The sequence below is a fragment of the Bos grunniens genome, chromosome 20, assembly GCF_055505025.1.
Source record: "Bos grunniens cultivar Pamir isolate PY7600 chromosome 20, Bosgru_T2T1.0, whole genome shotgun sequence".
Taxonomy (NCBI): domain Eukaryota; kingdom Metazoa; phylum Chordata; class Mammalia; order Artiodactyla; family Bovidae; genus Bos; species Bos grunniens.
In genome coordinates, this window is record NC_141184.1 from 30,691,470 (window position 1) to 30,979,827 (window position 288,358).

The 288,358-nt window shown below is 42.6% G+C and overlaps 2 protein-coding genes, 1 long non-coding RNA gene and 1 pseudogene across 6 annotated transcripts; 2 read left to right on the plus strand and 2 right to left on the minus strand.

Annotated features, from left to right (window-relative positions):
* The first annotated feature begins 59,584 nt into the window (after window positions 1-59,584).
* Window positions 59,585-78,882, plus strand: SUB1 (SUB1 regulator of transcription). Its single transcript, XM_086361319.1, has 5 exons — window positions 59,585-59,634; window positions 62,181-62,253; window positions 65,737-65,859; window positions 76,762-76,870; window positions 78,550-78,882. The coding sequence occupies exons 2-5, from the start codon at window positions 62,182-62,184 to the stop codon at window positions 78,627-78,629; spliced, it is 384 nt and encodes a 127-aa protein (XP_086217445.1). The 5' UTR covers window positions 59,585-59,634; window position 62,181; the 3' UTR covers window positions 78,630-78,882.
* A 31,214-nt stretch (window positions 78,883-110,096) lies between these two features.
* Window positions 110,097-156,381, minus strand: LOC147350195 (uncharacterized). The gene is made up of 2 exons (XR_015148636.1): window positions 156,082-156,381; window positions 110,097-112,602 (listed from the first exon to the last, which is right to left on the minus strand). It is a non-coding gene; the product is annotated as an uncharacterized LOC147350195 (long non-coding RNA).
* Window positions 154,060-155,541, minus strand: LOC147350196 (uncharacterized; annotated as a pseudogene).
* NPR3 (natriuretic peptide receptor 3) lies at window positions 154,730-235,642 on the plus strand. 4 transcript variants are annotated; one of them, XM_086361317.1, is made up of 8 exons: window positions 154,730-154,868; window positions 164,899-165,021; window positions 180,834-181,000; window positions 216,774-216,909; window positions 224,670-224,764; window positions 226,516-226,651; window positions 228,669-228,756; window positions 229,762-235,642. In XM_086361317.1, the coding sequence occupies exons 2-8, from the start codon at window positions 164,907-164,909 to the stop codon at window positions 229,871-229,873; spliced, it is 849 nt and encodes a 282-aa protein (XP_086217443.1). In that variant the 5' UTR covers window positions 154,730-154,868; window positions 164,899-164,906; the 3' UTR covers window positions 229,874-235,642. The 4 variants fall into 4 exon arrangements, with proteins under 4 accessions (XP_086217443.1, XP_086217441.1, XP_086217442.1 ...); XM_086361315.1 differs by lacking the exon at window positions 154,730-154,868 and adding an exon at window positions 155,662-156,655; XM_086361316.1 differs by lacking the exon at window positions 154,730-154,868 and adding an exon at window positions 155,662-156,655 and having other exon boundaries at window positions 228,672-228,756; window positions 229,762-230,561.
* Window positions 235,643-288,358: the final 52,716 nt, after the last annotated feature.

The following is a 288,358-nucleotide window of genomic DNA, read 5'->3' on the forward strand; positions in this document are numbered from 1 at the left end:
TCAGTGATGCCATCCAGCCATCTCATCCTCTGTCGTCCCCTTCTCCTCCTGCCCCCAATCCCTCCCAACATCAGAGTCTTTTCCAATGAGTCAACTCTTCGCATGAGGTGGCCAAAGTACTGGAGTTTCAGCTTTAGCATCATTCCTTCCAAAGAAATCCCAGGGCTGATCTCCTTCAGAATGGACTGGTTGGATCTCCTTGCAGTCCAAGGGACTCTCAAGAGTCTTCTCCAACACCACAGTTCAAAAGCATCAATTCTTCGGTGCTCAGCCTTCTTCACAGTCCAACTCTCACATCCATACATGACCACAGGAAAAACCATAGCCTTGACTAGACGAATCTTTGTTGGCAAAGTAATGTCTCTGCTTTTGAATATGCTATCTAGGTTGGTCATAACTTTCCTTCCAAGGAGTAAGCGTCTTTTAATTTCATGGCTGCAGTCACCATCTGCAGTGATTTTGGAGCCCAGAAAAATAAAGTCTGACACTGTTTCCACTGTTTCCCCGTCTATTTACCATGAAGTGATGGGACTGGATGCCATGATCTTCATTTTCTGAATGTTGAGCTTTAAGCCAACCTTTTCACTCTCCACTTTCACTTTCATCAAGAGGCTTTTTAGTTCCTCTTCACTTTCTTCCATAAGGGTGGTGTCATCTGCATATCTGAGGTTATTGATATTTCTCCCGGCAATCTTGATTCCAGCTTGTGCTTCTTCCAGCCCAGTGTTTCTCATGATGTACTCTGCATATAAGTTAAATAAACAGGGTGACAATATACAGCCTTGACGAACTCCTTTTCCTATTTGGAACCAGTCTGTTGTTCCATGTCCAGTTCTAACTGTTGCTTCCTGACCTGCATACAAATTTCTCAAGAGGCAGATCGGGTGGTCTGGTATTTCCATCTCTTTCAGAATTTTCCACAGTTGATTGTGATCCACACAGTCAAAGGCTTTGGCATAGTCAATAAAGCAGAAATACATGTTTTTCTGGAACTCTCTTGCTTTTCCGATGATCCAGCGGATGTTGGCAATTTGATCTCTGGTTCCTCTGCCTTTTCTAAAACCAGCTTGAACATCAGGAAGTTCACAGTTCACGTATTGCTGAAGCCTGGCTTGGAGAGTTTTAAGCATTAGTTTACTAGCGTGTGAGATGAGTGCAATTGTGCTGTAGTTTCAGCATTCTTTGGCATTGCCTTTCTTTGGGATTGGAATGAAAACTGACCTTTTCCAGTCCTGTGGCCACTGCTGAGTTTTCCAAATTTGCTGGAAACCACCACCAGAGGTATCCTAAAATGAGGACTTGGATGCATGTACTTTATTCAGGAGGTAATCCCAGGAAAGTGCAGTGGGGGAATGGAGAAGTGAGATGAGGAGAGGATGGGAGCCATAAAGTGCACATCAGCAAGCAAATCTTTGTGGGCAACTGGAGCCGACACCCTGAGGGAGCACTGGGAGTAGCAGAACAGGCCTCAGAGAGGTGAGGAAGGTGAGTTCCCTGCCCACTAACCCTCTGTTCTCCAGCACTCAGAGGGGAGCCCAAGCAGCCTCCTATGGCTAGAGGACTCCTGAGGCAGGTGTTGGCAGTAAGCAGCCCTCAGATCACAGTGAAAAGTGCCCAGGGGCTGTGGGCGGGCACTCATGCCCACTCTGACTCTCCTCCAGGGCCTTCCCTGCTGTGAAGTCAGATCATCTCAGAAGCAGAAAAGAGAATCTCTCCTTTAAGGAAAGGATTTATGTAAATTACTGTCAAATGTTCTACCCCTGAGCTATATACCCTTTGTTTCAATTGAAACCACTTTTTTTTTTTTTTCCAGTGAAATAACCACTTAGAGCGGTCGGTTTTTCATGCTCCGCACAGTCAGTTGCCCTGGCCAGGACAAGCTGCATCATATGCAGAATCTTGTACAAAATAGAAATGCAGAGCCCTTGTTTAAAAATTATTAAGAATTTCAAGGTGGTGACAGCAGAGCATTAGCAAAGCTTGGGACCTTTCTATGCGTGGGGTTCCCCTGCAACAATGACTTGAAGTCTCTGAAGTTTCACAATGCTTTGTAAGTTGTAGGTTCCTTGGAAGGTCTATTAGTTCACACTCAGAGTTTCCAACTCAGATTTTATTTTTGTCCCCGTTTTTATAGGGGGAAGGGATTGTTCTCCCTCTGACTCCTGACACTGAAGATCCAAGAAAATTAGAGCTCTTTCTCTCAGAAGTGGCTGAGAGCCTTTCTGTTTTTATATTTATTCCAAACCCCTAATTTATCCCTCACTCCCCACTGCCCCTTTGGTAAGCGTAAGTTTGTTTTCTATGTTGATGAGCCTATTTCTGTTTTATAAATAAGTTCACGTGTGTCATTGTTTTAGATTCCACATAAAAATGATATCATGGTGATATTTGTCTTTCACTGACTTTCTTCACTCAGTATGATAATCTCTAGGTTCATCCATGGTGCTACAAATGGCACTGTTTCATTCTTTATTATGTCAGCAATAGTTCATTTACACACACACACACACATCTCACATCTTCTTTACCTATTCCTCTTTCAACGGTCATTTAAGTTGCTTCCATGTCTTGTCTATTGTAGATGGTGCTGCAGTGAACATTGGGGTGGGTGTATCCTTTAGAATTAGTTTTCTCCACATATATGCCCAGGAATGGGATTGCAGAATCAGATGGTGACTCTATTTTTAGCTTTTTAAGGACCCTGCATACTGCTCTCCATAGTGGTTACACCAATTTACATTTCCCCCGGGAATATTCTCTGCTACTCAGAGGCAGCTATTTGGTTTCCGTTTTTAGGTAGTTACCTCTGTACGTCTAAATACTATGCTTGCATTGCTATTTCTTGGTTTATCAACTTTAGACATTATCTCTTGACTTCCTGCTGTGATGATAAGGATTTAGCCTACTGACACTCCTCTCTCAGTGGAGGTATCTTGTTATTTTTAGTTCCTCTAGTGGCTACTGTTGTAACATGAAGTAATAGACTTAAATCTTTCTAGTTCCAGTGATTTTAAGCAACACCTTCTTGACGCCTCCCTTTATTAAAATCCTCAAACGCTTGTCTTTTCCTTAAACTCTTCTCTCCATGCTCTACTTCTCAGTTTCTGACATTGTAATTTTACTTTCCCATTGTCAAGCTGGTAAGGTTTACATTCTGATATGCAACCACAGTTTGTTCCTCCATACTTCATCTACCTTGAATCTCGAAGGTGAAAATCTCCAGGGGAGGAGAGGAGAGAGAGATTTGAGAGCTAACCCTGACCTGAAGGGAACGCAGAAATAAGAGTGCTTCATTAAAGGAAGAAGTGGGAGCTGAGTCATCACCTGGGGGGGCAGGAACTGCACAGGAAGGCTCTGTTTTGAGAACATCTCCACAGTACTCAGCATCTCTCCAAGTGTCATTGAAACCTGATGACTCTGGTCCATCCCTAATAGCTCAGCCCCTATTTGACTTGTTCTGTATAGCTTATCCTCACTTCATAACATCCTGAGATACCAGTAAGTGCCCCATCAGATCAGATCAGATCAGTTGCTCAGTCGTGTCCGACTCTTTGCGACCCCATGAATCGCAGCACGCCAGGCCTCCCTGTCCATCACCAACTCCCGGAGTTCACTCAGACTCATGTCCATTGAGTCAGTGATGCCATCCAGCCATCTCATCCTCTGTCGTCCCCTTCTCCTCCTGCCCCCAATCCCTCCCAGCATCAGACTCTTTTCCAATGAGTCAACTCTTCGCATGAGGTGGCCAAAGTACTGGAGTTTCAGCTTTAGCATCATTCCTTCCAAAGAAATCCCAGGGCTGATCTCCTTCAGAATGGACTGGTTGGATCTCCTTGCAGTCCAAGGGACTCTCAAGAGTCTTCTCCAACACCACAGTTCAAAAGCATCAATTCTTCAGCGCTCAGCCTTCTTCACAGTCCAACTCTCACATCCATACATGACCACAGGAAAAACCATAGCCTTGACTAGATGAACCTTTGTTGGCCAAGTAATGTCTCTGCTTTTGAATATGCTATCTAGGTTGGTCATAACTTTCCTTCCAAGGAGTAAGCGTCTTACCCCATAGGAGCTTTAAAACTCATCAGGCAAAATCCCCTGCATTGGCCCTGGAATTCAAGGGGGTGCCAAGGTACCAGCCTCACACTCTCCACTGCCTACTTGGTTAGCCAGCCCCTCCTTTCCTGGCCTGCAGCTGATTCCTTTTCCTCCTCACCTTTCCATCTGCCTCTGTCATTCCTACGAGATGGGGGGAGGACATTCTCCATGGCATTTCTACACATCTTATGACCGGTTTTGTCCAGACAACTGTTTCAAGATTGTTTGCACAGCACATATTCTTGGAAGCTAGAGATGATGTCTCTAGGTTGGAGGACAGTTTTGTTTCAGATACTGTCCCCAGGGGCAGAGGTAGGGCAGGGCATGTTCACTAGTGGTTTCACTATAGGATTGAGGGTTGCCTCAGTGTAATGTGGACCTCTTTGTGGGCAGTATATTCCCCGGCTGGCTCTGCATCGCCCCGTGAGGCTTGGGGGACAGGCAGACCTGGTGCAAACATGGCTGCCACTGCACCATGAGTAACAAACTGTCTATGGCTGTTTGAGCTGGCTGTTTTCTTGCTGGCTATGACACGTGGCTAGGCAGTAAACCTAGCTGGTATTTGGTCATTGCTGCTTAGGCTTGTCCACCTGGACATAGACCACTTCTGAGCTGCAAGCTTCCTCCTGGGAGTCAAACCCTCTATGTTTATTCAAGGTGCAGCCCCTGACCCCCCACCTTCTTACGCCTCACAAACCTCTTCACTGTGGATGTCTCTCTTTCACTGTTCTTACTGTCATTCAGATGTCACATTTCAGGGGAGGTGGTAGATAATTCATGTGTGCACTCAGGTTACCTAATTGGAATAGAAGCTCTATTTGCATTTCTATACAGACAGAAGAAAGAATACAGAGAAAGCTTTCTGAGTTGTCAGTAGCTTTGCAAATATTGCACAACATTCAGCTAGTAAATTGCAAAGCATAATACACCATAAAAAGGGATGTGTTTGCTGATTCCAAATCTCTCCCTCCTGCATGGCTTCTCAGATTTTCACCATAGGGATCAGCAGAACCTTTTAAGGATCAGCAGAACCTTTTAAAGATCAGAGGATGAATGGTCTCTTTCTCAGCAGCAGCAAAGATGGGAAAGCTGAGAGCGATGTGCTTCACATGAACCTCAGAGGTGGCCTGGGGGATTGGTCCACAGAATAGCCTTCCACATGTTTCTGGGCACAGGGGTGGGAGAAGCTTCCACTTACTGGACTCAGTGCAGGTAGGTATCCTCAGACATCTCACCTGGGTGAAAGGGAATGATATACCCAACGGAATGCAGAGTTCCAGAGAACAGCAAGGAGAGATAAGAAGGCCTTCTTAAATGAACAATGCAAAGAAATAGAGGAAAACAACAGAATGGGAAAGACTAGAGATCTCTTCAAGAAGATTGGAGATAACAAAGAAACATTTCATGCAAAAATGGGCACAATAAAGGACAGAAATAGTATGGACCTAACAGAAGCGGAAGATATTAAGAAGAGGTGGCAAGAATACACAGAAGAACAATACAAAAAAGGTCTTAATGACCTGGATAACCACAATGGTTTGATCATTCACCTAGAGCCAGACATCCTGGAGTGTGAAGTCAAGTGGGCCTTAGGAAGCATTACTACGAACAAAGCCAGTGAAGGTGATGGAATTCCAGTTGAGCTATTTCAAATCCTAAAAGATGATGCTGTTAAAGTGCTGCACTCAACATGTCAGCAAATTTGAAAAACTCAGCAGGGGCCACAGGACTGGAAAATGTCAGTTTTCATTTCAATCCCAAAAAAGGGCAATGGCAAACTGTTAAACTATGCTCATTCCACAGGCTAATAAGGTTATACTCAAAATCCTTTAAGCCAAGCTTCAGCAGTACATGAACTGAGAACTTCCAGATATATAAGCTGGATTTAGAAAAGGCAGAGGAACCAGAGATCAAACTGCCACCATTTGCAAGGGAAATTGCAAGAAAAGCATCTACTTCTGCTTCATTGACTACACTAAAGTCTTTGACTGTGGATCACAACAAGCTATGGAAAATTCTTAAAGAGATGGGAATACCGACCACTTTACATGCCTCCTGAGAAATCTGTATGCGGGTCAAGAAGCAACAGTTAGAACTGGACATGGAAAAATGGACTGGTTCCAAATTGGGAAAGGAGTATGTCAAGGTTGTATATTGTCATGTTGCTTATTTAACTTATATGCAGAGTACATCATGTAAAATACTGGGCTGGGTGAAGCATAAGCTGGAATCAAGATTGTCGGGAGAAGTATTAATAACTTCAGATATGCAAATGATACTACTCTGATGGCAAAAGTGAAGAGGAACTAAATAGCCTCTTGAGGAGGGTGAAAGAGAAGAGTGAAAAAGCTGGCTTGACACTCAACATTGAAAAAACTAAGATCATGGCATCTGGGCCCATCACTTCATGACAAATAGATGGGGAAAAAGTGGAAGCAGTGACAAATTTTCTTTTCTTGGACTCCAAAGTCACTGTGAATGGTGATTGCAGCTATAAAATTAAAAGATGCTTCCTCCTTGGAAGAAAAGCTATGACAAACCTAGAGAGCGTATTAAAAAGCAAAGACATCACTTTGCCAACAGGGTCCATATAGTCAAAGCTATGGTTTTTCCAGTAGTCATGTATGAATGTGAAAGTTGGACTATAAAGAAGGCAGAGTGCCAAAGAACTGATGCTTTGGAATTGTGGTGTTGGACAAGACTCTTGAGAGTCCCTTGGACTGCAAGGAGATCAAACCAGTCAATCCTAAATGAAATCAGTCCTGAATATTCATAGGAAGGACTGATACTGAAGCGGAAGCTCTAATACTTTGGCCACCTGATGCAAAGAGCTGACTCATTGGAAAAGACACTGATGCTAGGAAAGATTGAAGGCAGGAGGAGAAGGGGGCAGTAGAGGACGAGATGGTTAGATAACATCACCAACTCAATGGACAGGAATCTGAGCAAACTCTGGAAGATAGTGAAGGACAGGGGAGTCTGGCATGCTGCAGTCCATGGGGTTACGAAGAGTTGGACACCACTTAGTGAGTGAGCAACAACAATTCAGAAAAAGATACATGCTGCTGCTAAAGCACTTGAATTCCTTCTGTAAAAAAGTTGTCATTAATATACTGAAAAAAATTGTAACAATGTATGATGATGGATGTTAACTAGTTTTATTGTGATGATCATTTGGCTGTACATACTAACATCGAATCATTATGTTATACACCTGGGACTATCATAATGTTAATATGTCAATTATACCTCAATAAAAATGATTAAAAATTGTTATTAGTGTATTAATATATTAGAATCAGATACCTGCCGATTTTACCATCTGCTGAAAATTGTAGAAAGCAAATGTAAGATGTCTATGAAGTGAGTAGCAAGCCCTGGAATTACAAAGAGAATCCTGGTTTGAGATGTTTAGTGGCCTGTGGTGGCAATAGTGAGGTTATTTGCAGGGATGGTTTCCTCCCTAGAGTGGATGCATAAAGGTACCTAATATCCTTTAATAAATCTCTTTCTGCATAAACTAGCTAGAGAGGGTTCTTGTCGGCCAGGAATGCTGATCAAGGCATACACAGAAGACAGAGAAGGTAGCAGCAGTCAGGAAGGGAGGGAGAAAATCAAAGGAGACTTTGAGGTCTCTAGGGAGAAAAAAAGGTCTCCTAGGAAGAAAACCAAAAATAGAGAAGTCAGCTTTCACTAAGCTGCAAGGAAACAGTAAATTCCTTGGAAAGAACTCATAATATACAATGTGTAGGGGAGGGTTATAGGTTCGACACAAGAGAAGAAGTGTATTTACTTGAGAAATGAATTCCCTAGAGATGTAAAAATCAGTAAAATGTTCCTTCTTTGGATGCATCATATTTTACAATGTACTAGTTGAATGCTTTGGACATGAATAAACACATGAACCTATCGGTTTACCCGTGTTGGAAAGGAAGTAGCTGTCTGACTCATGCTACACATGGATCTGTGCTGATGAAGCACAGATGTGGAGTGTGGAAAAATGTCCATTAGAGGCCCCCCCGGGAGGTGGGCTGGCGATCTGGGGGTGGCTTTTCTGCTCTGTTTTACCAGCTTCTCTGCTGGTTTTCCTCCCTGTAGTGAAAAACCTCCGTTTAGAGCTGTTTGAGCCAGATTGCTTCATCTTTCTTTACTGGCCACCCTCTAAGTCATCCTATTAGTTCTCACACTTCTAGCCAAAGTTAGGTGGTGGGGGGTGGGTGGGGAGCAGCTAAGTCACTGATTTTGTCATTGATTTAAGACTCTATCTCACATATGTCTGCAACTTTCCTACTTGTAGATGGAAAAATTCAGGTCCCCTAGAAGACAGTACGAAGAAGGCAATGGCACCCCACTCCAGTACTCTTGCCTGGAAGGCTGCAGTCCATGGGGTCGCTGAGGGTCAGACATGACTGAGTGACTTCACTTTCACTTTTCACTTTCATGCATTGGAGAAAGAAAGGGCAACCCACTCCAGTGTTCTTGCCTGGAGAATCCCAGGGACGGGGAAGCCTGGTGGGCTGCCGTCTATGGGGTTGCACAGAGTCGGACATGACTGAAGTGACTTAGCAGCAGCAGAAGACAGTAAAGAAATCTTTGCCTTCACTTTCTCCCCACCTTGGATTTCTCATCTCCTCTACTTTGGCACTGTGGCTCTTCCGGCCCATCCCCCATTGTTCTCTCCTTCAGTTTGAATTCAGTCCCTCAGCTTCCTCTGGTTCTTCCCTGGATGGATCTGGGGCTTGGTGCCAGGAGAGTGCTGGGGGAAGGAATGGAGAGTCCTCGAAAACGTCCTTTGCTTGGGACAGGAGAGAGGATCCCAGCGACACTTCCCGGCTCAAGGGCTGTGGATCTTCAGTGAAACGAAGTGAAAGTTGCTCAGTTGTGTCCAGCTTTCTTTGATCTCATTGACTATATAACCTGCCAGGTTCCTCTGTCTGTGGAATTCTCCAGGTATGAATACTTGAGTGGATAGCCATTCCCCTCTCCAGGGGATCTTCCTGACTCCAGGGATTGAACCCGGGTCTCCCGCATTGCAGGCAGATTCTTTACCATCTGAGCCACTAAGAAAGCGCAAGGGATCTTTAGGTTACTGCGTGAAGAATCATGTCTGATGGCTAACAAACACATGAAAAGATGCTCAACATCACTCATTATCAGAGAAATGCAAATCAAAACCACAATGAGGTACTATTTTACGCCAGTCAGAATGGCTATGATCCAAAAGTCTACAAACAATAAATGCTGGAGAGGGTGTGGAGAAAAGGGAACCCTCTTACACTGTTGGTGGGAATGCAAACTAGTACGGCCACTATGGAGAACAGTGTGGAGATTCCTTAAAAAACTGGAAATAGAACTGCCTTATGACCCAGCAATCCCACTGCTGGGCATATACACCGAGGAAACCAGAATTGAGAGAGACACGTGTACCCCAATGTTCATCGCAGCACTGTTTATAATAGCCAGGACATGGAAGCAACCTAAATGTCCATCAGCAGATGAATGGATAAGCAAGCTGTGGTACATATACACAATGGAGTATTACTCAGCCATTAAAAAGAATACATTTGAATCAGTTCTAATGAGGTGGATGAAACTGGAGCCTATTATACAGAGTGAAGTAAGCCAGGAAAAAAAAACACCAATACAGTATACTAACGCATATATATGGAATTTAGAAAGATGGTAACGATAACCCTGTATACGAGACAGCAAAAGAGACACAGATGTATAGAAGAGTCTTTTGGACTCTGTGGGAGAGGGAGAGCGTGGGATAATTTGGGAGAATGGCATTGAAACATGTATAATATCATATAAGAAACGAATCGCCAGTCCAGGTTCAATGCATGATACTGGATGCTTGGGGCTGGAGCACTGGGATGACCCAGAGGGATGGTATGGGAGGGAAGAGGGAGGGGGGTTCAGGATGGGGAGCACGTGTACACTGTGCATGAATCCGTGGTGGATTCATGTTGATGTATGGCAAAACCAATACAATATTGTAAAGTAATTAGCCTCCAATTAAGATAAATAAATTTAAATTAAAAAAAAAATGCAGTCAAGTCCCCCCCCCAAAAAAAGAATCATGTCTGCCTCATTTTGTTATTCTGATCTATTTTATATGCAAATCCAGGAGGAAGAAGGGTAAAGGAGAAAAAAAAATCTTTCCTGCTACATATAAAATATCACAGATGTTAACTGATGATTACAAAAGACAGCAAAGCAGGCCAAGAAACGTTGCGAGGAGGGGTGGGGTGCGGGCTGAGTGAATGTTCGGGGCAGGTGCTCGGGAGATTAAATTACAGAGAGGGAGGTGGTTGGTGCCATCCTCCCAGCCCTGCTCAGTAGGGCTGCGAGCTATTTCAAGCCAGTGGGAAAGAGAAAGTCTGCGCCATTTGTCTTTAGGAGGCACTGTATTTTCTTCCTTGCTTTGGAAAAACAGCACCCAGCTCTGCATGCCTGCAGGTGCCTTTTGCATGGAAGGGTGACTGGCAGACTCAATGTTAGGAAGAGAGGTAGATGGGGCAGGCGTGGATTTTGTCTCCTCTGTAGTCATTCCCCCTCCTCTGCTAACACTCCTGTGATTTTGCATGGGAACATAGAATTGTGGCACTGGAGAAGACTCTTGAGAGTCCCTTGGGCTGCAAGTAGATCAAACCAGTCAATCCTAAAGGAAACCAACCTTGAATATTCATTGGAAGGACTGATGCTAAAGCTGAGGCTCCAATACTTTGGCCACCTGATGCAGAGTCAATTCATTTGGAAAAGACCCTGATGCTGGGAAAGAGTGAAGGGGACAACAGAGGATGAGATGGTTGGATGGCATCACTGACTCAATGAACATGAGTTTGAGCAAACTCTGGAAAATAGTGAAGGACAGGGAAGCCTTGCATGTTGCAGCCCATGGGGTCTCAAAAGAGTCAGACACAACTGAGCGACTGAACAACATCTTTTCTCATTCCCAGGCCATGTGGTCAGTGAGACTGACCCTCACTCGACCCAGGTTCCCTGCTCTAAACAAGCAGTCACCATGGTTGTAATGTCCATGTGACTTGTTAGGATGATGAGAGTCATGTTAAATGTGGCTAACAGTGTAGGTACAGAACTGTAGTACCAGGACTTGGCTGTCACTTTTGTAAAAGAGGGGCTTGCTTTCTGCTGCAGGTGTTCAACGGCTGGGACATAAGTCTGAAGTGGCTCCTGGCTTGTTTGGTAAAAGCTGTCCTGAGAAAAGGGCCAAGTAGAAGCCATCAAGCTGTGTGATGAAGAGAGAAGCCTCTGAGGATGCTCTCTGAGCATCTGCATCCAGCTTGAAATGAATGCTAACCCAAGACTTGTAGTCATGTGCCTGTAGTCTTCCTCCCACCCCTCTATTTTCACCATTTTGCATTTGGGTTTCTGTCACTTGCAACTCAAAGGGTCCTACCTAATACAAGTGGCTTCAGAAAGCTCAGGAAAGTGGCTGGTCAAGGTTATTGTGGGGCAGAACAAAACCAGTGTAATTGCTATGCCACTGCCTCTTGCTATGCAGCTCTCGTGGAGGACGAGGCTCGCAGGCTTATTTCCAGGTCATATTTGACTCGGAGGACACAGCTGCCTCCAAGAAAGACTGCCAGCCAGGAGTCGGCAGCCAGAACTCAGCTGAACAATCGATGTGTTCAGTCCTGTGTTATTGTAGAGCAGTGTTCTCCGAGGACGCCCCTGAAAAGAAATGAATGTCGTAAAGGCCCAAGATGTGTGTGCGGAAAGCCAGATTGTCCGCTTGCACTCATGTGCAAAAGAATAACTGTTCTCAGATCCTTGGGAAGAGCCTGCTCTTGGCTCACTGACATGAGCTGATGTGAAAATGAATGTTCCTTGAGTGCAAAGCAGCAGAAGTATCTGTGAAGGGGATGGGCAATTAGAAAGGAGAGATCTCTTTAATATTTCTTTGTTTGCCCAGCAAGCTTTACTTGAGTGCCTTTTATTGTGCTGGGATAGAAACATGATTACAAGACAAAGCTCATACTCTTCAGAAGCTTACAGGTGGGTTAGGGAGTTGGGCAAAAAAAAAAAAAAAAAAATCGATGGATAAATAATGTAATTCATGATACTTTAAATGGAAATAATAGAGGGGTGATGCATACCCAACAGCATCCTTCTCTTCTTTCTTAGTTCATAGCATCCTGATTTTGTTTTAGGAGGCAAGAGGCTCAGGTAGGTGAACCCTTCCCTGGGATCAGGGTGAACCATGTTAGATCCAAACCAGTGATTCTCAAATTTTGGTGTGCATCAAAATCACATCGAGGACATTCAAAACTCAGAACCCTGGACCTCATCCCCTCAATTTCTGGTTCAGTCGTAGGTCTAGGAGGCCTCAGGTTTGTATTTCTAACGAGTTCCCAGGTGATGCTGCTCCTGTCGGCCTGAGGACCACTAATCTAAATTGAGTGTGGTTGCTTGGTTCATCTCTTCTGCTTTATGGTTGGGCACACCACTAAGTTATGGCTGATGAAGTCCAAGAGGAAGCCTACGGAGAACTTTCTGGAAGAGTTTTTGCTTCCTTGGAAAAAGTGCAATGGCAGGAGTCCAGTCCTTTTATCCCACTTTGAGTAGAGTCACATGAGGAGATGCTGTGTGGAGCTGCTGTTATATTGTCATTGTATGGACATAGCAGAGAGACTTACAAAAATCCTGACCCAGACCCTTGACATTGCTGAGGAGCTAAGCGAACTCTGAAACCACCCACCTTCAGATCTTTGTTGTGCAAAGTGATTAAATGTTGTATTCCTAATTCACTTAGAGCCGGAACAGATTCAGAGGGCCATCAGGCTGAACCTGAGTGGGATGGAGTATCAGGAAAGGCTTCTAAGAGGAGGTGACTCACTCTTGCTCACCAGCTCTTCAGGGAGAATGGTGCCCACATATACTTTGGCAAAATGACAAATGATGACACTTTATGGACTCATTTTATAGAGTTGCTTCTGAACTGACTAAACTAGGAATGCTAAATTTATGAATGTCAAGAGTTTATTTCATGTATAAAAAAACTGCGTGGGAAAAGAGAATGAGGAAACCATTAAATCTACCTGGGCAAATGAAGTCAAGGAAAAATTTGTGTAGGAGGTGACATTTGGACCAGGCCACTTGGAGTTGACACTGGGTGGGCAGAAAGTGTAGGGCTAGAGCCTGGTGTGAACTATGTACCCACACGTTTGTGGGGCTTAACTGATCTTGCTGCTGCTGCTGCTGCTAAGTCGATTCAGTTGTGTCTGACTCTGTGCGACCCCATAGATGGCAGCCCATCAGGCTCCCCTGTCCCTGGGATTCTCCAAGCAAGAACACTGGAGTGGGTTGCCATTTCCTTCTCCAATGCATGAAAGTGAAAAGTGAAAGTGAAGTCACTCAGTTGTATCCAATTCCTAGCAACCCCATGGACTGCAGCCTCCCAGCCTCCTCTGTCCATGGGAACACATCATTCAGAGGAAGTGGCACAGACAATAGTCCAGAGATGTGATAGAAATTCGTGCCTCTGGGTAAGAGCACAAACTTTGGCATGATAACCTAGAGACAGTATGGGTTATAGTATGCTGTGATATAAAAAAAGTTAAATTAGAAAAAATCAAGGAGATCAATTAGATCAACCAAAAAAAGGGAGGGGTGGGTAATATCTCAACCCTCAAAGGCTTCTGAAACCCAACGCTTTTAAAAAATTTATTTTATTTCGTTTAACTTTTCATTTTATATTGTAGTATAGCCGATTAACAACATTGTGATAGTTTCAGGTGGACTATAACAATTTTGTGGTAGTTTTAGCAAAGGGACTCAGCCATATACAAACATGTATCCTTTCTCCCCCAAAACTCCCCTCTCATCCAGGCTGCCCCCAAACATTGAACAGAGTTCCCTGTGCTATACAGTAGGACCTTGTTGGAGAAACCCGACACTTTGAACCTTCTCCACCCAAGAAGGGGCACGTCCTTTGTCTTAAGGAGGCAGTTCCTCTTTTGGAGTTGGAATTGTTTCATGTCCTACTTCTCACTTTACTATGCCAGTAACTGCAATCTAAATACAGCATGGCCTGGAGTGGAGCAGGGTGGGGCAGACAGGATGTGAAATGAGCCAGGAAATGATAATAGAAAATGATGAGATTTAGACAGATGAGGTTGCTCAGAGCTGGAGTTGATGAGTCCACAGGCTCCACTCACCCAGCCCCAACCCGACCAGGGCAGGGAACACTAGCTCTGCATGTTGGGTAACCCATTGCTTATTTACATTTTAAAAAGTCCCAGTGATGCTTCAGAGAATGGATTGGAGGGTGATTAAACAAGGATGATGGAATATAGTGTTAGTTTGGGCCAATATGAAGCTATGAAGTAAAGTATTTGATGCAAGTGGGAGAAAAATGGTTTAAAAGAGACAGATTTAGCAGCAGTTAGACATGGGAAGTAACAAAGGAGGAAAAGTCAAAGACAACTAGTTTTCTAGTTCAGGGGACTAGGTAGATGATGGTCCTAGTAACTTTAGGAAGGACCACAACATTTCCTTCTTTTTTCCTTTCTTGGCTTTGAGGTGTGGCTTGCAGGATCTCAGTTCCCTAACCAGGGAATGAATCCGAGTCAGGACGGTGAAAGCTCAGAATCCTAACCATTAGGCTACCAGTGAGCTTTCTAATGGTTTTGTTTCTTTTCTTCTTCTTCTTTTTAATGAAGGGTTTTGCTTTCTTTCTTTTTTAATGTATTCATTTACTATTATTTTTTTGGCTGCACCAGGTCTCAGTTGTGGCCTGTGGGATCTAGTTCTCTGATCAGGGATCGAACCTGGGTCATCTGCATTGGGACCTCAGAGTCTTAGCCACTGGACCCCCTGGGAAGTCCCCCTAAGAGTTTTGTTTCTAACCAACCAAGTTTTGGGTGCATGTGTCATGGAAAGATTAGAGGCCAAGAGACAGTGGAAAAACAGTCTGGATATCTGGTGGCAATTCAGATGGCACATAATCACTGCTTTCAATAGTGAAAACAAATTAAATATTGGTAATGGCTGGCCTAGTAGGAATAACATGCTACTCTTTGTAACACATTAGCTAAGACTCTTGACCCAGTGATAAGGAGCATCATGGTGCAAATGATGAATTTGCAGCATTTCACCTACTTATTTGCCTGACGATTCCTTGAAATCAGTGACTTCAACTTGCAAGATAATTGGATAGGTTGGGTTTGGGACCAACATCCAGAATGATGTCACATGTTGATTTCTGGATCCTTCTCCCTAGCTTAAGTTGCAGGAACCTTCCCCTTCTTTGCCTAAATGTCACAAAAATCCCTCTTCCCCAAGTGTGTGTGCTTGTGTGCTAAGTCGCTTCAGTTGTGTCCGACTCTTTGTAGCCCATAGCCTGCCAGACTCCTCTCTCCAGGGGATTCTCTAGGCAAGAATACTGGAGTGGGTTGCTGTGGCCTCCTCCAGTGGATCTTCCTGACCCAGGGATTGAACCCTAGTCTCTTAGGTCTCCTGCACTGGTAGGCGGGTTCTTTACCACGAGCCACTTGCCCTGAGTTTCACAGGACAATTTGCAACCACGTTCTTTTTCAAAAATGTTTGTTTATTTTTGGTGGCGCTGTGCTCCTGCTTTTTCTTGTCGTGGCAAGTGGGAGCTCCTCTCTAGTTGTGGAACATGGGCTTAGTTGCCCAATGGCATGTGGGATCTTCCTGGACCAGGGATCAAACCCTTGTCTCCTGCATTGGCAGGCAGATTCTTAACTACTGAGCTATAAGAGAAGTCCTACAACCAGGTCTTAAGTTGTATCTATGTTAAAAGAAGACATGTCATATCCTCCCTGTTGTTTTCTTCTTCCAAACCCATAGCCTCAGTCTAATTCTGAGAAGACATCAGACACATCCAAACTGAGAAGCATTTTATCAAATACCGGGTACTCTTGAACACTGTTGAAGTCAAGAGAAACAAAAAAAGAAAGAAACAAGCAAAAAAGACTGAGGAACTGTTACAGGCTAGAGGAGACTAAGGGGACATGACAAATGATGCAAAATGGGATCCTGAAATGGATCCTGGAACAGAAGAAATGATTCTGTGGGAAACTGAAACAAATGGTTGTTTAGTTAATAATACTGTTCAGTTCAGTCTCTCAGTGGTGTCTGACTCTTTGCGACCCCATGGACTGCAGCACATGGATTGTAGTCATGTATGGATGTGAGAGCTGGACCATAAAGAAGGCTGAGTGCTGAAGAACTGATGCTTTCGAATTGTGGTGCTGGAGAAGACTCTTGAGAATCCCTTGGACTGCAAGGAGATCCAACCAGTCAATCCTAAGGGTAATCAACTTTGAATATTCATTGGAAGGACTGATGCTGAAGCTGAAGCTCCAATACTTTGGCCACCTGATTCGAAAAGCCAACTCATTGGAAAAGGCCCTGATACTGGGAAAGATTGAGAACAGGTGGAGAAGGGGACTACGGAGGATGAGATGGCTGGAGGGCATCACTGACTCCATGGACATGAGTTTGAGCAAGCTCGGGGAGATGGTGAAGGACAGGGAAGCCTGGTGTGCCAAGTCCAGGGGGTTGCAAAGAGTTGGACATGACTTAGCAACTGAATACCAACAACAATCATGGTATGTAAGATGTTAACACTGAGAAAGCTAAAAGAAAGCCCAACATTTGATGTAATAAAATAAGTAAGATGCAAGGGTCGCCTAGCTTCTGGCTGGTGAACACTTCCTACCTTATGAATACAGCTCAGTCGTGTCCGACTCTTTGCTACCCCATGGACCGTTGCCTACCAGGCTCCTCTGTCTATGGGATTTTCCAGGCAATAGTACTGGATTGGATTGCCATTTCCTTCTCCAGGGGATCTTCCTGACCCAGGGATTGAACCCGGGTCTCCCGCTTTGTAGCCAGACGCTTTACCGTCTGAGCCACCAGGGAAGTCCACTTCCTACCTTAGTTCTTAGTAAATGACAAATCCTGACTTTAGATCCTAAGTTCCACACTACTTCTTTGATCTTATCTTGGGCCATCTTTCCTTGGATCAACTCTTCTCCAGCCACCATGGCCTTCTTCTAGTTCTTGGGACATTTTGAACCTGGTTCCACAGCAGGGTCCTTGTGCTTGCCATTTCCTTTGTCTTTTCCTCCCCTTTTTTGCAGGACTGGGTCCTCTCCTTCAAGTCCCAGCTAATGTCTCCTTCAGCTTAATGTCCTTCAAGGAAGGAGGGGGTCGCTCTTGACTGCCCCTCCCATTAATCTCTGTCTTGGCTTCTTATGTATTTTCTTCATTGCCCTAATCACAGTCTATAAGGGATTGGTTTATTACTGGTTTTCTCTCTTCCAGAATGTTGCCTTCATGAGGACAGAGACCTTGTCTACCTTGTTCTCTGTTACATGCTTTGCCCCCTTGTGTGGTGCCTTGCCTATAATAATTGTTCAGTAAATACTTGTTAAATGAATGCTGAAGGATGTCCAAGAGTTAAAAGCATGACTGTCATCAAACATATAGTGAACATGTGTGATATATATTTAACTCATTCAGTGAAAGAAACGGCAAAATAGTAAAGCTAGTCCAAGGAAAATTCTAATAACAGTGGGTTATAGAGATCAGGAGCTATGATGAGATAGCTTTTGTGTGTGCTAAGTCACTTCAGTCACGTCCAAAGATTTGTGACCCTATGAACTGTAGCCCTCCAGGCTCCTCTGTCCATGGGATTCTCCAGGCAAAAGTACTGGAGTGGGTTGCCATGCCCTCCTCCAGGGTATCTTCCCAACCCAGGGTCTCCTCCATTGTAGGCTGATTATTTACCATCTCCAGGGGATGCTATCCCTTCTCCAGGGGATCTTCTCCACCCAGGAATTTAACCAGGATCTCCTGCATTGCAGGTGGATTCTTTACCATCTCAGTTACCAGGGAAGCTGGTTTAATGTTAGGACACCCTGTTCCTATTGTAACCCTTGCTTCCCAGCTTATATTTTTGTTTTGTGGATGTACACGAGACATTATCTGGGGATTCCCAGAAATAACTGAAGCGGGGTAAGGATGAGACTTTGAAGTTGAGAGTCTGTCCCTGCAAACAACAGATGAGGGCTGGGCAGAGGTCAGGGCAATGTAAGCAGAAACATAAAGACGTTTTTATCCCACCAGGGAGACCAGCGGCACACTGGTTGGACAGTATTAGAACTGCTTCCTCTCAGGTCTCTTGGTCCCGTGAGATGCTACTCTGTGAAATGGGTCCAGAGGTTAGCCTCACATGTGTATGTTTCTCTAGTTTTACCGTTAATTTTTTTCTTTTTTCAGCCACACCATTTGATATGCGGATCTTAGTTTCCTGACGAGGGATTGAACCCATGCCCCTTGCAGTGGAAGCACGGAGTCTTAACCATTGGACAGCCAGGGAAGTCCCCTTTCTCTAGTTTTAAAATTGACTTTACTTGGTGTCGGGAGGGGGGTTGGTCTAACAGTTTTAGGAACCAAAGTCCTGAGCATTGAACCAGGGACTATCCTAAGAAGAAATCAGTTCCAAGGCAAATAATGATTCAACCCTAAGCTGAAAACAGACCCCTTAGTACCTCAGAAGGGACCTTTTGACAAGTGGCATCTTGCCAGGGAATTGACTCAAAACAAATCTCTAGCAGCCCGGAGGTGCTGGAGAACAGTTTCAGAAACAGCACAGAGAGGGCTGTGCAACAGCTTACTGGAATTGCCTCACTCACGCTTTGATGTTCCTCCTCTGCAGAGCTCTGCTCATCTCTGCAGCTTCCAAACCACACACAGGACGCAGAGCTGCTGACGTCAGGAGACCTCAGAGACCCGCTATCGCATCTGTTTCATTGTACAGGTAAGGAAGCTAAGTTACAGATTAAAGGATTTGCCCAAAGCTACAGAGCAGAGGACTATGAGCAGAACCCAGATCTCTTGTTTCCTAGTTCAAATATCTCCAATCCGTTTATCTTATATATTATTTAGGTAGAAGGTGTGGCAACCACATGGATTTGGTTTCTTGCTCATATATATCTCTATTCTTGGTGCAAAGCTCAAGCATCAAGCAACAGTGGGAAGAGACAGATGTGGCCCCCATGTATGGGAACAGCATGTGACAGTGTCAGCACAGACATGATTTAAAGCAGTGCCATGGCAACCAGCATTCACTCTGGCCCCAGACAGTTCTGCAAGCTATGGAATGTAACTGAAAATGGCTTCTCGCTTGCTGAGCCCAGAGCGCAAGCTTCTGCTTCTCTGGCCATGAGTGACTCTAAAATAGAGCAAACTTTGAGTGCAGAAGCAGGGCTCGTCCAGTTCCTATACCAAAGTTTGGGGGTTTCTCACAGGAGAAATAAACTCAGCAGCCTTGGGAATCCCCAAGAATCACTGTGTCTGGTAGTATGGTTTTGCTTCCTTTTAGAGCAAATGCATCATTTCAAAGTGGGTTCTTAGAACACCAACGTTCCAAAGAGATGCCCTAGATGATGAAGGAAAGGTAAGGGGGAGGGGCACCACTGCTGGTATCTTTCTTACACACTGAAAGTTCTGCTGCTACCAAAAAAAAAAAAAAAATCATAAATCAGGGCAGCAGACCAGGAGAGGTCTGGACTGCATTTAACTCTTGATTTTAATTTGAATGTGCCTGTAATCTGTCCACAGAACTCCTGAAACAGACCATTTGGTATCCCATGATATGTGATCCCTTTTCTTTTTCTGAGTTTGTAACTGGGCACCTTGGAATTAAGACGTCCAGCTTCTCCGACACGTAGTAGGCATAGCCCTGTGACCAGTTTTGACTGTTGCTCTGTGAGTGGAAGTTCGACTTTCCAGATGGTGCCCTGATCTTGGGACCTGTCCCTCTTCCCTTTGGCTGGGTACTTATTTACTCATATTTTGGCTGAGCCGGGTCTTCGTTGCTGTGCGCCAGCTTCTCCTTGCGGCCGCTTCTCTTGTTGTGGAGCGTGGGCTCTAGGGCACGTGGGCTTCAGTAGTGATGTCTCATGGGCTTAGTTGCTCCGTGACATATGGGATCTTCCTGGACCAGGAAGCAAACCTGTGTCCTCTGCATTGGCAGGTGGTTTCTTAACCACTGAACCACCAGGGAAGTCCCCACTTTGGCCGATTTTCCACTGCAGTGATGATAAGTCATGTGCGCCATGAGCATGAGAGCAATACCACAAAAATGGCAGAGCAATAAGACATGCTTGAATGATAGTCAAAAAACATTGCTACTTATTTGATCAACACTAAAAGTAAACTAAATGTGAGGTACTCAATATGCTAGATACGTGAAGGTGAGTTCTGGGCAAAGCTCTTGAGCATGAACTGTCCTACCAGCTCCCTCTCTGTACATGTATTTAAATTCTTTCTATGTTACAGTGGAACCAATATCCTATAATATCCCTACCCAAACTGCCATTGCTAATGCTACAAATATTATTTCGGATGCTTTCGGCCATAAGCAACAACCAGCCTTGTTGAAAAATAGCTTAAAAACATCAGAATTTAAAAAACGAGGTCATTTCACAAGAAATCCAGAGGTAGGGAGTTCCCAGGGTGGGCTCAGTGTTAGGTTGTTGCTGACAAGTTGCTGCTCTGACAAACTGTCACAAACCTGATGGCTTAAAACAACCAAATTTATTCTCTTACAGTTCTGGAAACCAGAAGTCTGGAATCAGTTTTACTGGATTCCAGTCAGTTGGCATGGCTGGATTGTTTTCTGAAGGTTTTAGGGGAGAAGCTGTTTTGTTGCTTTCTTTAGCTTCTGGAGGCCTGCTGCTTTCCTTGGCTCGTGGTCCCTTCCTTGAATCACTCCAACCTCTTGCTTTCTATTTCTGTACTCAAATCACCCTCTGCCTCCCTCTTTTAAGGACCTTCATGACTGCCTTTAGGCCCTGCCCAGATAATTCAGGATAATCTCTTCATCTTAAAACCTGTAACTTATTCACATCTGCAAAATTCTTCTCCTTACCTAAGGTAAGATTTGGCTTCCCAGGCGTCTCAGTGGTAAAGAATCTGCCTGCTAATGCAGGAAATGCAGGACTCGTGGGTTCCATCCCTGTGTCGGGAAGACCCCGTGGGAAAGGAAATGGCCACCTACTCCAGTATTCTTGCCTGGAGAATCCCATGGACAGAGGAGCCTGGCTGGGTGCAGTCCCTGGGGTCACAAAGAGTCAGACACAGCTGAGTAACTGAGCACGCACGGATGCACAAGGTAAGATTTGCAGGTTCTAGGTATTAGATTATGGGCATCTTAAGGTCATTTCTCAGTCTCTGACAGTTTGTTAAGCAGTCAGGCTCTTTTATTTTCTTGCTCTGCAATTCTCAGGATTTTGGTGATATTTGCCTTCATGGTTTTAAAATCACTTTGGGCTCTGAGCATCATATCCTTACTAGTCCTTTTCTCCAGCAGCAAGGCAGGGGGCTTCCCATCCTCTCTTCCATCATTAAGAAGGACCTGCTTTCTCAGAGCATCTCAGCAGGAGCCACAGCAGGGCCCAGGAGCCAAGACAGGGTCACCTGCCTGTGATCTTGCTGCAATCAATCCTGATAATTTGTTGGTCTGGCATTTTTAACATCTACTGCAGGACACAGATGCTGCTGCCAGAGGGAGAATGCCAGCTAGGGAGGCAATGACTCATTCTTGAAGGCCCTGTGTGAGATTCCACCAAAGCACGAGCACCAGCATAGAGCCCTCGTCTCTATTTTTCAAATTAAGTAATTAAATTAAAAAAATTGGCCACACCCTATGGCATATTAGATCTTATTTCCAGACCAGGGATCAAACATATATCCCCTGGATTGGAAGGCAGAGTCTTAACCACTGAGTCACAGGGAAGTCCCATGAGCCCTTGTTTCTAGGCAGCTATAAAAAAACACCTGTGCTAAGAAGATAGCTATGTTTACTGCATTTATAAAAGAGTTTTCTATTTAACTCTAAACTGTGAATGGAAGAAAAGATGTTTAATATTTGTGTGTGCGTGCAAAGCACAAACATAATATCTAACAATTTTGGTCATGAAACACAAGGATAATGTGGGACAATTGAGTTGTCCTTTTATTTATTCAGTTGACATTTGAATCACCTTCTCTGTGCCACACTTCTTCATCCAGGGCTGAAGTTACAAATATGAATAAAAAAAGATCCCTGGTGTGAAGGAGATCCTGGATCCTTGTGAGAGAGACAGATACTTTCAGTGAAGGAGTCATGTAGCTCCGATGGAGACAGAAGATGCTGGGATGATGCACAATGATACTTTATTGAACCCAAGGGCTGTCAGACTTCAGGAAGTGTGGAAGCAGGACATGAAGTATCCAGGGCCAGGACTGGGTGGTCATCTCTTATTTTCCCATTTCACAGTTTCTTCCCTCTGTGCCTTATTTCCTTTTCTCTTTCTCCATCCAGCGACCTTACAACTAATGGGCCCCCTACAGTGGGCTGTCCCACTATAGTGCGTGAGGTCATACTATAATAGAGATGCTGCAGCCGAAACAGGAGGCTTGAAAGGCACCCACAGGTACCTCTGAGAGATGATAAAAGGGAAGAGCAAGTGGGGGGCAGGCAGAGGACAGTGGTTGTAATCTGGGTCACTTAAGTTAGCTGTCTGTACCCAGTTTCAGAGAGCTTGCTTCACTTCTTTGAGACTGGGAAAGAGGGAACAAAGATCTTGCCGGGTTTGGAGGCAGGAGGAGCCACCCACTGCTTTCTCCAGGGAGACACTGGTGCAGGGGCTTCCCAGGTGGCACAGTTAGTAAAGAATCCACCTGCCAATGCAGGAGGCACAAAAACCACGTATTGGATCCCTGGGTCAGGAAGATCCCCTGGAGTAGGAAATGGCAACTCACTCCAGTATTCCTGGCTGGAAAATTCCATAGACAGAGGAACCTGGAGGGCTACAGTCCATGAGGTTGCAACAAATCAGACACGACTGAGCACACACACACACACACACACACACTGGTGTACGCTGCCAAGTAGAGGCTCAGGGCAAGTGTGGAGGTGCAGGGCTGGCATAAAGGCAGAGCCTGTTGTTTTTTTAGGACTGAGTAGGAGAAGTTCCTGCCCAGAAACCATAGAGACTGGAGAATGTGGAAGGGGGGATTTTCTCTTACCTTCAGGATGTTTCTATCTTCATCCTGGCCTCGCTCAGGAAGGAGGAGGTTGGGTCGCCGTTGCCACTAGCAGTCACTGTTATTCCTGGAACGCCAGCACAAGTTTCACTTCCAGGACCGATTACAGGGCAAGTGCTTTCAGTAGGCATTAGTCTTTTGGGGGGTAGATATTTCAGGTCGCAAAGGCCCAGAATGGTTAGGAATGCTGACCTTTGTCACTGAAGAAGGTGAGAGGGGTAGAAATGGGGACGCATCATCTTTGCTGTGATTAGCTGGCGTTTTTCCCAAAAGATAACACGGATTTCACCTTGACTTCATTAAAAGCAACCTTGGTGAGAATACTTGGGAAGTAGATGGGAAAGCTCAGTTTATTATTTTTTTAATTGGAGGGTAACTGCTTTACAATGTTGTGTTAGTTTCTGCTGTACAACGAAGTGAACCAGCTGGAAGTATACATATGTCCCCTCCTTGAACCTCCCTCGTACCCCCTCCATCTCACCCCTGTAGGTCATCACAGAGCACTGAGCTGAGTTCCCTGTGCTACATAGCAGCTCACCACTGACTATCAGTTTGTTTTAATGAGGAAACATTGCATCCTTTCTCTGCAGGGCCAGGAGCATCTCAGGTCCGCTTCACCAGGGAAGGTGTTCACTCAGACTTCTCTTCTCTCCAGGGAGGGAAGGTCAAGCTGTGTGTTTTGAAAAACTGGCTTCTCCCTTCCCTGGGAGGAAGTGGGTCAAGGGAGAAGTGCTGTTTCTCCCCTGTTGTTTATGATCTTTATTCAGAAGGGTTATGGAGGTTGTTCCTACTGGGCCATTAAAGGCAATTTTGAGGAAACTAAAAGAAAGAGAGAGGGAGGGAGAAAGAAGGGAAGGAAGAAAAAAAGAAAAAGAAAGAAAGAGAGACTTTCCTGGTGGTCCAATGGTTGAGACTCTGTGCTTTCCCTGCGGAGGGCATGGGTTCGATCCCTGGTCAGGGAACTAAGATCCCGTGCACTACTCAGAACGACCAAAAAAAAAATGGGGAAAAAAGAAAGAAAATAAGATATTTGGGGAGCAAAACTGGGGATTCTGAAGTGAAAATTTGGAGGTAGTGGGAAGAGGGGTGGCTGCCTCAGAGGTGCCATGTGAGGGGCCCTAGGAAAGGGTCATTTGGAGGCTGTTTTTGAGCTAAAATCCTATCAGCCTTCCATGTGGCTTGCACAGTGTTTGGTGCGCATTCTGGCTTTCTTTATTTTCTATAACAACTTGATTCCAAGTGCCTAATCCTCTGGGGCTTCACCCTTCACACGCCCCTTCTACTGGCATCTGCCATTTGTTTGAGTTGAATCTGCATCTGCAGGACTTGTGAGACCCAAGGCGTGGTGGTGGTGGCAGTGAAGGCCGGGGTGACCCTCCAGGCCTGGGTCTGGTAGGTGTCCACCCGAACTGTGCCTCCTACACACGGGTTCAGGCAGGCTGCCCCGGGACACCCCTTGCTCCTGTCCGCTGGGTTCCTTCACGTCCTGGGGCCATGCTCTTCTAGGAGGGCACAGGAATCGCCCGAGATTGGTGCTTCCTCTCTGCCCTGGTCAGGGCTCACAACCTCAGTCTCTGGGCCTCAGGGACATCTGTCCAGTGGCATCTATCTGTCTCTCCTTTCCCCTGGAATGAAGCAATGTTCTTTTGGTGTGGAGCAGTCTCCTTTTCCCCCAAACCCACTTCTAAGCATTCAGTGCCACCCTGGGCTTTAGGTTTTCAGAAGCTGCTGTCTGGGATCAGTCTGTCTCTCTCATTTTCTTTTTCTTTTTTTTCCACTTTATACTCATGGATCAGCTTTATTGTCTATACAGAGTAAGGCACAGCAACAGACTTGGTGGCTTGGCTGGTAAAGAATCCATCCGCAATGTGGGAGACCTGGGTTTGATCCCTGGGTTGGGAAGATCCCCTGGAGGAGGACATGGCAACCCACTTCAGTATTCTTGCCTGGAGAATCCCCATGGACAGAGAAGCCTGGCGGACTGCAGTCCATGCGGTCACAGCCAGACACGACTGAGAGACTAAACACACTGCACACAGCAACAGATGAAGAACACAGGTTGATAGAAGTCCAGGATCTTAGGCACGGACTCAACTCTTCCACTGCTGTGTCCCTCTGCTCTCACACTGCTGCTGGCATGCGTGGAAATACTTCAGTAACAGAAAGCCCCTAAGACTGCTCCCGATCACATAGGTGCATTCTAACCATGATGTTTGTGCTTGTTTAGTCGCTGAGTCATGTTGGACTTGCTAAGTTGTGTCTAACTCTTATGAACCCATGGACTGCAGCCCACCAAGCTCCTTTGTTTATGGGATTTTCACGCTGGAGTGGGATGCCATTTCCTTCTTTTCCAGGGTATCTCTCTCATTTTTCTATAGCTGTCCGTTATCTCTCCTATCCCTGCCAAAAGACTACAGGCACAAAATTGATTACTTGCTGGAAATGGGGAATGGGCAAAGAGAAAAATAGGTGGACAAATCAGTTAAGGCTTCAAAATATTATTCTGTACACATGTAGCGGGGAAGCTCATGTCAACTGCCCAAGACTAAACCAGTTGAACATCTGGAAGCAGCGTCATCTACTCCTGAGTTGTGCTTATTCTCAAGCTGGTTCTGAGCACCATTTAATGTGTGTTCAAATCACACAGGTATCTTGTTCAGTCGGGTGGTGGGACTTAAGATTCTACATTTTTCACAAGATCTGCTGGTGGTTGGAGGACTGCACTTTGAGTGGCAAAGGTCCTCTGCAGACCTGTGAGGCCACCCTGAGACTGCTGCTCTGGTTTCTGGTGATTGTGGTTCACTGGCACTGAAACTGGACATTGCTGTACCCTCATAGGGTCTTCCCAGGTGGTGCTAGTGGTAAAGAACCTGCCTGCCAGTGCGGGAGACAGAAGAGATGGTGATTCATTCCCTGAGTCGAGAAGATCCCCTGAAGAAGGAGGTGGCAACCCACCCCAGTATTCTTGCCTGGGAAATCCCATGGACAGAGGAGCCTGGCGGGCTATGGGTCATGGGGTCACAGAGAGTCAGACGCTACTGAAGCGACTTAGCACACACATATGGACACTGTCATGGACACTGTGCTTTGTGACCCAGTGGTCATCTAAACCCACTCTGCCTCCTGGATCCCCCTTCTTCTTCCCTCCCCAGCCGCCTACTCCCACCCTTACTGCTACCTCTTCTCTGCCTTACGGGACAGTTCCACCTGTGCCCTCGTCTTCCTCAGCTGTGGGGCTTCTCTGACAGTAGATCAATAACTGGACAGCTCTAGAGAATCTTTAAATGTGCTAATACGAAAAAAGTCCTTCTTCCTTCTGAGAGAAAAGAGGAAGTGAAACTTGAGCAAACAAGTAAAGGTGAGTCAGGAGTTCTTTTTACTCTCTGGGTACCTTGTCAGTGGAAAAAAACATTGCAACTTTCTATACTAGCCTTGACTTTGAAAGAAGAACCGAGCCTGTGGGAACTCCTGCCCTTTTCTGATGGGTGGAGGGAGGAGGGGGACTGACCCTATACTTGCTTGCATGGCCAGTGTTTGTCCCTTAAGTTGTTGGGAAGTGGTGAGCAGAGAGTTACAGAGTAGAAGTGGTGAGTTTCTTTTCTGCAGCCCTGGGAAGTTTCTGGTGTTCAAACTAGCCTGGCTTTAATCACTGTTACTTAGTAATAAGAAAGCAGGTCTAAAGTAGAGGAATATGGTAAGACTGACCTGGATTGTAATGCCAGTGGATCCAGAAAGCGACCCTTGACCACGTGGTTGCTGACCCGTGACTCTGGACCAGAGTGAGAACCCATAAGGCCTGAGGAGCAGGGGAGCCATAAGAGTCACTAGCTCTGTGGCCAGACAAAGACACCATTTCTCACACCAATGGCACCCAGACTAAGGTCTTCTTTTTTTTTTTTTCCAGTAAGTTTATCTTTGCTCTTAGCTTTCCATGTCCCTGGTTTATGCAGTGAATTTTTTTTGGCCTTGTGGCATGTGGCATGTTAGTTCCCCAAACAGAGGTTGAACCTGTGCTCCTTGCATTGGAAACATGGAGTCTTAACTACTGGACCTCCAGGGAAGTCCTCCAGACTAGGATCTTCAGAAAGCTCCATCACCATCATCTGGGGAGATTTGCTAATAATGACCTCAATGCCTATCCTAGAGAGGCTGATTCAGCAGGGCCCAGTGAAATGTATTTTAAAAAGTACTGTTGGGCAATTTTTGACATATAGTCAGTCAGTGCCTTAGCATATGATTTGCCAAATTTTTAGCAGAAAAATTAATTTACTAGACAAATACTTATTGAACAACTACTGTAAGCCACATATTGTTCTAAGTCCTGGGCAAGCTGTGAATTAAGACAGATTACTAGAGCTTCAAAATATGAGACAGATAAAAGTGAGGAATGGCTTTTTTGGGAATTGTTTGGCAGAAAAAGCCTTTTTTTTTTTTTTTTTGCTGAGCCTCTGGAGCACCATCAGATTCTGTGGCATGGTTCTGAGAACCATTGCCATGGAGACTTGGGAAGCAGATTGGACCAGTAAGACTAGCCCAGGCTTCAGTTTCCAGGCAGTTAGGTGGGGACACCTATGGTCTTACTTTGTGCACATAAAGCATGGGGTACATTAGGCCTCCAGAGGGCCCTCGTGGTGTTTATGTTCTCTTTCCCTTCTCTTTGCTTTGGGGCAGGTTACCTGATCTAGCCGGAAAACAGGAGGAGAAAACAAGAGCCTAGAACCTGGAGGTGTGTTGTAAGAGGGATCTGCAGATCAGGTGGGGTAATGAGGAGCACAAAATGCAGAGGCCAAGAAAGGGCCCAAGCGCTACCATGGCAAGGAGTACCCACAGTGCCGAATGGTGCAGCTGCTGTGGGAGACAGGGAGTTCCTCAGAAAAGTGAAACACAGCATCGCTGTGTGACACATCAGATCCAGTCCTAGTCACAGAGGCAAGAGAAAGGAGGACACATGTCCACCCGAAACCCAGCAGTATTCAGTGTAGCCCCAAAGTAGACACAAACTAAATGTCCCTCAAGTGATGGATAGATGATAAATATGACACTTCATATAGTGCAATAGTATTGAGCCATAGAAGGAACAAAGCACTCATTTATGCAACAGCATGGATGAACCTTGAAAACATTGTGGGAAGTGAAAGAAGCCAGTCACTAAAGACTAGATGTTGTATGATTCCATTTAGATGAAATGTTCAGAATAATAAAGTTGAAGGAAACAGAAAATGGATGCCTGGTGTTCAGAGGCTGGGGAAGGAAGGGAGGGGGAATGACTACTACTGGGTATAGGCTGCCCTGGGGCTTAGCTGTGCCATGAAGGATCTTTAGTTGTGGCTCCTGGGCTCTTTAGTTGAGGCATGTGGAATCTAGTTCTGCGATCAGGGATTGAACCTGGGCCCCTTGCATTGGGAGCATGGAATCTTAGCCACTGGATCATTAGGGAAGTCCCTGGTCATGGGGTTTTTGGTGGGGGGGGGGCGGGCGGTGACAAAAACATTCTGAAATTAGTAGTGGTGATGGCTGCACAGTCTTGTGTATATACTCAACCCCCCTGAATTGTATACTTTAAAAGGCTGAGTTTTATGGTATACAAATTATATCTCAATTAAAAAGAAGAAAAGAGCAACTGCAGAGAACAAAGACAACTCACATTCTATGGCTAAAAACTAAAAGGATGGGCAGAACCTTTTGTACTGCTGCGAGAATCCACAAGAGACTGCAGAAAGGGACCCAGGGTTCAGAAGACAAAACTGGTCGGGCCCAAGATTGCCTTTCTTTGCTGGAACTTGAAGAATGTATCCATGTCTCAGAAAAGAGGGATCAGCAATTAACAAAACTATGCCTGTTATAATACTGGGTTGACTGAAAAGTTCTTAAGATCTTATGGGAGAACCCAAATGAACTTAAAAAAATTATGTATTTATTTTTGGTTGCACTGGGTTTTCATTGCTGCCAGTGGGCTTTCTCTAGTTGTGACGTGTGGGGCCTCCTCTGTTGTGGTGCCCAGGCTTCTCACTGTGGTGAGTTTTCTTCTTGGGGAGCACAGTCTCTATAGTGGGAGGGCTTCAGTAGTTGTGGCACACAGGCTTAGTTGCTCTGTGGCATGTGAAATCTTCCCAGACCAGGGATGGAACCTGTGTCCCCTGCATTGGCCGGAAAATTCCTATCTACTGCGCCACCAAGGAAACCCCCAAATGAATTTTTTGGCCAACCCAGTAATTATCTGGAGTGGGTGCAGCCTACGTTGATCATTTTGGGCTTCCCTGGTGGCTCAGTGGGGAAAAAAAAAAAATCTGCTTGCAATGCAGATGACATAGGAGACTTGGGTTCGATTCCTGGGTCAGGAAGATCCCTTGGAGGAGGAAATGGCAACCTACTCCAGTATTCTTGCCTGGAGAATTCCATGGACAGAGGAGCTTGGAGGGTTACAGTCCATGGGGTCGCAAAGAGTCAGAGATGACTGAAGTGACTGAGCACCCATGCTGAGCACATTGATTGTTTACATATGTTGGCATTCCAGCTATTGGAAAGCACTGTTAATTTTGAAGTTTTAATTTTTCAAAGACAAAGATTTCAAGTACTTAATTTTTCAGAAATTAAGATTGTCAGGAGAAAGATCAACAACCTCAGTTAAGCAGATGATACCACTGCAATGGCAGAAAGAGAAGAGGAACTAAAGAGCCTCCCGATGAGGGTGAAAAAGGACAGGGAAAATGCCGGCTTAAAACTTAACTTTCAAAAAACTAAGATCATGGCGTCTGGTCCTATTGCTTCATGGCAGATAGGGAAAAAGTGGAAACAGTGGCATATTTTCTCTTCTTGGGTTGCGGATAGTGACTGCAGCCATGAAATTAAAAGATGCTTGCTCCTTGGAAGAAAAGCTATGACAAACCTAGCCAGAATATTAAAAAGCAGAGACATCACTTTGTCAACAAAGGTCTGTCTAATCAAAGCTATGGTTTTTCCAGTAGTCATGTGAGAGCTGGACCATAAAGAAGGCTGAGTGCCAAAGAACTGATGCTTTTGAATTGTGGTGCTGGAGAAGATTCTTGAGAGTCCTTGGACTGCAAGGAGATCAAACTGGTCAATCCTAAAGTAAATCAACCCTGAATATTCATTGGGAAAACTGATGCTGAAGCTGAATCTCCAATACTTTGGCCACCTGATGTGAAGAGCCAACTCATTGGAAAAGACCCTGATGCTGGGAAAGATTGAGGGCAGGAGAGAAGGGGGCAGCAGAGGATTAGATGGTTGGATGTCATCATTGACTCAATGGACACGGGTCTGAATAAACTCTGGGAGAGACTGAAGGATAAGGAAGCCTGGCATGCTGCAGTCCATGGGGTTGCAAAGAGTCAGACATGACTTAGTGAACAACTTCAACAACAACTTAATTTTTCAAAGACTAGTTCTAGAAGCCCATTCAGATTGTTAGAGAAATTTAACACTGGGTCTGGTGTAGTGCAGGGTGGCAGTCTTGGGGACTAGACAGAAACTATCTCTTTTTTTTGGCTGCATCAGGTGTAAGTTTCAGCATGAGGTTCTTTAGTTGGGGTGTGAAAACTCTTAGTGGCGGCATGTGGAATCTAGTTCCCTGACCATGGATCAAACCCAGGCCCCCTGCATTCAGAACATGGAGTCTTAGCCACTGGATCACCAGGGACGTCCCTACACATAATCTTTTATGTTAGCCCACCAGATGACAGCACACAGAACTGCTTGAAGAAGTCTCACGGGCTCCTCCTGGGAGTATTATTATTTTTCAGGAGAAGCAACTTGAGATTTACACGCTGTATGAAAATGCATTAGGGGGACAGACGGTATTTTAAGCATGAGGCATTTGGATCACGGATGGGAATAAAGGCCTGTTAGTGAATGGTAATTCCACTCTCCGGCTCCTGATTGCCTTTGGGTTCTTCCCGGTGAATGGTTCTGGCAATCCATTTTACTGGATGTGTCACTGTCACTTCCGAGCTGCTGCACATGCTCTGCTGCACATCTGGGATGACTGTGTCAGGTTTGCGAAACTGATTAAACAAAGAAATCCTCTCAAGTTTGCCTTTGGTGTTCTGCAAGGAGCGTGCTCACCATCTGTTTGTTTATATGCTCTTGTGATTGTTTTGCACATTATCAATGAGTAGCATGAAATTACATCATCATAACGGCAAGTAGTAAACTGAATTCCCAGCAGGGCATTTCTAGGGGAAGAGATGTACAGTCCTAGTGCCCTGAGGAGACTCCTCCGTTAGACAAGCCAGTGGCTCCAGGGAGATGAGGGCCCTGCGGTCAATCACTGAAGCCTGGGGTATGCTGGCAACCCTCATCAGGTCATTAGGCAGCAAATCTCAAAGGCTGATGGGGCTGCCAGGCTGAGGATTGCCAAGAAGACCTGTCTAAACCTCTCTGCATTTCTTTTTTTTTTTTTTCTCTCTGCATTTCTGATCCAAATTATTCAGGATAAACCTCCCTTCTGGAACTGATGCTGAAATAAAATGATCCCAACAATCCAGATATAATTAGAATCTCATTTGTTCATTCATTTTAAAAAACAGCTCTATTGAAATATAATTCACATACCAAAAGAGTCGCCTTCTAAAGAGTATACTTCAGTAGTTTTTAGTAGCTGTAGTTTTCAGTTTTAGTAGTTTTCTGAACCTCTGGAAACCACAAATCTACTTTCTGTCTCTATGGATTTGCCTCTTCTGGACATTTTAGATAAACAGAATCATACAATATGCAGGGTTTTCGTTATTGTCTTCTTTCAGTTGGTCTAATGTTTGCAAGGTTCATTCATACTGCAGCATGAATTAAAAATTTTATTCATTAAAAAAATTCATTCATTAAAATTTTTTTACAGTTATGGTAAAATACATTTAACATAAAATGTACCATTGTAACCATTTTTGTGTGTAGTTAAGTATTGTTAAGTGCTTTCACATTGTTGTACAATCAATCTCCAGAAGGCTTTTCACCTTGCAAAGCTGAAAATCAATACCCATTAAAAAACAGTTCTCCATTCTTCCCTCCTCCCAGCTGGCAACCACCAGGAAAAACCAACTACCAGAAATCATTCTGCTGTCTCCATGAAAATGATTATTCTAGGTACCTTAAATGAGTGGAATCATCCAGTATGTATCTTTTTGTGACTAGCTTCTCTAACATAGCATAGTATCCTCCAGTTTCATCCATGTTGTAGCATGCGTCAGAATTTCATTCCTTTTTTAGGGCCGAATAATATCCCATTCATTCATTCTCAATGGCCATCTGACATGTCATGCTAGATGAGTTGGGGGGGGGGGCGCTGTCAGAAAAGAAAACATGTAAGCAAGATAGTAAACATACTCTTTGCTTCAGTCTTTTAATAAAAAATTTTTTTTTAATTTTAACTACTTGGTTTATCTGGGTCTTGGTTGTGGCACAAGGAATCTTTGATTTTCTTTGAGGCATGTGGGATCTTTAGTTAAGGCATGCATCTTTAGTTAGCTGCCACGTGTGGGATCTAGTTCCCTGACCAGGGTTGGAGCCCAGGCCCCCTGCACTAGGAGCACAGTCATAGCCACTGGACTACTGTGGAAGTCCTGATCCTTGCTTCAATCTTGGAATCCATTTAGGGAAGTAAGATAGTAATTTTAACTTCAAGATTTTAAATTAATTACTATGTGCCAGACACTGTGCTCAGTTCTTAGTGTGTTTTCTCTCGTTTAGTCCTTCCAACAGTCCTGTGAGGTAGATACAATCGCTGCCACCTGAGAGGGCAGGAAACTGAGACATGCCAGGGATTTACCAAATATGTCCAGGCCAGAGTTCAAAGCCCAGGTGAGCTACCTTTCATTCTGAAGCCTCTTTGTTAATCGGAGGATGAAGTTAACCTGATCTTGCAGGGCTGGAGGGACGGGCTCCACTTTCAGAGGTAAAGGACAGACAATGCCAGGGCCCGCATCTGACACATTAGTTATCTTCTGTGATACACTTTTACTCTGCTATCTAGAACTGGCGCAGGATTTGTAAGTAGGAAGGGACACAGAATTCACCGAGATGCCTTCCATCCTCTCCATTGCTATTTTCACAGAAGAGGGAAAAAGTAACCCAGACCTCTAGCTTGTGTCTTAACAAGCACTGTACAAGGAGACAGGAAGAGGTGGGGGCCAGGATCAGAAAGTTGGCCTATTGACGAGGCTGATTCTTGCTTAATCTAGGACTGTATTGCTGATTCATGCTTCTTAAGCGCTGGACCACCAGGGAAGTCCCTGACTTTTTGGCCAGCTAGAGGTACCCAGAGATGGACTGTTATGGAACCCATCTCCCTTCTTCAAGATGAGACTAGGGTTGGGCACATGACCCAATTCCAGGTGAGAAGATAGAGGGGAAGTCTTTTGATGGGCACCTGGCAAATTTTTTTCCTTGAGAAAAAAATTGGAGCCTATCTTGCAAAACTCTTTTCTTTCCTTATGCCTTCTACTTTCCTTCTCAGTGTACTAGTGTGAAGATATACAGCTTGGAGTTGTAACAGCCACCATGTGACTGTGAGGTGACAAACTTATGGATAAGAGGCCAAAAGGATATTAGATAGAGGCTGTGTCCTTGAAAAGAGTGGATATCTCTGAAACCCAGAACTGGCTCCAGGACTGTGGACCCCCAAACTTCTTGAGGTTGCAGATAAACAAAGATCTAGGGGCCTTAAGCCATCATTGATCAGGAATTCTGTTTGCAGTCAAATACATCCTAACCAATTCATTACCCAGCCAGGTTTTAAATTTCCTGAAGTCAGGATACTGTATTTAATATCTTTGTATCTGTCCTAATACCACAGAAGGTTCTCATCCATAGAGTAGGCGCAAATTTATTGAAGTAATACATGAATAGGTAGAATAATAAATAATAGCTGTCCACAATGCTCCCTCTTAAAATATGGGTCAGATTGGCCATGGATTAGGTGGAGCGTCCTGCAATCAGAGACCACATGCCAGTAGGCTCATGAAATCAGAGTCTTAGAGCTGGAAGAGACCATTGCTAGATAACTGGGTGGGCTTCCCTGGTGGTTCAGACAGTAAAGAATCTGCCTGCAATGCAGAAGACCCAGGTTCTGTCCCTGGGTTGGGAAAATCCCCTGGAGAAGGGAATGGCAGCTTTGAACAAGATGGCAGTGGAGAAGGCACAAGGCTTCTTGCACTGGCACTGCAGTAATTTTTGGACTAGACCCAACTTGAAGGCTGAAGCTCACCCTCCTGACTTTGAATGAGTGATAAAGACCAGCAAGCAGTTGGGAGCAGCCTTGAACAAGATGGCAGTGGAGAAGGCATGCGGAAGGCAGAGCCTCTCATTAATCTACAGGTTCCCCATACCCAGACCATTTCAGAGAGACTCCCTAGAAACAGCTTGCCTGTACTTCAGCTCTGATTCAAGTCCCATTGAATCTAGTCCTATTCCACTAGGTAGGAATTTAGGAGTGCCCTGATGTTCAGTCTTATGTGTCAACCTAAATAGGTCATGTCTAGATGAAACACCAGTTTAGATGTTGTTCTAAAGGCATTTTTTAAGATGTGATAAATGTTTAAATTGGTTGACTTTGAGAGCATCAGATTACTCTCCATAATGTGGGTGGGCCTCATCCAATCAGCTGAAGGCCTTAAGGGCAAAGACAGAAATTCCCCAAGAAAGAGGGGATTCTGCCTGCAGTCTGCCTTTGTACTCAAGACCGCAGTATCAGCTCTTCCCTGGGTCTCTAGCTTGCTTTGCAGATTTCAGACTTGCCATCCCCTACAATCATGTGTGCCAATTCCTTAAAATAAATCAATCTCTCTCTCTCGCTCTCACTACACCCTCTCTCCCTCCCTCCTGCTCTCTCTCCACACACACACACACACACACACACACACACACACACACACTATTGATTCTGTTTCCTTTGGAGAACCCTAATACAACTACCCTTAAGTCCAAACATACATGGCCTTTCTATAATTTGGTGTCAGCGAGGATATTTATAGCTGGTGGGGGTGGCTTTGCTCTCAGGCCTGATCTCATTGAGGATAAGCCTGCAGGAAAAACCAACAGGAGGCATGGGAGGAAATACAATGCACACTGATAGCCCAGTTTAAACAGTACCAGGAACCTTTATAGCAGCCTGCTTTGAAAGAACCTTTTTTAAAAAAACTGTGTCCTTTCCCCCATTATAGCTTTCTGTCTATTCATCCTTCTGACACTGTTTGTTTCTCCCACTCTTGTGGGGAATCTGCGATATAGCAGCCCACCTCCCAGACTTATTCATGGGGTAGATGGTCAAGGCAACAACAGCCCATGTCTGTTCTATACCAGAGCTCATCACCAGGCCAGCTGTATGGGAGGCAGCAGGGGAAGTGCTATACGGATGCTCAGAGGCTGGCTTAATGCAATTGAAATTGATGCTCCTGAGAGGAGAGAGCCGCAGAGCTGGAGCTGCAGATAGAATTAGTAGGGGAGGGGACTGGGCTAGAACAGGGACAGAAGGAGAAGGTGGGCCTGGTGGGCCAGGGCCTCCTTTTGAGCAATGTGATTGCCTTGAAAGCCATGAGACAGGACCTAAGGGCTGCAGAGAGGGATAGGCTGACAGGCAGTTTCTCCCCTTGCACATCCTCTCTGGTCACAGAGACAGTTAAAGGGACCATTATCCCTAAACCATCATAGATGCCAGATGCACAAGACATGCTACTAATCACTTTCCTGCACCCAGTGAAATGACTATGTGGAAGCACTTGAAGCTGTACTAACACCATCCATTTTACTATTATCTTTGGTACCTATAGGTGGGTTGCCATAGCAACATACAAGCAATAGCATGCTTAGTTGCTCAGTCCTGTGCGATTCTTTGTGACCCCAAGGATGGTAGCCTGCTAGGCTCCTCTGTTCATGGGATTCTCCAGGCAAGAGTACTGGAGTGGGTAGCCATTCCCTTCTCCACAGGATCTTCCTGACCCAGGGATCGACCAGGTCTCCTGCATTGCAGGCAGATTCTTTACCCTCTGAGCCACCAGGGAAGCCCAATACTATATATATCTCCTTTGCCGAACTATATGTATGTGTATATATATGTGTATATATATATGTATTATTTTTGCTGAACTTCTTTGCTGAACTATATATATATAATTCAGCACTTTAAAAAATTACCATCTATGGTAATAAAAAATTACCATCTATAAATCATCTATGATGATTTTCATTGAAATTCCCTGAATTATAAATTTTAAAAGATAATTAGTTGTAGCCCTTGACATCACTTTTCAGACAAGAAGGACAGGATGAGGGGACGTTTGTGGGTGAGGTTTTGTGGACGGAGAGTTATGTGGTGTTTGGAAGTCTTTGTGAAGGGTATAGCAGGGCCTCTCCATCCTTCCTCCTTACTAAGTCAGAGATCTCATATAATATATAAAAATAAACAGTTGTAATATTCTTTTAGATATCATTTTAGGATGACTAGAATGAGTTACTATGCTGTGATATGTCATGGAAAGAATACTTTCTTCTCATTCAGAATTCACAGGAATGTCCTATAATGGGCAAGTTACTCTGCTTAAGTCAACCAAATCCTTGGCAACCCCCCAAAAGTGGAATTCTCAAGCAGAGACTACTTACCCCCCCTCACCGCAGGGGGGTGTTTGGCAATGTTTGGAGACATGTTTTGGTTTTTGTGACTCTCTGTGTGTGTATACTCAGTCCTGTCTGCCTTTTGTGACCCCATGAACTGTAGCTTGAGAGGTTCCTCTGTCCATGGGATTCTTCAGGCAAGAATACTGGAACGAGTTGGCATTTCCTTCTCCAGAGAATCTTCCCCAGCCAGGGATCAAACCCTTGTCTCCTGTGTCTCCTTCACCCCCGAGCCACCCGGGAATGCACCACTCAGGACTGGGGGAGGGATGCCACAGTGAGGAGAGACCAGGGTTGCTGCTAAATGGCCGGCAGTGCACAGCCCCCACAGCAAAGAATTATCTGGCCCCATATCAACACTGTCAGGGTTGAGAAAACATTCCCAAGAACAAATTCTTCAGAGGGGCCCCTCTTCCCAGCCTTGTGGGAAACATGAACTTAAGGTGTAATTACAAACATCCCTGGCTTCTCTCTTTCTCCTGCATTCTTGGCCCCTCTTCTCCTTTCTCCAGGACAGCCTCCTCAGGAGAAACGGCACGTTTTTAAAAGGAATAAAAACAAATACTCCTATTTAGACTTCGCTACTTTTAACCCTTGTCTTTCCAAGCTTGCTCTGTTTTGCCCCTGAATCAATCAATGAGCTGTGCACAGGCAGTCCAAGGGGTCAAGGTCACACGGGTGTGTGAATGGCCAGGCTTCCTACATGCCTCCTTTGGTCCTCAGAGAGATGTGTGCAAGGCCCCAGTTCGGGGAAGACTCCATCAGGCTGGGGCTTCCTTTTACCTTTTTTTTTTTTTTTTTAAAAAAGGCACTTGAAATTTAAAGAATGTGAACTTAAAGCAAATGGCAGGAGACATCCAGCTTTTGTTTGAGGGCTCCCCTGGGTGAGGGGATGCCTTGCCTCATCAAAACTGTCATTCTTGCTGTTCAGTTGCTCAGTCGTGTCCGATCCTTTGCTACTCCATGGACTGCAGCACACCAGGCTTCCCTGTCTATCACCGACTCCCGAAGCCTGCTCAAACTCATGTCAGTGATGCCATCGGGTCGGTGACGCCATCCAACCATTTCATCCTCTGTTGTCCTCTTCTTCTCCTGCCTTCAATCCTTCCCAGTATCAGGGACTTTTCTAATGAATCAGCCCTTCACATCATGTGGCCAAAGTATCAGCTTCAACATCAGTCTTTCCAGTGAATATTCAGGGTTGATTTCCTTTAGGATTGACTGATCTCCTTGTAATCTAAATGATTCTCAAGAGTCTTCTTCAGCACCACAGTTCAAAAGCATCAATTCTTCGGTGCTCAGCCTTCTTTATGGTCCAACTCTTCACATTCATACATGACTACTGGAAAAACCATGGCTTTAACTATATGGATCTTTGTTGACAAAGTAATGTCTCTGCTTTTTAATATGCTGTCTAGGTTTGTCATAGCTTTTCTTCCAAGGAGCAAGCCATCTTTTAATTTCATAGCTGCAGTCACCATCTGCAGTGATTTTGGAGCCCAAGAAAATGAAGTCTGTCACTGTTTCCTTTGTTTCCCCATCTATTTACCATGAAGTGGTGGGACCGAATGCCATGATCTTCGTTTTTTGAAAGTTGAGTTTTAAGCCAGCTTTTTCACTCTCCTCTTTCACTTCCATTAAAATTGTCTAGACTCAGAAATAAAGGTGTCAGGAGTCAAGATGGAGGAAGTTTGATAAAGTACACTGCTTACAATATCTTTCTTGATGTGGCTTAGGCCTTGCTGTACTCCTCAGAGCCTAAGCAAGCCTTGCTTATCTAGAAGCTTCCAGAGCTGAGACTAAAGTAAGAGAGAGTGGTTTGCTCAGGGCACAAAATTCATGGAGACACTCACTCTCAAGGTCCTGAAAGCTCAGGTTCAGGGCAGCACCTGTCTGAGAGTGCCCCAGGCAACTCTTGTTTCATTCTAGTCCTGACCCTGAGATTGCCCAATCCTCACAAGGGCCTGGAGCTGCCTCATGCCATTGGCAGGACATAGGAGGATACAAAATGTGAAATTCCCCAGGATTGTGAGTGACGGCAAACGTCCTTTTGTCCAGCTTTGGAAATAAACCCTAACAAGGTCTCTTAGCCTCTCATTCTTCTTCTCAGCTCTCACCGAGCCTACTCCAGGATTATTTTATGTGGTTCTCTAAGTTGTCTGTACTATCTTTCCATTTCCAAATTATTTATATACTCCTCTTTCTGACTATACAAGCAGTATCTTTCTTTTGACCTTCTGAATCCCTGTAGTGCTCAGTTTGTTCCTTATTTAAGGTACTTGCCAACGTTGTCATCCTCTTTTTCTTGGCACATTATTAATTTCTAACTTACTATTTGTGGTAGGTTAAATAATGGACTGCAAGGAGATCAGACTTGTCAGTCCTAAAGGAGATCAATCTTGAATATTCATTGAAAGGACTGATGGTGAAGTTGAAGCCCTGATACTTTGGCCAACTCATTGGAAAAGACCCTGATGCTGGGAAAAGATTGAGGGCGAGAGTAGAAGGGGGCAACAGAGAACGAGATGGTTGGATAGCACCACCGACTCAATGGACATGAATTTGAGCAAACTCTGGGAGAGAGTGAAGGACAGAGGAGCCTGGTGTACTGCAGTCCATGGGGTCACAAAGATATGGAAATGACTTAGCAACTGAACAAGAACAACAAAATAATGGCCATGTCCTAATCCCTGGAACCTGGGCCTTTTACCTTATGTGGTAAAAGAAGGGATTTACAGGTGTGATTAAGGATCTTGAGATGGGAGTTTATCCTGGATTATGCAGATGGGCTCCTAAGATGATCACAGATGTCCTTATAGAAGGGAGGCAGAGGGAAATTTGACTACAGAAGCAGGAGATGATGGAAGCCAGAGGTTGGAGTGATTTGAGCAGGAATTATGAGCCAAGGAATGTGGGCAGCCTCCAGAAGCCAGAAGTGAGGAAAACAAGGAAACAGATTTTCCCCTCAGAGACTGCAGAAGGGAGCTGCCCCGTCAATACTTTGACTTTAGCTCAGTGAGACTGGTTTCAGACTTCTGGACTCCGAAGCTACAAAGGAAGACATCTGTGATTTTGTCTTTAAATTTTTATCTGTTTTTAGCTGCACTGTGTCTCCGTTGCTGTGCGCGGGTTTTCTCTAGTGGTGGTGAGCAGGGGCTACTCTCTGGTTGCAGCCAGTGGCTCAGGCTCTCATTGCGGTGGCTTTTCTTGTCGCAGAGCGCAGGCTCAGTAGTTGTGGCGCACAGGTTTAGTTGCCCCATGGCGTGTGGAATCTTCTCGGACCGGGGATCAAACCTGTGTCCCCTGCATTGACAGGTGGGTTCTTAACCACTGACCACCAGGGAAGTCCCGATCTGTATTGTTTTAAACCACTAAGTTTATGCCTATTTTTTACAGCAGCACCAGGGAACCAATACACAATCCTTGTAGTTTAGTAAATAGTACACATGGTGTTCTAGACCACGTACTCCGTGAATCAGTGTAGCCCAGGGTTAAAAGTACTGGTTTAGAAGCAACCAAACCTGGGTTCAAATTCTGGCTGACCCATGTAATCAGATCAGATCAGATCAGATCAGTCGCTCAGTCATGTCCAACTCTTTGCGACCCCATGAATCGCAGCACGCCAGGCCTCCCTGTCCATCACCAACTCCCGGAGTTCTCTCAGACTCACGTCCATCGAGTCAGTGATGCCATCCAGCCATCTCATCCTCTGTCGTCCCCTTCTCCTCCTGACCCCAATCCCTGCCAGCATCAGAGCCTTTTCCAATGAGTCAACTCTTCGCATGAGGTGGCCAAAGTCCTGGAGTTTCAGCTTTAGCATCATTCCTTCCAAAGAAATCCCAGGGCTGATCTCCTTTAGAATGGACTGGTTGGATCTCCTTGCAGTCCAAGGGACTCTCAAGAGTCTTCTCCAACACCACGGTTCAAAAGCATCAATTCTTCGGTGCTCAGCCTTCTTCACAGTCCAACTCTCACATCTATACATGACCACAGGAAAAACCATAGCCTTGACTAGACGGACCTTTGTTGGCAAAGTAATGTCTCTGCTTTTGAATATGCTGTCTAGGTTGGTCAAAACTTTCCTTCCAAGGAGTAAGCGTCTTTTAATTTCATGGCTGCAGTCACCATCTGCAATGATTTTGGAGCCCAGAAAAATAAAGTCTGACACTGTTTCCACTGTTTCCCCATCTATTTCCCATGAAGTGATGGGACTGGATGCCATGATCTTCGTTTTCTGAATGTTGAGCTTTAAGCCAACCTTTTCACTCTCCACTTTCACTTTCATCAAGAGGCTTTTTAGTTCCTCTTCACTTTCTGCCATAACGGTGGTATCATCTGCATATCTGAGGTTATTGATATTTCTCCCTGCAATCTTGATTCCAGCTTGTGTTTCTTCCAGTCCAGCATTTCTCATGATGTACTCTGCATATAAGTTAAATAAACAGGGTGACAATATACAGCCTTGATGTACTCCTTTTCCTATTTGGAACCAGTCTGTTGTTCCATGTCCAGTTCTAACTGTTGCTTCCTGACCTGCATACAAATTTCTCAAGAGGCAGATCAGGTGGTCTGGTATTCCCATCTCTTTCAGAATTTTCCACAATTTATTGTAATCCACACAGTCAAAGGCTTTGGCATAGTCAATAAAGCAGAAATAGATGTTTTTCTGGAACTCTCTTGCTTTTTCCATGATCCAGTGGATGTTGGCAATTTGATCTCTGTTTCTTCTGCCTTTTCTAAAACCAGCTTGAACTTCAGGAAGTTCACGGTTCATATATTGCTGAAGCCTGGCTTGGAGAATTTTAAGCATTACTTTACTAGAGTGTGAGATGAGTGCAATTGTGTGGTAGTTTGAGCATTCTTTGGCATTGCCTTTCTTAGGGATTGGAATGAAAACTGACCTTTTCCAGTCCTGTGGCCACTGCTGAGTTTTCCAAATTTGCTGGCATATTGAGTGCAGCACTTTCACAGCATCATCTTTCAGGATTTGGAATAGCTCAACTGGAATTCTATCACCTCCACTAGCTTTGTTCGTAGTGATACTTCCTAAGGCCCACTTGACTTCACATTCCAGGATGTCTGGCTCTAGGTCAGTGATCACACCATCGTGATTATCTGGGTTGTGAAGATCTTTTTTGTACAGTTCTTCTGTGTATTCTTGCCATCTCTTCTTAATATCTTCTGCTTCTGTTAGGTCCATACCATTTCTGTCCTTTAGTGAGCCCATCTTTGCATGAAATGTTCCTTTGGTGTCTCTGATTTTCTTGAAGAGATCTCTAGTCTTTCCCATTCTGTTGTTTTCCTCTATTTCTTTGCATTGATCGCTGAAGAAGGCTTTCTTATCTCTTCTTGCTATTCTTTGGAACTCTGCATTCAGATGCTTATATCTTTCCTTTTCTCCTTTGCTTTTCGCTTCTCTTCTTTTTACAGCTATTTGTAAGGCCTCCCCAGACAGCCATTTTGCTTTTTTGCATTTCTTTTCCATGGGGATGGTCTTGATCCCTGTATCCTGTACAATGTCACAGACCTCATTCCATAGTTCTTCAGGCACTCTATCTATCAGATCTAGGCCCTTAAATCTATTTCTCACTTCCACTGTATAATCATAAGGGATTTGATTGAGGTCATACCTGAATGGTCTAGTGGTTTTCCCTACTTTCTTCAATTTCAGTCTGAATTTGGCAATAAGGAGTTCATGGTCTGAGCCACAGTCAGCTCCTGGTCTTGTTTTTGCTGACTGTATAGAGCTTCTCCATCTTTGGCTGCAAAGAATATAATCAATCTGATTTCGGTGTTGACCATCTGGTGATGTCCATGTGTAGAGTCTTATCTTGTGTTGTTGGAAGAGGGTGTTTGTTATGACCAGTGCATTTTCTTGGCAAAACTCTATTAGTCTTTGCCCTGCTTCATTCTGTATTCCAAGGCCAAATTTGCCTGTTACTCCAGGTGTTTCTTGACTTCCTACTTTTGCATTCCAGTCCCCTATAATGAAAAGGACATCTTTTTTGGGTGTTAGTTCTAAAAGGTCTTGTAGGTCTTCATACAACCGTTCAACTTCAGCTTCTTCAGCACTGAAGCACGTAATAGGCTTTTGCAAATAACTTGCCTATTGGGCTTTTGAACTTTCCTCCTTTATAAATAAGCAGACAATATTAGGTGTGCACTTTCCACTTTCCATTACAAACAGAGCTCTGATTTTGTATATGGTGGGAAATGTGACTATCTTAAAAATCAGCACACTGCACGGTCTCTCTCAAGGCTACAAGCAGCCATGGATACTTCTTGCCAGTGGTCATTTCTGGGAGAGACTTGAGAGAAGGCTCTTTAGAAGAGAAGTTGAGGTTGATTTATCTGGCATGCTCCTTTGTCCTTGGACTTATCTTCTCAGAATGCCACATACTAAGAATGGTGGAGGGGAAAGGTAGACTTACCTTGGGTCCCTAATGGAATCAGAGTGTTCTAGCCCTGATCTGCTTACCTCTAGTCTTCTTGCTTTGTGAGAAGAATAAGCCCCTTCTTTGGTTAAGCCCCTGTTTTTTGTGCTCTGTGTTTTGTTAATCCTATGATTCATTGTTGGCTCCACTCTTGTGGGACTTGTTCTATCTTTGATTCTAGTATTCTAGTACACTGTGCCTGGATCTTTCATTGAGTCCTAAACAACCTGAAGGGGTATATTACCAAGTAACAGCACAGGCTCTGGGGTCCAGTAGACCTGGTGTGTTGGTCAGGATGAGTGGTGCCAGGTACCCCAGCAGATGGAACTCAAAGTCTCTGTGGCCTCACACAATAGAAGCACGCTGTCATTCAGGAAACTAGGTCCTTACCATCTTCTAGTTCTTTACAAATGCCTAATCTCATTAGCCCTGGAGGAGTGCATGGCAATCCACTCTAGTATTCTTGTCTGGAGAATCCCATGGGCAGAGGAGCCTAGTGGGCTACAGTCCATGAGTCAGAGATGACTGAAGTGCCTTAGCAGTCTCATTAGAGTAGTTTTCTGGTGTATGTAATTATGAACTTGGACAGATAGAGGTACTTATTAGATTCAGCTCTAAGAAACTGACATTTGAACAGAAAAGTAGTCTACAAAATAGCAGTTTCATGTGATTCTACCTAATTTTGATTTTAAGCAAAAGACTCTACATCCATTTCTTTAGCTATAAAATTGGATACTAATACTCCCTCCTTTTAGGGAGCTTATGAAGATTCAATAAAAGGACTTTGCATAGTATCCAACATACAGTAGGAGGCTCAAAGAGTTAATATTTTTTACCCAGTTCCTAGCACAGTGTCTATGGCACATACTAGCCACTCCTTAATTACCTTTAAAAAAACTGAGATCTGTATAATTCACATACCATAAAATTCACCCTTTTAAAGCATACAGCTCAGTGGTTTTTAGTGTATTCATAAAGTTGTACAGAAATCACCACTAACTCTGGGGCATTTTCATCATCCCACAGAGAAGCCATATACCCAATTAGCAATCACTTTAATTATCTTTTGAATGAATAACCTTTATCTCAGAATGGCTGAGAATATCTGGCTCATAGGACCCACTCAGTATTTATTGATTTTATTGGCCCTTACTATAGAGAAGCAGTCCTTGTTTATTCAACAATTTGATAACCTAATTTAGTATGAGGGTGTGCGCATGATCACTGGCGTCCCACATTTAAGCTCAGGATGTCAGCTTCCCCCACCTGAGAGTAATAAAAAGACAGAATAATAACAAGCACCATAATGACGTTGGTAGTAATCCTGGCTGTGTATTGAAGACGACATGAGGGAGCTGTTGTGGAGTGGTGAGGCTGTGGGGCTCTTCTCCAAGGCCAGGAGAGGATTCCCTGGGGAGTTTGGGAGGCGGAGCTCCAATTTCCACATTCCTCTCACCTGCACTGACCTCCTTCTTGTTCTCCTGCCGGCAGTCGCTGCAGCTCTTATGGCTGCAAGAGAAGAAACTGAACCAGTGTTCAGGAGGGTGCCTCGAAAGCTCCTCACTTGTATTAATCGTTTACTTCAGAACATTTTATAAATAGCTCTATTTTGGGCACATACAAAGAAGGGCAAGTCAAAGTGAAAATAGCCTACTTCTTCTTCTTGGCTAAGAATGCCTACCTTCCACACCTGTCCAACCGGATGGGATGTGTCATAGGGGGAGTTGGTCTGATTCTGTTCAGATTGACAGCTGCAGAAGCAGATACATCTTTGCCTACTTTACATTCTTAAAGAAAGGTCATCCTGGAAGACAGCCCAATTTAGTATTTGTGTTACTCTGCTTGGTTCATTGTTTCAAAAGGTTAATCACGGTACTGTATTTATTCTGGAGACGGTTCATTGCTCTTACGCTGAAACAGTCCAGTTCTCTTTTGCACCTGCTGTGGCTACGAGGGCATCCTTCCGGCTTGGGTCCTTCGTTAAGGGTGCGGACTGCTGTCAACTTAGAAGGAACAAGAAAGAGTGTGCACTGCATCAAAATCGAAAGATAGGCCGACCTCAAGAGATATTTCATATTCAGTTCCAGACCACTGCAATAAATTGCATATCGCAATGAAGCAAGTCATGTGAATGTTTTGGTTTCCCGGTGCATATAAAAGTTATGTTCACACTAAGTGAAAATCACTCAGTCATGTACGACTTGTTGTGACCCCATGGACTATACAGTCTATGGAATTCTCCAGACCAGAATACTAGAGTGGGTAGCCTTTTCCTTCTCCAGGGGATCTTCCCAACCCAAGGATCGAACTCAGGTCTCTAGCATTCAGGCAGAGTGTTTACCAGCTGAGCCACCAGGGAAGCCCAAGAATACTGGAATGGGTAGCCTATCCCTTCTCCATTGGATCTTCCCGACCCAGGAATCGAACTGGGGTCTCCTGCATTGCATGCTCACATTATACATAGTCTATTAAGTGTGCAATAGCATTATATCTCAAAAAGTACATACCTTAATTTAAAATACTTTATTGCTAGAAAAAAATGCTAACTATCTGAACCTTCAATAAGTTGTAACGTTTTTGCTGGTGGAGGGTTTGAAATATTGTGAGAATTACCAAAACATGGCACAGAGACATGAAGTGAGCAAATGTTATTGGAAAAGGGCATGGATAGATTTGCTCAATGCAGGGTTCCCACACTTCAATTTGTAAGGAATGCAATGTCTGCAAAGCACAATAAAGTGAAATGCAACAAAACAGGTTATGTCTGTAGTTCCATTATTTTAACACCTGGTGCCTGAGAATGAATAGATACAGAAAAGAGATGCTTAATTGTGGATGTAAGTAACTCAATGACAAAACGTTAAAAAAAAGAGGAACAATCAAAATAAAACTTGCTGGCAGAATAAAGAAACAAAAATGAAAATAAAAACAGCCCATTGGTTACAATTGGTTACACAGTTGTCTTGAATCACATGGAATATTTAGTCCGACCTTTGACAGAACAGGAAAGTGAGGGTCAAAGAGGTGAAATGACTTGCCCCAGCCCTTTTCTGGTCAAGACCACTTTTGGCCTCCGGTCTCTGCTCTTCAGCATTTTTCTGTCACTCTATATAGTCCCCCACATATCAATTCTGAGTGACAATAATAGAGTTCGGGCACTTCTAATCCTTCTTTCTCTTCACATATAAGTGATATTTAATGGTATTTGTCTTTCTCTTTCTGATTGACTTAGTTCGATAATCTCTCGGTCCATCCACATTGTGCAAATTGCATTATTTCTAAAGTAGCCTTTTAAATAGGGCGAGAAAAAGTATTCATTCATGTTTTTCATCAAAAATAAATAAGACAGAAGTGATGGTGTTGATTTCTTCACTTTGCTATGTCCCTTTGTGTGCAGGTCATGTTTTCCTCATTGGTTTTATACCCTAGTCGGACTTATACATGACTTAGACATACTTACACATGACTTTCCAAGTTCAGCATTACTGGGGATATAAAACTAACAATAGCCTGGACCCTACTGTGGAAGAGCAAAACTATTTAGTTCTTACAGTCTAGGCCTGATAGTCTAGCAGAAGTCACTGAGGGACAAGCATGTCACATATAAAAAGTGTTACTAAAAAATAGGCCTTTTAAAAAACAGAGACACCAGAAGCGATGTACTTGTCTTCCTTGGTTAATCATAGTTGAATTTTTGAAACTGAAAGTAATAAGCTGATTTTTTTGAACAACATGTTTACTAAAGAGACTGTACTCTGAAAAGACCACAGTTCTGAGTGAGGGAAAGTGGCGTTGTCATCTTGACCCTCAGCTGTTGGTTTCTGTGATGGTCCAGAGTCAGACATCCTGAACTCCAGTATTCTAAAGTGTTGCCTGATTGTTCTTTTTTTTAATTTTTTTCTTTTTTGAGTTTTCTCAACACAGGCATCATTTAGGTCTTGGGTTAAGTGTCTTTAACAGGGCTGTTGGTGGGTTGAGTTCTTGTTTCAGCAAAGACCTTGACAGATTGGATTGTCCTTCTAATCACTGTGACTAACGTACTGGTTCCTATATTCGATAGTTCACGTGGTGCTTCTGAACAGTCTCCCTGCGGATGTGACGGTTACCCAGCCAGGTAAACTCTTGCATCAGACCCCAGCTAAAGAGGAGAACGCTTGGATTAGATTTTCATATTGGTTTCATATGCCACAGGCCTAGCAACATAGGATGCATGTTAAGTTATGAGCAATCCAAAAAATTTACCTAAGCAAGATGATACCTTTATGTACTGTCTGCCATAGCAGTCTCCTTGGGAGGTGATGCACTTGTTCAAACAGTAATAACATATTTACACCCACCTCTTTTTTTGAATTGTCACTAAGGCAAATTAGTGATCCATATAAAGACTTCATTTTATAAATGTCTTAATTACTCATCCATCATGAATCTGAGACTTTTTTTGGTTTTCACAAATAGAAATTGACCTCACTTGGACTTCCTTGGTGGTCCAGTGGTTAAAACTCTGCACTTCCAACGCAGGGTTTGTGAGTTTGATCCCTGGTCAGGGAACTAAGATCCCACATGCCCTGCTGCATGATCAAAAAAGAAAAAGGGATCATACTGTCTGGTTTTTGTCCTTCTTACTTCTTCATCTTGGCGTTTGTTGATATGTTCTTTCTTCTGTCCACTCTATTCAGATCAAGGCTGGTGAGATCTCTTTGTCAGGATCTTCTGGCTGTTGGTGCCACATCTTTGCTACTCTTGGCGAGTGAGGAAGATATCCTGCTGAGTGCTACAGCACCCCGAGGGGTTCCAGGATTCAGCGAGGCTGCCTTAGGCCTGCCATCCTTGACGCGTCACATAGACATTTCCATGCACACCCTGGGGGTGCAGAGGACCTCCGAGAGGGTGCCCATCTGGAAAGATAGGCAATGATTTGCTTTGCTCCCAATCCCCAAACTCTCTGGGGATCTTCCCCCAGGGCTGGCCTGGGGACAGAGAACAACTGCTTCTCAAAGGCACTAAAGACATTCCATTTCTCTGCTCTCGCAGACTAGGGGAAATCTGCTAGTGGGAGATTTCCCTAGTGGGAAAATCTCCGGTGGGAGTAGGGGCAGACAGGTTAGAATGTGACTAATTACATGTTATTTTAAATCTATAATTTATGCCTGGAATCCTAAGATTTTGAAAGCTGAAAGCCAAGAACCCGACCCCCTCGCTCTGCTCTGACATTCCTCCCTTTGTGGAACGATGGGAGTGAGAAAGTGGGGGCGGGGGAGAGAGGGCCAGGAGGGAGGGAGTGCTGGGAACTGGAGCCAAAAGGGGTCATGTTTCAAAATAATATCCTGCTGCTTGTTTCAATCTTTTCCTGAAGTTTTGGGAGGAATGAGTAATAGAAGGTATTAACAGTGCAACGAAGTGTGAGGAACCGTTTGAAAGTTTCCCCAAACTCTCTAGCAGGTCTCTAGGAGTTTCTTGATAGCCGTCTCTTCCTCAAGTTCTGGTCTTCCGTGGTTACTAAGTGCTTTCCCTAGCTCTTTTCCTTCTCCTCTCAGCTCCCCAAACCGCCTCCCTTTCTGGTCTACCTATGGATACTCCAATTTCAATTCATTTCCTTAGCCTTCTTCTCTTTCTTTTGGTGGCACCACCAGGCATGTGGGATCTTAGTTCTCCGACAAGGGCTCGAACCCAAACCCCCTGCACTGGAAGTTAGAGTCTTAACCACTGGACCACCAGAGAAGTCCCTAGCCTCCTTTTTTTGTTTTTTAAAATTTTAATTTATTTACTTAGTTTTGGCTGGGCTGGGTTCTCGCTGCTGTGTGGACTTTTCTCTAGTTGTGGTTAGTAGGGGCTACTCTCTAGCTGTGGTGCGAGCGCTTCTCATTGCAGTGGTTTCTCTTGTTGCTGAGCTCAGGTTTAGGGAGCAAGGGTCAGTACTTGGTGCCATGTGGTCTCAGTAGTTGTGGTTCCCGGGCTTGGTTGATCTGAGGTAAGAGGGATCTTCCCAGATCAGAGATTGAACCTGTGTCTCCTGCATTGGCAGGCAGATTCTTTACCACTGTAGCACAAGGGAAGCCCCCTGGCCTTCTTTTTGCATTATCCACTGTTTCTAGACCCAGACTTGAACCAGGAACTCTAGTCCTTTCATATCCAAAGATTCCCTCTAGGAATTTTTTGTGAAAGGAGCAACTCCCATCACCATCCTGTAGAAATACATGCAGGTTTTGGAAGCAACTGCAATCCTATTTTGCTGTAAATAAAATTTCTCCTTTCTCTTTTACTCAAATGTAAATTTTTTTGACATTATATTTACTTAAAAATAATAGAAATCACTTCTGAACAAAGATTTCCTAATAGTTTTGCCAGGAACCACAACCCAGGAAAATGGAACCAGCTATATTTGCATGCAAAGCATCATATCTCCCTGCTTCTAAAAATTCATACTTCCTTAACCATTCTCCACCTCCTGAGGCTCAGAGAAATGAAACCCAAACCTACCACAGGCACACCACTTGGTCCCCTCAGTGACACAGACTGAATGAAAACTTCTGTTAAAGGGACAAGGGATGGAGGTGCAGAGGATTCTATGTTCATTTATGCCTGCTTGGTTTACCTGGAACATTAAGCATGATTTTGAATGAAAACAAATATGTCATCCCAAAATATGCCTTAATATTGACATCAACATTATTTTGAGCTAGAGGCACTTAAAAAAAAAAAAAAAACCAGCAAGTACAAGAAGGATGGATTTCCCTGGTAGTTTGGTGGAAAAGAATCCTCCTGCCAATGCAGGAGACTTGCAGGAGACAAGGGTTCAATCCCTGGATAGGGAAGATTCCCTGGAACAAGAAATGGCAACCCACTCCGGTATTCTTACTTGGAAAATCCCATGGACTGAGGAGCCTGGCAGGCTGTAGTCATGCATGGTTACTTTCAGTTCAGTTCAGCTCAGTTCAGTTGCTCAGTCGTGTCCGACTCTTTTCGACCCCATGAATTGCAGCACGCCAGGCCTCCCTGTCCATCACCAACTCCCGGAGTTCACTCAGACTCATGTCCATCGAGTCCATAATGCCATCCAGCCATCTCATCCTCTGTCGTCCCCTTCTCCTCCTGCCCCCAATCCCTCCCAGCATCAGACTCTTTTCCAATGAGTCAACTCTTCGCATGAGGTGGCCAAAATACTGGAGTTTCAGCTTTAGCATTATTCCTTCCACAGAACACCCAGGACTGATCTCCTTTAGAATGGACTGGTTGGATCTCCTTGCAGTCCAAGGGACTCTCAAGAGTCTTCTCCAACACCACAGTTCAAAAGCATCAATTCTTCGGCCCTCAGCCTTCTTCACAGTCCAACTCTCACATCCATACATGACCACTGGAAAAACCATAGCCTTGACTAGATGGATCTTTGTTGGCAAAGTAATGTCTCTGCTTTTCAATATGCTATCTAGGTTTGTCATAACTTTCCTTCCAAGGAGTAAGCGTCTTTTAATTTCATGGCTGCAGTCACCATCTGCAGTGATTCTGGAGTTTCATAAAGTATGTTTTTTTAAGGAATTAATTTGTATTTTTGCCTATATTTTTAAAAAAGTCAAATAGCACTAGAAGGGTGAAAAGAGTTTCGGGAGGGATGTTTTCACATTAATGCTCAGACTTTGACTCCATCTTTGGTAGTCTATTTTTTCCTTAACTCTTCACACAGACCCTCTCCTCCCCAAAAAGATTTAACTGCCTTCTCCTCCAAGGGTGGGCTGGATGTGCACCATGGATCTAATTGCTCCATTGTTGGTGTTCAGTCACTAAGCTGTGTCCAACTCTGTGACCCCAAGAACTGCAGCACGACAGGCTTCCCTATCCTTCACTCTCTCCCTGTGCTTGCTCATACTCACGTCCACTGAGTCAGTGATGCATCCAACCATCTCATCCTCTGTCGTCCCCTTCTCCTCTTACTGGAGGAGGGAGCTTCAGCTTCCACATCAGTCCTTTCAATGAATATTCAGGGTTGGTTTCCTTTAAGACTGACTGGTTTGATCTCCTTGCAGTCCAGGGGATTCTCAAGAGTCTTCTCCAACACCACAGTTCAAAATCATCAATTCTTTGGTGTTCAGCCTTCTTTATGGTCCAACTCTCACATCCATATGTGACTCCTGGAAAAATTGTTCACCTTTTTTTTTCACCCCCCACCCCGCACCCCAAGACTTCCATGCCATTTCAGGTTTGTATTCTGAACTGTTCAGGATTCTGCTTCTATTTTGCCAAATCTCTGGACATCCCTCCACTTGTCCTCCCTCTTCATATTCTGGACTTCTGTACCCTATACATTCTCTGCCATAGTGGCCCTGAGAGGACTCTTCTTGGACCACTTGCTGCAGGGAGTGAGATGGATCCAGGGCCTGCTGATCACTATGGAATGCTGTTTTTACCGAGTGTCATCCTGCTGGGCCCATGGCCTCCTTTCTCTCCTAGGTACATGTCCTTTCCTGTTGCACATTGGGACCTAGGAGTTTATTTTTGGTGGCCACCTTGAGACCACACAGTTCCACAGCTGTGCAATAATCAGTGGCAAAGAAGGAAGGTTGCCTCTCTCCTCTCTGCATTCAGGCAAATGAATTTCAAAGCAGAATTATCTGGACCCAGCGGTTTAAGTTTAGAAGAACAGACCTTCCTTTCCCTTATTACTCCCAGTGCTCCCTCTGTTGGACCTGGACAGGGGCACAGACAGCTCAGCTGGCATGCATGCGTGCCAAGTTGCTTCAGTCAGACTCTTTGCAATCCTATGGACCATAGCCTGCCAGGCTCCTCTGTCCATGGGATTCTCCAGACAAGAGTACTGGAGTGGATTGCCATGCCTTCCTTCAGGGGATCTTCTTGACCCAGGGATCGAACCTGCAACTCTTCCATCTCTTGCATTGGCAGGCAGATTCTTTACCACTAGGGCCATCTGGGAAACCCATCAGCTCGGGCCACGTGCAAATGAAAGTGACTCTGATATTCTAGGAATTCATCACATCTTACCATAACAGAACCACCTCCTCTGTGGTGTGTCTAGTTTCCAGTTCTTTCTTTTTTTTTCAGCCTATCAAGGAGGGGAAATTTCCCCCCTGTTCCTCTTGGTTCTTCTGGCTGGTCTAATAATTAAATTGACACAAGACAGATTAATAGGAGAAAACCAAATTTAATTTGTATGTGCAGGAGCTTATAGAATAGGAGATTTAAAGAAGTGACCAAAGCGGGCAATTTCTTTAATCCTTTTTAGACAAAGGAAAAATAAATTTGTGAAGAACTGACAAGACAAAAAAGTTTGGGCTTGGGAATTAGTAAAGAAGTAACAAGGTTTTTCCTCCAACTTCTTGGCCTTGAAGTCCCTGTCTCTGGTGATAAAGGATGCCTCTCTATCTCTTGCTCCAGGGAGGGTACTTTTCACATGGGAGATTTATTTCCTGCTCACAAGTGGACAAAGGAGGGTCAGAATGTCCTTCATGTATTAGCTGTTTCTTAAGTTATTTTAACTTAAAGTAATCCATGCAACAAAGTGGCACATTTTAGGGCTGCCTGCCCTGAACCCCAAACCGCATCTCAGTCCTTTCTTTTACCATGTGACAAAATCCAAACTCCTTGCACTTCATGAAGGGCCCTCTGCCATCTGGCTTCACTCTGCTTTTCCAGATGAATTTCCTATTGTTCCTCCATGCTCTCTTTCTACACTGATAGAATCCACTGCTCATAGCCTCTCAATGTACCTTACTCATTTCGTGGTCATACCTAGCTCAGAGTCTTCCTCTATTCCCACTTCAAAGGTTCTCTCTCCTCTCCCTTGGTCAAGCTTAAGGCTGTTTTCCTCTTCAAAGCATTCTCAGTCTATTCCAGTTCAGAGGCCCAGGTCTCTGTGAAATTTTATAGTATTTGTGGTTGTAGCTTTCACTTGACAGTTACACGGAGTCTTGTACTGTTTCATGTATGTGAAGCGAAAGTTGCTCAGTTGTGTCCGATTCTTTGCAACCCCATGGACTATACAGTCCATAGAATTCTCCAGGCCAGAATACTGGAGTGGGTAGCCATTCCCTTCTCCAGGGGATCTTCCAAACTGAGGGACTGAACCCAGGTCTCCTGCATTGCAGGTGGATTCTTTATCAGCTGAGCCACCAGGAAAGCCCAAGAATACTGGAGTGGGTAGCCTATCCCTTCGCAGGGGATCTTCCTGACCCAGGAATCGAACTGCGGTCTCCTACATTGCAGGCAGGTTCTTTACCAGCTGAGCTACCAGGGAAGCCCATTTCACATATACTGATACCTCAAAGAACAAACCCTTGGCTAACACAATCTATTCCTCTGGGCACAGAACCCACAGGAGGGAAGCTTCGGGATTCCTTGGTGCTAATTAAGAGGAGTGATGAGTGAGGAGGAAGAGGCAGTGGTGCCGTCTTGGATCTTCGAGAAAGGCTAGAACTGGGCTCTGGTAACTCTGCAGAGCTGGCATTTCCTGGGGCTTGGGCAGTCCTGGCATTGAGCCTGGGGAGCTGCCGTGTGGGCTCCCCCTCTGTACAGCCTATGGTCTCAAGTGGGGTTCTACGTCAGGAGAATATGCTGTTATTTAAACTCGTCTCAACCTTAGGGCCTTAACACATGCTGCTTTCTCTGCTTCGAACCCCTAGCACCTAAATTTTAGCCTGGTTGTCTCTTTTCATTAGGGTCCCTGCCTGAATACTCCCATTTCACCCCTTTCAGGGTCTAAATTAACTTCACCCCAACACTCTTTACTACTTCATCTTGTTTTTCTTTTATTTTTTATAGCACTTATCTGAAATTACCATCTCTATTTAATTCTTTATTTGCTTATTGTCTGCTCCATGAGTTTACAGTGAACCAGTCAGTTTTGTTCATTCCTGAATTCTCAGCACAGAGCAGTTCTGGCATATGGTAGATGCTCAATACACAGTTTATGAAATGAGGGAATAAACTGGGGAAGGACCTTTGGGCAGTTTCCTGAACTTGGGTAAAGAGAGGTGTAGCTCTTTCTATCTTGGAGGAATGTGTGCATGCTAAGTGACTTCAGTCTTGTCCCACTCTTTGTGACCCCATGGACCATAGTCCCCCGGGCTCCTATGTCCATGGGATTCTCCAGGCTAAGACAGTGGAGCAGGGTTGCCATTTCCTCCTCCAGGGTATCTTCCAGACCCAGAGATGGAACCTGCGTCTCTTATGTCTCTTGCATCACCTGGTGGGTTCTCTACCACTAGTGCCACCTGGGAAGCCCGTCTTGGAGGGGAGGGAACAGATACCGTGAGTCAAATGACTCCACCCAGTTTCCTGGACTCTGTCTTTCCATAGCCAGAGAGAACCATATCCATAGCTTTCAGCGCCCAGGCCACCCAATGATCCTCTAGTTACCCCACTACATAAGCTCAGTCCAATCAAACACCTCCTACAAAGCCCCAGGGCACTACTGGCCCCAAGGGAACTCTAGTTGGCTGGTCATAGTCAGTGAGGGTGCTTCCCTAACTACCTTTGGGTGTGTAAACTCCAGGCTTGCAAGCTACCATGCTGGAACAGTGGTTCCTGAGTGAGTTTCATCTTTTTACAGTTTAATTTTCATATTTTTATTTTTGACTTTTTCATTTTTCTCATTGAAGTCTATCTTATATATTGTAAAATACCCAAGTATCAAATGAAATTTTACATCTGAATGGGCTTCCCAGGTGGTGCTAGTGATAAAGAACCTGCTTGCCAATGCAAGAGACAGAAGAGATGGAGGTTTGACTCCTGGGTTGGGAAGATCCCCTGGAGGAGGGCATGGCAAACCACTCCAGTATTCTTGTTGGAAGAATTGCATGGACAGAGGAGCCTGGTGGGCTACAGTCCATGGGGTTGCAGAGTGGGACATGACTGAAGCGACTTAGCATGCATGCGTGCATGCATTACATCTATATACGCCTATCTCTTGCTGAGGGTGAAAGAGGAGAGTGAAGAAGCTGGCTTGAAACTCAACATTCATTGTACAAGTTTCCTAGAAGTCTTTGTGCCCTCACAAAATAGAACAGGGCTCATTGGCTTTAAGAGACTGTAAATGAAAGAAATAATTTGAAAAGCAGAATGGAAACAGACTACAGCAAGACTCAGACTCAGCAAGATGCACTGAGAGAAAAATAAGCTACAATAAAACATCGTTAATTAAAAATTCATTATGGCAAGGCAAGTTTGATTAGGTGAAAAATGTTCATAAATTAAAAAAACAATTTAAATCCTCCATTAAATATGTGTGTATATCTATCAGGTATAAAGCGCAAATTCAGTGCATCTAAATAAAGGTGTGGCCACATAAAGATCGTCATGGAAGGTATTTTAATATAATTGACGAGAGTGATTAGAAACTATGCATATCAAGTGGAAAAAGGGTGATTTTTAAAAAGCATTTAAGTAGTTCAGACCCATCAGGCTTCCTTATGTACAATTAATTTGCTTTAGCAAACTCTTCAACTTTAAGTCATTATCTTCAATTCCAGGAGGAATCAGTGAGGTTTTACTGTAAAAGTAGAATAACATTTCAAATGATAAAGAGTCCAGCATCACCCATACCAAAAAATTAGTCACGAATCTTCAGTTTGGAAAGCTATTACTATACAATATAGCAAGAACCAAATATTCACACAGCTGGAAGCAAAACCAGGTAAGTAGCAGGAAATCCTCACAGTGTTGTACCTCTGGTTCCTTTACTCAGTAGAAATACAACTGCAATTTACAATCAAGCAGTAGAACCACTGCTTATTAAGAGGCAATAAATTGTAAGCATCTCAGTGGGGAGACAGAGGAGTATTTTTGAACGCAGTCACAGTAGGGAGCTGCGGAAATGGGGTTAGGTAGGATTCAACACGACACATTAGGAGCAAGATGCGTCTGCACTTTAGGTTTCTGAATGATATGATTACAGGCACAATCGAGCAAATAAAAACCAGAACAACCAACATATGAACCCTGAGCTTCCACATTCCCCTTTCAGGTGAGACGCTGACACAGACCATCATTATCTAGGAGAATATGGCTTTCATTAAATCTCAATGTGTCTCCCAAGTGGAGTGCTTATAAAATAAGTTCTTCTAAACCATGTACACTTAACTTTGAAATGGAGACACACAGATACATGTAAACATCAAAAGAATCACTCTGTTCCATGTCTGGGTCCAAACCAGTCCAGGCTTGGTGGAATATTAAGAGGCTGGGGCCTGATTAAACAATGAGGATGCAGGAGCTCAGACGGTACTAAATAAATCATTAGGAGACAATCAAGAAATGGCTTGTACATTAAACCATTTCAGAAAACCAAGTTTGACTAAATACTTTCAAGTTTGTCTTACTTTAGAAAAGCAGAACATTTAAAATCAAAATTATCTGAGTGTATTTAAAATTGCCACCCTAGTTCATAGTAATTTTCTATTTTATTACCTTTGGGCTAAGGATTAAATATTTTCTTAGGCAAAAATCTTTTCTATGTTCTCAATTATTATGCTGTGAACAATTTTTGTTTCATGGTTCTTTTGTTTTTTTTATTACTTACAGTTTTGTTCATCTTCATTGAATTTCATATTTGAGAGACTCTTGTCTTGATTGAAACAAATTTGCAGGACCATTGCTTTCCTCTGGTTTGGAGATAAGACTCTTACATGGCCTTGTGGACCTCCTAGAGATCACGGTGCATTGACCTCCACCCTTAGATTGTAGTAAAGGGGAGAATGTGAGCCCTTACTTTCTCAGACTTGGGTCAGGGAGCTCAGCAGGGCCGTGTCTTTTTGACTGACCCCATAGGGACTTCATTGTTTCTTTATGACTTCAAGAATAGGGATCCATTTTGTAACTCCTCAGAGGAACTGTTCTTTGGCTCATAACTTGTCCTTTTCTCCATGGATTAATTTTCTTGCCTTAATTTCACAGGAATGCAAGCTTCAGGAGCTCTGTAAGGGCTGAGGTTTTTGTCTGTTTTCTCTTCTGCTGTATTTGTACCACCAGCATCTGAGTCAGTGGCTGGTGTACATAGTAGGTGCTCAATAAAAATGTGTTCAATGAATTTCTAAAAAAAAAAAAGTCAACATTAAAAAAAACGAACAGCATGGCATTCGGTCCCATCACTTCATGGCAAATAAATGGGAAAAAAGTGGAAACAGCGGCAGACTTTATTTTTTTGGGCTCCAAAATCACTGTGGATGGTGACTGCAGCCATGAAATTAGATGATGCTTGCTCCTAGGAAGAAAAGGTATGATAAACCTAGACAGCGTATTAAACAGCAGATACATCACTTTGCCAGCAAAGGTCTGTATAATCAAAGCTATGGTTTTTCCAGTGATCACGTACACATGTGAGTTGGACCATATAGAAGGCTGAGAGCTGAAAAATTGATGCTTTTGCACTGTGGTGCTGGAGAAGACTTGAGAGTCCTTTGGACAGCAAGTAGATCAACCCAGTCAATCCTAAAGGAAATCAACCCTGAAAGTTCACTGGAAGCACTGATGCTGAAGTTGAAGTTCCAATACTTTGGCCACCTGAAGTGAAGAGCCGACTCATTGGAAAAGACCCTGATGCTGGGAAAGATTGAAGGCAAGAGGAGAAGAGGGCAGCAGAGGATGAACTGGATAGCATCAGCGACTCAATGGACATGAGTTTGAACAAACTCCAGGAGACAGTGAAAGACAAGGAAGCCCGGAGTGCTGCAGTCCATGGGGTCACAGAGACGGACATGACTTAGCAATGGAACAATGCTCATCTAATTACCACCCAGACCAAGATATATTCAGCATCCCAGCAGATTCCTTCATACTCACTCCAAGTGATAGTCCCCTGAGGCTAACCTGACCTAGATCGCTATGGATTATTTTTGCTTTTTTTGTGCTTTGCATAAAAGGAACTAGACAGCAAGTATTTCATTTTTAAGAAGTAGTCATGTAGCCTGATGTTGCATGCATAGAAGTGGGCTAGAGTGTTTGAGGTCTCCCTCAGCCTGCAGCATCCAGGGTTTGACTCATGACTCATTCTCTGTATCACCTACAGCAGAACTCATTTAACCTTGTAAACCCTTGGTTTCTTTATAAAATGGAGAGAACAATCATTTCTACACTGGAAAGTGCTTATTAGGATGAGTGTTATATGTGAAGTGCCTCACTGCAGTGCCTGGAACATAGTGGATGCTTGATAAATGTGTGTTGAATATGTATTCTTGGCTATAATAGGCATTAATTAAATATAGATTCAAAGACTCTATGAATCATATTCCTGCTTATGGCACGGATATCTCTTGCCTTCTGTGAACTCACATTTGCAGAACTTCAGTTTAGGTACATTTTTTTTTTTTTGCCCCACAACGTGCAGGATCTTAGTTCCCTGACCAGGGATTGAACTTCAGGCATCTGGTAGTGAAAGTGCCAAGTCCTAACCACTGGACTTCCAGGGAGTTCCCAGAACTTCAGTTTAGGAATAAGTGTGTGGGTGTGTGGTAAGGACTTCTGGGAAGACTTTTTTGCACTTTCTAGAATTAAACGTTATGACTGTGGCTTCCTTCCTTTGAATTCTACCAGCCTGGATCAAATACCAGAGTAGGGGTAGTGGGCAAGGATCATTTCTTGGAAAATGGGCCAGAAGTGTTGTACTTTTTCAGATCTTTTTTCAGACATTTCACTTTAATACAAGAAACATGTACGGAACAAGTGCAAAGCCCGGTGCTCATCAGTTTAGTCACTCAGTCATGTCAGACTCTTTGCGACCCCATGGACTGCAGCACGCCAGGCCTCCCTGTCCATCACCAACTCCCGGAGTTTACTCAAACTCATGTCCTTTGAGTCAGTGATGCCATCCAACCTTCTCATCCTCTGTAGTCCCCTTCTTCTCCGGCCTTCAATCTTTCCCAGAATCAGGGTTTTTTTCAAATGAGTCAGTTCTTCGCATCAGGTGGCCCAAGTATTGGAGTTTCAGCTTCAGCATCAGTCCTTCCAATGAGTATTCAGGACTGATTCCCTTAAGGATGGACTGGTCGGATCTCCTTGTTGTCCAAGGGACTCTCAAGAGTCTTCTCCAACACCATAGTTCAAAAGCATCGATTCTTCGGTGCTCAGCTTTCTTTATAGTCCAACTCTCACATCTATACATGACTACTGGAAAAACCATCGGTGCTCGTCATTCATGTTTAATTCGTCCCCTCTTTCACTCACAGTCAAATCCAATCTCCGCTGCATCTTTCCCGGTGTCACTTCAGGATGAGGGGTGGGCCCTTTAAGGCCCTGGAAAGGGTTTCGGTGTCGGTTTTTGGCGAGGAAGCCACGCCCCATCGCGTGTGCGTAGTCTCAGCGGGGCGGGGCCGGCGTCTCTCTGCTGTCGTCACTTCCGTTTCTCTGTCAGTCGCTAGTGAGAGAGCAGGAGGCATTTCGGCTACTGGAGCGGAGCGTGAGTGCACGGGACCCCGCCCCCACCCCTACCCGTCGAAGCACCGCTCAGCCGACCCCTACCTTCCCAGCTGGGCCGCTATCCGCCTGACGCCCGGGTTCCTTGTCGGCCACGGCCGCAGGAAATGGCGGCGCTGCCTGATCGCCCCCTTCCCTTCCGCGGCCTTCCCGGACCCCCTCCTCCGTCCCCGACTACGAGCCCCACACGTTTCAGGCCCCTTGGCGCCTGAAGCTGGCTCCCGGGAACGGCCCCTGGGTAGCGCGTGAGGCGATCTCGGGCGGCGGGTGCGGCCGGGCGGGGCCGAGGAGCCACGGGAAGGGGCCCGGGGCGCCCCCGGGACAATGCAGCAGCGGCCGGGTCCCGGGCGGGGGCGCGTGCGGGGCCTGCGTCTCTGGGGTCCTCATCCTTTCCCCGGAGCAGGGACGCTCTAGGGGCGGGAGGGAGCGGACCGGGTCGGAGGAGGCCGGGGGTGCGGCGGGGGAGTCCGGGGGTGGAGGAGTGAACGGCTGGTGTGTTGGGGGGCAGTGAGCTCTTCGAGGGAAGAAAATGGCGCTTGGTGCAAGTCCCTCCTCTTCCCACTCGGTCTCCTCTGCATTTCGCCGCCTCCTACGCCCCCTCCGACCAACCTGTCTCCCACCGCCCCAGCCATCGCCAGTCCCGGGGTTCGGGCGGCTTGCTGGCATCCCGGGACCCGCTTCCCCCGTTTGGGTGCTTACCACCCTCGTGTTGTACCGAATTCTAGTGCCCTTTAGTTCTAGTTTATCTTTACCTCTTATTTTCTAATCCTTCTTCCCCCAGGCCTTTATGAAAGATCGATTTCCTTTTTTTTTTTTTTAAAGCTGTTTTTGTTATTTCTGTATATTCCGCACGAGCGCTTTCAGTATTACTTTGCCTGAATTACGAGCCACGCCGTCCCCACTCCCCGCTCCCGAACAGTAAAGGCTCATTAAGTAAAACTGAAAATATATTTTGTTAGTAGTTCAAAGAATAGTTTAGTTACCACTACCTGGTTTTCATGACGGAGGGACTTATTTGGGTTAAACACAAGGCGGTTCTTTGAAATGATCTTAGCCACCCCAGGCACCTTTAATGAGCAGATGGTGTAGTTATGCTTGACCGTTTCAAAGTGAAAAATAGGTTATGTTCAATTTAATTACCTTAAAAAAAAGCTTCTTGGCATTATTAGCAGCTAGCATACAGAAACAACTACATTGATTTTGGAGATGAGGCTGTAAAGTGGAGCAGTAACTGGGTTAATGTATAAACTGTGGTTGTAAACGTTGCTGGCTCCCCTCTGAATTTACTCTTCTTGTTGTCAAGAAATTGCCAGTTAAAATCAACATGGCTGGGTGGCATGGTTTGAGCTTTTTGAATTTAGTGGCTAGAGTAGGGATGGCCCAATTTCTTTTACCTTGACCTCCTCTTGTGAGACACATTGAATGCCATTGCTATGCAAGTTTAGTCCAAAGCTGAATTATTTATAGTTGTTTGAAGTCTTTTTTTTTTCTCATTTATTCAGCAAACATTTACAGTGTCTGTTGTGTATATTGGGCCCTTGAGGGCATATAGAAATTAATAGGGCTCAGTCTCTTCTGAATTGGAGGTGTAGGGAGCAAAAGATACTTGCTATGAAAATATATGGAGTTTTACCACTTGGTATTACAAGTGCTTTGAAAAGAGGTAGAGCATGAAATTCCTTGAAATTTGGGAAACATAGAGGCACAAGACTCTGCTTTAGGTTCAAGCACTCTGTAAACTCCACAGGGAAGACACTAGCCTATGTACCTCTGTCTGGGGGGATATCCAAAATCTAGGGAACTAGGCTCATAGTAGGAATTGGAGGAAAGGATTTACCCCTCCCATAAGCAGGTTCTTCAAATTTTAGTTATATTTCAGAGTAGAAAATCAGTGTGAAATGTAAGTGAATGTTAATTATGTATAACTTTGAATCAGAACTTGCTCGTTTGATTGGTCAAAACGAAAAAATTAACCTATACAGAACATGAAAAGTATGATTATAATGGTAAAACTAATTAGATGCAGACAGCTATATAGTACAGTTGTCCACCATGCTATGTGTACATTGGGATTAATTCCTGCAATGAATAATTGTATTGATAGGAAATATAAAGCAATACTGAGAATTGTTCATATTTCTTCCTGGTTTGACAATGATTGCTGTCAGCTGTCTCTTTGCAATTTACTCTATCTGTAAACATCTAACTCCTATCCATAAGCATCTAACCCTGCTAAAATGAAGTATAAAAAGACCCACTGACTTTGAGAAAGAAAGAGATGTAGGAGTATGAGATGTGTATGACATTTAGTTCCTTGCTGGGTTTAGAACTCTTCCCTCTGCATGTTATTTTCAACATGGAAGAGCTTTAGATTAGAGCATAACTTCTATAGCATGTGCTCAGTGTAACAACTCCAGTGCCACACAATGGTGGAATGAACTGTGGAACTTCTTGACTCTTTGGGGGAGAGTTAAGTTGAAGGTAATGAAAAAGTTTATGAATTATTTACATAATGTATTTTTCTTTCAGAATGCCTAAGTCAAAGGAACTTGTTTCTTCAAGCTCTTCTGGTAGCGATTCTGACAGTGAAGTTGACAAAAAGGTGACTATTACTACACCAGGTTGTTTTTGTGGTACTTAATTCAGCAGTATTGGTTCTGAAGGACAGCAAAACGTATCAGAACCTTAAAATGAGAGCCTGGATGGATGTTTCTGAAAGTGCAGGTGGCCCCTGACCCACTTGACTGAAATGCCTAGATACTTGTGGTATACATGCAGGCCACGCCCTGAAGTCAGACTTGAGCAAGTTTTCTGACTTCAAAGTTTCCTGTTGGGGCTTTTTAGGAGCCTTACAACCACTACCTTAGACCCCGGGGGAATAGCACTAAGTTTAGGCCAAAGCCACTATTAGCTATTGCTTAGTAGGCTTCTTCAACTGTAGGTATTCTTTATAGTGCTTGTGCATTCTAAGTCATGTCTGCCTCTCTGCAACCCCATGGACTGTAGCCCACCAGGCTCCTCTGTCCGTGGGATTTCTAAGCAAAAATACTGGAGTGGGTTGCCATTTCCTCCTCCAGGGGATCTTCTCTACCCTGGAATCAAACTTGAGTCTCCTGCATTCGCAGGCAGATTTTCTACCTGCATTAGCAGACAGATTTTCTACCTGGGAAGCCCATTCTGTATAGTAGTTGAGCCATATTACATGAACTTTTTGAAAACAGGTATCGGTTTGATAGTCTTCTTAGCCTTGTTTATCCAGCCTCTGAAGATTACGTAAAATTTGGCTTGGTACATTTTAAATTAGAATGTTATTTACTCTGATCCTCTCCTTTTAGTTAAATCAGCACTCAGCAAAGCTAGCATGAAATTACCCATTTTGATAGAAAAGAGTTTTTCTGCATTAGATGATAATTGTGCTGTAAGCCTAACTGTGCATTCTGCTTAACTGAGCATCTCACACTGTAGTGAGGGCTTCTTCCACACAGAACTGTCCTTTATCTCCTGGTAGCTTACATAGTTGTGTTCTGAGCTCAGTTAATAGTATTAGTTAAAAGAGAGCTTCTATGAGAATCTTGAAATACATATCATAATTTCGCTTGGAAGATTGAAAAAAGCTTCAAAGAGCATGCATAGCTATATTTGAGAAGGAAATGTCTTTTAGTTTTTAATTTGCACACAGTATATCATTTGAACACATTGATTTAAAGATTCTTTACTGAGCTTTTACGTGCAGGGAATGCACCAGTCTATAGGGGCTATACAGAACTGATAAAAAGAGTAATTGCTTAGTGAGCTAATTTTTGCTATTTATCCCAAATAGTACCATTAATCGTGCAAGTACTTCCATTAGATGAATCCACTCTTTAAGTTTGTGTACATAAATATATACATTTTATTTTGCCTAGTATCATATAATTTGGTAAAACAGTAATAATTTATACCTTCCACTAAGGAACTAAGGAGCTTCCCTGATAGCTCAGTTGGTAAAGAATCTGCCTGCAGTGCAGGAGACCCCTGCATTCCCTGTGTCAGGAAAATCCACCTGAGTCGGGAAGCTCCACCAGCCTGCAAAGGGATAGGCTACCCACTCCAGTGTTGGGTTTAGGGAACCAGGGGGTGGCTCAGCTGGTAAAGAATCTTCCCGCAATGCTGGAGACCTGGGTTCAATCTCTGGGTTGGGAAGATCCCCTGGAGAAGGGAACAGCTACCCACTCCAGTATTCTGGCCTGGAGAATTCCACGAACTGTATAGTCCATGGGGTCCCAAAGAGTTGGCCACTTTCACTTCACTTCACTTCAAGGAACATGACTGCCCTCTACTGTTTGAATTGGGAACTAAACCGATTTTCATGGACTGTTCGCTCTTTTTGAGAATGCTGCTGCTGCTAAGTCGCTTCAGTCGTGTCTGACTCTGTGCGACCCCATAGACGGCAGCCCACCAGGCTCCCCTGTCTCTGGGATTCTCCAGGCAAGAACACTGGAGTGGGTTGCCATTTCCTTCTCCAATGCATCAAAATGAAAAGTGAAAGTTAAGTCGCTCAGTCGTGTCTGACTCTTCGTGACCCCATGGACAGCAGCCTACCAGGCTCCTCCGTCCATGGGATTTTCCAGGCAAGATAATGAGTCTATCAGATCAGATCAGATCAGATCGGTTGCTCAGTCGTGTCCGACTCTTTGCGACCCCATGAATCGCAGCACGCCAGGCCTCCCTGTCCTTTACCAACTCCCGGAGTTCACTCAGACTCACATCCATCGAGTCAGTGATCCCATCCAGCCATCTCATCCTCTGTCGTCCCCTTCTCCTCCTGCCCCCAATCCCTCCCAGCATCAGAGTCTTTTCCAATGAGTCAACTCTTGGCATGAGGTGGCCAAAAGTACTGGAGTTTCAGCTTTAGCATCATTCCTTCCAAAGAAATCCCAGGGCTGATCTCCTTCAGAATGGACTGGTTGGATCTCCTTGCAGTCCAAGGGACTCTCAAGAGTCTTCTCCAACACCACAGTTCAAAAGCATCAATTCTTCGGCTCTCAGCCTTCTTCACAGTTCAACTCTCACATCCATACATGACCACAGGAAAAACCATAGCCTTGACTAGACGAACCTTTGTTGGCAAAGTAATGTCTCTGCTTTTGAACATGAAAAGCTTGTTATATAGACTCATTTTTTTTTTTTTTTTAATAATGAGTCTATATAAAAAGCTTTTACAGTAATGCTGCTGTTAAAACGTTTTGATTTTGAATGCTGGTCTAACACATTGCTGTCTAAAGTGATTTTTTTGTGATGAGGAAGTTTTGTGATGAGTTGTTGACCTCTGGTCTCCAGTACAAAATAGCTTTCTTAGCTTTCCCTACTCAAACTCCCTGAACCAATTTAAGTCCCTTTTGGTTTTCTCATCCTTTTTTTTTTTTTAAAGTATTTTATATATTTGGCTGCAGTGGGTCTTAGTTGTGGCACTTGGGATTTTCTGTCTTCCTGCGACATGCAGAATTTTTTCTTCTTCTTTTTTTTAGTTATGGCATGTGGGATGGATCTAGTTCCCTGACCAGGGATTGAACCCTGGCCCCCTGCAGTGGGATCACAGAGTCTTAACCACTAAACCGTCAGGGAAGTCCCAGTCCCTTTTGGAATAGGCAGGCATAAATAATCATAAATTGGTTGTTGTCTTTCTAATTAGTATGTTTTTCTTTGTAAAAAATAACTAGTAGACTTGTGGTTTCCAAAAGTTTTAAGTGCATTTAAAAGCAACAGTAGCCCCCCTCAGTCTTTTTTTCCTCACAGAGAAATTTTATGTGGGATCCCAATCTATAATATAACTGTTGGTCTGGTGAATACCACTCTAATGCCTGAAGTATCTTGGTTTTCCAAGAAGCCCAAAAGTTTGAAAACATTGTACTAGATAACAGTGGTATGTTAGTTGCATAGTTCTGTTGTCAGGGAAAACTTAAAACTTGCCTGTGTATATATTTATGATTTTTTATTAAGGTAATCTTTTGATCCTCTAAGTCTTAAAAAGTAATGCAATCTTCTGAAGCTGAGATGCATTTTGTTCTTATGCAAATTTTAACCATGTTTTTGTTTTTCTTTCAAGCTAAAGAGGAAAAAGCAAGTTGCTCCAGAAAAACCTGTAAAGAAGCAAAAAACTGGTGAAACTTCCAGAGCGCTGTCATCCTCCAAGCAGAGCAGCAGCAGCAGAGATGATAACATGTTTCAGGTAAAACTGGTATTTCCTTAATCCAGAAGAAGTGTTACCCAACTTGATCTGAAGAATATGAAAAGTACCTCATCTGATAATGCCTACTAATCTCTTCTGTATATTATTCTCTTGACTAAGGATAGTCCTTGAAATATAAGAAGAAGTTGGTAGAAATGAAAGCAATTTATATGATGCTAGATTTTTGTTACGATCTAGAGTTCTGTGGTTTTTCTGTATTTAAAACACAGGGAGTTTAAAAGTTAGAGGAATCAAAAAAATAAAGATTGAAAACTGCACATTTATAGAGCACATTGGAGGAGGTAGGTCTAGCATTGGGCTGTGCAGTGTGGATAGGACATTACTAGAGGGGAGACTGCAATATGACCTGCCTAATTTTGGCTTGATAACAGAAAAGGTAAATGAGAAAATGAGCCTTCTGTTTATATATTGGGTGGGGTGGGGGGTTAGAAATAAGGTTGAGTAGTGAGGGAAATGCATTAGAGGGCTTTGATGAAATTACTGATACAGCTTTTTCCCTTGGGTTTCTTATCTTGTTTTAGGGAGACTTGTTATTGGCATCGTGGTACAAGAAGGATTTATGGGAGAGGCAGTGATGATAAATTGATGTGAGGTGATAAGGGCTTAGATGGTTTTCCTGGCAGATGGAATAGTGATGATTAAGAGAGCTAGTGAGGAAGAGTGGACTGGAAGAATGAAGCAATCAGTGAAGACTGGTTTCAAATTTGAGATAGTAGAGATGGTTTCACTGACAAATGGCAAAGGTGGTTAAGTTTGGCCTTTGGGACCTGACTATAAGTGTGGTAAAGTGTCTTTCCTTCACCACCTGGAGCATTTAGTTGGGAAATGTTCATGTGGGAAACATTAGTACGGTTGACTAAAGCCTTCCACTGAAGTAAGCATAAACCAGAGGGGGAAGAGGAGGGGACTGAGTACGTGTCTTGTGATAACTTAGGATGGAAGGAAAAAGAGGATATAGGTAAGAGAAGGTGAAGGAAAGTAAGAAGAGTGTGGTAATGGGAGCAAGAAAAAAGTAAGTGTTTTGTGGGAACATAAAAAAGATAAGAAGACGTTAGTATTAGTTGAAGCCAGAAGGTTGGACAAGATGAGAATGCAAACATGTTTTTATTAGAAAGCGAGGCGCTTGTGTGTGTGTGCACTCTTTTGAAAAGTTAGTGATGTCCTTGAAAGACAGAGTACCAGGTTTAAGGTGAGAATGGGAAACTAGAAATTGGATGTTTTTATTCAGTTTTGCCTTGTTATATGTCTGGATTAAGAAATAAGACACATGATAACTGTACTTAACACTGTATTGAATATTTGAACTGTACTAAGTGGATTTTCACTCCAGTACTCTTGCCTGGAAAATCCCATGCACGGAGGAGCCTGGTGGGCTGCAGTCCATGGGGTCGCTAAGAGTCGGACACAACTGAGCATCTTCACTTTCACTTTTTACTTTCATGCATCGGAGAAGGAAATGGCAACCCACTCCAGCGTTCTTGCCTGCAGAATCCCAGGGACGGGGGAGCCTGGTGGGCTGCTGTCTATGGGGTTGCACAGAGTCAGACACGACTGAAGCGACTTAGCAGCAGCAGCAAGTGGATTTTCAGATGTACCAGTCATGCAAAAAATGGTAATGTGTTAGCCTGAATATACTAGTAGTTTTTTCACTCTGAGTGTCTGAATATTGAATCAAATTGTACATTTTAAATACATACATTTTAAAATTAAAAATTATGTAAAAAAATGACAAAGTGCAGATTATTTACTTATGGGCTTTAGTCTTCTGACTTTTGTATATTTTAGAGGTACTAGGAGTAGACTAATTTGATAGAGAACGTAAATTGCTGTTTGTAAGGAAGAATTATGAAAGGGCCCTCATTTATTTGAGTAGATAATATGATTAAAACTATGATAAGGGCTAAGAAGTTAAAAGTGCAGATGATTATGAGTGAGAAAATGCTCAGAATCTTTCCTGAGGAAGTGACATTTGAAGCTTACGACATAAAGGAGCAGCCAGCTGTGCCAAGTGTGGGGGAGAGGAAAGCATTTTCAAAGTAGAGGGCATTGTGCAGATGCCTTGAAGTGGGAAGGAGCTTGGATTGTGCAGGAAGGTTGGCTGAGAGTGTAGGTAGGAGGTCTAGTTGGTAAAGAAGGTGAAGGGTCAGCTCTTGCAGGGCTTTCCTACTGGGAGGCTGTTTTTAGGAGTTGAACTTTCTCCTAAGTGCACTGGAAAGCTATTTTAAGGGGCAGAATGAAATGTAAAATCTGTAAGAGAGTATCACTTCCTTTCATAGCCTTTCCTCCTGTGTGGAATGAAGGACTACTTTGGAATATTTCAACTTAATGTTTATACTAAAGATACAGACTTCTTTCAAGTATTTACTTGGCAACTATCTTGGGCTTTTCTCTGATCAAGTTCTGTTAGCTATATGCCTACTTGTACTTGGATAATAATAGAGCCTCTGTAGCCTCTTAGTGGATTTTATCTTGTGTACCTTACCCTTGTTTGTACAGATAAACTAGTACCCACGTTTAAAGATTTTATTCTATTAGAGCAGGCTGGGGAAACTAGTTCTTTTATTATGGGGAGGTTATCTCACCAAAAAAAAGTGAGTTCACTTCTTAAACCTTCATTTGAAAGGGCCTGGTGGCTCAGAGGTTAAAGCATCTGCCTGCAATGCAGGAAACCTGGGTTCGATCCCTGGGTCGGGAGGATCCCCTGGAGAAGGAAATGGCAACCCTCTCCAGTATTCTTGCCTGGAGAATCCCATGGATGGAGGAGCCTGGTAGGCTGCAGTCCATGGGGTCGCTAGAGTCGGACACGGCTGAGCGACTTCACTTTCACTTTTCACTTTCATGCATTGAAGAAGGAAATGGCAACCCACTCCAGTGTTCTTGCCTGGAGAATCCCAGGGACAGGGGTCGCAAAGAGTCGGACACGACTGAGCTACCTCACTTCACTTCAAGCCTGAAAGGCTATTTATAGACTCCTCATTCTTTTGAAAGTGCCTCTGGGAGGGACATAGGCCTTACTTTCAGAGTGACTTTTCAAGATCTAGTCTGTGAAGGTAGTCTGTGTAGGCATTCTAAGAATTGTTATTGTTCAGTTGCTAGGTCGAGTCTGATTCTTTGTGACCCCGTGGAATGCATCACACCAGGTTTCCCTGTCCTCTCATCTGTCTCCTGGAGCTTGTTCAGACTCAATGTCCATTGAGTTGATGCCATCTAACCATCTCATCCTCTGTTGTCCCCTTCTCCTCCTGCCCTCAAGTTTTCCCAGCATCAGGGTCCTTTCCAATGAGTTGACTCTTTCATCAGATGGCAAAGTATTAGAGCTTCAGCTTCAGTCCTTCCAGTGAATATTCAGGGTTGATTTCCTTTAGGATTGATTGATTGAAGAGATAATACATTTAATTTCATTGCCGTTAGAGCTTTTTCCTTGAAGTGGTATGTTTGGTGGTTAATACTGACTTTTAATTTGAATCCAAAGCACGTTAGAGTGAGTACATTGGTTATATAAAATGAGGACTTTATTAGTAATAATGGTTTGATAATTTATTAGAAAGGTGCAGGATGGGGTTTTTAAAAGGAAAATCAGTTACTCTCGTATTTTGTAAATTCGTAATAAGTTTTATTTAATTTTAAAAATAGTACTGTATGTTTTCTATATTTTTCATTTACCAAGAAAATGCCTAGAAAATAGCTTCCAAAGTGGAACTTTGTTAGAGATTGCTAGAATCTTCAAGGATCTGGGTTATCAGGTACACTTTACCAAAGACAAATCTAAAATCTAAATTAAAATTGTTTGGAGTACCGATCAGATCAGATCAGTTGCTCAGTTGTGTCCGACTCTTTGCGACCCATGAATCGCAGCACGCCAGGCCTCCCTGTCCATCACCAACTCCCGGAGTTCACTGAGACTCACGTCCATCGAGTCAGTGATGCCATCCAGCCATCTCATCCTCTGTCATCCCCTTCTCCTCTTGCCCCCAATCCCTCCCAGCATCAGTCTTTTCCAATGAGTCAACTCTTTGCATGAGGTGGCCAAAGTACTGGAGTTTCAGCTTTAGCATCGTTCCTTCCAAAGAAAGGAATGATCTCCTTTAGAATGGACTGTTTGGATCTCCTTGCAGTCCAAGGGACTCTCAAGAGTCTTCTCCAACACCACAGTTTAAAAGCATCAATTCTTCGGTGCTCAGCCTTCTTCACAGTCCAACTCTCACATCCATACATGACCACAGGAAAAACCATAGCCTTGACTAGACGAACCTTTGTTGGCAAAGTAATGTCTCTGCTTTTGAATATGCTGTCTAGGTTGGTCATAACTTTCCTTCCAAGGAGTAAGCGTCTTTTAATTTCATGGCTGCAGTCACCATCTGCAATGATTTTGGAGCCCAGAATAATAAAGTCTGACAGTGTTTCCACTGTTTCCCCATCTATTTCCCATGAAGTGATGAGACCAGATGCCATGATCTTCATTTTCTGAATGTTGAGCTTTAAGCCAACTTTTTCACTCTCCACTTTCACCTTCATCCAGAGGCTTTTGAGTTCCTCTTCACTTTCTGCCATAAGGGTGGTGTCATCTGCATATCTGAGGTTATTGGTATTTCTCCCTGCAATCTAGATTCCAGCTTGGGTTTCTTCCAGTCCAGCGTTTCTCATGATGTACTCTGCATATAAGTTAAATAAGCAGGGTGACAATATACAGCCTTGACAAACTCCTTTTCCTATTTGGAACCCGTCGGTTGTTCAGTGTCCAGTTCTAACTGTTGCTTCCTGACCTGCATACATATTTCTCAAGAGGCAGATCAGGTGGTCTGGTATTCCCATCTCTTGAAGAATTTTCCACAGTTTATTGTGATCCACACAGTCAAAGGCTTTGGCATAGTCAATAAAGCAGAAATAGATGTTTTTCTGGAACTCCCTTGATTTTTCCATGATCCAGCAGATGTTGGCAATTTGATCTCTGGTTCCTCTGCCTTTTCTAAAACCAGCTTGAACATCAGGAAGTTCACGGTTCACATATTGCTGAAGCCTGGCCTGGAGAATTTTAAGCATTAGCCATAAGACAAGATTAAAAAAAAAATACTAAATACTCATTTTTTGAGAATAGGTCACTAATTAGAAATAGGTCACTAATAGAATAGGTCTGCTCATTAGAAAACTAGTAGAATTAGTTTTCTCTGTGTGTAGTGTGAGGTAGTTGTTGAGACTCATTTTTCACCCCTGTATAGATAATCTAGTTGTTCTATTACCGTTTGTTGAAAAGACTATTCTTTTCCTGTTGACTCACCTTGGATATTTATAAAGAAAATCAGTAAATATATAAAATACCTATTTCTAAACTCTGTTGTATTCCATTGATCTATATGCCTGTCTTCAGTACCACACTGTCTTAATTACTGTACTTTTATGGTGAATTTTGCAGTCAGGTAGTGTAAGTCCTTTAACATTGTTTTTGTTTTTCACCTTCAGAATTATTATTAGCAAACAATAATAGCAAAATTATTATTTTTGCTATTCTGTGTATTTTGTATTTACATACACATTTTATAATCAGTTTGTCAGTTTTTATCAAAAAGTCTACTGGGATTTTGATTAGAATTGGGGAAGCTGAAGAACAGTTTGGAAAAAATCTACAACTTGATCATATTGGTATCTTTCTCCATTAATTTAGATCTTTTTGAATTTCTGTTTTGTAATTTTTCTGGTATATCTTCTGTCAAATTTATTCCAAAGCATTTTGTGTGTTTTGATTCTATCTCACATGTATTGTTTCCTAACGTTTTCTAGTCATTCGTTGCTAAAAATATATGTATTACATAATATATGTAAATGATAACATTCTATATTTTATAAATGTTAAGTATATATTTTTTAATGATGTGTTAGAATTTTCTCTGTTGATGATTTTGTTTGCTTTTATATCATCCATTTCTTTTTCTTACTTTATTGCTATTATTTCCAGAACAGTACTGAAAAGAAATGGTAAGAGCAGACACCTTTGTTTATTCCTGATGTCAGGGGCAAGGTGTTCTCTCTTTTCCTGTAATGTCTATCACTTAAGCTCTGGAATGAATGTGTGCACTGTGGATTTGCTGCTTTGGACTGGGAGAATGAAAAGTTACAGAATAAACACAGTGCAGATTTCTGTAGGGTCCATCTTTATTTGGAGATTTGTGTTAAAGTAGACGCTGGATTTATTAAGGGAGAGTATACAAAATGCACAGTAAGTTTTGGTTACAGTAAGTTTCAGATTTTGGTGGAGCAGTGTCATTCTGTGTCATCAGGCTTTCTTTTCCTTTTCACCCGCACAGTTCTTTGGTGCTGGTGTTCTCTGAAGCATTTTTGCCAAATTTTAGTATCAGTTTATTAATTTATACTTTTTCCCTACTTTAAATAATTTATTTATTACAATCACAAGTTATTTGAAAAATGTTTAGGGACTTCAAATTGTAAAATCATAAAGGTTTAAATATGTGATGGTCAGCCATGTTTGGGAGGAAGAAAATACCTCTTTAAGTTCATCTTTGGGCTTCCCTGGTGGCTCAGAAGTTAAAGCATCTGCCTCCAATGCGGGAGACCTGGGATTCCTGGGTCGGGAAGATCCCCTGGAGAAGGAAATGGCAACCCACTCCAGTATTCTTGCCTGGAGAATCCCATGAACCGAGAAGCCTGGTAGGCTACGTCCATGGGGTCACAAAGAGTCGGACAGGACTGAGCGACTTCACTTTCACTTTCACTTTGGCAAACAAAAAACGGTTATGCACATCATTGAAATTGTGGATGAGGAAGCTTATGAGAAGTTTCCAGGGATCGAGGTAGAAGTTAGCGTAGCTAGCCAACAGTGTGTAGTGTGAACTGTATTGTACCATGCTGTTTACATAAAATAACGGAGTATTATTATTATTAATTTAAGACTGTAAAATGCCACTCATATACTTACATTGTCTCTTTTTAAAAGTAGATTGCTTTTGGTCTTGATCTTTAACTTTTTTTCCTAGTAAGATTTTAAAGTTGTAACCGTTTTCTACATCAGATTTCTCAGTAATACAAGGAAGATTTGCAGAAAAGGTGGTGTTATTCTCCTTTGTTTTTCTTTCTTTTTTGGTTCTTATTCCAAAGACCTATATAAAGGCTTCAGAACTATCTTACTGGCATTTCAAGTCCTTTTCAGTATTCGCTCCATCTATTCAGCCTATCCTTGAATCTCATCAGTATTGTATTTTCTCCTTTCCTTTGTCTATTTCATCACTTTTCCCCTAATTAATGGCTTGTAGTTTTTCAAGGTCAGATTCCACCACTTGCAGTCTCTTCTACTGCTCAAGCCCACACTGAATGCAGAGTTGACTTACCCAATCAGTATTAATTTTGGAGGTTTTTAGTGTATTTTAATTATATCTATTCATCTGTCACATGGGTTTACCACAAAACCAGAATGAAATGATGTTCACTTCAGTGCTATAGGTGCCTAAGATGACTTTACATTTAAGTCAATTCGTTGAAGTCAATATTATAAATCACTATTGAGAGTTTCACTGTGATAATTATTTTGGTCTTATTTCATTCATCCATTAAAACAGTTTGTTGGGAACCCAATATGACAGGCAGTAGGGATACAAAGAAGACTAAAAAATAAGCCATTAATACTGACAATAAGATCACTGGTAACTTTAGAAAGGGAAGACAGAACATGTTTGGAAATGGTAGATATGAAACCAATGGAAAGGGAAAGAATGTACAATACAGTGCAGATTTGAACTGCCTGGGTCCAGTTATACATGGATAGTTTTCAATACTAAATACTTCATGGTTTGTGGTTGGTTTAATCCTCAGATATGGAGGGCCTGACTATAATTTATGCTTGGATTAACCCCCCTGCGTTGTTTCAAGAGTCAACTATATATGCAAGAAATGGGATACAAAAGGTATAGAACTTATGAATTCATGATGATGTGGGTAAGAGATTTAAGGCATTTAACCATACTCAATGGACTGTATTTTCTCCACAAAGCATGAGACATACCCTGAAAGTAGGGGTCACACCAACAGGACAAGAAACTTATTTGAGAATGAAAAACTAAAGCAAAATGAATAAGATCTGAGATAAGAAAAAGCAGCTTGAGAGGATCATAGGCAAGATGAAAGCCGTAAGTGTGTACTTGTGTTAGCACAATCCCAATAAAAGGGATTAATAATGAAGGGAGCCAGGTTTGTAAGGAAAGGAACTTTTTGATGTGTCTTAGGCACAAAATCATTGCTAGTATTTTATTTAAGTTAGTAAGATTGAAGAGTAGGTTTAAAATGGGTAAGAGGTAGGTAGAGATAGTAGAAGTTTTGATTAGAAAGTGTAATTTCTTAGCTTAAGTGCTAGACAGTACATTACAGCAGCATAAGATACGTTTGAAGGTGCTTGTAGACGCTGTGGAGTAAAAGCTTTTCCTTCCCTGTGCCATTTGTAGTTAAGCAGCAATAGAAGATTTTTGAAAAATAGTTTTCTATGAAAAGTTCTAAGTTCTCAGTTTGAGACTGTAAGCAGAGTGTATTAAAATGTCATTTGAAATGAATGTCTAAAAGAAAAAGCTCTCTTGTTCCCATTGACTGGAACTCTGGATTCTTACATTTAGAATGGTTGCTGAACCAGTGTAGCTGGCTGAGTCTGTGGATTCCTACGGTTGTAGTTTGTACTAGATTTTGCTTTCTCATGATTTTTATTGTAAAAAAAATACTTAACATAAAACTTAACCATCTTCCCCATTTTTAAGCATACAGTAATGTTAAATATTTTCACATTTGTTGTGAAACAGATTTCCAGAGCTTTTCATCTTGTAAAACTATTACATAACAACTCCCCCTTTCTCCCTATCCCTGCTGCTAAGTCGCTTCAGTTGTGTCCGACTCTGTGCGACCCCATAGACGGCAGCCCACCAGGCTCCCCTGTCTATGGGATTCTCCAGGCAAGAACACTGGAGTGGGTTGCTGCCGGGGTCCTGCCCCGGTGCATTCAGGGAATTGGAAGGGGAGACGGCATCGGCGAAACAATAGCTTAATTGAGTATTAATTAGAAATATAAAGTGTGGTTAAATAGGGATAGCTCAGTGAGAAAATTCAGTGGAGAAAAGAGGCTGAATAACTTGGTTTATGTGGAAAACCAATAGAACTTCAAGACAAGAAGTTTGCACCACCCACGTAGGCCACAGGCGTCTTCCCGTTCTCCCGAGGGAGAGGAGACACTAAGGCCTCCCAGGTCAGACCTTAGACGCCCAGGCAAAATTAGTAGGCTTGGCGGGCCTCCGCGCTCCAGATGGAAATTCAGCCAGAAGGTGAAAGAATTACATGGGGAGACCAAGCTTCAGTGAGCAAGGCCCATAGCTTTTATTTTCAACAGGGGCTTTTATACCATAAGTTGCACATAGAGGATAATAGGGGGTGTGAAATCATGCAGCGTCATCAGTCTTTGATCCTTATCGAAACCAGGGTTTCTTTTCTGCAAACTTATCGTGTACAAATGGTTTAGGTGATTTACATCATCTTCTGGCCAGAAGGCCTGTTAACATTTTATGACTCTGACAAAGGTTTGTCAACCATAAGACTTATTTTCTCTAAGAGTAATTATTTTAAAGTTTGGCGCTGTCCTCCAAAGGTGTTAGATAAAGTTGCATTCCTATAGGGCAGAGGTGCAGTGGGTTTACAACAAAGGAAAGAATTTATTACCTTAAGGGTCTAAAGTTGCTAACACCAGGGCCACCTACTTATTTTTTCTACATACCAACTATATTAATTAATACACATTCAAGGATACAAAACGGGATGTGGAAACTGGGCAGCGAGCACTGGCTCATCGATGAAATCTTCTACTAGTTTTATTCTGACAGCTTCTAACTCTCTGAGAGGCTCTAAGCTATTTGAATATCTTAAGCTTCCCTTGCCTCTCGTGGTTGGGAGACTGTAAACAATCCTATGCATAGCTGTAGGAGTCCGGGTAAACTTGTCAGGCAAGTTAGAGAGTCATCTGAGGGGTTTGGATTTAAACACTCCTATTATGCCCAGGAACGTTATTAACTGGAGCTGTAAGTTAACTCTTTTTCAGAGACAGCGAGATGGTGGTGGGGGACAGCCCCCCGTAAAGTCAGAGGTGAGAGCACAAAGCAGTAAAGTAGGCAGACTCTGGTTTTGGGGGTAGATGCTCGAGAATATCCAGGGGGGACTCCTGAGGCTCTATCCTGCCTTTGTGTATGCCGAGCCTCCTTCCTCATGACCTTTGCCATGGGCGGAGTTCCTCATGCTGGCTCCCGGCTGGTTGCCATTTCCTTCTCCAGTGCATGAAAGTGAAAAGTGAAAGTGAAGTCCCTCAGTCTTGTCCGACTCTCAGCGACCCCATGGACTGCCGCCTACCAGGCTCCTCCCTTCATGGGATTTTCCAGACAAGAGTACTGGAGTGGGTTGCCATTGCCTTCTCCCCTCCCAATCCCTAGCCCCTGGTAACCACCATTCTACTTTCTATATGACCTGACTGCTCCAGGTAGCTCATATTAAGTGGAATCATCCAGTATGAAGCGTTTTGTGATGGGCTTATTTCACTTAGCATAAGATCTCAAGGTTCATGCATGTTATACCATGTGGCAGTATTTCCTTCTCTTTTGAAGCCAAGTAACTTGATTAATGTATGTCCCACATTTAATGTAAAAATGATTGGAAATGTGAGATGTACTTTGTTTCATCCTCTTAGAAAGATTTCTTTTTGAACAGTGATAGCTCTTTTGATGTAGTGTTGATATTGAGAACTGTAATTATTTTTGTGATTAAAAGTAGAGTGAGTGTGCAGCAAGTGAGAATATAAATATGGATATCATTGTTGAACAGCTGTTATATATATATATATTTTTTTTTCTATTGTAGATTGGGAAAATGAGGTATGTTAGTGTTCGGGACTTCAAAGGGAAAGTCTTAATTGATATCAGAGAATATTGGATGGATGCCGAAGGTGAAATGAAACCAGGAAGAAAAGGTAAGGTTTAATTTCCTAAATTTGGTCCTAATATTGGAATTATGTAAGCTTGAAATTGTTTGGACTTTATTTGAAGTTGAAATAATGTTGGCAGTGAATAGGTTGGCACTGAAAGATTCTCAAGTTGATTCTCTTTGTCTTCTATAGCCTTTTTGGACGTGACATTTAACTTACTTTATGAGATGTCTTAAATATAGCTGTTGAAATACCTCCTCCTCCCCTAGTAATACCCCTAATATCACTTCAGTTGGTTGCCACTTTACTGTTAATTTGAATGTATCTTTAAGAAGATTATCTCAGTTCCTAACTAGAGTGGGAACATTGGGAAAGTTTAGCATCAGGAATGGAAAATCCTGATTTACAGTGTTGACTTCTGATTCATCTCCAAAGGATATTCTAGGGTGATATCCTTTAACTACTTTGTCCTCCATTTGTGCTTCATCCAGTCCCAAGCATGACATCATCACAAAAGCACACTTTCTTTCACGAAATAGCAAGAGAACATTTGTGTACCAATAGAAATCCTTATATTTGGCTAGTTAGCTGCTTTAGGTTGATCCTTAGCTAATGAAAAATGCCTCCTTATTTTTTTCTATTTTGCCTGCATGCCATTTTGAAAAGCACCATGTTTGCCTCATTGAATTTTGACTTTATTAAACGTAAAACCTTAGTGTTTTCACACCCTTTTCTTCTTCAGGCCACTTTTGGATTGATCATTCAAGTTGCCCCAATGTAGCCAATGGCAAATTTCTTGTTAGTGTAAACATTTACTAAAGTGATTGATTAATCCTTCCTCAGTGTCGTCCCAACACATTCTCCTCCCTCTTCTTAATTCCACAGCCTCCTAGCAGTTTTCTGAGAAATTTATTAATTCTTCCACTTCTAGTTTCTCTCTTTATATGTGTCAAGGAATAGAGCACTAGAAGTTTAAAGTACAAAGTACTTTCTGTTCATACTTTTTATCTTAAATAGGAACAACATGTCATAAGCTAATTTTTAAAATGTTTGTCAGGTGATACGCTGAGATTTTATTCACATTGGTGAATTTTTCACAACAGCTATTTGCGTTATAAGCATCTTTTTACAGGTGAGGAAACTGAGGTTTAATGGAGTTAGTGACAGTGAGGCTGGTATTTGAACCTTGGCAGCATGACTCCAGAGTGCACTCTTAACCTAGTATGCGTGGTCTAAGAAGTTGTGTTTGGCCCATGTCTCAGGGACTTTTCCAGAGTGAAATGAGTGCTTCTGGAAGAAAGCACAAAGTCATTCACGCTGAATTCCTGTGGAAATTTTGAGCAAATGTTGGAAACAGCTGGTTGTAGAAATGGGGTGTCACAAACCAATATAATCTTGGCCATGTATGGCTAGCTTACAAACTAGCCAAAAAATGCTAGTTTGTAAGCATTTGTGAGCCAAATCTTCAGATCATTATTTATTCTCACTGGGTGTAATAGGCATTATGTAGGATGTGGTGTTGAAAGTAAAACTGGATAGAAGGATGACCTACAAAGGTAATTGTGATGAATATGACAAATAAATGTAAGAGATTTGATTCTTGGTGTGCCATTGTGCCATTTGAAATGGCAGTTTTGATAAAACAGTATTTTAGTTGGAAGTAGAAAATCCTCAAGAAAGCTTAAGTAGATTTTTCAACTTTTGATTTTTAAACATTTTTTTAGGTATATCTTTAAATCCTGAACAATGGAGCCAGCTGAAGGAACAGATTTCTGACATTGATGATGCAGTAAGAAAACTGTAAAATCAGAGCCATATAAAACCTGTACTGTTCTAGTTGTTTTACTCTGTCTTTTTACATTGGCTTTTGTTTTCTAAACATTGTTTTCCAAGCTGTTGTATATTTGGATTGCAGAACAATTTGTAAGATGAATACTTTTTTTTAAATGTGCATTATTAAAAATGTTCTGAGTGAAGCTAATTGTCAGTTTTATTAAGGAGGATTGCTTTTGTGTCCACCACCTAGTGTAAAATAAAATCAAGTAATACAATCTTAACTGTTGTGGCCTTCTTTGATCAGAAGAGTTGGTACTGTTTAAGGCCAAAAATAACAGTTTATCTACCTTTTAGTTTTAGCTCAGCCTTTCCATTCAAAAGGGTTTGCTTTGCATTGAATATATCAACTTTTGACTTGTGAAATTCATAGTTGATCTGTTCTAATCAGATGTCTGGACTTGTTTAATTTTTTTTTTCCCCCGACCTCAGTGATATTTCACTTTCCCCCTTTTTCTTCACTTCTGTTTCTTTCTAATAACTATCTTGTCATGTTCAATTTTCATTTTGCCTTTGCTCTTTCTCTTGAATATGTTGTGCTAATTTGGAAAGTCTGAAGCTGTCAAAATGTTTGTTATCTCAATAAGGTACTTGTAAGTAAAATATATGAGAACTACAATCACTAATTCTACTGTATTAAGTATTAGGAGATATAGTTTGATAAACAACATGGCTTGTTTGAAAACTCCGAGCAAGTAAATGTATGTCATAACCTGTAGTATTCTGTGTAGTTATCTTATTGCTTAGTCTGCAGAAAATAATAACTTAGGTGTCTGATTTGCTTTCACTTATTATACATACTCACCATGGGATGATGTCTATAAAATCAGATATTGTTACATTAGACTAGGATTTAATAGAAATTATGAAAGCTTACTGGCCTAACATTTTATAACATTGAGTATGGATTATGGACAGCCTGAGATACCACTGAGCTTAACTGTCATAGTAAATGTCAGTTTTTAGGGGAAAGAGCATATTGAGCACATATTTGTGATTTTTGGCCTTTGCTTCAGTAGACTTGGTTATTTTGCAGTTCATCTACTGGACAATGGCATTCTAGACTTAATGTTAACTAAGTTTTAGCAGGTACTCTGAATTGATTTTCATTGAGCCATAATGATGAAGCAGAAATAGGCTGAGGCACAGATTTCAGGGGTTTTGTAGCAATAAGTAGGGCATGGTGTGCCTTAGAATGTAAAGGAACTGTAACAGATTAAGGGGGCAGTGAAGAGGAAGGAATTCTCTTCAGCCTAGACGATGATGTACTGATATTTTAATCTCATTGACAGGACATAGTTCTAGATAGAACAGTTAAAAAGAAAGGTTTAAAGACATGAAAAATTGTTTCTGACATTTGGTAGCAAATTGCAAAAGGTTACTGCCATATCAGTGAGTTGCACTATAATACCAAGTTTGATTACTACGTCTAAAACATTTTATAGTAGAATTGTCAAGGACTTATTTCAAAAACCATCTGCCAGGCCACATGGAGTTACTAGTTTTTTTTATGGCAGCTATGTTTCTTTGACATTTTAAAGATATTTTTAGAAATGTTTTAAAGCAGTAACCCTAATATGTGCATTAATTGAGGAAATAAATCCTCCTTTCTGATATTTTAGCCTATATCACATAATAGGTACCAAAGTGTTCAGAATACGTATTTTAGACAAATCATACTTGTTTGAAAACTTCCCCGTCATTTGGGAACAGAGTAACTGAATTGGGTAGATTTGTAAATTCTTTATTATATATACAGAAAGGGTAGTTAGAACATATAACTCTGATTTTGGTATAAATGAAAAGGGAATAATGAGTAACTTTCCTAGGTTTATGTGAAATTAGGAGGTATGTGCATTTTGAAACAATCTGCTAGTACAGAGATGGTGCTGAAATCTGTTACCTAGGCATTTTCTAGCTGTTTAACATTGTCATTAACACTTTCACCTAAGGAGTGTTTCTCTGGCAGATTTTTGGTAAGGTTCTTGGTAAATTCATTTTGATATATTACTGAATATATAATATACAGAAATTATCAATCTTGTGTGTGTTTAGAAAGGGATGAGAACTGGGTTAAAAGAAGAGAAAATAACTTGTGCTGGAAAGAAAAGATAGGCTAATGTTTTCTGTTTCAACTTTACCTTCTTGGTAAAATTTCTTCCAGGAAGAAAGGATGGCATTTTGAGGCAATGGTTTCTTACCTAGTGATGCCAAAATTAATTGAATTCACGCCAGCCCTTGAATGTGTGCAGTGGTAGGGCCTCTCTAATGAATTTTTCTTCTATGTCTTTTTAAACTACAAGTAGCATCTGACCAATTTCCAGGGCTCTTGGCATTTTATTTAAAGAACAACCACTAGAAAAAAACTCTTATAATTTTGTTCTTGTTTTGCTTCATAAATGCCTAAGAACTTCTTTTGAAAAAAGAATGCTCCTACCTCATTAGCCAGTCAAAATGCTGTGATGATCAGCCTATTCTGCATAACGTGTTTAGGAAGAAAGACAGGAAAAAAGGGTACATCCTGGCTTGGCTATTGAGGGGAAAAGTGAAAGAACTGAGTATTAACTATTATGTGTTCCTGATGGGGGTATATTAGAAGAGTACTATGAAAGTGCTAATACTTGGGATGTCTCCTGAAATTATTTGCAGCTCACTTTTTACGGAAATTCAGAGAAACACTCAAAACACTTTTTGCTTTTTTTTCTTTTTTAAAGTGGTGTTTTTCTAGATAAACTCTAGTGGTAAACATTCACATGGTTAACAAATATGTAATCCTGTACTTGTGGAATACCTGTCTGCTTTGTTTGGTACATCTTCCATGGAGATGTCAATGAATATAATACTGCATCTGTGAATATTTTAAATGTTGAAATAAAAACAAGAAATGTGCCCTCTGTGTCATCCCAGTTTCACAGACCCGAAGGTGAATGGCTAAGTTATCTGTTGAATAGGTTTTGTTAACTAGGACACCTTTTCTGTGTGAATGCTTTGGAATGTGAATTAGCCTTTGAGTGTTAAATCTTCTAAGGACCTCTGGGACTGGGTGGTAAGGTCCTTTCTGTTTTCATTTACTTGACCCAAATGGAAAAATGAAAAATATTAAGGTGTACATGGCTTCTTTTACCTGTGTGAGTGCTTTGCGGTCTGATTATTCCTTATTATAATTAATTTATAAAGACTGTTTTTCCCTTCTTGATTAGTAGTTTTGCTTAGTTAAGATCTCTCATTGTTTAAATTTCCATTTAGAGAAACTTACACTGGGATAGAGAGATCCATGGAAGATTACTTATAACTCTTGAAGGTTCCACTTGATCAACTGTAAATTTTAATAAAACATTGACTCAAAAATCCAGTCAGGAAGAAAATAGTACTTGGAATCTACACAGTTAATCACTGACCTTGCAGTTTTGTGGTATGGCTCAAAGCAGTTATGGTATAGACAAGGAGTTTGAGAAACATGAAATGTTAAAATATCATGCAGAATTATTTACAACATAGCAGTTTATTCAAGACTTGCGGCCCTCTGTGTCAAAGATCTTGCTACACAGGACTCCCCCTGACCTCATGTCAGTTCATCACAGAGTTCATATCTTCCCAGACCTTCCGTTATAGCCATTTAGTCCTGGACTAACAAGGACTACTGTTTTTGCCTCAAATGAAGCATTCCTTTCTCTCCTTATTTCACTGTCTGGCTCTTGATAGTTTGAATACTTTTTTTGTCTGGCAACTTATTTTAGCTTGGAAATGATTTAGGCCACTTACTTTTAAAAACTCTGGTAGAAAATAAGTACTTTCCCTGAGTCGCAGCAGTTGGATACTATATCCTACCTTGATAACAGAATGCTGTATGCGAGGGGCTTCTACCCTCCAACCCAGAACTTAGCTAAAATACTGTGTATTGTAGCTCCTGTGTCTCATAAGTGATGTGAAGTTCCAGTTTGGCCCCCTTCTAATTCCCAAATAAGTTATTGCAAGAACAATACAGAGAATTCTCATATATCCCTTCACCTAGAGATTGCATTCAAATTTTGCCAGTTGTTCCAATAATGTCTTTATAGGAAAAGCTTACAACCCATTTGGTTGTTAGTCTCCACTTTGACACAGTTCTTCACTTCCTTCACTTTTATAACATTGACATCTCTGGTGATTTGGTAGTTTGTAGGTCCTGAGTGATGTTCTCAAGGGTGCACAAGGCCTAGAAGCCGGTTGACTGAGGCGTTGGAGACAGCTTGGTTGTGAATGAAAGATGGAATGGGCGGCTGTGGAAGCATGTGAATCAGGGGCAGATGTGTGACTGAAAGTGTGTGCAGCATCTGATGTGCAGAGTTGGCTGGTTTCAGTGCATGTTTGAATTGACCTCAGCTGCAATTTCAGTTACTTTCCACTTTTGTTTTCTGGTGACTTACTCCTCAGTGCAACCTTAACTGTGAGTACTTTTAATAATTTTAAAGAAAAAATTTGTTATGTACTTGACCCTGTTTTGACATCAGAAATCTGATCATTTTGGCTGTCAAACCACTCCCTGCTACTCCCCAACACACACACACCACACACACTTGAGCTTCTCAAGTTTAGACCGTGGACTTGTCCAACACTGTTTGGGCAGTATGGTCAAACTTGATGCATGAGCCAGTCACGAGCCTTTGAGGTCTGCTGCCTCTGTTCACAGTTGGCCTTGGAATATAGAAAGCATTTTCATTTATTCACACTTTGAGTGATCCAAAAAGATGAAACGGTAGTGAGAAGACATATATAGCAGAAATCTGAGGATTTTGAGGAATTTAAGAATTTCAGCCCTTGATCTAGGCTCGAAAGTACCTTTTGGTGGTGAGGTTTGAAGACTATTAACTGAAAAATAATTTTAGAAGCCATATGGTTTTCCTTAAAACTTGGTTCAGAAACAAAGGTCTTTTGGTATCTAAGCACTAATAAGTAGATTCTTTTTTGATCTATGACACTTTTTTCCCCCTGAATATGGAGAAATGCTTCTTGCTCACTATAGAGTCATTAACTGGTAGGCAGAGAAAGCTCTTAGAAACAGTTGAGAATATTTTCAATACATTGGAGTCCCATAACAATGGCTCTTGAATTTCTAAGTAGAAAGAAAGCTATTACTTGCTGTAAAAGAAGTATTCAAAGTAGTGTTGTCAGCAAGCCACTTCCACTAGAAAACTGCCTCCAGAAGGTTAATGGGTGTGATAACTTTAAAAGAAATTAAAAAATACATTATAGTCTGTATTTTTGAAACCTTTTTAACTCTAGCAATCTCCAGGCAGCAAAAAAACCTATGGAGTGCTTACATCTTTCCTGTAAGTATTGGAAATTTATCCCCCTTAAAACATCTCTTACTGTAAACTGTCAGTGGCGTAACTTCCATTTGTTGAGTGCCAAGATGGAGAAGTATGGACAATGTCAGATACTGAGAATCTAATTTTTCTATTTGATAGTCGTCATTCTATGAGGAGTTACTTTTGTTACTCATATTTTATAGGTAGAAATTGAGGTTTCCAGAAAACAGTTGATTTGGTCACAGCAACACAGTAAGTGGAGGAAGCAGAATTGCAATCCACATCTGGCTCATTCCAAAACCTGAGGTTGTGTTTACCTGTGTTCCTGTAGTATAGACCTTGAACGATGGCAGAATTGACTTGTGGGTCATTGATTTAGCAATGGCCCCTCTCAAAGTAACCCTCATCTTGATTTTCACTGTCTTGATAAGGTAGAATTAGCACCTAACCCAGCACATCTTGTTCAGAGTTTCTTAAAATCATTCCCGACTTCTCTGGTAGGTCAGTGGTTAAGAATCCGCCTGCCATTGCACAGGACATGGGTTCCATCCCTGGTCTGAGAGGATTCCACATGCCTCAGAGCAGCTAAGCCTGTGTGCCCTAGAGCCTGAGCTCTGCAACCAGAGAAGCCTCCTCTTGCCGCAACTGGAGAAAAGCCTGAGCACAGTAATGAAGACCCAGCGCAGACAAAAAAATAATTTCCCCACATTCCCAGCTGCGGTAGAAGGGGCTGTTGTCCACACTTGTGTCCTTAGCACCTGGTAGCGTGTCAGGGTGGATGACTTCGCTGAACCCTTTAGTCAAGATTAAACTCTGAGAAAGTTGGTATTGGTTTGCTCCAGTTAGATGTTGCGCCTAGCCACAGCTCCCCAAACAGGTAGGTTGAATTATTCTTGTGCATGGTGACTAGGATTTCCTATTGGCCACCAACTTGAGGTACCATAGGCCTTGTGATCATGTAGGAAAAACTTACAATTTGTCATGAAGATACTGGGAAACTCTACTCAATACTCTGTAGACCTTTATGGGGAAATAATCTAAAAAAGTGGATATATGTATAACTTTGCTGTACACCTGGAACTAACACAACATTGTAAACTAATTAAAGATACTGGGAAAGAGGAGAATTACGTAAAATCAGACTTGATTTTCTTCCTCCCACCTTTTTAATGGGCATGAAATTGGAACCTAGAGGCTCTTTACACTGCATGTACTGTCTTCTGGGCACCTTCAGATCCACTCTCCACTCTGGCCCTGGTTGGCTAGCCTGAACGGACATGGCATCAGGCTCCCCTGCTTTCTGGCTCCTGGCTGACTTTGGCCAGTGCAGAACCCCACCAGGAAATTGCAGCCTCATGGACTGTAGCCCTCCAGGCTCCTCTGTCCTCCACTACTTCCCAGGGTTTGCTCAAATTCATTTCCATTGAGTTGGTGATGCCATCTGACCATCTCATTCTCTGCTGCCCCCTTATCCTTTTGCCTTCAATCTTTCCCAGCATCAGGGTCTTTTCCAGTGAGTCAACTCTTTGCATTAGGTGACCAAGGTATTGGAGCTTCAGCATCAGCCCGTCCAATGAATCTTTCAGGGTTGATTTCCTTCAGGATTGACTGATTTAATCTCCTTGCAGTCCAAGGGACTAAAGAGTCTTTTCCAGCACTACAATTCAAAAGCTTCAATTCTTCAGTGCTCAGTCTTGTTTATGATCCAGCTCTCACATTTGTGCATGACTACTAGAAAAATCGTGGGTTGGTGGTTTAGTCACAAAGTCGTGTCTGACTTTTTGTGACCCCATGAACTGTAGCATGCCAGGCTCCTCTATCCATGGGATTTTCCAAGCAAAAAGACCACAGAGTGGGTTGTCATTTCCTTCTCCAGGGGTCTTCCTGACCCAGGGATCGAACCTGCGTCTCCTGAGTCTCCTATTTGGCAGGTGGATTCTTTCCCACTGTACCACCTGGGAGTGAAAGTGAAAGTTGCTCAGTCGTGTCCGACTTTTTCTGATCCCATGTAGCATCCAGTCCATGGAATTCTCCAGGCCAGAATACTGGAGTGGGTAGCCTTTCCCTTCTCCAGGGGATCTTTCCCAACCCAGGGATCGAACCCAGGTCGCCTGCAATGCAGGCAGATTCTTTACCAACTGAGCTATCAGGAAAGCCCCTGGGAGGGCCTGAAAAAACATAGCTTTGACTATATGGATTTGTTGGCAAAGTTGTATCTCTGCTTTTTTAATACGCTGTCTAGGTTTGTTATAGCTTTACTTGCAGGGAGCAAGTGTCTTAATTTCATGGCTATGGTCCCTGTCTACAGTGATCTTGGAGCCCAAGGAAATAAAGTCTTTTGCTGCTTCTGCTTTTTCCTGTAGTCTACTCATGTTTGTAAATAGTCTCAAACTCTGCTCAAGTTGTGATTTGAGCGTACCACCTGCTTTCCTGTTGGCACTGTGACTGCTACAGTAATAGGCTCCAGAAATGACCCCAGGAAACTGATACTCAGAATTGTATCTGAGATGTGGAGAGGACGGGTTGGGGCAATGGGACAAGAGTTAACTGTGGTATGTGGTGAGGCTACAGCCACTCAAACTTAACAGTGTGGTAGCATGGAAGCTTCTAGTCAGAGAGCAAGACTTTGTAGACCAAATGGCTGTGGCTCCTGAATGAATATGGCTAGCTCTAACTAAAGATTTTGCAAACACCTCCCTTTTGACACTCTCGGGAAAGCACCTGTGCTGCGCTTAGTCACTCAGTCATGTCCGACTCTTTGCAGCCCCATGGACGGTAGCCCGCCAGGCTCCTCTGTCCATGGGGATTCTCCAGGCAAGACTACTGGAGTGGGTTGCCATGCCCTCCTTCAGGGGATCTTCCCAACCCAGGGATTGAACCCAGGTCTCCAACCCAGGTCTCCAGGAAAGAAAAAGTAAAAGCTGTGAATACAAACGTTAAGACACATGAGGAGCTAGAGAGCCTCAATGGCAGCTTTGAAAGGGTCCGTCATCTGTGGTCACAGTGGTTCTGGGATAAGCCCAGGATGGTTGTAAGGACTGCAGAGTTGTAGCACCGATTAATGCCCAGTCCTATGAACCTGTGAAGGGCACTGGTTGGGAAAGGAGATGCCATTTGGGCCCCAGATTTCCCTGGACCTCTGTTGCCTGCAGAAGCAGGCCACACCATCTGCTGCTGCCTCCAGTTCTATAACCAGCATTAGATCCTAACATTTCTGCTAGAATTCCAGGGCTTCTCCTGGAGAAACCCTATAGAAACAGAGGAACATATCTGATGATTTCTCCAGTCTACTGGAGGAGCCTAGAGAGCGTTTGGGAGAGTAGCTGCGAGTGGCCTCTCTATTTAGTGACCACTTAAGAATGTTTGTGTTCCATCCCCGTGAACTTGGACTTGAATTTCTCCCTCCACACATTGTATTTTGCAACTTTTCTAACCTACAGAAAAGTTGAACAAATAGTAAAAGGAACAAACACCATTATATCCTTCACCTATTCGCTTCTTTCACTGAACATTCTCTCTCTTTGGCTGAACTATTCGTGGTATGTTGTTTGGGTCAAAGTATGTGAAAAAAAACTCAGCCTCCCAGAAATGTGTAGTTGCAAAAGGGAGCAGTATTTTAATAGAGTTTTCGATAATTATGGATACTGTTTGATAACAACTGGACTTCCCTTGTGGCTCAGCTGGTAAAGAATCTGCCTGCAACTTGGGAGACCTATGTTAGATCCCTGGGTTGGGAAGAAGGGAAAGGCTACCCACTCCAGTATTCTGGCCTGGAGAATTCCTTGGACTGTATAGTCCATGGGGTTGCAAAGAGTCGGACCGACTGCGCAACTTTCACTTTGATAACAACCACAAAACTTGACAGGTGGTAGTTTCTTAAAGGTCAGTTGCACTGTAGTTTTTGCTTAAAAGTTTGAGTTACACCATTGGCAACAAATGCTATCTGTTGTTTTCCTTGAAGTGTTGGGTTCAGTTTGTTCATTTTTGAGAAATGTCTGCTAACTCTACAAGTCAGAGTAATCATAATTTGTCAGCTGTTCTTGCAAATAAAAGCGGGGCTCCATGGAAAGAAACAGTAGATAAGTTCATGGTCCAGACAGTTGTGCTTATGCTCTTCCTGAAGAGAGCCGTTGAACTTCAGCTTCTTTCGCAAGAATAAAGACTTTGTTCTACCAAATCCCACTATTCTCACAACTTAGAAAAATTCGGTAATTTTACCTAAAAATCAGTTTAAATATCCCCAATTGTTCCCCTAACAATTAGATACCTGATGCGGTATCTAGTCAAGGTTCATGGCACTCATTTGGTTATTAGTCTTTTTAATATAGAATAATTACCTACTATTTATGTTTTCAATAACACTGATTTTTTTTTTTAAGAGAGTCCAAGCCAAGTGTCTTGTAGGATATCCCACATTCTGGATTTGTCTGTTTCCTCATGGCTCAATTCAGGTGAAATGTCTTTTGCAGGAATACTATTAATACATGGATGAGGAACACTACTGATACATGGGTGAGATGCTATTGATACATGGGTGATGAATGCTACTGATAAATGAATGAGGGATACTATTGATACATGGGTGAGGAACACTGCTGATACATGGTGAGGAACACTGCTGATACATGGTGAGGAACACTGCTGATACATGGTGAGGAACACTGCTGGTACATGGTGAGGAACACTACTATTGATACATGGTGAGGAACACTACTATTGATACATGGTGAGGAACACTGCTGATACATGGTGAGGAACACTACTATTGATACATGGTGAGGAACACTGCTGATACATGGTGAGGAACACTACTATTGATACATGGTGAGGAACACTACTATTGATACATGGTGAGGAACACTGCTGATACATGGGTGAGGATTTGCACTTCATGTCTCACACTGGAAGGCACCTCAGGCCAGGTTGTTTTACTCTGGTCGCTAGGTTAGTTAAGGTGGGGATTGTCAGGCCTCTCCATTTTAATTAGAATACCTTCTTCCCTCATCTTTTCTATGCAGTCTTTGAAAAGCATGTAAGTTTTGGGGACCTAGTGTGGAAGGGAAGAATGGTTCCCATGTATTGGCAGTGGAGTTGCCCTCTTGGGCTTCTCATGCCACTGACCAATCAGAGGCAGAGAAGGGAGGTTTTGTAAGATTGAATTGATTGATGGTTGTGGAGAACTATGTTTGGAAACCAGGGGATTTATTGATCATTTACTATACTCCCTTGATGAATTGTCTTGGGCATTTATTGATATTTTATACTCCCTTGATCAGTTGTCCTGGTGAGTGAAAAACTGCAATGACCTTTAGAGAAAAGGACTCAAACACTGTAGCAATGAAGAGTTTGGACTTGCCATCTGGTAAGTAATCCTGATCCAGCCAAGATGCTGGGAAAGGTTAAGGGGCACATAGAATGGGCCATGGGAAAAGGCAGCTACAGCGACCAACAGAGGCCTTTTGATGTCAGGAGTATCATAACTGTTTTGTGTAAATTCTTGTCTCCCTCCCCTTTCTCTAGATGGGAATATAAGAAAATGGATAGCAACTAGTACTGACATGGTAGCTGATAGAACTTCACGCCTCCTCTGTGACAGGGGCTCGATCTTTCCATTAGGTGAAGGACCAGAAAGGATGCTGAAGGCAAAAAGTCTTGGGTGGTAGCTCTAGCTCTGTCTCTGTCTCATCCCTGTCTATGTATCTATCTCTGCCTACCCACCTACCTGTCTTCCGGAGTGCATATGTACACACACACACAGACTGAGACACAGATGCACACACATATACTTGTATACATATATGTACATAACAATATGTTCTATCTCTCCAGACCCATTGCACCTTGTTCTCTGTCCTGGGAGGCTGATATTGATAGATTATATCAGTAGGCTGTGCTCTCTTGTTTCTGGTTGGATTTGGCCCCTGATGGAAGGAAAGTGAGGTGGAGTTGGGGTCACATCGGGCTGGCAGTGTTTCTCATCACTGCTGCTTGCCTGTGAGTTTCTTCTGTTGGGTTTCCCGTAACTGCTCTTGTCCTTCACCTTTTGGTGGTGGGATGTGACAGCTCCTCTATTATTAGTAGCCCAGGGTTAGAGCATGGTTACCCTCTGGTTTTCCTGATCTTTACCCACACTTTCGTGAATAATCTAATGGGAAACTGACTGGTAATTGGCAAATACAGTTAACAGAGAGAACTGTTTTGGGGATGAAGAGTCTCTGTTGCCCAGACCTCTAGATTAGAATCAAAGGAAATATGTCTTTAAACCTTGGTCTTTGACCTTGCAAAAGACTTGATTCACTTAGAGTGTTTGTTCCTCTTGCACTATGTGGCTTCTAAAAACAATCATATCAATGGCCACAAGTAAACATTTCCTGGGTATCCCTGGTGGCACAGTAGATAGGAATCCACCTGCCAGTTCAGGAGGCACAGGTTCGATCCTTGGTCTCGGAGAGTCCCACGTGTGACCGAACAACTAAGCCCATGTACCGCAGCTACTGAGTCTGAGCTCTGGAGCCTGGGTACCGCAGCTACTGAAGCCTGAACGCCCTAGAGCCTGTGCTCCCCAATAAGAGAAGCCCGTGCACCGCAACTAGAGAAAAGCCTGCCCAGCAATGAAGACCCAACACAGCCAAATAAATAAATGGTATTTAATTTTAAAAACCTTTAATAAAGTAAACATTTCCTAAAATCATCAACTAGGAATCATCAATCCAAGAAGGAAGAGTTTTTCAAAGTTTGGGCCCCTTAATTTAATCAGGCAAACCTCCTCTCTAGTACACGGCTACATATTCTCTTTGTCCCATCTCAGTACCAAAGAGGCTCATGGCTGTCAGGGGAACGTGACTACTGCCATCAGTGGGTGACTGCCTTCTGCTGTGCAGGGGTAATTACCAGGGGCCGCCAGTCTGCCACACACTGCCCTTGACAGAGGTTTCCAGCATGTTCAACTCCCAAAGCTGGTTGCCAGATGGCTTAAACAGATGAGGTCAGAATTAGATAAGGTGATGAGGAAGCTCCTGTTCACTCGAAAGGTGATAGAAGATGTTGGCCACCTTGAAGAGTGGACAGCGTAAGTCCCCAAGGCAGGAAAACCAAGCTGGACATCAGGAGTCCAGCCACAAGTGGCTGACCTGGAAGCCTGAATAATTTATTACAGGGGATGATAAAACTTTTGGCCACAGACAGGTTTTCATTCTTCTTGTCTGCCCCATGATTGTTGTTTAGTCGCTGAGTCTTGTCCGACTCTTTGCGACCCCATGGATTGTAGCTCACCAGGCTCCTCTGTCCATGGGATTTCCCAGGCAAGAATACTGCAGTGAGTTGCCATTTCTTTCTTCAGGGGATTCGTGACCCAGGGATTCAACCCAGCTCTCCTGCATTGCAGGCAGATTCTTTACCGCTGAGCCACCAGGGAAGCCTCCTCTGCCCCATTGGTACAGGTCTTTTTACAGGGGAGGAATGTGCTGAAAGCTAAAGGCCTTGGCAGTTTATGAAAATGGTGATAAGCAGGTCTTTATCACTCTTCCAGTGGCTGAAGGAATGAATTGCTCTGGTTGTAGATTATGGAGGCTCATCAGGGTTGGGTTCTCATAAATGGGAAGCTTTGGCATATTTTATTTGTGCTTTTGTAATAGCATCAAGTTTATTTTTATTATTTAATTTATTTATTTTGGCCATACCACATGGCTTGCAGGATCTCCATTCCCCAAGCACGGATTGAACCTGGGCCATGGCAGTTAGTGACAGTCCAGAATCCTAACCAGCAGGCCACCAGGGAACTCCTACAGCTTATTTTTAAATACAGGAACTTTCTGTGAGTGGTTCCTGAGCGAGTGGCAGTAAGTGTCATGGGCAGATGTGATGGCAATTGTTTCAATTGTTTTGGTCTATGGTTAAGCTTCTGTGCATGCGGGAAGCCTATCAACAATTGGCAAAACATATTAATATGAACATCCATATCTTCATTTGTATCAGTCAATCTCAACACTTACATATGGTGGCCCTAGTAGTAAAAAACCTGCCTGCCAACACAGGTTTGATCCCTGGGTTGGGAAGACTGGAGGAGGGCATGGCAACCCACTCCAGTATTCTTGCCTGGAGAATCCCATGGATAGAGGAGCCTGGCGAGCTACAGTCCATGGGGTTGCACAGTGTTGAACACAACTGAAGTGACTTGGCACGCAGCACATTCCATACAAGGGAGACTGAATTGCCTTCTGTATGGGCTTTACAAATAGGAAAGGTCTGACAATTCTGCCAGACTACACTGGAGAAGCTTTAGCACATGAAATGCCTTCTTTCTCAATTGGAGGAGCCATTCCAAAGATCATGCAAGCCGTCAGGGAGAAGATCCTTGGTCACCATCTAGTGGTAATCTAGGGAATGTCCAAGGCGTAGCCATGCTGCACAAATTATCTGTAGTGAAACATTCGTCATTTCCAATTGGTTGTGGCCAATATGTTTGCAAAATACAATGAAAAATTATTAGAAAAGTTATATAAAAGTACACAGAAAACACAAGTTGCGATTTTTTAAGGAGTCAACACACAGCATTTTATAATCAGAACAAACAACATAGGGCAAAGAAAATAACTATACACACAATTCACTGTGAGTGTAAACAGAGCTAAACAGAGTGAGATTCTAGTTCCTCATGTTAAATGCCTGAATGAAGTGTTGAACAAACACTATATGTATCATTGTTTAAGTTTTGTACCAAGTATTTGATGTAAATGTGTATCAATGTTTACTGTGTAGAAATAATAGGCTTTTAATGTGTTAAATGAACTTGTTTCTCACTTATTAAAACTTATCTAATCTAAATTGGATTGATGACAGTATTACTGGCAGGGATTAATGTATATATCAACTGTTCCTATGTTCTGTTTTCATAACATATATAGTAGAGAAGTCAGTTCACAGGGACAGGTTCAAGATACTACATTTTACCTTAATGTATAGTGAAGCAAGTGAAGCTATATTTCCATAACTGAGCTTCAATTCTTCGTAAGTAGTCAATTCTAACAATTCACTCTGTATTGTTATAGTTAAAAGTAAATTATATATTGATGAAAGAAATGAAATCAAGATACATTTGCATCTTTTGATGAAAATATAATTAAAAACATTCCATCCATTATCTAAAGTATTCATTGATAAATGTTAAGTTATGGCAAATGTTATTGCAGTCTATAAATTTTGTTTTTCCAAGTTATAACCATTAGATCTTATTTGCCATTGAAAAAGTTGCATGAAAGCATTAACATCATTTAAAGTACTGAAGCTATCAGGCAAATAAGTAAACATAGCTGTTTAAATTATATCTTTAAAAAGCAAAACCAAACTTTTATTTTTATGTTTTTAAACTCTTTATTTTATATTGGAGCACAGTTGATTAACAGTGTTGTATTTGTTTCAGGTGTACAGCAAGGTGATTCAGTTATACATATACATGTATTTATTCCTTTTCAAATTCTTTTTCCACTTAAGAAACCAACTTTTAAAATTAAGAGTTTGTTCCTGAGTTCAAACATTCTTAGCAAAACTTCCCATTTCAGTAACCACTGTACTTCAGCAAATGATAATAGTTGTTTATGATCAGCTTTTGTATTATCATATAATAAAGAATCATATAATAAAGATAATATTCTTGATGTTAAACCATTAGCTTTTATGTCATTCACATTTTTTGTTCCATCAATAAGCATACTAGAACATCTGATTTTATGTTAATAAGTACACACAAAATTATGACGCAAATTAGTGAGATATTAAAAATTGGTTAAAGGTTTTATGGGGATTCTTTGTACTATTCTTGCAACTCTTCTGAAAGTTGCAAAGTATTTCAAACTAAAAAAAAAATGACTGATAAATAACCAAACTGCCAAAATTTATCTACTATCATGATTGTAAACATTCCTATTAGATCTTTTAAAATAAACAAGCTAATAAACAATATAAATTATTTTCCCAATTTAGGTGGCAGTATAAAACCATAAACTGAAAAAAACAACCTGATTAAAAATCAACATCATTGTCAAAACTACAGGTTATAAAAGGAAATGCTTACATTTTTTAGATTTTTGCATATGCTCCAGGTCCTGCTGTTTGTGACTCCTGCTTGGCTCAGGCCTGCAGCTCCCCCTGCTGCTGCTGCTGCTGCTGCTAAGTCGCTTCAGTCGTTTCTGACTCTGTGCGACCCCATAGACGGAAGCCCACCAGGCTCCCCCGTCCCTGGGATTCTCCAGGCAAGAACACTGGAGTGGGTTGCCATCTCCTTCTCCAATGCATGAAAGTAAAAAGTGAAAGTGAAGTCGCTTAGTCGTGTCTGACTCTTAGCGACCCCCTGGACTGCAGCCCACCAGGCTCCTCCATCCATGGGATTTTCCAGGCAAGAGTACTGGAGTGGGGTGCCATTGCCTTCTCCGGCAGCTCCCCCTGAGAGGGAGACAAATACCTGAGTGGTCTCCGCCCTTTGCTGCTGACCCCAAGCTTGGATGTTGCACCAATGTCAAGTTCCTGTAAAGTGTTTCTGGGCACCTACTCTCAGTTTCTGTACTTAATTCATTTTGGACCAGTACCACGCTTTGTGTTAGGCACTGGTGTTAGGGAAAAACTGGTGTGGAAAAACTCGTCTGGTCTCGTAATACGAATTTTTATCCCTGCCTTACAGCAAACAATTCTCCAGTTATTTATAGACACCAACTATGGGTCCTTTAAATCAGTTTTGACACTGCCTGGAATTAGAGTCAGATCTTAGAGGTTTAAGAGCTCAGGCCCTCAAGACTTCCCTCCTCCACTTCAGATGCTGACACGTCCAGATTGTCACCTGTGATTCTGATGGACCAGCTATAAACTAGAGGCTTGATAATTTGCTAGAACAGCTCCAGAAATCAGAATAACAGTTGACTCACTAGATTACAGTGCATTGTACAAGGATACAACTCAGGAACAGCCAGATGGAGGAGATGCCCAGGGTGGAGAACAGGGCCTCCTGGCACCTCCATGTGTTCAACAACCCAGAAGCTCGCCACACCCCTTCGCTTAGGGTTTATTTTCATTTATTTTTTATGAAGACCCCATTACTGTAGACACAACTGATTAAATCATTGGCCTATAGTGATTAACTTGATCATCTCTCCTCCCCAGAGATTAAGGTGTGGAGCTGAAAGTTCCAACTCTCTAATCACTAGCTTGGTTCCCTTGGCAATCAGCCCCCACCCTGAGGCTGTCCAGGAGCTCCCAGTCATCTCATTAGCAAACAGCAAGACACTTACCACTTCAGAAATCCAGGTACCAAACAGGCTGGAGACCAAATAGGTATCTCTTACGTGACAGACACAAATCATTTCCAAGTGTTCTTTCTGAATTTGGGACATGATCTTGGAGCAATGTCAGAAAGAATCTCTAAGAAGACTGGGTGATCTGGGTGATGCCTGCAAATAATAATAATTAAAAAAAAAAAAGATGTGAAAGATTGGAATTCATTTTACAAAGTCTAGATGAAAAATTTTTTTTCTGTTTGCATCATGACAATACAATACAATTATCTGGATGAAAAAGAAATAAATCACAAAGACATTCTGTGTCACACTTTGACTGTCTTCCTTTCCCAATGATTATTGGAATGCCAGCAATGAAATATAACCAAAGATCTTGATTCCAATACTGGGACTGAGACTTTGAAAAGAGGGTGTCTGGTTGTGTTAGTTTCCACTTGAGAATTAGTGTCCGTTTGTATTTGTGGTTTTAAATGGGCCAGTAGGCATGTTTGTAAGATTCCACACCCCCCAACCCCAACTCCCCACCAGCAATGTTAGCTGTTTCTGTAGATAGTTTAAGGAGTATTGAGTCTTGCAGGTGAGTGGAACAGAAGCTGAGATGGCCAAGGGAGTTGAGTGTTTGCAAGAGAATATCTAAGTGTTGGATCTGGAAGTTGGGTAAAGGAGGAGGGTAGTATATGATGTGGGGGGGGAGGGGTAGGTGATGGATACTGGAAAAATGGTATTATTAGTGGACTGGATGTCTCAGTGAACTCAAAGAATTTTTGGGCTGGGACTTTGGGTAAAAAGCTATAATTTGGGTACTTGAATTCAAGATTTCAGAGATGGCCGAGAAGAGGCAGAAAATTTGCTTTAGATGAATAGGTCAGGGAAAAGAAAGACTAGGATATTGAGTGGGTGAAGTCATCTTTGAGACATAAGGAGAAAGTGACCAGGAATGCTATAAGTGACAGTAACTCAGAGGCTTAATGAGGGCCCTACAGACCTCAATCTGTAGTTTAAAAACCTTTAAATTCTTTTTGAAATAATTTCAGACTTTAAAAAGATACAGAAGCAACACTATAGATTTCTATAAGCACTCCACTCAGATCCTTAATTTTGTTTTTAAAGATTTATGGGTCTTCATTGCTACAGGCTTTCTCTAGTTGTGGCAAATGGGGTTACTCTTCCTTTCAGTGCTCTGGCTTCTCATCGCAAGGACTTCTCATTGTTGGGAGCAAGGGCTCTAGCACTTGGGCTTCAGTAGTTGTGGCTCGTGAACTCAGTGGGTTGCAGCTCCCGGGCTCTAGAGCGCTGGCTCAATAGTTATGGCACAAGTCTTAGTTGCTCTGGGCATGTAGGATCTTCTTGGACCAGGGATCCAACCCGTGTCTCCTGCCTTGGAAGGCTGATTCTCAACCACTAGACCCAGGGAAGCCCTTAAAACGTCAGTATCTAATATAATGACCATATAATTATAAACATCAGAAAACTAATACCGATATAGTACAGTTATGTAATCTTACAGACATTAATCAAATTGTGTTATCATTCCATCATGTTCTTATTTTTGGTCCAGGAGTCAATCCAGGATCACACATTTTTGCATTTTTTCATTTTGCCTCCTGGGTCTCCTCTAATTTGAAACACCTACTCAATCATTCTGGACCTTGACATTTTGAGATATACTGGCTGGTTATTTTGTAGAATATCTCTCAATATGAGTTATCTGATGTATGCTGATACATTTAATTCTGCATTTTTGGCAAGGATACCAAAGTAGGGAAGTAACTATCTTGGTACATTTTATCAGGAGGTACATGATGTTTATTTGTCCCATTAAATGGTGCCAAATTTGACAGCTTGGTTAAGGTGGTATTGCCTAGTTACCACTGAGCCACCAGGGAAGCCTCCCTTTTAACAGCTTTTGGTTTTAGCTATGATAGATGTGGATAAAATAAACATAAAATACCAAATAAACAAAATTGTGGAAATTAATTCTAATTAAGGATAATAAGATATTCATTATTTTGCCAGAAGGTGGTAGCAAAGTTACAATCAGATCTTGGGTAAAAATTTGCAAAAAACCCCCCAAACTCAACAAAACACAAACCAAACCAAAAGAAAACAAAAAACAACAGCAAACTGGGAAAACAAGGGAATGTCACCTACCTTGTTTAGTATTTTATTTTTATCTTATAGTCTCGTTATTGTTGTTCAGTCACTAAGTCGTGTCTGACTCTTTGAGACCCCATGGATTGTAGCGTGCCCGGCTTCCTTGTTCTTCACCATCTCTTGGAGTTTGCATTCAATATTAGTAAAAGAAAAAAAGCTATAAAATAAATGCAATTCTTAGATTGTAAGTTTGATGAAACAAAGGATTATTTAAAAATTCTTCAAGAGTCAAAGGCTCTTTTAAAATTTATTGTTTTTTTTTTTTTTAAATTTATTTGGTGGCAGTGGGTCTTAGCTGTAGCAGGTGGAATCAAGTTCTCTGACCAGGAATCAAACCCAGAACCCCTACACTGAGAATGCAGAGTTTTAACTGCTGGACCACCAGGAAAGTCCCATCAAAGTTTCTTTTTAAATTAAATTTTTACCTTGTTAGTAGTACTCTTCACTGAATAGATTGGAGATAATGAAATTAATAGTAAATCCATAAACTTCACTGCATTCTATGTATTTCACAGTGGTATGCTATTTTGTGTCAAATTATAAGACTGGACACATTCTGCAACAGGAAAATGTAGGAAAGAAATTAAGAAAAAATGTCCTCTATGGAGACCATCATCGTTGACAGTCTCCGCATGAAATATTGAAGTAGAGAATGGTGAGAAGAATCTGAACAAATGTCTCATTTTCTTACTCCTATTTTCTGTCCTGTTCAGGCTGTTTTCAGCATTCCCTTATCTCCTTTCCACTTCCAGTTCATTCATTCATTCAGTTCATTGTCATTGCTTATTCCTTACTGAGTCTACCGTGTGCCAGGTACTGTTCTAGATGCTAGACATCTTGCAGTGACCAAGAAAATTAGGACCCTGCTCTGAGGGTGCTTACACTAGTGCGGCACTACCCAAGAGAGCTTCCCGAGGTGCGGGCGATGCGTTCTGCACAACAGGCAACAGCTGCTGGTCACATGTGGCCACTGAACTCTTGAAATGTGGCCTCTGTATCAGACAGAGAAGTTTTAGTGGGTGAGACAGACAGCAAGCTAATGAACAAATACACTGGAGAATTTTGGAAAATGAGAAGAGGTGCAAAAATTCAACTGCATAAAGGGATGGAAACCTGGAGAAGAAAGCAATGTTAGTTCCACTGGTCAGAGAAGGACTTTGTATGCATGACAAGTGAGGTGAGACCTCATGGAGAAGCCAGTCACAGGATAAATGGAGAGAAAAAGTGTTCTAGTTGGTATGACGTGCTGGATGGAGGGATAATCTTGTACCCAAGAGGAGTCATGCCTCTTCTTTCCCCACAGCCATTTGCCACTTCCCTGTTTGTTGGTTGTCTCTTTGGGTTTGCCTATCTTGGACATATCATATAAATGGAATTCCCCAAAGTACAAACTTCTGGGTCTGGCTTTTTCTAAAGTTTTCAAGGTTCATTCATGTTATACCATTTATCGGTATTTTATTCCTTTTTATTGCAAATAATATTCCACTGTGTGGATATATGCCACTTTGGTTTATTCATTTATGAGTTGATGGGCATTTGGTTTGTTTGGCTGTTGTGAATAATGTTGTTATGGACATTTGTCTGTAGGTTTTTGCATACATATGTTTTCAGTTCTCTTGGGTGTCTCCTAGGAGTGGAATTGTGGGGTCATATGTTAACTCAGGGCTTCCCAGGTGGTGCTAGGGGTAATGAACCCACCTGCCGATGCAGGAGACGTAAAGAGGCACTGATTCAGTCCCTGGGTCGGGAAGAGCCCCTGGAGGAGGGCATGGCAACCCACTCCACCCTTCTTGCCTGGAAAATCCCTTGGACTGAGGAGCCTGGTGCGCTACAGTCCATAGGGTCACGAAGAGTTAAACATGACTGAAGTGACTTAGCATGCACAAATGCATGTTAACACAATGTGTGTTTAACATTTTGAGGAAATGCCAAACTGCTTTCCAAAGTGGCTGAAACATTGTATGTTCTTGGTAGCAGCGTAGGGCTTCCCGGATGACACTAGTTGTAAAGAACCCACCTGCCGATGCAGGAGCTGTAAGAGATGCAGATTCGATCCCTGGGTCAGGAAGATCCCCTGCAGGAGAAAATGGCAACCCACTCCAGTATTCTTGCCTAACCCATGGATGGAGGAGCCTGGTGGGCTACAGACCATGGGGTTGCAAAGAGTCCGACACGAATGAGTGACTAAGCACAGCAGGCAGCACGTTAACAATGTATGTGGATTCCAACCTTCCTACGTTCTCACCAACATTTATCATCTATATTTTTTGGTTATAGTTATCCAAAACTGAAAACAAAAATGTAAACCTAATATTTTCAGAGGATAAGCCTATTACCTAAGACCTTGTATAACTAGACCTTTAGACTTTTGTGAAACCTAGTCTCTTTTTGCTGTCAGGCAACAAACTAGGTCCTACTGAAGGCCTGACTGGATTCCTCTGTGCTCTAGACATGAATGCAAGAACCAGTTCCACACCTTTCTTTCCTTTTCTCTTCATGATTTTTCTTCAGAGCTGATCAGTCAGTGATAGTGCCATGAAGAGAAGCATCCTTTTATTCTTGGTTCTCCTCACATCCCCACACACTCAAGAAACCTCACCCCGTTCATGTGCTCAGAGGTGTGCCGTGGACTCTAACTTACTTTCTGAGGATTTCCATGAAACTTGCTGACTCTAAGATTTGTGAGACATTGAAAACTGAAGCTCTGTTGCCAGAGGTGTCTGTGGAGCAGGCACTGGGATGAGAAATGCCTTTTAGCTCAGTAAAGACAGACAAAGAAGTCTAGTTGTCAAGAAAAAAAGTGGACTGAAGCTTTAGAACAATCTGTCTCAAAGGATTACTTTTTTTTTCCTTCTGTTGCTCTGCATGAGGGATCTTAGTTCCCTGACCAGGGATCGAACACGTGCCCCCTGCGGTGGAGGTGCAGCATCTCAACCACAGGGCCGCCAGAGAAGTCCCAGGATTACTTTTGAAGATGTGCTTTTCTAGCTTCAATATTCTCTAATTTATATAAGACCCTTACAGGTCAACCAGCCAAAGCTCACACCCAACCCAGGGACCCCTTGTCTGACCCGCCCATTAGATCTGCTTTGTGCTGAAACATTTGAAGCAATGGAAGGCCACTGTGACTTCATGAGACAAACAATTCTATTTTTGGAAGTGGGGAAGTTGAAGTAACTCTCCATACATCAAGCTGGAGTTTCTTGTTCAGGGAGGTCATCTAGTTTTATTTTTTGAGAGCTAAATAGGAATCTACACTTCTTTTGACATGAGGAAACCCATCAGTTTCCAGGTAAAATCCACCTGGGGGTCCCCAGGGGTTGTGTGGGGGAAGTCTCCCTAGGAGGCTGGCTCAATTTCCTGGGCATTCTCCCTAGAGACGCCCTTACTAATTACAGCATCACTACCTTATTGGCTGTATAGGGAGTTACGTCCTCCATTCATGGGGCTGTGTCTGCCCCAACACTTCCGTGCTCCTGCCCATGGCCCTTAACTCACCTCAGCACAGCCAAGACCACGAGCAATTCCCTCTCACTGTTCATACGTTTATGATTTGTAACAAAGTCTTGCGTTTACTCCCAGGAAGCCGAGGAGAGAGGGTGTGCTCAAAGATTGTATTCCAAACCCAGATTTCTTCCAAATTCCGTCTTGCTCCCACCCACTCTTGCAGCTTCTGGTCAAGGCCCAGGGTGAGCCATCCGTCCAAAGGTAAGGGCAGTGACGTCAACCCAGACCACAGGTCCCCTCAGGCCTCAGGCACTCTAAGTACCTGGGTTTGAGGAGACGCAGCGGGAGGCGTGGAGCCAACAGCAGGTCCTCGGCCAAGACCTCACCAGCCTTCCCACTGCCCACCCTTCTCAGTCACATCCCACTTGCTTTGTCCTTTACACCTTCTCTTGATTTGTCAAGGACAAGGTGAAGTCTACTTAGGCTATCACTGCTCAGTTGTTGATTCCAAACAGAAAAGAAATAACAAATTGAAAGGCTGAAGGAGAGAACTGAGTAAAGAAAACATGTATTTTCTCCCTACACGTGTCTGTCTGGGGAGTGAAAGATCCAGAAAGGGCAGCATGTTGGGGCTGTCAGTGGGGGTTTAAATTCAGCTCTGCCCTGGGTGAGGGATTTCCAAGGTGGCTCAGTGGTAATGAATCCACCTGCCAATGCCAGAGTCACAGGAGATGCCGGTTCTATCCCTGGGCTGGGAAGATTCCCCAGGAGAAGGAAATGGCAACCCGCTCCAGTACTCTTGCCTGGAGAATCCCAGGGACTGGGGAGCCTGGTGGACTGCCGTCTATGGAGTTGCACAGAGTCGGACACGACTGAAGCGACTTAGCAGCAGCAGCAGTGTTCTCTTTTTATAATGTCCTCACCTGTGACATCACCATCGAATTTGATGTCAGGAGACCTGGATTTCAGTCTTATGTCTGCCACTCATGAGCATGGGGGCGTTTATCAAGCTGCTTAACTTCTCAGAGCCTCAATTTTCTCATGTGTGGAAAGGAAACGTGTGAGGGAATATGGCTGGTTGCAGCACAGAACCAGCTAGTTTGATCAGCTGCTTGCCCGACTGCTTGCCTAGGCTCCCAAAAGGAGAAAAGCAAGAAAGATCTCTTATACATTGTTTACCGTACGTGCGCTTATAGGAGACGCTCATTTCACTTCCACAGTGCTGTTACTGATATCTTCCCTTTCCATAGAAGAGAAAATTGAGACTCGGAGAAGTTAAGTAGCTTAATAATAGAGCAACAGTCCTGTGTGAGTAACAAAGTCTTTCAATCTTATGATCTCTCTTGGTCTAGACCTGCACTGACCAATATGCTATTATTTTAAACCATTATAAAAAAATTAAACTAAAATCTGTCTGTGCCACCTTAGCCATGTTTTAAACACTCAGTGAGGCCAGTGGCTGGCGTGCTGGACTGTGCAGGTTTGGATTAGTGACCTGGAATGTGGGTGGGTGTTACTGTCCTCCCCTGGTCCACAGAGCAACCCTGGATGCAGATAAGAGGCCTCGGACTCAAAGGCCTTCAGAAACCAGAGAGGGAAGCAAAATGAGCTGGGGGCCGGCTATGCTAGGGGATCTGTGGGGTCTGGGTTAGACTGAGCAGTGGACGCCTGGTCTAAAGAGCAGCTGCTACTCTGCTTTGGCCAGAGGTTGGCCCAGGGGTGCCAGATCTTTTCTTTTTTTTTGACACGGATAAAGAATTTTTATTTTATTTTTTACTTGTATTATTATTATTTTAATATTTATTTATTTGTCTGTATTGAGTCTTAGTTACAGCGTGTGGGGTCTAGTTCCCTGACCAGGGATTGAACCCCAAGCCCCTTGAATTGGGAACACAGAGTTTTAACCACTGCACCACCAGGGAAGTCCCTGAATTTTAAAAATTTAATGTTAGATGAGCCCACAAGCCCCTAGTTTTCAAATTCTGCAGATGAACCAAACCACTGCACTTGAAACAACTTCCATGTGGTCAGCTTCTGAGTGGAGAGAGGAGATTGTAGGAATGTGGACTGGAAGAGGCCAGAACTCGGCATGAGTGTCTAGAAATGGGCAGACTAAACAAAGGAGATGGTGGCAGGAGAGAAAAACAAACCCCCAAAACAAAAACACAAGCTGCTCTTTTTTTTTTTAAGGGTCAAAAGTCAAGAGGGGTTTTCAGTGTGTGCACAGGCTGACAGAGAACAATAGGAATCAGCCTCCAAACGTGAAGGAGTTTAAAGTAGAAGCAATGATTTTCCCCAGGGATCATTGAGTCGTATGTGTCAACATTTCATTCACAGATAAGGAAGAGCAGAAGTGTTTCCATGCCCCAGTGTGGACCCCACAAATCCTTATCGTATGACTTCAAAATCATGGTACGGGGAGATGTCTCAAAGTAACAACACAAGCATTTCAGCAAAAGCAATGGATGAAGGGGCTTCCCGACGGCTCAGTGGTAAAGAATCCACCTGAATGCAGGAGATGCACGTTCCATCTCTGGGTTGGGAGGGTCCCCTGGAGAAGGGAATGGCAACCCACTCCAGTATTCTTGACAGAGAAGCCTGGAGGGCTACGTCTGTGGGGTCTCAAGAGTTGGATACAACTTAGTGACTAAACCACCAACCTCCACCAATGGATGAAGGGAAAACAGTTTAGAGACATCACTTACCTTAACATATGATCATTGTGCTGTTATGTGATCAAAGTTATTGCATTTCTGATTCAGTCTGTTCTTCTGACTCACAAGGGTTAGAGATAGCTTTCAAATTATTGAAAGGAAACAGCATCATGCAGAAAGTGTTTTATGAATTCAACACTGTAAAAAAACAACAACAAAGCTTAAGTTAAAGTTCCAGTCTCTTTAACCATTTGTATTACTGGATTGTATTTACTATGTACTTCTGATTTAGAAAATTCAGGAAAAAAATGGTTTATTTGCATTTCAAATTCCTGGGTTGGGTCTTAGTTGTGACTCAGATGTTCTGCTGATTGTCTTAAGACTGCTGTTTTATAGTGTTCTATTGACATAACGCCAGGAATGTTAAAAAGAAAAACAGAAAAACAGATTGAGAAACTTGAGTCAAACTGAGGCACACATGAGAAAAGCTCATTCAAACGTGAAAAGAACTAACTAGCAGTCTTCACTAGATATTTCAAATGGCTGGGTGTTTGTTTTGTTAAAGGTCAAGTCTAAACAAACACTTACTGAAAGACAAATGCATGCCCTCTATTAAGTGCCCCGGGGCGGGGTGGGGGGGGGGGCGGACAGGGGAATAAATCCAACACTCTCATTCCTGCCCTCAGCAAGTTCAGAATTCAGAAATGCAGTCATTGATATTTTCTTCTGAAGTTCAGCTGAAGTTGACAAATAATAGCCGAAGGGCTAGTGTTTTCTGGGCAACAAGCTAAGCATTTGAAAGTCCCTCCAGGATGCAGGCAAGAATACAGAGCTTACTGAGAAATCTGCAAAAAGCCATCGAGGTGTTTACAGATACAAGAATTGATTCTCCCTCAAAATGTGGATGTTTTCTGGAAAAGGAAGTGCTGCTAAACCACACAACTGCTCTTGTCTTTCAATCAGGGAGTGCCTTTCCTCCAGGAGTCTTTGTTCAAGCCAATAGCAAGTTTGTTAGATGCTTCTTTCTCCAGGGGGTCAGTCCTTGGAGAATTTACACTAGCCTGTAAAGAGGTCAAGTTTTAACAGGTGGTGGTGGTTTAGTCGCTAAGTCGTGTTCTACTGTTGTGACCCCTTGGACTGCAGACTGCCAGGCTCTGTCCATGGGATTCTCCAAGCAAGAATACTGGAGTGGGTTGCCATGTCCTTTTCCAGGGGATTTCCTGACCCACAAATTGAACTCAGGTCTCCTGCATTGCAGGCAGATTCTTTACCGACTGAGCTATGAGGAAAGCCCAAGTTTTAACAGGCACCTCAGCAAAGGGCAAGACATGTTCTAGAACCTTCTGGATCAGTCCTGCCTTCTGGATTACTCTGCCTTCTGGATCAGTTTTTGCTTTCTGGATCAGTCCTGCCTTCTGGATTAGTCCGCATGGACTGCCATGGCAAAACACCACAGACCAGGTGAATAAATGGAAACATGGACACAGTCCTATGAGACTTATGACCTCATTTGACTTTAATCACCTGTTTAAAGGGCTTCCCTGGTGGCTCAGATGGTAAAGAATCCTCCTGCAATGAGAGAGACCTGGGTTCAATCCCTGGGTTGGGAAGATCCCCTGGAAAAGGGAATGGTTACCTACTCTAGTATTCTGGCCTGGAGAATTCCATGGACAGAGGACCCTGGCAGGCTACAGTCCATGGGGTCACAAAGAGTTGGACATGACTTTCACTTTCACGTAAAAGTCCTATCTCCCCTCAAGGGTTTTCCTGATGACTCAGCGGTAAAGAATCTGCCCATGTGCAGGAGACACAGGAGACTCGGTTTTGATCCCTGGGTCCAGACGATCCCCTGGATGAGGAAATGGCAACCCACTCCAGTATTCTTAACCGGAAAAATTGCATGGACAAAGGAGTCTGGCAGGCTGCAGTCCATGGGGTAACAAAGTTGGACAGGACTGAGTGACTAGGCATTTCCTGTCATGGGGGCAGGGTTAGGGTTCTACCATTTGAGTTTTAGGGGGACACAGTTCAGTCTGTAACAACTTTTTTCATTTTATATATCAGATCATTTCATCTGGGAAAATGTGGTGTCTTTGAGTAATTGCTCCCTGCCCCTGATTTTATAAAATAAACAAAAAGCTATCATTCAAGGTGAGGACAGAATTTCCTGGAGAGGAGGAACAGTCAGATCCAATAGCCCTGATATTTGTCCCCCAAGTCCCACTGTCACATGAGGGCTCTCTCATATGCACCCCCAACTCCACCTGTGGGGGTGGGTAGTGGTACGGGTGGGGAGTCTTGTTCCCCCTTTAACAAAACTGGCCTTAACAGGGAAGCAAGACCCTTCCACTCAGACCAACAGCACGGCCGAGTTCGTGTCACTGCAGAGAAGCTTTCCTAAGACTTAGGACATGACAAAGAGCTGAGAGTTACTGAGTACAGCAGGAAGCACGTCATCCTTTGGCCACATTGTCCGTGTTAATGGTTTCACTGGAGTGACTTGCCTTGCTGCCTGGTTCCTGGGTAGGAAAGATACCTAAAGCTTCTAAGTTCTATCCCAAGAGAGAATTCTAAACTCCTTTTATTTATTTTTCCCTATTCCCCACTTACCCGCCAGCAGTGACCACCCCTCGGCATAGATCCCCATGTAGGAGGCTCCTCAAGATTTCGGAAGAGGATGACCCCTTGCTGGGAATCGTCACCCATTGGTCTCCATGTGTGTGGCACCACGGTGAATCACGGCTACCTGCCCAGTGCTCCAGAACAAGTACCCAAGTGTGCTGGGCGCTCTTGGTGGACTACATGGCTCACGTGCCATCTTCCTCTCGAGGTCCTGGATGGTCGTGACTTTACTCCATCTTGCATCACCCTTCCTTCCAAATGACAGACATCCTATGAGCACAATACAGGAGCCAAGAAGGAGGAGACCAAATAATTCAATCAGATCTTGCTTGGAGAGTTTATTTTTCATAATTACTCAACAGTCTCAGACAACACGAAAATCCTAAAATCCCTGTAGGCTCCCCCAGAGTTCCACAGCAAACATGAAGGGGCTGAAAAGGCGTATTTATACCTAGACATCATGTGCATCTAATCTTTGTGACTATGTTCAAAAAAGGCTATCTTTCATACATGCATTTTATCTACCAAATGAAAACTGATAGAAAAAGGAGAATTTTAGCAGCAAACCACCAGGATTTCACGTATTTTCCTGAGTCAATTGACGCTATAATTTTTAGCCTTCTGCTGTGATTCTTCAAAGCAGGTCCCTGGTCTGAGTTCTGGGAGATGATGCCAATTTATGATTCAACTTCTGACCCTTGTGCACAGGAGTCATCTTTGAGCATTTTGAAGGACTTAAACTCACTGAATTCCTTAAACAGAAAATTACAGAAACTTAGAGCATTGTGTTGTGATCTCAGTCGAGATGAATTTCCAAAAGGAGTTTTTATGGTTGTTGTTGTTTGTTTTCAAACAAACAATGATACAAAAGGCCAGGAAGAGAGATTCAGTTTTTCTTCAGAAATTTTAATTTCCATGTTTTCAGTTTTGAGTATTTGGGCCTTGCAATAGCTATGAGCAAAACCTTTTCAATGCCCTGATGTCCTAGAATTAAAACAAGCCTCTCAATCATTCATTCCTACAGTAAACATTTATCAAGGGCTACTTGAATGGGCTTTCCTGGTAGCTCAGTTGGTAAGGAATCTGCTTGCAGTGCAGGAGACCTGGGTTTGATCCTGGGTCAGGAAGATCTCCTGGAGAAGGAAATGGCAACCCACTACAGGATTCTTGTCTGGAGAATCCCACAGACAGAGGAGCCTGGTGGGCTACAGTCCATGGGATCGCAAGAGTTGGATATGACTTAGGGACTAAAAAGACGCTTACTCCTTGGAAGGAAAGTTATGACCAACCTAGACAGCATATTAAAAAGGAGAGACATTACTTTGTCAACAAAGGTCCATCTAGTCAAGGCTATGGTTTTTCCAGTAGTCATGTATGGATGTGAGAGTTGGACTATAAAGAAAGCTGAGTGCTAAAGAATTGATGCTTTTGAACAGTGGTGTTGGAGAAGATTCTTGAGAGTCCCTTGGACAGCAAGGAGATCCAACCAGTCCATCCTAAAGGAGATCAGTCCTGGGTGTTCGTTGGAAGGACTGATGCTGAAGCTGAAACTCCAATACTTTGGCCACCTGATGCAAAGAGCTGACTCATTGGAAAAGACCCGGATGCTGGGAAAGACTGAGGGCAGGAGGAAAAGGGGATGACAGATGATGAGATGGTTGGATGGCATCACTGACTCAATGGATATGAGTTTGGGTGAACTCCAGGAGTTGGTGATGGACAGGGAGGCCTGGCATGCTGTGGTTCTTGGGGTCGCAAAGACACGATTGAGTGACTGAACTGAACTGAACTAGCAACTAAATCACCTGTATGGGTAGCAGTGTACCAGGTAGGTCTTAAAGGATGCAGAGTGGGAATGGGTGTCCTCCTAGCCATCAGAGGTGAACTGTCAGGACCTGCAGTGGGGTGAACAGTGCCCTGAAGGAGCCCACATTAGAAGTGAGGCCAGTTTAGTGGTCTTGGTGATAAGAGTAGCTACGTGGTTTAGAGCAGTTTGGAAAGATATGGGGTTATGTGTTCTTTGGGACCTGAGTCACTAACTGATCCACAGTGATATGAAGTAGGATGTGAGGTTGTAGTTGAGCAGAACTGTATGGAGCCTTCTAGGAACAGAATCCCCCTCCCCCTATGTCCTTTGCCTGCCTCTTGTCTATAGAAAAACTTAAGCCTCCCTGGGGTCCATGGGTCGCAAAGAGTCAGACATGATTGAGCAACTGAACTGAACTGAACTGGGGGTAAGGAGAGGAGAAGGTGGGGAGAAAAGCAGGCATTTGTACACTGATGCAAAGGCAGAGGAATCTGAAGGGCAAATGGAAATGACTGGGAGGAAAAACCTCAAAGTAATGAGCGGTTGTTGTTTAGCTGCTAAGTCGTGTCTGACTCTTTGCGACCCTATGGACTGTAACCTGTCAGGATCCTCTGTCCCTGGGATTTCTTAGGCAAGAATACTGGAATAGGAGTCCATTTCCTTCTCTAAGGGATCTTCCCAGCCCAGGGATGGAACCCGTGTCTTCTGCATTGGCAGGCAGATTCTTTACTATCCGAACCACCAGGGAAGCCCCGAATGAGCTGATAAACACAGAAAGGTTCTGGTACAGAGCCTAGCAGGGCCAGTATCTCTCCTGGAAAAGACTCCAAGGCTTTGGTGATATTATGAGATGAATTTTTATTGTCTGTAACACTTTCTGTGTTTACTCACTCAGTCGTGTCCTACTCTTTGCGACCCCACAGACTGTAGCCCGTCAGGCTCCTCTGTCCATGGGGATTCTCCGGGCAAGAATCCTGGAGTGGGTTGCCATGTTTTAAAATCTCCGCCATCTTCCTTCTGCTTTGTCTTTCTCCCTTCCCCGCACGCCCCCACACCTCTTTCCCTCTCTCTAACCACCCATGGGAACTTCCCCCACTCCCTTCATTTAGCATTCCTTTGAGTCTTCAGAGCTTAGCTCATTCAGTTTTGTCTGCGAGGTGGCAGTGCCTAACTCAGCCAGCAGATGTCACTGTCGAGTAGTTACGGAATCCGCCCCCACCAAGTCTCAGGTCAGAAGCTTCAGGTTCCCTTGGATGGATTTACTCCCTGCTTGGTTGGCTTCTGTAAGGTCTAAAACCTGTGCATCATATTTACTCGAGACAGTGGTGTGGCCACCTCTCCACTTCAGATATGACGTTCAAGAAGCGATCTCCCCGGGGTCTGCGATCCCCAGCTTTCACCGGCCCCCAGCGGCAGCACATTGCCTCATGCCCCAAGAAGTCACAGTTGCCCTTCAAGGCTGGTTCAATGGCATTTAATGGTATCTAACCCTGGCCCATTGCCCTCTGGACTTGGATCTTGAAGTTGTGGCCAAAATGTTAGCTCCGAAGATGGAGACGGGATCAGGTACCACGAGGTCCCGAGGGCAGGAGCCAGTCTGAGTATGTCCCGTCACTTGATAGCAGACAGGACTCTTCATCAGCTACTCAGGACTCCAGGCGCCAGGCAGCAAGTTGAGGTCAGGGAGTTTGTTTTATCTACTGATTTGGAAAAATATTTAGCCTCCCTGGAACAGGGATGTGCATTCCGTGTGCCTGAAGCCATGAAATTTGGCAAGTCCCATATCAGATGCCTAAAACCGTTATACAACTCAGTCTAATTTAGAGTGTAAGGCTTCCAGAGGGAACCAAGTCTCTCCCTTGGTCCCAAAGTTCCTGCTGGCAATTCTTAGGGTCCAACACTATGAATCCATAACAATAAAAATGGTAATGATAATAATAACCATTGCTCAGATTTGACCTACAGTTCAAGACACACAGCTTTGAATAATCAGAAGCTTGATTCAGCCCAGAGGGAAATATGAGTACTTGTGTAATAATTTGGCCATTCTACAAATGAAGACAAAGGTACTGAGAGTGTGAACTGTAGTGAAAACATCTCCCGAGTGACTGTTTCTTCCACAATTGGCTCTGCCAACGAGAAAACGAAAACCATTTTTCTTGCCATTTTTCAAAAGAGAGGTCATTCCGTGTCTCATATAATCTTTATTCAAAATTGTCTTAACAGGGTTTAATCCTACTTAATTTTGCATGGTATATACAGATCTGCAAGAGCAAGTACTTAAAACTCTGTTCTCCAGGGAAGTAACACTTAAAATGGAAAAGTCAACTTACAACTAGAACGTCTAACATATAACTTCCACGTGATTTAACGGTACTTGTGTGTGTGTGTATGTGCACAGAACTGCAGAAAGAACATACATTTTAGACTTAAGTAGTTTTGTGTTCAACCTGCTACTCAGCAGATTCTTCAGTTTTCTCATCTTTATGTACTGTTCCTTACACAGAAGTGTATTCCACTAATTTTGTAGAATAAGGGAAAAAAGGTCACAGGATAGAAAAAGGGTACAAAAGTTAAATAAGTTTGGGAGGTGCTGGGTTGAAAAAAGTTCAACTGATGCTTTAATTATAGTATCACTCAGAGCCTTTAATATATTAAAATAGAATGAGACTATCACAGAGGGAGAGCAATAGACAAAGCACAATGAATATCCTGCTGCTGCTGCTGCTAAGTCGCTTCAGTTGTGTCCGACTCTGTGCGACCCCAAGACGGCAGCTCACCAGGCTCCCCCGTCCCTGGGATTCTCCAGGCAAGAACACTGGAGTGGGTTGCCATTTCCTTCTCCAATGCATAAAAGTTAAAAGTGAGAGTGAAGTCGCTCAGTCGTGTCCGACTCTTAGCGACCCCATGAACTGCAGCCTACCAGGCTCCTCCATCCATGGGATTTTCCAGGCAAGAGTACTGGAGTGGGGTGCCATTGCCTTCTCCGAATGAATATCCTAGAGTTGTCCAAATTTGGGGCAACTATGGAAAATCTTTCTCCTAGAGCATCTCATAGGATTCAGGGAAATAATGACTACATTCCTCAGTGCTCTTCAGGTTGCAAATGATAGAGACCAGACATGAGCTTAGAAACCAATAGCTTGGGGAACCAAATCAAAGGCAGGGCACAGGTGGAGGCAGGTAGCCTCATGGCTGGCTTGAGCAGCTTATAGTAGTATTTATCGTGAAGTGACCATGTGCCAGGCACCAGTCAACAGATTCATAATTTGTTCAACCTCGCCACAGCCCCACGAGTTAAGGACAAGTATTATCTTCTTTTCACAAAAGTGAAGATCAGGTCCGGAGAGGTTGCGTCCCAGGCAGTCTGACTCCAAGCCCACACCTGGAACCATTGTTCATTGTGTGTCTCCAAGGACTTAAATGCTGTTAAAGTTTAATTTCTCTGTGACTCGTGTACCCTTGAGTCTCTTTCATTCTCTTCAGCTCTCCCCATGAGATTAGAGACCCAGCTCCTACCTCTGAGATCGCCCTCTCACCTCCTTCCTACAAAATGCTCCTCCCCCTTAATGTTCTATTAAAAAACCTTCTGCAGAAGAATTCTGACTAGTCCCTGACTTGAGGTCAGGTGGCCAATGTGGGGACAGGAGTGTGGGGTGTTCTAATGAGCTCAGCTCACGTGCCAATACTGTGGCCAGGAGAGTGGAGAACTACAATTAGCCACACCCGCTATGTCAACAGGGTCCTTATAGGGTGATGGGAGCAGTTCTCTAAAAGAAGGTGTGTTTTCCAGAAGAGGCCTGAGGCACTGACATTCTGAGCTCTGACACAACCCATGGTCTTATAAGATCACAGGGGAGATGTATGAATAGTGGCCCACATATTTCCAGGCACCGGAGTAGGTTGTTAGCTCATTGCAGCTACTCTTCCGGTTTCAGAAGAGAAATATCCTCCTTTGATTGGGGCTGCTAAACTAAGCAGGTGGAAGAAACTAGCTGGGAAGAGTGCTTTGTATGAAAGCCACAGAGTTAGAATAAGGTGTGACTTTCAGGCCAAGGTCCACGTCTCAGGGGACAGGCCAAGCTGAAGGACAGACAAAACCAGGTCAGAAGCCCAGGGAATGGGGCAGCAAGATCCAGCTTTGTCATGAAACACAAGATATGTTCAGAGGAAACAGGCCAGAAGTCAGCATGCAGAGGTCTAATCTTGGTGAGCAGGTACAGGCTGCCCAAAGCCAGGTTTGGACATGCCCACTTGGGCTGGAGCCCAGGAGGCTGAGGTTAGTCCTCAAATGTAGAAAGGAGGCAGAGAACAATGCCTCAGATTTCAAAATCTGGGACTGACTAGGGAGCCAAGTGATACCAAAGAGACTTTCCTCCAGTTCCTATAAGGGAGAGTCAGCACAAACCGCACTCTGATTTGCTTCGACCATCTATGCCCACTCATCTGAAGGTCACCATGGACCCCTTGCAGGAATGGGCTGTCAAATACCAGAGAGTGATACACACGGGGCCCTTGGTGCCAGTGGCTTCGGTTCTGACTGGCAGTCTTCAGGGCAGTCTTCGTGTCAGCCACTTTGTTGTCAGGATCGGTAGGGAGTGGGGTCCTCTTGTTTGTGAGACTTGGTCCACATTTGTCAATTGATCGTTTCGTACTGCTGCTGTGATCAGTTACCACAAACTCAGAAGACCTGGGGAAAAAAAACAAACATGAATTTATTATCTCATGGTTCTGGAGGTCAGAGATGAGAACAGGTTAAAGTCATTGGACTGAAATCAAGGTTTGGGCAGGGCTGTGTTGCCATGAAATTAAAAGACGTTTACTCCTTGGTAGGAAAGTTATGACCAACCTAGATAGCATATTCAAAAGCAGAGATATTACTTTGCCAACAAAGGTCCGTCTAGTCAAGGCTATGGTTTTTCCAGTGGTCACGTATGGATGTGAGAGTTGGACTGTGAAGAAAGCTGAGCGCTGAAGAATTGATGCTTTTGAACTGTGGTGTTGGAGAAGACTCTTGCAAGTCCCTTGGACTGCACAGAGATCCAACCAGTCCATTCTAAAGGAGATCAGCCCTGGGATTTCTTTGGAAGGAATGATGCTAAAGCTGAAACTCCAATATTTTGGCCACCTCACACGAAGCGTTGACTCATTGGAAAAGACTGACGCTGGGAGGGATTGGGGACAGGAGGAGAAGGGGATGACAGAGGATGAGATGGCTGGATGGCATTATGGACTTGATGGACATGAGTTTGAGTGAACTCCGGGAGTTGGTGATGGACAGGGAGGCCTGGTGTGCTGCGATTCATGGGGTAGCAAACAGTCGGACACGACTGAGCGACTGAACTGAACTGAACTGAACTGAACTGTGTTCCTCCTGCGGGTTCTCAGGGAGGCTCCCTTTCTTTGTCCTTTTCAGCATCTAGAGGCTGCCTGCATTCTTTGATTCTTGGCCCCTTCCTGCATCTTCAAAGCCAGCAGCCCAGCGTCTTCCAGTGTCTCTAACTCTGAACCTCCTGCCTCCATCTTATAAGGACCTTTGTGATTACCTTGGACCCCAGCCCTTTATAATCCATGATAATCACCTCTTCTCAACGTTTCTCGCTTCATCATACCTGCAAAATCCGTTCTGCTGTGTGAGCAGACACATTGACAGTGTTTGAGGATTAGAAGTGGACCTCTGTGGGGAGAAGCACTGGTGAGAGCCCACAGCTGCCATTCACCTGTGAACCTCCAGACAGCCCTGGCCTTTGTCATGTGCCCGTCATTGTCACGGTGCTTCCATTGGTCCGCTCCAGATTTTAGAAGCACCTTTCTGGGTGCTTGCAGGATGAGAGCTGCACACCCTGGACGTATGAGGTCTCCTTCTTTGGGAGGATGTGGGTAGAAGGGCCATGCTATTTCCCGAGCTGGGGGGCTTCTGTGAGAGCCATTGCATGTGGGAGAGGCCCTAAGCACCCCAACCTTCCCTGACCATTGTGTTTTCCTCCATGAAGGGGAGACTTTCTCAGCAACCTCTAGTCTCTAGTTACAGCCATATAAATTGCTATACTTAAGCAACCTTTATGGAAAAGCAACTGGGATGGGTAAATCTCTCTGGAAAAACTCTCATGGCTGTGCTCCAGGAAAAATGCATGAGAATATTTACCAAAGTCTTGTTTGTAACAGTGAAAAACTGAAAGTAAAAAAAAAAAAACAAAAAAAACTGAAAGTAACTAAAATTTCTTTCAATAGCAGAATGGACACATAAATTATTGCTATACCCTACAGTGATCAGCATGAATGGCTTAGAAGTATGCATATTGATATGGAAAAATATTTAAAATATAGTGTAAAGTGAAAAAAACCCAAGTTATAGAATTATATTGTTTAAAGTCATAGGACGTACAAGTGTAAAATTATGTTTGGTATGGAAGCACCCCAGCTTCTAAATGGAACTGGGTTCCAAGTGAAAATGGAAAAATGGAAATATTTATTATAGCTAAGTGGTTGGGACCATGGGTTTATTATTCTCTATACTCCTCTGTTGGAGAAGGCAATGGCACCCCACTCCAGTACTCTTGCCTGGAAAATCCTGTGGATGGAGGAGCCAGGTGGGCTGCAGTCCACGGGGTTGCTAAGAGTTGGACACGACTGAGCAACTTCACTTTCACTTTTCACTTTCATGCATTGGAGAAGGAAATGGCAACCCACTCCAGTGTTCTTGCCTGGAGAATCCCAGGGACTGGGGGAGCCTGATGGGCTGCCATCTATGGGGTTGCACAGAGTCAGACACGACTGAAGTGACTGAGCAGCAGCAGCAGCAGCATACTCTTCTGTATATTTTAAAATATTTAATAATAGAGCAATAATTAAAAATTTAAGCATAAGACATAGTTATTTGGGTTATTTTTGAAAGCAACTTTTTTTTTCTATCAGTTCAATTCAGCTGCTCAGTTGTGTCTGACTCTTTTCGACCCCATGGCCTGCAGCACACCAGGCTTCCCTGTCCATCACCAACTCTGGGAGCTTGCTCAAATTCATGTCCATCGAGTTGGTGATACCATCCAAACATCACATCCTCTGTCTTCCCCTTCTCCTTTCTTTCCCAGCATCAGGGTCTTTTCTAAGGAATCAGTTTTTTTTTTTTTTTTTTCTATAATAAAATGTTAAAAAGAAATTTGAACTAGTTTCATCATGGAGTCAGACTACATACTGAGCCAATGAATGATTCAGTTTTTCAACACTTTACCCTGTTTAAACATTGATCTGAGTAATCAAATGTCAACTCTTCAATTATTATATAATTAGTAATTTTCCTATTTGTCTTTCTAAACAGCGTGGTTAATGAGAATGTATTCTCTTGTTTTCCTTTTGTACAAAATTCTACATGGAAAGGGGGGTAAAGGGAGTTTCTCTATCTAGAATAATTCTTACTGAAGCCCTTGCTAGTATGGTAATTACTGCAAGGACTTGCTTTAGCAGGATCAATGTTCCAGAATTTTTCCTCCAGGGACTTATGTAACAGATATTAATTTTCTCCATGGAATTGGATGTAGACATATGCTAGATAAAATTTTTATATTGAATTCAGAATTTCTTCACCCTGATAATATTCAATTTTGAATATGACTTTATCCAGATACTAAGATGAGAATCCAACCTTACCAGTTCTACATTTCTATCTTATACAAAATGCTACTAGTAAATATGAAAGCAACTGTCACTTAGAAATTTAATCCAGTCTTCCTGCCTATTCTCTAGTCACCTGGTACTATGTACAGTCTTTACTCTGCAAGTATCCTGTACTATTTCTCCAATTCTCCCAAATTACAAGGATGAGATTCTTGACAGTTTGTGGGGAAGGAGAATTTAGAGTTGAAAAACAAGATTTTGAGAGTTCCAAAAGTGCAGTCAGAAGTGAACATACAACCGTTCTTATACATTTTGTAGTTGCTCTCTGGAGAAGTAAAGATAATGCTCCTCTGTGCAAAATTTGAGATGCATCTTTTTCTCTGGGTGGACATGAATGCAATTGGCTACATGCCCTTTTGCAGTACACAGCCTTCCCAACCATACATAGCAGCTCTAAGAGGGATTATCTCTAGTGTTTTATATACATCTTAAAAGAGTAAATATGCTACAAACAATTTAAACGTGCAACCCCTTGCTTGATAGAATTTTGTAAGTGCCTCTTTGCACTTGCAACAGTAAGTATGCAATTGGCTTGGGTCTGCTGAGATAGCATGTACAATAAGAGGCATTTTTTTTGGCATCTGTTTCTGCATGTCTACTCAAATAGTCTTAGAGTCAGGACTGTTGAGTCATTTCTCCCACTCACCCAGAGAGGTTCCAACCATGATGTCCCCAGCAGAGACTGGGGAGGGGTGGTGGGGCAGGCATGTACTTGGGCCAGTGATCCATACAGGGTTCAAGCAGCATGACAACACAGTGATGCAATGGTAAATTGGTTCTGCACACAGATGGCACCCTTGAGTAGAAGTACAGTAGCACCAAGTTATGTCTCCTAAATAATTTTGCAATGCCCCGTGCAAGCTCATCCAGTCAGTGGAACATCAGCAGTCCCAGGCAACAGGAATTCTGAAACTCAGTAAAGCATGGCACCTAGAACTTCCTATGAATGGAATGCATGATGAATTTCTGTTATTATTTAATACACCTCCCAATAATCATCTAGGATTAGAAAATTCCAAAAGGAAATAAAACCTGGACAAGTCTTTGTTGAATTTGTTCGGATCATTGTCTCTGTTTCGATTAGAGTTGATTTAGTGTTTCTACATGTACTTTAGAAATATAATACACACATACATAATATATAAATTTAACATACACACATATATATATGTATGCATGCTAAGTCGCTTCAGTTGTGTCCAACTCTGTGTGAAAAACCTATGGACGGTAGCCCACCAGGCTCCTCTGTCCATGGGGATCTCCAGGCAAGAATGTTGGAATGGGTTACCATCCCCTCCTCCAGGGAATCTTCTTGACCCAGGGGTCAAACCAGCATCTCTTGTGTCTCCTGAATTGGCAAGCTGGTTCTTTACCACCAGCGCCGCCTGGGAAGCCTGCACACATATACACACGTCCACATGATTTTGGACAATCACTCAGAAAATTTGCAAGTGCAGCACAGGGTTAATCTTTACGACTGAGACTTCTCTTTTCCCCTTTGTAATTAATAAGTATTTTGTGGGGAGAGAGTCTGACACTATGTAAATACCTGTACCTATTAATTTGTAATTCAGTGATTGTTTTATCAGTGTGAACAGGGGCATGTATGTTTGGGTAATAAACTATTACTACCGTAATTTATCTTGATATATTAGCCTTGTTTTGCCCCCATTCAAGCTGGATTTTGTGTCCTTTGGGCATCCCCTCATTCTTTGAACACTTCTTGCTTTTTCTAGCATAAGATGATCCAGGCTTATCGTCCACTTTCCCCGCTCCAGCCTGGAGCTGCTGTTTCCTCAAAGAGCCTTGGTTTCTTTCAGTGGAGGCTGGTGTTTGGAATCCAAGAACCCTAGGTGTGCTCATTTCTCTTGGGGTGTTTTTGCTCCAGGCCCTTTTAATGGATAGCTTTTCTGTCTGTCTGTCTGTCTGTCTGTCTCTACACACACACACACTTCTTATATACTATTCATATATATATATATATATATATATATATACACACACACACACACCTCTATCTGTATTTATTGCTATGCAGTGCTGTGCTTAGTCACTCAGTCATGTTCTACTCTTTGGGACCTAATGGTTTGTAGCCCACCAGGCTCCTCTGTCCATGGAGATTCTCCAGGCAAGAACACAGGAGTGGGTTGCCATGCCCTCCTCCAGGGGATCTTCCCAACCCAGGGATCGAATCCAGGTCTCCCACAACACAGGCAGATTCTTAACCATCTGAGCTACTGGGGAAACCCAAGAATACTGGAGTGGGTAGCCTATCCCTTCGACAGTGGATATTTCTGGCCCAGGAATCAAACCGGGTCTTCTTTACCAGCTGAACTACCATGGAAGCCCCATCTACTGATATATCTACCTATTTATTGAAAACTGTGACTTCACATCCATATCACCAATTCCAATCCACCCACTGAGCTCATTTATTCCTTTCCATATTTGCATCTTTCTTCTGCACAAACAACCAGGCTCCATTATCTTTACTTTATTTGCTCCTTTGATCAACCTTACTGTATTTGTACACGCTACCATCCCTTCTCTGCCAGAGGCTCTCCTTACTGCATGCGGACATCCTTTGCTGGGCTGCCTTTCCACACAGACATCCTTCTCAGCCTTGCCTCAGTGCCCCACCTGGCACCTCCTCCCTCTGCTCCCTGTGCAAGAGCTCTGTATCCTCTCGGACTGTGTGTGTGCTGTGTTCTCCTTGCTGAACTCTGACACCTGCTCTGGGCCATTGAGGCTCTTTCCTCTTCTGGTGCACAAGCCACCTTGTTCTGCCTCACCTGAAAGTCTTGGGAGGAAAGAGAAGGGAAGCAGAGGAGGAGGGGGGTAGGAAGAAGAGGAGTTATATGTACTTTTGAATAATGAAAAGCCCCTAACCCTCACCTCACCCAATAATCACTGAGCCATTTTAAAAAGTAGCATTGATTTGAAGACGTGCTACATTGTTGGCCTTCCTGGCAACTCCTGCCTCTGCTCAGCCCCGGCTATCAAGCCCTCTTATGTATGTCTTAGTCCCTTCCTTCTGTATGATGCCAGAGCACAAACCCAAGGAAATAGGCTTCTCTCAGCTTCCTGTATCTTCCTGCCATCCTCCCTGCAGAAATGCCCTGTGATTTACCTTTGTTTATTATTCTCAACAGTCCCATTTCCACCCCTGCTCTTCCTTATCTAAATATGCCCATGGATTGACTTGGGTTTACTGGAATCAAAATTCTCAGGCTCGCCAAAGAGCTGGATAGCAATCAAGGTTTATTGCCAGAATTTGTGTACCAGGAACTCCTGACTGAATTTCCATACGTGTTTATTCCTGAGTCTGGAGCTTTCCTTAGGTAACTATTTCTATCTTTTAAGCCTTGGCATTGTACCTAGTACATGATGGGCAGTCAGCGTGTATTTGTTAGATTAGAACAACTGATCCTGCTTGATATACTAGCCTACATGTTCCAACACTTGAGCTGAAACTAGAAAAACTGTCATTTTCAGTCTTCTGATAATGTATTAAGTTGTCCCCGTGCTCTGGGGAGAACCAGTCAGAATAGCTGTTAGTGATGAAAAGTGGAGCAGTGACCCTCCTCTGGGATGGAGGGCTGTGGGGTAAATCATCTTGGAATCACACACACAAGGGCTGTTACTGGGCCAGGCTGCCTCCCCACTTTCTTCCCTCCAGGAAGGGGAGGGCTTTCTAGATCTGGACCCAGGACATGATATTCCAGATATTGGAGCGATGTGTGTTCTTGCTACCGTATCTGAGTGGAGACCCTGACGAGCCTGGCTGCACACACGGGCCACACATTCCCTTCCCTTGTGTGGCAAGAGACATGAGAGACTGTGTCAGGGTCAAGGAACTTTGCTGGGAGCAAAGGGACTCCACATGGTGTTGAAGAGAGAATAACCCTCTTGGCAAATGTACTGATCTAGAATGTGTTCTGATGTCTTTGGGGGCTAAGGAACAACATCCAGTCCCAGGGGGAGAGGATGGAGTCTCCCCTGAAAGGAATGGGCAGTCTGACCACCAGTTGTCCTGAGTAGAGGTTAGTCCTGGGGAAGGAGGTGGGAGCCTTAAGAGGAGCGGGAAGAATGTCCTTCTTTCCCCAGGCCTTGGGTAAGTCTGGCCTGGATGCTAAAAAGCGGAAGCTTCAAAAACCTTGTGTGGTGGTGGGGTGTGCGGGGCTCTGTGCCCTGAAGGCAGATGGGGAGGGATTCAGAACAGGTGGTGTCTGATTCTCATCTTTATGTTGTACTCCTTTTCTGTGATTTTGGAAACACACATAAACAAGCAGACAGACACAAACATAATTCACAACACCTAGATTGGAAGGAAAATATCCTTGGAGCTATGGGTAGATTTCATCATCTATATATTAAGAAAAACAGGATACATCACATAGGTTTGGCACATTCCAGGTAGTGCTAGAGGTGAATCCGACTGCCAATGCAGGAGACTTATATAAGAGACACAGATTTGGTCCCTGGGTTGGGAAGATCCCCGGGTTGGGAAGATCCCCTGGAGGAGGGCATGGCAACCCACTTCAGTAATGTTGCCTGGAAAATCCCACGGACAGAGCCTTGTGGCCTTGGCAGGCTACAGTCCATGAGGTCACAAGAGAGTCAGACATGACTGAGCGACTAAACAACAAAAAAATCACCCCATACTTTTCTAGATGACCCTGGGATGGAAGGAAATAATGTTCTGTTGAGCACCACTAAAGCCTTCATTTTCACTTGAAGATAAGTAGGGTTGATGAGTTCACATAATGTGTCAGATTGCAGACCAATAAGAAAGCCAAAAAGGAAACCAAGTCATCTAACTCCTACAGGTAAATCTTATCACCCTTTTTACCTGGATAAAGAAACAAGTTGAGTGGTTAAGAACATGCCTTACACCACACAGTTCATAAATGTCAGTGCCTGTGTTCAGTCCCAGACCGAGCTGGTTTCAAAGCCCACCCATTGTACTTAAAGCCCACCCATTGTACTTCATCACATGATGCTTATAAGCGGATTCGTATCCAGATAGGAGATGAAGACATCGTATCTAGATAGGAAATGCTTGACACTTTCAGCAAGATGTTTCCTCCATTTGTTGCTCACAACTAATCCGGGGATCATCCAGAGATTTTCTGATATTTCAAAAATTATCTAATTTTCTTTTATAAGTTACTGTAATTTTTACTCATAAGCTACTGTAAAAGTGAGAGATAATATATAAACCTCTAGAAAATTTTTTTTGTTATTACCTACTTCTTAACTCATTTTGAATTGTACAAATAAACTTGCCCAATCCTACATTTTTTCAGTATGACCAAATTCATCAAGGGAGTTTTCATACAGAGATATAAAATGTCAATGTCAGGGTAAAATTACCCTGAACATACTCCTATTAAAGGTAAATCCTTTAAATACCTGATTGTGGAAATTAATGATAACTGTATTTTGTGAAATGAAGCTAAATATTAAGAGGAGGTTTCTGTGTAGACGTTTTTCACAAACTTAGCATTTTGACTACTGCTAATTCTGTTAAGCATCACTACGAACAAAGCTAGTGGAGGTGATGGAATTCCAATTGAGCTATTTCAAATCCTGAAAGATGATGCTGTGAAAGTGCTGCACTCAATCTGCCAGCAAATTTGGAAAACTCAGCAGTGGCCACAGGACTGGAAAAGGTCAGTTTTCATTCCAATCCCAAAGAAAGGCAATGCCAAAGAATGCTCAAACTACCGCACAATTGCACTCATTTCACACGCTAGTAAAGTAATGCTTAAAATTCTCCAAGCCAGGCTTCAGCAATATGTGAACCGTGAACTTCCTGATGTTCAAGCTGGTTTTAGAAAAGGCAGAAGAAACAGAGATCAAATTGCCAACATCCGCTGGATCATGGAAAAACCAAGAGAGTTCCAGAAAAACATCTATTTCTGCTTTATTGACTATGCCAAAGCCTTTGACTGTGTGGATCACAATAAACTGTGGAAAATTCTGAAAGAGATGGGAATACCAGACCACCTGATCTGCCTCTTGAGAAATTTGTATGCAGGTCAGGAAGCAACAGTTAGAACTGGACATGGAACAACAGGCTGGTTCCAAATAGGAAAAGGAGTACGTCAAGGCTGTATATTATCACCCTGCTTATTTAACTTATATGCAGAGTACATCATGAGAAACGCTGGACTGGAAGAAACACAAGCTGGAATCAAGATTGCAAGGAGAAATATCAATAACCTCAGATATGCAGATGACACCACCCTTATGGCAGAAAGTGAAGAAGAACTAAAAAGCCTCTTGATGAAAGTGAAAGTGGAGAGTGAAAAAGTTGGCTTAAAGCTCAACATTCAGAAAACTAAGATATGGCATCTGGTCCCATCACTTCATGGGAAATAGATGGGGAAACAGTGTCAGACTTTATTTTTTGGGGCTCCAAAATCACTGCAGATGGTGACTGCAGCCATGAAATTAAAAGACGCTTACTCCTTGGAAGGAAAGTTATGACCAACCTAGATAGCATATTCAAAAGCAGAGACATTACTTTGCCAACAAAGGTTCATCTAGTCAAGGCTATGGTTTTTCCTGTGGTCATGTATGGATGTGAGAGTTGGACTGTGAAGAAGGCTGAGCACAGAAGAATTGATGCTTTTGAACTATGGTGTTGGAGAAGACTCTTGAGAGTCCCTTGGACTGCAAGGAGATCCAACCAGTCCATTCTGAAGGAGATCAGCCCTGGGATTTCTTTGGAAGGAATGATGCTAAAGCTGAAACTCCAGTACTTAGGCCACCTCATGCGAAGAGTTGACTCATTGGAAAAGACTCTGATGCTGGGAGGGATTGGGGGCAGGAGGAGAAGGGGACGACAGAGGATGAGATGGCTGGATGGCATCACTGACTCGATGGACGTGAGTCTGGGTGAGCTCCGGGAGTTGGTGATGGACAGGGAGGCCTGGCGTGCTGTGATTCATGGGGTTGCAAAGAGTCGGACATGACTGAGCGACTGAACTGAACTGAATTCTGTTAATCTGTCATCAGAATCATGCTGTCCTTTAGAACCAGTGCACACAAGATTGCCTTTTCCTATATGGATGATCTGAGAGTTACTCTTCACTGAAATATTCTCAGTAGTATCTGTTCATGTTTCCAATCCACTTGTAAATAAGGCATAATCATAAATTGCCGCTGCTGCTGCTAAGTTCCTTCAGTTGTGTCTGACTCTGTGCGACCCCATAGATGGCAAGCCGATTGGGCTCCCCCATCCCTGGGATTCTCCAGGCAAGAACACTGGAGTGGGTTGCCATTTCCTTCTCCAGTGAATCAAAGTGAAAAGTGAAAGTGAAGTTGCTCAGTCGTGTGGACTCTTCACGACCCCATGGACTGTAGCCCACCAGGCTCCTCCGTCCATGGGATTTCCCAGGTAAGAGTACTGGAGTGGGTTGCCATTGTCTTCTCCAAATCATAAATTAAATAGTCTGATTTTACTGGTGAAAATCAAAAGCTTTCTCATTGTTATAACATAGGTGGTCAACCAAATAATCCACAACATGCTAATATATAGTTTTTTGGGTTTATTTTAGAAATATAATGCAAAATGTCAATATTCTTGGGGTACTCTTATCTCACATATAAAAGCATTTCTTCATAACTATCTGTACTCTGTCCTTTTTGAAAAGATGCTGTAGTTCTTAGCGTAACTCAGCCATATAATTTGAAGGAACTTTTAGAATGTCAGTGCATGTAAAATTTGGTTATGTTGGGTTGATCTTTTAAAATAGAACAGAATGTCATTTAGTCTCACTGGATGAGAAATATTTCAACATTAAACACTGTGTTTCATAGTCACTAGATAGTAAAATTTCCCATATGTGTATTTACTCAGGAGAATAGCTAATTATTAGCAATTAATAACTAGAAGGGTGATCTGAATACTAACCTCTGCTTGTGAACTCAATTTGCATGCTTTTTCATACAATTTAACAAATAAATATGAATATATTTATGTGCATAAAAGCTTGGAAATTAGAGCTTTCCCCTACTTAATAGAGGTTATCAGAAGGCTGTAAGGTATTTTTCTTTTTAAAATACATTTGCAGGATATCAAGGGCTTAAGAACTATCAGAATGCAGTGGAAATTTTACACCAAACACATATCTAGCAATTTATAGCAGCAAATCATTGTTATACCCTTCAAAGGGTTTATCTTAGGAGGGTACACATTTATACCAAGGATGATGCCATTGACCTAAACCACTGTTTCTCATACTCGGGGGAGGGTCATGATTTCTGGGGTTCCAAGGACATAGTCTCAGATTCTCCATTAGTTTTTTTTTTTTTTTTAAATATATATGTATATATTTTTTGGTTATGCTGGGTCTTAGTTGTGGGACTTTGGATCTAAAATCTTCATTATGGCATGCAGGATCTTAGCTGAGCGTGCAAATGCTTATTGCAGCTTATGGGATCTAGCTCCCTGAGCTGGGATCAAACCCTGGTACCCAGCATCGGGAGCATCAAGTCTTAGCCCCAGACCACCAGGGAAGTCCCTCCACTAGATAGTTTAAAAGTTGCATTTATATTTCTAAGGTATCTCAAAAATTTAATATCAGCATATTATGGATCATCTGAGTGACCAGATCATAACTGAGTACTGCCAAAAATTTCTATGCTTCTGTTTTCGTTTGTGTTCTTCATTCATTAACATCCAGCAACACCACTGTAATTATCATGGGCTAATAAGAAAAGAGCACAGCTATTATCACACCAAACGAAGGCCAAGCAATGACCTGGTCCTGCTGTCCCAAGCTTTCCCAGGAGACTGAAGGGATAAATAAGAGGGAATTGCGTCATCACAAGGCATGCAGTGGTACAGCCGTGCTGAACTCCAGAATATCCATAGTATAGCGGTCAGTGCTACGTTCACGTTACGAGTCACAGCTTAGCTTCAGAAAAACAGCACCTGTCAAATCTTATGTGAGTAATTTGAATTGTATTGGTTTGTCATTTTCTTTGAATTGAATGTTAAACTTTGATGTGGCTTTATAATTTTATAAGTGCCATAAATCCAAGGATTTTTAACCCCTAGTTTTATGTTGGCCCACATCAAAGTAACATTGCAGTAAAAGTAATTTAAGACAACACTAGATGATCCATGAGAGTATTTCGTTTATAACCTTTCATTTATTTTGTTTATTAAAAGTGGTCCTTTGAAGAAGCAGTGCTGTTAATACTTTAGACCCTTTCTTTAGGAAATGCCTCTATTGTGCAATTCTTTGAATATTTTCAAGTGTATAAATCGTTCTGTCTGATCACAGACATGTTAAAGTCATCGCAGCAGATACTTTGCATTTGCCAGACTAGCACCTGAGAAGCCTCTTTTGGTTATTGTCCCTCTGTTTTCCTTTCTGGAATGCAGTCTTGGTGGAGCTGCCAATCACGGTGCCCCATCCTTCCTCCACCCCCCACCCCCTGGCCTGGGGCAGGACAGGGGATCCAAATGACGTCAGTCAGACTCTCCCTGGAATTTGAAGCTTGAAGCAGAGTGACATGAGGACTGAAAATAGTTGAAGCTGATTCATCCCGACAATGGAAGTCTTAAGAGGCTGTCTGTTATTTCCTGCTCCTTTATTCCCTGGTTTTGCCTGGATTCTGATCCTTTCCAAGATTTGCTGGTCAGCTGCCACTTAAATTCTGTGGACTAACCTGACCTTTCAACAAATCCCTTTATCTTTGATAAATTTAGCCAGAGTTGGTGTCTGTTAACAAGTAACCATTGATGGAGATATAAGAGTGAAGTCTGATATAAAGGGTTAGTGACAATGCCAGGAAATTTTATTTGGGGTCAATAAAATAATGTGGAAACACTGTAGGTAGCATTTACTGGCTGGTGGTGGTTTAGTCTCTGAATTGTGTCTGATACTTATTCAGATATTTATTCCTCTGGCTCTCTCCCTTCAAGGTCACCTTGGGCTAGCTGTGTCTCTCAACTAAAGGTGGTCTCTTCAGGGGGTCTCTACCCAGTTCTCTTCTGATTTCCAGTGGTCTCTCCCTTACATGTCCCTTTTGAGCCTAATGTATTAACTATCCCTGTGGTTTTCCTACTGTTGTTTAGTTGCTGAGTCTTGTCCGGCTGTTTGTAGCCTCATGGACTGTAGCATGCCAGGCTCCTCTGTCCTCCACTATCTCCTGAAGTTTGCTCAAATACATCTCCATTGAGTTGGTGATGCTATCTGACCATCTCATCCTCTGCTGCCCCTTTCTCATTTTGCTTCAATCTTTCCCAGCATCAGGGTCTTTTCCAATGAGTCGACTCTTCCCATCAGGTGGCCAAAGTATTGGAGCTTCAGCTTCAGCAACAGTCCTTCCAATGAATATTCAGGACTGATTTCCTTTAGGATTGACTGGTTGGATCTCCTTGCACTCCAAGGGACTCTCAAGAGTCTTCTCCAGCACCACAATTTGAAAGCATAATTTCTTCAGTGCTCAGTCTTCTTTATGATCCAGCTCTCACATCTCACATTTCTCACACTACTGGAAAAACCATGGTTGGTTGGTGGTTTAGTTGCCAAGTTGTGTATGACTTGTGACCCCATGAACTGTAGCGGTCAGGCTTCTCTGTCCATGGGATTTCCCAAGCAAGATTACTGGAGTGGGTTGCTGTTTCCTTCACAGGGGATCTTCCTGACCCAGGAATTGAACCTGCATCTCCTGAGTCTCTTGCTTTTCAGGCAGATTCTTTACCACTGAGCCACCTGGGAAGCCCCTCATCTGGCTACTCATTCTATAAACACTATTGAAAGAAGCTGTGGAGCCTCGTGGCCTTAGGATCAAATAGAGCTTGTTTTTTTCATTTCCTAGCTGTGTGACCTTAAGCATGTTACTTAAACTCTCTAAGCCTCAGTTTCCTTGTAGATAAATGGGGCTTAATAATAGTATATGGGCTTCCCTGGTAGCTCAGTTGGTAAAGAATCTGCCTGTAATGCAGGAGACCCCAGTTTGTGGTATTGTGAGGATTAAATGATACAAAGTATATAAACCATGTAGTAAACATTCAGTGTCTAAAGATTATGATAAATTTGGAGGAGAATTTTATTATTTATCTGTTTTGGCTGTGCTGTACAGCATGTGCGATCTCAGTTCCCTGACCAGGAATTGAACCTGCACCCTCTGCAGTAGAAGTTCGGAGTCTTAACTGCTAGATAGCCAGGGAATTCCGATGATTATGATAATTTTAATATGTTTTATGAAGTCATCATTGAGCTACATGCTGGGGCTGCTAAAATAATCAAAGAAATTAAATCCACTCATATTCTTCTTGGAAAAAGCACTGACTTTGTTTGAAGTGGCACACTGGTATTCAATTTAGGGAGAAAGCAAGGAATTAAGTACCCTCAAGGAAATGTTTAAGTGATAGCCAAGTGAGGATGGAGAGAGAAGATATGTTAGCCAGGGAATGACAGATTAGACATTTCAGACTGAAAAGTGATGTAATATGATCTGGCCTCTCTAAAATGAGGGGACTCTTGCCATCTGTGTTTTATTTCTGGTGTTCTATGTGGGATTATTGAACTAAGAGACAGCACCTGGTGATAATTCATAGTTGCTCACTTTATGCATAGAAAACAGATCCTTGAAACAGATTTTGGGACTGGGTTGTGTATGTGTTCAAGAAGCACAGAGACTGCTTCCTTAACAAGGCAAGGGGATATGGGCCATGGGTAGCTCGTAGCCTGGAGTGGATCATGACCACTTGAATCATCAACGGAGTGGTATCCACAAGTAAAGTGCAGGTGGAGGAGAGAAGGCATGGGGAGATCAAATGGCCATAGGACTTACTTGTTATGGCGACAGTAATGTTTGTAAAGACTGTGGAGTCACCGGCTTTTTCTGACAACCGTAGATGATACGAGAGAAATGGAAACCTCTGAACATAGATTTAAGAATACTCACAGGGTTTACCCATCAATCCCAATCTCCGGATTCCTCTCCACCCTTTTCCCCCTTGGTATCCATATATTTGATCTCCATGTTTATGTCTTGATACTATGCATAAAATAGATAACTAATAGAGAACATATTGTATAGCAGCAGTCTCCAACCTTTTTGGCAGTAGGGATCAGTTTCATGGAAGACAATTTTTCCACAGACTGGAGCAGGAGGGGGTGGTTTTGGGATGATTGAATTGCATTACACTTATTATGCACTTTGTTTCTATTACATCAGCTCCAACTCAGATCATTAGGCATTAGATCCTGGAGGCTGGGGACCCCTGCTGTATAGCACAGGGACCTCTGCTTAATGCACTGTGGTGTCCTGAATGAGAAGGAAGTCCAAAAGGGAGGGGGAAATTGTGTATGTATGGCTGGTTCATTTTGCTGCACAGGAGAAACAAACACCACATTGTAAAGCAACTATACTCCAAAGAAAATTAATTTAAAAAGAAAGGGTACTCATCAGGAACCAGATGGCAATGTAACCTCAGTGTTGGTCCAACTGCAGGGTGAAGGATGAAGTGTTAAAGAGTCAGTGCAATACTCACACTTGCTAGGCCTCTTAGCCTAGGGTATAGGCCTTATCCAGATAACCACGATGGCGTCATCACTCACCTAGAACCAGACATCCTGGAATGTGAAGTCAAGTGGGCCTTAAGAAGCATCACTATGAACAAAGCTAGTGGAGCTGATGGAATTCCAGTTGAGCTATTTCAGATCCTAAAAGATGATGCTGTGAAAGTGCTGCACTCAATATGCCAGCAAATTTGGAAAACTCAGCAGTGGCCACAGGACTGGAAAAGGTCAGTTTTCATTCCAATCCCAAAGCATGCTCAAACTACCACACAATTGCACTCATCTCACATGCTAGCAAAGTAATTCTCAAAATTCTCCAAGCCAGGCTTCAACAGTACATGAACCGTGAACTCTCAGATGTTCAAGCTGGATTTAGAAAAGGCAGAGGAACCAGAGTTCAAATTGCCAACATCCACTGGATCATCAAAAAAGCAAAAGGTTCCAGAAAAACATCTACTCCTGCTTCATTGACTATGCCAAAGCCTTTGAGTGTGTGGATCACAACAAACTGTGGAAAATTCTTCAAGAGATGGGAATACCAGACCACCTTAAAAATCTGTATGCAGGTCAAGAAGCAACAGTAAGAACTAGACATGGAACAACAGACTGGTTCCAAATAGGAAAAGGAGTATGTTAAAGCTGTATATTGTCACCCTGTTTATTTAACTTATATGCAGAGTACATCATGAGAAATGCTGGGCTGGAAGAAGCACAAGCTGGAATCAAGATTGCTGGGAGAAATATCAATAACTTCAGATATGCCGATGACACCACACTTATGGCAGAAAGTGAAGAACTAAAGAGCCTCTTGATGAAAGTGAAAGAGGAGAGTGAAAAAGTTGGCTTAAAGCTCAACATTTGGAAAACCAGGATCATGGCATCTGGTCCCATCACGTCATGGGAAATAGATGGGGAAACAGTGGAAACAGTGACACATTTTATTTTTTGGGTCTCCAAAATAGTGCAGATGGTGACTGCAGCCGTGAAATTAAAAGACGCTTGCTCCTTGAAAGAAAAGTTATGACCATCCTAGATAGCATATTAAAAACCAGAGACAACCAGTCAGAATGGCTGCGATCCAAAAGTCTACAAATAATAAATGCTGGAGAGGGTGTGGAGAAAAGGGAACTGTCTTACACTGTTGGTGGGAATGCAAACTAGTACAGCCACTATGGAGAACAGTGTGGAGATTCCTTAAAAAACTGGAAATAGAACTGCCTTATGATCCAGCAATCCCACTGCTGGGCATACACACTGAGGAAACCAGAAGGGAAAGAGACACGTGTACCCCAATGTTCATCGCAGACTGTTTATAATAGCCAGGACATGGAAGCAACCTAGATGTCCATCAGCAGATGAATGGATAAGAAAGCTGTGGTACATATACACAATGGAGTATTACTCAGCCATTAAAAAGAATACATTTGAATCAGTTCTAATGAGGTGGATGAAACTGGAGCCTATTATACAGAGTGAAGTAAGCCAGAAGGAAAAACACAAATACAGTATACTAACACATATATATGGAATTTAGAAAGATGGTAACAATAACCCAGTGTACGAGACAGCAAAAGAGACACTGATGTATAGAACAGTCTTATGGACTCTGTGGGAGAGGGAAAGGGTGGGAAGATTTGGGAGAATGACATTGAAACATGTAAAATATCATGTACGAAACGAGTTGCCAGTCCAGGTTTGATACACGATACTGGATGCTTGGGGCTAGTGCACTGGGACGACCAAGAGGGATGGTATGGGGAGGGAGGAGGGAGGAGGGTTCAGGATGGGGAACACATGTATACCTGTGGCATATTCATTTTGATATTTGGCAAAACTAATACAATTATGTAAAGTTTAAAAATAAAATAAAATTAAAAAAAAATAAAATAAAAAAAAACCAGAGACAAGACATTGCCAACAAAAGTCCATCTAGTTAAAGCTATGATTTTTCCAGTAGTCATGTATGGATGTGAGAATTGGACTATAAAGAAAGCTGAGCACCAAAGAATTGATGCTTTTGAACTGTGGTGTTGGAGAAGACTCTTGAGAGTCCCTTGGACTGCAAGGAGATCCAACCAATCTATCCTAAAGGAGACCAGTCCTGAATATTCATTGGAAGGACTGATGTTAAAGCTGAAACTCCAATACTTGGGCTACCTGATACGAAGAACTGACTCATTTGAAAAGACCCTGATGCTGGGAAAGATTGAAGGTGGGAGGAGAAGGGGACAACAGAAGATGAGATGGTTGGGTAGCATCACCTACTCAATGGACATGAGTTTGAGTAAGTTCTGGGAGTTGGTGATGGACAGGAAAGCCTGGCACGACACGACTGAACAACTGAATTGAAAGGCATTGGTGGGACTGGAGTGAGACAGGAGCCATGGCTCGAAGACATTAGGATCCTACAGTGATCAGCATGGTTGAGGACTTTGAACCTATAAATTCCCCTGACTCCCTTTCTGGCAGAGGAAACCCTACCTCTCTCCCCCAAGGGAACAAACCTTCTGCTGCTTAAAGTCTTTGATATGGAAATACCTGGTGCTGTCTCCCAAAGGAGGTCAGTACTCTGCCTCTAGACCTGAAACAAGAGCTAAAATCTAAAAGAGTTCTTTTTTTTTTTTTTAGTTCTGATGGAGAGGCATGAAGGCCAGTCTTTGAAGAGAGAGTTTATACACAGATGTAAGATGTCACTGATTGGACTTGACAAGAGTCTGGGGAGCTGCCTGAGAGCCTGGTGAGAGTGAATTCTGAAGGTATTACACCAAACAGGACAACAATTAAATCTCTTTTGGCCTGAATTTATTAACACTGGGGCATATGCTGATGACACCACCCTTATGGCAGAAAGTGAAGAACTAAAGAGCCTCTTGATGAAAGTGAAAGAAGAGAGTGAAAAAGCTGTCTTAAAACTCAACTTTCAAAAAAACAAACAGTATGGCATCCGGTCCCATCACTTCATGGAAAATAGATGGGGAGACAATGGAAACAGTGACAAACTTTATTTTATTGGGCTCCAAAATCACCACAGATGGTGACTTCAGCCATGAAATTAAAAGACACTTGCTCTTTGGAAAAAAAGCTATGACAAACCTAGATAGCATATTAAAAACCAGAGACATTATTTTGCCAACAAAGGTCCATCTAGTCAAAGCTATGGTTTTTCCAGTAGTCATGTATGGATGTGAGAGTTGGACTATAAATACGACTGAGCGCCGAAGAAATGATGCTTTGGAACTGTGGTGTTGGAGAAGACTCTTGAGAGTCCCTTGGACTGCAAGGAGATCAAACTAGTCCATCCTAAAGGAATCAGTCCTGAATATTCATTGGAAGTACTGAAGCTGAAGCTCTAATACTTTGGCCACCTGATGGGAAGAGTCAACTCATTGGAAAAGACCCTGATGCTGGGGAAGATTGAAGGCAGGAGGAGACGGGGATGACAGAGGAGGAGATGGTTGGACGGAGTCAATGGACATGAGTTTGAGCAAGCTCCGGGCGATGGTGAAGGACAGGGAAGCTTGGTGTGCTGCAGTCCATGGGGTCGCAAAGAGTTGGACACAACTGAAAGACTAAACGACAACAACAAAATTCCAACAGGATTCCAGATTTCACATGTTGACTAGACTTGGCCCTGGTTTGGCAGCATGGTATATTATCCAAGTTGTTTGGAATATATATCACATTCCATATTTATCAGTTCTTCTGCTATCACAGTATAGTTTGGAGAAAGAATGGTTATTTTGATATTCCATGGTAGATGGAATTATGCTAATGGGACTTGATGTTCAGGAAGTAGAAAAATTCCTTGAATGCCTTGGCAAGACACATGCATGCCCAAGCATGAAAAGTAAGCCCCAAGAAAGATTAGGACTTTGCTATCTTAGTACCTTTCTAGAGTCCAGTGATCCAGGTATTTGGGGATACTTCTTTTACAGTGAGGGATTTGTTGCTGCACCCTGCCTCTCTCACCACTAAGAATGAAGTATAAAGCTTGGTGAGGCTCTGTGTGTTTTGGAGGCACATCCCATTTGGGCACCAGTTTTGAATAGGGCTTCTCTGGTGACTCTAGGGGTTCCCTCATAGCTCAGTTGGTAAAGAATCTGCCTGCAATGCAGGAGACCCTGGTTTGATTCCTGGGTCGGGAAGATCTGCTGGGGAAGGGATAGGCTACCCACTCTAGTATTCTTGGGCTTCCCTTTTGGCTCAGCTGGTAAACAATCTGCCTGCAATGTGGAAGACCTGGGTTCGATCCCTGGGTTGGGAAGATCCCCTGGCAAAGGGAAAGGCTACCCACTCCAGTATTCTGGCCTGGAGATTCCCAAGGACTGTCTAGTCCATGGGGTTGCAAAGAGTCAGACATGACTGAGTGACTTTCACTTTCTTCCTGGTGGCTCAGCAGTAAAGAATCCACCTGCCAATGCAGCAAAGGAGACACGGGTTTGATCACTGGGTCGGGAAGGTTCCCTGGAGAAGGAAATGGCAACCCACTCCAGTATTTTTTTCCTGGAGAATCCCCATGGACAGAGAAGCCTGGTAGGCTATAGTCCATGGGGTCGCAAAGAGTTGGCTATGACTGAGGGACAGACTTTTGCTGTTTTTTTTTCCCCCTACTTTAAATGGGGCCTGGAATAAAAAATGTCTCTGCAGTGGGTCTATGCTGTGACCCCAGCTGCCCAGCCATTGGAGCCTTGTGACCTGACAGAACCAGCAGTAAGAGAAAATGACTTTGGGAAAAGATTTCCTCATTTTTATACAAATAATACATACTTCATATAGAAATTTTAAGAATACAAATATGGGAGAAAGAAGAAAATCAATCAACTATAACTTCACAACCCATATAACTTGGAGTCTATCATGGTGCATACCCTCAGTATCCTCCCAGCCCCTCCCCAACTTTTTTTAATGCATGTAAATACTTTTCTTTTTCTTTGGAAAACTAGATCACAGAGAACACAAAACTTTGCAATTTACATTTTTCATTAAGTAGATTGAAAATACTCATTGTTCTTCAGCAACATTATTTTAAATGTCTGTTTCATTTTTCATTGTATGGATGTCTCATGATTAACTTAATCTTTTAGTTACATATGTTTAGATTGTTTTCAATTCCTAGCTACTCTGATAGGTTTTACTGATAAACACATTTCAATTTTTATTCTATTAAATTAAACCCAAACTTAGGAAAGAAAGAAAATTGATATCAGAAAAGTAATATACCTTTAAATGAAAAAATACTGATGTGGAAGGAAATAGAGACATACATTTTGAACTGATATAGAGAAAGGTAAAGCATCCATCTATCCTTTAGTTCAGTTCAGTTCAGTCACTCAGTTGTGTCTGACTCTTTGAAACCCCATGGACTGCAGCAAGCCAGACCTCCCTGTCCCTCACCAACTCCCAGAGTTTATTCAGACTCATATCCATTGAGTTGGTGATGCCATCCAACCATCTCATCCTCTGCCATCCCCTTTTCCTCCTGCCTTCAATCTTTCCCAGGATCAGGGTCTTTTCTAATGAGTTGACTCTTCCCATCTGGTAGCCAAAGTATTGGAGTTTCAACTTCAACATCAGTCCTTCCAATGAATATTCAGGACTGATTTCCTTTAGGATGGATTGGTTGGATCTCCTTGCTCTCCAAGGGACTCTCAAGAATCTTCTCCAACACCACAGTTCAAAAGCATTAGTTCTTTGGTGCTTAGCTTTCTTTATAGTCCAACTCTCACATCCATAAATGACTACTGGAAAAACCATAGCCTTGACGAGATGGACCTTTGTTGGCAAAGTAATGTCTCTGCTTTTTAATATACTGTCTGGGTTGGTCATAACTTTCCTTCCAAGGAGTATGCATCTTTTAATTTCATGGCTGCAGTCACCATCTGCAGTGACTTTGGAGCCCCAAATAGTAAAGTCAGCCACTGTTTCCACTATTTCCCCATCTATTTGCCATGAAGTGATGGGACTAGATGCCATGATCTTCATTTTCTGAATGTTGAGTTTTAAGCCAACTTTTTCACTCTTTCACTTTCATCAAGAGGCTCTTTAGTTCTTCTTCACTTTCTGCAATAAGGGTGGTGTCATCTGCATATCTGAGGTTATTGATATTTCTCCCAGAAATCTTGATTCCAGCTTCTGCTTCATCCAGCCCAGCATTTCTCATGATGTACTCTGCATGTAAGTTAAATAAGCAGGGTGACAATATACATCCTTGATGTACTCCTTTCCCTATTTGGAACCAGTCTGTTGTTCCATGTCCAGTTCTTACTGTTGCTTCTTGACCTGCATACAGATTTCTCAGGAGGCAGGTCAGCTGGTCTGGTTTTTGCATCTCTTGAAGAATTTTCCACAGTTTGTTGTGATCCACACACTCAAAGGGTGTGGCATAGTCAGTAAAGCAGAAGTAGATGTTTTTCTGGAACTCTCTTGCTTTTTCGATGATCCAACAGATGTTGGCAATTTGATCTCTGGTTCCTCTGCCTTTTCTAAATCCAACTTGAACATCTGAGAGTTCACGGTTCATGTACTGTTGAAGCCTGGCTTGGAGAATTTTGAGAATTACTTTGCTAGCATGTGAGATGAGTGCAATTGTGTGGTAGTTTGAGCATGCTTTGGGATTGGAATGAAAACTGACCTTTTCCAGTCCTGTGGCCACTGCTGAGTTTTCCAAATTTGCTGGCATATTGAGTGCAGCACTTTCACAGCATCATCTTTTAGGATCTGAAATAGCTCAACTGGAATTCCATCACCTCCACTAGCTTTGTTCGTATTGATGCTTCCTAAGGCCCACTTGACTTTGCATTCCAGGATATCTGGCTCTAGGTGAGTGATCACACCATTGTGATTATCTGGGTCGTGAAGATTTTTTTTGTATAGTTCTTCTGTGTGTTCTTGCCACGTCTTCTTAATTAATATCTTCTGCTTCTGTTAGGTCCATATCATTTTTGCCCTTTATTGTGTCCATCTTTGCATTAAATATTCCTTTGGTATCTCAAATTTTCTTAAGAGATCTCTAGTCTTTCCTTACACTAATGTTAAACTTCCTGAACTTAATTATACTTTGGTCATTTAGGGGATTATTTCAGTAATATATCCTAGCAGCACTGATCAATATCCAGGACAAAACCCCATGTAAAATCCACAAACTTTGTAGATTTTTGTCTTGCTTGTTTTTTTTTTTTTTTTTCCCCATATGACAATGAATATCAAAGAGCTCTACTATGATATTTTATTTTTGGTTAACTTTGCCTAAGAATGACTTGCTCAATAGATGCCTTCTGTATTAATCATATCTTTATTTTGTGATACTTTGACATCTTGGAGCGGTCTTACTGTCTAGAGAGAGACTTGCCCCCCCAGGATGAACTGCTTCTTAGAGATGGTAAGCAACTCACCTGTGAGCGGAACTTTCCTGTGTACAGTAATCCATCCAAGGGCCCTGTCCCCAGCCACTAGACACCAAACCAATTTCCCTGCCTTAAAAATTGAGATCTGGACAACAGGAGACCACTCCTACAGCCTGGAATCCTGTTACAAAATTAATTATTCAAATGATTCGATTCTATGCTGTTCAAACTTGCCAACCCTGCCTCACCCATTCCTTCCCACAGAAACGACAATAAAAGCTCTTTCATACTTTCTCCTTTTCTCCTCTCTCTTGACCCACTGACTGACTTGGTACTTCCCCACGTGGTGCTGGGGGCTGTGTCAAACCCCGTTACTTGGGAAATGTAAGCGGTGAACTGTACTTTCAAAGGCAGTTATGTTCAGTAGTGTGCAACTCTTTGCAGCCCTATGTACTGTAGACCACCAGGCTCCTCTGTACATGGGATTCTCCAGGCAAGAATACTGGAGTGGGTATTGTCATCTCCTTCTCCAGGGGATCTTCCTGACTCAGGGATTGAACCCGTGTCTCATCTCATCTCCTGCATTGGCAGGCAGATTATTTACCACGGAGCCACCTCAGAAGCCCCTTATCACCTCACCACACCTGACTGAAACAAATTCCGGGTACATTTTAGAACACCTTCTTTCTCTCCTTAACTGTAAGCATCCAAAAGCTGCCTGGGGTTCGAATTCTATGCCTATTCTCAATACGCTTTCCCAGTTTATAGCAACATCCAGACAGGGTCCGTTGTGCTTCTGAGGTTTTAGGATTGCCCAAGCCCTGTGTGGGCAAAGTTTCTTCCATAATACAGAATGCCTTTTGGGTATTGAAATTTGTTTTTTAGTTTTCTTGAGCTAGATCTTCATGGTTTTTCCTTGTTCAAAGAAGAAAACAATCTGTTATTTTGCTTCCTCATCTTTAATAGCTGTGACAAAAATACGACTCCCTCAATGCAAATTTTACACAATGTGAATCTTTCTCCAAAGCCCAGTAACTGGCCGTGTAAAAGATGTGTCAACCAAAGGCTCCATTTGATCTCTGTAGCTCTAGCAGCTTAAAAATAACTCCCGTTGAGAAATAGAAGGGTGGCTACTCACGATGACAGTGGGGAACACAAGGACTTTGAAGAACAAGTGATTCACTTGGAGAGGATAAATCAAATAGAATCAAAACCGAATTAAAACCATCTTTTCCTAAAAAAAAATGAGCTTTGAGATTTTGTAAAAAAAAATGACTTGATAAAATTCAGAATTTAGAACATTTAGAAAATCAGGTCAAATACTCAACAATCACTGAGTAACACCCCCACACACTTCAGGCTCAGAACAAAAATGCTCAAGGTTCTCAATAACGTAATGTATGATGAGACAAGAAGATGTATCCTCCTTAGGAATGACAGAGTCATGATGCCTTAGTTCTTGTTTTTGCTTCCTTGGGTGGCACTGGGCATGCATTGAACTTGTGAGGCTCTCGTGTCTGTGAAATAAAAGGAATTTTATTTTAATTCCTGGCTGAATTCTAAAAACCTGACATGTTAGTAATTTACTTGGAATTCACTCTATGACTATTCCATGCTCATTTTTTAGGTCTTACAACAGAAACCCTCAGGAGTAGAGCCCTTTCCTCTTAATTATTCAGTTCAGTTCAGTTTAGTCACTCAGTCGTGTCCGACTCTTTGAGACCCCATGAATCGCAGCACGCCAGGCCTCCCTGTCCATCACCAACTCCCAGAGTTCACTCAGACTCATGTCCATCGAGTCCATAATGCCATCCAGCCATCTCATCCTCTATCATCCCCGTCTCCTCCTGCCCCCAATCCCTCCCAGCATCAGGGTCTTTTCCAATGAGTCAACTCTTCGCATGAGGTTGCCAAAGTACTGGAGTTTCAGCTTTAGCATCATTCCTTCCAAAGAACACCCAGGATTGATCTCCTTTAGAATGGACTGGTTGGATCTCCTTGGAGCCCATGGAACTCTCAACAGTCTTCTCCAACACCACAGTTCAAAAGCATCAATTCTCTGGTACTTAGCTTTCTTCACAGTCTAACTCTCACATCCATACATGACCACTGGAAAAACCATAGCCTTGACTAGATGGACCTTTGTTGGCAAAGTAATGTCTCTGCTTTTGAATATGCTATCTAGGTTGGTCATAACTTTCCTTCCAAGGGGTAAATGTCTTTTAATTTCATGGCTGCAGTCACCATCTGCAGTGATTAGCAGTACCTCTTTTGATGGGCTTCCCTGGTGGCTCAGTGGTAAAGAATCTGCCCGACAATGTAGGAGACATGGGTTTGATCCCTGGGTTGGGAAGATCCCCTGGGGGAGGAAATGGCAACCCACACCAGTATTCTTGCCTGGGAAATCCCACAGACAGAAGAGCAGTTCATGTTGTTGCAAAAGGGTCAGACGTGACTTAGAAACTAAACAATGATGATACTTTTAGTATATGTTGAAAAATAAATGCATGCACTGACATTTTGTAATAAATGAAAAGTGACCTGACTTCCACAGCAGAAGGCAGAGCACTGAATTCCACCTATATCACCTTAAAATTGAGAGGAGTGGAGGCTGGGGAGGCTGTTAGGGGGTGAAAAAGCCTGATGAATATTCATTGCAGCCAGCACCTTGGCCTCTCAATTTTCACCCTCAATAATATCCCCATATCTCACAGCCAAACAAGAAAATCACCAAACACAGGGAGTTAGTCCTTATGTACCTAAAAATGCACAGAACAACTCAAATCACATCACTGGTCATAGTAACAGGATTCTGAATCAGAATTTCTTTTTTAAAAAAATTTATTTGGCTGGACCGGGTCTTTGTTGTGGTGTGAGAACCCTCAGTTATGGCATGTGGGATCTAGTTCTCCAACCAGGGATGGAACCTGGTTCCATGCACTGGGAGCTTGGAGGCTTAGCCACTGGACCCCCCCCCCAGGGAAGTCCCAGGATTTCTTGATAGGGTCCATTATTTCTCTAATTCTGTGGTGTTCCCATCTCAATATTCCACAGCTGATGGACCACATTGTAAAGTCATCAGTATGACAGTGGAGCAAACAGAGAGAAAGAAAAGCAGAAAATAGGTAGAATACAGAAACATACATGGGATAGAAAGAGGATGGAAACATGAGTAGAGATTAAGTCCCTTGTATCTGTACCAAGTCAGGAGATTGTAATTGGGTTTAGGGACTTCACCATGCCATGGACTCCTTGACTTCAGTCAGTATCTCAGCTTGTTAGTGCTCTTCACTCACTGAGTTGGCCCCAACCTTTAATTCACAGAGTCTGATTCCTGGCTCAGATATGCTCCTGTATCTATTTATCACTTGTATTGATGTGGGAGGAGGCCCCTCCTGGGAGCTCTTGGATTCCATTCATATTTCTCCTGCTCACACTGTGTTTCAGCATACTGAGTTCCCCTTGACAGTCAGGATCAATCTTTCTGGCCAATTTAGGACCAGTTTAGGACTTATCCCATTTTTTGCTTGTTTACCCATTGGTATCAAGATCCTGAGTAGCCACTGTCAATTGTGAAATCATTCCTTCCTAGGTTCAAAACCAGCAGAACCCAGAGGCACAGAGATGGGAGCGTAAAATTTGAAAGTGGGTCATTAGGAATAACTGCAAGGAGATCTAACTGGTCAGTCCTAAAGGAAATCAATCCTGAGTATTCATTGGAAGGACTGATGCTGAAGCTGAAACTCTAATACTTTGGCCACCTGATGCGAAGAATTGACTCATTTAAAAAGATCTTGATGCTGGGAAAGATTGAAGGCAGGAGGAGAAGGGGACGACAGAGGGTGAGATGGTTGGATGACATCACTGACTCGATGCACATGAGTTTGAGCAAGCTCCGGGAATTGGTAATGGACGGGGAAGCCTGGTGTGCTGCAGTCCATGGGGTCACAAAGAGCCAGACATGACATGACTGAACTGACTGATGAGTAATAACGAAAGGTGAATCCCATTTCTGTTTCTTCATTCCTAGATCCATGTACTTTGGCTCTGGGAGCAATAGCAGTGTGTATTGACTGAAACTCAAATAGGTCATTCCTACATACTTGAAAACCTTCTGCTTCTGATCAGTGGTGAGTATATGATAAAATCTGCAGATCTCACGGGAATGAGAATATTACCTACCTTTTTTCATTGTTAAGTTAATTCCTTGGTCATAAGGGATGGTGTATGGGATACCAGGACAGTAATTCCACAGATAGTGGAGCTGGCAAAAGCATTGTGAGGAGACGAATCTAAATACAGAATAAATGTACATTTCAGTGAAAATACACTGCTACCCAGAGGAAGGGGTTCAGTGTAGTTAGCCTCCCTTCAGAGAGGTGAATGGCTCACCCAGAGAATGGTCCCTGCTGCGGTCAAACTGGGTACTCACAATAGCACTAGTTAATTCGGTTTTGCCAAAGTGAAAGTAATGAAAGTGTTAGTTGCTCAGTCATGTCTGATTATTTGCAACCCCATAGACTGTAGACTGCCAGGCTCCTCTGTCCCTGGGATTTTCCAAGCAAAAATAGTGGAGTGGGTTGCTATTCCCTTCTCCAGGGGATCTTCCAGACCTAGGGATTGAACCTGGGTTTCCCGCATTGCAGGCAGATTCTTTACTGTCTCAGTCACAAGGCGAAGTCTATTTTGTGGAGGCTATGCATGAACTCTGCTCCTGACAGCACAGGCACTTTATGAGTCTTCTGAACAGCAATGGAGTGACTGGGAGGGAGCTTCTAGACCAGGTCATCTTTCCCATCTGAATAACTAAGAGTGAATCTGGAGGGGGAGCGGGTGTCTATAGACCCACCAGTGAGGAATATCTTCAAAAAACTTTTTGGTATAACAGGAAAGAACACAAGGAAAATAAAAGCAAGTTTTAAAAAGCCATACAAATATCCCAGTTTACATAATACAAGTTACTCAACCTACTTTGATATACAAGTTTGCATTAGGTTCATATGTATTGACCAAAAACTAAAAAATGTGAGTTGATTCACTCCTGTAAAAGAAGCCTGCAGGTCTATCACTGGGGACTCAGACGCTGATTTTTTTCTTTTCTACCATCCTGAGCATAAGGGTTCCATTCTCAAGTTCATTTCATGGTCTAATATGACTGCTGAGCTCCAGCGATCATGTACATTTTCCAGGTAGGAAGAAGAGAAAGGACCACAGACTTCAGTCTATGCCCTACCTTTAGAAACAACCTTCCTGAAACTTTAACCCAACAACTTCTACTTACATTTGATTAGTCAAACTTTGTTTCACATGGCCATGCTAAGTGTCAAGGGAGGCTCATCAATACAGTTTTTAAGCAGAGAAGATTGCTTCCTTGAATAAAATGGGGTGCTAAGGACAAAGGGAAGAATGAACATTGGATGGACAGCAGCTGTGTTTGCCATAGATTGCTTCCATGGCTCAGAAAACCTGTTCAATAGATGTCTTTCAGCTTTAAAGAGCTGGCAAAAGCCCAAAGCCACATTGCCTGTATTCTGTCTGTACCTTGAGCTCCTTTCTGGAATATCCATGATGGGGAGCTGTCATGTCATGTCATCCAGCATGGGGAGCTGTCATCTTAGAACCCATCACCTCAGTGCTCCTTCAGCCTCCCAGGGTGTCTCAAGCCAGAAGAGCCAACTTTTTTCTCTGGGCTTGTCCTACTTGGTTTCAGGTTTTGGCCAGGAAGTTGTATCTCTTCCCTAGGTGACTCTCAATAAAACTCACCATTGTAAGGTAGTATGCCATGGAAACATCTGTCTTCTAGCATGGTAGATTAAAAAAATTTTTTTAATTGAGTTATAATTTACATACCATACAGTTCACTTTCTTTACTTGCACAATTCAATAGTATTTGAATTGTGACTATGCAAAAGTCATATGCAAAAATTTGCATATGCAAATTTCAAAATTTTTAAAAATTTGTTTGTTTGGTAGAACCGCATGTAGGATCTTAGTACCCTGACCAGGAATGGAACATGGGCCCCTTACTTTGGAAGCATGCAGTCTTAACCTCTGGACCACCAAGGAAGTCCCTGGTAGATTCTTATTTTAACAGCCACCAATGAATCATAGATGGCTTCCCTAGTGGCTCATCAGTAAAGAATCTGCCTGCAATGCAGGGGACACAAGTTTGATCCTTGGGTTGGGAAGATCCCTTGGAGAAGGAAGTGAAAACCCACTCCAGTATTCTTGCCTGGAAAATCCCATGGATAGAGGAGCCTGGCAGGCTATAGTCCATTGGGTTTCAAAGACTCAGACACAACTTGGTGACTAACAACAGCAACAGCAATGAATCACGTATCTGGTACTCCTTCCCTTATGTACCTCCTTCCCCGAGTGACTCTGGGCTTGGCTATGGGACATGCTCTGACCAATGAGGCATCAGCAAATGTTGGGTCAGAGACTTGCTATGTGCTCTTGTACTGAAGCTTGTGTTCTTGGATCACCTCTGTGTAAGAAACCCAGGCAATCTTGTTGGAGAGGTTAGCCCCAGCTAACGTGAGTGAGGCCCTCTTGGATTTTCCAGCCCCAGATAAACTACCAGATGATGGTAACCACGTGAGAAACTGTAGATGCAAAAACCCCAGAAGGACCACCCAGCCGAGTTCACTTGTAGAATTATGAGTAAATAAATGGTTGCTGTTCTACGCCATTACATTTTGAGGTGGTCTTTTATGTAGAAACAGAAAACTGAGACTTATTGGATATTGCTCAGAGAAGTTATGGCTGGGATTAGGGTTATGGGTTGATCATATCCCCTAACCACAAGGCTGTAGTTTTAAGAATATATTCTTCAATGAGCACTTGTTGTTTTTGGCCACTCAGCATCCATTTCACCCTAGGTAAGAACACTAAGATTTTACTCAGGGCAATCAATTATTTAATTCTCACATGTGATTCTTTTGGCCACAGTGTTTGGACGGCTTGAGGTAGATGACTTAATTCAGACAATTAAAGGTCAGGTCTAGGACTTTTGGTCAAATTCTCTTTTCCTCTAGAAGACAGACTATGAAGTTATGAAGGATCTGAGGATATTGTGGCCCTCCATTTCGGAAATTAAGGCATACCAAACAGCCACTGGAAGCATACTAAATTTTGTAAAGAAGTTCCTGAAGGAAGCCTTCATGTAGAGCTAGCTGGTGGGAGTGTAAATCGATGCTGCCCTTCTGCTGTAATAGGCCATAGTAACCAGAGTAAAAACACATATACCTTTGATGAAACAGCATATACTCCAGGGAAACACTCATGTAAGTCCATAAGGGAACACAGATAAAGATTTTTAAAGAGCAGTTTCTTGTGGCAGAGAACTAACACAGGTACCAAAAACTAGGAGAATGGAAGTTCCCTGATCGCCTAGTGGTTAGGATTCTGGTCTGTGACTCCTGTGGCAGATTCAATTCCTGGTAGGGGAACTGAGATCCAGCAAGCCATGCAGCTTGGCCAATATCAAAAAACAAACAAACCAATCAAAAAATGGGCAGAATATGAAATCTAGAAAGATGGTAGTGATGAAACTATATGTAGGGCTGCAACGGAGACACAGACATAGAGAACAGACTTGCGGACGCATTACGGGAAGGAGAGGGCGGGACAAGTAGAGAGCGTAACGTGGAAACATATACATTCAGATCAGATCAGATCAGTTGCTCAGTCGTGTCCGACTCTTTGCGACCCCATGAATCGCAGCGCACCAGGCCTCCCTGTCCATCACCAACTCCCGGAGTTCACTCAGACTCACGTCCATCGAGTCAGTGATGCCATCCAGCCATCTCATCCTCTGTCGTCCCCTTCTCCTCCTGCCCCCAATCCCTCCCAGCATCAGAGTCTTTTCCAATGAGTCAACTCTTCGCATGAGGTGGCCAAAGTACTGGAGTTTTAGCTTTAGCATCATTCCTTCCGAAGAAATCCCAGGGCTGATCTCCTTCAGAATGGACTGGTTGGATCTCCTTGCAGTCCAAGGGACTCTCAAGAGTCTTCTCCAACACCACACTTCAAAAGCATCAATTCTTCAGCGCTCAGCCTTCTTCACAGTCCATCATATACATTACCATATGTAAATAGCTGGTGGGAATTTGCTGTATGACACAGGGAGCTCAAATCTGGTGCTCTGTGACTACCTAGAGGGGTGGGATGGGGTGAGAGGTGGGAAAGAGGTTCAAGAGGGAGAGGACATATGTATGTCTGTAACTGATTCATGATGATGTATGGCAGAAACCAATACAATATTGTAAAGCCATTATCCTTCAATCAAAAATAAATCTTAAAAAATGGGCAGAATATCTAAATAGACATTTCTCTAAAGAATACATACAGCTAGACAAAAAGCTCATGAAAAGATGCTCAGTATTGTTAATTATTAGAGAAATGCAAATAGAAATTACAGTAAGATTCCACCTGACATGGGTAAGGATGGCCATCATCAAAAAAATCTACAAACAATAAATTCTGGAGAGGGTGTGGAGAAAAGGGAACCCCTCTACACTGTTTATAGGAGTGTAAATTGTTAAAAACATGATGCTAAAAGTATAGAGGGTCCTTAAAAAGCTAAAAATAGAGCATATGACCCAGCAATCCCACCCCTAGGCATATACTTAGAGAAAACCATAATTCAAAAAGATACACACACCCCAATGTTTATTGCATCATTATTTACAATAGCCAAGAAATAGAAGCAACAAGAATGTCCATTGACAGGAATAGGTAAGGAAGATGTGGTGCATTTTTACAATACAATACTGCTGCTGCTGCTGCTAAGTCGCTTCAGTCGTGTCCGACTCTGTGCGACCCCATAGACGGCAGCCCACCAGGCTCCCCCGTCCCTGGGATTCTCCAGGCAAGAACACTGGAGTGGGTTGCCATTTCCTTCTCCAATGCATGAAAGTGAAAAGTGAAAGTGAAGTCGCTCAGTCGTGTCCAGCTCTTAGCGACCCCATGGACTGCAGCCCACCAGGCTCCTCCATCCATGGGATTTTCCAGGCAAGAGTACTGAAGCGGGGTGCCATTGCCTTCTCCACAATAGAATACTACTCAGCCGCAAAAAGAGTGAAATAAGCCATTTGCAGCAACATGGATGGACCTAGAGATTGTCACATGGAGTGAAGTAAGTCAGACAGAAAGACGAATAGCATATGATATTGTCTATATGTGGAACCTAGAAGAAATGGTACAGGTGAACTTATTTACAAAACAAAAATAGAGTCACAGATGCAGAAAACAAAATTACGGTTACCAAGGGAGAAGAGGGGGAGGGATCAACTGGGAGACTGAGACTGACAAGGACAGAGAAGCCTGGTGTGCTGCAGTCCATGTGGTTGCAAAAAGTTGGACATGACTGAGTGACTGCACAACAACAACAACAAATATTACTGTACACAAAACAGATACTAATAAGAACCTACTCTACAGCACAGGGAACGCTACTCAATACTCTGTAATGATCTATACGGGAAAAGAATCTAAAAAAGAGTGGTTATATGTATATGTATAACTGATTCCATCTAACATAGGTCCGTCTAGTCAAGGCTATGGTTTTTCTAGTGGTCATGTATGGATGTGAGAGTTGGACTATAAAGAAAGCTGAGCGCCGAAGAATTGATGCTTTTGAACTGTGGTGTTGGAGAAGACTCTTGAGGGTCCCTCGGACTGCAAGGAGATCCAACCAGTCCATCCTAAAGGAAATCAATCCTGAGTGTTCACTGGAAGGACTGATGTTGAAGCTGAACCTCCAATACTTTGGCCACCTGATGCGAAGAGCTGACTCATTTGAAAAGACTCTGATGCTGGGAGGGATTGGGGGCAGGAAGAGAAGGGGACGACAGAGGATGAGAGGGTTGGATGGCATCACCCACTTGATGGACATGGGTTTGGATGGACTTCAGGAGTTGGTGTTGGACAGGGAGGCCTGCAGCTCATGGGGTTGCAAAGAGTTGGACACGACTGAGGGACCGAACTGAACTGATAACTGATTCACTCTGTTGTACATCTGAAACTAACACAACATTGTAAGTCAACTGTACTCCAATAAAAGTTAATTTTAAAAAACCTAGGAGAATGAACAAGTAAAATGTGGTAGAACACATCAGTATTCAAAAGTAATAAAACTAAGTTTTAAAACGCTGAGGGCCTCAGTATACGCCCTCCCTTTAGAGACAACCTGAGGTGGCCAGCAACATGGCCACTGGGAGGCCCCAGTGCTCACCTCCCCGGTAAAAACAACAGTATATCATCTCATCACATTGCACACTTTAAATATGTCTGATTATATGTGACTATTATTCCATGCTAAAGTTAGAAAAAAGAGATGAGCAGTTCTAAAAATTAAGTAAAACAAAGGTAATGATGTAGAATTTTCTTCTAATAGTTTTGTTAAGATCTATCCTTGATACTCTATGCGAACATATAAGAAATAGCGTAATACAACTTCTGTACTGGAATAACACATGCATGCACAAGAAACACTCTTTTTCAAGAATACAGACTTATATCTATGGCATATATGGAATGTGAAGGAAGAAATGAAGGGAGAACTTGAAATAAGACAAGAACCTTGCAGATTGATCATGAATGTGCCAAGAATGGAGGATATGGTTAATTAAAAAATGTGTACATGAAGTTAAACAAAAACCCCAAGGTGATTCACTAGAACATGAATGACTCGCAATTTGAGACAATTTGTACATTTATATACACTCAAATATGAGAGATTACCCAAGAGGAGAGTCATTTCCACATTCTACCTCCAGACTTCCAAAAGCAACAGGGTTCAAATTAAAATAACTCTTACTATTTTCCCCAGGCAGTTAGTAAAGGGAAAAAGAACAGAAAGACTGAAAAGGGAATAATTTTGTAGGAAGGATGAAGAGAAAAGAAGAACATTTAATGTTAGAGGAGTTACCAAAAATTGAAGTAACAATGTTAGCTTGATTAAACAGTTTTCTCCACTAATGTCAGGGTGAAATCTGATGTCACAACCTGATCACCAAAAATACGAGAGGGCAAATGTCAGGAATTTTCCTGATGTTTTCCTCATGGCATACTATTCTATTTTAGTCTTATGCATCAGCTATCCAAGATTTAATACCTCATGGAATGTACTTGCTGGAAAGAAACAAAAAACTATATCTCACAACATTGCACATGATGGTAATACAAATTTTCCTCATCATCTTTAATTACTGTTCATAGCATTATAAAAGATAATGATTTAAAAAAATTTTTTAGGATACTGATTTTTCTCTTAGCAAGGAAATAAAAATTAGGTATGAGTGATGAGGTGCTGGTATATCAATGTATGAAGATCTCTTGAAGTTAGTATTTAGGATCTTTGGCTTCTTATATTGCTTGTGCAATCATAAGTACAACATGATGATATCTGAATGTTTAAAAAATTATTTTAGAAGTTATATCTATGAATATATAAATATGAGCTAACTTCTCTTTGAATTATATTTTTCCTTTCACTGCTTTATTATTTCTCTTTTAAATTCTGTTTTATAGGAAACTTGCATTCTTTGGGTTTATTACTGGTAAAGTGAAATTTCGAGTGCTTACTTCATCATGGAGGATTAAGGAAAAAAATAATCCCAGCTCTCATGGAGTTTACATTCTAGTGGATTCAGTTCAGTTCAGTTCAGTTCAGTTGCTCAGTCGTGTCTGACTCTTTGCGACCCCATGAATTGCAGCACGCCAGGCCTCGCTGTCCATCACCAACTCCTGGAGTTCACTCAAACTCACGTCCATCGAGTCGGTGATGCCATCCAGCCATCTCATCCTCTGTCATCCCCTTCTCCTCCTGCCCCCAATCCCTCCCAGCATCAGTCTTTTCCAATGAGTCAACTCTTCACATGAGGTGGCCAAAGTACTGGAGTTTCAGCTTTAGCATCATTCCTTCCAAAGAACACCCAGGACTGATCTCCTTTAGAATGGACTGGTTGGAGCTCCTTGCAGTCCAAGGGACTCTCAAGAGTCTTCTCCAACACCACAGTTCAAAAGCATCAATTCTTTGGCGCTCAGCTTTCTTCACAGTCCAGCTCTCACATCCATACATGATTACTGGAAAAACCATAGCCTTGACTAAACGGACTTTTGTTGGTAAAGTAATGTCTCTGCTTTTGAATATGCTATCTAAGTTGGTCATAACTTTCCTTCCAAGGAGTAAACGTCTTTTAATTTCATGGCTGCAATCACCATCTGCAGTGATTTTGGAGCCCCCCAAAATAAAGTCTGACACTATTTCCACTATTTCCCCATCTATTTGCCATGAAGTGATGGGACCAGATGCCATGATCTTTGTTTTCTGAATGTTGAGCTTTAAGCCAACTTTTTCATTCTCCTCTTTCACTTTCATCAAGAAGCTTTTCAGTTCCTCTTCACTTTCTGCCATAAGGGTGGTATCATCTGCATATCTGAGGTTATTGATATTTCTCCCGGCAGTCTTGATTCTAGCTTGTGCTTCTTCCAGCCCAGCATTTCAGTGCTGATTAATTTGGAGTATTAACTGTTCAATATCATGGCATAATAATAACAGGAAAATTAGTTTTATACAATTTTTTGATTTTCACAAAATGTAATAAGATGTCCACAAGGTGAAATTTGATCTATTTTTGTCCTGATAATGTTTCTCTTAAACATTGCACATTTGACTATTATGATTGACTATCACACAGATTTAAATATAACTTGGGTCAGATCATATCTTTGAACAAAAACAAGTGAATGTCTGATGCAATAGGTTTACGCTATAGAACACCACCATCCTTGACACACTGAAAGTCGCTCAGTCGTGTCCGACCCTATGGATTATACAGTCCATGGAATTCTCCAGGCCAGAATACTGGAGTGGGTAGCTGCTCTCTTCTCCAGGGGATCTTCCCAACCCAGGGATCGAATCTGAGTCTCCTACCTTGCAGATGATCTCCTGCATTGCAGGCAAATTCTTTACCATTTGAGATAGAGGAACTTGGTGGGCTACAATTCATGGGGTCGCAAAGAGTCAGACACGACTGAATGATTGAGCTTGCATGCACGCAGGCAATATTCCATTGTGTATATGTACCACATCTTCTTTATCCATTCATCTGTCGATGGATATCTAGGTTGCTTTCATGTCCTGGCTATTATAAATAGTGCTGCTATGAACATTGGGGTACATATGCCTTTTTCAATTATGTTTTTCTCAGGGTGTATGCCAGTAGTGGGATTGCTGGGTAATGTTGTAGATTGATTCCTAGTTTTTAAGGAATCTCCATACTGTTCTCCATGATGGCTGTATCAGTTTACATTCCCACCAACAATGTAGGAGGGTTTCCTGGAGAAAGTAGCATTGACCAGCAGACACTATCATGTGTAAAATAGATAGCTGGTGGGAAGTTGCTGTATAGCGTGGGAGCCCAGCCTGACACTCTGTGATGACCAAGAGGGGTAGGGTAGGGGGAGGGGAGGCAGGCTCAAGAGGGAGCGAACATAATTATATTTAATAATACATAATTGTGGCTGATTCACGTTGTTGTATGGCAGAAACCAACACAACATTGTAAGGCAATTTACCTTCAGTTAAAAAATAAATTTAAAAAAGATCCAGCACAGCCAAAAATAAATAATTTAGCAACTAAACAACAATAAATACATAAATAATATTCTATTTAAAAAAAGAACAAACGTGTGAAGGGCAGCCGTGGGGTAGCAAATATGAGCTCTTGTTCTCTTTGCCCTACTATGTAGAGGACAGAACACTGAACAAGCTGCTGTCTCAAGCTTACCAGGAAATGTCTCAGTTTGGGAATCTAGGGCCAACATCAAGTGTTAGTCATTCAGTCATATTTGACTTTTTGCAACCCCATGGACTGTAGCCTACCAGGCTCCTCTGTCCATGGAATTCTCCAGGAAAGAATACTGCAGTGGGTGGCCACTCCCTTCTCCAAGGGATCTTTCCCATCCAGGAATTGAACCTGAGTGTCCTGCATTGCAGGCAGATTCTTTACCATTTGAGCCACCAGGGAAACCTAACATCAAAGTGATCTGCCAAAAGAGTTCCTCCAAAGAGGCCACTATTACAGAGCGTTAAGTAAAGTCTGTTGTGATCAGGCAATAGATAATTCCAAACAAGGTATGCATAAGTAATCTTGGTTTTGGGTTTTGAATTCATTCATTCATTCATTCCATGATGAATTTATGGAACATCGTTCAAACACTTACTTGGTATAGTGCTCTTCACCAGGCATTGAAGGGAATGTAATAACAGCTGCTATTTATTAATTTCCTACTTACACAAAGCACTGCACATCTTTTTTTTATTTTTCTGGCTTTTCTACAACACCAGGACAAGATTATTATCTCCATTTTAGGAGGGGAAAACTGAGGGAAAGGGAAAACTAAAGGGCAGATGCTGCTGCTACTGCTAAGTCGCTGCAGTCGTATCCAACTCTGTGCGACCCCATAGACGGAAGCCCACTAGGCTGCCCCGTCCCTGGGATTCTCCAGGCAAGAACACTGGAGTGGGTTGCCATTGCCTTCTCCAATGCATGAAAGTGAAAAGTGAAAGTGAAGTCGCTCAGTCATGTCTGACTCTTAGCGACCCCATGGACTGCAGCCTACCGGGCTCCTCTGTCCTTGGGATTTTCCAGGCAAGAGTACTGGAGTGGGGTGCCATTGCCTTCTCCGAAAGTGCAGATAGGTGAGGAGATAACCTTGGGACACATTGTGAGACTTCTAAATGCCTTTTATTCCCACAGGATATTGCCCTGAGAACTGGATCCCCACCCAGACTGGCTCCTTGTAAATGAAAATAAAATTTCTGGAAATAAAATCACATGTGATCACGACCTCAAAGGATGCTGTGGGAACTCAGATGGGAGAAGTGATTGTTGCTGAAGTTTGGAATAGTCAGTAAAACCTTAAGAAAAAAAAGAGAGTAGGATGCAACGACTATGCACTTTGCCCTGAGGAAAATTCTCTAAAATCCCGTTTCATATTTTTACATGCCTTCTTAAGTCCTTTTTGACATAACGCCATGTACAACTATGTAAACCAATTAAATGGAGTCAGAATTGGCATGGATGGAGTTGAGGCACATACACTTATCTTTGTGAATCTCATGATTTATATTAAATAACTGGTCTATAAATCAATGGTGAGAATTCTTGATGTAGCTTGCCAATCCCAGAAAACCTCATGCCAGAAATTCAGACTAAATCACATTTGAGTTCTACATTTTTCAGAAATGTTTCTAATGTCATTCTATCTCAGAAAATTTCCAAAGAAATGAAGAGAGATTGCGGTTGATGGAAAGTGAGGAGGACAGTTACAAATACATTGTAATACAGAAACAAATCTGGCAATAAGGAGCTAAATCTACTGGAGCTGCATTTTCAAAAGGGTCCTTCGAGACCACACTTAACTGCATTTTCTGATGAAATTAAATCATAAGTTTAAATTTAAATAAATGTATGTAATTGCTATTATTATAGTGCTGGGAAAAAAAAAACTGTAGATTTGTATAAAAGAAGGGAAGAGATCAATTAACAAAGTCTCTGCTAAGGAAAGCTAAAACCTAGAGGTAAGTTTTCAATTTAATTTTTTGGCCATTTATTGATTTTCTTCCCATATCTCCCTCTAAAGAATCAACTGTATGTTAAAAACAAAATCTCAGCACTCATTGAATTACAGAAATCTTCTTGAATTACATGTAATATTCTTTCATGTTTTCTGCCTCTAGGGGGAAGTGTGTTTTCAACAATTCTGTTCCCATAAGATACTTTCTTTGTGGGCTACAGGCTTCATAGCATTATTCTTCAATATGACTTCAGGGCTGGCTTAACAAGGAAAAGGAGAGTCATTTTGAAAGTCACTTTAGAAATTGCAGCCAGGCTTCTGAGGGAGATGGTACAGACTGTGACAACTGGTGGAGAAAACTTCGTTCTGATGGCATGTATATTTCAAACAATGGCTGGTTGAGGTTCCCTATAGAATGTTGTTTTTCCTGTTGGCAGAGTAATGCCATAGAGACATGATTTCATTTCACAGATGGAAAAAAACAGCTGAATACTTCATAGAAAACTTGCCACTTGATTTTAATAATAAAGTTAAAAAACAAGATTTATAGATATTGATGACAAGAGATCTAAATCTTATTAAAAGTGTGTTGGTTTCTATAATATCACATTTAGGGCTAACATTGCTTTTCATTTGGCTAATTTTATTTTGCAGCATTTCCCTGTAACTTTCTTTTGTTTTCATTTGGAATTGTAGTCAGAAAGAATGCATTGAGTGAAAAGGTTAGTAATCTTTTGAACGTTAAAAAAAGTGCTTCTCTCTCCCACTCCTGCCTCCCATTTCAGTGTTTTACAGAACTGAAGAGAATAATGTTTAAAAATCGAGTCCAAGGCATGAGTTACTCCTTTTTTCTTTTTTCCTACCTACATGGTTTGATTCATCTTTATGATCATGATGCTGCAAAAATTAGACTACAATCTATTAGTATCTTTCTTACTATGCTGCAAGTTTTCAAAATAGCAACATATAAAATAAATTTTTGATATAAAATGTGTTACTCTTAAATGGCATTAAGCTTTGTTCCCAACCCTTTTTTACATGCTGTAATAAATATTCATTTCTAATTCAGTGCCATTAAAAATTATCTTCCAGGGGGTGAAGAGGCATATAAGTATGACATTTATATTATTTGGCCTAGATTCCTCACGTAGAGAGCAAAATGTCTCAGGTTAGGTGACTTCTAAGGAGATCCAACCAGTCCATTCTAAAGGATATCAGTCCTGGGTGTTCATTGGAAGGGCTGATGCTAAAGCTGAAACTCCAATACATTGGCCACCTTATGCGAAGAGTTGACTCATTGGAAAAGACTGATGCTGGGAGGGATTGGGGGCAGGAGGAGAAGGGGACGACAGAGGATGAGATGGCTGGATGGCATTATGGACTTGATGGACATGAGTTTGAGTGGACTCCGGGAGTTGGTGATGGACAGGGAGGCCTGGCGTGCTGCGATTCATGGGGTTGCAAAGAGTCGGACACAACTGAGCTACTGAGCTGAACTGAAAATTTTTCCAGCCATAAGATTGGAGAACTCCATGATACTCACACACACTCTCAGCTGCCAGGGTAAGTCTGATGGAAAGAGAATAAACTGATAATGTTAAGTCCATATACTTATATTACTTGGCAGTTCTTCCTATAATCTTGTGCCTATTTTCATTTGAAAAACTTAAAAAAAAATCCTAATTTCTATAAAATGATTGAGTCATGGCAATGTACTGTACAGCATAGTGACTACAGCTAGTAACGCTATATGACATACTTGAAAGTTGTGAAGAGCAGATACTAAAGTTCTCATCACACAAAATTTTTGTTTTCTAACTACATGGTGATGATGTCAACTAGAGTTGTGGAGATGATTTCATAGTATATACAAATATCAAATCATTGCGTTATATCCCTGAGGTTAATATAATGTCATATGTCAATTATACCTCAATAAATACATCCTAATTTCTGCTCAATGGAAAAATGTAAGGGATGTTTTGAGCACTGGATTCTCTGGTTCAGCTGCCTAGTTTGGGGGCTCTTCCCTTACAGGGCTTAGTTTGTCAGGGCTCTTGAATGACAAACTGGAAGCTGAGAACTCTGATGCAAAGGCCACTCAGAGGCTGTGATACTCACTCCACCGTAAAGGCATTGCCCTGCCCGTGACCCTTGGCGCGAATGGGCAGCGCCTGCAGGGGGAGAGGCGTTCTTGCCCGGGGTCACCCCAGCCCTTCCGACTAAGTTATGCTACACCATGCGCAGCATCAAATCGCCATTGGCCAGTGTTCCCCAGACACAGAGCAGAGCGAGCAGTAATAGCAAACCCTGGTTCCTCCACGTCTCCTGGCAACCAGTTTCGAAATCTATTAAGACCCTTGGAATTCGGGATTTAGCCTCTCTCTCTCCCTCTCTCCCTTCCTTCCCTCCGTTCCTTCTTTCTTCTTTCTCTCTTTCCTTCCTAGGAGTTCAGGGTTTTTTTTTTAATCACTGTGAAAAGCCCTAAATCTTAATTTCCAGTGTGTGAAAACTACGTTTTTTTGTGGAATTAAATTGTATACGGATGCCTCGTTTATTACCGGTTAGCAGCTCTAATAAGATAAATGAAAGTTTTCACAGGAGTTAGAAGATCCTACTTGAAGATTCAGGGATCGCAGTGCAAAATCTAAAAGCCCTGCAGGGTGAAACGTTACTCATCATTATATTTATGGTGCCAGAAAGAGCGATAAGGAGGGTGCTGGTAAGGCTGATGAGCGCTGATGCCTCAAGTTGTAACATCTCCGGAAGCCCCAATTTACCTTTTTCATCCTCATAAAAGAGAGCGATTGCTCTTTGAGGCCTCGGCTTTCAACAAAACTAAAAAAAAAAAAAAAAAGACAAAAAAGCGAACTCGGGATGATGGCATCGGGGATACAAGTCGGCTACAAGTTTCTGCCGAAAGAGGGCGTTGGTCTAAGACGAATAGAAATTTGTGGACACGGATGCCCAGTCAAATGAAAGACCTTTGAAAACATTTTCTAATTTATTTTAATTTGTGGGACTTAAATATCAGAATTCACCAATCGAATACAGCACGTTCATACTGCAAATGACCTCGGCGCGTTACCACGATCGAAGGGTCAAGTTCCCTTTGAACCTGCCCTGCAGCTCGGCGGACCCTGGGGAAGCTCCTCCGGCCACCAACTTCTCCACGACCGTGTCCATCCTCGTTTCCCCCGCTGCTGTGCCTGCCTGTGACAAGTGACAAGCGACTGAGTCTTGGCCGCAGGTCCTTCCTCCGCATTGCAGGATCCGGAGCATCGGGGAGAAGCGTTGGGATTTCCGAGCGCACGGATGGCCGCTGATGACGCGCCTGCACCCGGGGGACCCTCAGGGGTGAAGCTTTAGGGAGAAGGTCTCTTTATTTAGTTACCTGGCTTAGCTTAGCACATAAAGCCCAGAGGACGCCTTGGAGATGCTTTTCAAGCTTTCTGCTACCTTCAGAAGAACCGTTTTTCCCTTTGGAAGCAACAAGTTTCGCTTTTCTGCTCACTGCGCGCCGCGGGAGATGTGGGTGCGCTGGGACACTGGATCCCGCGCGGCACGGCGACTCCGGCGCGAACCCGCGGGGCTCGCGGGGAGGTGGCCGCCAAGGGTGGGGAGCGGGGGAAGAAGTGGGGCGAGGACGCCCGGCAGCTAGGCGTTCCAGGCCCTCGACCCAGCCGTCTGCCCCGGGACCTTGGTCCCTGTTTCCTGACCTTGCGCCAGGGGACCGCGAAGGTCGAGAGCCCGTCCCAAGTAGGCGCGTCTGGAGAGATTGTGGCTGGAGTGAGAGAGAGGTGAGAGCAAACGGGACCTAGGGTGTTTGTTTGTTTGTTTGTCAACCAAACCACCAATTTCTGGGGCCATCCCTTTCCCTTAATCCTGTTTTTTTTTTTTGCAAGGCGTGTGTGTGTGTGTGTGTGTGTGTGTGTGTGTGTGTCTGCGCGTGTTTCTTTACTTTCAAACACATTTCCATTTTTAAAGCCCGGAGCTGGAGACAGAGCTGCCGCGTGCCGGGCCAGGGAGAGGCGGGGACCCTGGTGGCGGTGTAGCTTTGCGGGGGCTTCCGCGGCTGTAGAAGTGAGCGATTGCGGTTTTAAGGAAAACGCAAAAGGACTGGCGGGGAGTGGGAGTGAGGGACAGGGAAGGGGTGGGAAGAGTAGGGGTGCGGGGAGGAGGAGTCCTGATGTAAGAATGTTAATAAGAGACTCCCCTAGCCCAGCCCCCACTGCTCCCCACCCCCACCCTCCCCACCCGCTGGAAATACCAGCCCGGCCTCTGCGCGCCTTGTGTGGTAACACGCTCCGCCGCTGCCACGCTATTTAAACGCGGGTTATGGATCCGGGAACCGGCGCGAATCAATGAGATCAAACGCGAGGGAGATGCACCGTCAATTACAAGCACTTGGACAAGTCTAACTTTTTCTTCTTTTACAAATGCTCTTTCCAAAGCAACCTTAGCAACGCCCATATAAGAAGCCACCTCTAAGCAAAATAGTATATATCAAGGGAGGGCTAATCTATGTATTTATAAAAAGTATATATATAAATATACTATAGGAGTACAGGTTTACACCCAGTTAACTTTTTCTTTTTCTTTCTGTCTTCTTTCTTTTTCTTTTCTTTTCTTTTTTTTTAAACGAGTGGCATTGCAAAGGAGGACTCTTCCTCTCTTTTGGCGAGTTAGTGAAGGGGGTATTCTTTTATTTTTTCTTAGAGCGCCCAAGGGGGCGCAGGAACCTCGGAGAGGAGTGGGGAGTTAAGAGGTAGGGTGGGTGGGGGGCAGAGGGCGAGTCCGCAGCGAGGGCAGGCGCTTTCCTGCGGCACGATGCCGTCCCTACTGGTGCTCACTTTCTCCGCGTGCGTCCTGCTCGGTTGGGCATTACTGGCCGACTGCACTGGCGGCGGTGGCAGCGGGGGCGCGGGCCCGGGCCGCGGGCGCCGGGAGAGAGAGGCACTGCCGCCGCAGAAGATCGAGGTTCTGGTGCTGTTGCCCCAGGACGACTCTTACCTGTTCTCCCTTGCTCGGGTGCGACCGGCCATAGAGTACGCGCTGCGCAGCGTGGAGGGCAACGCGACCGGGCGGCGGCTCCTGCCAGCCGGCACTCGCTTCCAGGTGGCCTACGAAGACTCGGACTGCGGCAACCGCGCACTCTTCAGCCTGGTGGACCGCGTGGCGGCGGCGCGGGGAGCCAAGCCGGATCTCATCCTGGGGCCGGTGTGCGAGTACGCGGCGGCTCCGGTGGCTCGGCTAGCGTCGCACTGGGACCTCCCCATGCTGTCTGCCGGGGCCCTGGCAGCCGGCTTCCAGCATAAGGACACGGAGTACTCGCACCTAACGCGCGTGGCACCCTCGTACGCCAAGATGGGCGAGATGATGCTCGCCCTGTTCCGCCACCACCAGTGGAGCCGCGCCGTGCTGGTCTACAGCGACGACAAGCTGGAGCGGAACTGCTTCTTCACCCTCGAGGGGGTCCATGAGGTCTTCCAGGAGGAAGGCTTGCACACGTCCGCCTACAATTTCGATGAGACCAAAGACTTGGATCTGGAGGACATCGTGCGCCACATCCAGGCCAGTGAGCGAGGTGAGCAGCAGTGCGCCCCGGGTCCCGGGCCCTAACCCAGCCCCTTTCCGAGGCTCTCCCTACATGCCTGTTGGCTCCCCTGGAGACCCCACTACTCCCTGCTGCACTGAGGATCAGGGTAGGGAGCGCCCACCGGGACTCGCCCGAGTGTGCGTAGTCTGGCTGCGACGACCTTCGACCATACCCATGGTTATGGTGGGGTGTACGTAGAGGGTCCTGGGGAAGTGATGAAGCCTGTGGGTGGGGCATGTGAGCAGGCAGACTTCCCGGGCTCGTGCCCTGGTCCAACAGGTGCTGTCAAACCTCTTGGGTTTTTTCTTCCTCGTTCTTCTGTGTCCGGCGCCGAGTTAGGGGCTCACTGCGGGAACCCGCCTCCAACTACAGTCTCAAAGCGTGACAAGGGCCAAAGAACTTGTTACCGGGTCCTTTTCCGACGTGCGCCGGCTCCTAGCGAGGAAGCGTACACTGAGTTCCACAGCCCGCGCGCCGCCTCATGGTCAGCTCCGGTCTCCGGATTTCTCTTGCTGCTCCTTCCACAGACCTCAGCTTTCTTTTAAAGACTCATTGTATTGGCCTTCTCATTCCTTCCATGGCCCCTCCAGCCCCGTATAAACGGGCTTCTGTGGTTTCCATAAAAAATGCCTTGCAGTGTCTGGACCCTGGTGACACCCATTGCCCCCTGCGCGTTCAGCGTCGTGGTCTCCAGTGCGCCAGCAGCTAGGCTTTGGGAGAGCGCGCGCGCTGGAGAAGCGGGCACTGGACCTCCTTTCCCTCTCTAGTTTTCTCTGTGGGTCTGTGGGGGTTTGGAGCTCAAGGTTGAGGATAGTGGCTGTGGTTCTAGGGGATGGGAGGAGAAGTGGGTGGTCACGGATACAGAATCGCAGAAGCCCCCAGTGCGGCTCATTTTACTGCCCAGTAGATCTGTGCGAAGGCGGGCGGAGAACCCAGCATAGCGCAGTTCCCTCCTTACCAGTGTCAGGTTTGGGGTGCAAACGCTCGCTCGCGGGATCCCGCCGGCTCCCGCTCAGCGCTCACGCGCCTGGATTGTCAGTGGCGCAATCCCAGTAAAGCTCCCCACTACCCACGCGGGGAGACGGAAGGGGAGAGGGGCAGAGCCAGGCGCAGGGCTAGCCTACGACTTGGCACGGCTGGTCACCTGGGCGCTGGCCATGGGATCAGCGCAACCGGAGGCAAGGGGTCTCGGAAACAGGTGAGAGAGGGTAAAGACGCCGCGGAAGAGGGCTCTGCGGCCATCCCCTTCCCAATTTGGCCACCCCGCACTCGGAGTGAACCGCACTCTTTAGAGTGAAGAGGCGCGAGGTGTTGACAGAGGGGAGGCATGGCCAAGTTTTGAGCGTTCGTACTCCAGGCTGTCTGCGCCGAGTTCCTGCCAGCCAAGCAGGCAGGGCGCCGGCTTTGCTGATTATGAAAAAGGGCACTTGTATCCAAGGGCGGCGGATTCGCCACGCCGGGCCGAGAAAATCACATCTACTTCTTTCCTGTTCTCAGTCCCCAGGTCACTGCAGACCCCGAAAAGCGTTCTTCAGCTCTCGGCTCTCAAGGGCTTGGAGCTAGACTTCCCAGCTTGGGCTGGGGATGGGGGTGTGTCCCCCTACCGGCAAGAACCGCGGTTGGCCAACGTGTTTGTGCTGCCACCGCCCTGAAGGTCTTAGTGCCCGCCGTGACTCCCTGCGCACGTGGCCTGGGATTCGTGGTCGAGGTCAGCCCGGATGAGGGCATATCGAGGCCACCGGGAACCCCTCGGCCTCACATGGTGTGTGGCTGAGCCAGGGGGTAGGGAGGGGTGGGGCTAGAGGGCTTCGAAGAGCTTGGGCTACAGTCTGCGGCGGCTATTTTTTCAATTCCAAAAAGCAGATGTTCCCAAGTTTCTTTACTTTTTTTCTTCAAAGTTTGAATTTAGTGGTCACAGTTTGCTTGGCTGACCCGTATGTTTTGCAGGTGATAAAGTTACCATTTTTACTCTAAAAAATATTTCTGACAGCGACTTGGCAGATGTTCAGAAATAAAAAATGAAAATAATTTCTCCCCTTAAGCCCTCCTCCCTCAGCAGAAATTCCCTACACTCAAGACAGAAAGATGTTTGGTAACAGCTGTCTCTGGGGGTCTCTTAAGTTTTACTGATCACCTTTACTTCACCAAAAGTGGTTAATGGGTTAAATAGGGGCCCAATACAATGAGTAGAGTTTGAATTTTCAGAGCTCTTAGCCTGCCTCAGGCATTCACTGGCCAGGGAGCTGGGGCTGCTATCAGACTCCAGTTATAACGGGGGTAGCCAGGGTAGTCTGTTTAAGTTGTGTCTGACTCTCCCATGGACTGTGTGCAGCCCACTAGGCTCCTCTGTCAATGGGATTCTCCAGGAAAGAATACTGGAGTGGGTTGACATTTCCTTCTCCAGGGGATCTTCCTGACCCAGAGATCGAACCCAAGTCTCCTGCTTGGCAGGCAGATTCTTTACCACCCAACTGCCAGAGAATCCCCAGTCAGGGCATATCTACAGAGATAATATCCTTTCCCACAAAGTGAGACCGCACCGTGGGAAGAGAACCCAGAGGTGAGAAGCAGACCCTTTGGATCTGGCGGCTGCACTCAACTGCTGCAGGGCCTGCCCTAGTCATTTCCTGACTTTCTCAGAGTTTCCTCCTCTGTGAAACAGAGGTGGGGTGAGAATCAGGCCTGTTCAGACCAGTGTTTGGTGGTTCTGATTTCTGCTCAACTCAAGTGTAAAATGGAACGGTTTTTGTCTTTGAAAATTCCACATTAAACATCATAGAACTAGGGAGTCTTTTTCCTCCCTCTTTTGGAGATACATTTTTAGCACTTTTTTTTTTTTTTTGGACTTGAAGTTCACCTTTAAAATCAGATCACAAAAGTTTTAATCTCTTAAAGGGTTAAACTAATAATGCCACCATTTCAATAATATGACTAAATTTTAATTTGGCTATGTGTGTGCTATAGAATTAAACACTGAGGGGTATTATTTATTCTTCTTAGGGATTTAATATCAAAGTCAATAATAAGCATTTTTTTCTCACAAGTCGTAGCCAATGTATATCACTAAAATACATGCATGTGAGCATACATTGTTTTTAAAAAGTCAACTACGCCCTCAATATTTAACACTCAATAATAAATTTATTTTTATAAAGAGGCATTAAAAATATTTTTTCAAGCAATAAAAGTGAGCAGTTGCTTTGTCATACATATCATAAGATGCAGAACCAGAATTATTGTGCACACAACATTTTTGTATGAAGAACTGTAGTTCTATCTTTTTTGGTTATTAATATGTCATTATTCTTGGCCTGTATAACAGCTATGGTGATAAAAGCATTTAATCAATACAAGAGTGATTTATTTTTAGAATAGGCTGGGGTAAATGACCGAGCATTTGGTCAGAGTTTGTAACCAAAGATGTTAGACTTTCTGATTCAAGACTCTGTTTTTGTTATCCCTTTTCTTGTATTTACCACCTGTCATTTAAAAAAAGTTCCTCTTACTTAGTTATTTCTTTGGATGCTCCCAAATACTGTTGAGTTTTAGTTTTAAATTTCTCCTGTCATATTTTCAATTTGCAGCACATGGCATATCTTGCTTTGCTTCCATGGAAAAACATCTCTTTTCCCTTCTAAGTTTAGAATTAAGTAGAAGATGGATGTAGGCATCAGTTGGAGAATATGAAAATATCATTTTTATTATTGATAAAAAACCTATTGCAGAACATGGATTTAGATCAGTTACCAAAAAGGGCCTGCCTGCTATTATTTTCCCCATGAATTCGGCTGGGTCATCCTCTAAATCACAGCTAGTATGGCACACCCCACTCCAGGACAGACCTCACTACAGGGCGAAAGTTACCCATGATGTGTGCTCTCTGCAAGCAGATGCACCTCAAAGAGGAAGAAAGGGCTGAGTCCAGTATGCCCAGTTTTCTCTTCTAGACTCAGCCATCAGACAGGTCCCTCCTTTCCCTCTGGAGGTGGGAAGAGGGGGGTAAGTGAAGGCACACAAGGAGATGAGGAGTGTCCTTCTCTTAGAGATTGCTCCAGATGGAAAGCTGAAATGGGTGAAAGGGTATCTCCCTCATTCAAATATGCTTCCTGGATTGTTTCGGGGGTCCCCAAATTGACTTCTCTAGCCACGTCTTTGCAAGTGATTGCAAGAACGTGTTGCTATAGGGAGAAGCCACTTACAGAAGACACTGTGGGAATCAGGGAGTGGAGGGTGACATGGAACCCCACAAGTTCTCCAGCAAGGAGGGAAAAATGGAGCAAAATGATCAAAAGCCTATCCGGAAACTTGGACTCACACCACCATTTCCTCTTTTAGAAGTTTTAACAATTTGACCCCCAAAATTAGTATTTATTTATTTAATATGCTTAAGTATATATTTAAATACGTACATTTTAAATCTATTTAAGTACAGAAGGAATTATCTGAATTGACCTCCACTTAAGCAGCTTTCAGGATTAGCTGATGCTCTCCTTTTCTCTATAAACTTTTTTGGCTGCTGGTGAAAGCTGGTAGCTAGTCTTGCTTTTCTGAGGTTTGCCAGCACACTTCTCACAAATCTGTTTATACCAGTTGTACTTATTATAAGTATGCAGTTTAATTAGTCATTATGTAAACTGATGAAACATGAGAAGAAGAGAAAGCTATTTTAGTGAACGCTATTTTAAACCTTCCAAAAGATTGTATAAAGGCGTGTTGCTAAAAATACATGCTGTTGAATTAGGCATGAATGAAAAAGCCATGACAGATTGGGGAGCATCCCACAAATCTAGAAGGACTCTGCGTTCTGACTGCTTGGCCAATGTTTTTAAGTGTTTGCTCCAGCTTAAACTGGGTGACAGTGTGCACTATGGGTTTTCTTTTCTGGAAGGAAAACAATACCTAGCCCACGAAGTTGGGAGTTAGGATTTCCTTTTGAGAGCTGGACTACATTTGTCCACATGTCCATTTCATTTGTCATGAAATGGCTGAGATCTAAAATAATTCCAGACTGTTTAGATCGGCCCAGTGCTGCTCCAGGTCACTCTTGCTCAGTTTAAGCAGGTACTGACATTTAAAGAAAGAATGTGCCCATTGGAGGGGGTTGATCTTGGTGGTGATGAGGAAAGAGAGGAGATGGGCCAGGGCTGTAAAAATAGAAAAGAAGTGACAGGCCAGTGTAGGGCACGGCCCATCTAGGGCTTGGGGAAGCATGTGCTCCGGCCTGAGGACACAGACTGTTCGGACCTGAGCCAGGTGTAGCTCTCCCATGGATGCTTCAGGTTATCAAGGCCTGATGCCTTTGGATGCCTGGACCCTTCAGCTGACCCTCCTCATCCTTCTTGCATCCTTACTAACATCCTGCTGTTTACAATTTGGCTCCTTAATTGGCACCTCCAGGTCTATATTGACACAAACATATTTGTGACTATTTTGGTCCTCATTGAAATTAATCTTCATTTCAGATTAGCTAAAAATATCTAAGTTAGGTTATTAGAATTCTTTTCCCCAAACAATGACTCTACACTTTATGTGCTAACAGAGTCCTGTTGGGGAGTGATCTAGAACTAGACTCTTGACTATGATCAGTTGATAGAAAAATGATGACTGCAGTTGGACAGTCAGCCAGAGCTTCCTGGAGCCTCTTGGGATCCACTTGTCCAGCCTTAGCCCAGGCTGTTTTGTGGGACACCTTGGCTCTTTTGTCTTCCCTGGTGGTGCTAGTGGTAAAGAACCTGCATGCCAATGAAGGAGACTAAGAGAAGTGGGTTCGATCCCTGGATTGGGAAGATCCCCTGAAGGAGGGCACAGCAACCCACTCCAGTATTCTTGCCTGGAGAATCCCCTGGACAGAGAAGCCTGGTGGGCTACAGTCCATGGGGGTCACAAAGAGTCAGGCTTGATTGAAGTGACATAGCTCACGCACATGCATAGGTTCTTATCATTTAAGGGACTAGAATCTAATGAGAGCAGAACAAACATTTAGGTCACAATGAGTAATGAGAAATTTCTTCAAAAACTTTGTTACTGATACATCTTGGAATTCGACTATTTATTCTAGATATATAACTATATTTCCAGGCACAAACAGCACTTACTCCCGCAGTTAGACATCTTAAGAAGTTTGGTATGGTTTTAAAAACTTGCTCTGCAGAGCTTTCAGCCTGTACTCTGAGCTGTTATGTCGTAAGAAATGTCAGAGTCATGACCAAACACTCTGAATTAACCTATGCAGTAAACGAAATGTCAGCAAGCGCCTGGCCCTTGGCGCAGGTTGCCAAGGCGGCTTTGGCACAGCCTGAAGTTTGTTCTGCATCATTCCTCACCCGTGCTTTTACAAAGAACAAACACACGGCACGGGGCCGGCGCGTGTGGTGATAATGCGGTTATGGCACCCAGGCCTCTCCTCTCCTCTGTCTGTGCAGAAAAGCACAGCGGGTGCTGTCATGGGGGTCAGGGGCCGTCGACAGTGATCCAAATAAGTGGATGAAGGCCAGGTCTCTCTTCCCTTTCATCCCTTGTAGTTGTTACGTGACAGGGAACAGTATTCTGCAGCTGCTTAAAGCCTCTCGGCTCTGACAGTGTGGATGTGAACCGAGAGCGTGTGGGAAGGGACCTGGAATCTTGGTAACTATTTCCTCTATGTGTTGAGACAGCTTTAAAAAAAGTGTTCTCAAACATCAGAAAGCCTGTCCCACCTGCTGCATCCTCTGATTTGCCAAATGAAAACCCTTCGAGTTGTTTTCTGAGGAAAATGTATTTGCTATGCTGTGCTAAAGTTTCTTCAGTCGTGGCCGACTCTTTGCCACCCCATGGACTGTAGCCCACCAGGCTCCGTTGTCCATGGGATTCTCAGGCAAGAATATTGGAGTGGATTGCCATACCCTCCTCCAGGGGATCTTCCAGACCCAGGGATCGAACCTGCGTCTCTCTTATGCCTCCTGCATTGGCAGGCAGGTTCTTTACCACTAGCACCACTATGCTGCTGCTTCTGCTGCTGCTAAGTTGCTTCAGTCGTGTCCGACTCTGTGCGACCCCATAGACGGAAGCCCACCAGGCTCCCCCTTCCCTGGGATTCTCCAGGCAAGAACACTGAGTGGGTTGCCATTTCCTTCTCCAATGCATGAAAGTGAAAAGTGAAAGTGAAGTCGCTCAGTCGTGTCCGACTAGTAGTGACCCCATGGACTGCAGCCCACCAGGCTCCTCCTCCATGGGATTTTCCAGGCAAGAGTACTGGAGTGGGTTGCCATTGCCTTCTCCGCTCCACTATGCTAGTAAGGTATAAAAAGCAGTTGACATGTCTCACTATCTTATATTGGGCCAATCTGGGAATTTACTTGAAGTATTTTAAAAAGATTTATTTTGAAATAATCTTGTGTTTTTGGAAAGGATGTAGGAAAGTATAAAGCACCTCTGGCTTGCCTTCACCCAGATTTTCACTAGTGGTAAATGTTCTGCCACTATGCTTTGTCATTCCAAATCTCTCCCTTCCCTCCCCTACCCCTTCCAAATATATACTCACATATGTATATATGCACAAATATTGCTATCTTTTTATGAACTATTTGAGGGTAAGTACAGTCATCATGCTTTTGTACCCCTAAAAATTGAAGTGTGCACTTCCCAAGAAGAAGAACATTCACTCATAGAACCACAGTAGAATTATGAAAAGCAAGAACATTAACACAAACATAATACTATTATCCAATTTATAGACTTATTCAAATTTCTCCAGTTGTCTCAACAAAGTTATAGAAAAACTTTTATTATTATTATTTTTGAGGCCCAGGATCCAATCCAGGATCACACAGTGCATTCAGCTTTCTGTTTCCCTGAGTCTCTGCTAGTCTAGAACGTCTCAGGCCGTTTTTGTTTTTCATGAAAGTGACCATTTTAAAGGGTGTAGGTTCACTGTTTTAGTCACTGTCTCCCAAACTGGGTTTGCAGCTGCTTCCCTCTGATTAGATTGAGGTGGCCAGTTTTGAGGTTTGGGGCTCCTGATGTGTTACAGCAGGGGGCTCATGAGTCTGCTCACATGGTGGGTACCGTTGGCATCCATCACTTGGTTGTGGTGGTGACAGATAGCTTTCTCCACTGCCAAGTTACTCTTCTGCCCTTTGTAACTCATGAGTAATTTGTGAGGATTCTGTAGGACCTTAGCAGAGCCCTGGTCCACATCAGATGCTGTCCTCTGTGCAGGGCCATTTCACGCATCCGTTTTTTCCTCCCCACAGTGGTGATCATGTGTGCGAGTAGCGACACCATCCGGGGGATCATGCTGGCGGCGCACAGGCACGGAATGACCAGCGGGGACTACGCCTTCTTCAACATCGAGCTCTTCAACAGCTCCTTCTATGGTAACTCTGCCTCCGGTTTCCCCTCCTGCTGCTGCTAGGCTGTCAAAAAGGGGTTGTGAGACAGGGCCAATAACTCGTTTCAGTCGATATGATTTCCATAGGTGGTGGTGTTCAGTTGCTCAGTTGTGTCTGACTCTGCGACCCCATGGACTGCAGCACACCAGGCTTCCCTGTCCTTCAGTATCTCCTGGAGTTTGCTCAAACTCATGTCCTTTGAGTCCGTGAAGCCATCCAGCCATCTCATCCTCTGTTGCCTCCTTCTTCTCCTGCCTTCAATCTCTTCCAGCATCAGGGTCTTTTCTGATGAGTTGGGTCTTTGCATCAGGTGGCCAAATTACTGGAGCTTCAGCTTCAGCATCAGTCCTTCCAATGAGTATTCATGGTTGATTTCCTTTCCATAGATAGGATTTTGGAAATTTGTGATTCTGAATACTCCCACTTCTCCTAAATTCTCAAGCTTTTCTCCCCTGAGAATTCAGAGCAGAAAAATAGCACCACCTATGAGTCTATGGGACTAAATGATCATAAATCCAGGCCCTGAAGACTCCTCCCAGTGCATTTTCAACTTTGGGTTGCTACCATGGTGGACTGCTGGAATATTTTTATCGAGATTTGGATGGAAATTTTAGAAGCATGGAATAGACTAACACATCAACATAACAGAACATGTCAAAGCGTGTCACACATAGCATACATATGGTTTCACAAAACTTTTAAGTAATGTGATTGCATGTTTCTGCAGATATATTTATACATGTCACACATATATTTGTAATGAACCATAATGTGAAACGAGAAATAAATAACCATTTCTGTAAACTGAGGTAAAATATTTTGGAAGTTGCTGCTACTAACCCCTCCTCCTTCCAGATCGTTGTTGTTGTTCATTCACTAAGTCTTGTCTGGCTCTTTGCCCCCATGGACTACAGCACGCCAGCTTCCCTTCCAGATTACTCCCTCTTAAATTTCTCTTATAAAATGTTCAGGGGCCACTAACAGATATGATCCAAAGCATTTAATTCCTTAAAATGGGTCTGGAGAAGTTCCCAAGGTACCTGCGATGGAGGCTGTCTAAGTCTTCAAGATCACAGGTCACAGCATTTCCTCCCAAGTGTGATTAGGATTCTCTCTGAAGTCAATAGTGTAAGGCCATGGAGCATTTTCTCAGGTACCACACACTGGCAGTTACAGGGAAACTGTAAGTGTGTATATCACAAATGGCATGTTTGCATGGAGCTCCACTTCCCTGCTATTGCAGTTGAGGTGTAGTCAGATGGGATCTAAACCTTAGAGCATGTGCCTCAGTTTCCTGCTTTGGTATACTGGCTTACTTAAGCTATCAGGCCAGTTCAGTCACTCAGTCGTGTCTGACTCTTTGTGACCCCGTGGACTGCAGCACGCCAGGCCTCCTGGTCCATCACCAACTTCTGGAGTTTACCCAAACCCATGTCCATTGAGTCGGTGATGCCATCCAACCATCTCATCCTCTGTTGTCCCCTTCTCCTTCTGCATTCAATCTTTCCCAGCAACAGGGTCTTTTCAAATGAGTCAGTTCTTCGCATCAGGTGGCCAAAGTATTAGAGTTTCAGCTTCATCAGCATCAGTCCTTCCAATGAATATTCAGGACTGATTTCCTTTAGGATGGACTGGTTTGATCTCCTTGCAGTCCAGGGTACTCTCAAGAGTCTTTTCCAGCACCACAGCTCAAAAGCATCAATTCTTTGGCACTCAGCTTTCTTTATAGTCCAACTCTCACATTCATACATTACTGTTGGAAAAACCATACCTTTGACTAGATGGACCTTTGTTGGCAAAGTAATGTTTCTGCTTTTTAATATGCTGTCTAGATTGGTCATAACTTTTCTTCCAAGGAGTAAGCGTCTTTTAATTTCAGGGCTGCAGTCACCATCTGCAGTGATTTTGGAGCCCCAAAAATGTAAAGTCTGACACTATTTCCACTGTTTCCCCATCTATTTGCTATGAAGTGATGGGACCAGATGCCATAATCATAGTTTTCTGAATGTTGAGTTTTAAGCCAGATTTTTCACTCTCCTCTTTCACTTTCATCAAGAGGCTCTTTAGTTCTTCTTCTCTTTCTGCCATAAGGGTGGTGTCATCTGCATATCTGAGGTTATTGATATTTCTCCCAGAAATCTTGATTCTGGCTTGTTCTTCCTCCAGCCCAGCATTTCTCATGATGTACTCTGCATGTAAGTTAAATAAACAGGGTGACAATATACAGCCTTGACACACTCCTTTCCCAATTTGGAACCAGTCTGTTGTTCCATCTCCAGTTCTAGCTGTTGCTTCTTGACTTAAGTACAGATTTCTCAGAATGCAGGTCAGGTGGTCTGGTATTCCTATCTCTTGAAGAATTTTCCACAGTTTGTGGTGATCCACACACTCAAAGGCTTTGGCATAGTCAATAAAGCAGAGGTAGATGTTTTTCTGAAACTCTTTTGCTTTTCCTATGATCCAGTGGATGTTGGCAATTTGATCTCTGATTCCTCTGCCATTTCTAAATCCAACTTGAACATCTGGAAGTTCACGGTTCACGTACTGTTGAAGCCTGGCTTGGAGAATTTTGAGCATTACTTTGCTAGCATGTGAGATGAGTGCAATTGTGCGGTAGTTTGAGCATTCTTTGGCATTGCCTTTCTTTGGGATTGGAATGAAAACTGACCTTTTCCAGTCCTGTGGCCACTGCTGAGTTTTCCAAATTTGCTGGCATATTGAGTGTAGCACTTTCACAGCATCATCTTTTAGGATTTAAAAGAGCTCAACTGGAATTCCATCAGCTCCACTAGCCTTGTTTGTAGCGATGCTTCCTAAGGCCCACTTGACTTCGAATTTCAGGATGTCTGGCTCTAGGTGAGTGATCACACCATCATGATTATCTGGGTCGTGAAGATCTTTTTTGTACAGTTCTTCTGTGTATTCTTGCCACCTTTTCTTAATATCTTTTGCTTCTGTTAGGTCTCTACCATTTCTGTCCTTTATTGTTCCTATCTTTGCATGAAATGTTTCCTTGGTATCTCTAATTTTCTTGAAGAGATCTGTAGTCTTTCCCATTCTGTTATTTTCCTCTATTTCTTTGCATTGATCACTGAGGAAGGCTTTCTTATGTCTCCTTGCTATTCTTTGAAACTCTGCATTTAAATTACTTAAGCAATAGATCAAAACTGGGTGTTTATCCTGCAAGCCTCAAGTCTTCAGTTTTATCCATTACAGGGGAAAAAATTACTTTTGCTTCAATAACTTTTCTTTATCCCCATGAGAAGTGTGATTTATTACGTTCATTCACAATGATCTATTGCTTCAGATCAGATCAGTCGCTCAGTCGTGTCCGACTCTTTGCGGACACGACTGAGCGACTGATCTGATCTGATCTGTGGACACGACTGAGCGACTGATCTGATCTGATCTGATCTGATCTGCGCACACGACTGAGCGACTGATCTGAACTGATCTGATCTGATCTGATCTGAAGCAATAGATCATTGTGAATGAACGTAATAAATCACACTTCTCATGGGGATAAAGAAAAGTTGTTGAAGCAAAAGTAATTTTTTCCCCTGTAATGGATAAAACTGAAGACTTGCGGCTTGCAGGATAAACACCCAGTTTTTCTCTCCTTGCTCTCATCATTGTCCTTTCCCGTCTCTTTACATAAGCAGAGTGGCAGTTTTGCTTCTTGGCCCAAGATCAGAATGTAACTACACTATTGAATACAATTTTGAATTCATTGAGATACTGGTAGAGATTTGTGAAAAAAGAAAACAGTTTATTGAGTTTAGCAAGTTGGCTACTGCAAACATAGAATTTGGAGACAGTGCATGAGAATGCAAGTACACAAAAAATTAGGTACTGGAATTTCTTTCATCTCTGGATAAAGCTTGCATTACTTTTTCCTGCTCATTACAATACATGAGTATTACAGAAATTTTGAGAAATGTAGAAAAGCACAGGGAAGAAAATAAGTTGCTGCAACTCTACTATCCAGATAAAAGTACACTGATAATATTTAGGTGTACAGCTTGTCTATTTCATTAAAAATATGAATTTATGGAAAATATTTTTCAATAAAATGATCACATTATCTAAGTATAGTTACATAGTATTTTATAATGCTAATATGTCATCTTAATCAGTCTTTTAGTTTTTGGTGTTTTTGTTGTTTCCAGATTTTTATTATAAGAGCAATGTTATATTGAGTTGCCTCGCTGTGGGGATGCATTTGTGCGTACACATGTGCTGTGCTGTGCTTAGTCGCTCAGTCATGTTCAACTCTTTGCAAGCCCATGGACTATAGCTCGCCAGGCTTCTCTGTCCATGGGAATTCTCCAGGCGAGAGAACTGGAGTGGTTTGCCATGCCCTCCTCCAGGGGATCTTCCGAACCAAGAGATCGAACCCAGGTCTCCTGCATCGCAAGCAGATTCTTTACTGTCTGAGTCACCAGGGAAGCCCAAGAATACTGGAGTGGGTAGTCTATCCCTTTTCCAGTGGATCTTCCTGACCCAGGAATTGAACTGGGGTCTCCTGCATTGCATGTGGATTCTTTACCAGCTGAGCTACCAGGGAAGCCCATACACATACAGACATTCATATATATATGTGTGTGCAATCTGTAAGACGTGCTTCTAGAAGCAGAATTTCTGGGTCAAATGTTATATGCATTTACCTTTTGATGGATATTGCCAACTTGTCCCTTTAAAAGGTTTGCCAATTTACACTTCTGCAACAACATATGAAAATGTCTGTTTTCCTGCATCTCTGTCAATTCTGCATCATCTAACTTTTAAATTATTTTATTTATTAAAATTTCTTTTTATGTATATAGCAAAGTTTTGCAGTTTTCTTTATTTGAATTTCGCATCATTCTTGCTGAGTTCATTCTTAGATATTTTATGTTTTCTGATTGTTGTTATGATCCTGACCTCTTCCTATTACATTTTGTAGTTGTTACATAGAAACAGGAATTCTACATATTAAACTTTCTATTCTAATAGTTTTTAAAATCATTTTCAAATAATAGCAATAGCTAGCTGTCCATTTTGGTAGTTGAATATTATTTTTCATTTTTTACTCCATTGACAATAGCCTCCAGAATAATTTTGTTTAACAATGGTGGTACTTAATTTTTAGTATCTTGTTAGAAGTAGATGTTAAAATACTCCTTGGTTTATTAAGTGTGGTTTAAAAAAATTGAAAGTGAGTGATGAATGTTATCAAATACATTTTACCTATACTTTTAAATAAATTTACTAGTATTGAGCCATTATAATATTCTTGAAATTAAACATAGTCTGCATGATTTTTTTTAGATGTATTGCCGATATAAGTTTTTAGTATTTTATTTAGGATTTTTGAATCTATATTCACGAGTGAGATTAGACAGTTTTCTTGCCCTTAGCTCAGTTCAGTTCAGTTCAGTTGCTCAGTTGTGTCTGACTCTTTGCGACCCCATGAACTGCAGCACACAAGGCCTTCCTATCCATCACCATCTGCCGGAGTCCACCCAAACCCATGTCCATTGAGTCAGTGGTACCATCCAACCATCTCATCCTCTGTTGCCCCCTTCTCTTCCTACCTTCAATCTTTCCCAGCATGAGGGTCTTTTCCAATGAGTCAGCTTTTTGCTTCAGGTGGCCAAAGTATTGGAGTTTCAGCTTCAACATCAGTCCTTCCAATGAACACCCAGGACTGATCTCCTTTAGGATGGACTGGTTGGATCTCCTTGCAGTCCAAGGGACTCTCAAGAGTCTTCTTCAACACCACAGTTCAAAAGCATCAATTCTTCAGCACTCAGCATTCTTTATAGTCCAACTCTCATGTGCATACATGACCACTGGAAACTTAGGTGGTACTCCCCTATTTTAATAGGGCGATATTGCAGGCGGAAGATCCAGGGGATCTTCCCAACCCAGGGATTGAACCCAGATTTCCCTCATTGCAGGCAGATTCTTTACTAGCTGAGCCACAAGGGAAGCCCAAAAATACTGGAGTGGGTAGCCTATCCCTTCTCCAACGGATCTTCCCAACCCAAGAATCGAACCGGTGTTTCCTGCATTGCAGGTGGATTCTTTACAAACTGAGCTATCAAGGAAGCCCTATTTTAATATCAAGTTAATATTAGCTTTATAAAATCAATTGGGACACTTTCCATTGTTTTTCTGCTCTAGAACAGTTTGTGTACCATTAAGACTATTCCTTGAAAGATGGAAACAATTCAACTTTGTCTCTGGACCTAACATCTTTTTACAGGTAATTTTTTGAAAATTAAAAAAACTTTTGAAATAATTTCAGGTGTACAGAGAACTTGCAAAAATAACACAGAGTTCATGTATACCTTTTACTCAGATTTTTCTAGTTTAAACAATTTATATAACTATAGTGCACTTATCAAAATAAAACTAACATTGGTACAATACTAAGAACTAAACTACAGGCTTTATTTGAAATTTACCACTTTTTCTCCTAATGTTCCTTTTCTGTTCCAGGATTCAGTCCACTGAGTTGTGTCTTCTTAATCTTCTCTAATCTGTGATAGTTCTTCAATCTTTCTTTGTTGTTTATGACCTAACACTTTGAATAAGTCTGTTATTTTGTAGACTGTCTCACATGATAAGTTGAGTTTATACATCTTTGGCCAGAATACTACAAAAGTAGTGTTTGTCCTTCTCATTGCGTAATATCAGTGAATGAGAAGATATATATATATATAACTTACTGTTGGTGATTTTGGGACAACTTTTTTTAACTTTTAAAAGCTTTTTTAATATGGAAAATTTTAAATGTACACAAAAATGGAAGGAGCAGTGTAATAAATCCCCATGAATCCATCAATTAGCTTCAGGTATTGATACATGGCCCATCTCATCTCGTCTATATCATTTTCTTTGGGAAAACTTTTTAAAAATTTAAATTTATTTTTAATTGGAGAATAATTGCTTTACAATATTGTATCAGTTTCTGCCATATATCAACATGAGGGACAACTTTTTAAAGCTTATTTTTTCACTAGTTCAGTTTTTCTTCTTGAAAATTTAACTGCATGGAGTTATACAGTGTGCTCTGATACAGTCTACAAAGTATCCTTGGTGTTTCTTTTTTAAAAAATAGTCTTTATTATTGTTATTTTTTATTAAAAAAAATTGGCTATGCTGAGTCCTTGTTGCAGTGCTCAGGCATTCTCTATATATTAAGGCACGTGGAAGCTTCTCTATAGTTGTTAAGTCACCTATCGAGGGCTTAGTTGCTCTGTGGCATGTGGGATTTTAGTTCACCAAACAGGGTTCGAACCTGTGTCCCCAGCATTCAAAGGCTATCCTTGGTGTTTTTGCTTATATCCCTTTCTTTTGCCTTTTAAAGCCTGGTTGCTTAGGCTTTGAGCTCAGCTGTCAATGTGCCTGAGAGGCTGTGCCACAAACCAGCTCTTGGCAAATTGATATCACCCTGCCCTCATCCTCAAGCTTTAGTTTCTTCTAATAATAATAATAGTGCTTATCTCATGGCATCAGGCAGAGTAGTAAATGGTGTGGTATGTGTGAAATGCATAGAAAACTTCTTGGAACATGATGAGTGTTTAGTAAATGTTAGTTATATTTACTATTAATTTCAATTTACATCAACAGTTACATATAGTACTTTAAAAATGATAATTTTGAAAAAAATATGTCTGTACATTTTCCTGTAGTGTAGTTTTATAGCTTGATTTAGGCCATACATTGTTCTTTTAGCAAATTAATCAGCTTTTGTCTAATACCTCATAAGGACCTGGGTGCATTAGGAAGTATATCTGTATGCAAATAACCAAGACTCCTAATTATAGTAATTTAAACAAATGTAGAGATTTATGCTCTCACTTGTAAGAAGTCCAGAGATGGGCAAACCAGGGCAGAATGATGGTTCCATAAAGTCATCAGGGATCTAAGCCTTTTCGCGTTTTTGGCTACCTCAGTCCTAGTGAATGGCATCCATCCTCAAGATGATGAATTCGTGGCTAGAATTCCAGGGATTAGATCTTAATTCTAGGGAAGGCAGAAGGGGAACATGAGAGGCAAAAGAGATCCTTTCAGTTGACTCAATTCTGTTTGAAGGGTTCTCTGGAGGCCCCACTCATTATTTTTTGGTTACATATCATTTGCTACCCCTCGTTGAAAGGGGGAGGCAGGAAATGTGTGCTTTTAGCTGGTCTCATTGGTACCCCAGATCAATCCAGGAATCTATTACTGAGGGACATGGGAGAATAGATGCAGGGAGGCAACTGTCCGTGTTTCTCACAGTCCCTGAAGCGCCTTCCCTCCTCAGAGCAGAAGCAGCAAACAGGATCTTACAGAAGGCACAGTGACCTACCCAAGGCTCTGGAGTCTGCTGCTCACAAAGGGCCTTCTCTGAGATTTTACATCCTAAGAATCAGCGTTTCCCACGTGGCACAATGGTAAATAATCTGCCTGCCAATCAGGGGACACAGGTTTGATCCCTGGGTCGGGAAGATCCCCTGCAGAAGGAAATGGCAACCCACTCCAGTATTCTTGCCTGGAGAATCCCAGGGACGGAAGAGCCTGGTGGGCTACAGTCCATAGGGTTGCGAAGAGTGGGACACGACTAAGCGACTAAACTACCACCAACACACATGTTCACGAAAAGTTATCCAACACCCTCCTCTCCCTGTGCGTCTTCACGTGAAACTCTACACCACTGTTAGAAAAAGGCTCTATTTTAAATAATCTTTGAGATTTTTTTTTTAAGAAACATATTGATAGTGTGCCCATATTTACTGATTATCTGATTGTCTTGGTGGGCACTCAAAAAATTTCTCAGGTCTGCCCCCAATTATATTGTTACAGGAGTTCTGAATTTATTATAAGGAATTCAAATGATGGAGAATAGATTGAAAGCATAGATTTAAAAAAAATCTAGAGTGAAATTGATATATATTGTTCTGTAGAGTTTTGGATGGCACTTGTTGGCATTTCCATTCCCTGGCATTATCTTGTCTGGATGTAAGTTTAGATGGAAAGTCATTTGGGTGATCCTGTCTGGGGCTCTGTTGTATTGTAGCACTTCTCCTGACTTCCTGAGAACTCAGAGTGCACTAGTTAAGGTGAGGATGGAAGTATCCCAGGGCTGGTAATGCACTTAAATTACTTGACTCACTAACAGTAGGATAATGACAGGGAAACTGGGGAGGAATTGGATTTATATTTTGTTGTTAAAGTGATATGTTCCCAGGTGGCGCAGCGGTAAAGAATCCACCTGCCAATGCAGGAGATGCAAGAGATGTGGGTTCAATCTCTGGGTTGGGAAGATCCCCTGGAATAGGAAATGGCAACCCACTCCAGTATTCTTGCCTGGAAAATTCCATGGACAGAGGAGCCTGATGGGCTAGTCCATGGGATCACAAAGAGTCAGCCACGATGGAGCAACTGATTGTGAGTGCATGCATGGTATAGTCAGTTTGGAGTAATGAGAAAAGAGAATTCTCACACAGTCTTGTGGTCTGTGTGGTCTTGAGGGAGAGCTGAGTATTGGAACAGCGGGAAAAACTGACACCTTTTGTGGGTTATTAGCCAATTTTTGTAGCCTCAAGGCAAAGAAAATTCCTGTTGGAAGGGTGGCATTAGGTGATTGGTTAGGATGCTATAGGGTGGGTATGTTTACCTAGTATGGGGTCAGGGAGCTGGCTGGTTTCGATCAGGATTCTCAGGGCAACAGTTCCTATGGGGCTTGGTCTGTTTGGGAGATGACCTTGGTACAGGGCCTTGGCACAAGACTTTATGTCTGTGACCTTGGTACAGGGCTCCACGAATCTTTCAACTGTGACAGTTGTTAAACCGCGTTTAAACACTTCCTTTTCTAATCTTTCTTCCTCTGTTCTTTTTTTTTAAAGCACTTTTGCTCTCCCACTGAGTTTGCAGTTTTATTTATTTTTTAAAATAATTTAATTTATTTTTGGCTGTGCTGGTCTCATTGCTGTGTGGGCTTTTCTCTAATTGTGGCAAGCAGAGGCAAGTGCCGAGTTGCAGTGCTTGGGCTTCTCATTGCCGTGGTTTCTCCTTTTGCGGAGCACAGGCTCTAGGGTATGTGGGCTCAGTGGCTGTGGCTCCCAGGCTCTAGTGCTCAAGGGTTGTGGCACTCAGGCTCGGCTGATCTGTGGCACGTGGGATCTTCCCAGACAAAGCATCCACCCTGTGTCTCCTGCATTGGCAGGCCGATTCTTTACACTGAGCCACCAGGGAAGCCCCCCATTTTCACCTTTAAGTCTTGGAACATCCTAAACTTCGATGAAGTGAGGAGGAGCAGGCATGGCACCGGTGTTTGGAGGCTGGGCTTGTGTTTGAATCCTGACTTCCCTGGTGGCTCAGATGGTAAGGAGTCTGCCTGCAGTGCACGGTTTGATCCCTGGTTTGGGAAGATCCCCGGGAGGAGGAAATGGCAATCCACTCCAGTACTCTTGCCTGGAAAATTCCATGGACAGAGGAGCCTGGCAGGCTACTGTCCATGGGGTCACAAAGAGTCAGACATGACTGAATGACTTCACTTTCTTTTCTGTGTATTAACCAAGTGACTTCAGGCATGTTTAAGCCTCAGTTTCCTCATCTGTAACATGGGGATCATACTTCAATATTTCTTATAGAGTGTATATATATATATTTTTTTTTTTTTTTTTAAATGAGGATTAAAGAATAAAATGCTCTAGGCAAAGCCGTTCACAATGGCTTCGCTCAGTAAGTGGTGCTGTTATCACTGGTGGGAGGAACTGGACCAGCGAAGGTCAAGGCAAGCATGTAACATTTGGAGAGAGTGGCTTAGGCAAGGAGGCTGATGCTTTTCTCTCACTTAAATGGCTGCCAGAGGTCAGGAGCCACAGTGTTCTGCAGCCATCCTGGTTGTACTCCAGGTGTCATTTCTTGAATGTGGTCTGTGATGTCTCAGCTTGTCACTCAGCCCACATTTACCAAAGGCTTACTATGTGCCGAGTCTTTGGTAAGTTTGGAGAACTACAGGATGACATGATTATCCCAGTGTGGGTACCACCAGCCTGAGCCAGCTACCTGGCCACAGGATTGCCAAGTCTAGGGCTTGGTGCTGAGCAAGATATTTCCTCTTTCACAAATACTCTGTACCCTTCTCACACAAAATGCAAGCTTGCATGCATGCATGCTAAGTTGCTTCAGTCATGTCTGACTCCTTGCAACCCCATGGACTGTGACCCACCAGGCTCCTCTGTCCATAGACTTCTCCAGACAAGAGTACTGGAGTCGGTTGCCATGCCCTCCTTGAGGGGATCTTCTTGACCCAGGGATCAAACCTGCGTCTCATGCCTCCTTCATTGGCAGGCGGATTCTTTACCACTAGCGCCAGTTGGGAAGCCCAAATGCAAGCTTGGACCTCCACAATGTTTAAAACCAAACCAAATAAAGCAAATGTACTTTTCTTTATTCCTGAGAAATCTACCAGAGTCACCTTCTCTGCCTACCCTCTCATTAGCTGCCTTCTTTCTTCTCTTCTTAATCCCTTGTTCAGGATGACTGTAGGAGTAAGACAATAGACCCATCACTCCTCTGAGAGTGCTGGGTCACCACTGACACCCTCACCGCCAAAGCCATCCGCCTTACCGCAGACCACGCTTACGTGGCTCTAAAGCAGTGCTGGCCAGTGGAACCTTCTGTGATGCTGGTGGATGCTATTCTGTGTCGCCCAGTACAGGAATTATGGCCACATATGACCATTGTACGTTGAAAATGTGGCCAGTGTGACTGAGGAACTGAAATTTTAATTTAATTTAATCTTGGTTAATTGAAGTGTAAATAGTCACACATGTGGCCTGTGGCTGGTATATGAGGTCAGCTCTAGTTCTTGCCCTATTGCTTCTGTCCATTTCTTTCTGGAATCCCTGTTGTTTTTTAGCCTTGGTGGCACAGCATTCTTCTGGCTTTCTGTTAGCTCCTCTCACTCCTGTGCCCATTAAAACAGCACCCCCAAAGGGTTTATGTTCACCTTCCGCCCTCTCCTCTTGAGTTCTGAGTGTAAGACCTGTGGACGTGACCTCCAGCACTTTCTCTAGCCCTCATTCTTCTTGCTGGCTTCAGACCACTCTTTCCATCCGCAGCCTGGTGCTGCCACGTGGGTGTTCTGCAGTCAGTCACCTTGAATTGACCGTGACCCTAACTGAAATCACTATCATTTCCACATCCACTAACCCTTTCCCCTCCCTCTGGCTCTGCTGTTTCCTCTGACAGCCGTTGGCCTTTCCTCTCTGGCATCACCGGTGACGCGCATCCTTCTCGGCTGTCGTTCACTCCCTCACTCTTGTGGAGTCTTCACATTCCTCTTGCACAGCCCTCTGCATTCATTCTCAAGGGCTCGCCCTCTTTTAATGATTCTAAAAGCACATGCTGCTGAAAATTTGCTAAATTCAGAAAAACACGAAAGGAAAAGAAAACTTGCCTGTGATTTGAACCACCTGGAGACCCATGTACAATTTTTTTTTTTGGGTGGGGAGCTGTGACTTCGCACATGTAACCTCTTGTAACCTCTTGCCTGGATTACTGTGGCTCTGAACCCTCAGTGTCTCCCCAGTCTAATCCACTGCTATTTCCCTAGGCATGAGTCTAATCATGTCATTCTTCTGTTCCGCTCGTAAATCTCCAGAGGCACCCAGTTGTCTGTTGAATTAAATTTGTCCCCACTGATGGGGCATCACGCCAAGCTGACCTCCGCTTTCCTAGCTTTCAATGGCTCCGTATGGGAAAGGTTACTGACGTAATGCAACAAGAGACTCGCTCAAAGCAGGAAGTCATAGTATCAGTTTTGCTTGTGACTATATACCTGTTTAATTTGGCTTACATTTATTAGTCATTTTTATTTCCATTCTTTTTTTTCTAGAAAACAAGATTGTGGTAGACAGCTGTATTGTACCAAATTTCGCTTCTTTCAAAATAAAAAAATGCTTTTCTCCATATTATCATAGTAACTGAGATAGTTGCTATTTCCGGTTCTATGTGTATTTTCTAATTATGCAACAGAATACGTTATAGGGTTATTTCCTTTCTTGTGCCCTTGGAGAGGACTCATACCCAAAGCTGAGAAACACTGACTCTCTTTGCCCAAGAAGCATCATTCCTGCTGACTCTTCATACCTTGAGTCAATTCAAAATGAATCAATAAACATGGATTGCACTAGAAGAAATGGATTCCGTCATGGGCTGAAGATCTTCTGGATGTTCTTAGAATTTGGGGTCTTTCTAGCAAATGAAATTTGGCCCCTTGACAAAAGGCCATGTTGTCTGTGTCTTGAGCACACAGCAGGGTTGACCCTGGCCTGGCCAATGACAGTGACACACAGCTCACCCGCTCTCTGAGCACTGGCGTAGCTGTAGCCTCATCAGTGTTCAGGAGGTTTTGTCCGGGAGAAGAAGGAGGACAACTTCATCGAGTTTTGTTTGGTGGCCTGAAATTTAATCTTGTGCTTATTGCGAACGGATCTAGCCCTTAATGAATTCTGTCCTTGGCTCTATCTTATTTATCTTTTAACAGCTCCCTGGCACATAGTAAGCAATTAATAAATGGTTGCTATTATTAGGATTATGACTAAAGAGAGGTCTCCACAAACAAATTCTTTGTCCCTGTCTTTTCTCCTGCTCCAGACTGAGGTTCCCAGCTGCCCACTGAATGTTATACACATTTGCACCTTTGCCTGTGCCATTGTAGGTCCTGCCAAGCATGCCTTTCCATCCTCTTCTCATCTTATTAAAATCCTATTCACACATTTCAGGCCAGGTGGATGCCTCTTTCTGGCATGAAACTTCCTTCATTGGAGCTGGTTACCTCTTCCTCTATGCTCTGTGTGGTTTCCATGTGCCACTTGCTACCCTGTGCTGATAAAGAGAAGAAGAATGATTCTTATCCATGTAATTCGCCTTTGCTTTTGTGAAAGGGAGAGCCATGAAACAGCAGGTTTCTGAATGCCTTGGTTTCCAAGAATGCTGGGGTGGGCTTCCATGCCCTCCTCTAGGGATTCTTCACAACCTACGGATTGAACCCAGGTCTCCTGCATTGCAGGCAGATTCTTTACTGTCTGAGTCACCAGAGAAGCCCCTATCTGTAAAATAGAGAAGATAACTATACCCAATTTTCTGTAAAATTGTATCCCAAAATCTGTAAAATTAATATGACCAACCTAGACAGCTATTAAAAAACAGAAACACTACTTTGCCAACAAAGGTCCATCTAGTCAAAGCTATGTTTTTTTCCAGTAGTCATGTATGGATGTGACAGTTGGGTCATAAAGAAAGTTGAGCACTGAAAAATTGATGCTTTTGAGCTGTGGTGTTGGAGAAGACTGTTGAGAATCCCTTGGATTGCAAGGCAATTAAACCAGTCCATCCTAAAGGAAATCAATCCTGAATATTCATTGGAAGGAATGATGCTAAAGCTGAAACTCCAAGACTTTGGCCACCTGATGTGAAAAACTTATTCGTTGTAAAAGACCCTGATGCTGGGAAAGATTGAAGGCAGGAGGAGAGGGGATGACAGAGGATGAGATGGTTGGATGGCATCACCGACTTGATGCACATGAGTTTGAGCAAGCTCCAGGAGTTGGTGATGGACAGGGAAGCCTGGTGTGCTGCAGCCCATGGGGTTGCAAAGAGCTGGGCATGATTGAGCAACTGAACTGAACTGAAATTGTACCCACAGTCACACAATCTTGAGAGGGTTAAATGAGTTTATACCTTAAAGTGTTCAATAATGAGGCTTTTATTATTATTATAATATATATATGCTCAATAAATGCTAGCAATTTTTATTTTGTTACTGCTGATGCACTGATGAACTTGTCTAATAAATAATCTTTATGATGTTGCCAGCACTAAAGAGATACATTTTCAAGTTCACCTAAGCTACTTTTCATCCTGAAGAGATTTGAGAAATAGTTCAATAATCTCAAATCTCTTTTTCTTTTAGTACCAATTTTATAATACTTTATAAATTCATTTTCATACGTAGCCATCCTTGCCTTCCACATCTACATAGCATCGGGTTTATTGTAGCATGTTAACAACTTGGTTGACCTTCATAGTTGATTTTAGGTATTGAATAATTAGGTATTCAATAATTAGGTATGATTATTATGTATTTAATAATAAGTGAATTTGTTGTTCAGTCACTAAGTCGTGTCCAACGCTTTGTGACCCCATGGATTGCGGCACTCCAGGCTTCTCTGTCCTTCACTGTTTTGTGGAGTTTCCTCAGATTAATGTCCATTGAGTCCATAATGCTATCTAACCATCTTTTCCCCTCTCATCCCCTTTTCCTTCTGCCCTCAATCTTTCCCAGCATCAGGGTCTTTTCCAATGAGTCAGCTCTTTGCAGCAGGTGGCCAAAGTATTGGAGCTTCAGCTTCAGCATCAATCCTTCCAATGAATATTCAGGGTTGATTTCATTTAGGATTGACTGGTTTGATCTCCTTAAAAAATAAGTGTGAATGGAAAGGGATAAACTTACTTCTTACTCCTGCAGTGCTGTAATTCTTGAGGGCCTAAAATTCCAGTTACATGGTTATTATAAGGCAATGAATCTAACAGTGCTTTTCTCTGTCTCACATTTCAAAGGAACACGTGTCCAGAGGCCTTCTTCTCCCTTGGTGATATTGACTTTGTCACTTTACACCCAAGTGCAAAACTGTGACAATACCTCCTGCCCCAGCCGCCAAAAGAAACACAGAAGCATATCGTGGTAGAAAAGGGAGAATGGCCCCTTTGTGGTGACTGGCTTGGAATTATAAATATTTTTACTTCTCCCGTAGGAGATGGCTCGTGGAAGAGAGGAGACAAACACGACTTTGAAGCTAAGCAAGCGTACTCATCCCTCCAAACAATCACTCTACTGAGGACAGTGAAACCTGAGTTTGAGAAGTTTTCCATGGAGGTGAAAAGTTCTGTTGAGAAGCAAGGGCTCAGTGAGGAAGATTACGTAAGTGTTTGATTAGGAGCCTAGACCTTCAGTATCCTCAAAACAGTCGTCAAATTAAATCAGATGTGATAAAGCATCCCGTTCTGAATCATTCAGATTCCTAGGTTCAGGTCTGAATGTCACTGTTGCTCTATGTGTGTGTGTGTGTGTGTGTGTGTATGTTTCCTGGCCAACCTTCCTCTCTCCTCCCCATTTCGCCCCCATCACCCCACCCTTCACTTAAACTTTTCCAGCTGCTGCAGGAAGAGAAGTTGCTTTCTGTGGGTGATTGTGGTCATGCTAAGCAGAGGTCTGGAGACTTCCCTCACCTCTTCTGCTAGCAGCATGTTGGGAGAGAAGACAGATGAAGGATTGCCAAAGTTTGGCATGCCTAACTTTTCCAAAGCTTGGTGGAGGAAGGTATTTTGGATTTTAGAAGGCTCCTTCTTTAGGCCCTCTGTCTTAGCTTCGTGGCCCATCTGCTTCGCTCGCTTGTGGCCCTGTTGTTGCCTCTTTCCGCTGCGGGCTGTTTCCTACTGAAGTACTCCAGAGCATCCCACTTCATGAGTGTGGTTGCTACTCAGCATCTTCCAAGATGCGTCTTCTAACTCCGACTGGAGTCAGGAGCTCAGAGGCCAGGCTCAGGATTAAGCAGCAGGACTTCTCACTGTGTGATCCAGGGCAAATTCCTCAGTCTTCCTCATTTAGACGAGGGTGGGAGGATCATAGATAATCTAGCTGAAATCTTTAGTCAGATCAGATCAGATCAGTCGCTCAGTTGTGTCCGACTCTTTGCGACCCCATGAATCACAGCACGCCAGGCCTCCCTGTCCATCACCAACTCCCGGAGTTCACTGAGACTTACTTCCATCGAGTCAGTGATGCCATCCAGCCATCTCATCGTCTGTCGTCCCCTTCTCCTCCTGCCCCCAATCCCTCCCAGCATCAGAGTCTTTTCCAATGAGTCTTTAGTACTATCTGGTCAAAAAGTTGGAACCCAATGAATGGTGCCTCTTTTGTACTATTGTTATAAGATCATACTTGTCTTTGTAGGAATTTGCTATCCAGTGACATATAAAGGGTCTTATAAACAGATATTAATGTCTTAAATGCCATATATATACATGTATATAACACATCACTTAAAATATCTTTTGATTTTCTAGATCAGCACTGTCTTCTAGATATGTAATGTGAACCACAAGTGTAATTAAAAATTTTTTGGTAGTCACATGTGAAAAAGTTAAAATCAGGTGAAATTAATTTTAATAATACATTTTATTTCACTTAGATATAAAAATATTTCAACATTTAATCAGTGTAAATTATGATTGAGATTGTATATATTTTTTCTTATATGAAGTCCAATATGTATTTTGCCCTTGCATGCTAAATTATTTCAGTCATGTCTGACTCTTTACAACGCTTTGGACTGTAGCCCACCAGGCTCTTCTGTCCATGGGATTCTTCAGGCAAGAGTACTTGAGTGGGTTGCCATGGCATCCTCCAGGGGATTTTCCAGACTCAGGGATTGAACTTGCATCTTTATCTTGTGCACTGGCAGGCAGGTTCTTTACCACTAGCACCACCTGGAAAGCCCATTTTACCCTTACTGCTGCTGCTGCTGCTAAGTCGCTTCAGTCTTGTCCGACTCTGAGCGACCCCGTAGACCGCAGCCCACCAGGCTCCACCATCCCTGGAATTCTCCAGGCAAGAACACTGGAGTGGGTTGCCATTGCCTTCTCCAATGCACAGAATATCTTAATTCAGCTAAAGTGCTTGACCAGTGGCTGCCATATTGGACATCATGGTCTGAATTATGAAAGAAGTAGGGTTTCTGTAATAGAGAGGGGGCTTCCCAGGTGGCTCAGTGGGTAAAGAATCTGCCTGCAATGCAGGAGATGCAGGAGACTTGGGTTCCATCCCTGGGTTGGGAAAATCCTTTGCTGTACTGACTGCAATACGGTAGTTACATTTGGGAAAGCCACCTCACCTCCCGGGCTTCCCTTGTGGCTCAGATGGTAAAGAATCTGCATGCAATGAGGGAGACCTGGGTTCCATCCCTGGTTTGGGAAGATCTCCTGGAGAAAGGCATAGCAACCCACTTCAGTATTCTTGCTTGGAGAATCCTCATGGACAGAGGAGCCTGGTGGGCTATAGTCTATAGGGTCGGAAAGAGTCAGACATGACTGAAGCGACTTCAGTTCAGTTCAGTTCAGTTCAGTCGCTCAGTCGTGTCCGACTCTTTGCAACCCCATGAATCGCAGCACGCCAGGCCTCCCTGTCCATCACCAACTCCCGGAGTTCACTCAGACTCATGTCCATCGAGTCAGTGATGCCATCCAGCTATCTCATCCTCTGTCGTCCCCTTCTCCTCCTGCCTCTAATCCCTCCCAGCATCAGAGTCTTTTCCAATGAGTCAACTCTTGGCATGAGGTGGCCAAAGTACTGGAGTTTCAGCTTTAGCATCATTCCTTCCAAAGAAATCCCAGGGCTGATCTCCTTTAGAATGGACTGGTTGGATCTCCTTGAAGCGACTTAGCACTCTGTAATAGAGCCCATGTTTTTTTATAGAAACTTATAGGCTGTAGTCCATGGGGTCGATAAGAGTGGGACACGACTGAGCGACTTCACTTTCATGTTTCACTTTCATGCATTGGAGAAGGAAATGGCAACCCACTCCAGTGTTCTTGCCTGGAGAATCCCAGGGACGGGGGAGCCTGGTGGGCTGCTGTCTATGGGGTCGCACAGAGTCAGACATGACTGAAGCGACTTAGCAGCAGCGGCAGCATGATCGTTTGTCATCGTCGGAATCCTTTGCCCCAGGAGCATGGAAGGGCACAAAGGCCATCATGACTCCTTTAGTAGTTCTGCCAGAGGTGGTCTGTGCCAATATTGAAAGCATCTGAGTCTTTTACATATGCCATTATAGGCTATTTTGCTTTACTAAATTCATATTAATTTTCTGCTTCATATTAAAAACTCAAAAATGGTGTCATCTTGTCTAATGACAAATTTTGTCTTCTTCCTGAAGTTGTTGAAGTTCAAATATTTCAGTATAGGTTGGCCAACACTGATGATATTCAGCAGGTGACAGTTGGCATTCCACTGCTCCACCAGGTATATCTTCTTGATCATTAGTTATCTTGTGTTCAACATATTAAATCTTATTTTAATGGTGAAGTGAAAGTTGCTCAGTCATGTCCGACTCTTTATGACCCCATGGACTATACAGTCCGTGGAATTCTGCCAGGCCAGAATACTGGAATGGGTAGCCGTTCTCTTCTTCAGCGGATCTTCCTAACTCAGGGATTGAACCCAGGTCTCTATTTTAATGGTAGTCTGGGCAAGATCTTCCTGAAAGGTGTACCTACTACAGAGATCCAGAATACATTCCAATCAAAGACTGCTGCTTTAGAGATTATTTGTAGTTGTAGATTATAATACTACTTTTCTTTGATGGTGGGATCATTAAAACAGATTTCATTTTATTTATTTTTTGATACTTAGCATTGGTGTTTATTTAGTTTTGCCACACCATGCAACATGTGGGATCCTATTTCCCTGACCAGGGATCCAACCTATGCCTGATGCATTGGAAGCTCTAAGTCTTAACCACTGGACCACCTTGGATCTTATAAATAGATAAAAATGATCATGTAAAGTAGAAATCGGAGCTCCTCCTAATGACTTTGTCTTTCTAATTATGTGTGTTTTAGCTGTGCTATCTTGAGTGTCATTGCAGATGTTTGTTGGGTTAGTTTAGACAGGTGGTTGTGGTGGGTACCATGAAGGAGGGAGCTATGGGGCCTGACATTGGTTAGAGCTTGATCTCCTGCAGCAGGAGATGCCGGAGCAGACTAGCAAGACATGGTGGTCTTCATCTTAAGGCTCAGCTCTTTCCTGGGTCTGTTTCTCTTGTTTGTACTAATGGGTTGTCTCATCTGCTTACTTGGAACTTCTGTTCATGACATTTGTCATGAGTTTTACAGTCCTGGCTATTGATCTCAAACCCAGAAACTTTGGTGGACTCTCTTGATTACTTCTGAATTTTTACTGTGCATTTCCTAAGCAATCACCTGAACTGTGAATGGTAACAGTTTTGTTTCTTTCTGATTCTTCTTCCTTTAAGTATGCTTAAGAGCATACTTAGTTACGTAAGTATTCTGAATTAAAATTAAGTAAAATTAATTAAATAAAAACCTTTAAGGATACTGGCTAGGATCCCAAGGCAATATTGAATATAAGTAATGGTACTGGGTGTCCTTGCCTTCTTCTTAACTTTAAAATGAAGAATGTACCAGGGATAACATTTTGGCAAGATCTTTCAAAGTTCAAAGGCACATACTTAGCAAATTTGTATCTAGGGATTTATCGTTTAGCTATGTAAAGCACTTGGAACAATAAAGCAGGTGCTGAAGTATAAGCACTGGCATTACAATTGTACAGAGTATTCACTGCAGCATTATTTGTTATGGCTGAAAACTGGAAATAATCTAATTAATTGCCCATCAATAAGAGACTATTTATATAAATTATAACATATGCATGCAATGGGATAGGATGGAATTGTGAAAAATAAGGACAAATCTCTGTGTACTCAGGTGGAAAAACCAGCATGATATATTAAATGATAACAGCAAAGTACAAAATAGTGTATAAATAGTAAAAGAAAAAAATAAAATGAGCATATAACACATTTCGTATCTGCTCATATCACCATTCAAGTGTGATTTGGGGAAAGAGTGGAAGTTCTCTTTTATTTTTATTTGTTGGTGAGTTCTGTTTTGGCAAAATGATGCCCTTTATTAGGATAATTGAAATAAAAATAGCACAGAAAACATTAAGATTCATGTAATGTACATTAAGGGAAGGATCTGGACACAGATTTTTTTATTTCAAGTATAACTATTTGCAATGTTATATTATTAATTTCTGATGTACAGCAAAGTGATTCTGTTATATATGTTATATATATATAGTGATTCTGTTATATATATATTATATATGTATATATACATTCATTTTCATATTCTTTTTGATTAAGGTTCCACAGATATTGACTATAATTTCCTGTGCTATACAGTAGGATCTTGTTGTTTATCCAGCCTATATATAATAGTTCGTATCTACTTATCCCAAACTCCCAGTCCCACTCCCCTACCCCTCCCTTGGCAAACACATCTCTGTTCTCTATGGCAAGACACACATTTTCATTGTAGGCATTATAAACTGTTGGATATCCTTGACTCCATGTCATGCATATTAGCATTGTGGTTGTCATATTAGCACGTGGTTGGCGTCTTTGGAAGGCTTGTGATCTCAAAATGCAAAAGTTTGAAGCTTTAAAAATTTTATAAGGCTATATTTAAATATTGGAAGGATGGAGTGGCAATAAAATACAATTATTATTATAATTTTAAAATAAATAATTTTATTTTAAAAATAAATAAAAAATTTTAAATAAAATTATTATTATATATTTTAAACTTACCAAATTTTATTATCAATGTGATTGTTTCTCCCCTCTTTTTCTCTCTTTCCTTCTCTCTCTCTCTCCCTCCATCCATCTCCAACTCTTGCTTTCTCTTTTTTTAAAGTGACTTTTTAATTGAGATAAGAGCAAATTTACATGTAGTTTTAAGATGCAATACAGAGATATTCCTTATATATATTGCCTGCTGCTGCTGCTGCTGCTAAGTTGCTTCAGTCGTGTCCGACTCTGTGCGACCCTACAGACGGCAGCCCACCAGGCTCCCCCATCCCTGGCATTCTCCAGGCAAGAACATTGGAGTGGGTTGCCATTTCCTTCTCCAATGCATGAAAGTGAAATGTGAAAGTGAAGTTGCTCAGTCGTGTCCGACTCTTCGCGACCCCATGGACTGCAGCCTACCAGGCTCCTCCGTCCATGTGATTTTCCAGGCAAGAGTACTGGAGTGCCATAGTTTTCCCAATTGGTAGCATTTTGGAAAATTTCATGCATCATCACAACCAGGGTATTGACACTGATAACAAGGCACTGATTTGACTCAAATTTTCTCAATTTTATTTGTACTTACGTGTGTATATATGCATGTGTTGGTATAAATTCTATGCAATTTAATCACCTGTGTAGGTTGAGGTGATTAAATTTTATCAAATACCTTTTCTACATCTGTTGAAGTAATCAGATTTTTTCTTTATTCTCTTATAATGTGGTGAGTTGTGTTACCAGGGTTTTCCCCCTGAACCCCAGTTGTACTGAGATATAATTGACATATAACAGTATAAGTCTAAGGACAACATAAGGATTTGATATTTATGTATATTGAGAAATGATCACCATAGTAAGTTTAGTTAACACTCATCATCTGGGATAGTTACAAAATTTTTTCTTGTGATGGAAACTATAAAAACTATTCTTTTAGCAACTTTCTAATGTATAATACAGTATTGTTGACTATGGTCATCTTGTTGTATATCACATCTCCAGAATGGATTTATCTTATAATCGGAATTTGTATCATTGGACCTCCTTCATTACTAGAGTTTTTAAATTTTAATAATCTCCAAGCAACTTGGAATAATATTTCTGCTCTCTCTCTACATCAAGTCTTGGACTCTTCTATTTCCCGGTTCTTATCTTGGAGAATATAATCGCAGTTGAACCTATACACGTTTGTCAGGGTGGAGCTTTCCAGGCCATTGACAGCCTGTAAACTAGCCTTTCTGGGTCAAAAGTCTGCTCCTGTCTCGCTCACCTCTGGTGGGTGGTTGGGTAGGTATATGTGTGATATGATGGAAAATAAGATTGCCCAGGGTTGGGCTGTTGTTGGGGCTTTGGGTGTTGTGTATACTGTCATGTCTAGTTGTTAGCACTTGTATCTTATGACACTGTCTCCACCATCCCTGTGGGTGATACAATAGTATTTATTTATTTATTTTTTGGCCGTACTGGGTCCTTGTTGTGGAATGTGGGATCTCTGGTTGTGGCATGTGGGTTCTTAGTTGTGGCAAGTGAGATCTAGTTTCCTGACCAGGGATTGAACAGGGCCCTCTGCATTGGGAGTGTGGATTCTTAACCCCTGGACTGCCAGGGAAGTCCCAGTAGTATTTTTAAAGTATATTTGTTCTTTTACTAGTGAATCTGGTGAAAACCTAATCTAGTCGATGCATCATGTTTTAATAGGGCCCATTATATCCGGGGGACAGTATAGTGTTTAAATGTGCCAGTTTCCTTTTCATAGACCTTGATCTGCCTCTCACTGTTTTTATCTTGAGCATGTTTCTGAAACTGTGCCTTAGGTTTCTGACTATAGAGTGGAGATAATAATTTTGAACTGACAGGTTAAAAGAATTTCAGCATTGTATATAAATATTTAAATATATTGAACACAATGCCAGGCACTAAGTAAATATTCAGTGGATGGTAGCCATTATTTCCCTTCCTTTTGCTTTTTATATTCCAGAGCAGTGTAACCCATGTGTCTGAGGTTCCTGCATATAGTGTCCTCTTTAGCTCCCCTGTTCATCCTTCAGATGTTAACTCAAGTAACACTTTCTCAGGACATTTTCCCTGATACTCCAGACTAACTCATGCACTCTGCTCCTTGACATCATAGCCTACCTCTCTGGTCGTAACCACATGCCTGTGTGTGAGATTTTTAAATTACTTCTGACTTCCTCTACCACACTGGAAGTTCCATGAGAGCTGTCTACTCTTGCCTCCCCCTTACTATATGCTTGACACTTAGGAAGCAGCCAATAAGTTATTATTGAACAGGAAGACATCAGACCCAGCCCCCCTCCTATACAGTGGTCAAGACTGAAGCCCTGGGAGGTGAGGTGTGTGTGTGTGCTTTGTCGCTCAGTCGTGTCCACCTGAGCCTACATACGGAATAGATTGTGACCCTGTAGACCATAGCCTGCCAGGCTCCTCTGTCCATGGGGATTCTCCAGGCATTCTGAAGTGGATTGCCATGCCCTCCTCCAGGGGATCTTCCCAACCCAGGGATCGAACCCAGGTCTCCCACATTGCAGGCAGATTCTTTACCATCTGAGCCACCAGGGAAGCCCGGGAGGAGGTGGCTTTCCCAAATGTAACCACTGTATTGCAGTCAGTACGGCACTGTTGGGTGGTGACAGAGTCCTGTGCTTAGACCTTAGCAGGTGCATAGCGCCAGGAGTTCAAATCCACTCCTACTGTGGGAGATGGTACTGGGGGGTTAGTTTTTATAGTGGGGATTCTGAAGGCCATCTGAGGGGGCATCAGAAATCTAAAGTTAGCAGTAAAGTCCCATGGGAGAGGCCCTGTAGTATCAGTAGAGCTTCCAGCGGCTCAGACAAGTGCTCGCCAACTGTCTGTCTAGCCTTCTCTGGTGGTTTTTATTGGGTTGCCCACATGTGCAGTGGCTCTCACTCAAGGGTGTCTTAATGGAGCTGTTTGGCTTCTGCCACCGAATGGTTTCAATTCTAGAGCACTGGTATTTGGTTTTAGAATGCGCTGTGTGGTGGCCAAGCCAAGATTAGTGGCGTCCCCTGACTCCCAGTGCAGTGACTTTCTTTTTCCACTACATCAGTCTGACCTTTTTAACAACAATGTGCCCAATACGAGGGCAAACCCATGACCCAGAGATTAAGTGTCTCAGACCCTACAAGTGAGCCTGGCAGGCAGCACAGGCAGGAGCGCCCCCTTCCTTTCCCTGCACCCCGCTTGCCCACATACACACTTTTAAGGTATCAGTGTCTCTTTACTCTTTCACATACTAGACAAAGTCTGATCAGGACTTGGTCTTCTCTCCATCTGCTGGGATTTATTTTGCATGTTTTCTTCTGAAGTGTAAACAATCATGTCCTAAGTCATCAGAGGCTGTTTATTGAGCACCCCAGGGAGCATGGCTGTGAACTTGATCCTGGACCATGTAATGGTCCCATCTTGGGTGGGATCTTCGTCACCTAAAAATACTTGAGCAAGGATATAAATATCCATGAGCTCTGGGAGCTACAGAGGCTGCAATTCTGGTGCCAGCATGGACGTAAAACATCATTCACTTCAGTGTCAGCACTCTGACACACTGACGGCATTCACACAAGTCTGGACAATTTATCTTTTAGTAGACCAAATGTGGCACATGTGTGAAAATATCCATGTTTCAAGAGAAATGAAATCAAACACAGTGGAGTGGGTTCACTTAGTTCTTTAGTAGGAGGCTCCTTCCAAATTCATCCAACTTTCCATGACCTCTTTACGTAGATGACTTAGGGTGCATTAACTCTTTATAATTATGTACAAAATTTTGTATGTAAGTGCACATGTGTATATTTCTCTCAAGAAATATGCAGCCTTCATCTGACTTTTAATGGCATCAATCTCACAAAAAGGTGAGAATCATTGAATTAGACCAGGGTTAGTCAGCATATCATTTGACCTGTTATTGTCCCAAACCCTGTTTATTCACACGGATAGTCTACAGTGTAGTGTAAGCAGGGCTACATTGAAAACTCACTCCCTTAGAAGAAAGTGAAGAAACACCTAAATGCCCTACTATTTTTTAATCTTATTCTGAAACCATTTGTTTTATTCCTGAGATGGAAGGAAGAGATACTATTCATTTAATCATACTTTCATTCTGTACTAGGGAGTCAGTCTAGTCTTTACACCTACCAGTGTTTTCACATCTTTAAGAGGGAGACTTAAATTTGTCCCAGCTACTATTTCTCAGTTTAGCCTGAGCCAGTGCTGGAGACATCTTTTCCCGTCTGGCAGCCGCCCTGACTCCCCGGTCCTGTAAATCCCGCTCTTGGCTTTGCCCCATGCTCCTATTGTGTTTGGCACTTCCGACACCCATTCAGCGGCTGGCCCTTTAACAGCTGGCTCTGCTCTTGGGTGAAGCTCACCCTCTTTCCTTGATGTTGTAGTTGTTTAAATCAAAATAATACATGAATTTCTAGATTGCGTACAATGAAAAATGACCTACACTAAATTAAAAATACATTCATAGTACTCTTAAACACGAGTCTCCCATTCTGCTCTACTCCACTCCTAACACCCATTCTTTGGAGGCCATAATTCTTAATGTTTTTATTTGTCCCTGCTGTTTCCCTTTATAGTAAACTAGCTTATTTATATTGATGTTTTTAATATTATAATTTTTGATATTATGTTGCAATTTCCTAAAATGGAAAAAGATTTAACTCCTTTATACACTCTTCCTCTACCAATACTACCCATCCTACCAATATTTTATGACATAATTTTCAGTTAAAGGTATAGTCACAGAATAAAATCTGAAGAAAGACTAAAAAATAGAACTTTTATTATTATGACATACATATATGTGTATATAAATATGTATGTATTTACAACAGAATCATGTAGTATTCTATGATTATATTTCCTTCCCTACGTAGCTTTTTGTTTTTTCTGGAGTTAGTAATTTCCTTGGTTTTTTATTTGCTTCCATGTAATTCTCACTATTTCATTCTCATTCCTTCAGTCAAAATTTTTAGAAAATGATGTTTCTTTTTTTTTTCCTATTGTCTTCCTGCTCTAGTTTAGAGTAACAGCTTTCTTTCGTATCAAACTTTAGTTCTGTCCTGTACCAGATCCTTCTTTTTCTTAGATACCACATCTCCTTCTTTGTTGAATTTCAACTTAGTTTTGAAGGACAAAGAGAGTATGAGTGGAAAAACTTTTCACACCTTGCATGCAATCAGAAAATATTTTTTTTTGTTATATTTAATTGATTACTTATCTGGATATAAAATTGTAGTTTGAAGATTATTTTCTCTAAAAATTTTGGGGTCATTGCTCTATTTTTTTCCAGTTTTTGGTATTACCATTATGATTATTTATCTCTTTCATACTATTTTCTTTTTCTCTACTTCTAGAAGCATTTAGTACTTTCTCTGTATCATTGGTTGAATCAGTTAGGATCCAGTCAGGAAAACAGAGTCTACACAAGGTATTTCAACAGAAGGAATTTAGTAGGAGAAGCTAACTTTAAGGTATAAGAAAAGCTAAGACACCAAATAGAAGAGTAAGGCAAGCCAGCGATTGGCAACAGCAAAGAGCCATTACTGCATCTAGAGCTAGAAGGCTCAGAGAAAATACAGTTTTACCAGGAACTCCAGAGTTAAGGCTGCTCATGAGAGCTAGAAGCAGGGAAGAAGCATCGCCCTGCCAGAGAGGCTATCTAAGGCAAAGAGAGAGGGAGCACTATCCTGGGTTTCCCTCCTTTCTGGCTCTTTAACCAGTGCTTCTTGTTGGCATCTTCATGCAAAGATGGGCTCGATAAAGGACAGAAATGGTATGGACCTAATAGAAGCAGAAGATATTAAGAAGAGGTGGCAAGAATACACAGAAGAACTGTACAAAAAAGGTCTTCAAGACCCAGATAATCACGATGGTATGATCACTCACCTAGAGCCAGACATCCTGGAATGTGAAGTCAAGTGGGCCTTAGGAAGCATCACTATAAACAAAGCTAGTGGAAGTGATGGAATTCCAGTTGAGCTATTTCAAGTCCTTAAACATGATGCTGTGAAAGTGCTGCACTCAATTTGCCAGCAAGTTTGGAAAACTCAGCAGTGGCCACAGAACTGAAAAAGGTCAGTTTTCATTCCAATCCCAAAGAAAAGCAATGCCAAAGAATGCTCAAACTACCACACAATTGCACTCATCTCACACGCTAGTAAAGGAATGCTCAAAATTCTCCAAGCCAGGCTTCAGCAATACGTGAACTGTGAACTTCCAGATGTTCAAGCTGGTTTTAGAAAAGGCAGAGGAACCAGAGATCAAACTGCCAACATCTGCTGGATCATCGAAAAAGCAAAAGAGTTCCAGAAAAACATCTATTTCTGCTTTATTGACTATGCCAAAGCCTTTGACTGTGTGGATCACAGGAAACTGTGGAAAATTCTGAAAGAGATGGGAATACCAGACCATCTGACCTGCCTCTTGAGAAACCTATATGCAGGTCAGAAAGCAACAGTTAGAACTGGACATGGAACAACAGACTGGTTCCAAATGGGAAAAGGTGTACATCAAGGCTGTATATTGTCACCCTGCTTGTTTAACTTATATGCAGAACATCATGAGAAACACTGGGCTGGAAGAAGCACAAGCTGGAATCAAGATTGCTGGGAGAAATATCAATAACCTCAGATATGCAGATGACACCACCCTTATGGCAGAAAGTGAAGAGGGACTAAAAAGCCTCTTGATGAAAGTGAAAGAGGTGAGTGAAAAAGTTGGCTTAAAGCTCAACATTCAGAAAACGAAGATCATGGCATCAGGTCCCACCACTTCATGGGAAATAGATGGGGAAACAATGGAAACAGTGTCAGACTTTATCTTTTGGGCTCCAAAATCACTGCAGATGGTGATTGCAGCCATGAAATTAAAAGACATTAACTCCTTGGAAGGAAATTTATGACCAACCTAGATGGCATATTAAAAAGCGCAGATATTACTTTGCCAACAAAAGTCTGTCTAGTCAAAGCTATGGTTTTTCCAGTGGTCATGTATGGATGTGAGAGCTGAGAGCCAAAGAATTGATGCTTTTGAACTGTGGTGTTGGAGAAGACTCTTGTGAATCCCTTGGATTGCAAGGAGATCCAACCAATCCACCCTAAAGGAGACCAGTCCTGGGTGTTCATTGGAAGGACTGATGCTGAGGCTGAAACTCCAATATTTTGGCCACCTCATGCGAAGAGTTGACTCATTGGAAAAGAGTCTGATGCTGGGAGGGATTGGGGGCAGGAGGAGAAGGGGATAACAGAGGATGAGATGGCTGGATGGCATCACCGCCTCGATGCACATGAATTTGGGTGAACTCCAGGAGTTGGTGATGGACAGGGAGGCCTGGTGTGCTGCAACTCATGGGGTCACAAAGAGTCGGACACGACTGAGCAACTGAACTGAACTGAACTTGTTGGCTGAATGAACCAAGAATAAGCTGACAGGGAAATGCAACCTGGATGAATCACCCTTCTATGATATAACACAGCAAACAGATGTAGGGAGGGAAATAAATTGGAGATCTAATAGGTAGACTGTTGGCTCAGTGGTGTTCTGAAATTTCATGATGGTGAGTTTTGGTGTGGGTCTTTATAAATCTGTACTAATCACTTTGTTTGCTCTTTCTGAAAAATTTTAAAGTTGGATGTCATGTCTCCTCAGTTGATTCTTTAATTTTCTCTTTTATTGTTCAACTCTGCCAATTTCTTTTATTTTCTGAGATTGCCACAAATTTATCTTCCAATCTGTCTATAGAATTTTTAATTTTTGCTATCAAAATTTTAATTTACAAGACCTCTTTTTCATTCTGAGTGCCAATACACTAACCCTGTTTACTGGATGCAATATCTTTTTTTTTTCCTGAGTATACCCTTTCATCAGTTCAAGAATATACTTCTTTCACATTTTAACTTATCTAAAGTTGGGATTCATTTTGTTATTGGTGGGCTGTCACAATTTTTTCTGTCTAAGGGCACATAGGAGAAGGAAATGGCAACACACTCCAGTGTTCTTGCCTGGAGAATCCCAGGGACAGAGGAGCCTGGTGGGCTGCCGTCTATGGGGTTGCACAGATTTGGACACGACTGAAGCAAGTTAGCAGCAGCAGCAGCAGCAAGGGCACATAAAACAAAGGTGCTTCTTGTAATTGCAGGCATTTCATATTTGTTGATATTTTTAAAAAGTTTTATTTTATTTCCTGCATTGCCCGTGTCTTTCAAGTTTTTTTAAAAATATTATTTTTGAATTCTTTCTATGTTGTATTATAAGCTTTTCTTAAACTGTTGGTAATCCTTATCTAAGTTCTGTGTGTATGGGAACTTGTCTAGTGGTAGATTTTAATGTAGGGTAATAAGATGTCATGGAGAAGGCAATGGCACCCCACTCCAGTACCCTTGCTTGGAAAATCCCAGGGATGGCAGAGCCTGGTGAGCTGCCGTCTATGGGGTCACACAGAGTCGGACACGACTGAAGCGACTTAGCAGCAGCAGCAATAAGATGTCAAGTTGGCATTTTCAAAAGGTCGTCTCAAATATGATTATATGGAGGTTGTTTCTCTTAGGGTGGTCTGTTTCAATAAATAATTGTTCTCCAAATATCTTCTTGAGAGTCATAAGGCTGCCCTACATTCTGGCAGCCTAGAAAGGGGGGACTCTTACCTTTAGGACTGAGGGCTTTTCACTTATACCTCAATTTTCAGCTGTGATTATACCCTCCTGGTCAGACATTCTTTGCATCAACATTTGGGAGTAGGGGATCTGACATTTAAATGTTCTTTGTACAGATTTTCAACTAGCCCCGTTATTTCCCACCCCACTGCATCCTTGCCTCCAGAGGTAACTAGTGTCTCCAACTCTAGAACCTCTAGACTGGAGTTCCTTACTTCTTGTTGGAGTTCCCTGTCATGCTCCCCCACACACTTGGATTTAGGTTTCTCAGGTCTGTTGAGTTACTTACCCCTTTCCAACTTCCAAATTTTATCAACTCTCCTCATCCACTGTTTCCTTCCTATATTATTTGAACTTTTAAATTTACATCTTAAAAATTTCATTGTCATTTTCGTGGGGATTTTGCAGGGTATGTATGGTTAAGTGGTTGTGACTACCAGCAGTCTCTGTGGATTGTTGAATTTCAGCACCATGCAAGTAGGAAGAGATGGTGGTGCCATCCTATTTATTTTTGGGAGTGGTGGTCGTTGTGAAGGGAGGGGAAAAGAGAGAGTGTGTTTGAGAGAGGGAGTTAGTGTATTTCTTTTGGTCCAGAATGTCCTTATTCCTTTAGAAATTCTCTTTTGGTTATAGTTTCTCTTCTGGTGGCTACTTAATCCTGATTTATTAGCTCAGTGCTTACTTTCTTACCCTCACAGTTATGCCTGTCCTCTCTGATTCTTGAAAAGGAACTATACAGAGGCAACATCCATTAACAATAATACATACTCACTAAGAAAAGGGCTGTTCTTTTCCAGTTTTATCATACTGATGTAGGAAGGCTTCATTTTACTTTGTGTCCAGGGGTGTTTCCTCTAATATAGCTCTTGTGCCAGATTCATTTGAAAAAGGAACATAGATAAGAATGTCGTCTAGGAATCCTGATGCCAGCACAAGTAGAAGTCTAAGTTTTAAAGTAGATTTTTAAAAAGCTAAGTTGGCTGACTTTTAAGGTTGAGAAATGGGATATTTACATAAAATAACCTATTTATGTCCTGGTGGGTTATTTGCAACTTATCACGATGCAGTGGCAGCGGTTTTACACCTTTCATAGAATCAGAAAAAAGTTGAAAACATTGGAAGACATAGACTTGTTTAGAGGGTTCCAACTTGGGATTCAGTCATCTTCCAATGCACCCTTGAGTAGTAGAGACCATCTCCTCTGAACAGAATATGTTGGGCTTCCCTGGTGGCTTAGACGGTAAAGAATCTGCCTGCAATGCGGGAGACCTGGGTTTGATCCCTGGGTTGGGAAGACCCCCTGGAGGAGACCATGGCAACCTAGTCCCATATTCTTACCTGGAAGAATTCCCATGGACAGAGGAGCCTGGGAGGCCACAGTCCATGGGGTCGCAAAGAGTCGGACATGACTAAGCACAGTACCCTAGTGATCTCCAGTGTCACAGGCAGCATTGTTTTAGACCCAGAGGCAATCCAGCTGGGAAAGGAGCTGTAGGAGAGAAGGCTGACCCTGGACTTGGGCTGAGAAAGCCCTTGGCTTGGTGTCTTTAGTTCTTGGGGCTTCCTCTGTTGTAAGACCAGAGATCCCATTCCTAGGTTTCTATTATTATATGTACAAAGTGTTTTTCTAACTTTAGTGTTAATTTAGAGGTTGTACTTCATTGTCACTATCTGGGTATGGAATTATTACAGTAAAGCATTCTGCTGCTTATAACATTACATCATAAAAGTCTCTTGGAGATTTTCATTACTCCAACTTTAAAATACAAATGACCAACTTTTCTTCAGCTTCAAACTGGTCATCATTCTGCAGCCTGAAACCACCTGTATGTGCAAAACTCATCTTTGTATACAAAAATTAAGTAATTGTAATGTTCTGCATCCAATTTGCATTTGCAAGGATCCAGCTACAAGTGTAGTTTTGCAAAGACAAAATTAGAGCCTAGTTTTTAAGAGTGTATTAGAAGCTTTTTTTAAAAAAAAGTATTTTTCCAATTAATCTCAGAGATGGTTTTTTGACGCTATTGTCAAAGAAAGGTTTTGTAGTTATAGAGAAAGTGCAAAGTCCATTTTTTTATGAAATAATGCCGCATCCTTGGTACTCTGGTTTTCAAATTCAGTTTCATACTTCTTAATGCAAGCTCTGTTTTTGACTTGGGGTAGAATTTGGTAAATGCTGTTTTTATTTCTAACCAGGTATCCTGAAAAGGGGGTGATTTTATAACCTTGGATATTTGCTCATTTGAGGTTAGCAGGCCACCCATAGCTTGTTTTTTCTCTTTATTTAAAAGTTGAAAATGTAACTAATTAAACAAATATTCCAGCCATGTCCGATGGCACAGCAGTATTGTTAGGGAGGTAGGATGTGTACTGGGCAATCCCTCTCTCCCAGGTCTCCCTCTGACACTCAGAAAAGAAATGGGGGCCTGAAGTCTACACCTTATCTAGCCACAGTATTCAAAAAGAGATAGGGTTTAATAAATCATTGTTTAGATAGGTGAAGCATTGCAGTTTGGAAAGTCCAAGATGTTGAATAGTACACATGTTATTTCCTTCAATGAGAGGAAAGCCCAGCAGTAAATCTGTCTAATCCAGCTTGTGTTTTGACCCTGGTTTTGCACAGAGGCAGTGTGGGAGGTGACATTAGTTGAGAAGTTATCAGTTCAGCAGTAAAATCTTGGCTGGGCCTTTCCCTTCCTCTTGTCTTAAAGTGAAAGTGTTAGTTGCTCAGTTGTGTCCCACCACCAGGCTCCTTTGTTCATGGAATTCTCCAGGCAAGAACACTGGAGTAGGTAGCCATTCCCTTCTCTAGGGGATCTTCCTGATCTAGGGATTGGACCCAGGTCTCCTGCATTGCAGGAAGATTCTTTAAGATCTGAGCCACCAGGGAAGCCCCTCTCCTCTTGTCTTGTATATCATTTAATTGGAACTGTATACTCTCACTGAGGGCTTCCCAGGTGGTGTGAATGGTAAAGAACCCACCTGCCAATACAAGAGACACAAGAGACTCGGGTTTGATCTCTGGGTCGGGAAGATCCCCTGGAGAAGGGCCTGGCAACCCACTCCAGTATTCTTGCCTAGAGAATCCCCATGGACAGAGGAGCCTGTTGGGCTACAGTCTATAGGGTCTCACAGAATCAGACATGACTGAAGCGACTTAGCTGGCATGCATGCACACACTCTCACTGAAATTTCCAGTTAGCTCTTCAGTAAAACCAATGAAAGAAGGAAAAAAAAAATAATGCAGCCAAGGCAAGCAGGATCTGCCCCACTTCTGGTGAGAGTGTGCACAGGCTGCTTTTGTGTCTACCAGGGCTGCCTCAGAATAGAGGACCTGCCCCACACTACCCTGCCCTGTGCCCTCACCCTCTTCCTTTCAAGTCAGCCGGAGAATAATTTGTCCAAATGAAAAGACCCTTTCAGGCACTGGAGGAGGGCTTTGCTAATTGTATTTGAAAGAATAAAAGCAAACCACAAGTTGACTTTTAACAACAGAAAAATAATGTATTCACAGGCCAACATATCAATAAGATTAGTTTTATTAGAAAAATGTAATCAGGCAGAATGAGGATGCCAAGAGGAATGGCTTATTAAAAGCCATTCTCTTTTTTCTTCTAGCTAAAGAAATTATCAGTCGACTTGGAAAACACATTTAAATAAAGATGTCCTAAAATCTAAAAAAAAAATCACTTTTTTCCTTGACCTAAAAGAGAAAATGCTTTAAAATTGTCTTTCTGTAATTTTAAATAGCTTTAGTTGTGCTACTAAATATTAGAATACCAAAATATTAGAATTAGAATATTAAAAAAGTTGGGACTCTCCTGGCTAAATCATCTTTATTTGATTGTAAATAGGCATTCATCTGCTTGTGATTCCCACATGTTGGCAGATGTGGGTCTATTCATTGCTGTTGAACTGGTGCAATTGGCAAATGTTCAAGGAAGCTCCATAGCACCCAGGAGAAATGGTTTTTCCACGCAGTGGACCTCATTTGGACCTGTCAAGTGACAATCACTGCGTTTTGTTTTTGTTTTTTACTGTTATGTGCAGCGATGCAATTTTAGTTAGAAAGGTATTTTGCAATAATGGTGACAACATACTCAAATATGCACAACTAAAATAGCAATGCCGTGTGGAAATGTTTCACAACGAAGGCCAAGCTGCTTTCCTTTGTTTTTTTTTTTTTCCTGAATTGTCACTGAATGGAGTAGAAGGGCCAAACTCTTTAAAGTGGAAGCACATTCTTTTTTTTTTTTTAATTTTATTTTATTTTTAAACTTTACAATATTGTATTAGTTTTGCCAAATATCTAATGAATCCGCCACAGGTATACCCGCGTTCCCCATCCTGAACCCTCCTCCCTCCTCCCTCCCCTACCCTCCCTCTGGGTCGTCCCAGTGCACCAGCCCCAAGCATCCAGTACCGTGCATCGAACCTGGACTGGTAACTCGTTTCATACATGATATTATACATGTTTCAATGCTATTCTCCCAAATCTCCCCACCCTCTCCCTCTCCCACAGAGTCCATAAGACTGATCTATACATCGGTGTCTCTTTTGCAGTCTCGTACACAGGGTTATTGTTACCATCTTTCTAAATTCCATATATATGCGTTAGTATACTGTATTGATGTTTTTCTTTCTGGCTTACTTCACTCTGTATAATAGGTTCCAGTTTCATCCATCTCATTAGAACTGATTCAAATGTATTCTTTTAAATGGCTGAGTAATACTCCATTGTGTATATGTACCACAGCTTTCTTATCCGTTCATCTGCTGATGGGCATCTAGGTTGCTTCCATGTCCTGGCTATTATAAACAGTGCTGCGATGAACATTGGGGTACACGTGTCTCTTTCCCTTCTGGTTTCCTCAGTGTGTATGCCCAGCAGTGGGATTGCTGGATCATAAGGCAGTTCTATTTCCAGTTTTTTAAGGAATCTCCACACTGTTCTCCATAGTGGCTGTACTAGTTTACATTCCCACCAACAGTGTAAGAGAGTTCCCTTTTCTCCACACCCTCTCCAGCATTTATTGCTTGTAGACTTTTGGATCACAGCCATTCTGACTGGCGTGAAATGGTACCTCATAGTGGTTTTGATTTGCATTTCTCTGATAGTGAGTGATGTTGAGCATCTTTTCATGTGTTTGTTAGCCATCTGTATGTCTTCTTTGGAGAAATGTCTATTTAGTTCTTTGGCCCATTTTTTGATTGGGTCTGATTAAAGACAATCTCTTTAACAAGTGGTGCTGGGAAAACTGGTCAACCACTTGTAAAAGAATGAAACTAGAACACGTTCTAACACCTTACACAAAAATAAACTCAAAATGGATTAAAGATCTAAACGTAAGACCAGAAACTATAAAACTCCTAGAGGAAAATATAGGCAAAACACTCTCTGACATACATCACAGCAGGATCCTCTATGACCCATCTCCCAGCATATTGGAAATAAAAGCAAAAATAAACAAATGGGACCTAATTAAACTTAAAAGCTTCTGCACAACAAAGGAAACTATTAGCAAGGTGAAAAGGCAGCCTTCAGAATGGGAGAAAATAATAGCAAATGAAGGAACGGACAAACAACTAATCTCAAAAATATACAAGCAACTCTTCTTTTTTTTAATTAAAAAATTCTTTATATTTAATTTAAGGATAACTGCTTTACAGTGTTGTATTGGTTTCAGCCTTACATCAGCAGAAGCACATTCTTTCTAGAAGAGTCAAATCACTTAAACTATGGACTAAAGACACATTGCCAGTTCAGTTTCCAGAAAGAACATATATCAGTGTGAACCATTGCACCCATTAGCAAAGAAGCATGGAGGCAAAACTGTAGAGGAAGAAAGCTCAGATTTCTGTTTTCTGCCTTTCTCTTCCCTTTCGATGTCTTTGTGCTCTGGGGGTGTCAGGGCCTCGGCATCCCCCTTTCTCTACTTGGTGAGGAACTCATTTCCACACAGATATTGAGGGGTCAGTAAATTAGCTTTATTACCAGGATATTTCATTTAAAAGAGGAAGCTGGAAAAGGAAGACAACGTAAATGAATCTAAAGGTGATATTTTGCTTTCGGGTGGAGGAGATGAGCGAGTCTTTCAGATGTCAGGGTTTAGTTTTTCTACAAGAGAGCTCTACTCAGGAAACATTACTTTAGTCGGGCCACCTGTGGCTGGAGCAGTGTGGTGCTTTCTGAACATTAACTCCTTTACATGAAGCTTAGCATTTTACTAATAGAACAGCAAAGCCCCACATTTCACATAACTTGACAGGAACCAGGAAGGATCTCATGTGTTCAGCCTTGCAACTTGGAAGATGGGAGGCCAACAGGCCCCTGTCAGTTTCGCTCGCCACTGCACTGACAGAGGACTCTGGTGTTTGATGCTGGCAGCAGCCACAGGTTCTGGAAGTCCTCGGGCAGAGTCGGTTTGTAAGGCCTGGCCACAGATGCTGCTGTCCGTGTTTGTGGATGTGGCGGAGGAGTTCAAGGTCACGGTTCAATAAATGTTCATTGATGGGCATAAAACAATGGATGACCCCGGGGCATGCCACCTTGTGTGCCCAAGACTTTAATCTGTGAAATGGAGAAAACCACACCAAGTTGCTCTTGGACGTTGTGAAAAATGATTGTAAAAGGGTTTTAGAAGCTTAAGCATTTTGAGTGATGGTGTCCAAAGAAAACAGACCCAACCGCAGAGAGCAGAGCATCCCCATGGCCCTGTAAGCAGTGTTCAGCAGCAGTGTTGAGTGGCATCCTTTTCGGGTCCAGCCAAAAGAGGGGAACTAGAATAACATTGCTGGGGGCTCAACCCTCATTCTGGCTATGAAATTTGAAGTGGCTTAAGCTGTAGGAAATTATTTTGGATTAGTCTTTATCATCTGATTTCCCCCTGGAGTGAAATTACTTCATTTTATAAGGTTCTAAAAATCTTGCTCCCACAGGCTGCAATTTAGAGGTAGAGATTTTGCGTGCCTGCTCAGTCATGTCTGACTCTTTGCAACCCTTGGACTGTACCTGCCAGGCTCCTCTGTCCATGGGATTCTCCAGGAAAGAATACTGGAGTGGGTTGCTACTTCCTCCTCCAGGGGATCTTCCCAAGGTAGGGAGGAAGTGAGCAAAGGATTTTGTGTGTGTTTGTATAATGAACAGTTTAACAATTGGCATAAATTTGGGACCTGTGTTATTTATTTCCTTTGCCCAGTTATCTCTGGGATAATTACTAAATCACTGCAGTCAGCCAGCTGTGTTTTTATCTTATCCTTGAGATCTTAAAGAGATTTCATTTTTTTTTTAAGTAAATAGTCCTACATCAAATTGCCACTCTAATTTGCCCACTGTTGCCCTACAAATCATAGTCATTTCAATTTGGGGCCATTTTTTTCTTTTTTGTAACTCAGCAGTGACTGAAATCTACTCAACAGTATATTTATAGTAACCATATGTCTATGAATTCCTTGGGTAGGACAGATTTCAGATATAGCTCATATGCTATCTATATGCACATGCATTTTTGTTGATCACTTGACCCTGCTTATTACCAGGCATGCAGTTAAGCCTGCAGACGGTTTTGATCGAATGCCCACCACTGCACACTTACTGAGTGCTTCCTTCAGGCAAGGCACTGTGTCCTGTGAAGACAGTTCAGCACTTATGTGGGTGGCTCTTGAAGGATGGGTAAGACGAGGTGGTACAGAAGAGCTTCCTCAGAGAGACCAATAACAGGAATCCCAGCTTAGAAATAGGATGCAGTAGAAGGCAATGGCACCCCACTCCAGTACTCTTGCCTGGAAAATCCCATGGACAGAGGAGCCTGGTAGGCTGCAGTCCATGGGGTCTCTAGGAGTCAGACACGACTGAGTGACTTCACTTTCACTCTTATGCACTGGAAAAGGAAATGGCAACCCACTCCAGTGTTCTTGCCTGGAGAATCCCAGGGACAGGGGAGCCTGGGGGCTGCCATCTGTGGGGTTGCACAGAGTCGGACACGACTGAAGCAACGCAGCAGCAGCAGCAGCAGACACATCTAGGGAATAGTAAGCAAAATCACCTGGCTTGAATGAGGGGATTTTGTCGAGGAGGGTGTTTGGAAAGGTCTTTCTTCTTTGAAAGTTGCTCCTCCCTTGGCTGCCAAAGCACCACCATGTCCAAGTCGTCTGCCTGTGTTGTAGACCTTCCTGGTCTCCTTTCATGACTCTTCTTTTCCACTTGCTCCACAAATATTCGTGTTTCCTAGGTTCTTCCCTTGGCTCTTTTATCTCTCAAAACTTTCTGGGCAGCACATCTACTCACTTGAATGAGATGCTCATCTCCATGTGGATAACGCCTACATTTCTATCTCCAACTCCAGACTCCCTGGGAGTGGCAGGCACCCAGTTCCAGTTGCCCATTGGCACCTCTGGCTGAATAATACTGTGTCTACCTGTCTCATCCTTTCATTCAGAATTGCTCCATTCTGAGATCTGCTGAACCAAGTGTAGAAGGGGAGTCAAGCAGGACGGAAGTTTGAGTTCAAAGAATCTGTTCTGTATGCAGAAAAAAGTAGGAGACTGTAGTCAAAAAGAGATTTTCAAGAATTTGGAAAGTGGAACAGTACTAGGTGATGATAAGACCTAGGGTTTTGCTACTCAAAGGGTGGTCTGTATACCAGTGCATCAGCATCACCTGGGAGATTGCAGAAATGAGGAGCCCTAGTGCTCTGCCCCTCAGACCTATTGAATCAGAATCTGCATTTGAACAAAATTCTCAGGTGAGCTGCATGCACAGTTCTGAGAAACTTTGTTCCAGGGTATGTGCCTGAGAGTGAACTGAGGAAGTTCAGTGGAGTAGAAATTCATCAAATAATGGCAGTCAGGGAACCAAGAGGCTACAATATTGAATGAATGGATAAAGCACAGGGACATTGAAATGGTTCGGTATGAGTGCAATAATGTGGGTGGCGAGGAAGAATTTAAGCTGACTGCCAGCCTCCTCAATGTATTATGTCCCGGAGTGAGGGAGGGTCCTTGCATCGGATGACAGTGATATTTGATGTGGGATTTTTGACATCTTAGTTCATTGGGAACAGAGCCTCTAATTAGGATCTTTCCCCTTTCAAGTTCTGTTGCTGTTGCTTAGTCACTGTGTTGTCTCTGATTCTTGTAAACCCTTGGACTGTAGCCTGGCAACCTTCTCTGTCCATGGGATGGCCCAGGCAAGAATACTGCAGTGGGTTGCCATTTTCTTCTCCAGGGGATCTTCCTGACCCAGGGATTGAACCTATGTCTCCTGCTTGGCAGGCAGATTCTTTACCACTGAGCCACCAGGGAAGCCCCTCTAAGTTCTGTGCTTCAGGGCTTAAAAAATATAACAAGTCCTTATATAATGGTAAATTGACTTTATAAGCAGTGGGCTTATACAAATCAAGCCCTTTGATCAATTTACTTCTTCTTCTTTTTTTCTTTTTTAAAGCAACCCTGGAGGTTTAACAATCTGGTATCCAACATCACCATCCCTCCTACTTTTGATTCTGTTTTCCTGACAGTTAATTAAAAATGTGTTTGCTGGGGCAAATTTTTTCTTTTTTTCTCTCTCCTAATACACATGAAACATCTTGAAAATCTTATACATGTTAGAGAACTCATATTGGTGCCATATCCTTGGGTATGGGTTTGGTCTTTAAGGAGATGCTTTGCTTGATAGACAAATCAACAGTGATGATGAAGGTCCTGATTTGGAGTCAGGAGATTTAAGTTCCAGTCACAGCTCTATCCTTACTATCTGTGCGACGTTGAGTGAATCAGGCAACTGTTACGGCCTTCAGGTTCTCATTTACACAACATGCTGGTTGGATTATATGAGCTCTGAGTTCCCTCTGAGTTGTAAACTTGTGATTCTGTAATTCTTTTAGGCTGTTAGGAATGCCTATAAGGTTAAAATTATGCATCTCCCTAAGACATGTGGGCTGCCGCCTATGGGGTTGCACAGAGTTGGACACGACTGAAGTGACTTAGCAGCATAGCAGCAGCAAGACATGTGCTCAAGAGTCTCTCTTGTATTGTGGCCAATATATTTATTAAGCTCAGTGTCGTTCTATCCGTGATTCCAAATGAAGACACATCTGCATCTAGCATACTCTGCATAGTTCTGGTAGCTTTCTTAGGAGAAATGAGTCTCCTCACAGAAGCAGAATGTGTTAGCCCTAAATATTTTAAAAAAGAAATAGGGTATCTTTTAGTTGCCCAATTAGGTGAATTAATTTTCTTATGAAATAGACTGAAAAAGATCAATCTCTTCAAAATGTCACATGATCCAAACGTGTGAAGACTGTGGGGCATTCCTTGAAATGTGAAGACGTAACTGAATTCTCAAAACTGTAGACCTGAAGGGATACTTTCAGGATAATTACAAGGAATGACTATTTTTCCTGGTAGTTAGTAAGCATATGAAACTCATTACTTGCCTAGTTTCCAAAGGCTGTCTTCACATGGGTTCCAGAATGATTTAGATGAGTTCATTATGATGGATCCCAAATGGGATTCAGAATGTGTTGATCTTTTGGTGTGAGGCCCCATTCTTTAGAGCTGATATCTGAGATATACAAATGCCTTTAAAAATTATTGCTTAAAAATTTTAGTTCAGTGATAGAAAACAGAACTTGATTGGACAAAACAAGAACGTTGACCTTATGATTATGTATTTTCTTATAGCGGCAACTGTGGACAAATTTTCCAGGCTTGTCCTGGAATATTCATTTAGGGGATTAATTAAGAAAACTTTTTACTGTGGGAAACTTTCAGTATATACAAAAATGGAGAGCACAGTATTGTGAAACTCCATGCTCTCATCACTTAGCTTCGTAATTAGCCAAGTCTAATTTCATCTCTAATATTTTCCCTACCCTTACCTTCAGTTTAGTTCAGTTTAATCGCTCAGTCATGTCCAACTCTTTGAGACCTCATGAATTGCAGCACGCCAGGCCTCCCTGTCCATCACCAACTCCTGGAGTTCACTCAAACTCATGTCCATCGAGTCAGTGATGCCATCCAGCCATCTCATCCTCTGTCGTCCCCTTCTCCTCCTGCCCCCAATCCCTCCCAGAATCAGGGTCTTTTCCAATGAGTCAACTCTTTGCAGAGTTTCAGCTTCAGCATCAGTCCTTCCAATGAACATCCAGGACTGATCTCCTTAAGGATGGACTGGTTGAATCTCCTTGCAGTCCAAGGGACTCTCAAGAGTCTTCTCCAACACCACAGTTCAAAAGCATCAATTCTTTGGCGCTCAGCTTTCTTCACAGTCCAACTCTCACATCCATACATGATCACTGGAAAAACCATAGCCTTGACTAGATGGACCTTTGTTGGCAAAGTAATATCTCTGCTTTTCAATATACTGTCTAGGTTGGTCATAACTTTCTTTCCAAGGAGTAAGCATCTTTTAATTTCATGGCTGCAATCACCATCTGCAGTGATTTTGGAGCCCAAAAAAATAAAGTCTGACACTGTTTCCACTGTTTCCCCATCTATTTTCCATGAAGTGATGGGACCAGATGCCATGATCTTCGTTTTCTGAATGTTGAGCTTTAAGCCAACTTTTTCACTCTCCTCTTTCACTTTCATCAAGAGGCTTTTTAGTTCCTCTTCACTTTCTGCCATAAGGGTGGTGTCATCTGCATATCTGAGGTTATTGATATTTCTCCCGGCAATCTTGATTCCAGCTTGTGCTTCATCCAGCCCAGCATTTCTCATGATGTACTCTGCATATAAGTTAAATAAGCAGGGTGATAATATACAGCCTTGATGTACTCCTTTCCCTATTTGGAACCAGTCTGTTGTTCCATGTCCAGTTCTAACTGTTGCTTCCTGACCTGCATATAGGTTTCTCAAGAGGCAGGTCAGGTGGTCTGGTATTCCCATTTCTTTCAGAATTTTCCAGTTTATTGTGATCCACACAGTCAAAGGCTTTGGCATAGTCAATAAAGCAGAAATCGATGTTTTTCTGGAACTCTGCTGCTGCTGCTGCTAAGTCGCTTCAGTCGTGTCCAACTCTGTGCGACCCCATAGACAGCAGTCCACCAGGCTCCCCCGTCCCTGGGATTCTCCAGGCAAGAACACTGGAGTAGGTTGCCATTTCCTTCTCCAATGCATGAAAGTGAAAAGTGAAAGTGAAGTCACTCAGTCGTGTCCGACTCTTAGCGACCCCATGGACTGAAGCCCACCAGGCTCCTCCATCCATGGGATTTTCCAGGCAAGAGTACTGAAGTCGGGTGCCATTGCCTTTTCCTTTCTGGAACTTTAGGCCCTGGTAATTGTGAAGCAAATCCAAGGCATCCTCATTTTGTCTTAAGCATTTTAATATTTATCTAAAAGATTAGTTTCTTTATTATTTAATTAAAATAAAATTTATACCCAGAGAAATCCAAAGCTCTTAATTGTACACCTTGATCACCTTTGATCCTTGTGTATGTCTGTGCAACCACCACTCCTAGTAAGATATAGATTTGCATGACCACATAGTTTCCCCATGTCCTTTTCCAATCAGTTTCTACCTCCATAAGCAACCTGTCTCCTTCCCTCTACCTTTAATGAGGTATAACTGACAAATGAGTTTAAGGTATACAAGTATAAGGATTTGGTATATGTATATATTGTGAAGTGATTATGACAATAAAGTTAGTTAATACAACTGTCACCTCATATATTCAGTAGTTACCTTTTTGATTTTTATTTTCTGGTGGTGAGAACATTTTAAGATTTACTCTCTTAGTAAATTACATGTCTACAATACAGTACTGTTCACTATAGTTACCATGCTGTGCATTAAATCCCCAGAACTTACTCATCCTATCACTTAAAGTTTGTGCCCTTTTACCAACAGCTCCCCATTTCTCCCACTTGCCAGTCACTGGCAACCACCATTTAACTCTCTTTTTCTGTGAATTTCACTTTTTTAGATTCCACACACGTGAGATCATTTAGTATTCCCTCTTTCTCTGTATGGTTATTTTACTTTACCTAATGCTCTCCAAATGTATCCATATTGACCCCAATGGCAGGATTTCCATATGGTTGAATTCTGTCTATCATTTATCTGTCTGTCTTTCTCTGTCACAGAAACTAGAGCACAAAGCTGTTTTCAAGTATGAGCTGGCTGAACATATGTGCCAGTTGGATAGATGTCATAACTAGGCAAGACATGGTTTGGACCCTTACTTAAGAACTTGCCCACTCAACATTTTCTGGACTTTAGACCCCATACACTGACCAAGATCTCTTCTTTCTGTTTAGAATGTTAGAGTCTCCATCACAGGATAATAACAGTGTCCATTCACACAGTTTTGTAAGGACTAAACACGTGCTATTGTCATGCTCAGTAGCTTCAGTCATGTCTGACTCCTTGTGACTCTATGAACTGTAGCCCGCCAGGCTCCTTGTCCATGGGATTTTCCAGGCAATAATACTGGAGTGGGTTGCCATTTCCTCTTCCAGGGCATCTTCCCAACTCAGGGATTGAACTTGCGTCTCCTGCATTGCAGGCAGATTCTTCACCGCTGAGCCATCAGGGAAGATCCTAAACACAGTAGAATTTAAATTCTAGTAAGTTCAGCTCCTAGAATATAGGAGATGTTCAATATCATAGCTATAACCTGGAAGTAAAGAGCACTGTTTGACTTTGTTCAATCTGGCATTTTGTGAACTTGTTTAACCATGATAGTGCTATTTCTGGAAGCATCTATTAACATTTTAAGGAATGCTGCTGCTCTATGGAATCCAGGTTGGAAACCCTGAATTAAGAATTGAACAAAATCAAGCTGTTGACTGTTCACAGTGAGTGAATAAATCAGTGCTTGCTTAAACTAGAAGTTGGGCTTCCGGATCTTAGCTCAGTCCTCACCACATGTTGCTTGAATAAAAAGGAGAGGTTTCATTTTAAGATACAAGACAGAATCAAAAAGGTGGCACTAGTGGTAAAGAACCTGCCTGCCAATACAGGAGACATAAGAGATGTGGGTTCGATCCCTGGTTGGAGAAGATCCTCTGGAGTAGGAAATGGCAACCCACTCCAGTATTCTTGCCTGGAGAATCCCATGGACAGAGGGGCTTGGCGGGCTACAGTCCATGGGGCTGCAAAGAGTCAGACAAGATTGAGTGATCTGTCTATATGAAACCTGGATTTTTGCTCATCTCTTCCTTCTAGTCACATCTCCAGGTGACTCAAGAAATTCAAGGAAAGCTATCTGAAGTTCTCTGGATCAGCTGTCAAGGATGTCATCAAGTTGGATAAGTTAGAATTTACATGGTCCTTCTGATTTTGGCCTTTCGGAAACAATGAGGCCAGACACTGTCCTCCCGTGTTCCCTTGTCTCTGTCTCCCTCTGCCTTGGTCACCCTGCTTCATGTCTTGGGGCTGCCTTACTGCCCAGCAGGTGGCTGCTCCCTGCCCCTGCCCTCCACCTTGGGTGGGGTGTGTGTGTTCACCCACCTTGATGTTGTGTCTGACAGAGGAACTCAGATCCCTGGAAAGTGAGGCCAGTGAGTGACCAGAGCAATGTGTGGAGGTCGGGTCCCCAAGCTTTCCAGAGGCACAGATGGTCGAGCACAGGTGGGACATCCAGGTCAAGGACAGACATTGCTCACTTGATCACCTGAAAGCCAGGGACGATTATGTCATTAGGAATGTGCATTTCTCAACTAAGCCTTTAAGAGCGATGGGTGAGGAGAAGCATCCTTATATGACATGTGTGTGTGACACGTTCAAAGGGCACACATATCAGATGACTGAATTCCCTGCGTGAGCCATGGGAGAATTTTAAAAAGTCATTCTTGTGCTTGTGCTCCACACCCACTAATCCCAGGAGTCCAGTTCCTGTTCCAGGAGTCCAGTTTTCCTCCACTTCATTTCTCAGGTGGCTCTCCTGGCTGGGGTTGGTGCACGGATGTGATCTGCAAGCACTGTGATACCTGCGGGCAGTTTGCACTGCTTTTCTCTTCATTAGAGGGACAGCCGGTTGCGGTAGTGTGGAAGATGCATGAGGGGTCAGAACCAGACTTAATGATCTCCTCAGGACTGCTGTTGTTTAATGATCCATTTTGTCTTAGGTAATGAGAAAGAGAAAAAAAATCTGCTTTTATTTGCAGGCGTCAGCCACATTTTAGGCTAGCTGATCCGAGTTAATTTACCAGTCTTGGGCATTACTCTGGGGGCTAGAGCCGAGCCTGGGATGGAGACAGTCATTTATCAACTTAGGGCCCACTTCCATCCCAAAGAAGTCTGCCAGGGGATACGGTGGTTCTTTGGCCAAGCATAGGGCTGGACCCCGGCTCCCTCCTGAATCTGCTGTCTGACGGTTAGAAAGCCATTTGCCCTTTGCACGAGGATAGTGTTCTTCAGAGTTCACTAGGATAGGGAGGAAGGTTTTCAGCTTCAGTTTCCTCAAGGCTAAAATCAGACAGCAAGTGACCAAGTATGAATTCCCTGAAGGCAGGCCCAATAGAAAAGAGCAGATGTTGGGGGTGTCTTCCAGTAAGAGTGAGAACTCCTTTTTTGATGTTGAAGAATTTGTGATATCACTTGATTTATTGTTACCCTATATTGTAGATTTTTAATTTTATGATTCAAAGAAAATTGCATAAAAATAGACAGTATCTATATGTTTCTTGTATGGAGGTCACGTGTGTAGTGTTCATCAAATGCCTAATATCCTTTAACCTTTGACCTCCCCATGCAGCATGCCCAGGCCAATTTTTTCTCATCCAGTGGCCTGGGAGGGCAGGACAAGGTTCATCTTCAGGGTCTTGTTTCTCATCATTCCAGATGAAGCTGCCATTGTTCTTGCTCTGATAGGGAGAAGCAGGTCCTGGGCCATGTCTCCTCTTATTTACTTGCCATCACAATGTCCCTGTCCCTGATGAATGGATACAGAAGCTGTTGTACATATACACAATGGAGTATTACTCAGCTATAAAAAGGAACACATCTGAGTCAGTGCTAATGAGGTGGATGAACTTAGAGCCTATTATATAGAGTGAAGTAACCCAGAAAGAGAAAACAAATAGCATATTTTAACACATATATATGGATTCTAGAAAGATGGTGCTGATGAACCTATTGGGAGGGCAGTCATGGAGATGCAGACATAGAGAACAGACTTATGGAAATGAGATCAGGGGAGGGAAGGAGAAGGTGGGATGAATGGGGAGAGTAGCATGGAAACATATATGTAAAATAGTTAGCCAGTGGGAATTTGCTGTTTGATACAGGGAACTCAAACCGACGCTCTGTGACAGCCTAGAGGTATGGGATGCTGTGGGAGGTGAGAGGGAGATTCAAGTGGTAGGGGACATAGGTATCAGTTCAGTTCAGTTGCTCAGTCATGTCCGACTCTTTGTGACCCCATGGACTGCAGCACGCCAGGCTTCCCTTTCCATCACCAATTCCCAGAGCTTGCTCAAACTCATATCCGAGTTGGTGATGCCATCCAACCATCTCATCCTCTGTCGTCCCTTTCTCCTCCTGCCTTCAATCTTTCTCAGCATCAGGGTCTTTTCCAATTAGTTGGTTCATCGCATCAGGTGGCCAAAGTATTGGAATTTCAGCTTCAGCAATCAGTCCTTCCAATGAATATTCAGGACTGATTTCCTTTACGATTGACTGGTTTGATCTCCTTGCAGTCCAAGGGACTCTCAAGAATTTTCTCCAACACCAGGACATAGGTATCCCTATGGCTGATTCATGTTGATGTATGGCAGAAACCAACACTATATTGTAAAGCAATTACCCTTCAGTTAAAAATAGTTTAAAAAAGTATTAAAAAAAAGTCTTTGTCCCTGACCACCTCTTTGACTGAAGGAGAGGTTAAAGGTCACCTTTTTTTCAAAAGACTTGAAAAATGCTGCCCAGCACCCTCCACTTTGCTCATTTGCACTGGGAACCATTGATTTGTGGTGAGGAAGGTAGATTCACCTGATGAATACTTGAGTTCATGTGGATTCCACTAGCCAAGCCCTGGGACAGCCTCCCCCTGTACTCAGCTTTGGTAGGTTTCTCCCAGTTGCCTCCATCTGAGAGCTTTATAGGCTTTCTTGGATGTCTAGACAGCCCTGGGAGCCAGATACTGCCAGCCTATTCATTCTCTCTTTACACAACAGCTGAGGCATGTAGCGTTCTCTGCTGACTTGTTTGGAACACAGCCACTGAGGAATTCACCTATGAATTTGTCTCCCCAAAAAGAAATGAGAAAAGACTCTGTCCACAGTTATAGGAGCCATGGTAGAAATGGCAACTGTTTATGCTCAGTTAAAAAAGAACTCTGCCTCTTTTTTTTAAATTGAAGTATAGCTGATGTACAATGTTATATGAGTTACTGGTATCAATATAATGGTTCATGATTTTTAAAACTTTAGTTCATTTGTAGGTATTATAAAATATTGGCTATATCCCCCATGTTGTACAATATATCCTTGTAGCTGATTCCATATCTGATAGTTTGTACTGCTTAATCCTCTATATTACTTCTCCTTCCCTTTTTTCTCCCCACTGGTAACCACTAGTTTGTTCTCTATACCTGTGAGTCCACTTTGAAAAAGAACTAGATTTCTATTCTGCCTTCCCCATGATGGAGATTTAAAAAGAAACCACATTAGCAGACAGACATGGCTAACAGGTACTATCAGAAAGAAAAGTCAAAGGCAAAAAATGGCTTTCTTTTGCATGGAATAGCCCAACTCCAGAGGATAAAATCAAGGGAATTGAGATGAAATGAAGGGAGAGCATGCTTCCTTGTTCTGGCAAATTCCCCAGAATGAATGAAAGATGGTGAATGATGATCATCTTATTTGAACCATAAAAGCAAATCATTATTACCCTGGAGCTGGTCCCTCTTGGGGGTTAACTTCACAGCTGCCTTGTGTGGAATCCGTCTCTGCACCCATGGGGAATGGTGGTGCTATGTAGGGAGACTGGAGACTCCTAGGGATCATGGACTATATGGTTCTCTTAACTCCATTTGGTGTCCAGCAGGGGAATGGCTACATTTACAAATTTAGTGAAGGCTTCTTTCTTGCTGGAAAGTGAAAGTGTGTTAATCACACAGTTGTGTCTGACTCTTTGCAGCCCCATGGACTGTAGCATGCTAGACTCCTCTGTCCATCGGATTCTCCAGGCAAGAATACTGGAGTGGGTAGCTGTTTCCTTCTCCAGAGGATCTTCCTGACCCAGGGATCGAACCTGGGTCTCCCACATTGCAGGCTGATTCTTTACTGTCTGAGTAACCAGGGAAGCCCTGGCTAGAAATGAGGCTTAATACAAGAGCAGGTCAGTCAGAAGAGGGAATCCTATTTTCTTCTGTTGGTAATGACACCATGCTTTGTCAGTCAGGATTTTGAGGTTTGGGTGTTCTGTCCAGAGGCAGGGGGTAGATCAGATAAACTTACAAAGCCTTTCAGCCTGGAAGGCCAGTGGAAAGAGTTCCAAAGGCAACTTAATACTCTGGATTTATTTTTCTCCCTCGCTTTTTACAAAAATTTGCACTTCCAATTTGCAGTGTCTATAATGTGCTAACGGGCTTTCCTCCCATTAAAAAACACGTGTGGATGTGAGAATGTTTCTCCTTAAGAAAAGACGGTCTCTGGGGCTTTGCTTCTGGCTTGAGGTCCTATGAGGTAGGTGTGAAGAACCCTCCCCCGCAGTGGGTGGGGGTGTGAGCGAACCTCACTGGGGGCCAGCAGCTCTCCTGCTAATTTTGGCAGGAGAGGGAGACACTCAGCTACTTGGCGAGGAAAGAAAGTAAATTTTGTGATTCATTTGCAAATCGAGATAAAGTGAGTTTTCAGACATGTGTTCAGAGCCTGTCTATTCTCTTCTACCATTAAACCTGTGTGTGTGTATGCGTGTGTGTGTTTGTGTATATTAGTTGCTCAGTTGTATCCGACTCTTTGTGACCCCATGGACTGTAGCTCGCCAGGCTCCTCTGTCCATGGAGTTCTCCAGGCAAGAATACTGGAGTGGGTTGCCACTCCCTTCTCCAGGGGATCTTCCCAACACAGGGATCGAACCCAGGTCTCTCACATGGCAGGCAGATTCTTTACTGTCTGAGCCACCACGGAAGCCCTTAAACCTGTTAGGACGGAGGTAATCCAAGTTCACGTTTTTCAGTCAAATCATTGTTCTTCCCATTCTGGTGCTTTGGGTGGCCAGTGGCAGCATGGTGGCCTCTGGATTAGGATTTTGAGAAGATGGAGAGAGAGAAGTGGACAGGTGATGTCTAGCAGCTGAAACTTTATAGTCTGTGTGGAGGCTGTCTTAGGCTCCCAGAACAAGGAATATAGATGGAAAGCTTCCAGAATTCTAGAAGGTTGAGAGAGAGTGATGCTCTTTAGGTCCTCAAAGTAAGGAGTCGATTAGATCAGAGCTTTTTAAAAGCACCTTATATTCACCATATCCCACCATCTGTGATTCTTCCTGCTATAGCAGGGTGATTTTTATATAATTATCAAAGAGAAGATAGATCTTTTGAAAAAATATTTTTTATTGTAGCTTGAGGATTAAATCACACAGCTCAAGTCCACTCATGAACTCATTAGCATACATACTTTCTCAAGCCATGATGACTTCATGGGCTAAGTGAAAATTTCATTCCTTTGGAAAATTGAATTAGTCTAGCCAAATCAGCAGAAAATTATCTTTGACTAGTAGGTGTTATTTCTACACCATTCTGCTTTGCCTAAAAAAATAATGACCCTGAGACTTCAGCTAGATGGCTAAGCAATAAAGCCAGTGTCTGCCATTTTCTTTCACAGTCCCAAGAACTGTTGTAGATGTTTTACACACACTTGTTCATTAATCCCCAGAAGAGCTCTAGGAGATAAATTGATACTAAACTCTCATTTAATCGATAAGGAAATTGAAGATTAAAGAGATCAGGCAACCTGTCAAGGCTTGGATTAAACTTTGGGTGTAGCGGCTAAGTGATGGCTCTCCTGTAAACTCTACTAGTCTGACCTCTGCCTCTCCCAGGGGGTCAGTAAAACTGACCAGCTGCACTCATCATACTTGGGTGGAATTAAGGATGAGGCATCGTGGAAGATCCCTGTTTGGGATATGAAAGCATGAACAGGGAGTCTTAGTTTCCATGAAAGTGGGTCAGTAAGATATGCTGTAACAGTAAGTAGATCACTTATTTTCTGAACACTGCTATTAGGAATTAGAAGCCTTAGCAAGATCCTTAGGTTTATAATTCTCTGTCTCCAAACGATAAGAACAAAAGGTAACAGTGAGAGCTGACGTTTGCAGATTTTATATCTGCTAATTCATTTAAAATGACAACAACCCCTTGAGATAGCTATGGCTATCTTCCTCATTTTCTGGATGGGGAAAACTGAGACCCAGAGTGGTGCAGAAATAGCCAGGAAGTGGCAGAGCTGGGTGTGAACCCAGGCTGTGTAAGCATTATTCTAGCCTGCCTGTCAGCAGCAGCACTCGGCTTTGGCAGTTCTGAAATATTTGCTTCTGTGATGCATATAGGACTTAGTCATTCAGAGTGGGATGAGGCTGAGAAGAACTGGACATTGAGCTATGTCTTCTGTGAATGTTCGTGTATTTGAACCAGGTGGCTCTCCTCCTCTGGGTTTTTTTCCTAGGGATGGGGCAGGAATGTCCCTCACAGGGCTTCCCTGTGGTTGTCTGTGGGATACCCAATTCACCCTGCTGCATGGAACTGTGTTCTTGACACACTCTTCTGAAATAAGAAGGCTGGAATTTGGGGGTACTCTTCTACAGAATCTGTAACTCTTAAGTGTTTCAAGATTGTATTTGCTTATTTCATCTTCAGTGAACATTAATGGGTTTAAATGTGGTATCAGAACTTGCCAAACGGTGCTTATAGAAGGAAACAGGCTCAGAAAGATTAAGTGACTTCTCCAATTTCACACGAAGTTGTACGTTACTGAGTGCAAAGGCTATCTTACTTGAGCCAGGACTCAACCGAGATAAACCAACGGCCTGTTTCTGCTCTTGTCCTTGGAGCTTGGCAGGGACCGGAAGTAGGGAGGACTCAGATGCACTGGAACTACTCAGAACACAAATGGGAGAGAGAAACTGAGATGCTGATGCTGATAGAAGAGAGGACAGAGAGGGGAGAGCCACACCCACTCCTCTTTGCACACTTAGGCATCTGTGCTCCTCAACTAGGCACGTGATAGTATTTGAATATGAATGAATGGATCCCTACTGTCCCTTCAGTTCTGCTCCATATTCAGAGCATGGAAAGCAGAAGGGTTGGTGAGGGTGGAGAAGACCTCAATGGGGAGATGGCTTCAGGTAAAGAGCAGACGTGGGAGTAGAGGGCATGTGTTCAGAGGTATCTGTGGGCAAAGGCTGATTGAACCTGGAATACTTAACGTGGCCCACAGGTACATTTTCCTTAACTTCGGTAATATCTTGTCTTTTCTCCAAATACTCAAATGGGGAAAGAGTTTTCCTGACATGAGCCAGTGCCAGGAAAATTGTAGCCTTTTCTTTGTTAGTTGCTCTTCTGCACATTTCTGCCATTGCCATGCGCTTCGAGCCTAACCTGTTAACCATTTGGATTCTCTCACATTATTCCTGAATGTGAGTCATGTGGTGTCTGGGCTCACCCACCTGGGCTTTCCTTTCCAGGTGAACATGTTTGTTGAAGGATTCCACGATGCCATCCTCCTCTACGTCTTGGCTTTACGTGAAGTACTCAGAGCTGGTTACAGTAAGAAGGATGGAGGGAAAATTATCCAGCAGACTTGGAACCGAACATTTGAAGGTGAGGATTCAGTCTACAAGCTCACAGCATTCTGCTGCCAATCAAGTTGCTTTCTTCCTGGTTCTGTTTTTCTCTCTTACAACTATGGGACCTTGCTAGTATCTTAGTTTTCCCAGCTATAGAAGGATAATAAGTCATGATCGACCTACTTCACAGGCTTGTGAAAATTAAATGAGATAAAGCTTATGAAAGTGCTTTGAAGGAGTCCCACTGAAATAGGAAGCACCTTGTTTCCTGACGGCAACAATTCTTTGCTAAGTCACTTCAGTCATGTCTGACTCTTTGCAACCCCTGGACTGTAGCCCATCTGGCTCCACTGTCCATGGGATTTTCCAGGCAAGACTACTGAAGTGGGTTGCCATGCCCTTCTCCAGGAGATCTTCCTGACCCAGGGATCGAACCCCAGTCTCTTGTGTCTCCTGCGTTGGTGGGTGCATTCTTTACCTCTTTACCACTAGTGTCACCTGGGAAGCCCCTAGGCTTCTTTATTTTATTTTTTTCCCTAGGCTTCTTTAAACGTGTCATAAGCCTCATTCACAGCAATCAGTTTGTGAAGAGTTCTGTGATCAGTTTTAGAAGGAATTATCCCAGGTACACTTTCCTCTGTTCCAAACATCTGGAGGTTTGAGATGATGAGCAGGTCCAGTTGAGCTCTCTCCTTTCAATTTTTGAAATGGTGAATACTGGTTGTTGCTTTCTTAGGAACAGAGGAATTATAAGAACAACAAAAGAAATGGCATGTCATCTCCTCACTCAAGCAATTTTATTGACATTTAAAAATTGTACAAGAGTGAGACTATTCTTGGCTGGAAAGTTAAACACTACAAAAATGTACAAAATGAAAAGTGAAAGTTTTCCTTTCCACCCTAGTCCCCTCTCCCCAATGTAATGGCTATTAAAAATTTCCTATGAGTCAGCCTAAAAATATTCTGTGCCTCCTGCCAGCACATATGCATTTGTATATCTTATCTAAAAAATTTACACAAAAGGGTCATACTAGGAATGCCATTCCTCATCTTAGCTTTTTCACTTGTATGTCAAGCAGAAGAATTTTCCATATGAGCGCTCATAAATTCAGCACATTTTAAAATGATGGTTCCACATTTTTCCATTGTTTGGCTGTACAAGGATTTCTTTACCCAGTCTTCTATTGATGGATACTTCAGTTGTCTAGGTTTTGCTATTATGCAAAATGCTATCATGAGGTTACACATCTTGATGAATTTCTGTGAGTACACCCAACAGGGAACAGTCTTAGTCATGGCCTATCTGGGTCCAAAATTATATTGGTGCCTTTTAAAGTGCGTTGTTGTTCTGTCACTAAGTTGTGTCCAACTCTTTGTGACCCCAGGGACTGTAGCATGCCAGGGTTCCCTGTCCCTCACCATCACCCAGAGTTTGCCCAAGTTTATGTCCATTGAATTGGTGATGCCATCCAACCATCTCAGCCTCTGTTGTCCCCTTCTCCTGGAGGAGGGAATGGCAAACCACTAAAGTATACTTGCTGTGAGAATCCCATGAACTGTATAAAAAGGCAAAGTACATTAGATATTGCCACATAGCTTACAGAAAGGTCTACTAGTCCATATTCTTGCTAATGGTGTATAAAATACTAGTTTCCTCTCACATCAGTTCAGTTCAGTTCAGTCGCTCAGTCGTGTCCGACTCTTTGCGACCCTATGAACCGCAGCATGCCAGGCCTCCCTGTCCATCACCAACTCCCAGAGTTTACCCAAACTCACATCCATTGAGTCAGTGATGCCATCCAACCATCTCATCCTCTGTCGTCCCCTTCTCCTCCTGCCTTCAATCTTCCCCAGCATCAGGGTCTTTTCAAATGAGTCAGCTCTTTGCATCAGGTGGCCAAAATATTGGAGTTTCAGCTTCAACATCAGTCCTTCCAATGAACACAAAGGACTGATTTCCTTTAGGATGGACTGGTTGGATCTCCTTGCAGTCCAAGGGACTCTCAAGAGTCTTCTCCAACACCACAGTTCAAAAGCATCAATTCCTCGGTGCTCAGCTTTCTTTATAGTCCAACTCTCACATCCATACATGACTACTGGAGAAACCATAGCCTTGACTAGAAGGACCTTTGTTGACAAAGTAATGTTTCTGCTTTTTAATGTGCTGTCTAGGTTGGTCATAACTTTCCTTCCAAGGAGGAAGCGTCTTTTAATTTCATGGCTTGCAATCACCATCTGCAGTGATTTGGGAGCCCCCCAAAATAAAGTCAGCCACTATTTCCACTGTTTTCCCATCTATTTTCTATGAAGTGATGGGACCAGATGCCATGATCTTCATTTTCTGAATGTTGAGCTTTAAGTCAACTTTTTCACTCACCTCTTTCACTTTTATCAAGAGGCTCTTTAGTTCTTCTTAACTTTCTGCCATAAGGGTGGTGTCATCTGCATATGTGAGGCATATTTCTCCCGGCAATCTTGATTCTAGCTTGTGCTTCATCCAGCCCAGTGTTTCTCACGATGTACTCTGCATATAAGTTAAATAAGCAGGGTGACAATATACAGCCTTGAAGTACCCCTCTTCCTATTTGGAACCAGTCTGTTGTTTCATGTCCAATTCTAACTGTTGCTTCCCGACCTGCCATCAGTCAAAAATGAGGATGAGACTCAATATTAGAACACCCAGTTGCTGGAGCCCTGGGGACATCAACTTCATATTCACTCACTCATTCATTCATTCATCAGGTATTCTTGAGCACTTCCTATGTGCCAGGCACTGGGTTAGTTCAGTTCAGTTCAGTCGCTCAGTTGTGTCCGACTCTTTGAGACCCTATGAACTGCAGCATGCCAGGCCTCCCTGTCCATCACCAACTCCCGGAGTTCACTCAGACTCACATCCATCGAGTCAGTGATGCCATCCAGCCATCTCATCCTCTGTTGTCCCCTTCTCCTCCTGCCCCCAATCCCTCCCAGCATCAGACTCTTTTCCAATGAGTCAACTCTTGGCATGAGGTGGTCAAAGTACTGGAGTTTCAGCTTTAGCATCATTCCTTCCAAAGAAATCCCAGGGCTGATCTCCTTTAGAATGGACTGGTTGGATCTCCTTGCAGTCCAAGGGACTCTCAAGAGTCTTCTCCAACACCACAGTTCAAAAGCATCAATTCTTCGGCACTCAGCTTTCTTCACAGTCCAACTCTCACATCCATACATGACCACTGGAGAAACCATAGCCTTGACTAGATGGACCTTTGTTGGCCAAGTAATGTCTCTGCTTTTGAATATGATGTCTAGGTTGGTCATAACTTTTCTTCCAAGAAGTAAGCACTGGGTTAAGGAGCTGATAACTCAGCAGTAAATTAAAGATGTTCCTTGCAGTAAGCTGAGCTTCTGTGGAATAAATACACCACTTCAGGGGCTGGAAAGTGAATCAAGTTAAGGGAGATAGAAAGTTATGGGAGGGATATAGTAGGGCTACTAATTTAAATAGAGTTCAGCGAAGTTCTCTCTGATAAGTGGCAGTTGGGTACAGACCTCAGGGAACTGAGATACATGACACAGCTATTTAGGAGAGAATAGTCTAGAGGTAGTAGCAAACACAGAGACCCTGAGTGTAGCTGGGGAACAGTGGCGAATGCCCTGGGAAGAGCCTGTGGGCCTGTGTGGCTAAAGCAGTATTGGAGTTGCAGTGTGAAGTGAGCCAAAGACAGTGTGAAGTAGGACCAGACTCTGTGGGCCTGGAAGCTACATTGAGGACCTTGAATGAGATGGAAGCCACCAGAGGGTGTCAAGGGAAACAGGATCTATCTTGAGTCTTTAAAAGGGAGCCCTCTGGGATCTGGGTGGAAAATAAACTGTAGGGTGTGTACAAATCTAAGAGTTGGATCACAAAGAAGGCTGAGTACTGAATAATTGATGCTTTCAAATTGTGGTGCTGGAGAAGACTCCTGAGAGTCCCTTGGACAGCACGGAGATCAAACCAGTCAATCCTAAAGGAAATCAACACTGAATATTCATTGGAAGGACTGATGCTGAAGCTCCAATACTTTGGCCACCTGATGTGAAGAGCCAACTCATTGGAAAAGATCCCGATGCTGGGAAAGACTGATGGCAAGAGGAGAGGAGGGTGACAGAGAATAAGATGGTTGGATAGCATCACTGACTCAATGGACATGAGTTTGAGCAAACTCAGGGAGATAGTGAAGGACACACCAGGGAAGCCTGGTGTGCTGCAGTTCATGGGGTCACAAAGAGTAGGACACGACTTAGCAACTGAACAACAGCAATGCCGATGGATATCATCTGAGGACCACTGACATACAGGTCACTAACCAGGTCAGAAAACCAGCATCCTAGCCACTGACTGTCACCTCAGTCCTTTCATTTTCTCCTTGGTCACCTGTACCAGGACGGGTTGGATCAGCTGATGACTGACAAAGGCCCTTTCAGTTCTGCATCATGCCAACAATTTGAGCCCTTGAATGTACTGGGGCTGTGCCTGTCTGCCTTACCAAGATTAGATTCGGGGCACATACTGTGTTTCTCACTTAGGACTCTCCTCTACTCTACTGCCTCACCTTGTTCTTGGTCATTAGAAAGGGTAAGATGGTATAGAGGGGTCAGGTTCCAGCGAGAATTATCTGGGCAGCAGCTATGGTGACAGTTGGTGGATTTCATTTCTCCTTGCTAGTTTTAGTAGATGCCACATCTTACTCTAACCCAGAGTGGCATCTGCTTTAACTTTGAACAGATTGTGGGATGTGAACAAATCAAATAACCCTTCAGGGTTGTCTTGCTTGACCTCTGACAGCTTTAGTTGAGGAGCTGAAGTCAAATGGGATCAGTCAAGGGTCATATTAGGACAGAATCAAATTTCCCAGAAGTTGTGTCCCATGCCCTGAGAGCTGGCATGTGTGGATACAACCTTGGTAGGCCACATCCCGTTCCTAGCTGTTCCTCTCTGCATGGTGTGGTCATTTGCTCTTGGTCTTCCAAGGGAGGTTGTTAAGGGAAGGGCAGGTGCCCATGATGGCTGGAACTCAGTTTTGCATAAAGGGCATGGACTAAATTTTCCTGTGGGCCAATCTGAGGCTTCCTTTCTAGAGCTGGTCTACACAGACAATACTAAATGAGTCCCAGAATAATCAGCTGTATAGTTCAGTCCAAACTTAGAATCTCATCTGTCCAATGTAAAGATAACTGAAGCCAAGCTAAGTGTTGACCTTGAATTGTTTGGGGAGCTCGTTCTATTTGCTAAACAATGATCAACCTGAGGGTAAACCCCCAAAGAACTATAAAAAATCCCTAACTGTTCTAAAATTAAAAACAATTAAAATTTTAATAGTCACTGTAAGTGACCACTAAGTTGTCAAGGGAAAAATACTCTGGATGTTATTTGACAAATTTGGATTTTATTACCGTGAAACTTATGACCAACTCTCAAGACTTTCAATAATGGCCTGGGAAGAAGCTGAATTTCCTCACTGTGGGAGAGGTCAGGGTGACAGGGTAAATAGGACTGTGGCTCAAACCCTGAGCTCCACTGCAGGCCAATAGAAAGGAGGGTAGGAAGTCTAATTACTTATGTACAGGAAAATTCTGCTGTCAGCCTGACGCTCTCACCTTATGTAGAATACTCTCAGGTGAAGTCTCACTTGCTAATTGGCCACCCTGAGGGTTCACACCCCATTTCTTGGCAGAACTGTAATAGCTTAAAGCGTAATGAGGTCTTGGATTACTAGGGCCACCTTGTCTTATAAAATACTCTGCAAAACACTTAGCAGAACACACCATCATAAATACCTCCAAACAGAACAGCATATGGTTTTGGACAGCCAGTATCTTTGGAGATACATCTGTATCTATTTTTCAGTGGCATTCATTACTTAAAAGTTGTATAGATTGTCAAGAATAAGCCAGCTTGAGATACGTGTATCCTCTGTAAGCAGTCTCTATTAAGAAGACAAAAAAAAAAAAAAACCAAATTAGGATGAATAGTAGCTCCATTCTGTTTCCGGCAAAGTAGACCAAAGTCTGGAAAAATCAGAGGGCCTTCAAACCACAACCCAGAGGAGAGCAAACCCAAATACTTGCTCTCTCCAAACCACACTAGAGGATGGAACTTTCCCTTGGGACTCCTTTTCCCAGACATTCATTTTATTTCCGGTGAGAACCAAATCAATAGAGACCCCAATTAAGAACTCTACTGAACTCTGCCACAGTTTAAAATGAAAGAAAACAAATACTTAGGATGTGGCTGACACATATATTCTCTTACTTAGTTAAGGAAAATGACAATATAGACATAGTGAATATCAGCTGATGATATATACATGTTCGCTTTTATTGATTAGCTTCTGTAAGCCACCATTGCTAGCCTAAGCAAGCCTAACCCTTTGTGTGGCAGTCCGGGCCCTCCACGCTCTGGCCTCCCTGCTCGAGGTTTACAGCTCACTGTTCCCTTCCATACACATGAGCCACCTCCCCCCAAACCCCTCTGTCCCCTTGATTCCTTTCAGCATTTGTGCCTTTGTAAATACTTGCAAGGCTGCCTTTCTGCCTAGAGCACTCCCACACCCTGCTGGCTGCTTGTCCAAATCAGAGGCTTCACCAACATGTCTACTAAAGGTCTGCTCTTCTACTGGGTCCTCTGCGAGTCTCCAGCTAGATGTTCCAGCCCGTCTCCTGAATGGTGTGGACACCATCCTAGGTCCTCTCCCAGATTCCAGGCATAGCGATAGTAATAACAAAAGAAGAAAACAACTGACTTCTCTGAAACCCACAAGTACTTTACCTGTGTTAGCTCCCTTAATCTTTTCAGCAGCCTCTTGGCAGAAAGGTACTATCCTGCTTTTTTTTCCAGTTCTGGAGACTGGGGCTCAGAGGTCTAACTAAATCCTTGCCCAAGGTCACAGAGCTAGGAAATGTGAAAGCTGGGATTCAGATGCAGGTGGTCAGATTCCTGCGCCAACAAGATAAATTCCTAGTCCAGTCTCTTGAGCAGACATTGTGTCCGGTTCATCTTTGCCTCTGCTGCAGTATTGAATCCAGCCCCTAGTAATTGCTGGATAAACAATGAATGATTTATTGTATCTATAGGAGATGATGAGTGTTAACTAAACTCATTTCACAATATTTTTGTCAAACCTTTATGCTGGACTCTTGAAACTTACACAGTGAGATACGCCGATTACATCTCAATTTAACTGGAAAACAAAGATAAAGCCCCTCAAAGGATGGATGCATGAACACAAGTGGGATAAACTAGCTCTTCTTTGGTTCTCGGCTCCCGTGACCTGTGAAGCAGGCCCTCTGCTCTCCTGTGCATTCAAGGAGCCCACACGGAAGCACATTCACTGAATCCTGGCCCTGGAACAGGTTTTCCTTTGTAATGTTTGTCCAGTGATAACATGAACCCATGACAAGTCTCGGAACGTGCTACACCTCTGCTTCTTACTCTGCATTAAAAAAAAAACAAAACAAAACTCTGGGATAAGCATACTGCTTTCAGGATTAGCCTTAGCCTTTTTTTTTTTTTTTTCTTTAACATATTCCCCAAAAAAGGTCATTTGTTTCTTTTTCTTTTCATTTTTAAATGGAGAAATGTTAAGAATTTAGGAATGCAGACACAGATGAAATTACAATGTCTTTCTAAATGCCAACAAAAATGCTCCGAGTCTGATGAGATTCCCTGTGGCATGAGTTTGTTTAAAAAATCCTGTCAATTCATTTTCTTGTTTTTGTTGGCGGACAGAGGTATTTTAAATAACCAACTGGAGCTCCTTGCATCTCATCTCCTAGGTATTGCTGGGCAGGTCTCCATAGATGCCAACGGAGACCGGTATGGGGATTTCTCAGTGATCGCCATGACTGACACAGAAGCGGGTACCCAGGAGGTAAGCAGATGGGACCTCCACCCCAGCCTCCTCTGCTTGTTGAGATTCCAAGGAATGTATTTGTCCTGGTATCCAAACAGCTGCCCCCAAAGCAGCTTCCAAATAAAAATGAGCTGAACACTGGGAGTTTCCAAGTGAGGGGATTTCCTTCTGGCTGAGGGTATCAGGGACGGCTTTAGGAAGTGGTTCCTTGTTTATCCTAAGTGGAGACATCCTACCTTTCAGGTGGCCGAGAATCACACCTCAGCCCTAAGATGCAGGACAGTGTCATTGAATGAGAGACTTAAAGTGAATTTGTGTATTTATTTCCTCCCTTAAAATTTGAAAAAAAATTTTTTTTTGGCAGGGAGTAGTTACAAACTGGACCATGCATTAGTATGTCAAAAGATGATGGAGTTTCAGGATAGCATCACTAGAAAGAAAAGGGTGCCCTGGACATAGAGATGAGTCTCTGACACTTACTGGGGTATGAGCTCTCTGCCTCAGCTTCCTCGGCTGTAACAAGGAGATTGTCATATCTCCCTTGCTGACCTCACATGGTGGTCATGAGCACCAGATGAAATGGAATCTGAAGAAGTATTATATAAATTTTGCATGATAAATATAAAAAGAGGATGTGAATCCACCGTGTTTGAAGTCAGATGATGCAGTTCCTTCTTTAATTCTCTGATGGCTCTCACCCAGGGTTGATGACTGCTGTCACACTTCCTGTGACCTGGCATGAAGGACTTGCTGTTCTTCTCTTTGTCCACATGGACCTGGCCTCTATGGGAGGGGCCAGGCCACCAGGATCTGTACTGGCTACCTTCGCTGTAAGATTTTTTTTACCCTCGATGATCTGAGTCTCATGTATATTCCAGTCTCTCCTCTATAGAAGGCGGCTAGTAATAGAGAGGGTCACGGTAAGGACTCAGGTGTGAATGTGTGTAAAGTACTTGGTACATGCTCAGTACATGCCAGTGACTGTTGGAGTTTGGTGATTATCTAGAATTCTTTTCATTCCAACATGAGAGCCTGTGGGGCCTCTTTCAGGAGAGAGAAGGCAGGGGGTGTCACCGTCCCCCGGGAGCAGGGTGCTGCTGTCCAGACAGTAGGGAGGTGGATTCTGAGAACCTGGGTGCGAAGGTAGTGCTAGATCAGGGATCGGTAGCTGATGAAACAGTTGTTTAAACCAGAAGCTGAGGGTAACACTTGAACTGAGCCATAAAAGAATACTGATTTTTCAGAGGCCACAGGAACTAACTGAAAAGAGTTCAGCTTGGATGTGGGGTGCAAATAGGATGTGTTCAACAGAGAGGAGAAGGTAACCCTCAAAGTCAAGATGGAGAAGAGCCTTCGAACCAGAGGAAGGTGCAGTGGAAGGTTCCTAAAGAGGCTCTTTGATGCTTGAATTCTGTGTCAGGCTTCACTGACCCGGGAATAAGATGGGTCGTGAACTCCCTCTTCTTGGAACAAACTGGGGCCTGACAGATGGCTGACCTGCAGGCAGGAGGGGCACCACTCTCTCCCAGGAGCAAGGGGAAAGCCATACCTTCCGAGGTTACTGCTTTCTGCATAACCACCTTCCCCACCATGGGAAGCCTGTGCTTTCTAAATTATGCTCACTTTACAAGCACTGTTGGTACTTTGATTTACAAAGATTTCAGAAACTCACTATTGTAGTCAGCCTGGAGGGTCTGGGGGCCTACTCTGGGCCTCCTTTGCAGAGAACTTCGACCTTTCAGTTTGTGCATTTTTTTTCTTTTATATAGGTTATTGGTGATTACTTTGGAAAAGAAGGTCGTTTTGAAATGCGGCCGAATGTCAAATATCCTTGGGGACCTTTAAAACTGAGAATAGATGAAACCAGAATGGTGGAGCACACGAACAGCTCTCCTTGCAAAGCATGTAAGTTTAGAGACTTAATTCGCTCTGTTTCATCGTCTGCAGTACCCATATAACACAGGGGTCATTCAGGAGCTCCTGTTCTGAAAAAACAGATTTCTGTCTCTGATGTGGTAAAATCCACGGCAACAGTTCACAAACTGGCATCCACCTTCATTACAGGCTTCTAGGTCCTTTTTCCCTTCTATCCTTTTCCAAGATGGTAGAAGGTGTCTTCCTATCTTTACATCTCTTACCATAGTCTGTTATTATTTGAGGTTTTATACTTTTAGGGAAAATTAAAATATCAAATACCAAATGTCACTCACTATTCATCTATTGTTTCAAAGTTTATTTATTCTCTTACCCACCCAGAACCAAACAATGTTCCTTAGACACCTAAAAATTTACAATTAGCAAGTAAATGTAAAATATGTAGCCTTGTCATAAATGTGGAAGCAAGTGGAGGTTCTTATAAGAAGCTTACAAACGAGAAAGTGGTTGACATCATTGCTTTAGAAAGACCCTTTGATAAGCAAAGTGGGAGAATTAAGTGAGTATCGATCTTTCAGGGAAGTGGTTCACTTTAATATCTGGTGGCTCAGACAGTAAAGAATCTGCCTGCGATGAGGGAGACCTGGGTTCAATCCCTGGGTCAGGAAGATCCCTTGAAGGGGCATGGTAATCCACTCCAGTATTCTTGCCTGTTGAATCCCCATGGACAGAAGAGCCTGGCAGACTACAGTCCATGAGGTCACAAAGAGTTGGACACGACTGAGCAACTTTCACTCACTCACTCACTCACTCATTCACTCACTCATGTGTGCTCCTTATGTTTTGGGAACAGTCTTCAAACTGTGATGCATCTGTGTATATGCAATAAGTGGAAAGGCATAAATGTGTTAAGAACACAGTCTCTGGAGTTACTGGGCCCGGATTTGAAATCCCATCGTGGTCACTTACTGTGACCTCAGGATCATTTCTTCATTTCTTTAAGCCTCAGTTTTCTCAGAAGTAAAATGAAAGAAATGTACCCAACTCTCAGGAATGCTTTGAGGATTAAATACAAGAATGTGTTAAAGACTGTGTCCTAAACTCCTTCTACACAAGCTAGCTATTTATCATTTTTACGTAATATCTGGGACACTACAGAACTTGATTGTTTCAAATTGTTACATTTTCACAAAGCTTTATAAGACATTTTGACGTGAAACTCTGGCTCTGGTGAGAGAACATCTAAAAACAGAACATTAACCCAATAGATTTTTCACCAAATCTCCCAGCACTTGGAAGTGTCATCATCCATCTGTGAAAATGAGGGGAGCCGGCTCAGTCCCATGGTGCAGGTGGTTGTCCTCTCTGACTGGAAACTCAAAAGAATGTGCATAGATCTGAAAACTTCAGTTTCCAGTTGTCCTCAAATCCTTCTTGAACCTGCTCTGTTCCCATTGTGCTCACTGTTTTTGTAACAGTTTGTTCATCTAGTATTTTCTTAAGTGTTTTTAAGCTTTGCACTTGGTGAACAACAACAAAAAAAAACCCACACGAAATCACCAGCACCACCACCACGACCACCACTACCACTGCCATCACCACCACCACCACCATGACCACGACGACCACCACCACGACCACGAGTACCACCACCACATGACCACCACCGCTACCATCACCATGACCGTGACCACCACTGCTACCATCACCATGACCATAACCATGACCACCACCACCACCATGCCATCACTGTCACCACCAGCACGACCACGACCACCACCAACCACCATGACCACGACTACACCACTGCAACTACCACCACCACCACCACCACCACCAATATGACCACCGCCACCACAACAACAATGAACAGAATTGCCTAGAAAAAGTTTCTTAAAAAGAAAGGAAAATTGGAAAATTTGCCTCAAATGGTAAACCGCGAAATATCTTCTAATGAATGAAAATTTTCAGTGAATGAAAAGTCAGAGTGAGGCATTTCTAGCTGTTTTTCAAAATGAACTCAGATTATCTATGTTTCTTTTTCAAGCAGGTGGCCTAGAAGAATCAGCGGTGACAGGAATTGTTGTGGGGGCCTTACTAGGAGCTGGTTTGCTAATGGCCTTCTACTTCTTCAGGTTAGGACTGCTTTATAAAGTTTAAAAATTTACTCTCCTTAATTGCCTTTGTCATTTGCCTTTGCACGATCCTCCTTGTGACTTGTCCATATCTTGTGCTCACCCAGAAAGCAAGGTAGTGGAAACAGCTAAACCTTCCGTTGGTGTGACTCTGGTTTGGTGGTCAGGGGGTTAGCATACGAGGCAATGGATCAGGGTTTCTACTGTAGCCCACTGTGGGCCACAAAACCATTGCAATCTTTTGCTCACAAATATTCTGACCTGAATTCCTCCCACCCACCACATGCATAAGTGGAGACAGAATCTAGACAAAGGGGAAATCAACTTGCCCAGTCTCAGGCTTCCTCCAATTCAGAAATAGGTGGTGAGTTCACTTTCTGTAGAGAAGGAAGTGACTCTGAGCAGTCCACACTCTCAGGAGGTCTGTGCTCAGTCTTTGAGAGCCCATATGCTTCGTGCCCCCTGTGGTTAAGCCCTGAGTCTTATAAACTTGTAATATTTATGTGTGTTCAAGATACTGATAGTTTCACCTCTTGAGGGCTGTCCATTCCTTTGTAATCTTTGGGGGTTGAGTTTGAGGCTTATTAAGTCATTGGACCATGATTTTTTCATTTCTGCATGGTAATGTAACTCTGGGTGTGTATGACTCTTTGTGGGAACAATTGCATTCCTGTATACTTCATCTGATCTTTATCTAGGGCATATCCTGGGAGCTGGGGGGAGAAATGTGGCAGAACAGACAGGACTTAACCCGTGAGGCACTCAGGGAAGAACGGGAAGGCTTGTTCTATGGTGTTGGGGAAGCAGGCCAATTTTCCTCCTTGAATAAGGGCAGTGCGCCTTGGGGCATCCCACTTTAATCTCTGACCAGGGCTTCAGAGTCTGTCACTTCTCATTTATCAACCCAAACCCAGACGTCCCTCGAGGGCATTCTTTGTAAGAGAAACCATAGTATTTTGTAGCCAAGTAAGGTTTTATTACTACATTCACTTTCCCTCTACCCAGGAAGAAATACAGAATAACCATTGAGAGGCGAAACCAGCAAGAAGAAAGCAACGTTGGAAAACATCGGGAGTTACGGGAAGATTCCATCAGATCCCACTTTTCGGTGGCTTAAAAGGAAGTCTGTTCTTTTGGCTTGAGATTCTTTAAGGAGATAGATGGGATGAAAGACATCAATGGAATAGAAGGGGCGCTCTTGAAAAACTCATTCTTTTAAGCAGTTAGTCATTTTGTTATAAAATTTCTTTAGAAGCTCAGGAACTATTATTAATCACCATATGCCCTCTGGCCTCTCATCTCATGACAAACAAACACAAGAATATAACATCACTGCTAAATGTTGATTCTGTTTCAAGGGCATATGATTAGATTTATGTTCTGAAAGTCTGAGGTCTCCATATCTTGGTGGCGTTTGGGGGCATTTTACACAAGGCTATAAAATGTGTTTTACTTAAGTGAGATGTTTTATAGCTAGAATAAAATCATTTTTACATGTAGGATATTATTGAAAAGGATTTAACCCCAAGAAGAAGAAAATGTAGTGGAAAACCTCAAGGTTGAAAATGCAGCATTCCTCTCTCTAGAGCTGGTGGAGGGATCTGAGGTCAAGGACTGTTCTGTCTGATATATGCATTCACATCCTGACTTTATGTTTGAAAAAGAATTTCCCCCACCTCTTTCAGTGTCTTGTAAGAGCTACTCTGGAAAGTTGTAATTATGAATGAGATAAGAGGATTTATGCAGAAAAAGCAAATCTAAACGATTTCACTTTTTAAAATATAAAAAACCCTATTTCACACTAACATTTTAAGTATTTTAATCTTATATTTTCCTATTAGAAAATGTGTCTATTTTTTCATTTTGAAGATTAAATTTCACTTATATTTTACAAACATGGGCAATGTGTACAGCAAACCAATAATGATGAAAGGTCCTCTCTTTTTTTCTCCCTGTTTCCCTCTTCCCTGTGGCCATAGCCCAATACGAATTGCTGCTTTAACCACAGAGATCTAGAAATGTGTTCGGATTGTAGACTCTACAGGAATGCATCAGTTTACTTGTTTTAAATGCAAGCTATTTTAGAGATAGTCTCCTTCCAGTTCTGGCCAACTGATGAGTATCAGGATCAAGGGTGAAATTTATTAGAATTAAGTCAGGTTTTATAAAGGGAGGCAACCTTTTTTTCTCAAGAAGAACTTTATAGAGAGTTAGAACTTGGCAGTACGCATAGAAATGATAATTTAATAAATGACATTTTACCAAAATTGACGATTATGATTTTGGTTAAAAGAGGGAATCTAAACAGCTACTATGTTCCCTTTTAGTAAACACCGCAGAACTTTGCAGTCATCCACTAATAACTTGTGTAACAGGGGTTGGGTACGGATATCAGGAATTGGTCAAGGTTGAATAATTATTTGCCGAATCTCAACTTTGCACCAAGTACTCTGTGTGTAGGTAGGTTTAAGCTTAGGTTGCCACTTTCATGTATAATTTGTGGAGAAAACAGACAGTGGGGGAAGAATGGGAAGTTGCCAGATCGGTGTACTATCTTATAATGATATCATGAAGGTGCTTCCTCAATAATGTTTGGAGCATCTGGAAAATAGTGTTAAAGATTATCTTAATGTCTATAAAAGACCATCTACAAGAGGAAAATAGGACAGCTTAAGAAAACAGGGGGGTAGAAATTGGAGCCATTCCTAGGTAGTGATGAAAGCTGTGGTTTACACTGGTAATGGAGGTGGAGGTGGGGCATGTGCGAGCTGCGCATCCTGGAAGTTGGCCTGAGCTTGCTTCCCTGGGGGCATCTGTCTCTTCTATTTCAGCCAGTCAGAGTGAATGGATTATTTCCATGTAAGGCACATTTCCCCTATACTGTTTAAAAATGGAATGCGTGAAGCTGGAGAGCACGATAAAAGGATGAACTCTGATCAACTGAAAGAGCTATGTTGTAGCTCTCCATGCTGAGTGCAGTGGAAAGAGTGCTGGAATCAAAACAGGAGGGAAAAAGAAGGCAAGAGAGGCCAGCTCCAGAAATTCTAACATAGGAAGACAGCTTGGGAAGTGAAATCCAGGAAAGCAAAGTGTGTAGCATCTCAGGACTGCTCGACATGAAAACAGAATGGAAGGGTTGCATCTGTCTTATTTTTGTGAATTGAGAGTTTATTTCTCTCTATTTTTATTTTTCAGTGGTATTTTCCATGTATTTTAGAAGTACTCATTTTCTATTATCTTGTGTTTGTAAAAAAACATTTAAATTTGAGCCTGTGTACTTATTACAGGGAAAAAACTCTCTACCTGGTTGCAGTCTTTGGGTGGAAACATTTCTAACCTTTCTAGAATTTTTATAGGGGTGATTAACTCTAATTTTTAAAAAAAATTTTTTAAATTATGAAAGCATGATAACACATTTATAGGTGACTTGGAAAATATAGAACAAAGTTACATGTAGTTCCAGTATATATTATAATTATTTTTTATGTAGATAAATTAAGATTCTTAGTTGGAGTTTCAATATCAAATTCTCAAAAATTAATAGAATGAATATACAGAGAAGTAGGTGGATATAGTAGACCTGAAAAGCACTATGAACCAATTTTACATAATTAAGATTTATACAATTTTCACACAACAGTAGGATACAAATTCTATTCAAGTTCCCATAGACTATATACTAGGAGACATTGGAACACAGCCAGGGACATAAGACCAGGTGCAAAAATTTGATGGTCTAGAGATATTGAAATCATGCAGAATATGTTCTCTTGTTACTGTGGAATTACGTTAGAGATCAATATCAAAAGATATTTGAATATAACAACTCTAGTATTTTTAAAGCAGATCTCTTTTATTTCTATTTCAGGTAGAAGAATAGTAGTAAACTTAATATTATGATTCCCACATAAAATCTTAAAAGTTTTAAAGGATAATTTAGTCTTTTAAAAATGGTAGAGCCAATCATGAGATGATATGTGGATGCCATTCTCTTCCAATCTTAAAGCAGTTCTACAGTTCTTGAGGTTGATTGCTTATTTACACATCTGTTGTCTACCCTTTCTTCCTTGAAATTGTCATGAAAAGTTGGAAAACCTTTGCTAAAGCTGTAGGTGTTTGGCTCAAGGTTACCCTGGTTTAAGACTTCTGGAGATTTACAACTCAGGATTTAATTTTCTAACTGCTAACATCTTTGACAACTAGTCACTCACATCTAGGCACTCACAACTACTCACTAACATCTTTGACAACTAGTCACTTTGCCAGTAGCCACATATCATATAGTAAGATAAACAAGACTGTAGTTGTTGGATCATTTTATAAATTATTACCCTGAAATCCAGGGTGTTCATATTCCAAAAGGGAATACTTTATCAGTATTTTTTCATCAGGTCTAACATAAGTTGTCACCGATACAGGTCAAAATGAGTATATACTTTTAGTGTATTGACTCTTGGTATTGGAAATAAGTCTAGGTTTTTATGGTCATCATCATTATTTTAGATTTTTTTCTTTGCTGGACTCAGAAATAAAAGCTTTCTCTAAATGATCACTTCTATCCAGGAAGAACTTCCTGTATAGAGTGTATATCTGCCCCCACAGGTTCCCCGAGGAAATCCATGTAAACACTCATTTCTCAGAAGAACCATCAGCTTTTCCTTTCCTGAACCACAGACATAGTTCTGCAGGCTTTAAAATGGTTCTTGACTCTTCAGGGAGGAGAGAAACATATGGAAAATTGATGCCTTCTCTTCTCCTCTTCCTTAAATTCAAAGACTTATTTTGGAATGTTAGTCACGTCTCCCTACTCACAGGATCCTGGGATCACTCATTAATTCAAAGCTCCTGTGCCTTTTGTGCCCATAACTGGCCACTTCCCTTCTGGTTGCTGCTGATTTTGGGAATGTGATATTTGTCCTTGACCATGCAATTAAGGCCATTGTATAGACCTTAAACAGATAGAGACCGGAATTCAGAGTAGGTCCAGTGGCCTTACCACCTTCTTGTGAGTGAGCATGAAGTGTCTTTTTGTGAAAGCTCTTTGGGAGACCAAATAGAATATTATGCCACTGGTATTCAGGGAGTGTCTGTAAACAGAAAGGAATACCTACCTATACTTTTTGGGACACAAAGCATTCAGATCCTGAGTGGATGCAGTCATAAGGCCAAACACCAACGAAAATCAAGTCCCTTTCATGGGTTTTGTTTAGTTATGCCCTGTGGTTCAGTGCTTCATGAAAAAGCTGAAGGTGAGCTGAATTTCCTCCTTAGTGAAAAAATAGGAAACTAATAACATGGAATATGTTTTGGGAGCAGTGTGAAAGCACAGGGCAAGATGGTGCTGTTCAGAGGAACTTGTTTCTTTTTCAGTGCATCTTTAGAACCACCTATAATTCCAAATCACCTATAGGTTCACCTGTAGAACCACTTGTAATTCAGCTCCTCTCCCACAAGAAGAGTCAGGATCAAGCTCTTCCAAAAGAAATGGGAGAGGCCAGTGTTGCCAGCTGCCGCCATATTTACCACCCCTCTCCCCTCCGCCATCCACTGTCCATCATGGCTCCAAAGATAGCAGCTTCATGCCATGCAGGTAGCAGCCTGTGAGTAGGACCTCCATACTTTTTCAAAGGGCAGAAAGAAGACAATGTGCCGGCTGTAAGAATGTGGCTGACTTTTGATCAGAACCCTTACCTAACTTGACCACGTGCTCCTGGGGCAGTTCAAGCCTCTGATGTGCATGTATTCCAATAAAACTGGCTTCAGTTTTCAGCGTGGAGCTCTCGCAAATGTCTTTTGCAGGTGTGCCCCCATAGCTAGACCCTAGGATTAAAATGACTTTCAAGAGGTGCCGGATTGGAGTTTGTTCAGATTTCTCATTAACCACTAATGTTCATTCATACCGAAGCAATTTTAAACCAGCTGATGCTGTTAATGTTCATATTTTAAGCTACTTCAAACACAGTAAAAAGGTTTCAATGGGAGCCAAGGCTCAGAAGTAAAAATCCATATGTTATAATAGCTCTTTGATGTACTAGGCGGTGATTCCCAGGGGACATATTTGAACAAGCAGAATTAAGAGTTAGCAAAAAGTGCTGCATTGCTTTGAGTCACATGTTTAAAGACCTAAATTTCTATGTGCAAGGAATAAAGGGCCCATTCACCAGCGTAAGTCACAACATAGGCTACTGAAGTGGTTTTTATTTGCTGGGAGAACAAAGCTGTCATAGCACATAATACCAAGGCAGAGAAGGTTGAGAAACAGGCACATTTGGATTTTGAGACACGATGTCCTATTTATTATTCAATGTCAAGATCTTAAAGTGTGTAGTGTGGTGTGCCTTACAAAACAGCAGTGAGGTGCCCTTACCGCCCTGGAGATGCTGTGAGTGTGCAGATCTTTCCGCTGGATCCTGGGAATCTGAGCATTGTTCCCTGTGCATGGTGAATAATCGAATCCAAGGGACACAGAACAGACATGTGGGCAATTACTTCTGCAGCCCTTGTCTTCCGGGCCATATTATCATCAGTAATTTACATATTGGACTACCGAACATTATACACTTACCATGAGTCTGGTAGAAAAACGAAAGTAAAAAGCTGACAGCTACATACAGTTTATTATTCTAATGTAAGTAGAACTATCTGCATATAATGTGATTTAATTTATTGTTGTTTTGTGTAGAAAATGAAAATTAATGACTGTGGATATAACCCCTGTTTTGTATAATATATTTTCTTTCTGGTGCAAATTGGTCATTGAAGATATCTCCATTTGGTGTTTGGATATAAACGTGTATGTGTTCTTATAAATGTTTCTGTTAAGCAAGGATGCCACATGCTCACAGGATAACAATGTGTTCTCATTAAAAAATACATCCCACTGAAACCTTTTCCTGTTTATAATTTAACCAATATACACTGCAAATATTCATATTCTCTGAGGACTTCCTGTTCTCCTAGGACCAGTTTAGAGAAAGTGGAAGTGTTAGTTGCTCAGTCGTGTCCGACTCTTTGCGACCCTGTGGACTGTAGCCTGCCAGACTTCTCTGTCCATGGGATTCTCCAGGCCAGAATACTGGAGTGGGTTGCCATGCCCTCCTCCAGGGCATCTTCCTGACCCAGGGATCGAACCCTGGTCCCCTACATTGCATGTGGATTGTTTACTGTCTGATTTACCAGGAAAGCCACAGTTTAAGTACAAGAATGTTCAGCAGATGTGATGAATTGGGCTCTCTCAGGGATACCCATGAAAGAACTCAAGAATTTCTTTCCAGAAAAGGGAAATTTGCAGAAATAAGAGGATATATTATTAGAATGAGGAGTAAACCCTGAATTGTCAGGTAAGGGAAGAAATCTTTGTGAATGATATTTTAAGTCTTTGCAGCTTGAGAACAACGCATAGCTATGTGTTGGCCCCGTTGACTCGTATTATTGTGTCCCTTGCCCACTTTGACAAGGTCCTAAGTCAGTTCTGTCCCTCTAAAATGCTTCTCAGGCTCTAGTGTCCTGGACAAGTCAACAGCCTCAAGCATCTGCAGGCACCTCTGGTTTGTAAAAAGTTGCTTCACTCTCTGGGAGGTTAGTCATGATTTACATTAAGCCCAAGAAATACACAGTGATTCTAGGGCTGGATCAGTATGCCCCAGGTCCTGCTTCTGCTGCTGCCGCCACTGCCAGTGAGGTCCCCTGGCAGTGCCATCGATGTCGCTCACACTGGGTACCAGAGTTTGAGAAGATTCTGCAGCAGGTGGGGGTGTGGGAATGGGAGGCTGGGATGTGGGTGGGTGTTGCGGGAATGAAGGGTGAGGCCAGGAAACCTCCAGGAAACACAGGTTGTCTCAGTCCATTCAGGCTGCTGTAACAGAATACTATGCACTGGGGCTTACACGACAGAAACGTATGTCTCATTGTTCTGGCCCGTTTGGTTCCTGGTAAGGGCTGTCCTCCTGCTTTATAGATGGCTTCCTTCTTCTTGTGTCCTTACATGGCCTCTCGTGTGTGTGTGTGTGTGTGTGTGTGTGTGTGTGTGGAGAGAGAGAGAAAGGGAGGGAGGGAGGAAGAGAATGGGGAGGAGGGAGGCTTTTTGGTGTTTCTTCCAATGAGGACACTATTCCTATGATGGGGCCCCATCTTTATGACCTCATTTAATGTTAATTACTTCTTTGGAGGCTCTGTCTCCAAATACAGCCACACTAGGGGTTGGGACTACAACATATGAAATTTGAGGAGGACACACACATTCAGTCCATAACACAGTGTATTCCCACTACTTTCCTCCATCACTTTGGGGACCATGGCTTTCCTGAATCTTTCCACTCTCCAACCCGCTCATTTTGAATTTTTTCATGAACACCCAACACTCCACAATAGGCCAAAGATGCCTCATGACTGGCTAATGGCAGGGGTGGGGGGAGGCTGTGTCTCTGGAAGAAGCCTTGGGAGTTCTGCATACCATTGATTTAGGGCCTTATCTTAACCCCAAATCTTGGGCTTCTGAGGTTGATTTAAATAGCAGCTGCTATTGTGCGTCTTTACAAGAATGGCAGCTTAATAAACCATCTCATCACCAAAGGAGAACCAAGAAAAAGAATTCCTTTTGCAGACTTTATGCACCCCTGACTGTTAAAGCTCCTGAAGCCACGTCGTTTGCACTTCATAGATGAGGACTCATGGAGCCGGCCTCCTGGGGTTTATATTTGGGTTCTGACCCTTGTGGCTCACATCACCTGCGTAACAACGGTGCTGAGCTCATGGGGCTGCTGTGAGGACTTCAAACCTAAGCATGCGGTGAAGCCATCAACAGAACAATCCCTACACTCTCCCGCTTCTTTGGATAAGAAGGGAAAACCCTCAGCTGGCCATTTTTGAGGCTTTTCCAGACAATTTGGTTTGACAATATCTAGTCCTGCCCTCTTAGAGGATGAAATCAGAGACTGTGAAGAGAAAGAGGTCCCTTTTCTGTACACTGTCCCCCCGGACAGAGGGTCCAGACAAGGCCTAGAGGGGACAGTTCCAGCCTCACGGCCTGCAAAACTCTCACAGGGCCAGAGCAGTCACATTTAAGCCTGTTTTCTCCTCAGTTGGACCAGTGCATCACACCTGCCACACATGTCCTGCTTCCCACCCCCCACTGAGAGGGCCCTGAGGACCCCCTCCCTGGACTCAGCCTCCTGGACCATGACACTAGCTTTTGGGATCAGTCAGAGCAGCCCCCGCTCCCCATCCCACCAAGAAAAAGGACCCTCAGGTGTCCTGAAGGACATCTTTCCCACCAGGGGCTGCCCTCTGCCCTGGTCTCCCTGCGAAGGCTGGGATCTTGTCCCAAATGCAACAGCAGCACCTCATAAGTGTGTCAGTGGATGGGGGGATTTGCCAGTGTAGACGAAAGGGGGTTCTGATTCCACTACCACTTCAGTTAGCCAAAGAGAGACCAGGCATCATGAAGCCTGGTGGAAAGTGACCGCAGCAAAGGCCCAGAATTCCTGGCGCCTGTGGGGCTTCTCACCCCAGGCCTAGGGCCCCAGAGACCAGATGAAGACAGGGCGGTCTCCCCAAAGGCTGCCAAGTGCGGGGAGTCAGCCAGGCCGGTCTGGGAGGCTGCATTCCAGGCTCCGTCACCTCCTCCACATCCCTTCTCTCAGGAGCCAGTGCAGGGCACCCTCTAGGGGGGGTGGGGCGGAGGAGGGGTGGATAGGCTCCATTAAAAGCTTGAGAAGCACCAGCTGTGTGTGAGAGCTATACTCCCCTGGGGGGGCCAGCTTCAGTGCCGTCAAAGGTATTTGATGCTTTCAGACAAAAATCTGGCCAGAGACTATCTAAATAGAACTTGCCACCTGGTGTCTTAGTTATGTAACCTTGATAGCGGTTCTTCGCATTTTATTCAGAAGGAAAATGAAGCATGAGCAACAACTGCGTGCCCGTCCCCCTCCAATTCCAGTGGCTGTTTATGGAGAGCACTCTACAAGCCAAGCCTGCACCGAGCACCTGCACTGGGATTGTTTATTTCACCAGACATGGTTATCCATATGTCACCCCCACGAAGCAGGACTGTGGTCATCCCCTCACTTTGTGTGTTAGTTGCTCAGTTGTGTCTGACTTTGTAACACTATGGACTGTAGCCTGCCAATTTCCTCTGTCCATGAGATTCTCTAGGCAAGAATACTGGAGTGGGTAGTCATTCCCTTCTCCAAGGGATCTTTCTGACCCAGGGATCGAACCTGGGTCTCCTGCATTACAAGCAGATTCTTTACTGTCTGAGCCACCAGAGAAGCCCCCTCGTTATTTTAGAGGTGGGTAAACTGAGGCACAGGGAGACTGAGTAACTTGCCAAAGGTCTCCCAGCTACTACACAGCAAGGCTGGGGTTTGAAGGCAGACTGGTGATCCTATCGAGGCTTGTGATAGGATCAGCAGTCTGCTTGTGGCTGGTGATCACATTAAGTCTCCATCAGTAGACCTCATGCCCTCTTCATTACCTTTCCTGTTCAATCAAATTCCCTCTCTCTTCTTCTCTGTTTCTACTGCCATGAAACAAGGCCTTTATAACCTCACCCCACATGAGCAGGGAGAAGCCTCCTAACTCTTCTGATTTCTAAGCTCTCCTCTTTTAACTCATTTTTCTCACCATTGCCCTGTCAGTCTCCCTAAAATACTGCTGTGATAACACTCCTGTCCTCTTTGATAACCTATAATAACTCCCATCCTCAGAGGTCGATTGCATATTCTGTGCCTGGTGGCCCAGCCCTCCCCCTTCAGTCTCTCTCTATTGCCTTATTATTCACTACCTCTTGTTCAGTCGAATGGTGCTGAAATTGACTTGCTCAAATTGATTTACTTGTCATCTACTAAACATTCCTTGCTCTTTCCTGCCAGCAGTGTTTTATTCCCACTGTTCCTCCCACTTGGAAAACGCTTTGCTTTCTAACTGGGTCCATGCATCCTTCACCTACGGTTTACATCCCAGGTCCTCAGTAAGCTCCCTCATCCACCCTTGCTAGGCTGAGCTCCACACTATTCTGTGACATTTATTGTCTCAGGGGCTATGAATGGGTGGTCTACAGATGTGTTTGGCCAGTCAATGTTTAGACAGAGAAAAAAAAAAAGAAATTTGAGTGTTTTGAGATGGGACAAATGCTCTCCAGTTTGCCGGATCCCTGCGCTCTTGATTTTCTTACACCCAGTTTTCTTTGGGCTTGCAAACTCCGCTTGTACAGCTAATCAGGCAACCAGGTGGAGCATCCCTTCTACTGCCACCTTACTTATCTTTTCAGCATCATAACTTCCAAGTTGCTGGTCTTCAAAGAATTCTCTGACACTTGGATTTGTTTCTCTTCCTTTACCATCTTTGTCAAGTACTAGGTGACTCTGAAATAAAAGATTTCCTGTCCCAGGGGAATTATTACCCCAAAAGATTCCATGTGGTTTTGCAATGTTAATATTCAATACATAATGTTTCTGCTTTGTGAAAATTTTTAAAACTGGGATATTCTTAAATGGTCTCCCACAAGGAGGACTCTAGAGCTTAAAATCCTGCTTTTCTATTACTAACTTTGGGGCCTAGCAAACCTCACTAGCTGTGAGGCCTTCCCAAGCCTCAGTTTCCTCCTTTGTACAATCAGGAGAATAATAATCACTTCATTGGGTTCATGTGGCACCTGATATGACCAGAAGCTCAATAAATCAAAGCTGCTACTATCTTTATGAGGCAGCCTTATTTAACATCTCAGGTTCTTGGGTTCCTGGGGGTGAAGCCTGGCCTTACTGAGACCATGGGGTCTTTTGGCATGGACCTTGCCTGGTGGCTCAGATGGTAAAGAATCTGCCTGCAATACAAGAGGCTCAGGTTTGATCCCTGGGTCAGGAAGACCCCTGGAGAAGGGAATGGCAACCCACTCCAGTATTCTTGCCTGGAGAATTCCATGGACAGAGGCGCTTGGTGGGCTACAGTCCATAGGGTCACAAAATGTCAGACAGGACTGAGTGAGCGCATGCATGTGTGCGTACGTGCGTGCACACACATACACACACACACACACACAGTGTGAGACTAAATCTTGTCTTCTGGGCCAGCCTCCGCTCATCTCCTTTGTGCATCCCAGGAGCTTAAAGATATCTGTTGAGTAAATCTTCACTGGCTGATTCTTTTAAGGGCCACACAAAACCTGTGTCCCAGTGCGGGTTACTGATAGTTCATCTTGCCTTCCTTTGAGTGATCCCTCACATTCTGACTCGTTGGGATTAACAAGTTATCTTCAAACCAAAACTGTTGGCAGAACAAACCTCTCAGACTAAAGCTCTTTTCTTCAAAGGTTTCATAGCTGTTTCTCCAAACCAGTCTCCAATGCTGAACTTAGAGCAGCTAAGTTTAAAAAGGCTTCAGATCAGATCAGTTGCTCAGTCATGTCCGACTCTTGTGACCCCATGCATCACAGCACGCCAGGCCTCCCTGTCCATCACCAACTCCCGGAGTTCACTCAGACTCACGTCCATCGAGTCAGTGATGCCATCCAGCCATCTCATCCTCTGTCGTCCCCTTCTCCTCCTGCCCCCAATCCCTCCCAGCATCAGAGTCTTTTCCAATGAGTCAACTCTTCGCATGAGGTGGCCAAAGTACTGGAGTTTCAGCTTTAGCATCATTCCTTCCAAAGAAATCCCAGGGCTGATCTCCTTCAGAATGGACTGGTTGGATCTCCTTGCAGTCCAAGGGACTCTCAAGAGTCTTCTCCAACACCACAGTTCAAAAGCATCAATTCTTCGGCGCTTAGCCTTCTTCACAGTCCAACTCTCACATCCATACATGACCACAGGAAAAACCATAGCCTTGACTAGATGAACCTTTGTTGGCAAAGTAATGTCTCTGCTTTTGAATATGCCATCCAAGTTGGTCATAACTTTCCTTCCAAGGAGTAAGCGTCTTTTAATTTCATGGCTGCAGTCACCATCTGTAGTGATTTTGGAGCCCAGAAAAATAGTCTGACTCTGTTTCCTCTGTTTCCCCACCTATTTCCCATGAAGTGGTGGGACCGGATGCCATGATCTTCGTTTTCTGAATGTTGAGCTTTAAGCCAACCTTTTCACTCTCCACTTTCACTTTCATCAAGAGGCTTTTTAGTTCCTCTTCACTTTCTGCCATAAGGGTGGTGTCATCTGCATATCTGAGGTTATTGATATTTCTCCTGGCAATCTTGATTCCAGCTTGTGTTTCTTCCAGTCCAGCGTTTCTCATGATGTACTCTGCATATAAGTTAAATAAGCAGGGTGACAATATACAGCCTTGATGTACTCCTTTTCCTATTTGGAACCAGTCTGTTGTTCCATGTCCAGTTCTAACTGTTGCTTCCTTACCTGCATACAAATTTCTCAAGAGGTAGATCAGGTGGTCTGGTATTCCCATCTCTTTCAGAATTTTCCACAGTTTATTGTGATCCACACAGTCAAAGGCTTTGGCATAGTCAATAAAGCAGAAATAGATGTTTTTCTGGAACTCTCTTGCTTTTTCGATGATCAAGCGGATGTTGGCAATTTGATCTCTGGTTCCTCTGCCTTTTCTAAAACCAGCTTGAACATCAGGAAGTTCACGGTTCACATATTGCTGAAGCCTGGCCTGGAGAATTTTGAGCATTACTTTATTAGCGTGTGAGATGAGTGCAATTGTGCGGTAGTTTGAGCATTCTTTGGCATTGCCTTTCTTTGGGATTGGAATGAAAACTGACCTTTTCCAGTCCTGTGGCCACTGCTGAGTTTTCCAAATTTGTTGGCATATTGAGTGCAGCACTTTCACAGCATCATCTTTCAGGATTTGGAATAACTCAACTGGAATTCCATCACCTCCACTAGCTTTGTTCGTAGTGATGCTTTCTAAGGCCCACTTGACTTCACATTCCAGGATGTCTGGCTCCAGGTCAGTGATCACCCATCGTGATTATCTGAGTCGTGAAGATCTTTTTTGTACAGTTCTTCTGTGTATTCTTGCCATGTCTTCTTAGTATCTTCTGCTTCTGTTAGGTCCATACCATTTCTGTCCTTTATCGAGCTCATCTTTGCATGAAATGTTCCTTTGGTATCTCTGATTTTCTTGAAGAGATCCCTAGTCTTTCCCATTCTGTTGTTTTCCTCTATTTCTTTGCATTGATCGCTGAAGAAGGCTTTCTTATCTCTTCTTGCTATTCTTTGGAACTCCGCATTCAGATGTTTATATCTTTCCTTTTCTCCTTTGCTTTTTGCTTCTCTTCTTTTCACAGCTATTTGTAAGGCCTCCCCAGACAGCCATTTTGCTTTTAGGTTTCAATATGATGGTTTGGAAGGATACACTAAGTGGAGTGGAGTGGACATATTGTTGCATGATTGTCACTATCCTGATTGTTGTTATTATGATAAGCTGATCAGTAGTGATCTGTCTTACTACAGAAGCTGCGTGTAAAGTAACTAAACAGTAAACTCAGGTCTAGAAACCAGAGTTTCAAAAGTCTATTTTACTTTTTACACTAGCAGATGAAAGATACCCCATGCTCTAAAAAGAACCTTGAATGTTAGGATAAATTTCCCAGCTTAATAACAGCCCTGGTGAGAGTTCCGCCCTGAGCGTCTGCTGGGAGATCAAAGATTTTGATTCTTTTAATGGAAATCCTTAAAATATGAATATGTTTTTGTGATCTCAGCTAAGATTCCCAATTGTCCCTCAGTATTTTGGTGAGGCTGTGTATGCATTGCAAATTGGAGGATTGTTGCTGAAGCTGAAGTCCAATACTTTGGCAACCTGATGCAAAGAGCTGAATCTTTGGAAAAGAACCTGATGCTGGGAAAGATTGAGGGCAGGAGAAGAAGGGGGTGACAGAAGATGAGATGGCTGTATAGCATCACCGACTCAATGAACATGAGGTTGAGCAAACTCTGGGAGATAGTGGAGGACAGAGGAGCCTGGTGTGCTGCGGTCTATGGGGTTGCAAAGAGTAGGAGAGTCAGACATGACTTAGTGACTGAATGACAAAAGAGATGAGATTTTTGAGAGGGAATCAGGATTAAAAGAGAGCATGAGGGTACAGCCCCTATGATGGGATCAGTGCCCTTAATACCACTCTTTTACCAAAAAAAAAAAAAAAGAAAAAAAACCCGCTCTTGTTCATCTCCCCAGTACTCCATCAATTCAGTTAATCACCAGATCTTCATTTTGTCTTTGAAGTATCTATTGAAATGGTCACTTCTCTGTTTGCACTAACACGAACTAAGTCATTAGTTATCATTGGTGGCCAGAGTGGTTGCCGTCATTTCTCGCCTATTACTGCAACAGCTTACTTTCTGGACTTCTGGCATCCACAATGACTCTTTTTTGGATCCCCTCCAACTCTTTCTCCTGCTGTCACAGTAATCTTTTGAAAACATAAATTTGATCATGTAAGCCTTCTACTTAAAATCTTGGGCTTCCATGGTGGCTCAGTGGTGAAGAATCTGCCTGGCAATGTAGGAGACACAGATTCTAATCCTGGGTTGGAAAAATCCCCTGGAGTAGGAAATGGCAACCCACTCCCATATTCTTGCTGGGAAATCCCATGCACAGAGGAGCCTGGTGGGCTACAGTTTGCGGGGTTGCAAACAGTCAGATACAACCAAGTGCCTGAGCAACAACAACAGCAATGGGGAGAATGACACAAAAGGGTAAGATTTAGTGGGAATTTGATAATTGGAAACTTTGCTGTTGAACTTTTTAGACCCCCTTCCCACCTCTTTAAATGTACACCCACTCCCACACATCACGTAGCACATGTGGTAAAGTTGGGAACATGATAAAAAATATAGAAAATAAAAATTTAATTCAAAACAATTGAAATAAAGTAGGCCTTCCAAAGAAGCAGTCTATATCATTTGTACATCACTATCTCTTGTGACATTTTCAGTACTGATATTATATTATAGTGTTCAGTTCAGTTCAGTTGCTCAGTCATGTCCAACTCTTTGTGACCCTGTGAACTACAGCACACCAGGCCTCCCTGTCCATCACCAACTCCCGGAATTCACCCAAACCCATGTCCATTGGGTTTAGTCCAAAACCATCACTGACTGGTGATGCCATCCAGCCATCTCATCCTCTGTTGTTCCCTTCTCCTCCTGCCTTCAATCTTTCCCAGCATCAGGGTCTTTTCCAATGAGTCAGCTCTGCACATCAGGTGGCCAAAGTATTGGAGTTTCAGCTTCAACATCAGTCCTTCCAATGAACACCCAGGACTGATCTCCTTTAGGATGGACTAATTGGATCTCCTTGCAGTCCAAGGGACTCTCAAGAGTCTTCTCCAACACCACAGTTCAAACACATCAATTCTTCAGTGCTCAGCTTTCTTTATAGTCCAACACTCACATCCATATATGACGAAAAACCATAGCCTTGACTAGATGGGCCTTTGTTGGCAAAGTAATGTCTCTGCTTTTTAACATGCTGTCTAGGTTGGTCATAACTTTCCTTCCAAGAAGTAAATGTCTTTTAATTTCATGGTGTAGAAGCTATCTAAGAACACTCATAGTAGAGCAAAGATAATTTTCAGGGCTTCCATAGAGTAATGAATGCATGCATGCATGCTAAGTCACTCCAGTGGTGTCAAACTCTTTGCAACCCCATGGACTGGAGCTCACCAGGGTCTTCTGTCCATGGGATTCTCCAGGCAAGAATACTGGAGTGGGTTGCCATGCCCTCCTCCAGGGGATCTTCCTGACCTAGGGATTGAACCAATGTCTCCTGTGGCTCCTGCACTGCAGGTGGATTCTTTACCACTGAGCCACTGGGGAAGCCCAGAGTAATGGATACAATTTCCTAAACAAAATGAGAAACCCAGCATCAGCCTCCACCTTGGAAACCATTTGTGTGAATGACATAAACTCTGAGACTGGCTACCATCTTTTTTTAATCTCTTAGAGAGCAAACAGTGTTTTTAATATACCCTCATAAAGTCAACAAAATGAATACAATAACATAATAAGTCAATTTCCAGGTTATTATCTGCATGGCCCAGCTGCTGCCTCAAAGGACTGACATTTTCTTCTCTCTTCCCTCACGAATGCTTAGTTCTCCACAGGTATCGCATCTGTGCTTCCATAATGGTATTTCTGACTCAGTTTTCGACTCTCAGTTTCATACCCAACCTCCAACCATCCAAACTTGACCTCCTTTTCTTTCTTAGGAACTCAGGTACATTGTAAATGTTCCTGTTGATGAGCTCAATGTACAGTGTTAATAGGGTGTTCACATAGATGCAATGTTATGTTAAATAAAAAAGAGCAGGGAATGTTCTTCGCGCCAAGCCAAGCCATGGACTCATATTCGGGTATTCAGATTGCAATGATCCCCTGAAGTTTCAGGCATGAGTGATGGTTTCTGCTGCACAAATGAAGGACTGTGAATAGGCACGAAAGAGTGAGTGCAATCCAGTACCCTCTGTAGGCATGGGGCAAATTAGATGTTCACGATTCTCCTGTTTACTATTATCACATACAACCAGGATATGGGGAAGTGTCGGAAGCTTACACTGCTAGTATAACACAGAACTTAAAGAGAAATCTATCTGAGTAACCTCGGTAGACTTTCTATCGCTGTTCTCACATATCATGTAGAAGATAGAGCGTCCAGGCATGGCTCACCTCAATGAAAATCGCTCTCTAATTCTTTCACTCCATTTGGGGAGGAGATCCCCAATATGACCTCGGCTCCTCACCCTTTGCTTGAGAAGCCCATGGTAACTCGCTTCAACTCGTTGGTCCCCAAGGGCTTCATTCTTTAAATCCCATTCGAACATGTACAGGAGACATTCCTGTAGCCTACTTAGGAAACTATTTCTTGAGGAACAGTCATCACATTTCTGAAAAATTATGGTGGCAGCTGATCCAAAATCTTGGCCTTGAACTCCAGCCAATGTTTTCTTGACTCCAAAGTGTCCTGCCAAAACAAAGTAATCGCACAGCTGACAGAACCTCTCTTGTTACCTCTTAGGAATGACCATAATTTACAGCCTGCGCTGCCAACGGGGGTCTCCCAGTGAACACACAGCTACTCTGGGTGCGTTTCAGTGAGTCATCTCAGGGCTAATAACCTCATGTTTACCTTCTCAGGGAAACACGGAATTCCTTGTTGGAGGAGAGCGAACATCACCGATAAGGAACTCTGCTTTTACTGTAACTGTGTGCCCCTTTTTCCTTCCAAGGTGCCTTGCTGGTTTCCTGACCTGACAGTTTGGTGCCATGTCCTGAGGCCTCCAATATTTCTCCCAGATGCTTGTTCCAGACTTGAGGGGGCCATGACCAAAACTGTCACTATGGAGACTTTTTAAAGGAAACACATCACATTTGGCTTTAACAGCAGACAGACTCCCTCCTTCTAAAAGGAATAATTGTGTAATTTTCAGAAAGAGCATTCTAGTCTTGACTATTCCTTTTAAGGCAGAGTAGGCTCTGGTCTCAGGACCCTCTGGGCTACAGATTCTAGGCTCTAGGAGCCTGGTAGTGGGGCAGGCAGGAAGAGTGAAAGATGTAACCATCAACTTTGTGAACCTGGGTGAGACGATAAGGAGCTAACGGCTCCTGAGAGACTAAATGCCCAGAGCTAGAGGACTCTGAGGGTCTCTAGGGTTTTTTATGTTGTACTGAAGTAGCTTCAATGCCCTCTGCCTTCTGATAAAGATAAACATATCCAGAAGACCCATTGAAGAAAGTTCACCCTGTCCTTCCTCAGGACTAATCAATGGGAAGAAAGATCTGGGCGCTGGTTCTGGCCAGAAGGCTACAAGGTCACCAGAGAGACACCAAGTCATGGCACATTTTCTCAGAAACTTTCATTCTCTGTTTGTGAAAACCTAAATCCTGGTTTCTGTAAACTGGCAAATCCCTACCCTCTTTGTACCAGGGTTCATGCTTCTACTGCTCCAGCATCCATTCCATTCCTTATGCATTTTGAGCCCCTGGAGCTCTCCACTGATTTTTTTGGTGAGCTCAGGTATGCATTTGAAGGAATGTTTGTTAGCGTTATCCAGCATTTCTAACTGTTCTGCAGTGGGAAGTCTCCAGGTAATCCTATCTTCCGTACTACCAGAAGTGAAGTCTTTGAAATCTGATGTAAAGGGAACTGAAAGAGATCAACAATGGATGTGCTTTCTTACCTTTAGTAGAAAGTGTCAGACACCATAAGTCCCAAATCAAGGTCTTTGAGGCAAGGTAAATTTCTGTAATGGGTGGTCTGTATTACTCCTGCGAGGAGTTTTCTGACATTTTGTGCGGGGCTTCTGTGTCTGCTGCCTAGACTACGTCTGTTGGTCACACTTCCCACCTGGGGAAGGGAGGCTGCTATTCATGCCTACGGACCAGACTACTGGTTCCTGTTTCTTAGACTCTGACCCACTGGCTGGCCTTCTTTTCATTTTTTGCTTATCCTGTGCCTCAATGTTTTGAACCATCACCTTGCTCCAAGCTAAAGGACCATGCTCTTCCCCCTTAGAATGCTCCCGAGTCCCAACCCGCTCCAGTGTTCTAGCTCCCAGGATGCAGCACTTTCTCTGAGTCTTCTCCCCAGCACAGACAAAGGCACAGCATATGAAGACTCTGCTTTGACAGGTCGGGTAGTACGGATTCTAAGGAGGACAGAGGGAGTGGGTCTGTGGCATCAAAAGATGCAGATCTACCAAGAGATTCAGAATTGAGGAGACTTGAAGTTAGCAGACAGGAGGTCTTGCATAAGCCTTTCAATCCCTTTTATATCCAAGGTTACTGTTTGTGCTCTTTCTTCCTTCATTCTCTGCAGCCTCAGTAATATCCAAGTTACAGGGAAGGACAAGTCTAGAGCCCTTAAAATTCTCCATATTCTTTCCCCCTTCCATCTTCCTCTTACCTGTGAGGAAACCTCTCATCCAATCTCTCCTGAAGTTAATTGTCAATGAAGGGAATGGTAATGTTTTTTTGTTGCGGTGGTGATAAAAAACACACCACATAAAATTTACCATCTAAGCCACTTTAAGAATACAGTTCAGCGGTGTTAAACATACTCATGTTGTTGTGAAATAGATCTCCAGAACATTTTTTATCTTTCCAGATAAAAATCTTTTTATCTTAATTCTATACCCATTAAACAACAACTCCCCATGTCCACCTCCCCATAGGCCCTGGTAACCACCATTCTTCTTTCTATTTCTATGAATTTGGCTACTAGATGTCTCATATAAGTAGAATCATACAGTATTTTTACCTTTTTGGGACTGGCTAGTCTCACTTAGCATAATGTCCTCAAGGTTCATCCATGTTTTAGTATGTGTCAGAATTTCTTCTTTAAGTCTGAATAATATTCCACTGTGGGAACACATCACATTTTGTTTTTACTTTCATCTGTCAATGAACATCTGGGTTGGCTATTGCTAATATTGCTGATATAAATGTGGATGCAAATATCTCTTTGAGATCCTGCTTTCAATTGCTGGGTCACATGGTTCAATTCAGTTCAGTTCAGTCGCTCAGTTGTGTCCGACTCTTTGCGACCCCATGAATCGCAACACGCCAGGCCTCCCTGTCCATCACTAACTCCTGGAGTTCACCCAGACTCACGTCCATCGAGTCAGTGATGCCATCCAGCCATTTCATCCTCTGTCATCCCCTTCTCCTCCTGCCCCCAATCATTGGGCCCCTACTGACCTGGGGAGTTCCTCTTTCAGTATCCTATCATTTTGCCTTTTCATACTGTTCATGGGGTTCTCAAGGCAAGAATACTGAAGTGGTTTGCCATTCCCTTCTCCAGTGGACCACGTTCTGTCAGATCTCTCCACCATGACCCGCCCATCTTGGGTTGCCCCACGGGCATGGCTTAGTTTCATTGAGTTAGACAAGGCTGTGGTCCTAGTGTGATTAGATTGACTAGTTTTCTGTGAGTATGGTTTCAGTGTGTCTGCCCTCTGATGCCCTCTTGCAACACCTACCATCTTACTTGGGTTTCTCTTACTTTGGGCGTGGGGTATCTCTTCATGGCTGCTCCAGCAAAGTGCAGCCGCTGCTCCTTACCTTGTACGAGGGATATCTCCTCACTGCCGCCCTTCCTGACATGGTAGTTCTATTTTTAATTTTTTGAGGAAGCTCTGTGCTATTTTCCATAGGAGCTGCCTAGTCCCACCAATAGGGCACAAGGGTTCCAAATTCTCCTCATCCTTGCCAACACTTGTTATTTTCTATTTTTTTTTTTTTTTGACAGTAGCTATCCTAATGGATGTGAGGTGGCAAAGTTTTTCTTATATTTCTTCATAAAGTTTCTGGAATTATGGATGTTTTGAAAGTATCCCATCAGTCAACCTCTAGTTGTTCAGTTCAGTTTTCAGTGGTGATGGGGATTCAAATAATCTTCAAAATTCAAAGAAGTTGTTACAAATTAAGGGTTTTCTGATCAAGAGTAAAAACATCTAGAAAGTTCACGTTTGCTTTCCATCCAAAATTATCACTCAATTAATGTTCACCACCAAATTCCACCTAAGTTCATTACATAAGTTTTATAGAGCTCTCCTTACAAGCCTTCTGTGTGTTTTCCTAATGATGGAAAGACCTTTTCGTATTGGCTTCTGCTTTTCTTGTGCCGTGTTTTTATTTATGCTTGGACTAGACTAGAACTATAGGAGTCCATTACCTTCTGATTTTCATTCTTGATCTCTCTTCTCAGTCTGGCTTCTTTTTGGAGGTCTGTTGACTTCTTTTTGGAGGTCACAAAGGTTGCCTTGGCTACCTTTAAGTAACAACTACAAGCAACATAGCATTTTTACTGCAAAAGACTTTCTGTTCATCAAATTTCATTTGCAGTTGATATTGGATTAGAACCTGGTGATTTAGCTTGGCAAGCTGGTTCCTGTCAGCATCATGCCATTCCCAAGGAGGGCATCTCATGGTGTTTTCTGCCTGGTGTGACTCTCTCCAAAGCATGGCTCTGAAATGAGAAATTAAACCTTTTACGTTCCCCTTTATTTTCTTATTATCTCTTTAGTTACAGCTCTGTACTCATTCAACACAACAAAATACATGGCAAGGGGAGAATTAATGACTCACAATCCATGAATATTTTATCTTATTGGAGATAGCCTGAAGGAAACAGTGTGCCATGCTATGCTTGACCCAACACCATTAAACATTTCAGTCAAGTACAACTGAATGCTTCTGACCTTGAAACTCATTGGTGGCTGGGACTTTATAGATAAGTTAATCTGGGACCATGACACTTTTTGGTTATGTGACCAGGGTGGTAGTTCTCAAAAATACACACCTTGGGGAAGCAATGTATCCCACGGACCCTATTTATTCACACTTGAAAATGCCTTTCAAAAATGCCCTCACTGTAATTAAAGGATAAAGTGAAGACACTTTAAATAACAATTCAATGAGGGATTGATATAAGAAGAAAAATTTTCCTTCATGATTAAAACAATGGTGAACATAAGTCAGAAATCTTAAAAAAAAAAAAAAAATCAGTGGCAGAAAAGAAAGATGGAAGAAAATTGGGTCCTTGAAGAAGCTGATGACCCATCTGGGGCCACCATTATAGGGACTTCTTGTTAGGTGATATTACTATTATTTAAGCTAGTTGAGTGGGTGTTCTCTGTTATTTGCAGCCAAATGCATCTTAAGTCATGAAGTCTTGTATAGGGTTTGGTGTTTAATGAATGAACAATGGGAAGCTGTTAAGGGATCTCAGGAAAAGTGTGACAGGGTCAGCCACGAGCTGAAAAAAGATGATCTAATTTCAGTGTGTGGAGACAGGGTTGTAGGGGTTTAAGGAAGAATGTGTGCTAAGTCGCTTCAGTTATGTCCTACTCTTTGTGATCCTATGGACTATAGCCCGCCAGACTCCTCTGTCCATGGGATTCTCCAGGCAAGAATACTGGAGTGGGTTGCCATGCCTTTCTCCAGGGGATTTTCCTGACCCAGAGATTGAACCCATGTCTCCTGTGTCTCCTGAATTGCAGGCAGATTCTTTACCACTGAGCCACTGGGAAAGCCCAAGGAGGAATACAGGGTTTAACTATTAAGGAGAACCAGGCTTAAGGGGGAAGTCTAAATAAACTCAAAGATTCATAAAAGAAAAAGCCCATCCTGAAGAGATCTTAGGGTCATGAAACATTTCCCTCAAGTCTTCCCTCTGATGAGCATGCAGCTAGCTGTCTGTTTAAGATGGTAAGATCACTACAAATTATTGGCTTCCTGAGTTTTGATTCAGTCTAACTATCAAGATATATAAGAGATAAAATAATCTTTACTTTGACCATGGCAATCTTATAGCCCCCCACCCAAATTTCTCATTTTTCTATCTCTTGTAGTCTTCCAAATTAGATCCTTTCTCAAATGAGTAAGAAAGGGATGTTGCATTTGACCAAGCAGGCTTCACAAATGGCTGGAGCATCAGAGACTGATATAATCTGCAATCTAAGTCAATAGTCTCAGCTTTGTCTTACTATAGTTTTGCTTTGTGACTGTGTTTTTAGCTGATGTCCATCCAAAACAGCACATTTAACATCCAGCTAAATTCATTATAAAATCTAAGAGTTGGCAAAGAATTGATCCATTATTATGGGACATTTGAATAAAGTGCAGAATGGAAGATGACACATACATTTGTTTTTATTTTTAAATTAAGAAATTTAACTTAAAAAATTAAAGTATAGTTAATTTACAATATTGTGTTAGTTTCAGATACACAGCAAATTGCTTCAGATACATGCATACATATATGTATATATATATAATTTTTTAGATTCTTTACCATTACACATTATTACAAGATATTGAATATAGTTTCCTGTGCTATACAGTAGGTCCTTGTTGGAAACTTACATTTATTGATACCTTCTATTGCTGGGCTTTTTAATAGTATTATTTCATTTGATAAGAGGAAAAGAAGTATATGTATATTTGTTTTCTGGTTTTACCTATATGTTAATAGGTAGTTGAGAATTTTGAAAATCACTAGTCCAATTACATGAGAAATTTAAGATAAAAATTAAACTAAATGATTTACAGTCCTGGGTTTTTAATAAATCTAGTTTGGCTCTTCTGCTTTCACACATCCAACAGCCCCTCAAAATTCCCTCTTTCTTAAGCCAGCCACCATTAAGTTACTCTTAAACCCACACTAAGTACTATGTAACACAGGGGACAGAAAGCCAGATAGGTCTGCTTTTTGGTATCAGTAGTGTCTTTGTTGTGGACAGATGTCAGTTTCCAAATTCTTACTACACTGTACAGACTTGTGTACCTCAGGCAACTTTATAGCTCAAACCCCACTCCTTGGGGACTTATAGCAACTTGTAAATCCATGAGGAATTTTTCAGCAAAGTTCTATTTCTTAGTTTATTCATGGATTAGACTTGTAAGAGTAGATTCATTCTAAGACCCTAATGAGCTTTTTTTTTTTCTTCCACACTGAAAAGAACACTTGCTTCTCTTTTTCCAACATTCAGCTTATGATGGTTTTAGAATTTATGTTCTCAGTTTTATCCCCCATTGACTTTGAAATCTTAGAAAATACTCACCATGGTTCTTCCCAGAATCCAGCACTATTCAAAGCCTTTCTTTATGTAGCATTAGAAAATGGAGACCCACAAAACTATTTCACATAAGCCTGTTACTCTGGTTTACTTCTAGGAACATTGGCTCTGCTCTTCCGACTAACCAGAAGTCATGACAGTGGTCTAATAATTGAGCGATGCTTGTTATTAGAGGTGGAGAACATGAAGAGGATTCTCACACCAAGTCTCAGAGTTGGGCTAAAGGTAAGTTGTTTTTTCTTTCACTGGAAAAGATTTGATCTAGATTAAAACAACAACAACAACAACAAAACTCCCAAATAATAGATATCTTTGGAATGAGGTTCATAGAAACAAGATGGGAAGTATTAATCCCATTGCCCACTTGGCTGCATGTGCCAGCATCATATCTGCAATTAGTTGGGGGCATTTCATTGATTTCTATGGAGCCATCAGTATATGGGTTTTTAAACTTTCTATTCTGAGCTAAATTTCCTTTTAGTCTTCAATATTTGCTCATTTCTGTTCCATTGTTCCCAAACTTCATCCTTTTCTGCTTCACTTCAGTTCAAATGCATTTCAAGGGTACCTTCTTCTTTGGGGGCCATAGGACATAAAAAACGAGTTGAAACCTTCTTTAGAGTTCACCCACTATGATGTCTTCTATTTTACAAATGAGGAAAACGAGGCAAAGGGAAAGGAAGGAAATTGTTGGTCACAACTTAATAGGATCTTAGCTCTCCTGAGTTCTGATTCAGCCACCAGACCAAAAAGGCAATATAATTTGAAGCAGAGATCCGAATAAAGGCACGTGTCTGAATAGTTTGTTCCTTCACTCACTGAGCCAGGCAGTTGCACACTCAGTCATGTTTGTCTCTTTGCGACCCCATGGACTGATTTCTGCCAGGCTTCTCTGTCCATGTAATTTTCTAGGCAAGAATACTGAAATGGGTTGTCATTTCCTACTCCAGCAGGTCTTCCCGACTCAGGGATCAAACCCGAGTCTCTCGCATCTCCTATATTGGCAGGCAGATTCTTTACCACCTGGGAAGCCTCTGGTTCCCTCACTATATGACCCTATATTAGCTTTCTGTGCTGTGACAAATCTCATCATAGTATCTTAAAACAATATACATGTACCTTGTCACTATTTATGTATATAAACATATATATATATATATATATAAAATATGCTATTTGTATCTACTATTTCTATGGGTCAAGAATATATATCAAGGTTTAGCTGGATTCTCTGGATTCATGCTGTAATAATTGAAGTATTGGCCAGGTTGTGTTCTCATCTGGAGGCCTGACTAGAGAAATAGCCTCTTCCGAGCTCTCTCAAATTGTTGGTAGAAGTTATTTCCTTGTGACTGTGAGACTGAGGCCCTACCTGCCTTCTGACTGTTGCAGAGAGGCTATCCTCAGCTCCTAGAGTCCATCTTCACCCCTTTGATATGCAGCCTTTCTATCATGGCCACTTACCTCTTCAAAGCCAGGAAGGGAGGAAGTCTGTAGCAAGCTAAAGTCTTACATAATTTAACAGTCAAGTGGTGACATTGCATCACCATTGCCATATTCTAATGCTTAGAAGCAACTCACAAGTAGTGCCCAAATTCAATGGGAGAGGATTATACAAGGGTGTGAATACCAGAAGAGGAACATTGTGGGGTTCTCTTTACTGTCTGTCCACTACAACCCCAAATGATTTGCTTGGGCTGGTATAGGAATAAATTCCACATGAACAATATTTTCACTGTGGATCACTGTCAACTCGCAAACATGTTTCTGTGGTGTGTCTCCAAACTCCTCCTTTATCTCATTCAATGATTTTATTCTTTTTACAAATGACTCCATGAAGATACAAAAGATAAGCTCAAATTTATGGGTGAAAGAGATAAGAGTGTTAGCAAATAATTTGACACAATTATGGCCCATTTTTATTTTGATGCTAGTGTAATGGGAATAGTATTTTTCATTTATTTTAACATAATTGTGGTATTTTAATTCTCTGGTATGTGACCTCCTGTTTCTCTAGAGGTACCATTTGCTTTGGGGAAAATTAGAATTTTTGAAGCAGAGGTGCAAGGACAAAAGTGATGCTGAATTTATAAATTCCAAAATGGAAGTTTTGAGTTTACAGATTGACAGTATTTTGAAAGGAGCTTTGGTGAGAAGGAATAGATTGTCTAAGCTTCTTTAGCTCCCGAGAACATTTTCATTACTCCAATAAGAAACCCTATACCTATTTGCAGGCACCCCCTCTCTCCCCCAGCTCCTGGCAACCCTACTTTTGTCCCTAAAGGTTTGCCAATCTTGGACTTACATATAAAAGAAATGATAGAACATGTGGTCTTTTGTTACCGGGTTCTTCCACTTAGCATAGTAGTCAAGGTTTACCCATGCGGTAACATGGGTCAGCAGTTCATTCATTTCCATTGCCAAACAATATTCCTTGGAAGACAGGCCACATTTGACTTATCCATTCATCAGTTGATAGACATTTGGGTTGTTTCTGTTTTTTGGCTATTATGGATAAAGCAGCTTGAACATTGCTGAACAGATTTTTGCATGGACATAGGTTTTATTCCTCCTGGATATACAACTAGGAGTTCGGTTGCTCCTCTTCAAGCTTTGGTGTCAGATCATTGAGTTTTATTATAAGTAACAGGGCAGAGGGAACTTAGGTATGAGGTCTCGGAAGCCTCTTCCATTAAGAAAGGAAGGAGAGCTCATCACTTGCAACCTCAGAGGGCTGTGGGAAGGAGGAAAGAGCTAGAATAAGATACAGAGGTCAGATGTCAGGGCCTTGGGGACTGTATTCAAAGCCCAAAATTCAAGGGCTGCACAAATATCCAGATAAGTATAGGGAAACCTAGTCATTTTGGGATGATTGATCAGTTTCCTTAGATGAAGCTCCAATACTTTGGCCACCTAATGTGAACAGCTGACTCATTGGAAAGACCCTGATGCTAAGGAGGATTGAAGGCAGGAGGAGAAGGGGGCAACAGAGGAAGAGATGGTTGGATGGCATCACTGACTCAGTGGACATGAGTTTGAGCTAATTCTGGGAGATGGTGAAGGACAGGGAAGCCTGGCATGCTGCAGTCCATGGGATCGCAAACAGACTTAGTGACTGAACAACAACAAGCCTGAGGTAACTTGCAAAATTCTGGAACTGGCCTCGCAATGGGCTGGGCAGTCGTAATTTTTAATGTGGGGTAACCCCGACAGAGAGGCTGACCGAAGGATCAGACACACCACACTGGTCTCCTATAATCTGTTCAGGTCATTTTCAGAGCCCAGACATTCTCCCATGCCCCAAAGAGGGCACATGGAGCAGCTGAGAAGGCTTAGAACAAAAGTTTGCAGTGACAATGTTAGACCTCACCTAAGCCCCGTGATCCTGAAAAACAAGTGAAGTATAAGAAATCTATCCTTTTGTGTTCTAGGAAAGGGATCGCTGCAAAGAAACACCCTCCCTCATAGGACCTAGCAAAGACGGTTGTTTTTTAGTTGCGGCATGTGGGGCCTAGTTCCTTGTCCAGAGACTAAACCTGGATCCCTGCATTGGGAGCAGAGTCTTAGCCACTGGACCTCTGGGGAAGTCCCCCAAAAGACTCTGATGCTACCTGGTTTATCTGCAACAAGAATAGACACACACTCTCCACAGTCTCATTTTGCTTCATAAAGGATCAGCTAAACTGGCTGTGTCTACAGATCAATTGCAACAAAATAACTTGTTAAGCAACCTTTAGTTAGAGTTCTGATTCTCTCCTTCCTTCAGGTCTCTGAATGTTGGCCAGCCCTCAGCCTGAGCCAGCAAACAACCCCTCCTGAGAATAGGCTGGCCTCAGGGTATAATAACATTCTCTGCTTGGCTATTCCCCCACACCACCCTGTCATCCAGCTCTTTTTAGCCTTGTTTACTCCTGCCTATAAAAGAAAAATTCTTGCTGAACTCTTGAGAGGCTTGCAGACTTATGGTCAAGAAGTCCTCCTATTGCAACAGCTCCTTCTCCTGCAATAGCCCTTCCCCCTTTTGCAACAATCCTTTCAGATTAAGTCTCCTCTTACTAAGTCTGGATTTGTTTTTATTTGACAATAGCAAATGGCAAGTTTGTGACCAGAGGCAAATGGCTACTGATCCGGCTGGGAATGCCAGTGTGGTAGGTAACTCCAGGCTCAGTTGGGGCAATCGATCTCTCAGGGATGACACTGGACAAGCTTCTCCTTGGTACAGACCAGTGGGAACCAGAGAGTGCCATGTGGACTTGGGGCCACTTTTCCATCATTGTAAAGTCTCATGATTCCTTCAGCCAGTGGGCATCTGGGAGAAAAGGGACTGGAGTGCCCTCAAGGACTGAAAATTTACTCAAAAGAACCGAGTCAGTTTCTTCTGGCTTAAAAATATTTTTTAATGAGACATCATTACCGGAAAATTTATTTTTTTTCTTGCTACCCAGCAGGGTCTTATGAGGGTGACTAGCTCTGTTACCAAAAATTTACAAAAGCTGCATTTTCTTAGCGCAACTGAAGGTAGTGTGTGCAAATTTGTGACCGGCTACACTAGAATTATGAATCACATAAAACCAGATGATGTTCCACAGCAGTAAATGTAAGATCCTGCCTTTGAATTCAAAAATATGTAAGTACAGGATGCGAATATTTGGTTTAGGAGCTACACGGCAACACTCAGGAAGAAAAAATTAGGGGTTGTATTAGTCAGGAATTTTTTGGTTGCAACTTACAGAAGCCCAGTTGGAATTAGGCAAAAGTGCAGAAAGGGAATTTATCGGCTCTCAGACTCCAAGAACAACCAAAATGAAGGAAGGAAGGGAGGCAGTGGGGTTTGAGGAATAAATGGGGCAAGGGACACGAGAACTCCAGGGCTCTCTACATTCTAGTCTTGGCTTCTCTTTGGGTGGCACTCTCCTTTGGGTTTTCGTCTCTCTCACTACAGACCATCCTTTTGTATTGAGCAGGGTCATGGCCCCGAAATGCTTAAAAATCTTCTGACTTTTGCTATTGGACTTGAGAGAGGCTCAGAAAAATTCTGTGGAAGCTTTCTGATAGAAAACCTGGTAAGGTCTCTCCTGTAACCACGGAAACAGAATCATGTTTAAAAAGGGCAGTTCTCAAAAGAGCCATTTAAATTCCAAAATTTCAAGAAGTAAAGGGAGTTTCTGGATAAATAGCCCCCTATAGTCCAAGCATAAGTGTGTGGTCAATGCTGTTAATATTAAGTCAGAGAGAGAACACTTTTTTTTCAGTGAAGCTGATGTGGCCGGAGGCTGGGTCTGTGGATGTGGAGTTTGAGGTGCCGAGGTCAGTATACCTGGAGGCCGGGGTTCTGTTATAGGAGTTATGCTCAGAAGAGGTTATAGATCAAACAGAGGGCATTTTGAGGGAAGCAAGAAGATTGGTGGGGCAACTTAAACAATTCCATGCTATTCCTCATGCAGTTGCCTCAAGGAGCCCCTGAAAACCCTGAGGATGTTCAGACTGGAGAGGAGATGGCACAGGAACATGGCAGCTGTCGTTAGCTGCTCCGATTCTTTATGGACTAGTACATAGAAGCTTCAGGGTAATAGGCTTTGATTCAACATCAGGACTTCCTCAAAGGTAAAGCTGTCCTGGATGGATGGGGGTATATGATGAAGCAGTGGGATAACAACATGAGGCAATATTGGGTTCATTTATTTGCTCCTTCAACCCTTCATTTATTCTGCAAATATTTATTCATTAATGAATAGACAACATTACCAAATAGACAATGAGTTCTACAAAGCAGCTCACCACTGCACTACTTAGAGTGCTAACACTATATTAATGTCTGTTAACTGAATTGAAGAATACACGAATGAGCAGATGGTGTGATCACTGGGCTGGGTACTAGAGATGGCCATAGGAGCCTCACGGAGCTCACACATCTCAACAACCAAGGTAACCGATTGAACAGTGGTGCTGCCTTGTACGCAGCGCTCTGATGGATGTATGCACATGTCGCTTTGAAAGGGCAGAGGAGTGGTACTGGCAGGAAGTGCTCCTGGGGCCCAGAGAAGGGCTGGTAGAGTTGGAACCTTCTTATTGGAAAAGGTGAACAAGGTGGAGAGGAATGGGATGAGTAGTCCCAGAGGGAGAAAGAGTGGAGCTAAGAGAAGGAGGTGGGGCTGGGGGCAGGGTGGTGAGAGCTTCTGCTCCTGGGTTGCTCCACAGCCTGAGGAAGTTCCCTCTGCACTTCCCATTCCTGTCCCAAGATACACGCTGGGGAGGAGGAGGGTAGCCAGGAAACTCTGGGTATACTGAGGAGGTCTTCAGCCTGGTTTATCCCCACCTTCAAATGGGGAGACTGCAAAGATTTAGGGTCACCAAGGTGCCCCACCCTCCTCAGAAGAAGCCCTTTACCCACTGCTTCCTTGGAGCATTCACGTCCTCACTCCCACCTCCTCCCTTATCCTACCTGACCTCCTTTTCTACTGCGTGATATGATGGATGTGGGGTGATGTAATGGAATAGACTCAGAATCATAAAGGTGTACATGACGGACCAGGTTTAACCTCTTATCCATACAGTGTTCATTTACATTTTAATTAGAGAGACTATTTTATCCTCAAGGGCTTCCAGGGTGGCTCAGTAGAAAAGAACCGCCTGCAATGCAGGAGTTGCAAGTTTGATCCCTGGGTCAGGAAGATCCCCTGGAAAAAGAAATGGTAACCCACTCCAGTACTCTGGTCTGGAGAATTCCACAGACAGAGAAGCCTGGCGGACTACAGTCCATGGGATCGCTAAGAGTTGAACACAGCTTAGTGACTAAACTACAGCAATGACATCCTCAGTGGGAAATTCTGAAATCCTCTTAGTCCTCCAAGTGAGAGGACTAAGAGGATTTGTGATAAAGACTGCTTCTTTATCCCCCACCCTAAGAGTTTTTTTCACACTGTGAGAGTGGTGGATTGGGAAATCAATTTTGTGGGTCACAGCTAGAATTTTTAAAAGAATGAAATGTAATTGAATACAGTGGAATACAAGAGATGAATATCAGAGTTTATAGCATGTAATAAAGGTAAGCTATGTTTAACAAAATATATTTCATGCAAATATATATGTGAATGTAAATGATAAAAGTTATATTTTTGCTGTGGGTTACAGTAAAAACAAAAGTTTGAAAAATGCTGTCTTAAGTTTATCCTCTAGAATGTACAATTTGATTTCATCTGAATGAATTCTTGGCTTTTTCTTAGAATTGGGACAATCTTGGCTTGTTGTGGATTCTAAGCAGAATATTTTGATTTTTTTTCTATGTCCTATATCAGAGGAGCGGAAGTCTCTCAGTTTTTCCAAGTCCTCTCAGGAAATGAAACAAAATGAAATACTAACAATTGTTTCCTGCCTACCTAAGCAAATAATTTTTGCCTGAGATTTCCCCAGGGACCATTATAAGAGATGAAAACTTGACTTAGTGTTTCTAAGAGACTTTGAGGATTAGAGTCAATAGTGCATTTCTGCCATTCACAAGAGTGAATGTGGATTTCCTACTGGACGTTTCCATTTGTTGAAGGCAAAAAACCAATGGGGTCTCTTTAAATCAAATAAGGTCACTGAATAACTAATCTTGAGGGTTAGTATCACAGAGCATTCCCCTGTTCCCAAAAGCAAAGGCAAGGTGATCTCTCGGGTCCACAGCACCAGGTGATGGGAGCAGAAGAATGCACAGAAGAGTTTTAAATCATTTGTCCATTTTAGGGTAAATGCATCTGAAAATAATAGGCTATAGAAAATTTCTTTTTCAGAAAAGCTTTCTGAGCTCTGAAGAGACACATGGAAAATTCCATTTCACCAGGTTAAGAGGATGACTGAAAATGCCAAGTCTATTAGGTATAAGGTGATATAGATCCCACCAGAAACTCAGAGGACATGTTTGAGAATTTCTGCTCCAGGGAAACCATCCAGAATTGTAAACTGGTTGCTTATGTGATGTAACTTGCCCAGAATCTGTACCACCCAGATGCAAAACCCTCAAACAAATGAACAACCCACCCCTAAAAACCAAAACTCACCCCAAAACAAAAACCACAATCCTCCCACCTTCAATTCTTTGGCAAAATTGATACTGAGTGTGGTTAACAAAACATTCTTTTCCTTGGCTAGACTTCCAGAAGAGAGACTTGGTTCTCCCAGGTGACTTAAGGAGGAGTATGGCTTTGTGTGTTTTTCAGGATGATAGAAGGTGGAGTGACTGTCTCTTGTGGTGGAATTCCCTGTTGTAGGTGGTCTTTATGGCTGAGGCTGCCTCCTAACTACATTCTGATCATTTAAAAAGTGAAACTCCATTTTGTTTACCATTTCCTTTGCTGTGCAAAACCTTTTAAGTTTAATTAAGTCTCATTTGTTTATCTTTGTTTCTATTTTCGTTACTCTAGGAGGTTACTCATATTCATTGGAAGGACTGATGCTAAAGCTGAAACTCCAATACTTTGGCCACCTGATGCAAATAGCGGACTCATTGGAAAAGACCATGATAGTGGGAAAAATTGAAAGACAGAGAAGGGGATGGCAGACGATGAGATGGTTGGATGGTATTATCAACTCAATGGACATGAGTTTGAGCAAACTCCCAGAGATAATGAAGGACAGGGAAGCCTGGCGTGCTACAGTCCATGGGGTCACAACGAGTCCGACATGATTTAGTGACTGAACAGCAACAACAAAAGAGGTGGGTAAAAAAGGATATTGCTGTGATTTATGTCAGAGTGTGTGCTGCCTATGTTTTCCTCTAAGACTTTTATAATATTCATCCTTACATTTAGGTCTTTAATCCATTTTGAGTTTATTTTTGTGTATGGTGTTAGGGAGTGTTTTTATTTCATTCTTTTACACATAGCTGTCCAGTTTCCCCAGCACAACTTGTTGAAGAGACTATCTTTTCTCCACTGTATACGCTTGCCTCTTTTGTCATAGAATAGCTGACCACAGGTGTGTGGGTTTATCTCTGGACTTTCTATCTTGTTGCATTGATCTATATTTTGGTTTTGATGCCAATACCATACTGTTTTGATTACTGTAGCTTTGTAGTATAGTCTGAAGTTCAGGCATTTGATTCCTCTATCTCCATTTTTCTTTCTCAAGATTGATTTGGCTATTTGAGGTCTTTTATGTCTGTGTTAGTTGCTCATTCATGTCCAGCTCTTTGTGACCCCATGGACCGTGGCCTACCAGGCTCTTCTGTCCATGGGATTTTCTACCAAGGATACTGGAGTGGGTTGCCATTCCCTTCTCCAGGGGATCTTCTCAACCCAGGGATCGAACCTGGGTCTCCTGCCTTGTAGGCAGATTCTTTGCCATCTGAGCCACTAGGGAAGCCCTAGTAAAAGAGGTCTTTTATATGGATGTGAGAGTTGGACTGTGAAGCTGAGTGCCAAAGAATTGATGCTTTTGAACTATGGTGTTGGAGAAGACTCTTGAGAGTCCCTTGGACTGCAAGGAGATCCAACCAGTCCATTCTGAAGGAGATCAGTCCTGGGTGTTCTTTGGAAGGATTGATGCTGAGGCTGAAACTCCAAAACTTTGGCCACCTGATGCAAAGAGTTGACTCATTGGAAAAGACTCTGATGCTGGGAGGGATTGAGGGCAGGAGGGGAAGGAGACGACAGAGGATGAGACGGCTGGATGGCATCACCGACTTGATGGACATGAGTTTGGGTGAACTCCAGGAGTTGGTGATGGACAGGGAGGCCGGGTGTGCTGTGATTCACGGGGTCACAAAGAGTCAGACACGACTGAGAGACTGAACTGAACTGAACTGATGTTTCCATACAAATTGCAATTTTTTTTTATTCCATGAAAAATGCCATTGGTAATTTGATAGGGATTACATCGAATCTGTAGATTTCTTTGAATAGTATGGTTATGTTGACAATATTGATTTTTCAATACAAGAATGTGGTACACATATTAATCAAATTAACAAAGATCAAACACAAAGAACAAATATTAAAAGCAGCAAGGGAAAAACAACAAATAACACACAAGGGAATTCCCATTAGGATAACAGCTGATCTTTCAATAGAAACTCTTCAAGCCAGGAGGGAATGGCAAGACATACTTAAAGTGATGAAAGAAAATAACCTACAGCCCAGATTATTGTACCCAGCAAGGATCTCATTCAAATATGAAGGAGAAATCAAAAGCTTCTCAGACAAGCAAAAGTTGAGAGAATTCAGCACCACCAAACCAGCTCTCCAACAAATACTAAAGGATATTCTCTAGACAGGAAACACAAAAACAGTGTATAAACTCGAACCCAAAACAATAAAGTAAATGGCAACGGGATCATACTTATCAGTAATTACCTTAAATGTAAACGGGTTGAATGCCCCAACCAAAAGACAAAGACTGGCTGAATGGATACAAAAACAAGACCCCTACATATGTTGTCTACAAGAGACCCACCTCAAAATAGGGGACACATACAGACTGAAAGTGAAGGGCTGGAAAAAGATTTTCCATGCAAATAGAGACCAAAAGAAAGCAGGAGTAGCAATACTTATATCAGATAAAATAGACTTTAAAACAAAGGCTGTGAAAAGAGACAAAGATGGTCACTAGCTAATGATCAAAGGATCAATCCAAGAAGAAGATATAACAATTATAAATATATATGCACCCAACACGGGAGCGCCGCAATATGTAAGACAAATGCTAACAAGTATGAAACAAGAAATTAACAATAACACAATAATATTGGGAGACTTTAATACCCCACTCACACCTATGGATAGATCAACCAAACAGAAAATTAACAAGGAAACACAAACGTTAAACCATACAATAGAGCAGTTAGACTTAATTGATATCTATAGGACATTTCATCCCAAAACAATGAATTACACCTTTTTCTCAAGCGCACATGGAACCTTCTCCAGGATAGATCACATCCTGGGCCATAAATCTAGCCTTGGTAAATTCAAAAAAATAGAAATCATTCCAAGCATCTTTTCTGACCACAATGCAGTAAGATTAGATCTCAATTACAGGAGAAAAACTATTAAAAATTCCAACATATGGAGGCTGAACAACACCCTGCTGAATAACCAACAAATCACAGAAGAAATCAAAAAAGAAATCAAAATTTGCATAGAAACTAATGAAAATGAAAACACAACAACTCAAAACCTGTGGGACACTTTAAAAGCAGTCCTAAGGGGAAAGTTCATAGCAATACAGGCATACCTCAAGAAACAAGAAAAAAGTCAAATAAATAACCTAACTCTACACCTAAAGCAACTAGAAAAGGAAGAAATGAAGAACCCCAGGGTTAGTAGAAGGAAAGAAATCTTAAAAATTAGGGCAGAAATAAATGCAAAAGGAACAAAAGAGACCATAGCAAAAATCAACAAAGCCAAAAGCTGGTTCTTTGAAAGGATAAATAAAATTGACAAACCATTAGCCAGACTCATCAAGAAACAAAGGGAGAAAAATCAAATCAATAAAATTAGAAATGAAAATGGAAAGATCACAACAGACAACACAGAAATACAAAGGATCGTAAGAGACTACTATCAACAGTTATATGCCAATAAAATGGACAACGTGGAAGAAATGGACAAATTCTTAGAAAAGTACAACTTTCCAAAACTGGAACAGGAAGAAATAGAAAATCTTAACAGACCCATCACAAGCACGGAAATTGAAACTGTAATCAAAAATCTTCCAGCAAACAAAAGCCCAGGTCCAGACGGCTTCACAGCTGAATTCTACCAAAAATTTAGAGAAGAGCTAACACCTATCCTGCTCAAACTCTTCCAGAAAATTGCAGAGGAAGGTAAACTTCCAAACTCATTCTATGAGGCCACCATCACCCTAATACCAAAACCTGACAAAGATCCCACAAAAAAAGAAAACTACAGGCCAATATCACTGATGAACATAGATGCAAAAATCCTTAACAAAATTCTAGCAATCAGAATCCAACAACACATTAAAAAGATCATACACCATGACCAAGTGGGCTTTATCCCAGGGATGCAAGGATTCTTCAATATCCGCAAATCAATCAATGTTATACACCACATTAACAAATTGAAAAACAAAAACCATATGATTATCTCAATAGATGCAGAGAAAGCCTTTGACAAAATTCAACATCCATTTATGATAAGAACTCTCCAGAAAGCAGGAATAGAAGGAACATACCTCAACATAATAAAATATATATGACAAACCCACAGCAAACATTATCCTCAATGGTGAAAAATTGAAAGCATTTCCTCTAAAGTCAGGAACAAGACAAGGGTGCCCACTTTCACCATTACTATTCAACATAGTTTTGAAAGTTCTGGCCACAGCAATCAGAGCAGAAAAATAAATAAAAGGAATCCAAATTGGAAAAGAAGAAGTAAAACTCTCACTGTTTGCAGATGACATGATCCTCTACATAGAAAACCCTAAAGACTCCACCAGAAAATTACTAGAACTAATTATTGATTATAGTAAAGTTGCAGGATATAAAATCAACACACAAAAATCCTTTGCATTCCTATACGCTAATAATGAGAAAACTGAAAGAGAAATTAAGGAAACAATTCCATTCACCATTGCAACAGAAAGAATAAAATACTTAGGAATATATCTACCTAAAGAAACTAAAGACCTATATATAGAAAACTATAAAACACTGGTGAAAGAAATCAAAGAGGACACTGATAGATGGAGAAATATACCATGTTCATGGATTGGAAGAATCAATATAGTGAAAATGAGTATACTACCCAAAGCAATTTATAGATTCAATGCAATCCCTATCAAGCTACCAACGGTATTCTTCACAGAGCTAGAACAAATAATTTCACAATTTGTATGGAAATACAAAAAACCTCGAATAGCCAAAGCTATCTTGAGAAAGAAGAATGGAACTGGAGGAATCAACCTACCTGACTTCAGGCTCTATTACAAAGCCACAGTTATCAAGACAGTATGGTACTGGCACAAAGACAGAAATATAGATCAATGGAACAAAATAGAAAGCCCAGAGATTAATCCACACACCTATGGACACCTTATCTTTGACAAAGGAGGCAAGAATATACAATGGATTAAAGACAATCTCTTTAACAAGTGGTGCTGGGAAAACTGGTCAACCACTTGTAAAAGAATGAAACTAGAACACTTTCTAACACCTTACACAAAAATAAACTCAAAATGGATTAAAGATCTAAATGTAAGACCAGAAACTATAAAACTCCTAGAGGAGAACATAGGCAAAACACTCTCCGACATACATCACAGCAGGATCCTCTTTGACCCACCTCCCAGAATATTGGAAATAAAAGCAAAAATAAACAAATGGGACCTAATTAAGCTTAAAAGCTTCTGCACAACAAAGGAAACTATTAGCAAGGTGAAAAGGCAGCCTTCAGAATGGGAGAAAATAATAGCAAATGAAGCAACGGACAAACAACTAATCTCAAAAATATACAAGCAACTCCTATAGCTCAATTCCAGAAAAATAAATGACCCAATCAAAAAATGGGCCAAAGAACTAAATAGACATTTCTCCAAAGAAGACATACAGATGGCTAACAAACGCATGAAAAGATGCTCAACATCACTCATTATCAGAGAAATGCAAATCAAAACCACTATGAGGTACCATTTCACGCCAGTCAGAATGGCTGCGATCCAAAAGTCTATAAGCAATAAATGCTGGAGAGGGTGTGGAGAAAAGGGAACCCTCTTACACTGTTGGTGGGAATGCAAACTAGTACAGCCACTATGGAGAACAGTGTGGAGATTCCTTAAAAAACTGGAAATAGAACTGCCTTATGATCCAGCAATCCCATTGCTGGGCATACACACAGAGGAAACCAGAAGGGAAAGAGACACGTGTACCCCAATGTTCATCGCAGCACTGTTTATAATAGCCAGGACATGGAAGCAACCTAGATGTCCATCAGCAGATGAATGGATAAGAAAGCTGTGGTACATATACACAATGGAGTATTACTCAGCCATTAAAAAGAATACATTTGAATCAGTTCTAATGAGATGGATGAAACTGGAACCTATTATACAGAGTGAAGTAAGCCAGAAAGAAAAACACCAATACAGTATACTAACACATACATATGGAATTTAGAAAGATGGTAACAATAACCCTGTGTACGAGACTGCAAAAGAGACACCGATGTATAGATCAGTCTTATGGACTCTGTGGGAGAGGGAGAGGGTGGGAAGATTTGGGAGAATAGCATTGAAACATGTATAATATCATGTATGAAATGAGTCGCCAGTCCAGGTTCGATGCACGGTACTGGATGCTTGGGGCTGGTGCACTGGGACGACCCAGAGGGAGGGTAGGGGAGGGAGGAGGGAGGAGGGTTCAGGATGGGGAACGCAGGTATACCTGTGGCGGATTCATTTCGATATTTGGCAAAACTAATACAATATTGTAAAGTTTAAAAATAAAATAAAATAAAATAATAATAATAATAATAAAAAAAAGAAAAAAAAAAGAATGTGGTATATCTCTCCATCTGTTTATGTCATCTTTGATTTCTTTCATCAGCATCTTATAGTTTTTTTGAGTACAGATCCTTTTGTCTCCTTAGGTAGGTTTATTTCTAGGTATTTTATTATTTTTGTTGTGATGGTAAATAAGATTGTTTCCTCAATTTTTCTTTCTGATCTTTTGTTTTTACTGTTTATAAATGCAAGAGATTTTTTTGTATTAATTTTGTATCTTGAAACTTTACCAAATTCACTGAAGAGCTCTAATAGTTTTCTGGTAGCATCTTTAGAATTTTCTATGTATAGAATCATGTTATCTGCAAACAGTGACAGTTTTACTTCTTTTCCAACTTGGATCCCTTTAATTTCTTTTTCTTCTCTGATTTCCATGGCTAGGACTTTCAAAACTGTATAGAATATTAGAGGTGAGAGTGGGCACATTGGTTTTATTTCTGATTTTAGAGGAAATGCTTTCTGCTTTTCTCTATTGAGAATCATGTTAGCTGTAGGTTTGTCATACATGGTCTTTCTTATATTGAGGTATGCTATGCTAAGTCACTTCAGTTGTGTCTGACCCTGTGCGACCCCATAGACAGCAGCCCACCAGGCTCCCCCGTCCTTGGGATTCTCCAGGCAAGAACACTGGAGTGGGCTGCCATTTCCTTCTCCAATGCATGAAAGTGAAAAGTGACAGTGAAGTTGCTCAGTTGTGTCCGACTCTTAGCGACCCCATGGATTGCAGCCTAACAGGCTCCTCTGTCCATGGGATTTTCCAAGCAAGAGTACTGGAGTAGGGTGCCATTGCCTTCTTCGTATGTTGAGGTAGGTTCCTTCTATATCCACTTTCTGGAGAGTTTTTTTTTTTTTTTTTTATCATAAACGGGTGTTGAATTTTGCCAAAAGCTTTTTCTGAACCTATTGAGATAATCTTATGGTTTGTATTCTTCAATTTGTTGATGTGGTGTATCAAATTGTGCATGTTGAAGAATCTTTGCATTCCTGGGATAAGTCCTACTTGATCATGAGTATTATCTTTTTAATGTACTGTTGGATTTGGTTAGCTAGTATTTTGTTGAGAATTTTTGCATCTATGTTCATCAGTGGTATTGACCTCAGAATGGGAGAAAATATTTGCAAGTGAAGCAACTGACAAGGTATTAATCTCCAAAGTATACAAAGAACTCATGCAGCTCAATATCAAAAAGACAAACAACCCAATCAAAAAGTGGACAGAAGATCTAAACAGACATATCTCCAAAGAAGACATGCTGCTGCTGCTGCTGCTGCTGCTAAGTTGCTTCAGTCGTGTCCAACTCTGTGCGACCCCATAGATGGCAGCCTACCAGGCTCCCCTGTCCCTGGGATTCTCCAGGCAAGAACACTGGAGTGGGTTGCCATTTCGTTCTCCAATGCATGAAAGGAAAAGTGAAAGTGAAGTCGCTCAGGCTAAAAATCACATGGAAAGGTCTTCAACATCACTAATTATTAGAGAAATGCAAATCAAGACTACAATGAAGTATCACCTCACACTGGTAAGACTGGTCATCATCATAAAATCTACAAACAATAAATTTTGGAGAGGGTGTGGAGGAAAAGGAACCACCCTACACTGTTGGTAGGAATGTAAATTGATGCAACCATTATGGAGAACAGTATGAATGTTCCTTTAAAAACTAAAAATAGAGCTACTATATGATCTAGCAATGCCACTCCTGGGCACATATCCAGAGAAAATCATACTTCAAAAAGACACACGCACCCCAATGTTCATTGCAGCAGTATTTACAATAGCCAAGACATTAAGGAAGTAACCGAAATGTCTATCAACAGAGGAATGGATAAAGAAGATGTGGTACATATATAAGATAGAATACTGCTGCTAAGTCGCTTCAGTCGTGTCTGACTCTGTGCGACCCCATAGACGGCAGCCCACCAGGCTCCCCTGTCCCTGGGATTCTCTAGTCAAGAACACTGGAGTGGGGTGCCATTGCCTTCTCCAAGATAGAATACTACTCAGTCATAAAAAAGAACAAAATAATGCCATTTGTAGCAACATGAATAGACCTAGAGATTATCATTCTAAGTGAAGTAAGTCAGACAGAGAAAGACAAATATCACATGATATCACCTGTATGTAGAATTTAATAAAAATGATACAAATGAACTTTTTATAAAACATAAACTTACAGATCTCAAAGTCAAATTTATAGTTACCAAAGGGGAAACATGGGGAAAGTGATAAATTAGGAGACTGGGATTAACATATACACTTTACCATATATAAAATAGGTAGCTAATAAGGACCTACTGTATAACATATTGGGCATAGAGAACTCAACTCAATATTCTGTAATAACCTGTATGGGAAAAGAATCTGAAAAAGAATGGAGATACACACACACATAAAACTGATTCACTTTGCTGTACACCTGAAACTAATACCACATTGTAAGTCAAGTATACTCCAATAAAAATTATAAAAAGAAAACCCTGGAATTCCAGGAAGCAGGGTTAGTCACTCAGTTGTGTCCGACTCTTTGCAGCCCCATGAACTGTAGCCCACCAGGCTCCTCTGTCCATGGAATTCTCCAGGCAAGAATACTGGAGTGGGTTGCCATTCCCTTCTCCAAGGGATCTTACTACTCCAGAGATCGAACCTGGATCCCCTGCATTGAAGACAGACTCTTTACCGTCTGAGCCACCAAGGAGCCGTGGTGATTAGCAATTCATCTAATTTCTCAGAGCCCTCAGACCAGGGCAATAAGTGGTTACCTTAATGTTATAATATTAATATTTCACAAGCTTCAGAACATACCTGGATGCTCCCTTCCTGAAATTCCACCTTACATTGGCCCCAATGAAAATTCCATATCTGGAAAAAGTCACCTCTAAACCTTGTTGTTGTTCACTCACTAAATCGTGTCTGACTCTTCGTGACTCCATGGACTGCAACACATTAGGCTTCCCTGTCCTCCACTATCTCCTAGAGTTTGCTCAAGTTCCTGCCCACTGAGTAGGTGATGCTATCTAACCATCTCATCCTTTGCTGCCCTCTTCTTTTGCCTTCAATCTTTCTTAGCATCAGAGTGTTTTCCAATCAGTGGGCTCTTAGCATCAAGTGGCCAAAGTATTGGAGCTTCAGCTTTAGCATCATTTGGCATTCTTTTAGCAATGAATATTCAGGGTTTATTTCCTTAAGGATTGACTGGTTTGATGTCCTTGCAGTCCAAGGGACCCTCCAGAGTCTTCTCCAGCACCACAATCCGAAAGCGTCAATTGTTCAGCACTCAGCCTTCATTATGATCCAACTCTCACATCCATACATGACAAATGGAAAAACCATTTGACTATATGGACCTTTGTCAGCAAAGTGAAGTCTTTGCCTTTTAATACGCTCTCTAGGTCCATGCTGTCTCTAAGTCTTACCTGTTATCTAAATTTTAGTAGGAAAGACTTTTTTTTTTTTACTTATAAGGACAAAGTTGGAGAGGGCTGGGAATATAACATGTTACAGCATTTCTCGCACATTTGGCCCCATGCAATTCGAACAGATTTGTTTACAGTTTAATGAATAAATGCTTATAAAGAAGCAATGAAATTAAAAGTAGCAAGCAGGGTTGCAGGGACCACTATTAATATTTTAAGGAGATTCAGACCATCATGATTATCAGGAAGCAGGATGATCACCACTGACAATGCTGACTGAGAAATGGCAAAGACAACCTTTTAAGTAGAGGTTTGCTTAGAAATAGGGTTTCCTTGTTAGCTCAGTTGGTAAAGAATTTGCTTGCAATGCAGGAGACCCCAGTTCGATTCCTGGGTCAGGAAGATCCCCTGGAGAAGAGATAGGCTACCCACTCCAGTATTCTTGGGCTTCCCTGTGGCTCAGCTGGTAAAGAATCTGCCTGGAATGCAGGAGACCTGGATTTGATCCCTGGGTTGGGAAGATCCCCTGGAGAAGGAAATGGCAACCCACTCTAGTATTCTTGCCTGGAAAATCCCATGGATGGAGGAGCCTGGAGGCTACAGTCCATGGGATCGCAAAGAGTTGGACAGGACTGAGGGGCTTCACTTTCACTTTCCAGCAACTTTTTTTCCAGTGGTCACATATGGATCTGAGAGTTGGACTGTGAAGAAAGCTGAGCACCAAAGAGTTGATGCTTTTGAACTGTGGTGTTGGAGAAGACTCTTGAGAGTCCCTTGGACTGCAAGGAGATCCAACCAGTCCATCCTAAAGGAGACCAGTCCTGGGTGTTCATTAGAAGGACTGATGCTGAGGCTGAAACTCCAATACTTTGGCCACCTCATGCGAACAGTTGACTCATTGGAAAAGACTCTGATACTGGGAGGGACTGGGGGCAGGAGGGGAAGGAGACGACAGAGGATGAGACGGCTGGATGGCATCACCGACTCGATGGACATGAGTTTGGGTGAACTCCGGGAGTTGGTGCTGGACAGGGAGGCCTGGCATGCTGCAATTAATGGGGTTGCAAAGAGTCAAACACGACTGAGCGACTGAACTGACTGACTGACTGAAGCAACTTTCACTTTCACTTTTGCTTAGAAATGAATGGTCACACAGGGAACTCTGCTCAATACTCTGTGATAACCTAAATGGGAAAAGAATTTGAAGAAGAATAGATACATGTATATGTATTATTGAATCACTTTGCTATACATCTGAAAATAATACAACACTGCTAACCAATGATACTCCAATATAAAATAAAAATTAAAAAAAGAAATGAATGATCTGTCTCATATTCTAGCAAAGTTATAGGAATTATATCAGATATTATTCAAGTTTCACTGGAAATGATATATAAACCCAAGAGGTATGTTTGGAGAGACAGTTGAAGAAAATTAAGTAAAAGCTATGAAATGTAAACGAACTCAAAGAGGCTGGAAACTTCCATGAATGCCTGTAAGGATTCTTTCAAGTAGGATTATTCTGGGAATGTAATTCTGGATTCTTGTTTTCATCACTTGGAGCCTAATCTCCGCATCACTTTTCTGTGTGAATTGGATGTGTGTACTTGTAACGTTTCACCCACTCCCCAACACCGCTTAGCAGAATGCACTGGTTCCAAGGATAAAGGCCGAAAGGAAGGAAGGAAGAATGAAAAAGAAGGGAAAGAAAAGGACACAAGGGAAAAAATGAAAGGAAGGAAAAAAAGCGAGTATAAAGAAGTAAGTGTGGTTAGAGCCTAGAAAAGAGAATGCAGACAGAAACAGAGGCAGGCTTTGTTTGTCTTGCTTCACCATCAGGCTGCAGCAGGGACTGAGGTCTGCTTCCTTGTTTGGGGAGCAGAGAGGATCTTCTCCATCTGGGGTATGACCAGGAGCGGGATTCTTAATGAGCAGAATCCACAAGTCTCCCTAGGAGAGCTGGTCAGATGGAGTGAATTTAGAGAGGTAAGAGAAAGAGCAAAGGAGGGGAGAAGGCCCCGAAGGTGTTATGCAGGAAAAAACGAGGCAAGTGAGTCTACATCCAATGCACAGCAGATGTTTTGCAGGTTGTGCAAACTAAGAGTAGATACATGAGGTTGGTCTTGGCACAGAGTAAGTACTCAGTAAATCGTCACTGGGTGAGGTCTGATCATGGAAACTGGGCGTGGGTGGAGAAGTAGGTGCTAAAAGATTTAAGGGGATGAATTCGTTTCAAGCGTAGTGGAGCATTTATATTTTGAATTAATCTGCCAGTTATAAATCTTTACTTTTGTGTGTGTGTGTGTGTGTATGTGTGTGTGAAGTAGGATCTTATTGGCAGCATGCTCTTTTGTTCTGCTGTGGTCATCATATGGACCACTTCCTAATTCAGGGCTGAAGTATTTCCTGTTTTGGAGGCCCAGCCAGAGGCTGATCTCCCTGCGGGCATCACCACTTCTGTGAGAAGCCACCTTTCCCTCCTCCTGTTTCCTGAATCGCCATTTTCTCCACTGTTTCATTCACCAAGGATGGGGACCGTCATGAAATAATGGACGTCTGCTGCTGCTTGCCAAACTTCACTGAGGCCCTAAGCTTCTGTTGCTGCCATCGCTCCAAGTCTCCCCATGGGATCCCATTTCTGCTTTACGGGATTGCCACCTCACTGCTGCGAGTCCCACAGACTACCATGGTGGAACAGGAGAGTCCCAGCAACTGCTTCCTGATGTCCTGAGTTGGAACTTGCCATGTTTTTATTTCAAAAGCAGTGTTGAACGTGGTGATGAGATTTCATGGTGCTGTTAATGGACTGCTACACTCCAGGCACAAAATGAGTTAAGGAAGCATTCTGGAGGTTGGCTCAGAATCTAACCACAATGTTTCTAGGGCAAATTGACTCCTAATTTGCCAATAATCAACTTAGAAATGACTTTTAGAATCAAGACATATTCACTGAGAGCTAACCAAGCTATTTTAGCTTTTGCACAAAACTCAGATGGTTGTAACTTGTCTGAATTAGGACCTTCAAATAAAGTAGATTGAATACATCCTATGCCAACAGGCTTGCCCTCATCACAGGCCAGTTTGCCCATAGGGAAAGAGGCAATAAAGTCTGATATTCTGGTGGCACTAACACCTTCTGGATGTTTGTAGAAGGAGCAACCCTGGGCCAAACGAACAAGAAAAGAGGAAGTTCCTGAACCACTTGCAAAGGGTTGAGGCTGAGGAACAGATGTCTCTGGGCTGCCCAGACGTCTGCCACATGGCCCAGCGGTGCTCCTGCTGCCGAAACCCCAAGTCTACAACTCAGGGTGGTCTGGAAAGGAAGGATTGTTTTCCTGAGAGTGGTTTCAAGAATGTAGCTCCTCACCTAATAAAAGGAATGTGCATGATTAACCGAGTCTAATATTAGTATCTGCAAAATAAAGAGCAATTGGGCCTGCCATGAAAGAGAACAAACCTCGCATGCACCCACTGCCAGGTAAAGTCTGTTCTTTTTCAGTCATAAATCTTTCTTGGAAGCCGAGATAAGGATTTCACTTCGGTCAGAAACTGTTGGGTGAAGCAGAGAGAAGGAACATGATGTTTTGGAGAGGAAAGCATCTCAAGTTTAAAGCTCTTGTCTCTTCTGCCTGTTTTGCTGATTGCTTTCTGATGGTGTCCTTGACTTGGCCATGCCTTGCATTGTTTTTCATAGGATGGAGTGGCATTGGGGAAAGGTCTGGGTGGGCCATTTGCTTCTGGCTTTAGCTTCAGTCAGAGGACTAGAATCTGACATGGAATCTCACTGTACCCAAGGCGTGCCTGGGTTAAACTTCTCTGAATACCAAACCTTTGATAACTGCGAAGAATATATTATAGAAACTTTAGCTATAAGGGACCTCAAAGATCCCATATCTGATATCATATAATAAATTCTTTAGTGGTAATGTCTCCTACATCAGTGGTCCCCAAACTTTAGTATGCATCAGAAGCAGCTGGAGAACTTGCTAAAACACAGATTGCTGGCCCAGTAAGTCTTGGGGGGAACCCAAGGACATGCATTTCTAGCAAGTTCTCAGGGGATGCTAACATTGTGGAGACCATACTTTGAGAACCATTGCCCTGCATCAAAGGGTTTCCTGAAGACAAATTAAATAATATAAGTAAAGTGGCTACTACTAATTTGAATCTCTGGTTCAGCAAGAGCGGTAACCTTATGGGATGAACAAGTCAATTCAATTTCATCTCAGTTACTTGTGGGTGACTGCAGCCATGAAATTAAAAGACGCTTACTCCTTGGAAGGAAAGTTATGACCAACCTAGATAGCATATTCAAAGGCAGACACATTACTTTGCCAACAAAGGTTCGTCTAGTCAAGGCTATGGTTTTTCCACTGGTCATGTATGGATGTGAGAATTGGACTGTGAAGAAAGCTGAGCGCCGAAGAATTGATGCTTTTGAACTGTGGTGTTGGAGAAGACTCTTGAGAGTCCCTTGGACTGCAATGAGATCCAACCAGTCCATTCTGAAGGAGATCAGCCCTGGGTGTTCTTTGGAAGGAATGATGCTAAAGCTGAAACTCCAGCACTTTGGCCACCTCATGCGAAGAGTTGATTCATTGGAAAAGACCCTGATGCTGGGAGGGATTGGGGGCAGGAGTAGAAGGGGATGACAGAGGATGAGATGGCTGGATGGCATCACTGACTCGATGGACGTGAGTCTCAGTGAACTCCAGGAGTTGGTGATGGACAGGGAGGCCTGGCGTGCTGCGATTCATGGGGTTGCAAAGAGTCGGACACAACTGAGCGACTGATGGAATCTGATCTGAGTTTAAGAAGGCCATAAAGTCTATAATATCTCATCACTTGGTAGCCACTTCACTCAGGCTGGCTAATCAAAGTGCTCTACTCCCTGAACATAATGATAGATCCAGAGGTCCCAGCAGAACTACTGAGAACCTTTGGGGTGGGGGAGATGAACATGAGTTCTATGAAGGAGAGAATCTCCTTATTCCCAACTTGGTGAGCACCAAGAAACTTGGTGTTCCTGGCGCTCACAGCTGAACTTGAAACTTCTGGGAGGCCCATTTGTTTCCACACAGAGATAGTTTGCCTGGGCATGAAGCCAACTCAGAGGAAGGCAAAGCCAAACTTTGGAGGGAGAGAGGGCAGGGAGCTGATGTCATCTTTTGAATCTAGAGCTTCATCATGCCTTGAAACCAGAGTCCGTCATCTCCTTGGACTTTATATTTAATTCAACATTCCCTGTAAATATCTTGACCTAAGAACCTGGGACATTTATATTAATGACTTTTTTCATATTGCAAAATAAGACATACACCTACAAATCTGAACTTAGTAGAACTGTGTCATGCAGAAAGTTAAAGTCTCTTTTGATTACCTCCACTTCCTTGAAAATCACTATACATGGCTTTGTGTGTATTCCTTTAGATTTTTCCATCAATATACTAATGAAGTGGGATGTTAACTGAGAATTTTCTTGATGTCTCAGTTTTCCTAGAGGCTCATAAAATCAAGAATGAAACAATAGATGTGAATGCCTATATTCCAAAGTAAGGCTATCAGACTGTTTTTGCTGGACTTGCAAAGTGAGTGATCCATATTTGCTATTATTAGCTCATATGAGGTTATATATACTTTTTAAAAAGGCTATGAATTAATGAGGAGATTGACAAGATTAGCAGAAGCACATCCCTGGAGAAGATTTTCACATGATGGGGATAACCCCTGTCCTGGGGTAGGGGGCAGAGAATACTCTCTTTCACCCTAAGCCAAATGGAGGAGGGGACTTCAAGAAAATCACACAGATGATCTTTAACACATCCACTGGAAATTGGGGCATCAGTACCTGGTATCTCATTCATTCCTCATTCTTACCTGCAGGGCAGCAGAGGAAAGAGCAAGACTGAACACATAATTTGATTTGATTTAATTTGACTTGATTTCCTCTCTGTCTGCCAACTGTTTCCAATTTGGAACCGTTGCAAAATGTGAACTCATGCAGGCAGAATGCATATATCTGGTTTGGTTGACACTAGGGAAAGTTTCCTCTATCACATTCAATCATATATTTCTCCTTCAAACCCATGACCTTTCTTCTCTCCTGAGTCATTGCTCCCATCTTGGGTTGTTTCCACTCAATTCTCAGGCACAGCACAAATGGGGGTATAATTGTGTGAAGAGATCTTGTGTGAGACCAGCTACACGTATGTTGACTTGAGTGTTGAGTGCACAGACATTGGAAGTCTTTACGATAATATCCAGGAACAAAAGAAACTATAAGCAAGGTGAAAAGACAGCCTTCAGAATGGGAGAAAATAATAGCAAATGAAGCAACTGACAAACAACTAATCTCAAAAACATACAAGCAACTCCTGCAGCTCAATTCCAGAAAAATAAACGAGCCAATCAAAAAATGGGCCAAAGAACTAAATAGACATTTCTCCAAAGAAGACATACAGATGGCTAACAAACACATGAAAAGATGCTCAACATCACTCATTATCAGAGAAATGCAAGTCAAAACCACAATGAGGTACCATTTCACGCCAGTCAGAACGGCTGTGATCCAAAAGTCTATAAGCAATAAATGCTGGAGAGGGTGTGGAGAAAAGGGAACTCTCTTACACTGTTGGTGGGAATGCAAACTAGTACAGCCACTATGGAGAACAGTGTGGAGATTCCTTAAAAAACTGGAAATAGAACTGCCATACGACCCAGCAATCCCACTGCTGGGCATACACACCGAGGAAACCAGAATTGAAAGAGACATGTATAACCCAATGTTCATTGCAGCACTGTTTATAATAGCCAGGACATGGAAACAACCTAGATGTCCATCAGCAGACAAATGGATAAGAAAGCTGTGGTACATATACACAATGGAGTATTACTCAGCTAATTAAAAAGAATACATTTGAATCAGTTCTAATGAGGTGGATGAAACTGGAGCCTATTATACAGAGTGAAGTAAGCCAGAAAGAAAAACACCAATACAGTATACTAACGCATATATGTGGAATTTAGAAAGATGGTAATGACAACCCTCTATGCGAGACAGCAAAAGAGACACAGATGTATAGAACAATCTTTTGGACTCTGTGGGGGGGTGATGATTTGGGAGAATGGCATTAAAACATGTATAATATCATATAAGAAATGGATTGCCAGTCCAGGTTTGATGCAGGATGCAGGAAGCTTGGGGCTGGTGCACTGGGATGACCCAGAGGGATGGTATGGGGAGGGAAGAGGGAGAGGGGTTCAGGATGGGGAACACGTGTACACCCGTGGTGGATGCATGTTGATGTATGGCCAAACCAATACAATATTGTAAAGTTAAAAATAATAATAATAATAATAAAATAAATAAATAATATCCAGGTCTATGTCCTAGTTAACAGGCCTCCAGGTGGAGCTAGTGGTAAAGAACCTGCCTGCCAATACAGGAGACAAAAGAGACTTGGGTTTGATCCCTGGGTCTGGAAGATCCCTCAGAGGAGGGCATGGCAACCCTCTCCAGTATTCTTGTCTGGAGAATCTCATGGACAGAGGAGGCTGGTGGGCTACAGTCCATAGGGTCACAAAGAGTTGGACACGACTAAAGTGACTGAGCATGCATGCATGCAGGTACATCCCAGTTAACATCAGAAATTTCAGGAACTATCATTCTTCTTCTGCCCTCTATATCACCTTTCCATCCTTGGCTTCTTCTCTTTGTACCCACATGTACTCAACTGTAGAAAGTTTTGAATTCTGCTTCTTATATTTCCCTTCACTGAACCCCTTCTTTCCTGAGCATCTAGGCTTTAGGTTCTACTCCCTTATGAGTATTGCAAGAATGCTGTTTATAACAACCATTTGTCAACTTTAAAAAGTATTTTTGATCTCATTTCCTCCTCAGAACATCCCTGTGAGGTGTTACCATCTCCATTTTGAAGATAGGAAAATGGAGGCTCAGAAGGATTGAGTGATATGCCCAGCATCACAAAGCAAGTTAGCAGTGGAGGTAGGGCAATAATTCAGATTTTCCTGCCTTGCAAGGTCTCTGTTCTTTTTCTTACAACCCTATCTCCTCAGTTGCATACTTCTTGAAGCCACAGGACTACATTCTGGTCCACAGGCTTCAACCATTTCCCTCTTATAGCTCCATCATTTCTCCTCAAACTCCCTAGAGTTCCTTAAGTTCCTCTTTCAGAAATCTCTAGTACAAGGAGTTAGATTTCAAGTAGACTAACCCTGGTCAGACTGAGGTATGGTGGTCTACAAAGGAATTTGGAGGAACAAATTGTTTCTGCTGATCAACACAACTTGAATATTTGAGATTTCTGTTCAACTAATGCTGGGCTGGAAGAAGCACAAGCTGGAATCAAGATTGCTGGGAGAAATATCAATAATCTCAGATATGCAGACACCACCCTTATGGCAGAAAGTGAAGAGGAACTAAAAAGCCTCTTGATGAAAGTGAAAGTGGAGAGTGAAAAAGTTGGCTTAAAGCTCAACATTCAGAAAATGAAGATCATGGCATCTGGCCCCATCACTTCATGGGAAGTAGATGGGGAAACAGTGTCAGACTTTATTTTTTTGGGCTCCAAAATTACTGCAGATGGTGATTGCAGCCATGAAATTAAAAGATGCTTACTCCTTGGAAGAAAAGTTATGACCAACCTACATAGCATATTGAAAAGCAGAGACATTACTTTGCCAACAAAGGTCCGTCTAGTCAAGGCTATGGTTTTTCCACTGGTCATGTATGGATGTGAGAGTTGGACTGTGAAGAAAGCTGAGCGCCGAAGAATTGATGCTTTTGAACTGTGGTGTTGGAGAAGACTCTTGAGAGTCCTTTGGACTGCAAGGAGGTCCAACCAGTCCATTCTGAAGATCAGCCCTGGGATTTCTTTGGAAGGAATGATGCTAAAGCTGAAACTCCAATACTTTGGCTACCTCATGCGAAGAGTTGACTCATTGGAAAAGACTCTGATGCTGGGAGGGGTTGGGGGCAGGAGGAAAATGGGACAACAGAGGATGAGATGGCTGGATGGCATCACTGACTCGATGAATGTGAGTCTGAGTGAACTCCGGGAGTTGGTGATGGACAGGGAGGCCTGGCGAGCTGGGATTCATGGGGTTGCAAAGAGTCGGACACGACTGAGCCTCTGAACTGAACTGAACTGAACTTTTCTTTATTTTTTTTTTTTTAATAAATATGTTTTCTTCTGGGCAGAACAGAGTTGAAATCCCCATTTATAAGATGGGGATTTCTTAAAAACTAAGACTTTTCTAAAAAATAAGAGCAAAAATCTGAAAAAAGTTGGTAAATTAAAATATTCACTCAGAATTCCTTGTTTCATTATTACTTTGTATATGTGTAACATATTTACTTTTCCTCTTCCCATGTTGATGCCAGTCATCGACTTGATGGACATGAGTTTGAGCAAGTTTGGGAGTTGGTGATTGATAGGGAAGCCTGGCATGCTACATCCATGGGGTTGCAGAGTCAGACATAACTGAGAGACTGAACTGAACTGAACTTCCCATGTTACTCTAGGCTAGCATCTTTAATGAAATCTTTGTTATATGTAATTGTGTTCTGGTAACTCTTCAGGTAAAAAGAAACAAAAGGATGATATTTATTAATATTACTTGCTTTTGATAACATATTATTTAAAAATAGTTGACACTGTTATAATGGAAATAAAGAATTAAAAAGGTTGTTTTTGCTTGTACATAACTGCTTGAGCAGATCCCAAGTCATTTGTACAGCTGATTTCAGAATTTAAATCTGTCTTTTTAAAAAATACACTTTCAAGTATGTTAGTTTTTATCTTAATCTGTTTAAATACTAGGCTTCCTGGTTTACATGTTCACTGAAAGTGGTTTGGATTAACAGTATTTATTCTTGGTTCTTGGGGAAAAAATGACATAATCTCTTAATTTCATATGTCCGAAAACATGAGTCTCAAAACATCCTTTACAGTAAATGTTTACATACATAACCTCACTTGACCTTCAAAACAACACAGTGAAAAATTATCATTATTTACAAGGTAAGAAGTCTGAAGGTCAGAAGGCCCTCATTCTGTAAACATAGATTAAGCTTTTCAGGGTCTAGGACAGGAAAGGTTCAGTGAGGCTGTTTGGCCCAGTCTGCAAGCTTAAGAGGGATGTTCATTCTGGCTGCTATTAAGTGGGGATTTTGTTTATGGAAATAGGGTCTGTCCTTGTCCCTGATGCCAACTTGAACCAATAATTACTCTTCGTCTTTCTCAAAAAGCCACATTGCTGTCATTTCAGAAACTGTGATGGTTACTCAGAGGTCCTGGGAGAAGGCAAGCTGGTAGGATTGCCAGATAAAATATAGGACACCACGTTACATTTGAATTTCAAATAAACAATGAATCATTTTCAATATAAGTATGTCCTGCACAATATTGGAACATACTTATACAAAAAAAAATTTCATTGCTTATCTGAAGTTCGATTTCAACTGAGCATGCTCTATTTTTAATGTGCTAAATCTGGCAAGCCCCACAAGCCAGCTTCCAAGGTAAGAAGCAGTTGGAGGCGTGGTCCAGCCTTTAAGGATAGTGGATCTTGCAAGGTAGACAAACGTAGACGCTAAAGCAAGACTTGGTTGCTTGGGTTCATGCTCTGGTTCCACTGCTTACTAGCTTAGTTCACTTAAAAAAAAGTTTTTGTTTCTTTTTTAATGTTGACTATTTTCTTAAAGTCTTCACTGAATTTTTGTTATAATATTGCTTCTATTTTATGAGCTTTTTTTTTTTTTTTTGCTTTTTGGCCACAAGGCATGTGGGATATTATCTCCCCAACCAGGGATTGAACCCACAACCCCTGCATTGGAAGGCAAAGTCTCAACCAACGGACTTTCAGGGAAGTCCCTTAGTTTATTTTCTTGAGTCTCAGTTTCCTCCTCTGCAAAACAGCAGATAACAGTCTCTATTTCCTTGGGATTGTTAGAAGAATTAAATAATCTAGCAAACCTTTCACACGGCTCAATAAACCTTGTATTAGTATTTTTACATTACCTCCTGTTTTCAGAGAACACAGTGATGATAATCCTTTCAATTATCCATAATTTATCTTTATATCTGTCTATATTGTATTTACATCAATATTTATATTCAGAGTTTCAAAATGGCCAGGACACTTGTGTGTAGTAACTGCACTGTTTGGTGACATCTCCTTAAGAACATTTTTTCTCCATTTGTATAGTGTCTTGTATTCAGTTGTCTACATTTGTTATTGCTGGTTTCAACTCTGGTTTAAGAAAAAGAAAAAGGGAAGCATTTCAATTTAAAATATTTTAACATACATATGTTTAAGTTAATTTTCTGTTAGCTTCAACATAATATTTATAACTTTTTAATATATACTGTATTTATAAACTTTTAATATATTCATAGTTTTATCTGCCAATTAAAAGCTCTTCTTCATTACATATTAAATTTCCTAAATTTAGATATTAATTAGGAAGCAATTTCGGTAAAAATGTCACTATTGTGTGCTCTGAATACTGCAAGTATTTCAGTTTCATAAAATGTCATTCTCTTGTGTGTTTCTGTGTATATATATATTTCTAAATTTGTCTCTGGAGAAGGCAATTGCACCCCACTCCAGTGCTCTTGCCTAGAGAATCCCATGGGCAGAGGAGCCTGATGGGCTGCAGTCCTTGGAGTCGTGAAGAGTTGACAGGACTGAGCGACTTCACTTTCACTTTTCACTTTCATGCATTGGAGAAGGAAATGGCAACCCACTCCAGTGTTCTTGCCTGGAGAATCCCAGGGATGGGGGCGCCTGGTGGGCTGCCGTCTATCGGGTCGCACAGAGTTGGACACGACTGAAGCAACTTAGCAGCAGCAGCAAATTTGTCTCTTTATCTTTTCATTCATGACTATGATATAATTCTGCCTAAAACTCATAAATTAAGGAATAGCTACACATAAGGATGAGAGGATAGGGTGGGGGACTTCAACTTATATAATCTGTTTGAATTTTCCTGATGCTTTCAGAAAGTCTGGTGACAACTATGTACCTGTCACTGTGCCAAGCATTGTGGGATCATGCAGAACTGCAGAAAATCCAGGGGGCATATAATTTTTTTAAGGGTGAAAAGATGGGGGGAAAAATACATAAAAGTAACCACAGTAAAAGCAGCAAGTGAGACAGGACTTAGGATGAACACGGATAATGAAGGTGTGAGACCAGATGCATTTGCCCGATTACAATAACAAGTGATAGATGCAACTGCAACATTTCACAATGATGACTCGAGGTAAGATACTTTCCTGATGAGGTTTAATTTTTCTTTTCCTTTTGTTTTTTCTCTTCTTTTTCCCCTCTCCTTTCCTTTTCTGCCGGATGCAGCCTCGCTCATTAAGATCAACATGAAGGGTGACATTTTAAAATAGTGTCTGCTGCATGACATCATAAATAGCATGCTTTAATTTAAAAAATGTTGGTTTTTAAAAATTGTGAAGTAATCCCCACCCCATCCCCCATGCCAAAGCATATATAGTCTACGTATCTTGATGGGATTTGCTGGAAGTCACCACACCCCATAATCTGTCAGTACGCAGCCAGAGCCCCAGTTTCTATCTTTGTCTCAGTAATCCTACATGTGAGCAACTAGTTTAAGAGAACAATACAGGGAAGAGTCAGTTCTACACACATGAGTGCATGTACCCTCTGTTTATCTAAATCCATATGTTTAGAGAAGCTTGTAATTTTTAGCTTCACATCTATATTTCCCATTTTCGAAGGAAACAGGGCTGGCTTCGTGAGTTGGTGCCCAGTGAAGTTACGCAAGGTCCTGCGTCCACACATGGGCTCTGGCTTGGAGTTTACTGCTCTGTGGTCACCATCTTTTTTTTCTTTCTTTCTGGGCTTTAATTTTTATTACAACAAAAATTGTATAAAATAACTGAAATTTGTTTACCCTTGAGCAGCTCCCAATTTCCTCCTCCTTGAAACCTGCATTTTATTGTTTCTATGAATTTGACTATTTTAGATTCCTTGAAACTATTTGACTATTTTAGATTCCGAGTTGCTACAGACTGAATGTTTCTGTCCTGCTAAGATTCTTATATTGAAACTTAACTCCACAAAGTGATGGTGTTAGGAGGAGAGGCTCTGGGGACATAGTTAGGATTAGATGAGGTCATGATGGTAGCCCAAGTGTGTGTGTTTGAGGCACACGAGGCCAAACTAATCGAAACATTGGAGTTTGGAGCAGGGCCACGCAAGGAGATGGGTGCCTCATGCTCTAAACAACCTCAAGCTCCCCAGAGGGTTTTGGTTAGGCATTTTCATTTTATTTTTTTAAATTAATTAATTTGTTTTAATTGGAGGCTAATTCTTTTACAATATTGTAGTGGTTTTTGCCATACATTGACATGAGTCAGCCATGGCTGTACATGTGTTTCCCATCCTGAACCCTCCTCCCACCTCCCTCCCCATCACATCCCTCAGTGTCATCCCAGTGCACCAGCCCTGAGCACCCTGTCTCATGCATTGAACCTGGACTGGTGATCTATTTCACATATGATAACATACATGTTTCAATGCTATTCTCTCAAATCATCCCACCCTTGCCTTCTCCCACAGAGTCCAAAAGACTGTTCTTTATATCTGTGTCTCTTTTGCTGTCTCACATACAGGGTCATTGTTACCATCTTTCTAAATTGAATGTATATGCATTAATATACTGTATTGGTGTTTTTCTTTCTGACTTACTTCATTCTGTATAATAGGCTCCAGTTTCATCCACCTCATTAGAACTGATTCAAATGCATACTTTTAAATAGCTGAGTAATACTCCATTGTGTATATGTACCACAGCTTTCTTATCCATTCGTCTGCCAGTGGACATCTAGGTTGCTTCCACGTCCTGGCTATTGTAAAGAGTGCTGTGATAAACACTGGGGTACATGTGTCTCTTTCAATTCTCGTTTCCTCAGTGTGTATGCCCAACAGTGGGATTTCTGGGTCATATGACAGTTCTATTTCCAGTTTTTTAAGGAACCTCCACACTGTTCTCCTTAGTGGCTGTACTAGTTTGCATCCCCACCAACAGTGTAAGCGGGTTCCCTTTTCTCCGCATGTGGTCGCCATCTTGAAACTCTTAATTTTCTGTTATAATTTGTGTTTTGTAAGTGAAGTCCAGTGGGACCATGGAGCCTGCACAGGGGGCTTGGAGCCTTAATTTACTTGTGCTCCTATCTCCTGCCACCTCTGTTGGACGAGTTTGGGGCCTCCCACTCCCTAGGATGGCCCAGTTATTGCTTCTGTCTTCTACCTCTGGTGGGCGCATGGATGTGGTAGAGAGAGGTTTAGGGTCAGCATATGCAACCCATATTGTGGGACGAGGCTCTAGACACCTATGCAGCTCTCTATTCACCTCAAACTGCAGGGTTGCATATGCCAATAAAAAAGAAATAAACCCACCTTAACAGAATGAGAGAGAGACCACAGAAGAAACACCTTTTTTTTCTGCTTTTGTGGACAAGGAACTCACTTTACATCGGGACCCATAAATTATGTTAGCTGTCTCTGGAAGAAAAAAGCTAGTAGGTGAAATTCAGGAGGCTTCAGGTCCAATACAGCCTTCAGTTCAGTTCAGTCACTCAGTCATGTCCGACTCTTTGTGACCCCATGAATTGCAGCACGCCAGGCCTCCCTGTCCATCACCAACTCCCAGAGTTCACTCAAACTCATGTCCATCGAGTCAGTGATGCCATCCAGCCATCTCATCCTCTGTTGTCCCCTTCTCCTCCTGCCCCCAATCCCTCCCAGCATCAGAGTCTTTTCCAATGAGTCAACTCTTCACATGAGGTGGCCAAAGTACTGGAGTTTCAGCTTTAGCATTATTCCTTCCAAAGGACACCCAGGACTGATCTCCTTTAGAATGGACTGGTTGGATCTCCTTGCAGTCCAAGGGACTCTCAAGAGTCTTCTCCAACACCACAGTTCAAAAGCATCAATTCTTCGGCACTCAGCTTTCTTCACAGTCCAACTCTCACATCCATACATGACCACAGGAAAAACCATAGCCTTGATTAGATGGACCTTTGTTGGCAAAGTAATGTCTCTGCTTTTCAATATGCTATCTAGGTTGGTCATAACTTTCCCTCCAAGGAGTAAGCGTCTTTTAATTTCATGGCTGCAATCACCATCTGCAGTGATTTTGGAGCCCCCCAAAATAAAGTCTGACACTGTTTCCACTGTTTCCCCATCTATTTCCCATGAAGTGATGGGGCCAGATGCCATGATCTTCATTTTCTGAATGTTGAGCTTTAAGCCAACTTTTCCACACTCCTCTTTTACTTTCATCAAGAAGCTTTTTAGTTCCTCTTCACTTTCTGCCATAAGGGTGGTGTCATCTGCATATCTGAGGTTATTGATATTTCTCCCAGCAATCTTGATTCCAGCTTGTGCTTCTTCCAGTCCAGCGTTTCTCATGATGTACTCTGCATATAAGTTAAATAAGCAGGGTGACAATATACAGCCTTGACATACTCCTTTTCCTATTTGGAACCAGTCTGTTGTTCCATGTCCAGTTCTAACTGTTGCTTCCTGACCTGCATACAAATTTCTCAAGAGGCAGATCAGGTGGTCTGGTATTCCCATCTCTTGAAAAATTTTCCACAGTTTCTTGTGATCCACACAGTCAAAGGCTTTGGCGTAGTCAATAAAGCAGAAATAGATGTTTTTCTGGAACTCTCTTGCTTTTTCGATGATCAAGCGGATGTTGGCAATTTGATCTCTGGTTCCTCTGCCTTTTCTAAAATTAGCTTGAACATCTGGAAGTTCACGGTTCACATATTGCTGAAGCCTGGCTTGGAGAATTTTGAGCATTACTTAACTAGTGTGTGAGATGAATGTAATTGTGCGGTAGTTTGAGCATTCTTTGGCATTGCCTTTCTTTGGGACTGGAATGAAAACTGACCTTTTCCAGTCCTGTGGCCACTGCTGAGTTTTCCAAATTTGTTGGCATATTGAGTGCAGCACTTTCACAGCATCATCTTTCAGGGTTTGAAATAGCTCGACTGGAATTCCATCACCTGCACTAGCTTTGTTTGTAGTGATGCTTTCTAAGGCCCATTTGACTTCACATTCCAGGATGTCTGGCTCTAGGTGAGTGATCATACCATCGTGATTATCTTGGTCATGAAGATCTTTTTGTACAGTTCTTCTGTGTATTCTTGCCACCTGTTCTTAGTATCTTCTGCTTCTGTTAGGTCCATACCATATCTGCCCTTTATCGAGCCCATCTTTGCATGAAATGTTCCCTTGGTATCTCTAATTTTCTTGAAGAGATCTCTAGTCTTTCCCATTCTGTTGTTTTCCTCTATTTCTTTGCATTGATCACTGAGGAAGGCTTTTTTATATGTCCTTACTATTCTTTGAAACTCTGCATTCAGATGCTTTATCTTTCCTTTTCTCTTTTGCTTCTTTTCACAGCTATTTGTAAGCCCTCCCCAGACAGCCATTTTGCTTTTTTGCATTTCTTTTCCATGGGGATGGTCTTGATTCCTGTCTCCTGTACAATGTTATGAACCTCTGTCCATAGTTCATCAGGCACTCTATGTATCAGATCTAGTCCCTTAAATCTATTTCTCACTTCTACTGTATAATCATGAGGAATTTGATTTAGGTCATACCTGAATGGTCTAGTGATTTTCCCTACTTTCTTCAATTTAAGTCTGCATTTGGCAATAAGGAGTTCATGATCTGAGCCACAGGCAGTTTCTGGTCTTATTTTTGCTGACTGTATAGAGCTTCTCCATCTTTGGCTGCAAAGAATATAATCAATCTGATTTCAGTGTTGACCATCTGTTGATGTCCATGTGTAGAGTCTTCTCTTGTGTTGTTGGAAGAGGGTGTTTGCTATGACCAGTACATTCTCTTGGCAAAACTCTATTAGCCTTTGCCCTGCTTCATTCTGTATTCCAAGGCCAAATTTGCCTGTTACTCCAGGTGTTTCTTAACTTCCTACTTTTGCATTCCAGTCACCTGTAATGAAAAGGACATCTTTTTTGGGTGTTAGTTCTAAAAGGTCTTGTAGGTGTTCATAGAACCATTCAACTTCAGCTTCTTTAGCATTACTGGTTGGGGCATAGACTTGGATTACTGTGATAT

Excerpts from the sequence above, each read along its gene's own strand:
- SUB1 (XM_086361319.1), top strand. The coding sequence starts at position 62,182 with ATGCCTAAGTCAAAGGAACTTGTTTCTTCAAGCTCTTCTGGTAGCGAT. Across the intron at positions 62,254-65,736 it reads ACAGTGAAGTTGACAAAAAG|CTAAAGAGGAAAAAGCAAGT; the intron begins GTGACTATTACT and ends TTTTCTTTCAAG. Across the intron at positions 76,871-78,549 it reads AATGAAACCAGGAAGAAAAG|GTATATCTTTAAATCCTGAA; the intron begins GTAAGGTTTAAT and ends ACATTTTTTTAG.
- NPR3 (XM_086361315.1), top strand. The coding sequence starts at position 155,899 with ATGCCGTCCCTACTGGTGCTCACTTTCTCCGCGTGCGTCCTGCTCGGT. Across the intron at positions 156,656-164,898 it reads CATCCAGGCCAGTGAGCGAG|TGGTGATCATGTGTGCGAGT; the intron begins GTGAGCAGCAGT and ends TCCTCCCCACAG. Across the intron at positions 216,910-224,669 it reads TTGGAACCGAACATTTGAAG|GTATTGCTGGGCAGGTCTCC; the intron begins GTGAGGATTCAG and ends CTCATCTCCTAG.